Source organism: Pongo abelii, chromosome 10 (assembly GCF_028885655.2).
Source record: "Pongo abelii isolate AG06213 chromosome 10, NHGRI_mPonAbe1-v2.0_pri, whole genome shotgun sequence".
Classification (NCBI taxonomy): Eukaryota; Metazoa; Chordata; class Mammalia; order Primates; family Hominidae; genus Pongo; species Pongo abelii.
The window spans coordinates 100,194,947-100,463,624 of record NC_071995.2 but is presented as its reverse complement, the minus strand read 5'-3'; the positions used below and the strand labels follow the sequence as shown (position 1 = coordinate 100,463,624).

At 39.6% G+C, this 268,678-nt stretch overlaps 4 protein-coding genes, 1 long non-coding RNA gene, 2 other non-coding genes and 1 pseudogene across 23 annotated transcripts; 5 read left to right on the top strand and 3 right to left on the bottom strand.

Moving 5' to 3' along the window:
* The first annotated feature begins 27,457 nt into the window (after nucleotides 1–27,457).
* Nucleotides 27,458–111,980, top strand: GNPTAB (N-acetylglucosamine-1-phosphate transferase subunits alpha and beta). Of its 2 annotated transcripts, none has more exons than XM_002823649.5 (21): nucleotides 27,458–27,849; nucleotides 59,518–59,603; nucleotides 66,215–66,334; nucleotides 67,673–67,714; nucleotides 70,068–70,273; nucleotides 75,665–75,729; nucleotides 76,000–76,134; nucleotides 85,023–85,184; nucleotides 85,594–85,773; nucleotides 85,984–86,154; nucleotides 88,007–88,130; nucleotides 89,882–90,085; nucleotides 90,895–91,994; nucleotides 94,414–94,613; nucleotides 94,831–95,050; nucleotides 96,031–96,144; nucleotides 98,508–98,593; nucleotides 98,865–98,963; nucleotides 102,683–102,850; nucleotides 107,369–107,459; nucleotides 110,235–111,980. In XM_002823649.5, the coding sequence occupies exons 1-21, from the start codon at nucleotides 27,733–27,735 to the stop codon at nucleotides 110,310–110,312; spliced, it is 3,768 nt and encodes a 1,255-aa protein (XP_002823695.2). In that variant the 5' UTR covers nucleotides 27,458–27,732; the 3' UTR covers nucleotides 110,313–111,980. The 2 variants fall into 2 exon arrangements, with proteins under 2 accessions (XP_002823695.2, XP_024112353.1); XM_024256585.3 differs by having other exon boundaries at nucleotides 27,692–27,782.
* LOC112135921 (U6 spliceosomal RNA) lies at nucleotides 59,752–59,864 on the top strand (annotated as a pseudogene).
* Nucleotides 66,360–66,460, bottom strand: LOC112135999 (small nucleolar RNA U13). Its single transcript, XR_002917212.1, has one exon. It is a non-coding gene; the product is annotated as a small nucleolar RNA U13 (small nucleolar RNA).
* Nucleotides 90,688–90,791, top strand: LOC112135917 (U6 spliceosomal RNA). The gene has a single exon (XR_002917147.1). It is a non-coding gene; the product is annotated as a U6 spliceosomal RNA (small nuclear RNA).
* CHPT1 (choline phosphotransferase 1) lies at nucleotides 102,943–159,174 on the bottom strand. Of its 8 annotated transcripts, none has more exons than XM_063712235.1 (13): nucleotides 158,677–159,168; nucleotides 143,275–143,422; nucleotides 142,866–143,007; nucleotides 140,700–140,784; nucleotides 137,288–137,419; nucleotides 134,202–134,360; nucleotides 133,670–133,795; nucleotides 131,111–131,221; nucleotides 128,499–128,620; nucleotides 126,872–126,987; nucleotides 114,997–118,518; nucleotides 113,469–113,784; nucleotides 102,943–108,014 (listed from the first exon to the last, which is right to left on the bottom strand). In XM_063712235.1, the coding sequence occupies exons 1-9, from the start codon at nucleotides 158,947–158,949 to the stop codon at nucleotides 128,576–128,578; spliced, it is 1,221 nt and encodes a 406-aa protein (XP_063568305.1). In that variant the 5' UTR covers nucleotides 158,950–159,168; the 3' UTR covers nucleotides 102,943–108,014; nucleotides 113,469–113,784; nucleotides 114,997–118,518; nucleotides 126,872–126,987; nucleotides 128,499–128,575. The 8 variants fall into 8 exon arrangements, with proteins under 8 accessions (XP_063568305.1, XP_063568303.1, XP_063568302.1 ...); XM_063712233.1 differs by having other exon boundaries at nucleotides 113,469–118,260; nucleotides 118,413–118,518; XM_063712232.1 differs by having other exon boundaries at nucleotides 113,469–118,214; nucleotides 118,413–118,518.
* On the top strand, nucleotides 117,999–128,869 carry SYCP3 (synaptonemal complex protein 3). Of its 4 annotated transcripts, none has more exons than XM_024256591.3 (9): nucleotides 117,999–118,127; nucleotides 119,541–119,686; nucleotides 120,192–120,258; nucleotides 120,419–120,453; nucleotides 122,443–122,560; nucleotides 123,814–123,913; nucleotides 125,834–125,932; nucleotides 128,308–128,412; nucleotides 128,541–128,869. In XM_024256591.3, the coding sequence occupies exons 2-9, from the start codon at nucleotides 119,554–119,556 to the stop codon at nucleotides 128,592–128,594; spliced, it is 711 nt and encodes a 236-aa protein (XP_024112359.1). In that variant the 5' UTR covers nucleotides 117,999–118,127; nucleotides 119,541–119,553; the 3' UTR covers nucleotides 128,595–128,869. The 4 variants fall into 4 exon arrangements, with proteins under 4 accessions (XP_024112359.1, XP_009246430.1, XP_024112360.1 ...); XM_009248155.4 differs by having other exon boundaries at nucleotides 118,010–118,127; nucleotides 119,537–119,686; XM_024256592.2 differs by having other exon boundaries at nucleotides 118,040–118,227; nucleotides 119,537–119,686.
* An 11,350-nt stretch (nucleotides 159,175–170,524) lies between the features above and the next one.
* Nucleotides 170,525–174,685, top strand: LOC129049206 (uncharacterized). Its single transcript, XR_008512094.2, has 3 exons — nucleotides 170,525–171,034; nucleotides 171,886–172,026; nucleotides 174,277–174,685. It is a non-coding gene; the product is annotated as an uncharacterized LOC129049206 (long non-coding RNA).
* On the bottom strand, nucleotides 171,792–267,985 carry MYBPC1 (myosin binding protein C1). 6 transcript variants are annotated; one of them, XM_054527552.2, is made up of 30 exons: nucleotides 267,694–267,985; nucleotides 248,252–248,287; nucleotides 245,543–245,584; nucleotides 236,139–236,177; nucleotides 235,234–235,269; nucleotides 233,489–233,599; nucleotides 231,309–231,457; nucleotides 230,889–231,006; nucleotides 228,410–228,461; nucleotides 226,280–226,336; nucleotides 220,374–220,540; nucleotides 218,137–218,269; nucleotides 216,052–216,176; nucleotides 214,787–214,892; nucleotides 213,510–213,676; nucleotides 211,540–211,702; nucleotides 210,156–210,262; nucleotides 209,692–209,825; nucleotides 197,807–197,966; nucleotides 196,379–196,483; nucleotides 195,099–195,287; nucleotides 194,083–194,217; nucleotides 189,774–189,941; nucleotides 187,284–187,372; nucleotides 184,099–184,294; nucleotides 182,293–182,432; nucleotides 180,324–180,483; nucleotides 179,476–179,612; nucleotides 177,110–177,296; nucleotides 171,792–172,101 (listed from the first exon to the last, which is right to left on the bottom strand). In XM_054527552.2, the coding sequence occupies exons 1-30, from the start codon at nucleotides 267,716–267,718 to the stop codon at nucleotides 172,001–172,003; spliced, it is 3,534 nt and encodes a 1,177-aa protein (XP_054383527.1). In that variant the 5' UTR covers nucleotides 267,719–267,985; the 3' UTR covers nucleotides 171,792–172,000. The 6 variants fall into 6 exon arrangements, with proteins under 6 accessions (XP_054383527.1, XP_054383530.1, XP_054383528.1 ...); XM_054527553.2 differs by lacking the exon at nucleotides 235,234–235,269 and having other exon boundaries at nucleotides 171,793–172,101; XM_054527555.2 differs by lacking the exons at nucleotides 245,543–245,584; nucleotides 248,252–248,287.
* Between the last annotated feature and the right edge of the window lie 693 nt (nucleotides 267,986–268,678).

Genomic DNA, 268,678 nt, shown 5'->3' with positions numbered 1-268,678 from the left:
ATCATCAAGTTTATTTTTTGTGGTGATAACACCACCAACCCTTGGATGGATTGGAATAGAGATAGCATTAGCAATTAACATCAGGAGGGTCCTTTTAAGAAATGCTGAAAACCTAATTTAAGGCAGTAGATTGTGAATGGAGAAAAAGAATTTGCTGGCCAATTGGATGAGCAGAATAAGAGAGAGAGGAGAGTTGAAAAAGAGGAGGAGTTGGTTCTAGTTTGAAAGGCTCAATGAACTGGGCATGGTGTCTAGTGCCTGTACACCCAACACTCTGGGAGTCTGAGGCAGGCAGATCACTTGAGGCCAAGAGTTCCAGACCAGCCTGGCTAACATTGTGAAACCCTGTCTCTACTAAAAACAATACAAAATTTAGGCCAGCATGGTGGTGCACATCTGTAATCCCAGCTACTTGGGAGGCTGAGACATGAGAATTGCTTGAATTCGGGAGGTGGAGGTTGCAGTGAGCCAAGATGGTGACCCTGCACTCCAGCCTAGGTGACAGAGTGAGACTGTCTCAAAAAAAAAAAAAAAAAGGCTCAGTGAATATTAATCATTAATTGAGCCAGGGAATAGAAGAAGTCTGGAGGATTATGAATTTGGTTTTAGACATCCAACAGTTTGAGACATCTGTAGGACACCTAGGTGAAGACAACTGCTAGATAGTTGGAAATTGACTTGGGAAACATCAGTGGAAAGGGGTTGGTATATATGAGATTACCAAAGAGCAAATGCTGCAGTAGAATCAGCACAAAGGGGAAAAGAAGAGATTGGTTTGGGCAGATAAGCAGTCAGTGGCAATCTTTGTAGGAATTTCAGGAGAGTGGTACAGATAGAAGCTGGATTGCATGGAACTGAAAAATAAAGCAGTAGGTTCAGACTTCTATTCCAAGAAGACAGGAGGAGAAGCACAAGAAGACAAAATGGAGAGATACATTTGGGGGTTAGGACAGAATGCTTTCTGAGAGAGAATATGAAAACATAGCAGAAATAAGTGATGAAGCAAGAGCAGGAGGAGGAGGAAGGAATTAATAGTAACAAGAATGGGTTTACTTCTCAGAAAATTTTCAGGTTTACCAATCTCAGCCATGTAATTCATGTGCCTGTGCTTAGACTGGATATATCATTCAGGAGTTCTTTCCATTCTGGCCAATTATAATGACCCCAAATCCTAAGGGGCTGGAGAGTTACATAACAGCACTGTAATGCATTGCAGTTGCAGTGAGAGGTTAACATGTGACTCAATGAATAACTCAGCTTGCTGACACATTTATGGACAATGAGCCATCTGAGCATTTCAGAAAAAATTCTAGATCTACAGAAAAGTTCCTTAGAGGTCATCTGGTCTAATGTCTTGGATTTGTGCAAGAGGGAACTGTAAAACCAGAGAGGTAATGTGCGCATACTGACTTGCTATTTAGTAGCAATCTCCTTCATAATGATCATAATCCAGGTTTTATGGTCTCATCCAGGACCTTTGTCCTCACATTTCTTTGGTTAAAGAATTAAAATAAGAGGCCGGGGGCAGTGGCTCACACCTGTAATCCCAGCACTTTGGGAGGCTGAAGAGGGAGTATCACTTGAGGTCACGAGTTCGAGACCAGCCTGGCCAACAGGGTGAAACCCCGTCTCTACTAAAAATACAAAAATTAGCCATGCGTGGTGGTGTGCACCTGTGGTCCCAGCTTTCAGGAGGCTGTTGCAGGAGAATCACTTGAGCCCGGGAGGTGGAGGTTGCAGTGAGCTGAGATCACACCACTACACTCCAGCCTCGGTGACAGAGCAAGACCCCATCTTTTTAAAAAAAAAAAAAAAAAAAAAAAAGAATTAAAATAAGAAAAGTCTTATTTAAGATTGGCTCAAATTACTCATCAGCAGACCAAAATCTGAAGCATTAAGTATTCTGATTACCTTTTTATGTTTATTTTTTATAAACAGGTCTTTGTGGCAGAATGCATTCCAATTCCTATCAAGTGCAGTTTTCAGTGTTTTTGCTCAATTCTGTTGTTATTATATCATCATTAATATGTATTGAGCTCCAATGTTTCATGATCAAAATTTAAATATTATGTGTAAGGCTGTTCTCATGCTGCTGTAAGGACATACCTGAGCCTGTGTAATTTATAAAGGAAAGAGGTTTAACTGGCTCACAGTTCCACAGGGCCAGGGAGGCCTCAGGAAACTTACAATCATGGCAGAAGGGGAGGTAAACATGTCCTTCTTCACATAGTGGCAGCAGGAAGTGCAGAGTGAAGGTGGTGTGGGGGGATGCCCTTTAAAACCATCAGATCTGGGGGAACTCACTCATTATCACAAGAACAGCATGGAGGTAACTGCCTCCATGATTCAATTACCTTCCACTAGGTCTCTCCCATGACATGTGGGGATTATGGGAACTATAGTTCAAGATGAAATTTGAGTGGGGACACAGCCAGACCGTATCATATATCTTAGCTGTGTAAAAACATGTACTCTTGATTTTGTATAATTAATCTAAAAAGAGAAGAGGGGCAGAAGGGCACTCAAATTTAATAGTTAAAGGGTGATATAAATGTTATACCTCCCCATATAGTTTTTTCTCTATAATCTGTTTCCTGTTCTTGCAAACATTCCTCACTTTAAGACTAGGAGATGCTTATTGCCTCAGGGAAAAGAAAGAGAAGAACTAGCTTTAGGTCAAGGAAGAAAAAAGAAATTTCTAAAAGGGACGTCTACCCAGAGGGAAGCCTTCCTCCGATCTAGTGGTGTAGGGTGTAGAAGATGTGCAGGAAGAGATTAGACACCAAGACCCTTGCTTTACACAGAGCTCCTTCTCCCTGTCAAAACTCAAGGGGTTGTAGTGATAAGTGTTAGCCAGCTTGCTTTAGGCAGACAGTAAGGGAAGGGTCCCTGGAGAACCTCCCACCCACCCAACAAGTGCTTACACCAGATGTTTTGTGCAGATAAGGGAACTTGCACAGGGAGCTTGCCTAAACATGCCTGCAGTGGAAAATTCCGTTCCTTAACACATACACAGTGAGGGAAATAAATCAATATGGAGCCGCTCAGTCCAAGGGCCTGCATCAGCACTGGAAGGACAGGGTGGAGCCACCAGAAATTCATGCCTTAAGCCCTGGTATTCAACTGTGAAGGGGGCAACCAGTAACCTGCTTTCAGGTCCCCTCTTTTTGCTGAGAGCTTTCCTTTCACTTAATAAATTCTGCTCCACTCACTCTTCAAGTGTCTGCATGCCTAATTCTTCCTGGTTGTGAGATGAGAACCCAGACCTAGTGGTAGTAAGGAGTAAAAAATTCTGCATCAGTAGCTGATTAGAAAAGGGAAAACCCAGTTTATGTTGAAGAGAGAAAATATATGTAAAGACAGATTTAACCTGACTTCTTGTTTTGAAATGGAGAGAACAACACTGCAGAGTGCACCTAGGCCTACGGTGATGTAATGGTAGCCTAATTAGCCTAATTCGACAGTGCAGACCTCCCTCGATGACTTGGAAGAGAGTCAAAAGCCCCCTTTTCAGCATCCTTTTTGGGGAAGTGAAAGGTAATTGAGTGTGACCTGCCATTGGGTCACCATGAGGAAGTGGGTAGACAGGGACCTGATAACCTCTACCACATGTCTGAGGGAGACAGTGGCTGAGACTTGAAGGGATGCAAAAGTGAGGTCAAGTCATATTTGTAGATCAATGGGCCCTACCACAACTGATATGGTTTGGCTGTGTCCTCACCCAAATCTCACCTTGAATTGTAATAATTCCCAGGTGTCAAGGGCAGGGACAGGTGGAGATAATTGAATCATGGGGCATTTTCACCCATACTGTTCCTGTGGTAGTGAATAAGTCTCTCAAGATCTGATGGTTTTATAAAGGGCAGTTTCCCTGAACAAGCTCTCTTGCCTGCCACGGTGTAAGACATGCCTTTGCTCCTCACTCACCTACCGCCATGATAGTGAGGCCTCCCAGCCACGTGGAACTGAGTCAACTAAACCTCTTTCCTTTATAAATTACCCAGTCTCAGGTATGTCTTTATTAGCAGTGTGAGAACAGACTAATATACGCCAACCAGGAGGACTGACCAATAGTCATACCACACACTCCAGCAGGAAATGTCCCCAGTGTCCCAGTGGCTGAGCATAACCAGGGTATCAATACTAAGTTGAGCAAAAACCTTGAAGCCTACAAGGATTCCAAAGCCTATGGAGAGACTCATTTATGGATAAATGCACCAAGAGTGCACATGGCTTGCCCATGGAACCCTGACACCTTTGAAAAGTAAGAGAAAGAAGGATGAAATGGCTCTGATGTGGAGTTAAATATTAGATTATTTAATATTTACCCAGCAAGAGATAGTCTTAACCATCCTGCAGAGACTAAGGGACCTTCATTTGACAAGTTTAACTCCTGTGGCATACTACTTCTCTGCCTTCCTCCTCCCTCAAACCAAACAGAGTTTACTGAGAATGTTTAGATCAATTATAAACAGAGACAAAGGAGTAACAGTTGTGGCCTATGGGAGTTGTGGTATTTAAATTTTTAACCTTCTGCTGGGCATGGTGGCTCACACCTACAATCCCAGTATTTTGGGAAGCTGAGGCAGGTGGATCACTTGAGGCCAGGAGTTCGAGACCAGCTGGGCCAACATGGCAAAACCTGTCTCTACTAAAAATACAAAAAAAATTGGCTGGAACTGGTGGCTCCTACCTGTAATCCTAGCACTTTGGGAGGCCGAGGTGGGTGGATCACCTGAGGTCAGGAGTTCGAGACCAGCCTGGCCAACATGGTGAAACCCCACCTCTACTAAAAATACAAAAATGAGCTGAGCATGGTGGTGGGAGCCTGTAATCCCAGCTACTCGGGAGGCTGAGACAGGAGAATTGCCTGAACCTGGGAGACAGAGGTTGCAGTGAGCGGAGATCGCACCACTGCACTCCAACCTGGGCAACAAAGAGCGAAACTCCGTCTAAAAAAAAATAAATAAATAAGCTGGGCGAGGGGGTGCAGGCCTGTGATCCCAGCTACTCAGGAGGCTGAGGCAGGAGAATCACTTGAACCTGGAAGGCAGAGGTTGCAGTGAGCTGAGATCACGCCACTGCACTTCAGCCTGGGTGACGGAGGAACACTGTCTCAAAAACTAATAATAATAAAATAACAAAATGAATAAATAAAATTTTAACCTTATAACACTTGCTATGTATCAGGCACCATGCTGAGATCTTTACGTGCATTATCTCATTTGATCCACACAGCAGCCTTGTAAGTTATTATTATACCTATTTTACACAGGAGGAAACTGAGACTTAGAAATGATAAGAGGAGACTTGGTATCAAATCACACTGATTGATTCCAGAGGCTATGTTTTTGATGTTTCCCTGTAGGTATCTATGTTTTCCCTGTAGGTCTCTATGTTTTCCCTGTAGGTCAAGTAGGCTACTTAATGAAAGAATAAACATTTCAATAATCACTGATTGATTGAGGTTTTATATACCACCCTAAACTTTCATGTCTCTGAAATTCCAAGCGTCATTCATTCATTCAACAAATATTTTTGAGTACTTTCTATGTGTCAGTCCCTGGGCTTAGCAATAGGTATATAATGGTTAATAAACTGCATTTGACAAAATTGGGGTGGTCACCCAAAAGGAAATCAGGATCTCTTGCCCTGATGTTGAACCTAAGTCAGTTTTCAGACCTTGTACTGGTGGACTGAAGAGGTGGCCAGGTCACCAGAATAAAGAACCCTGAAACATCATCTTGAGTATGTTCTGTAATGATTTTCAGTCCTTTATCAAAAAGACCAGTGGTCATTTACTGAGGTAGCTGGGCACTGGGGAAAGAGGAATACCCAGAGGCATTCAAGGACCATTCAACACGGGCTGAGTTGACACTGAGATTTGGAGTCCTGAAGCATTATCATGTGTTGTTTGTCTTTGTCTTTTAGTGTTTGAGTTAATAATAGGTACATCACACACTTAACATATATGAGTTTCAAACATTTTTTCAGGGCTGGGTGTGGTGGCTCATGCCTATAAACCCAGCACTTTGGGAAGTCCAGGTGGGCAGATCGCTTGAGCCCAAGAGTTCCAGACCAGCCTGGGCGACATGGTGGGACCCCATCTCTAGAAAAACAAACAAACAAACATACACACACACACACACACAAAAAAAAAAAAAAAAAAAAACCCAAGAAATTTGCCGAGCACAGAGGCACATGCCTGTATTCCCAGCTATTTAGGAGGCTGAGATGGGAGGATCACTGGAGCTTATGAGGCAGAGGTTCCAGTGAGCTGAGATCATACCACTGCACCCCAGCCTGGGGACAGAGTGAGACCCTGTCTCAAAACAAGCCACAAAAACAAAAACACAAACTTTAAAAATAGATCTAGATTTGTCATTCTTCAAAATAAAGTTTTAATTGGTTTTGGATTTTCTTTTTTTTTTCTTTTTTTTGTTTTTTGAGATGGAGTCTTGCTCTGTAACCCAGGTTGCAGTGCAGTGGCACGATCTCAGCTCACTGCAACCTCTGCCTTCTATGTTCAAGCGATTCTCCTGCCTCAGCCTCCCTAGTAGCTGGGATTACAGGAGCACGCCACCACGCCCAGCTAATTTTTGTATTTTTAGTGGAAACGGGGTTTCACTGTGTTGGCCAGGCTAGTCTCAAACGCCTGACCTCAGGTGATCCACCTGCCTTGGCCTCACAAAGTGCTGGGATTACAGGTGTGAGCCTCCATGCCTGGCCAAATTTGCATTTTTTAGGCTACATTATTTCTAACAGATACAGATTCATTTCCAGTTTAAGAGAAAAAGACATTGTGCATGATCCAGTATGTTTTAAAGATTCACTTACTGCCTTTATCTAATAACTTCTGGTTTTTCATAAAATACTGACATCTTAATTGGAAATTTTTTTCACATAACTAATTATTTGTTTGCATTTTCAGAAAATGTATAAAAGATCAATCCAAAGTTCAGAATAATATTTTTTTTTTTTTTTTTGAGACGGAGTGTGGCTCTGTCACCCAGGCTGGAGTGCAGTGGTGGGATCTCCGCTCACTGCAAGCTCCGCCTCCCGGATTCATGCCATTCTCCTGCCTCAGCCTCCTGAGTAGCCGGGACCAGCCAGTGCCACTGCACTTCAGCCTGGGCGACAGAGCTAGACTCAGTCTCGAGGAAGAAAAAAAAAAGAAGTTTCTGTGTAATCTGCCCCTTAATTTGCAAGTAATTAAAGGTGGATATAAATATGACTGTGGAACTGCCTCTGAGCTGCTACTCTGGGCACACTGCCTGTGGGGTGGCCCTGCTCTACGACAAGCAGTCCCTTTGCTGCTGCTGTACACTGTCACTTCAAGAAAAGTTGCTATTTAACACCACCAGCTCACCCTTGAATTCTTTCCTGGGTGAGGCCAAGAATCCTCCCAGGCTTTGCCCCAATTTTGGGGCTTGCCTGCCCTGCATCAGTACAACCAGACCCTGGAAACTACTCAGCAGTAAAGATTAAATAACTACCGATACATGAAACAACATGGATGTATTGTAAAAGCATTATGCTAAGCCAGGCACAAACGCTATTCACTGTATGATTCCATTTATGTGACATTTTAGAGAAGATAAGACTACAGGTACAAAAAATCGATTTCCAGAGACTGAAACTGAAAAAAGGAGATTGATCTCAAAGAGCACAAGTGAAGTTTTTTGGGGGAGGTTGCTGGTAGAATAGTTTTCTTATCTTCATTGTGGGGGTGGTTACACAACTGTACACCTTTGTGAGAAGTCATTGCATTTTAAAAGGATGAATTTTACTGCATGTAAATAATACTTCAATAAATCTGACTTTTAAACAAGGATGAAAATATATCCTTACTATTGGCTTAACTCAAAATCATTAAACATATTGAAATCACAGACTGATTAACATTTAGTGATGGAAGGGGTTGGAAGTCTATGAAACTGCTATGCTCATCCATTTAATAGATGAAAAGGTGGAGGGAAAAAAAAGTTGTTTCATCTCAGTAGTAATTAGGGAAAGACAACTTAGAACACCAATGGAGGTTCCTCAGTTTCATCAAGTCTCCATCTCAGGGCCTTTGCATTTCCTGCCTAAAATGATCATTCCCCAGGGTTTCACGTGGCTCTCCCTCACTTCATTCACATGTGGTAAAAAGTCACTTCCTCTGAGACCCTTCCTGATGACACTGTCTAACCCTTCATTTCATCACTCTCTACTTCCTTATCCTGCTTTATTTTTCTCCATCACACTTATCATCACCTAACACTATATTGTATAGTAATTTACCGATTTCTTTATTGACTGTCTATCCTTAGTAGATTATACACTTAGCACATTGTATACAATATCTACAGGGGAAGGAATTTTTTTTTATTGTTCATTGATTGTGTCTTTGGCCTAGCACAATGCTTGTAACATAATCGGTACTCAATGAATATTTGTTAAATAATTAAATGAATAAATGTATGAATGAGAAATAATTTTATATAGGTAGTTTTCTTTCAGTGGATGTGTAAAACTTAGAATGTTCTGGGAGATACAAAAAATCGGGTCCTTTTTTTTTGAGACACGGTCTCATTCTGTTACCCAGCCTGGACTACAGTGATGAGATCACAGCTCACTGCAGTCTCAGCCTCTGGGGTTCAAGCAATCCTTCCATCTCAGCCTCTTGAGTGGCTAAGACTACAGACACATGTCACCAGGCCCAGCTAATTTTTGTATTTTTTGTAGAGATAGAATTTCACCACATTGTCCAGGCTGGTCTTGAACTGCTGAGCTCAAGCGATCTGCCCCCATTGGCCTCCCAAAGTGCTGGGATTACATGCCTGAGCCATCACGCCTTGCCAGAAATTTAGTAGTATTATATTCTATACAGGAATGGAGACTGGCACAATGTTTTTGGAGGGCAGTTAACGATATCTATCAGCATTAAAATGTGTGTACTTTTTTGATTCAGTAAGTCTATTTCTAGAGTCTATTTGACAGAAATATTTAGAAATACATACAGAGATATACAAACAAGGATCTTCACTGTGTCATTAAATATAACAGTGAAGAATTAGTTAAAAAGTAAGGGAATTAGGCCAGGTGTGGTGGCTTACGCCTGTAATCTCAGCATTTTGGGAGGCCGAGGCTGGTGGATCACCTGAGGTCAAGAGTGCGAGACCAGCCTGGACAACGTGGTGAAACCCTGTCTCTACTAAAAATATAAATATTAGCCAGGCATGGCGGTGGGCGCCTGTAATCCCAGCTACTTGGGAGGCTGAGGCAGGAGAATCACTTGAACTTGGGAGGCGGAGGTTGCAGTGAGCCAAGATCACACCACTGCACTCCAGCCTGGGTGACAGAGCGCGACTCCAGCTCGAAAAAAAAAAAGTAAGGGAATTATTATTATATTTAAGCTAATTCTGTGGAATATGATGCACCTGTAAAGAAAGAATAGGGTAGATTATATATTATTGACACGGAGACAATGCACCAGAGGACCGTACAGAGTAATAGTGCAGTTTTTGGGCTCTGGAGCTGAGCTGTCTGGGTTTATACCCCAGCTTTGCCATTTACTAGCACTGTGTTCTTGGGCAAGTTACTTAATTTCTCTGTGTCTCAGTCTCATCTTCTGCCACACAAGGATTGCAGTTGTTCTCACCTTATAGAGTTAAATTTATTAACAATTGAAAGTACTTAGAACAGTGTCAGGAATATGGTAGGCACACAATAAATAACTTTATTGTTATGTTGTTGTTGTTATAATAATTTTTATATATTTTACTACTAATTGTTATTATTACTACTATTATAGCAATAGTTTCAAAAGCTGCATTAGAGTAAGCTTTTCTAGGATGAGTTAGGAAGTGTGTTTGTTTTGCTTGTCATTGTAACCCCAGAGCCTAGCCAAGTATTTGGCACATAGTAAACCATTAATAAATATTGACTTATTGAATGATAATATATTTATACGACAAGCTGTAGAACAATATGTGTAATATGCCCTTTAAAAGGTAATTTGGTGGGATACAGTGGCTCACGCCTGTAATTCCATCACTTTGGGAGGCCATAGCAAGCAGATCATTTGAGATCAGGAGTTCGAAACCAGCCTGGCCAACATGGCGAAATCCCACCTCTACCAAAAATACAAAACACTAGCTGAGTGTGGTGGTGCATGCCTGTAATCCCAGCTAATCGGAAGGCTGAGGCAGGAGAATCACTTGTACCCAGGAGGCACAGGTTGCAGTGAGCTAAGACTATGCCACTGTACTCCAGCCTGGGCAATAGAGCAAGACTCCATCTCAAAAAAAAAAAAAAAAGTAATTTATTTTTATTTTTTGAGATGGAGTTTCGCTCTTGTTGCCCAGGCTGGAGGGCAATGGTGTGATCTCAGCTCACCACAACCTCCAAACCTCCGCCTCCCGGGTTCAAGCGATTCTCCTGCCTCAGCCTTCCTGAGTAGCTGGGATTATAGGCATGCACCACCACACCCAGCTAATTTTGTATTTTTAGTAGAAGTGGGGTTTCTCCACGTTAGTCAGGCTGGTCTCGAACTCCCGACCCTCAGGTGATCCGCCCACCTTGGCCTCCCAAAGTGCTGAGATTACAGGCGTGAGCCACTGCGCCCAGCCAAAAAAGAGTAATTTAATGCTAAAGTGTTTAGAGATGAAGTATATTCACCTCTGCAACTTACTCCAAAATACATTTTTAAAAAGATGAATTATTGATGAATGGGAATTCGCATAGATGGCTGGATAGATATGTGATAAAGCAAATAAGGCAAAATGTTAATAGAATCTAAGTGGTGGGTACATGAGAGTTTCAGTGTACAAGGCTTTCAACTTTTGTGTATGAGACTGTGTATGTGTGTGTGTGGCGTGTGTGTGTGTGTTCACCTGCACGTGCATACGTTTAGTTAGCATGGAAGAGATTGATCGTACAGGGTTTCTCAGCAGGGGGTGCTAGCAGCATTCCACATGTTCTGGAACATTGCTCTGTTGTTTGGGAGCCTACTGGACATACCGCAGTTGTTAGCATCCCTGAGCACTATGCCCTCAACGAACAGTAGAGCTACTCACTGTGACAACCAAAAATGCTCTTCCACATTTCCAAATGCCCAAGTGTTGCGAACCGTAATCCACATGAAACTGGTGACTATGATTACTTCTATGCAGTTTCATTTGAGGGGTCTAGGGGTAAGGGAAAGAAGTAGAAAAAGAGAATATTACTCGTGTTGTACTTGTAATAAAAAAAAATGCTTACACTTTTTTTAAAAAAACAACTACATTACAGAAAATAATTGTCTGGAATAATATAATAGCTAACTCCTTAGGAGTGAGAACAAGGCCTTGGAGAGAAAGAAGTCTTTACCTTTTTACTCTATGCACCTTTAATTGCTTTTATTTATATGAGTATGAATTGTTTTAGAATAATATAATTTTTTTTTCTAGGGATGGGGTCTCGCTATGTTGGCTAGGGTGGTCTCAAACTCCTGTCCTCAAGCAGTCCTCCCACCTCAGCCTAGCACTCCCAAAGTACTAGGTTTTTTTTTTTTTTTTTTTGAGACAGAGTCATACTCTGTGGCCCAGGCTGGAGTGCAGTGGCACCATCTTGGCTCACTGCAAGCTCCGCCTCCCGGGTTCACGCCATTCTCCTGCCTCAGCCTCCCGAGTAGCTGGGACTACAGGCGCCTGCCACCATGCCCGGTTAATTTCTTGTATTTTTAGTAGAGATGGGGTTTCACTGTGTTAGCCAGGATGGTCTTGATCTCCTGATCTCGTGATCCACCCGCCTTGGCCTCCCAAAGTGCTAGGATTACAGGCGTGAGCCACCGCGCCCGGCCTCAAAGTACTAGGATTACAGACATGAGCCACCATGCCCAGCCAGAACAATATAACATTGAGGTCAATTTACAAAACAGAAAACAAAGGTGAAACATTTACAGAGAAAACAAGCAGCAGGGAGAGCTATAGGAGATTTCGTCTTCTTTTACTTGTTTTATACTAAGAATATAATACTTTAAGAAAATAAAACTAAACTTTAAAAACAAAAAGAATATTAAAATGCATTTCAATCATATATGAAAGCAAATATTTACTGTTAGCAGTAGGTTCTTTTGATTCTCAACTATATTCGTTTAAAATTTTTAGCCAGGTTCTGTGGCTCACGCCTGTAATCTCAGCACTTTGGGAGTCCGAGGCAGGTGGATCACTTGAGATCAGGAGTTCGAGACCAACCTGGCCAACATGATGAAACCCTGTCTCTACTAAAAATACAAAAATTAGCTGGGTATGGTGGCATGTGCCTGTAATCCCAGCTACTCAGGAGGCTGAGGCAGGAGAATCACTTGAGCCCAGGAGGCAGAGGTTGCAGTGAGCCGAGATCACACCACTGCACTCCAGCCTAGGTGACAGAGTGAGTGAGACCCTGCGGCTGGGCTGGGTGCAGCAGTTCACACTTGTAATCCCAGTGCTTTGGGAGGCTGAGGTGGGAGTATTGTTTGAACTCAGGGGTTTGAGACCAACCTGGGCAACACAGCAAAACCCCATCTCTATTTACTCTAAAATTAAAAAAAGAAAAAAGAAATTATTAGGTGCAGTGGCTCACACCTGTATTCCCAGAACGTTGGGAAGCTGAGATGGGGGATCACTTGAGGCCAGGATTTGAGACCAGCCTGGGCAACATACTGAGAACCTATCTCTACAAAAAAAAAAAAAAAAATTTAATTAGCTGGGCATGGTTGTGCATGCCTGTCATCCCAGCTACTCAGGAGGCTGAGGTGGGAGGATCACTTGAGCCCAGACTTCAAGGCTGCAGTGAGCTATGATTACACCACTGCACTCCAGCCTGAGTGACAGAGTGAGATCCTGAAAAGAAAGAAAGAGAGAGAGAGAAAGCAAGCAAGCAAGAAAGAAAGAATCTTCTTTAGAGTAACCCAGTCCACACAGAAAGTAATTCATTGTTCATTTCCACTAGAAAGAGATTAGTCTGACTAGCTGGTTATGATCTTATTGTAGTCTTGTTACTATGGTTACTGAAGTCACAGTGATGTGCTTGCTGGTATTGAACATCTTTGGAAGTTATCACTGTGGATGCTGCCACTTACTAGTGAAATGTGTTGACTCTTTGTTGCCATATTCTGTCATTTGGACAAGGAATTCAGGCAAGTTGTAGGCCCATGTCCACCGTGAACAGATCATTCATTTATTTATTTTACAAGCATTGCTGACTCCCTACCCTGACAGAATGCTGAGGGGCACAATGAGGATTTGAAGTATGAAGCACAGACCCTGCCCTGAAAATGCTCATTCAAGAGACAAGTACACACATGAGGATTTTAATTAAACTGTGATGTTAATACCATGAAATTGTGAAGTCTAACATTTATAGAGGATTCAACAGTCCAATCCTATGAGATGGGTAATGCCACATAAGGGATAAGAATTTACTAGCAGAAAAAAAAAAAAAAAATTCCATGAAGGGAGTTGGAGTGATTTCTGAGGTTCCAGCTTAAGAGGCTGGGAGAGTAATGGTGCCATTGATGGAGGCACACAAGTTAAAACAGGGAGATGATTTAGGCACAAAAGATGGTGAGGGCCGGACGTGGTGGCTCACGCCTGTAATCCCAACACTTTGGGAGGCTGAGGCGGGCAGATCACTTGCAGTCAGGAGTTCAAGACCAGCCTAGCCAACATGATGAAACCCCGTCTCTACTAAAAATACAAAAGTGAGTTGGGTGTGGTGGTGCGTGCCTGTAATCCCAGCTACTCAGGTTGCTGAGGCAGGAGAATTGCTTCAACCCGGGAGGCGGGGGGCTGCAGTGAGCCGAGATCACACCACTGCACTCCAGCCTGGACGACAGAGAAAGACTCTGACTCAAAAAAAAAAAAAAAAAAAAAAAGGTGAGATGGTGAGATGTTTGCTTTAGACCCCGAATGTGTTGACTAGTCTTCATTTGCTCCCAGATTCATTCCCATACCCTTGGCTGACCACATAGATGGTTTTACGCAGACTCTCCTAACCTCTGGTTTCAACCAATGGGAGGCACCAGGAAGAGATCAAAGGGGTGTTTCTCTCCTGCCTAGCTGCAACCCTTCTCACACTGCTGCATCCTTCCACTATGGTAGGGCCTGTCATTTAGTTTCCTTCCCACGGCTCCAGCTCTCACCATGCTCACATAACACCAGTTTCTTGATGACGTCGTCAGATATCTCACTGCCTTCTATAAATTTTCTTTTTCTTCCTCCTTTTTTTTTTTTTTTTTTTTTTTGAGATGGAGTCTCACTGTGTCCCCCAGGCTGGAGTGCAGTGGCGCAATCTTGGCTCACTCCAACCTGCGCCTCCCAGGTTCAATAGATTCTCATGCCTCAGCCTCCTGAGTAGCTGGGACTACAGGCACCCACCACCACACCTGGCTAATCTAGAAATTTTCTTGAAGACATTATAGTTGCCATGAAATAAAATGTAGAAGTAAAGCAGAGGGCAGAGGTCTAGTCTATGTGACCTGAACCGCCACCTAGAAAGGGCAGGAGGTAGACTACAACCCAGAAAAGGAAGTCATCAAAGATCTTCCAGAAAAATCAGAAACGTATTCTGTCCTGGACACCAAAGTAAGACAACATTTCAAGAAAAGGTTATTGAAGACATCCAATACTGCAGGAGGGTCAAGGAGAAGATAAACCAAAATATACTACTGGACTTGTTAGTTACGATTCACTATATCCACTGCATTTCATTATTTCAGAAGTTAGTTTTAATAGAACCAGGGGTAGATGCCAGGTTGTTGAAGGTTAACCAAATTTAAAAAGTGGGCAAAGAGTTTGAAGAAGACTTTTCAGCAAAGAAAGCACACAGATGGCATGCATATATAGTGGCACTGTTCACCTATAATGAGTTTATTTTATTTTGTTTATTTTGAGACAGGGTCTCACTCTGTTGCCCAGGCTGGATTACAATCTAGTGTCATGATCACAGCTCACTGCAGCCTCGACCTGCTGGGCTTAAGCAATCCTCCCACCTCAGCCTCCCAAGTAGCTGGGACTACAGGTGTGTGCCAACATGCCCAGCTAATTAAAAAAATTTTTTTTTTTGTAGAAATGGGTCTCACTATGTTGCCCAGGCTAGTATGGAACTCCTGAGCTCAAATGATCCTCTCTCCTTGGCCTCCCAAAGTACTGGGATTACAGATGTGAGTTACTGTACCCAGCTAATGGGTCAATTTTATAGAATCTTGTTGTGTGTGTGTGTGTGTGTGTGTGTGTGTGTGTGTGTGTGTGTTTTGAGACAAAGTCTTGCTCTGTCGCCCCGGCTGGAGTACAGTGGCACGACCTTGGCTCACTGCAACCTCCGCCTCCTGGGTTTAAGCTATTCTTCTGCCTCAGCCTTCTGAGTAGCTGGGATTACGGGCCCACGCCACAATGCCTGGCTAAGTTTTTGTATTTTTTTTTACAGAGACGGGGTTTCACCATGTTGGCCTAGGTCTCAAACTCATGACTTTGTGATCCACCCGCCTTGGCCTCCCAAAGTGCTGGGATTACAGTCATGAGCCATCACGCCTGGCCTAATTTTATAGGATCTTAATTATAATCTCAATAAAGTTAAATAGAGAATTTTCAAGGAAACTGAGGAAGAATAATTAAAGCAATATACATGATTGCTCAGCAGACAATGAAGTTTTGACCCATGATTTTTTGTTTATTTAATCTTATTTGAGAGAAATTTATCTTAACATAAAAGCATATTTCTAGAGGAGAATTCTCAAAATTAATTAGTGGTGAATCTGCATATTGTGTGACACGAAAATAAATCCAAGAAGAATGATTTTACTTTGAATCTAGGTTAATATGAAGTAAGATGTGAAAATGGTAAAACCAGTCCTGCCTTATCTCATTTGCAATTTTAATGTTGCTGCTTTAAACTAAGAATCCAAAGAATATATAGGCCTTAGAAAGGAATAGGGCTGTCCACATTGGAAGGGACTTATAATGTAGCTTTTAGAATCTTTTTGTTTTACGTGCACCTCACAGCAGAGCAATTGAGATAAACCTGCAGCTAGTTCGAACTTGATGACAGAAGAAAAGACAACAGAAGATCTTTTTCCTTTTCATAAGCTTCTCTCTATTCACACTAACCCTAATAATTATTCACCCGTCTTTTGGTATAATCTAGGGGTTCTTGCCACATTCATTTATTCGTTCCTTTAGCCTAAAATGTCAGAAGCACCAGTTATTACTCTTTCACTGTGATATTTACACTTTAGATAAATTAACTCTGAAATTTCCTTGTTGGTTGGCATCACTTGGACTTTTACTGTGCTCCTGGGATTGGTTACAGTGAGTTTAATACATCTAGAGCACTGCCAAGCATTATAGCAAAATATCAGAGTACCCCTGACAGTATTCTGGAAAGCAGACTGTGCAAAATTCAAAAGTCTCCCTATTTAATTATGCACTTGACATTGCAATGAATTAGAGAATCAGCATTTATGGATAATCAAATATATATATTGAGTGCTCACTGCTTTGGGTGTTTTGTTTGCTTGTTTGTTTCCGGTGGGGCTGGAAGCTTTGGTTTTAAGGAGATGAAAACTAAAGAAAGTTCCAAATGCTTGGAGATCAGAAAATTGATCCAGTTTTCAAACATGAGGTACAAAGATGAGTGTAGGAGTTAGCTTTTGCAAATAGGTAGATTCTGCAAAGTATATCACAGTGAACTTCATATTGATCCTGAGGCTTGTGAGAACTTAAACAGGGAAGAAATTAGGAACTTAGAGGGAGACAGGAGAGACAAGAGAGACAGAAAAACACACAGAGGGAACTTTCTTTCTTTCTTTCTTTCTTTTTTTTTTTTTGAGACGGAGTCTCACTCTGTCGCCCAGGCTGGAGTGCAGTGGCATGATCTCGGCTCACTGCAAGCTCCACCTCCTGGGTTCACGCCATTCTCCTGCCTCAGCCTTCCGAGTAGCTGGGACTACAGGCGCCCGCCACCACGCCCGGCTAATTTTTTGTATTTTTAGTAGAGACGAGGTTTCACCATGTTAGCCAGGATGGTCTCGATCTCCTGACCTCGTGATCCACCCACCTTGGCCTCCCAAAGTGCTGGGATTACAGGCGTGAGCCACCGCGCCCAGCCTCTTTGTTTCTTTCTCTCTCTCTCTCTTTCTCTTTCTCTCTTTCTTTCTTTCTTTTCCCCCTCTCTCTCTCCCTTCCTTCCTCCCTTCCTTCTTTTCTTTTCTTTTGTCTTACTTACTCTTTTGCCCAGGATGGAGTGCAGTGGTGCAATCATAGCTCATTGTAACCTCAAACTTCTCAGCTCAAGTGATCCTCCCTCCTCAGCCTCCCAAGTAGCTAGAACTACAAGTCTGTACCACCACACCTAGCTAATTTAATTTTTTTTTTTTTTTTTTTGAGATGGAGTCTAACTCTGATCGCCCAGGCTAGAGTACAATGGCACAATCTCAGCTCACTGCAACCTCCCCCTCCCGGGTTCAAGCGATTCTCAAGCCTCAGCCTCCTGAGTAGCTCGGATTACAGGCGTGCGCCACCAGGCCTGGCTAATTTTTATATTTTTAGTAGAGACGGGGTTTCACCATGTTGGCCAGCCTGATCTCGAACTCCTGATCTCAGGTGATCCACCCGCCTTGGCCTCCCAAAGTGCTGGGATTACAGGAGTGAGCCACTGCACCCGGCTAATTTTTTTTCTTTTCGTAGAGATGGGTCTCACGATGTTGCCCAGGCTGGTCTTAAACTCCTGGGCTCAAGCAATCCTCCAACCTTGGCCTCCCAAAGCACTGGGATTACAGGCATGAGCCAAAGCCGTTGGTGAGAATATTTTTGAGCAAACCTGAAACTTTACAAAAATGGACAATGTATTGGCAACAAAGGAAGAGTCAATGAATTCCAAGGAGTTTTACTATTATACAAGCTATGTTCTCTTACCTTATTTTGGTCAGGGTAATTATTTGTAGATTAAGGAATCTATCTATTCACTGATTTAAACAGAAAGGGATTAAGTTGGCTTACCCATAAGCCCTCAGGAGGTCTGAACAAAGAGCCTTTACCTATGACAGTATTCTAGAAAGAGAATACTAAGTTGAATTTGTAAGATCAGGTCCTAATACTCCACTGAACTAAGCTGTCAAGGGAGCTACGGACGCTGCCGGGATCAGAAAGAGCAGGATCAGGATGCTTTCTACAGAGGCAGGAAGCCGCTTCCAACTGCACCACACCTGCCTTGACTCACTGCAGCCAAAACAGGCGCCCTTTGCACTGCCTCTCTCTCTCCATGTAGCTTACTTCCAGGTTGAAATCTTCTGTGAATTCACCTGATTAGGAGAACTTCAACCACACCTAGAACCCTGGCTTCAAGGATATGCCAATAATCAATTGTTGCCTCTCAGTTCCAAATTCACTCCTTCAGAACCTGCTGTGTATTAATGAATTGGACTTCTTTTTAAGCTTTTCTTTTGCAGTGAGTGTGATGTGAAGCTTTGCCAGTAGAGGGCGATGAAGGAATGTTGCAGGAAGAAGGTGGCGTCACCACCCTCCCAATCCTTTCCAGATTTTCTGTCCCTCCCTTCCTCCGTCCTTTTAAAAATATTTATTTATTTTGCCTAAAATTTTTTTACTGCTCTTTGTGGAGCAGGGCTACCCTATAGTGTGCCCATTGATTTTTTATTTATTTATTTATTTTTAGAGACAGGGTCTCACTACGCTGCCCAGGATGATCTCAAACTCCTGGGCTCAAGTGATCCTCCCACCTTGGCCTCCCAAAGTGTGCTGGGATTACAGGCATGAGGCATTGTGCCTGGGTTTTTTGTTTGTTTTGTTGTTGTTCTTTGTTTTGGTTTTTTTTCACAGGGTCTTGCCCTGTCACCCAGGCTGGAGAGCAGTGGTACAATCACAGCTCACAGCAACCTCAAACTCTTGGGCTCAGGAAACTCTCCTGCCTCAGCCTCCTGAGTACTGAGTAACTGGTACTACAGGCACGGGCCACCAGGTCCGGCTAATTTCTTTCTTTCTTTAAAAAGTTTTTGTAGAGATAGGGAGCTCGATATGTTTCCCAGGCTGGTCTTGAACTCGTGACCTCAAGCAATCCTCCTGCCTTGGTGTTCCAAGGTTCTGGGACTATTGGCATGAGCCACTGGGCCAGCCTTCTTTTCTAGATTCCATTGTTTGGTTTTTGTGTTTTCTTCTTCCTGCCACATGGTGGGTTAGGGTACCAGTATGGGAGGACATCAGCTGTGCTCTGCAGCAGCCATGCGTATCCAGAGATCACAGTATCTCAGAACCTTGCCACCCTGGCCTAGGCCTGGTGACCTCCTTGCCTTGGTCCTCCTGATGGGTACGTTGTGTGCCCAGGCCTGACACCCACTGCAGTGCCCCAGCTCCCAATTGTGCACCTGCATTCCGTGCCAATATTGATGGGATGCAATAAAATTAGTAATTAGAGGGACATTTATGCTTTGGAAAGCATTTATTAAAAAACCATAAAATTGAAAAAATTGAGCTAAATATTAAATTTGAAAAATGAGTTCAAGAGCAACAGAGCAACAGAGCAAACAGAATAAGGGGGGGAAATTACAAAGACAGAGGCACAAATCAATGAATAGAAAACCACAGAACATTAGAGAGAATGACCCAAACAGGAAGCTGGAGGTTTTTTTTTTTTGTCTGTTTGGTGTTTTGTTTTTTGTTTTTGTCTTTTTTTTTTGAGATGGAGTCTCACTCTGTTGCTCAGGCTGGAATGCAGTGGTGCAATCTCGGCTCACTGCACCCTCTGCCTCCCAGGTTCAGGTGATTCTTCCGCCTCAGCCTCCTGAGTAGCTGGGACTATAGGCACACGCCACCATGCCCAGCACACTTTTTGTATTTTTAGTAGAGACAGGGCATCTCGATATATTTCCCAGGCTGGTCTTGAACTCATGACCTCAAGCAATCCTCCTGCCTTGGTGTCCCAAGGTTCTGGGACTACTGGGCCAGCCTTCTTTTCCAGATTCCATGTGAGCCACCGTGCCTGGCAGAAGCTGGTTTTTGAAAAGATTATTTAGGCTGGGCACAGTGGCTCATGCCTGTAATCCCAGCACTCTGGGAGGCCGAGATGGGTGGATTGCCTGAGCTCAGGAGTTCAAGACCAGCCTGGACAACATGGCGAAACCCCATCTCTACAAAAAATACAAAAATTAGCCAGGTATGATGGTGCACGCCTGTAATCCCAGCTACTCCGGGGGCTGCAGTGGGAGGATCGCTTGAGCCCAGGAGGTCGAGGCTGCAGTAAGCCAAGATGGTACCACTGCACTCCAGCCAGGGTGACAGAGAGACCCTGTCTCTAAAAAAAGAAAAGGTTATTTAGGCAAAGTGAGAAAAGATACAAAGAAGTAATAGACAAAATGAAGCAAACAAACAACCAGAGTCAATAATAATAGAAATGACAGAGGTTTTAAAACCACGTTGACATTAGTATATTCCCCCATATAAAAATGATCCCAAACTAGAAAGTTTTCCAAATGAGCTCTACCTCAAAACATAGGGTTATTCTTTATAATATTCTACTGTCCTTTAATAACACACTGTAATTCAATTCATCAAAACTTTATACAACTCTGTGATTGGAACTTTTTTTTTTTTTTTAAACAAAGTCCCTCTCTGCCGCCCAGGCTGGAGTGCAGTGGCGCAATCTCGGCTCGCTGCAACCTCTGCCTCCCAGGCTCAAGCAATTCTCCTGCCTCAGTCTCCCACATAGCTGAGATTACAAGCATACACCATCACACCTGGCTAATTTTTGTATTTTTAGTAGAAATATGGTTTCACCATGTTGGCCAGGCTGGTTTCGAACTCCTGGGCTCAAGTGATCCACCCTCCTTGGCCTCCCAAAGTGCAGGTATTACAAGTGTGAGCCACCTCAGCCAATGGTTGGTACTTTTATCAGTGCAAAATATATTAATTCATGTAATAAATTTTTATCAATTAGTTTCTATTGGCAAGACACAATGCTAAGATTAGGGATACATTTCTGGATAAGATGTGTAAGTCTCTTGCCTTTATGTTGCCTATATTCCAGTGGATGAAATGTACAAAAAAACCCACAAGTAAATATCACATAAACAGAATAAAGTATGGTTGGGCCTGGTGCGATGGCTCATGCCTGTAATCCTAGGACTTTGGGAGGCCGAGGTGGGCGGATCACCTGAGGTCGAGAGACCAGCCTGGCTAACATGGTGAAACCCCGTTTCTACTAAAAATACAAAATTAACTGGGCATGGTGGCACATGCCTGTAATCCCAGCTACTTGGGAGGCTGAGGCAGGAGAATTGCTTGAACCTGGGAGGTAGAGGTTGCAGCGAGCCAAGATTGTGCCATTGCACTCCAACCTGGGTAACAGGGCAAGGCTCCATCTCAAAAAAAAAGGACAAAGTATGGTTACATTTATGCGAAAATTAGGTATTTTATATATACATGATGTATTTGAACTCACAAAAAAGTTAACAGTGGGCCATGTTATGTTTTGGCTCTTGAAATTCTTCCATCCAAGTACTAACCAGGCTCAACCCTGCTTAGCTTTAAGGAGATCAGATGAAATTGGGTGCCTTCAGGGTGGTATGGCCATAGATTTGGCTCTTGAAATTCTGTTAGAGGCTGGGTGCGGTGGCTCATGCCTGTAATTCCAGCACTTTGGGAGGCCGAGGCAGGTGGATCACCTGAAGCCAGAAGTTCGAGACCAGCCTCGAAACCCCATTTCAACTAAAAATACAAAAATTAGCCAGGCATGGCGGCAGGTGCTTGTAATCCCAGATACTTGGGAAGCTGAGGCAGGAGAGTCGCTTGAACCAAGGAGGCGGAGGTTGCAATGAGCAGAGACCGTGCCAAAGCACTCCTGCCTGGGCATCAGAGTGAGACTCCATCTCAAAAAAAAAAAAAAAGGAAAAAGAAATTATATCAGAAACAGTTAAATTACTTAATAATTTTGTTTGCACTAGTTTGCAAAAATTAAAAGCCATCCTCACTTTCTTTTTAAAATGTATTTAATTTTATTCCAGATTGAAGGGATACACACGCATGTTTGTTAAATGGGTATACTGAATACTAGTAAAGATTGAGCTTCTAGTGTACCCATTACCCAAACAGTGAACATTGTACCAGACAGGTAATTTTTCAAATCTCATCACCCCCCAACTGTCATCTTTTTTGGAGTCCCTGGTTTTTATTATTAATATTGCCATTTTTATGTCCATGTGTACCCGTTGTTTAGCTCCCACTTATAAATGAGAACATGCAGCATTTGATTTTTTGTTTCTGAGTTAGTTCACTTAGGATAATAGCACTCAGCTCCATTCATGTTGCTGCAAAGGACGTAATTTCATTCTTTTTTATGGCTGTCTGGCTTTCTTAGACTAAAGAAAGGAATAAGATCACTTACAACTTACATGTCTATGAATATACACTAAGGGAGGGAATAAAATCAAAATACGTTTCCTGGGAGCAAGCAAGGTTTTCAAGCCTAGAGCTTAAAAGGAAAGCATTTACAACATGAACATTTTATCTTCTTATCATTAATAAAGCAAGGACTTAAATATAGACTTAACAGGAGGTATTTTAACTTTAATCAGCTACTGAAAGCTCTTTAATTTTCTTATGACCTCACGGTGAGGCTTTTGAAGCACACTATTTCTATATACAAAATATGTGTAGGCCTGGGACAAGAGGTCCCTGTTTGAGCAAGATTGTTTACTTTGGATGTTCAGTTTTCACCCTGGCTAAGCAAAGGGAGACTCAAAGATGGTAAATGTTTTAGGGTCCAATACATAAAAGCATTCTCATTGTCTCCTGAGTTTTGAACCAATTGAGAAGATCATGCAAGATACAGGCAGATGAGGATCAGCTTTAATATTAATGAAAATAACTGGAGAATGTTGTTTTACATCTGTGGACAAGGGGATATATAGGCTAATACTTCATCCCTGACTCAGATACACTTTCTAGGCACTGGCTTGGGCCAAGGGACAGGAACTCCCATGCCAGGTCAAGAGTGGCTCAGAACATCTGCAGCAAATAAAAATACAGGACACAGCTGGGCACGGTGGCTCACACCTGAAATCCCAACACTTTGGGAGGCTGAGGTGGGTGGATCACCTGAGGTCAGGAGTTCAAGACCAGCCTGGCCAACATGGTGAAACCCCGTCTCTACTAAAAATACAAAAAATTAGCCGGGTGTGGTGGTGGGCACCTGTAATACGAGCTACTCAGGAGGCTGAGGCATGAGAATCACTTGAACCCGAAAGGCAGAGGTTACAGTGAGCCAAGATCACGCCATTGCACTCTGGCCTGGGCAATAAGAGCGAAACTCCGTCTCAAAAAAAAAAATAAATAAAAAATAAAAAATACAGGACACACAGTTATATGTGAATTTCAAGTAAATAAAGCCTTTGTAAGTATTGCATAGGATTTGCTTATGCTAAATGTATGTGGCTGCTTATCTGAAATTCACATTTAACTGGGTATTTTATCTGGCAAATCTACTAACACTAGTCTCATTTCAACTCCTCAGGCCCCCTCCAATACGTTTTCCACACCACAGTTACGATAACTCTTAAAATTCTTTATCTGATTGTGTCATTTGTTAGACTTTATTAAAATTCTTCATTGTCTTTAGGATAAGGTCTTTCATTCTTGCTATGGCCTTTAAGATCCTGCCAGACTCTCTAGTTCCATTTCATTGCATCTCCAGCCCTTCTTGCCTTAGATGAGGGTCTTCCACGTGGCCAGCCCTGCCTGGAACATAGTTCCCTTCCCACCCCACATCTTGAGTCCTCCAGCTCAATCTTTAGCATCACCTCCTCCAGGAAGCCATCCCTGACCTCCCAGGCTAGGTTAGTGCCCTTCACAATACTAATCCAATATATATATATGCCCCTCCAGAGTGTAAATCCCACAAAAGCAGGGACCATGTCTTTCTTGGTACCCAAGTATTGGGGTACCTAAGTCACTACGAGAGAGACTCAATGCCCAATAAAATGCCCAGCACAAAGCATTCATTCACAAATGCTGAATAAACACTAACCATTACTCAAACTTTTCTCATAGATTGTGCTCACCACTATATGCCATATTAGCCTACTGACTGTACTTGGAGGTACTGTTGCCTTCACTCTATCTCTCTGCTTTTACAGATATCTACATCATTGACGTGAAGATGATTACAGTTTTGGAATTCATTTGACTTTTTAAAAAAATATTTTCTATCTCATTTTTTTCTCTAGTTACTTCGTGTTTGGGAGAAAGGCAGGAAAGGGAGCTCTTTATTTATTTATTTATCTGCTATAGACTGAGAACCCAGAAGACAGTTTCTCAGAATTATATTTATCAGATTTTGAGAGAGGGACTGTGGGGTTCTTCTAAAAGCAAAACTCAGGGGTTTCATTGGGTTCCCGGGAATCTTTTTGATCTTTTGGCTTTTCTGGCTCTTTTAGGTTGCCAGATAAAATATTTCCAGATAAATGGGATGCTACTGCATATTTTTTCCACTGTTCAGATGTGGAGAGTTTAAAATCATTTCCAGGCCAGGTGAGGTGGCTCCCAGCATGTTGGGAGGCCAAAGTGGGAGGATTGCTTGAGCCCAGAAGTTCAACACCAGCCTGGGCAACATAGTGAGACCCTGTCTCTACAAAAACTTTAAAAAAATAATTTTCACAAATTATGCATTTACATACTACTAACGTTCTTGAAGTGCATATTTAATCGGTAATTCTCCTGCTGAAAACCTCATTGCTTTCAGAACAAGGCTAAATGTCATTTTCTTAAATTTTTCCAACACTAAAAATGTCCCAGGCACTTGAGCATTTTCATGTGTTATTTTACATAACCCTCCTAACTGTATAAGGTAGCTACTATAGGTGTATCATATTGCACCCATACTTATTTTACTCAAGTTCAGCCATACTGCCTGAGGAGGGGGAAAAGGGAGTGAACAAGAGCAAGTTCTCTAGAAGAAAGGACTTAGACAATGCTCCTGACCTCCCTTGAGGCTGTCTAGTTGGAGCCTAAAGATAAAGGAAAAAATTTAAGGGTAATTCGTACTACAACAAAGCATACTTTTTAAGAAGGACAGGTTCTAGGCAAGGCTAGCACTGAAGTGAGGACAGTGAGGCACTTGTCTTGGGTGCAAAATCCGACAGAACTCCAAAAAACTCACTAATCAAGAGGAATAATATTTTAATGCTATATATATATATATATATATATATATATATTTTTTTTTTTTTTTTTAGACGGAGTTTCACTCTTGTTGCCCAGGCTGGAGTGCAATGGCATCATCTCGGCTCACCTCAACCTCTGCCTCCCGGGTTCAAGTGATTCTCCTGCCTCAGCTTCCTGAGTAGCTGGGATTACAGGCATGTGCCACCACGCCCTGCTAATTTTGTATTTTTAGTAGAGATGGGGTTTCTCCATGTTGGTCAGGCTGGTCTCAGACTCCTGACCTCAGGTGATCCACCCACCTCGGCCTCCCAAAGTGCTGGGATTACAGGTGTGAGCCACTGTGCCCAGCCTAATGCAATACTTTTAAAACATCAAAATTAATGGTTGGGCGCAGTGGCTCATGCTTGTAATCCTAGCACTTTGGGAGGTCAAGGCGGGTGAATCACCTGAGGTCAGGAGTTCAAGACCAGCCTGGCCAAGATGCTGAAACCCCATCTCTACTAAAAATGCAAAAATTAGCCGGGTGTGGTGGCATGTGCCTGTAATCCCAGCTACTCAGGCGGCTGAGTCAGGAGAATTGCTTGAAGCCAGGAGGCGGAGGTTGCAGTGAGCTGAGATCACGCTACTGCAACCCAGTCTGGGCAACAGAGCAAGACTCTGTTGCAAAAAAAAACCCCAAAAAACCAAAAAAACAAAAAAAATTACTGAAGAATATCCATGAAAAGCAAAATACCCAAACTTTATGTTTTATTTTACATTTAAAATTTTTTTTTATTTTAATAGGAACAGGGTCTATGTTACCCAGGCTGGTCTCAATCTTCTGGTCTCCCAGACTCCTGGGCTCAAGCTATCCTCCCACATTGACCTCCCAAAGTATTGGGATTACATGCTTGAGCCACCGCACCCAGCCCCAATATCAAAACTATAAACAAAGACAGAATCTGACTCCAAAGTTGCATGACTCATTTCACAATACCTTCCCCTAATCTTGGCCCTGTTCTACAGCCTAAGTCCCTGGTTCCAATCTCAATTCTGTCATTTACTATTTGTGTGATGTTAGACAGTTACTTTTTTTCATCACAGTTTCTTGATCTGTAGAATGGGGATAATAATGGTATCTCCATTATAAGATTATTGCGAGGATTAGGTGAGCTGGGCACATGGTAGATGCTACATAAATGTTGGCCATTATCCTGAGAGTCCTGTTGAGTGGCAGATGTTTTTATATCTGTTACCATGCTTTTTCACCCCTTCTGACTAAGTCCTCAGATCTGTTATCATGCTTGAAAAGACCTCAGAAATATATGTGTCTTGTACAACTGCAATAATCTTTTGCCATGTACATATAGCATATATCAATCATCTTTTTTTAAAGAAGGATTAAAAGAAGTGACAGCAAAGTGTAAAAATCTTGCCTTGGATTGGAGTGAAGCTAACCCCTTTTGCAAGTCTGTTAATTCCACCTGACCATCAAACTGAGGGTGCAAATTTGAGTATTTCCTGAAGCTGGTTCCCAAGATATTTTTAAAAACGCTTTGAATGATGGCAACATTAGATAAGTGTATTGTTTCCCAGGGTGACTAGGAAAAAAATCTTATTAACTAGGGTGCATTGGGATTAAGAAAAAGATCTCCCTTTCCTAAATCAGAGGCACCAAGGAAAGGATCTCGTGGGAAAAACCTTGTGTCAAAGTCGGATTACCTGGCCACCACTGAGCTGGTTCCCCTCCAGTTCATCGCATGATTTTTATCATAACAACTCTTGTGTTTAATGGTTTACATGTTTATCTCCCCCACTAGACTCTCTGAGAACAGTGGCCAGGTCTAGTCCATTTTTGAATACCTGACACCAAGCACTATGCCACCTAACAGGCACAAATTACATATTTAGCGAATAAATGAATGAATGAAATTCGGTTTTGGCAGATTTAACCCAAAGGTTTCCTCTTTCAAACAATGTCGTTGGGGGGTTGGAGGAAAGGAGCCACATACAGCATCTCCTTTTAGCATTCTGCAGAGAATGCTAAGTGCAGAGAAGGTTTTATGCACAAAAATATTCATGGCATTATAGTACCGTCTATGGCACAGTCTCGACGCAGCGGGTAGTTTTCTCTTGGTCGCCTGCCCAACCGGGTAAGTGGATCCTAGCTCAGCTCAGCTCCGCCCCTCCCAGCCCAGCCCTCAGGGCCCGCTGCGCAAGCGCAGGTGGGGAGGGCGCGCACCTCCCCTATGCCCCTCCGTCCTCCAGGTGGCGCTGGAGACCCCGCCGCCGCCGCCGCCGCCGCCGCCGCTGCCTCTCGCCCGGCCAGACCGGGGCGGCGCCGGCCGCCTCGCCGGCCGCAGGTCCGCCTCCGCCGCGCCGAGGGCGTGGGCTCCCGGCTCCCGGAAGCGGCGGCCGCGGCGCGGAGCCGAGCGGGCGTCCGTCGCCGGAGCTGCAATGAGCAGCGCCCGGAGGCTGTGACCTGCGCGCGGCGGCCCGACCGGGGCCCCTGAATGGCGGCTCGCTGAGGCGGCGGCGGCGGCTCAGGCTCCTCGGGGCGTGGCGTGGCGGCGAAGGGGTGATGCTGTTCAAGCTCCTGCAGAGACAGACCTATACCTGCCTGTCACACAGGTATGGGCTCTACGTGTGCTTCGTGGGCGTCGTTGTCACCATCGTATCCGCCTTCCAGTTCGGAGAGGTGAGTAGCGGTGCTGCAGCCTGGACCGGGCGCCTCGACCCTGCACTGCCCTCTCCGTGTCCCGCGATGCCCCGATACAGTATGTATTTTTTCATTATTAGAGACGGGGTTTTGCCGTGTTGCCCAGGCTGGTCTCGAACTCCTGAGCTCAGGCGATCGCCCTGTCTCGGCGTCCCAGAGTGCTGGGATTACAGGCGTGAGCCACTGCGCCCGGCCAAATAACAGTATTCTTTATCATAAACGTGTACAGAGACTATGAGAAAGTCAGAACTGGAAAAAGGCATGTATGTGATTTTAGATATTGCTCCCTCGCCCACCTTTTTAAAAAATAGAGACGGAGGTCTCCCTATGTTGCCCAGGTTGGTCTGGAAGTCCTGGTCTCAAGTGATCCTCCCTTCTTGGCTTCCTAAAGTGCTGGGGTTACAGGCATGAGCTACCGCACCTGGCCCAAGAAAGCCACTTTTAGCAACGGGGAGGAAAGCTGTATTTTCAAGTGGTTTGAAATCTGTTCCTTAGTTTTAGTTTTTTTCCTTTTTTTTTTTTGGTAGGAGGTTACAAAAGGTTTTAAAATTAACAGAGTAGTTTTTAGAAATGCCACAGTATACATTTGCTTGAAGTCTTTACCCATGCTGGATTGTAAGCTCCATAAGAGAAGGTGCTGTCTGTAAATACTTTAACCGTGGCCGAAGCACAGTGTCAGGTACTGCCAGAGTATGCAGTGCAAGTGTTTGTTTAATGGCTAAATTATATGGCATGAATTCTGAGCATGTACTTTTTTAGTAGTTCTTGGTTCCAGAGGCTGGGAAAAAATGTCTTACCATAAGGGTGAGAAAGCTCCAGATTTGTAAGTGTGGAATATGTACTTAATATTATAGTACTTGCTTGTCTTTGTTTCATGTGTTGCAACTTAATGTATCTGTGTGTAGTTAGGTGCCTTATTGCTTTTGTGTGATTTTTTTTGACCTTGATTAATTTTGAGTTAACTGTTTATTAAGTCCCATGCAGTGTGAAGGTGACTTAAAGGCATCAGGTGTTAGAATTTTTCATTTTATTTTATTTTTTTGAGACAGAGTCTTGCTCTGTTGCCCAGGCTGGAGTGCAGTGGCTCGATCTCGGCTCACTGCAACCTCTACCTCTCAGGTTCAAGAAATTCTCCTGCCTCAGCCTCCTGAGTAGCTGGGACTACAGGTGCGTACCATGATGCCCAGCTAATTTTTGTATTTTTAGTAGAGATAGAGTTTCACTATGTTGGCCAGGCTGGTCTCAAACTCTTGACCTCAAGTGATCTGCCTGCCTTGGCCTCCCAAAGTGTTGGGATTACAGGTGTAAGCCACTGCACCTGGCCCGAATTTTTCATTTTATATCCTTTTCTTTTTGCTTTCATTCCATGCTTGGCTGTTTACCAAAAGAGAGACATTTTGTTGCAGTCCTGAAATGGCCACAGATCATAAGGTTTGGAACAGACAAGAGAAATGAGAGGCGGACAGTGCCTACAGGTGTCATGAGAGGTGAAGGCAGCTGGCCTGTGGTTAACTTGTAAGGCATAGTGGAAAAGAGGAGCTGCATGATTAGGCAGATTTGGGCTTGAATGCTGGCTCCAGTTGATAATGATCATAATAATAGCTAATACTTATATTGGTCTTAATAGGTATCAGGCACTCTCTTAATTGCTTTACATATGTTAACTGATTTAATCCTCACAACATCACCCCTGTGGGATAGGTACTATTATTATACCCATTTTATAGGAGATGAAATGGAGGCATTTGCATAACAATCCAGCTAATTCGTGGCAGAGCTGGGCTTCAAACCAAGCCAGGCTGGCTCTGAGCTGTGCTTTTTTTTTTTTTTTGAGATGGAGTCTCACACTGTCCCCCAAGCTGGAGTGCAATGGCGCAGTCTCGGCTCACTGCACCCTCTGCCTCCCGGGTTCACGTGATTCTCCTGTCTCAGCCTCCCGAGTAGCTGGGATTACAGGCATGTGCCACCACACCTGGCTAATTTTTTGTATTTTTAGTAGAGATGGGGTTTCACTATGTTGGCCAGACTGGTCTCGAACTCCTGACCTCGTGATTCGCTCACTTTGGTCTCCCATGGGATTACAGGCGCGAGCCACCACGAGCGGCCTAAGCTGTGCTCTTAAGCACCCCTTTTTATGGTTTCTCAAAACAGCCCAGGCTGTTCCTTGTCTGATCTTGGGAAGGATATTTAACCTCTCTGAGCTTCCTCATTTTTGAAATGGAGGCCAGAATACCTTCCTTGCAGGGTTGATGATGAGGATTAAATAAGACCTGTATATAAAGCACCTCACACAGTTCCTACTACATAACAGACCCTCATTAAATGGTCATGGCTACTGCTGCTATTATATTATCAACTCTTTTATGTCCTTAAACCTTATTTTGAAATACATCCTTGAATCAGAATACTTTGATCATATAGTTAATATTACCAACTTATTAATAATCTCACTAATTGTAATGGATTGTAAGCTCACTAATTGTAAGTCCTTTTGGACTAAGAAGATCATTGTTTTTTTGTTTTTTGTTTTGAGATAGAGTCTCACTCTTGCCCATGCTGGAGTGCAGTGGGGTGATCTCGGCTCACTGCACCCTCCACCTTCCAGGTTCAGGTAATTTCCCTGCCCCACCCTCCAGAGTAGCTGGGATTATAGGCGCCCGCCATCACGCCAGACTAATTTTTTTGTATTTTTAGTAGAGATGAGGTTTCACCATGTTGGCCAGGCTGGTCCCAAACTCTGGACCTTAGGTGATCCGCCTGCTTTGGCCTCCCAAAATGCTGGGATTATAGGTGCGAGCCACCGTGGCTGGCCCTCAGAAGATCATTGTTAACTGTAAATTCGTTATCTTCTTCTCCTCCTCTCGATATAACAGGTATTTGATGCTGTATTTTGATAAGCCTTTTCTATACTCATCCAAACTTTGAGAAGTAGAATTGAGGGAAGGAAGTATCAAACAAAACAAGCTAGGTGAGGTGGCTTATGCCTGTAATCCCAGGACTTTGGGAGACTAAGGCTGGAGGATTGCTTGAAGCCAGGAGTTGTACTAGCCTGGGAAACAAAGGAGACCCTGTCTCTACAAAAAAAATAAAAATAAAGGCTGGGTGTGGTGGCTCACACCTGTAATCCCAGCACTTTGGCAGGCCGAGGCAGGAGGATTGCTTGAGCTCAGGAGTTTGAGACCAGCCTGGGCAACATGGCGAAACCCTGTCTGTACAAAAGAAGTGGAGTAGTCCCAGCTGCTTGGGAGACTGGGGTGGGAGGATCACTTGAGCCCCGGTGGTTGAGGCTGCATGAGCCGTGATTGCACCACTGCACTTCAGCCTGGGTGACAGAGTGAAACCTTGTCTCAAAAATAAATACATAAATTAAAAAAGTTAGCTAGGTGTGGTGGCACATGCCTGTAGTCCCAGCTACTCAGGAGGCTGTGGCAGGAGTGTTGCTTGAGCCCAGGAGTTTGAGGTGCAGTGCCTATGATTGTGCCACGCACTCCAGCCTGGTAGACCCAGTCTCAAAAAACAAACAAACAAAAAAACCAACTCTTACAGGGAGAGCCCTCAGAATGGGGACTAGTGGTCACAAAAATGCATTGCCTTGGGCTGTAGGTAGCAGGTATCAGTCTGTTGTAAATTAGTTAGCTCCACAAATGGGGTTACTAGATTGACTGCTCTTAAGATCCTTTTTAGCTTAGAAACTTCCGGTTTTTAAATAATTTGTTCTCTGTTAGTTGCTACTGTATAGATTTTAAAACGTGTTTTTGAGTTAAAATTTATTATTTCAGGACCATCATTATTTAATAGAACCATTTATATGCAAGTCCATAATTCTTCACACTCAGGAAAATATAGACTATACCTAGCCTCAAGTCAGTTTAGTCATTTTGCCACCAAATAAGTACAGGGCAGGTCAAGTTTAGTTGCCAAATAAGGTACAAAAATATCTCTAGGTAGTGCTGGTCTGTTTTGGGAAAAAAAAAAAAAAAAAATTAAAAATCAGAAAAATAAAATTAAAAAAATTAAAAATTAGAAACAAAAAGTTAAAAGCCCCTCCAGTATTCAGAGTGTTTTGGATTTCAGGATTACTAATAGAGGATTGTAGATCACTGTGTATATGTGTGTGTGTATCTGTGTGTGGGGGCATGGTGTATGTATAATGTATCACTTCCTTTGTGCACTAAGTATGGAAACAAATATCCAAGAATTAACTTACATAAGGAAGCAAAATAGGTTCACATAGTATCTACTCGTAATGAATAGTAATTTTTCCCTGACCTTTCTGCTCCCTTTTGCTTTCCTGCTTTCTGTTGCCGTTTTGAATCAATGAGTTATTTTCTGTGAAAAGGAGAATTGAAAACTGGGTCTAGCTCAAGTTATGTTCAGCCTCAGTGGTGACCAGTGTCTCATACTGGCCTTATTTCAAGAAATTAGTTATCATTTTTGTATTTGATTAGTTCACTCATTAAACAGATATATTTGAGTGTGTTCTTGGCCAAAGGCAACAAATAGATGAATTAGAAAGAGGCCTGGCCTGAGAGTGGGGACCGTCTGGCCTGCTCCTAGGTGCAGCACAAATTGTGATCCTCAGTGGTTCCCAAACTGAGTTACTCCCAGCTGCCTTGCGGGGTGGGAGTAGCCCCTCTTATCTCTTTTGTGTGGACTTGTTTTCAGGGGATGGGAAAGGTTTCATTGTTTAAAAAATGTTTACAAATGATGAGACTGTATTTCTAAAAGCCTCATTTTAGCTTTAATGTTTTGTGAATATACATTTATTGGCTACTTCACATGAGAAGCATGAATTATAATGTAATGGATTTATACTAGAGATGCCAGTGGCCACATAGAGCCTTTTTAAAGGGTCTCTTTCTTTTGGGGGGTTTGAGAGAGATACATAGTCCAGCTAACTATCGAAGTAGGGACCTTGTCTTATTCTCTGCTGTATTCTTAGCCACTAGAAAGTGATTGGTACCCAGTAGATGCTGAATAAATACTTGATGGATGCATGAATGAATGGATTGATTAATTGGGTTGATCTTAACTGACATCCTTTCAAATTTATTCCAAGTAAAGGTAAATTTTTTGCTCTGATGTAGTGTTTATAGTTCCCTTTTATTTCTCAAATGTGATTGATCTGATTATAACTTGAACATTTTCATGCTCTGAGAGTCATTCCTGCTCTGGTAACTTTCTCTAAAAACCTGAGACCTGTTGTTAGACTGTACAGTGGAAGATGCTGTCAGAGATACAAATAATTATAGCTCATGCCTTTGGCTATTGTTTAGGTGAGATGAGGCGAGATGTATGTATGAGGACTGAATAACAACACAGGGGAATAAGAAATTGAATGCCTGAGTTGGTACACAACAATTGCTTAGAAAGTCAGAAGACAGAAGAATGTTGTGGGTTGAAACATCCTCGAGGCAATTCCGACACCTTTACAAGGAGGCATGAGCTTTAGGTAGGCTTCATGGACAAGTAGGAGTTTAAACAGAAGACAAGGAAAGATTATTTTAGGAAGTGGTGGGAGTAATTTTAGCATAAAGTTGGTAATGTCAGAGAAGTTTGTGATCGCTTTTTCTTTTTGAATTACTAGTGGATTAACATTGCGGCTAGAATTAGTTAACAGCACTAGGTTGCAAGTGACAGACTCCCAATTCAGACCTAGCTTATTAACTAGTTTATTATTAACCAGTTTATTAACTGGGATAATTGAAAAATATAGGATGAGGCCAGGTGTGGTGGTTCACGTGTGTAATCCCAGCACTTTGGGAGGCCAAGGCGAGTTCGAAACCAGCCTGGCCAACATGGTGAAACCCTGTCTCTACTAAAAATATAAAAATTAACTGGGCATGGTGGTGCATGCCTGTAGTCCCAGCTACTTGGTAGGCTGAGGCAGGAGAATCGCTTGAACCCTGGAGGCAGATGTTGCAGTGAGCCAAGATTGTGCCACTGCTCTCCAGCTTGGGCGACAGAGTGAGGTTCTGTCTCAAACAAAACAAAACAAAACAAAAAGGTTAACAAACAAACAAACAAAATATATATGTATTTATATATATATATATATATATGGTGAAATTTCTGGCAGGAGTGGATCGAGGTGCTCAAATGATGTCATCAGGAATCTCTTTTTGTCCCTGTTCCTCACCTCTGCCTTCCCCTCTTTTAGTTTACTTCTTAGCAAGCTCTCCTCATATGAGAACAAAGATTGCTGCTGGCAACCCCACCTTCTGTTCTACCAGTTCAGTAACTGCAGCAGAAAGATAGCTTTTCTTTCTCATTAGTGCCAACTAGACCCAGGGCTGCCTGCCTAGCCAGAGGAATGAGTGCCCTTGTTATACCCTTGTTAACCACTGGGATCGTCTCCAGAAATAGGGGAGTGGGTGGGGCTGGTCAGTCTCAACTGAACCACGTGAACTGAGAGGAGAGCCCCAGAAGATAATCACGAGGCTGTTACCCAAAGAAGGGCCGGAACAACAGATGTCTTGAAGACACTGGCTTCAGTCAAAACCCATTTCCTTTCCCTGGCTTTACTGTTGACATTGTGTCTGTGATAGCTGTTAGCCCTTTACCTTGCTCTAGAAGTTGTAAAGTGGGTTGTTTCTATTTTTAATATCTGGTTAATTAATCTATCTGGGAAACTTGTTTTCTTGCATGGATATATTAATATGGAGCTTTGTTAAACACAGCTCAAGTGTGCCCTTATAAATCTTTCAGTAATGATCAAATATATACCTTTAACTTAATATGGTGGTTTGATAATTGCATTTGGTCTTTCTCTTGAGATCTAAATATTGTTCATTTTGTTAATGAATTTTATCACATTGTGAGAGAAAAACTTAACTTGACTTTTTTTTTTTTTTGAGACGGATTCTCGTTCTGTCGCCCAGGCTGGAGTGCAGTGGCGCAATCTCAGCTCACTGCAGCCTGCACCTCCTGGATTCAAGCGATTCTCTTGTGTCAGCCTCCCGAGTAGCTGGGATTACAGGCACCCACCACAACACCTGGCTAATTTTTGTATTTTTAGTAGAGACAGGGTTACACCATGTTAGCCAGGCTGGTCTCAAACTCCTGACCTCAAGAGATTTGCCCGTCTTGGCCTCCCAAAGTGCTGGGATTACAGATGTAAGCCACTGCGCCTGGCCTTAACTGTGCCTGCTGCCTCTCCAACAAGCTCTAGATCCACACTTCCTACACCGCATACCTGGCACCCTGCCTTCCTAAGACTCGGCCTTGTTCGTCATGGCACTTTTCTGTTCCTAAGCCCAGATATAGTTTCAGAATAATTTCTCTAACAGTTTGGTGTTCCTCCAGCTTTTGAGAGGACTGTCAGAAGATGGAGGAGGAACTTGACCCAGGACCTCAGCAGTCCTTTCCTGGCGTTGGTCCCAGTTATGCTTATAGAGCCATTCTTAAGCAAATCTCTTGAAAGGAAAAAGGGGTTACTGTTAGACCAATCTGACCTACCTCTGAATCTCGGGACTGGTCTCCCAAATATTTGTTATGTAGGGGTAGATTCCTTTATGGAAGAAGAATAGATAAGTGATGCTTGGTAGGCAGCTGGCTGTAATTGTCACGTTGAATAAGCACACCTTGTGGGATGTGTAGCCAATCCCTTTATTGTTTATCTTCCACTGGCTCTTTCTTTTGTCTTGCACCCCTGCCCCTGGATGAAAATTCAAGTGGGCCTGAGATTTCTGTGGTCACTTCACACTACAGAACAGAATGTGAATTCAGCAATTAGAGTCTTCAGTTCTAAAGCATATCAGAACTTAAAGCCTAAGTTCCCTCTCCCAGTACAGGCCTGCTGCAGGGAGAAAGCCTGCAGTGGAGGAAGGGAGGGTGGCCACAGTGGATGTCTTCTCACTTTTCCTCAGTTGATGAGTCTCTTTCTGCTCTGTAACCTGTTTCTGATCCCTCCTGTGTTGGAGCACATGGAAGAAAGGAAGGAAATGAGGACAGGAAACTTCTTCCTGAATGAGTGCAGGAGCTCTCTGGGATGTGCAGGTGTCAGAGCTTATTCTTTCTTTTTTTTTTTTTTTTGAGACAAAGTCTCGCTGTCGCCCAGGTTGGAGTGCAGTGGCGCGATCTCAGCTCACTGCAGGCTCCGCCCCCCAGGGTTCACACCATTCTCCTGCCTCAGCCTCCCGAGTAGCTGGGACTACAGGCGCCCGCCACCTCGCCCGGCTAATTTTTTTATTTTTAGTAGAGACGGGGTTTCGCCGTGTTAGCCAGGATGGTCTCGATCTCCTGACCTCGTGATCCGCCCGCCTTGGCCTCCCAAAGTGCTGGGATTACAGGCGTGAGCCACCGCGCCCAGCTGGAGCTTATTCTTTCTTGAATGTTTTCAAGGGGAATCCTTCAGAGACCACAGCCACTGCCGTGCTCAGGAGTGGTCACCTGCTTTTCCCCTAAGACCAAATGCCTCTTCATTCCGTTTGGTTGCTTATTCCTTCCATAGATCCTAAGAATCTGATAATAATGGGAGCTTCTCATTTCAGCCTCTTTTGCCCAGTGATTAGGCCCAGGGTGACCTTCTGCTGGTTCTCTGTTGTATGTGGCCCACGTCCTTTGCTCAGACTAGGGGAGGGTGGGCTGATTCCAGTGGAGTGACAACTTCTGTCTTGTCCTCAGAGCAATTAGCCAGCCAGCACTTTATATTTTTCAGGTGTTACACAGACATGGTACCCACCCAACTTCATGGACCCATAGTGAGTTCTCTTGGTAATTTTGTTGAGCCCTTTTCTTGGGCGTAAGGAAGTGGGAAACAGACTTCCACTGCTCCCCCTTAAATGAGGTGGAGCAGGAGTCACAGAATGCCAACTACCTCTGAAAACCTCCTCTGATTGCCACCTCCTGGACCTTTCTACCATGATTTGGATGAGTCTGCAACTGTTCCTTAAGAAACTTTGCGTCTTGGCCCAACACTTCACTTTGGAATGTGGTATCTTGTATTTTGTTATCTCAGAAGAAACTTATTTTTACATGCACAGCTACTCAATTTGGTTACCAGTTAATTGAGCTTGCCTGGGAGATGAAACTTGTTTGCTATTTCTGTGCTCAGCATCCTGGTCACAAAGATGGAATCTGCCTTATCTTCAAATCCCTGTGCCCTGGCAGAGTGCCTGCCTCATTCATTCAGTGACTAGTTAATTTTTGAGCACTGTACCAGGCCCCTGGGGATCCAGCAGTGAACAAAGCAGACTCAGCTCCTGCTGACAAGGAGCTTATATTCTGGTGGTGCAGTCAGACGTTAACTGCCACTTCATTACTATTGTGAGAAATGCTGCAAAGAAATAGAGCATCGTTGTGGAAGAGAGACCAGCAGTGAGAATCAGTTTGGTCTGGTGGCAGGGGTCAGGGGATCAGGAGATGCTTGCTTTTTTTTTTGCTTTTTTTTTTTTTTTTTTTTTGAGACGGAGTCTTACTCTGCCGCCACTATCTCGGCTCACTGCAACCTCCACCTCCTGGGTTCAAGTGATTCTCCTGCCTCAGCCTCCTGAGTAGCTGGGATTACAGGCTTGCGCTGCCACGCCCAGCAACTTTTTAAATTTTTAGTAGAGATGGGGTTTCACTATGTTGGTCAGGCTGGTCTTGAACTCCTGATCTCAGGTGATCCACCCACCTCGGCCTCCCAAAGTGCTGGGATTACAGGTGTGAGCCACTGTGCCCAGCTGGGAGATGCTTTCTTGCTTGATGCTGTTTGAGTTCAACTGTAGAGGGTAAGAATTGCTTCAGAATCCACAAGCTTTTTTGATATTTTTATTTTTTGAGACAGGATCTTGCTATGTTCCCCAGGCTGGTCTTGAACTCCTGGGTTCAAGTGATCCTCCCACCTCAGCCTCCCCATAGCTGGGATTGTAGGCATGCTATTTAAAAAATTAATTACTTTAATTTTTAATTATTATGGCTATATAATAGTTATGCACATTTATGGAGTACATGTGATATTTTTATACATGCATACAATGTGTAATGATCAGGCTGGGTGCGGTGGCTCACACCTGAATCCCAGCACTTTGAGAGGCTTAGGTGGGTGGGTTGCTTGAACTCAGGTGTTCAAGACCAGCCTGGGCAAGATGACGAAATCCCATCTCTACAAAAAAATACAAAACTTAGCTAGGTGTGGTAGCACGTGCCTGTAGTCCCAGCTACTCTGGAGGCTGAGGTAGGAGGATCACTGGAGCCTGGGAGATTGAGGCTACATTGAGCCATGATTGTGCCACTGCTCCACCCTGGGTGACAGAGTGAGACCCTGTCTCAAAAAAAAAAAAAAAAAAAAAAAGTGGAATGATAAAATCTGGGTAATGGGGATATCCATCATCTCAACCATGTATCATTTCTTTGTGTTGGAAACATTCCAGATCTTCACTTTTAGCTATTTTGAAATATACAATAAATTATTTTTAATTACAGTTGCCCTATTGCGCTGTCGAACACTAGGACTATCTAACTGTATTTTTGTACCTATTAGCCAATCACTCTTCATCCCCACTGCACCCACTACTGTTTCCATCCTCTGGTAACCACCATTCTATTCTCTACCTCCATGAGATCAGTTTTTTAGCTCCCACATATGAGTGAGAAATGTGAATGCAATTTGTTTTTCTGTGCCTGGCTTATTTTACTTAACATCATATCCTCTGGTTCCATCCATGTTGCTGCAAATTACAGGATTTTATTCTTATATATGGCTGAATAATATCCCGTTGTGTGTATATACCATTTTCTTTATCCATTCATCCATTGATGGACACTTAGCTTGCCTCCAAATCCTGGCCATTGTGAATAGTGCTGAAATAAACATGGGAATGTAGATAGCTCTTCAATATACTGATTTCCTTTCTTTTGGGTTTATACCCAATAGTGGGATTGCTAGATCATCTAGTCGTTCTATTTTTAGTTTTTTGAGGAATCTTCAAAGTGTTTTCCATAGTGGCTATACTAATTTACATTCCCACTAACAGAGTACAAGCATTGCCTTTTCGCCAAGTCCTTGCTAGCGTTTCTTATTTTCTGTCTTTTTGGTAATAGCCACTTTGACTAAGGTGAGATGTCTCACTGTGGTTTTAATTACATTTGCCTAGGCTGGTCTGCCACCTTGGCCTCCCAAAGTGCTGGGATTACAGGCATGAGCCACCATGCCCAGCCCATAATAGCTCACTGTTAAATGCTAGCCTGTAAGTGATTTTGAAGAATTCTGACGTAAGTTATTCTACCTTCTATATTATAAAAAAATAAAGAGACTTGTCCAAAGCCAAACAATAAGGCTGCAATAAACAACGCTAGCCGGGCATGGTGGTGTACACCCATAGTCCCAACTACTCAGGGGGCTGATGTCTACAAAATACAAAATTAGCCAGCATAGTGGCATGCCCGTGTACTCCCAACTACTTGGGAGGCTGAGGTGGGAGGACTGCTTGAGCCTGGGAGGCAGAGGTTGCAGTGAGCCTGAGATCATGCCACTGCATTCCAGCCTGGGCAATGAAATGAGACCCTGTCTCAATAAAAAATAAAAAAAAGTAAGCTATGCTGCCAGCAGTTTTCAAAGTATAGTTTGGGGGCTCCTGGGACCCCAAGATCCTTTTCAGTTATCCTTAAGGTCAAACCTAGTTTTGTAATAATATTAGGACATTATTTGCCTTTTACTCACATTCTCTCATGAGAGCACAGTGGAGTTTTCTTGAGGCCTACAGGACATGAGACATTGCAACAGACTGATGTAGACCAGACATTGTCTTCTATTAAATAGACATTAAAGAGATTTTTAAAAATTACAAAGTACCGTTTCTCACTTTTTTTATTTTTGAAAATATAGTTATTATTTATGAGACTATTATTATTTGTATAACATATTTTGAGAAATATGTTAACCTGTAATGGGTTTATTTATTTTTAAATGAATATTTATTTATTTATGAGACAGAGTCTTGCTCTGTTGCCCAGGCTGAAGTGCAGTGACATGGTCCCGACTCACTAGAACCTCTGGCTCACTAGAACCTCCACCTCCCAGGTTCAAGCAATTCTCCTGCCTCAGCCTCACGAGTAGCTGGGATGACAGGCGCCTGCCACCACACCTGGCTAATTTTTGTATTTTCAGTAGAGACAGGGTTTCACCATGTTGGCCAGGCTGGTCTCGAACCTCTGACCTCAAGTGATCTGCCCGCCTCGGCCTCCCAAAGTGCTGGAATTACAGACGTGAGCCACCGTGTCCAGCCTAAATGAGCACCTAAATTTTTAATCAGTTTTAATTTTAATACAGTAGATATCAATAAATATAATCCGCATACATTTTTCAAAGCTGTTTGGAGTCCTCAGTAATTTTTTTTTTTTTTCGAGACAGGGTTTTACTCTCATTGCCCAGGCTGGAGTGCAATGGCTTAATCTCAGCTCACTGCAGTCTCTGCCTCCTGTGTTCAAGTGATTCTCCTGCCCGAGCCTTGCCGGTAGCTGGGACTACAGGCTCATGCCACCATACCTGGCTAATTTTTGTTGTTTTTTTAGAGATGGTGTTTCATCATGTTGCCCAGCTGGTCTTGAACTATTTTTTTTTGTTTTGTTTTGTTTTTGAGATGGAGTCTCGCTCTGTTGCCCAGGCTGGAGTGCAGTGTGGCGTGATCTTGGCTCACCGCAACCTCCGTCTCCCAGGTTCAAGTGATTCTTCTGCCTAAGCCTCCCGAGTAGCTGGGACTACAGGTGCATGCCACCACATCCGGCTAATTTTTGTGTTTTTAGTAGAGACGGGGTTTCACCATATTGGCCAAGCTGGTCTCAAACTCCTGACCTTGTGATCTGCCCGCCTCCACCTCCCAAAGTGCTGGGATTACAGGCGTGAGCCACCACACCTGGCCTGAACTCTTGAGCTCAAGTGATCCTCCTGCCTTGGCCTCCCAAAGTGCTGAGTTTACAGGTGTTAGCTACCATACCCAGCCAGTCCTCAATAATTTTTAAGAGTTTAAGGTGGTCCTGAGACCAAAAAGTCTGAGAACTGCTGTTCCTAGTATTTAACAAGAAACATATGTTAAAAAAAATAAATTTTTTGTATCTCTATCACGCAAATACAAATATAAGCCACTGTCATCTCTTAACACTCTTGCTCTATTATAATCCATTCTCCAGACTGCAACCAGAGTACGTTTTTAAAAATGTGAATCAGATTATATCATGTCCATTGCACATAATAGAAAATCTGGTCTCTTTTCAGTGTCTTATATATGTCCCTAAATGTAGCACCCTACCGACTTCTCTGAAGAGCCTGTATCAGGTTACCAGTGTGTATCGTGTAACTATTTCTACAAAAATGTCTTGTAACAAACTATCCCCAAATTTGCTGGCTTAAAATGAGAGCAGCAAACTCCACCTGTTTTTGTGTGGGCTGTAATTTAATAATGGCTTTTACATTTTCAAGTGGTTTTTAAAAATTAATGTTTCACAACAACATGAAAATTATATGAAATTCATACTCTGGTTTCCCTTCGGATTGCATAGATCTTTTGCCTTTTAGTAAGATTTCCATGGGGCTGGGTGTGGTGGCTCATGCCTGTAATCCCAGCAATTTGGGAGGCGTAGGCGGGAGGATCACTTGAGTTCAGGAGTTCAAGACCAGCCTGGGCAACATAGTGAAACCCCATCTCTACCAAAAAAGAAACCAAAAAAAAAAAAAAAAACCACAAAAAAGCCACTTAGCTGGGCATGGTGGTGCATGTTTGTAGTCCCAGCTACTCAGAGGCTGAGGTGGGAGGATTGCTTAAGTCTGGGAGGTTGACACTGCAGCAAGCCGAGATTGTGCTACTGTGCTCCTGCCTGAGCAACATAGTAAGACCCCATCTCTACAAACAAAAATAAATAAATATTTTCATGGAGAGGAACAACTCTGACTTTTTGTTTTGTTTTTGAGACAGGGTCTTACTCTGTCACCCAGGTTGGAGTTCAGTGGCATGAACACAGCTCACTGCAGCCTCAGCCTCCTGGGCTCAAGATCCTCCTGCCTCAGCCTCCTGAGTAGCTGAGACCACAGGTGTGTGCCACCAAGCCCAGCTGATTTTTACATTTCTTTGTAGAGATGGGGGGGGGTTCTCACCATGTTGCCCAAGCTGGTCTTGAACTCATGGACTCAAGCAGTCCTCCCACCTCAGCTTCCGAAAGTGCTGGGATTACATGCATGAGCCACTGTGCCCAGCCCAACTTTGAGATTTTTGCTAATTTTTTGAGGCCTTGCTTTGGCAAGGTGATACAGTTTGGATTTGTGTCCCTGACCAAATCTCATGTTGAATTGTCATCCCCAGTGTTGGAGAAGAGGCATGGTGGGAAGTGATTGGATCATAGTGGGGGATTTCCCCCTTGCTGTTCTCGTGATAGTGAGTAAGTTCTCAGAGCTGGTTGTTTATTTTAATTTAATTTGTTTTGAGACAGGGTCTCACTCTGTCGCCCGGGCCGGAGGGCAATGGCGTAATGTCAGATCACTGCAACCTCTGCCTCCTGGGTTCAAGTAGTTCTTCTGCTTCAGCCTCCCAAGTAGCTAGAATTACAGACACACGCCACCACGCCAAGCATTTTTTTAGTAGAGACAGGGTTTCACCATGTTGGCCAGGCTGGTCTCGAACTCCTGGCCTCAAGTGATCTGCCCACCTCGGCCTCCCAAAGTGCTGGGATTACAGGTGTGAGCCACCATGCCCTGCCTGAGATCTGGTTGTTTAAAAGTGTGTAGCACCGGCCGGACACGGTGGCTCAGCCTGTAATCCCAGCACTTTGGGAGGCCGAGGCAGTTAGATCACCTGAGGTCGGGAGTTCGAGGGCAGCCTGGCCAACATGGTGAAACCCCATCTCTACTAAAAATACAAAAATTAGTTGGGTGTGGTGGCAGGCACCTGTAATCCCAGCTCCTTGAGAAGCTGAGGCAAGAGAATCACTTGAACCTGGGAGGCAGAGGTTGCAGTGAGCTGAGATCTCACCACTGCACTCCAGCCTAGGTGACACAGTGAGACTCCATCTCAAAAAAAGAAAAAAAAAAAAAGTGTGTAGCACCCTCCCCCTTTGCTCTCTTCCTCCTTCTCCGGCCATGTAAGATGATGTGCCAACTTCACCTTTGCCTTCTGCCATGATTGTAAGTTTCCTGAGGCCTCCCAGAAACACTTCCTGTACATACTGCAGAACTATGAGTCAATTAAACCTCTTTTATTTATAAATTACTCAGTCTTAGGTAGTTCTTTATAGCAGTGCGAGAACAGACTAATCCACAGGGACAGAGTAAAAAAGAAAAAAAAAAAGAAAAAATTATGTGAAATTTAAATGTTAGTTTCTGTAATTTAAGTTTCATTGGAACACAGCCATGTCCATTTATTTACATGCTGTCCGTGGCTATTTTCACATTACAGTGGCAGAATTAAATAGCTGAGACAGAAACTATATGGCCTGCAAAGTCTAAGGTGTTACTATTTGGTCTTTTACAGAGAAAGATTTCCAGTCCTTGATTTACAGTGGCAATTACTTGCTCTCTGGATGCGCAGGTCATTGGTTAACTGATTGGGGTTGGACTTGGTTAGCTCTGCTCCACGGGTCTCTCATCTTCCAGGGACCAGCAAGTGAACCTGGTTGTGTTCTTCTCAAGGCCAAGGTAGAGGCCGAGAGATCCTCTAGATACTCGCAAACCCTTCTGAGGTGTAGGCTCAGAACTGTTGCAGTCACCGTCTTTTTGTTCTTTGAAGGCATTCAACTTTTCTTGCCTTAGGAGCTTTGTACTGGCTGTTCCATGAGCAGGAGAGCACTCCCCCCAGATCATCTGGTGACAGGCTTTCTTGTCACATAGGTCTCAGCTGTAACACTTCACTTGGGCCTTCCCCACCACCTGTCCCAAAGCAGCCTCTTTCCCCAAGTCCTTCTTTATCACATTCCCCTGTTTTTCCTTTTTTTTTTTTTAAATAATACTTTTAGTGTCAATCTGAAATTGTATGTTGATTTATATGATTTCTTACCTTTCTCCTTTAAAATGTAGGCTCTGTGGGAGCAGGGGCCTTTCTGTCTTATTCACCACTGTATTTTCGGCCCCTGGAAGCCTGGCACCTGGAAGTAAGCTGAGCACAGAAATATTTTTTTCTACTGTCTAAATATGGAAAGGTCACCCATGGTGAGCAGTTGCTAAATATGACCTTAAAAGAAAGAATGTGGATTTAGTTTATATATATGTATGTGTGTGTGTGTGTATATATATATATATATATATATATATGATATTGGAGTAGACTTTACATTTTAGAGCAGTTTAGGTTTACAGAAAAATTATATGGAAGGTACAGGAAATTCCCGTATACTCCCTCTCCCTTAAGTAGTTCTCCATACATTTTTAATAGGCTTGTTTTATTTACTTATTATTATTTTTAGAGACCGAGTCTTGCTCTGTTGCCCAGGCTGGAGTATAGTTGTACAGTCAGCTCACTGCAGCCTTGAACTCGTGGTCTGAAGAGATCTTCCTTCCCTCAGCCTCCCAAGTAGCTGGGTGTACAGGCACCCACCACACCTTTTTTGGTAGAGACTGCGTCTCACTATATTGAACTCCTGGTCTGAAGGGATTCTCCTGCCTTGGCCTCCCAAAGCACTGGGATTACAGGTGTGAATCACCATACCTGGCCTGTTTCCCCTAAAAACACCTTGTGGCAGTGTGGTACATTTGTTATAGCTGGCAAGTCAATATTGATAGATTTTTTTCTTAACGAATGTACATAGATTACACTAGGATTCATTCTTTGTTTTATACAGTTCTGTGGGTTTTGACAAAAGCATAATGTCGTGTGTCTACCACTACAGTATTGTACAGAATAGTTTCACTGCCCTACAGTTGTTCTTGCCCCGTGCTTCACCTATTCATTCCCATCTTCTTCTTCCCCACTGGCAACCACTGATCTTTTTGCTGTGTCTGTAGTTGGGCCTTTTCCAGAATGTAATTTCTTGGAATCACATAATATGTAACCTTTTCAGTTTGCGTCTTTCCCTTAGTAATATTCATTTAAGTTTCCTGTATGTCTCTTCATGACTTGATGGCTCTTTTCTTTGTAGCACTGAATAATATTCCATTGTCTGGTGCCATTCACCTTTTGAAAGACATCTTGATTGCTTCCAGTTTGGGGCAATTATGAATAAAGCTGCTATATACGTTTATGTGCAGGTTTTTATATGGACACAATTTTTCAACTCAGGTAAATACCTAGGAGCATGACTGTGATAAGCCTATGTTTAGCTTTGTGAGACACTGCCAAACTGTCTTCCAAAGTGGCTGCACCATTTGAATTCCCACCAGCAATCAATGAGAATTCCTGTTGCTTCACATCTTTCCTGGCTTGGTGTTGTCAGTGTTTTGGATTTTAGCCATTCCATTAGGTGTGCAGTGGTATCTCATTGCTGTTTTAATTTGTTATTCCCTAATGACGTGATGTTGAGCATCATTTTATATACTTGTTTACCATCTGTGTGTTTTCTTTGGTTGGGTATCTTCAGATTTTTTTGCCCAGTTTTTAATTGAATTGTTTGTTTACTTATTGTTGAATTTTAAGAGTTCTTTGTGTATTTTGGATACCAGTCCCTTATCAGATATGTGTCTTACAAATATTTTTTCTCACTCAATAGTTATCTTTTTATTCTTTTAACAGTGTCTCCCAGAGCAGAGCAGAAGTTTTTTTGAGACCGAGTTTCGCTCTTGTTGCCCAGGCTGGAGTGCAATGGTGCAGTCTTAGCTTACCGCAGCCTCCGCCTCCCGGGTTCAGGCGATTCTTCTGCCTCGGCCTCCCAAGTAGCTGGGATTACAGGCATGCACCACCATGCCCGGCTAATTTTGTATTTTTAATAGAAAGATGGGGTTTCTCCATGTTGGCCAGGCTGGTCTCGAACTCCCGACCTCAGGTGATCCACTCGCCTCAGCCTCCCAAAGTGCTGGGATTATGGGCATGAGCCACCACACCTGGCCAGAAGTTTTTAAATTAGTACAGCTGATCAGTCTTTTTCTCACCTATGAATTGTACTTTTGGTGTTGCACCCAGAAAGATACCGTCAAATCCAAGGTCACCTAGATTTTCTTTCTTTTTTTTGGAGACGGAGTCTTGCTCTGTCATCCAGGCTGGAGTGCAGTGGCGCGAACACGACTCACTATAGCCTCCACCTCCTGAGTTCAAGTGATCCTCTCACCTCAGCTTCCTGAGTAGCTGGGTCCACAGGTGCATGCCGCTATGACCAGCATTTTTTTTTTTTTTTTTTTTTTAATTGCCCAGGCTGGTCTTGAACTCCTGGGCTTGAGCAATCCTCCCACCTTGGCCTCCTAAAGTGGTGGGATTACAGGCATAAGCTACCCATGCCCAGCCATGTAACTTTAGAGTCAGTTTGCCTATATCCTCAAAATAACTTGCGGAAATTTTAGTTGAGTTTGCATTGAATCTGTAGATCAAGTTGGGAAGAACTGACAACTTAACAATATTGAGCCTTCCTGTCTATGAACATGGAATTTCATTTAGATCTTCTTTGATTGTTTCCATTGGCTTTCTATAGTTTTCTTCACAAAGATTTCATACATATTCATACGTATGTTGTTAGAGTTATGCCTATGCATTTCTTATTTTTCTTTTTTAGCAGGGGGTGCTAACCTAAATTGTGTTGTGTTTTTTAGTTTCAAATTCCAATTGTTCATTGTTGGTATATAGGAAAGCACTTGACTTTTGACTTTTTGTGTGTTAACTTTGTTTTTATTTGTTTGTTTTTTGAAAGAGAGTCTTACTGTTGTGCAGGCTGGAGTACAGTGGTGCTATCGTGCCTCAGTCCACCGAGTACTGGGACTACAAGTGTGCGCCGCCACACCTGGCTAATTTTTGTATTTTTGGTAGAGATGGAGTTTCACCATGTTGGCCAGGCTGGTCTCGAACTCCTGTCCTCAGGTGATCCACCATTCTGGGCCTCCAAAAGTGCTGGGATTACAGGTGTGAGCCACCGTGCTGGCCGTGTATGTTAACTTTGTATCCTGCAGTCTTACTGTATTTGCTTATTTGTTTCAGATTTTTTTGTTGTTGTTGATTCTTTGGGATTTTCTACATAGACAGTCATGTCATCGGTGATCAAAGACAGTTATATTTTTTTTTCTTCTACTCAAACCAAGATAGTTTTATTTCATCCTTCTCAATCTGTTTACCTTTTATTTCCTTTTTTTGTCTTACTGCAACAGCTAGGACTTCAGGTACAATTTTGAATAAGAATGGTGATGGGAGGAGGAGTCCACACTTGTCTTGTTCCTGGTTTTAGGAGGAAAGCATGTAGTTTCTCATCACTAAGTATGATATTAGGTGAAACTTTTTTTGTGGATGCTCTATCAAATTGAGGAAGTTCTCCTGTATTCCTAGTTTGCTGAAAGTTTTTATCATAAATTAATGTTGGATTGTCAAATGCTTTTTCTGCATCTATTGGTACGGTCATACAATTTTTCTTCTTTAGCTTGTTGATGTGAAGGATTTTATTAATTGATTTTTGGTTGTTAAACCAGGCTTGTATACCTGGGATGAATCCCGGTTGGTTGTGGTAAATAATTCTTTTTATATATTGTTGGATTTGATTTGATAATATTTTATTGAGGGTTTTCGCATCTGTGTTCATGAGAGATAGTGGTTTATAAGTTTCCTTTCTTGTAATGTCTTTGCCTTGTTTTGGTATTAGGGTAATTTTGGCCTCATAGAATGAATTAGGAAATGTTCTCTCTGCTTCCATTTTCTGGAAGAGATCGTAGAGAAGTGGTACCATTTTTTTTTTTTTCCTTAAATGTTTGGTAAAATTCACCAGTGAAACCATCTGGGTCTGGGGCTTTCTATTTTGGAAGGTTATTAATTATTGATTCAAATTTTTTTATAGATATAGCCCTATTCAGATGACCTCTTTCTCCTTTTTTGAGTTTTGGATCATGTGTTTCAAGGAGTTGGTCCATTTCATCCAAATTATAAAATCCGTGGAGATAGAGTTGTTCATAATGCTCCTTTATTTTTTTAGGGGGGAAGGTATTGTAGTGATTTACTTTTCTTTTAAATTATTGTGGTTAAACATATATAACATAAAATTTGCCATTTTAGCTATTTTTAATTGTATAACTCAGTGGCATTAGTTACATATACAAAGTTGTTGTGCAACCATCACCACTGACTATTTCCAAAACTTTTTCATCGCCCCAAACAGGAACTTTGTAACCATTAAATTCCTCAGTCATCTCTTCCTGTAGCTCCTGTTTGCCTCTAATCTACTTTCTGTTTCTATGGATTTGCCTGTTCTGGATATTTTATATAATGGAATCATACAATGTTTGTCTTTTTGTTTCTTGTTGTTATTCTGGCAGTTTTGGTTTGTTTGTCTGTGTTTACTTGGGGAAAGAAAAACTGTAGCAGCCTGTTCCACCATTTTGCTGGTGTCAAGCTCCAGACTAATAGTTTTGATTGTTGCTTTTTTTATATAATATTTTATCAAACACTTTATCCCTTGACTACTTTGTAATGCTCCACAAAGGAAGAAACCTTGTTTTGGTCATGCTATGTCCTCAGAATCTAGAATGATGCCACATAATATTTATTGACTGAGAAAATTAAGTTACTATTTTATTTATTTATTTATTTATTTATTTACTATTATTATACTTTAGGTTTTAGGGTACATGTGCACAATGTGCAGGTTAGTTACATATGTATACATGTGCCATGCTGGTGCGCTGCACCCACTAACTGGTCATCTAGCATTAGGTATATCTCCCAATGCTGTCCTTCCCCGCTCCCCCCACCCCACAACAGTCCCCAGAGTGTGATGTTCCCCTTCCTGTTTCCATGTGTCATTGTTCAATTCCCACCTATGAGTGAGAATATGCGGTGTTTGGTTTTTTGTTCTTGTGATAGTTTACTGAGAATGATGATTTCCAATTTCATCCATGTCCCTACAAAGGACATGAACTCATCATTTTTTATGGCTGCATAGTATTCCATGGTGTATATGTGCCACATTTTCTTAATCCAGTCTATCATTGTTGGACATTTGGGTTGGTTCCAAGTCTTTGATATTGTGAATAATGCCGCAATAAACATACATGTGCATGTGTCTTTATAGCAGCATGATTTATAGTCCTTTGGGTATATACCCAGTAATGGGATGGCTGGGTCAAATGGAATTTCTAGTTCTAGATCCCTGAGGAATCGCCACACTGACTTCCACAAGGGTTGAACTGGTTTACAGTTCAACCTAACTTTTTAATGATTGCCATTCCAACTGGTGTGAGATGGTATCTCATTGTGGTTTTGATTTGCATTTCTCTGATGGCCAGTGATGGTGAGCATTTTTTCACGTGTTTTTTGGCTGCATAAATATCTTCTTTTGAGAAGTGTCTGTTCATGTCCTTCGCCCACTTTTTGATGGGGTTGTTTGTTTTTTTCTTGTAAATTTGTTTGAGTTCATTGTAGATTCTGGCTATTCGCCCTTTGTCAGATGAGTATGTTGCAAAAATTTTCTCCCATTTTGTAGGTTGCCTGTTCACTCTGATGGTAGTTTCTTTTGCTGTGCAGAAGCTCTTGAGTTTAATTAGATCCCATTTGTCAATTTTGGCTTTTGTTGCCATTGCTTTTGGTGTTTTAGACATGAAGTCCTTGCCCATGCCTATGTCCTGAATGGTAATGCCTAGGTTTTCTTCTAGGGTTTTTATGGTTTTAGGTCTAACGTTTAAGTCTTTAATCCATCTTTAATTGATTTTTGTATAAGGTGTAAGGAAGGGATCCAATTTCAGCTTTCTACATATGGCTAGCCAGTTTTCCCAGCACCATTTATGAACTAGGGAATGCTTTCCCCATTGCTTGTTTTTGTCAGGTTTGTCAAAGATCAGATAGTTGTAGATATGTGGCGTTATTTCTGAGGGCTCTGTTCTGTTCCATTGATCTATATCTCTGTTTTGGTACCAGTACCATGCTGTTTTGGTTACTGTAGCCTTGTAGTATAGTTTGAAGTCAGGTAGTGTGATGCCTCCAGCTTTGTTCTTTTGGCTTAGGATTGACTTGGCAATGTGGGCTCTTTTTTGGTTCCATATGAACTTTAAAGTAGTTTTTTCCAATTCTGTGAAGAAAGTCATTGGTAGCTTGATGGGGATGGCATTGAATCTGTAAACTACCTTGGGCAGTATGGCCATTTTCACGATATTGATTCTTCCTACCCATGACCATGGAATGTTCTTCCATTTGTATCCTCTTTTATTTCCTTGAGCGGTGGTTTGTAGTTCTCCTTGAAGAGGTCCTTCACATCCCTTGTAAGTTGGATTCCTAGGTATTTTATTCTCTTTGAAGCAATTGTGAATGGGAGTTCACTCATGATTTGGCTCTCTGTTTGTATGTTTAAGTTACTATGTTTTAAGCGATTGTTTGAAAATGTGATTTTTAATAGCTTTATCATATGTATATGAATGTACCATAATTATTTACTCAATTTCCTGTTTAATTTTTAAATCATGTTTAATGATCTAAACATTAGATCATTTCATTTTTATTTTTATTAGTAATAATGGTGATTATCATACAGAAGCCTTTGGGTGGATCTATGATAATTTCCTCGGCATATGTTTCTTGTAGTGGAATTAACCAGATCAAAAGGCATGAACATTTATTTGTTTGTTTCTTTGGTACACACTGCCAATTGCTCCTCAAGAAAGGAGCAAGTTTTTTAAATGGCCTGGCAGCTATTTTTTAAAAAAATAACATTCTTGGCCTGGCTCAGGCCTGAATCCCAGCATTTTGGGAGGCAGAAGCAGGCAGATCGCTTGAGCCCAGGAGTTTGAGACCAACCTGGGCAATGTTGCGAAACCCTGTCTCTACAAAAAATCCAAAAATTAGCCAGATGTAGTGATGTGCAACTGTAGTCCTGGCTACGCAGGAGGCTGAGATGGGAGGATTGCTTGAGCCCTAGGCTCAGTACATCAAGGCTGCAGTGAACCTTGATGATGCCACTGCACTCCAGCCTGGGTGACAGAGCAAGACCCTGTCTCAAAACAAAAACAAAAACATTCTTTTCACCTTTTATGACTTTTTAGCATTTCAAATTCATTTTTTAAAAGGCCTCTTCTTGGTGTATTTTAAAAATATTTTTAGGTAACAATGTGAAATAAAATTCATTTGTTAGTGGAGGTAAATACAATAAGTTTCACAAACAGATATTGTGCAAAACTTCATTTCAGTAAACTTTTTTATGACAATTTTGCAAAAATAAAATTTTAAAATAATCTTAATTTGACTAGTTTGGCTTCTGGTTTACTAATACTAAAAGTATATACCAAGTTAAACCATTTTTTGTTCATATGTTGGTTATTTTTTTTTCCACATGATATATTTTAATTATTTGCTTCATATTTGTCTCCCCAGTAGTCTGTGAGCCCCTTGTGGGCTGTAATAAGTTCAGTGTTGTATCATAAATTTTAATACCTTATACATCCTATAGTACTTTGTAGTTGTCAGAATATTTTAATATATTAATATATAAGCTCACTTGAATTTTCTAACAACCCCTTAGGGGATAAGATAGTATTATTTAAATTTTACAGTTGAAATTTAGGGTTAAGTTGACTTGTCTAAAATCACAAAACTGGAGCTTAGGTCCAGTTGTTCTGACTTGCCACCCTGTGTATTTTTGTGAGTCTTTAAGGTTTGAGTAGCTGCAGCACTAATCAAACTTAGTGCTGTGACCAAAATCTTTATTTCTGTTTGGCCCGTTGTGGTGACCACTAACTGCATGTGGCTATTGAGCGCTTGAAATGTGGCTAGGTGATTAAGGTAGTGAATTTCTTATATTATTTAGTTTACGTTTTAAATAATGACTTGTGGCCAGATACCATATTGGACAGTGCAGGTCTTCCCTCATAGGTAGAATAACTATTTGCCAGGACATTATAACAAGAACTCAAACATTGGCTGCAGAGTAGGGCACTGGATTTAAAGTTCTTCCTGTAGAATTTGGTGATTCTGAAAACTCTGAGCAATATAACAAGCAACCTAGATATATTCAGAAAGTCGGTTTGAATACTTTTTGAAAGTATTTTTGGTAGTTTGTTGGTTCTTTTTTTTTTTCTCTCTCTCTCTTTTCCTTTTAGCCAAGTGTGATTGCTAAGGGTTCTTTTTGTTTTCTTTTAGATGTGACTTATATAGTAGAGTGCATTGTCAAAGCACAAAGCAATACTTTTTTTGTTTTGTTTTGTTTTTTTGAGACAGTCTCACTCTGTCACCCAGGCTGTAGTGCAGTGATGCTGATCTTGGTTCACCGCAACCTCCAGCTCCTGGGCTTAAGCAATTCTCCTGCCAGTGAGTGCTACCAGGCTTGGCTAACTTTAAAAAAAAATTTCTTTTTTTTTAATAGAGACAAGGTCTTACTATATTGCCCAGACTGGTCTTGAACTTCCAGGCTCAAGCAGTCCTCCCGCCTCGGCCTCCCAGAGTACTGGGATTACAGGCACAAGCCACCATGCCTAGCCAGTATTCTTAATTCTGACTTCTAATACAATTTTCTTCCCTACTTCCCAAGTGGCAAATGAATCCTTCCTTTTTCTCCACTCCTTTATTTCCATAAAAATCTCAGCTGTCTCTCCGTGGAAAAGTATGTCATGATTATTCCTTTTGTCTAACAGTGTTTATTATATTTTAATCTGTACTCATTTAAAAGCTACACAGTAATCCTACATCATTTCATGCAAATAAATGATTAATCCTTAACAGGATTGTCAGCTCCTTGAGGACAGAGCCCTGATTTCCATTTTGTCTTCCTTAAAAAATCTGTTGTGTTGTGTGTCTGTTGCCGTAGAGAATCCAAAGAGGGTAGGCATGGTCTAGAAAAATGTCTGAGTTTAATTAGCTTTTGACTAAATAGTGGTCATCCATCTTTGGTTTGAATCATTTCCTTTAATTTATGTGAAGAGAAGAAATCATTCTTTTGTTAATAAACATTGAGCTCCTAATTTTTTAAAGTTGTGCTTTATTGCACTAAGCCACTTTGCATCAGGAAAACGGGTGTCTTTAATCGAATGTGATTAGAAATGCTTCTGGCGATCAGCAGATTTTACTTCCTGGTTAATATCATAGGAGGAGGAGGTTTAGTAGAAAAGATAAAGCTTAAAATATCTTTAATATATCTTAGTCTTTCTTGTAGTGCCTCAATGCAATACAAATTTTGTTTTCAGAAACTAAGAAGACTTTTTGTAATCTAGGAACATAGTACATTTATCTTTTCTTCTTCCCTTGTTGGAGGGAAGACAAGATTAGAGGGACCTTGATTCTGAGGCAGCTTCTAAGGCCTCTTGGCATGTTAAAGTGCCAGTCTTTGGGGTATCACTTTCTGAGTCTACTTGCTGGACTTTTGAGACTTTTTTTTTTTTTTTAAACTCAGCCTAATTCCCTGGAGATTCATTAAAATTGATGAGAGATTCCATCTTTTTCAGCACTCTTTTCAAGTCCTGGCTTCTTACAGAAGTGGCGTAGCCCAGGAGGTCTCCTCATGGTGTTATGTCTGGGAGTCTCCATCTGCTGTAACTGCAGATTAAGGATTTTAGTGGTTTTCTTTTTAGTATTGTCCTCAAGGGTGCTGGCAAGCTGATTTGCCAAATTAACTAGATCAGAGGTGGGCACAGTTTCCCATTCCATTCGGGCCCTTTTGACAAGCTGGGAGAGTTCTTGAGAAAGGCCGTTCACTAACATGGAATAAAAGGCTACTTGAGTAGATTCAACATTTTCTTTAAATACAGCCTGGAGCCTACTGTAATAGTTGTACATTAGGTTCTTTCTTGGGCACAGGCCTGGAGATTTTTCCAGTCTAAGGCTTTAGGAAGAGCCTCGAGAATAGACTTGTGGAGTGTTTTTTTTTTCTTCTATGCCCTTGACTCTATCTATAGTCTTTAGGGGTCTTTTTGTCTAAATCCCCCTCAGGATCATGGCAGTGAGCCTTAACCATCCAGTGTTGTGCCTGACCTTCACTGACAAGAATGCGAACCACCTACTGTGGGTCAGAAAAACCTGGCTGATAACCCTAAGTTACTATGTCGAATTAATCAGCAAATTGGTGAGGGTCCCCAGTAACCTCTGGAAGTTCCCTGGCAATGGCACGAAGTTCAGCCTTGCTCCAAAGAACAAAAGAAATTTGGGGTCTAGAGGAATTGTCAATGAGTTTAATTTTCATTTCTTTCTTCTTCTTCTTTTTTTTTTTTTCTCTTCTTTTTAAGAGACAGGGTCTTGCTCTGTCATCCAGGCTCAAGTGTACTGGTACAGTCATGGCTCACTTCAGCCTCCAACTCTTGGGCTAAAGTGATCCTCCCACCTTACCCTCCTAAGTAGCTGGGACTACAGGCACGCACCATGCCCAGCTAATTGATTTGTCTTTTTTGTTTGTTTGTTTGTTTTGAGACAGGATCTCAGTATGTTGCCCAGGCTGACCATGAACTCCTGACTTCAAGCCATCCTCCAGCCTTGGCCTCCTGAGTAGCTGGACTCCAGGTGTGCGCCACCATGCCTGGCTAATTAAAAATTTTTTTTTGTTGTTTGAAGAGACAAGGTCTTACTATGTTGCCCCAGCTGGTCTCGAATGCCTGACTTCAAGCGATCCTCCGTTCTTGGCCTTGCAAAGTGCTGGAATTACAGACATGAGCCACCACACTCAGGCTAGTTTAACCAAATTGTTTTATTTTTATTTTTTTCCTTCATACAGCCTTCTTTAACTTTAAAGGGACAGATTTTGGCGGGCCAGAGAAAGGAGAACAGAGAAAAAAGAAGGAAGGGGAAGTCTCATCTGTTCCAGAGAGGAAAGAGTTTGGGTCCTTAAAGCCTTGTTCTTTTTTTAATTTTTTTCCAGTTTTTGTTTTTTTTTTTTTTTTTTTTGAGACAGGGTCTCTTTCTGTCACCCAGGCTAGAGTGCAGTGGCACAGTAAATGCTCACTGCAACTTCCACCTCCTAGGCTCAAGCGATTCTCCCGCTTCAGCCTCCCAGGTAGCTGAGACTACAGGCACATCCCACCATGCCCGGCTAATTTTTTGGTGTTGTAGAGACAGGGTTTTGCCATGTTGCCTATGCTGGTCTCGAGCTTCTGGGCTCAAGTGATCCACCCACCTCTGCCTCCCAAAGTGCTGGGATTAAAGGTATGAGCAACTATGCCTGGCCTTTTTTTTTTTTTTTTTTTTTGAGACAGGGTCTCATTCTGTCACCTAGGCTGGAGTGCAGTGATGTAATCATGGCTCACTGCAGCCTCCACCTCTTGGGCTCAAACAATACTCCAGACTCAGCCTCCTGAGTAGCTGGGACTACAGGTGTGTGCCACCATGCCTGGCCAATTTTTTATTTTTTGTAGAGATGAGGTCTCACTATGTTACCTAGGCTGGTCTTGAACTCCTGGCCTCAAGTGATTCTCCCACTCAGCCTCCGAAAGTGCTGGCTTTACAGGCGTCAGCCACCTGGCCCTTGTTTTTTTCTTAACTGTTTATCTTAATTAATTTTGAGATTGTGTCTTGTAGAGAGGCAATTTTAGGATCCTGAGTGTGCTTAGAAGCTTCAAGGTACCAATTAAAGTATGCCTCCCACTCAGATTTTTAATTATAGGGCTGCTGTCTTCTATTTGGTGTTTTTTTTTTTTTTCTTTTGAGATGGAGTCTCACTCTGTCACCCAGGTTAGAGTGCAGTGGCGCGATCTCAGCTCGCTGCAACTTCCGCCTCCCAGGGTCAAGTGATTCTCCTGCCTTAGCCTCCCTAGTAGCTGGGATTACGGGCAACTGCCACCACACCTGGCTGAATTTTTTTTTTTTTTTTTTTTTGTATTTTTAATAGTGACGGGGTTTCACCATGTTGGCTAGGCTGATCTTGAACTCCTGACCTCAACTGATCCTCCTTCCATGGCCTCCCAAAGTGCTGGGATTACAGGCATGAGCCACTGCATCTGGCCCTAATTTTGTTCTAAGAAAGACAAGTTTGCATACCCAAAAGATCTCCAGGATGGCCATCCAAATTAGTTTTGATGTTCTCTATCCATTGATTTAAAATTGTTCACAAGAGAAGATCAAAATTTTTTTTTAATTAAAAATTTTTTTATAATAGGGAAAAAATAGAGACGAGGTCTCATTGTGTTGCTCAGGCTGGTCTTGAGCTCCTGGGCTCAGGCGATCCTCCCAATTCATCCTCCCAAAGTGCTAGGACTACAGGTGTGAGCCACCACACCTGGCCAAAGATCGTAATTTTTGAACATGTAGCTAGCTGGCAGAGGTCCCAGGAGGGGGACTATGATTGCATGCTTTAGCATTTTAGGATCCCATTCTGCTTCTCATTGATCTCCCAAGAGCAAAATAAGAACCTTATAAGCCCTGTCAGGGAACGTTTGGGGTTTGGACCAGTGTCCAACAAACTAAAGTACACGTACAAGTGTATGGAAACAAGTCAGAACAAAACCAAAACCAAAAGTTCTCTCTATTGGGGTTCTTTTCTACAACATTGGCAATTCTTTCCATAGAGTACCATGTGTAATGAGCATTAAAGATCTTTATGCCCCTCCTCTTCCCTCCCGCCCCTGCCCCAAATCTAGAGGCTGATTAGAGATGCTGTGTTTTGGGGCAGGTAGACCACTTCAGTGCCTTCAGTGTTGAACTCATGGGTTTCTGGGTGGCCATGGGCATTGTCCAATCAAAAGAACTTTAATAGGCGGTACCCTACTGGCAAGGTACTTCCTGACTTCAGAGACAGTGTATCCAAGGAACCAATCCAGTAAAGGAACTCTTGTTCAGGTCTTCTTGCTGTACAACCAAAACACTGTTGTTGTTAATCTTTTTCCATCAAGCCTTGGGTGTTAGCAGCATTACAGGTAAGGAAAGCCCAACAGCATTTGCACAAAACAGTAGAGTCAGCCTGTCCCTTCCCTTCCCGCTTTAAATCTTGATGCTCGCTTCTCTTCCTTAGTAATAAATGTTCTTTGTCACATTTTTCCCGTGGTTAAATTTCATCTGTATTAAAAACATGTTCAGGCAGATATCCTTTCTCATCGATGATTTTCTTTGGGAACTGATCTTCTGCCTTTTGGTCTGCAGAAGGTGCATCTCCTGTTATCTTGACATTTTTAAGCCAAATCTCTTTTTAAAATGATCAAACCATTCTTTGCTGGCATTACGTTCTCCTGCTTTAGACCCCTATTGTCCTTTTGCTTTAAGTTGTTACCTAACAACTTTGCTTTTTCTTGCATTATGTTAGTCTGTAGGTATGTGTTTCTTATACCAGTTCTAGACCCACGTTAAAGCGCATTTTCAATACAAGATAAAGAGGCGTTTAGCAAAAAATGCAGTTTTCGATCTGGCAGTGACAGCTTCATAATTTTTCATTGCCTTTTTTTAAAAACAATGATTCTTAGCTAAATTCTTTTGTCTTGAAATGGCCAGCAACCACCGCTGCAGACCTCAATCTATGGTACATGTCAAACCATTCAACTTTTTCTTGTAATGACATGACTTTCCTCTGCTTCTTGGGAGCACTTCCGTCAGCACTAGTGGCACTTTCTACGAGTCCCATGATGTTCTTCGCAGTTTACGGTATTGCACTAAATATGAAAAATACGTAAGAAACATGAGAGATCACTTTTTACCGCAACATGCAGTTTACTAGAGAGACAAACTACTCACGTGGAGATAATTAGTGTCACTACAGATACTCGCAACACGTGAGCTCGCTGCAATAGTAACAGGGGGTGGGTACGAAATTATTTTAGTACAGTATATACTACAGTGATTTTATTCAGTTATGATTTATTGCTGCATTTTTATGTTTGTTTACATCTCTCTCAATTGCAAACGGTACCATATACAGTCTGTGTCTGTATAAGTTTTGATACATTTTAACTTTTTATAATATAATAGACTTGTGTAAGTTCTGGATAATGAAAACAGAAGTGGTAGGTACAGCTTCCATGATGTCTCCTTAAAGGTGGGGCATGTCTTTCCCTTTCCTTTCTGCAGCTGGAATGAATTCTAAATGCCTGGGCCCCACAGCCCATCTGAATGTAGCAGGGCCACTTCTTAGGGGCAGTGGAATAGGATGCTGGAGGAAGCCTGGGTAGGAAGCAGGACATGTGGAGTAGAAGGAAAGGACACACAGAAAGATTAGATAGAATAGAATGAGCTGGCAAAGGAGATGGAAAAGGAGCCACCAGGGCGACAGGAGGGAAAACAAAGAAAACATTTCCACAAAGAGGAACTGGGCAACTGCTATGAATACTTGAGTAAGAGATAAGGAAAATGCCGTTGAGTTTGACAATGTGGGGGCCTTGGTAAGACCACTAAAGTGGTGAAAACATAAGTGATACTGGAGTGAGCTGAAGGGTGAATGGGAAAGCAGGAGATGACCTTGAAAGGGACAGAAAATGTGGGGTGGAGGGACTCACTGGAATGGATATGGAGTGAAGGGAAGGTGTTCCCAAGGTACGGAAACATGTTTGCGTGCCAATGGGAATAATCCTACTGAAAGGAAAAGAGGCAAGGTCTTGAGAACACACAAGTTGATGAGATCCAGAGCAAATAGAAATTGGATGTCTGCAAGGTGGAGGGACACTTCCTCTATGGTAAGAGGAATGAAAAAGAAAATGGGATATATGTGTGTGTAGGTTTATAGATTTAGGGTGCAAACATGAGGGAACTTCTATCTAATGCTTTCCATTTTCTCCTGAAATGTTTAACAAGGTCGTTACCTGAAACCTCACAGGTAATAAGGTCCTTATCCTCCCATATCTTGTCAGTCCCTTATGTTTCTTGGTTTTTTGGTTTTTTGAGATGAAGTCTCGCTCTGTTGCCCAGGCTGGAGTGCAGTGGCGCGATCTTGGCTCACTGCAACCTATGCCTTCCAGGTTCAAGCAATTCTCCTGTCTCAGCCTCCCGAGTAGCTGGGATTGCAGGCGCATGCTGCCATGCCCAGCTAATTTTTTGTATTTTAATAGAGACGGGGTTTCACCGTGTTGCCCAGGCTGGTCTCGAACTCCTGAGCTCAGGGAATCCACCCTCCTCAGCCTCCCAAAGTGCTAGGATTACAGGCGTGAGCCACCATGCCCGGCCTGTCCGTTCTGTTTCTGCTTGTGTTTGTAAATGCTCTGAGAAGAGTCTTTCCTAAACTTTAGATGGATTCTGTAACTGCCTTAAAATCCTTCAGTGCTTCCAAGGCACAGAAGGCACGTCACGCTTAGGGCCCAGCTTTCTTTCCTAGACCCATTTCTCAACAGTTATCTACCTGTCCTCTGGACAAAGCCAGCCACACAGTTGCCCTGAAACAATTTGCCCTTTCTGCTTCTCAGCCTATAAGCATGCTCTTCCAACTGGCTGGCCCTGTCCTTTTTTCCCTACCTGGTGAACTCATTCTTCAAGACCCGTTTCAAATATCACATCGTTTTAAACCTCTTTGATTCCGCTACCCCATTCCAAGCATGGTGAGACAGTAAGTCTTTTAGTTTGTCTTTGTCAGGAACTGTAGCTTATTCACCTGGATCTAACATGATGTATGTGGTAGGCAGTAAGTGAATACATGAATTTTGATTGTTTTACCCATTTCTCTAGCAATTCTAATGAAATTAAAATGAAATGAAAGTTATATACTCTTAGTCTTTGATGCGAAGGAAACGTTTCTTTTTCTTTGTTCTAGGTGGTTCTGGAATGGAGCCGAGATCAATACCATGTTTTGTTTGATTCCTATAGAGACAATATTGCTGGAAAGTCCTTTCAGAATCGGTAAGATCTATTTTGGAGAAATATATTATTTGGACCTAAATCGTAAGTCATGAAATAGCCATCCTGTAAATATGACAGTTTAAGGGGTCTTTCTGAGTTATAGATATGGTTTAACTTACTCAGGAGTATGCCCATCTGATGTGTTCACTTTAGCAGCACATATACTAAAAAAAAGAAAAAAAAATTGGAACAATACAGAGAAGATTAGTGTGGCCCCTGTGCAAGGGTGACACACCAATTCATGAAGTATTCCATAAGATATTCTTTTAAAATAAGGAAAAAATATGTCCATCTGAAGAAAAGTGTGTTCACCACATTTTGTGGGTAAAAAATCTGATTCACAGAGAGTAATCCCACCTTGTAGTTTATTGGGTACCTTAAATTGCATGATTGCATTTTCTGTCTCCCCAGGTCTGTGAGGTAAAGGGAATTTCATCCCCCTATAGGATGAGGAAACCAGGTGGCTACTACACAGCCGGTTTCTGAGCCCTGGCCAGAATTCTGTTGATAGTGTCCTGTGAACTGGGACCACTCCCCAGTAACCACTGGGGCTGAACCCCACTCCATTGGTCACTCTTGCTTCTTATCTGTGAGGGAGGAGCAAACAGCCTCATACCTCATAGTGTGGGTCTTTTTCTTGGAAGGCCAAGCTTCTTAGTGCCGCCACTCTGGAATGTAGTCTTCACCATTTCTTGTCTTTGGGGATTTTTTTTTTTCCTCTTCACGAGACAGGCCTCAGAATGGAAACAATTTTTTTCAACACCCTCCTTCCCTTTTTGCAGATAAAATGAATCACACAAGTCCTTTCTGGTTTTTGTTTCTGTCTTCTCACTATTTTTTTGGTTTGTTTTAGAAAATGTAGTCATTTCATTTTAAAAGGTGCTTATTTATTTTATTTTATTTTATTTTATTTTTATTTTTATTTTTTTTGGAGACGGAGTTGCATTCTTGCCCAGGCTGGAGTGCAGTGGCACAATTTTGGCTCACTGCAACCTCCGCCTCCTGGATTCAAGCGATTCTCCTGCCTCAGACTCCCGAGTAGCTGGGATTACAGGCATGCGCCACCACGCATGGCTAATTTTTGTATTTTTAGTAGAGACGGAGTTTTGCCATGTTGGCCAGGCTGGTCTCAAACTCCTGACCTCAGGTGATCCACCCACCTCGGCCTCCCAAAGTGCTGAGGGTTACAGGCATGAACCACTGCTCTCGGCCTATTGTCATTTTAAAATGAATTAAGTATTTTAAAAATGTTTCAGTTTTATTTTCAAATACGGAAAATATGGATAATTATAACCTTATAAACTAAAGCACTTTGGGGTCCATAATAATTTTTTAATTTTAAGGGACCAAACAGTAAAAGTTTGAGGACCATTCCTTAATATAGCAGTTCTGAAACTTTAGCTTGCAGTGGAGGGCTTAAGAAAATAACAGTTACTTCCTAGCCCAGAGTTTCTGCATCTATAGGTCTCAGAGGGGTTCTGAGAATTTGCACTTCTACCAAACTTCCTGGTGATACCAAAGTTGCTGGTCTGGTGCCCCCACTATGAAAACTACTGCATTAAAGGATTTTTAATGAAATATAATTTTCACTTTAACAAGTTAATTTCCCTAAGGAAAATTCTAAATTGATTAACTTTTTAAAATCAGATATTTATTGATTTTTGCCTTATGCTGTGCCACGTGCAGATGGTGTACAGACGCATAGATCCCTGCCCCGAAAGAGCTTCAAACCTCAAACCTTTTTAAAAATTTTAAAATTAATTTTAAAAATTAATTAATTACTTATTTTTAGAGATGAGGTCTTACTGTGTTGCCCAGGCTGGTCTTAAACTCCTAGACTCAAGCAATCCTCCCATCTTGACCTCCCAAAGTGCTGAGATTAAAGGGATGAGTCACCATGCCCAGCTGCTTTCAACTTTTAGAGGGAAAACTAGCTTATTAGAAATTGCAGATTTTGAGGTTAGCAGTTTTAATCAAACACTCTTGTTCTCTTTCTAAAGAAGTTTAGAAGGTTGTACTAAAATATAGTTTGATTTTTATGTAGGCATATATTCAAAATTTCCTCATTTTGATGATGACAAATAAATGGATCATATATAACATTTCACATGGTCTAATATATTTTAAGATATATTATATATATAACATTGATATATTTTCATTATTTTGCTAGTTTCTGTACAAATTTTTTATTTTAAAAATTTGTTTTAATAGAGATGGGGTCTTGCTGTATAGCCCAGGCTGGTCTCGAACTCCTGACTTCAAGCGATCCTCTTACCTCAGCTTCCCAAAGTGTTAAGATTACAGGTGTGAGCCACCATGCTTGGCCAGTATAAATCTTTTTAAGGTTGTTCGCTCTGAATGAAAAAAATCCCATTCCATATGTCAGTAAAAGTGAATATGTAAACTATCCACTGCTACTAATTGTGAGGCATTAAGTCAGTCTGAGGCTCAATTTTGTCATCTGTAAAATGTGGATATTAGATTAAGATCTATTAGATTAGATTAAGATTACAATCTCTTCCAACTCTTTGGTTCTAAAATACTATTTAAGGCCAGTTGCGGTGGCTCACGCCTGTAATCCTAGCACTTTGGGAGGCCAAGGCGGGCACATCACATGAGGTCAGGAGTTCAAGACCAGCCTGGCCAACATAGTAAAACCCAGTCTCTACCAAAAATACAAAAATTAGCCAGGGCGGTGGTGGGTGCCTATAATCCCAGCTACTTGGGAGGCTGAGGCAGGGAGAATTGGTTGAACCTGGGAGGCATAGGTTGCAGTGAGCTGAGATGGCACCACTGTACTCCAGCCTGGGCGACAGAGTGAGACTCTATCTCTAAATAAGTAAGTAAATAAATAAATAAGTAAGACAAAATACTATTTAAGTTCTCTGTTTTCTCACCTACTTTATAGAATGTAGAACCAAGGGACTGTTAAGTGACTTTAATATTCACTTAAACTAAACAGTGATTAAAATGAAAGTTGTGTCAGTGTCATCGCTGCTTTGGTTCTGAGTTATGAGTGACTTAGTCTTAGTTTTCAGCTCCAAGATAATGCATTCCTTCTCATCTGTGACCCAAGATAGTGGTCTAGTGGTTAGAATGAAAGATTCAGAGTGTGACCATGTCTAATAGGAAAACAACTGACTCATTGACCTCATGCAGATCACACAGTCTCCTTCCGTTTGTCAGTTTTGCCAAAGTTAAATTGATCATATAATACATGCAGTATGTTTTAATCAGCTAAATATATATGATATATTAAAAATATTTAGTAGCAGGAAATATTTAGTTACAGGAAAACTTAAGATGTAATTCTCCTCTCCTTTAACCTTTTCTTTTAAAAACACATCACTGAAGCAGTTTTTAAAAATTTATTTTTAGTCTGAGCATAAATCACCTGGGAGGCTGGGAATGAGATGACCTTGAATAATTTACATGTGGGCAGTGTGAGGCAGATGGATTTTTTTTTAAATGAGAAAGACTGATATAAAGGAATGAACTAATAGTTAGGCAACAAATATGTATTAAACCCCACCCATGTAGGAGGAACTATTCTAGGCCCTGGGCATATAGTGGTGAACAAAATAAACTCATTGGCCTTATATAGAATTGGCATTTTAGTGGGGAAAAAAAGCGAAGTATATAATCTACATATAGATCAGTGGTTTCCAAAGTGCAATTTCTAGACCAGCAACATCAGCATTAACTGAGAGCTTGTAAGAAAAGGCAATTCTACAAACACTAGAATTTATTTATTGATAAATTCAGAAAAATCCTAGATAGGGAAACCTTTGCAAATCATTACAGTAGGGAGAGAGAGCCTGAAGATGTAGGAAAGAGAGGAAATAATTAATGAAGCAGGGCACAGAATGCATCATACCATTTCTGCCCTAGAGATACTCCGTCTAGTGGAAGATAGGGCTGCATGGAAAATAGCACAGCACAGTACGATCAGGATTCCTTACAGTCCAAAGTAGTGTGGAAGCTGCATATTAAGCTATAGATTCTCTTTGTGAGAGGTGAGGGAAGGGAGGGAATTGAGGAAGGAGGAAGTGGTTAAGGGAAGCATGAGAGAAAGAATGTTCTAGGCAGAAGGAAAAGCATATTCAAAGGTACAAAGTCCTACAAGTTTGTTTCGTCTTTGGACAAGGGTATACAATTGGTTCATCCAGAACACAAGGTGCAGATTATGAAGGACTTTGGACCTTATTCTGCAGGCAGTGGTGAAACTTGACAAGACAGTTGGTAAATACTCCGCTATCACATATGCCGGAGAATAAGGTGATTCCTTATTTTCCTGATGAAGCTCTGGAACTCTGTTATCTCTTTGACCTTTATCTTCAACTATTCTCTTCCATTTGCTCTCTCAGCTCTGCTCAGGGAACTCTGAGTCCTTGAACAGGCGAGATAGGTGCCTGCCTCAGGGCATTTGCATTTGGTGTTCCCTTTCTCTGGCACATTCTTCTCTCAGTTACCCACCTGGCTGGCTTCCTCACTTCCTTCATATCTTTGCTGAAATGTCACCTTCTTACTGAGGCCATCTCTGATCTCCCTATTTAAAACTGACCGCCCTCCCTCCCCATAGACACTCTTTCTATCCCCATTTGCTGCCTTACTTTCTCCACAACATTTAACATCATCTGACTTTATTTATTTGATTTACTTCCTGTCTTCTCCCTTCTGGAATGTAAGCTCCATGAAGGCACAGATTTGGGCTTTGTTTTATTTACTGCTGAAACCCTAGCACCTAGAACAGTACCTAGCACATACTAAGTGCTCAATAAGAATTATTCAGTGAATGGATAAACTCATCCAGTTATCTCCCCTACTTCTTGTAAGCTAAAGGTTGTTGTCATTTCTGTTTATTTTTTCCTTCCATAATTCAAAAGATTTATCTACCAAATGGCATTTATTTTCCCACGAGATAATATGGTAGCAACTGAAAGTCTAGGCTGTGCCTGGGCTGTGAGGAGGACAAAAGGAGGGTACGCTTTGGTCCTTGGCCTAAAAATAAAACTGCAAAACCCATACAGTTTCTTGGAAAGTACTAAACTTGAAATAGCACTATCTAAAGCAAATTTGCCCAACCTGCAGGCCACGTGTGGCCAAGGACGGCTTTGAATGCGGCCCAACACAAATTTGTAAACTTTCTTAAAACATGATGAGATTTTTTTTTTTGCGTGGTTGTGGTTTTTTTTTTTTTTTTTTTTAGCTCTTCAACTGTCTTTAGTGTTAGTGTATTTTATGTGTGGCCCAAGACAATTCTTCTCCCACTGTGGCCCAGGGAAGCCAAAAGATTGGACACCGCTGATCTAAAGTAATATCAGTACCCAGATGTACACATGAACTCCTGTGTCATAAGTCAGAGTGGCATGCATCTGGGCAGGCCCCTGAAAGATGGGTAGGTTTTTGGTAGTGAGAGAAAAGAGAAGAGTGCTTTTGGCAGGGATAAAATCTGGGTAAAATCACTAAGGTGAGGCATAAACAACATACTCAAGAATTAACAGCCTGCCTGACTCTTTATTATGAGGATAAGATGATCAGGAAGAAATGGTGCAAGTTCAGGAAGGTCTTCTGTACTAGTGTCTCATATGTCAGCATATACTTACTGGGCACCTATGTGCCAGGCACTCTTCTCATTGCTCAGATACTTTAGAGAACAAAGCATGAAAGTTTTCTGCTTTCTTGGAGCTTACATTCTAGGAGAGGGCCACACATAATTAACGGAATAGGTTGCAAGTTAATATTTAATATGTTACAAAAGTAGTAAGTGCTGTGAAAAAAAAAGGAAAAGCAGAGGTGAGGCTGGGAAGGGTGCGGGCTTGCGGGGGAGCAAGGCACAAGAAGCCTACAGCATTAAGTAGGGTTAGGTCTTCATTGTGGGTTTTGATAACTTTTTTTTGTAATTTGTTCTTTTTTTTTTTTTAGAGACAAAGCCTCGATCTGTCTCCCAGGCTGGAGTGCAGTGGTACGATCATAGCTCACCGTAGTCCCACCTCAGCCTTTTGAGTAGCTGGGACTACAGATGCACACCACCATATCCAGCTAATTTTAAAAATTTTTTATAGAGACAGGTTCTCACTATGTTGCCCAGGCTGGTCTCAAACTCCTAGGCTCAAGTGATCCTCCCACCTTGGCCTCCCAAAGTGCTGTGGTTATAGGCGTGAGCCACTGTGCAGAGCCTGTAGTTTTGTTCTTTAAACTTCTAATTTATTTTCTATGTTTGACTGCATTTGCATCCCAGCTCCCTTCTTTGCTAAATTATGAGAACAGGCAGTTTAATGTAAACTGAACTTCCAAGACTACTCTACTTCACCCACGAACAATCTTTAAATCTTTAATATTAGCCTTCTTACAGAGTGGCTGTGTGGATCAAGTGATGCAAATTATCTAAGTGTCTGGCATGATACAACTCACAGAGAAGGTACTTAACAAATATTAGCCCCCCAGCTACAGTTTGAAAACATGCAGTTCTGTGATAATATGTCATGGTTGGATTACTTCTTCATAGATTTTTTTCATAATCTCTGGGTTTAAACCCTGTGATATTCTTATTACCAAATATATTGGAAAAATGCATTTAAGCTGGAGGATTTGTTGGTTTGCCCTAGGCTTTGTCTGCCCATGCCAATTGACGTTGTTTACACCTGGGTGAATGGCACAGATCTTGAACTACTGAAGGAACTACAGCAGGTCAGAGAACAGATGGAGGAGGAGCAGAAAGCAATGAGGTAAAACTGATTTTTTTTTTTTCCACATCAGATGGGTAATGTGGCGATGTAATAAGGTCTGAGAGTGGCACATCTCACATATGAGCATGAAAACCCAGTCATCATGCTAATGAACTACAAAAGGATCTGGTAAAACTGATTTTTAAAAAACAAAACAGGCCAGGCATGGTGGCTCACACCTGTAATCCCAGAACTTTGGGAGGTTGAGGTGGGAGGATCACTTGAGGCCAGGAGTTCAAGCCTGGGCAACATAGTGAGACTTCATCTCTACAAAAAATAAAATGTTTGTTGGGTGTGATGGTGCACCCCTGCAGTCCCAGCTACTTGGGAGGCTGAGGTGGGAGAATCATTTGAGCTCAGGAGGTTGAGGCTGCAGTGAGCCGTGATTGTATCACTGCCCTCCAACTTGGGTGACAGAGCGAGACCCTGTCTCAAAAAAGAAAAAGAAAAAAAAAACAAAACACATAGTCCTGTGAGTACAAGTAAGCATGCATTAGAGAAGGGTAAGTTGATTTTCACAGTGCCATCCAAACAAACTTGCCTCTCAGTTCATGCCATTACGAGATCTTGGCAGTCATCCATCTGGCCTGTGTTTCTTGGTGCCCAAGGAGAACTCAGCCACTTTTGCCAGATACTGGCCTTTGTTAGATGATGATTTTATGAATATGGTGCTCTAGTGACAGCTTGCTCTCCAAGGGACCTAAAGACAGAGGACCCCCTCCCCCAACCCCCTGGCTGCCTGCTCACTCATTTTGAGCCCCAGGTGTGGTATCTTCTTGAAATAAGTGTTTATTATGAAAAATATCTCCACAGTAAGACAGATTCTTCCCTTGAAAAATATAATAGGCCCACAGACTTGTTTCCATTTGAAAACGGCAGTAAAAAGTATATTCCCTTTATGCCTTTTAGGAATAAATTACAGACTATGGAATTAGAAACTTTGGTACTTTTTATTTAATATATGAGATTGGTCATTTTATTTACTTTATCTGGGACAGATACAGCAGACTTCTGGATAGCCGTAAGAGGTAGGAACCTGGCTGATGTAATTCCCCTTTGATTCGTTAGGAGTATTTCTTAGTACCTACTTGTTGACTTCTTTGTGAATGTCAAGAGTGCACCCCAGTGCAGGTCTTTGGCCACCTTATGTTGGAGCAAATTCATTTTCTCTTTGTTAGAGGTTATATGACTTTCCCAGTGCATGAAAATGGCTGACAGCCTGGTACTATGTTTTACTAATAAAATATAAAAGTTTATGCTCTAAGCAAACTGTCTTGGTTACAGTGGGAGGTACACTAGCCCATATGTAAGTAATAAACTGTATTTGCTTTTTATTAGAGAAATCCTTGGGAAAAACACAACGGAACCAACTAAGAAGAGGTAAGCATTTTGATTTCCTCTTAAGAATAAAAATTGAAGGATTGAAGTGAAATTTCAGATTATCATTTGTTTTTGTTGGGTACACAGGATTTTGTATTTACTCTATTATCCATATAGTTTTTGACCCCAAATTAGGTACATCTATTAGATGGGAAATTTTGCAGTGCTGAGTGCACAGTTGACTGAGAACTCTGGTTATTTTGCTAACTAAAGCTTCACTGCATTGGGGAGGGTTAGAGTCCCAAGATTTCCTTGTCTTTAGTTCCCTCCCATTAATCCGTCTTGGTGCATTGTTCTCTTGGTCCACTTACACTCTAACTTCTACCCAGTATTTTCATTTATAAAATTTATGTCCATCATTTACTTATAGGTTCAATATATACATCCTTATCTTTAAAAGCTATGAAGCTGTATATTTTATGTTTAAGAACCTGGGAAGGAGATTTAGCCCAACAACAAGAACCAAATACACCTATCTTGACTTGAGTCATTCCTGACTCTGATAGGTCCTTAAAACAAGACTGTCTCACTGACAAGCAATCTCTGTTAATTGTCACCTCCCCACTTAGCCATCAGACTTTTAAAAACACTTATTGATAGAGAAGATCCTGAGAATTTCAAGATCCAGTAGTGCCTTCTTTTTTTTTTTTTTTTTTGAGGCGGAGTTTCACTCTTGTTGCCCAGGCTGGAGTGCAATGGCACAATCTCGGCTCACCACAACCTCCGCCTCCCAGGTTCAAGCAATTCTCCTGTCTCAGCCTCCTGAGTAGCTAGGATTACAGGCATGCACCACCACGCCCGGCTAATTTTGTATTTTTAGTAGAGACGGGGTTTCTCCATGTTGGTCAGGCTGGTCTCGAACTCCTGACCTCAGGTAATCTGCCCGCCTCGGCCTCCCAAAGTACTGGGATTACAGGCATGAGCCACTGTGCCTGACCTCAGAAGTGCCTTCTAAGCTTTTTATGTGAATTATATAGCTTTATTTATAAAGTATATTAACATTAATACTGTTTTTTAAATGGTTTTTAAATTATTTAAATAAAAGCAATGGTGCAACATGAAGAAAGATGGAGAGGAAAGTGAAAAGAAAAAACTCACAAAATTTTATAACTCTTATTTAACAACTGTTATTTTTATTCCCTTTTCATGCATATTTGAATAGTTGTAGTTTATAATCTGTGGGCAGTTTTGTATCCTTTTTAAACTTTATGTAATTATATGTATGTATCATGTTGATGCATTATCTTCATGCTTCATATCTTTCAGTTTTAATAGTCATATAATATTCCATAAAGTGACTACTGTAATTTACTAAATGTTGGGCATTTCTGTATTTCACTGTTGTCAATATTTCATGATACTTACATTTAGGTCTGTGGCATTTTCTGTGTGTGGGTTTGTTTTTTCTGTTTTGTTTCTCTTCCCTACTTGGACTGGACTAGATTCCTAAAAATAAAATTACTGAGGAAGAAGCTTATGTATGTTTTTATGGTTCTGAATAAGTATATATGTATACATATGTGTATTAGACAAGCATATATGTATATATTACCAACTTGCTTTCCCAAAAGAGTTGGTGTCGTTTGGAGTGACACCAGCAGTATTTAAGAGAAGGAGATTTACTGCATTTGTGCTAATATTGAGTCATCATTTTTTGAGGGGTGCTGATTTAGTAAAGGTGATAGCTCATTGTTTTCTTTTACATTTCTCTATTAAGGAAGTTGAACAATTTTTTATACTGTTTAACTGGTTATAGGTCCTACTTTGTGAATTTTCTAGCCATATCCTTTGCCCATCCGTTTGTTTATTCAGGTAATATGTTTATTGTAGATATTTCTTATAATCAGATAGAAGTATCTCATATAAATTTATTTTAGAACCATGTCACAGTTGCTTTTGTTTACATCAATGTAGTGTCATATCCAATGTATTTAGTTGTTTTCTAGCTGGAATTGGTAACTTGTATCTGGTAACATGACACTCTATTAACCAGAATCTGCCTCCTTCCTAATCTGCCCAATAACGGGCTTTATTGGAATTACGAATGATCTTTAAAAAAATGATAGTAATGAAGTGCTTAATTTCATGTGCATTTTGGAATTAGTAAATATTGGTGGGAATCTTATTAATGGGAGTTTGAAAGCTCTATCTTTGGAGTCGGATTTAACAATTTTATATCATACTTGCTAATTTAATTTTTGTATCCATGAGGTAAAAGTCTTCATTTGTTAAAATATTATGATTTTTTTATGGGCTATAAAAAAAATCTGAAAAATTTAGTAGTATGACAAGCTTCTCATTGTTGATTAAATTTCAAGAATGTAGTTGTAAGCATGTTGGTGTTTCTTTGCAGTGAGAAGCAGTTAGAGTGTTTGCTGACACACTGCATTAAGGTGCCAATGCTTGTCCTGGACCCAGCCCTGCCAGCCAACATCACCCTGAAGGACCTGCCATCTCTTTATCCTTCTTTTCATTCTGCCAGTGACATATTCAATGTTGCAAAACCAAAAAACCCTTCTACTAATGTTTCAGTTGTTGTTTTTGACAGTACTAAAGATGGTAAGATCTTTTTATGGATATTTTAAAATCATGTTATCATTGGATGTTTGAATAACAAAATTCTGAGTGGAATAGAAATGATTCATTCTTAAATGTCTGATAAACTTTTCTAAAAATGCACAAAGAGAAGCAAAAGAGCTGCCATTGTATTTTGGCCTTAACCTCAAAAAGGGATTGCTACATATATTTTACTCTGTGTAATACACATTCCTTTCTGTTCTGTGATGAGGACTTTCAATCTGATATCACAATTATCTTGTTCTCTTGGCTATGAATTATTCTAGAGGCAATTTTTCTACCATATAACTCCTCTACAAGGTAGCATTCTCCAGTTTGGACAGAATATACCTGGAGTATTCATTCTTTACATTCTGAGATATATGAACTGAATGTTTGTGTTTCCTCCAAAATTTGTATGTAGAAATCATAACCCCCAGCATGATGGATAAGTATTGGGAGGTGGAGCCTTTGATGGAATTAGTGCCCTTATAAAAGAGATCCCAGGCTGGGCATAGTGGCTCATGCCTGTAATCCCAGCAATTTTGGGAGACTAAGGAGGATTGCTTGAGCCTGAGGAGTTCAAGACCAGCCTGGGCAGCGTAGTAAGAACCTGTCTCTACCAAACAACAACAAAAACAAAAAAAAACGCAGCTGGATGTGGTGGTATGTGCCTATAGTCGTAGCTACTTGGGAGGCTAAGGCAGGAGGATCCCTTGAGCCCAGGAATTCAAGGCTGAGGCAGTACTCCAGCCTGTACAGTAGAACGAGGCCTTGCCTCAAAATAATAAATAATAGCAAAAGAGACTCCAGAGAGCTCCCTCTGCTCTCCACCATGTGACGTTATGAGAAGATGCCATCTGTAACCTAGAAGAGCACCGTCACCAAAACCCAAGCATGCTGGCACTCTGATCTCAGACTTTGGCCACCAGAACTGTGAAAAACAAATTTCTGTTGCTTGTAAGACAACAGATGATTTGGGCAGATAATGGAATTAAAATGATAATTCCTGGCATAAAACTGCACCCACATCCTTAGTGATCCCATTCTCCCACTTGACCAGTGTACTGCTGAGCCCATAACCTGCATCTTCTGCTCTGGCCTCTTGTCTGTCTCTTTCCTCCTCTGCATGGATTGTCTCTATTTGGAAGGTCTGTGGTTTTTATGTGTAAAATGAAAACTGTCATGTTCCCTTTCCAACACCAAGTCTAGTTCTCTAGCTCCCATTCTGTCAGTGTCATACCTCCCAGCTTAAATCTTTGGAACCATCTTTGACTCCTTCTTACTTTTTACATCTATAACTAATAATTAACTTCATCCTATGACTTGTTTTTTTTTTTCACATGATTCATGATTCTTAGGTTCTTACCTTACTTATTTCCTCCACACCAGACTTATTCCCTCACACAGACTCCAGTAATAAGACTCCTGCTCTGTCTATGTAAAGTCCATCTCAGTCTGTCTGACACACAGGTCTCAAATAAATCTGAAAACCCTGATTTTATGGGTTCACTGCCTTTATGAAAAGAATAATATAGCAGTGTATGTTTGCTTTTCACATGGATACAAACTTCTCTTCCTGGTGTTTGGGATTCAGCTTTAATTGCCTTGATTTTGTCAGTTGATCCCCACATCCCTGCCCTCCCTGCATCACATTGCAGCTGTCAGTGTCTTCACACATGTGGTGCTAGGCCTTGTGTCCCACTCCCTGTCCCCTTCTCCTTCCCTCTCAGTACATCTCCTGCTTCGTCCAGCCCCACTTCAAGTCATCTCTCCTTCATGAAGCTCCTGGACTAATATATTCACAATGGTTTTATTTTTACTTTTCTGTATTTCTGTAATACTTACAATCTAACTCATAACTTAGGTTTTGATTGCACAGGAGTTTATGGTTTTTCTCATGGAATTTTTTATTGAACAGAAAACTTACCACTCACCAGTTTATATCCTGATCAGTGTCTTACAGTGCTCGCTCCCTGATACTTAACAAGTTATTTTTAGTTTGAGGTTGGGTGTGGTGGCTCACGCCTATAATCCCAGCACTTTGGGAGGCCAAGGTGGGCAGATTGCTTGAGCTCAGGAGTTCAAAACCAGACTTGGTAACATGGCAAAACCCTGTCTCTACAAAAAAAACAAAAATTAGTCTGGCATGATGGCATGCACCTGTAATCCCAGCTACTTGGGAGGCTGAGATGGGAGGATTGCTTGAGCCTGGGAGGTTGAGGCTGCAGTGAGCTGAGATTGCACCACTGATCTCCAGCCTGGGCAAGAGTGAGACCCTGTCTGAAAAAAAAAAAGTTATTTTTAGTATGAAAGGAAATGTTAACCTTTCCAAGTATAAGTGTCTGCCCCTTCACTCTATGGATCCTGAACTGATTTGTACCTCAGCACTCACATATTCGAACTGCAGCCTGGAGCTGGGTCTACTCAGCGAAGTAGTTTTTCTAGTCAAGCTTATACTTTTTGATTTATAGCAAACAAATTTCCTCCAGTGGCAATTCATTTTACCTCTAGACTAAACTGACTTTTAAAAGGAACCACAAACTTCTTCCTTATAACTTTCTCACATAGGTTAAAGTTGTGCCTCCTATGGTCACACAGAACTCATGTAATCCCTCTCCCTTGGGACATTTTATTTTCGTTTCTTTGGCTGTCTCTCAGGGACTTGTCAGTGTCCCACTTTGCTCTTCTCAGACTACTTTTAAAATGTGTCAATGGGAAGTGAACATTCTATTTTAGTGTGGTTCCGTCTTGGCAGGGAGAGCAGGACTGTCCGTTTAACGAGTGCTTTATTAAGTGCCTGCTGTGTGCCAGGTACTGTTCCCTGTACTGAAGATACAGCAGGGAACAGATGGGCAAAAATCTCTACCCTTACCTTGAGTTTACATCTTGGTGGAGGGAGTCAGAGAGTCAGACGGTAAACACGATAAATAAGTAGATTACATAGTTTGTAGAAGATAATGCTGTGGAAAAAAACCAAGCAGGGGCAGCAGCAGAGGAAGTGTTGGCCAGGGCAGGGGGTTGCAATTCTAATTTGGATGGTAGGGACATTACTCACTCAGAAGGTGACTTTTGAGTGGAAATGTGAAGAAGGTGAGGTAGCCAGCAATGCGAATATCTGGGGAAAGAGTGATCTGGGTAAGTAGAATAGCCATTGCAAAGGCCCTGAGGCAGGAGTGTATCTGGTATGTTTGAAGAAAAGCAAGGAGGCCAGTGTGGCTGGAATGGAGTGAACAAGACAGAGGCAGGCAGTAGATGAACCTGAAGAAGTAAGCAGGGGACCAAATAGTGCAGGCCCTGGTAACCATAACAAGGATCTGGCTTTAACTTGGAGTAGGATGAGGAATCACCAGAGGGTTTTGAGTAGAAATGTAATGTGATCTGACTTACATTCCAGGCGATCAATCTGGCTTCTTTGGTGGAAATAGACTGAGGAGGGGCAAAAGTTGTGATAATTCAGACAAGAGGGAAGATTGCTTAGACCAGGGAGGTACAGTGAAGATAAGAAGTGGTTGGATTCTGGACATTTTGAAGGTCAACCCAACAGGGTTTCCTAATGACTCGGTGTTGGAGAACATCATCACCTTTTTTATTCGATGTACTTTACTTCTGTTTAAAAGCACAAAAATGTGATGGAAATTCAGTGTGGCCACAGCACATTGTTGACTCATACTGAACTCACTGTTGAGTAAAACTTATCTTAAAAAAAAAAAAAAAAAAAAACTTATATGCTCTAATGCTCAAATACCTATTTTAGTGTATGCTTGTATAGTTGGTTTTGATACCAAGTTATAAAGGTTTTACTTCATAGGAGATTTTATTTTGCCAGATTTGACTCTTTGCTCCAAATAGTCACAAATTTGGGAATCCATGGTCTCTTATCCAGGACAATAGCTTCTTTGCCATCTTCATGTGAATCTACACATTTCACAAGCATGCCTTCTGTAACTTCCAAAACATTGATAGAGGGTTCAGCAAGACAGGACCTATGACTAATCTCCTAAACCTCCCTCTAGGTTGATTGCAGCTTTGTTACCTACACCTGTTTGGTAGAATTGGTTAAGTTCTAGCCCATCTGAGCATTGAGCCTGTACATCTTTGTTATATCCATGAAGATGACATGAGATGCCCTTAGCTACTTTGCTGAGACTACAAATACATATACCAGGTCTGTTAGGTAGAATTCATCATATCAATGGAAAGAGAGAGAGAAAAGTTTATCTGATAAAGTTGTAATGAACTCATACTCTTAACAGCCAGTGCTTCCTTTAAAGATAAACAGTGTATTATGAAGGCTTTCTTTTCTCAGTGCTCACCAACTATATTGTTTTGTTTCAGTTTTTGAAACCAGGCCTCACTGTGTCACCCAGGCTAGAGTGCAGTGGCATGATCATGGCTCACCACAGCCCCAACTCCGGGGCTCAGATGATCCTCCCATCTCAGCCTCCCAAGTAGCTGGGACTATAGGTGCACACCACCACACTCGGCTAGTTTTTGTGTTTTTTGTTTGTTTGTTTTTTGTAGAGACAGGGTTTTGCCATGTTGCCCAGGCTGATCTAGAACTTCTGGGCTCAAGTGATACTCCTGCCTCAGCCTCCCAAAGTGCTGGGATTACAGGCATGAGCTACTGTGCCCTGTAAATATAGTACACTTGAGACTCATGCCCAGGATTGACATCTCATCTCATCAGGCTGTAATTTGGAGAACCTGCCTTCTTTGTTTATCTCGAAGATCAGAATTGGAGCTTTCTGACCTCTCTTCTGTTTTCCACAATCCCTGAATGTCAGCAGCGAGTTTGTTGACTTGTCCCCATCACTAACTCTCTCCCAGTTGGGCTGTGTCACACCCAATCCCTACCGCGACTTATGATGCTCCATTCAGCAGCACCCAATGAATTGGGGATTCATTATGAGAAAACTGTGCCTCTTAAGGAACCACAAGATCCATAGTAGCCCCCTGCTGTTAACATACATGCCACTGCCTGGCGTTCAAGGGCCCCATTTGGTTACCCTTGTTTCCTAGTACTCACCACTCCCAAATATTTTACTCTAGTCAAACAATTCTTTTTTTTTCCCCGTCTTTGCACATACATCTGTGATTTCTATCATCCTATCATTTCCTTCTTCGCATTCTAACTTAAATTTGACAGCTCCCATGAAGCATTCCCTTTATGTCAATCACCTTTGGTATTGTGAAATTTAACATTTCAATGTACACCAATTTACATTGTTCCCCTTTTGTTGAATGGGCTAATTTTGTCTCCTTCAGCTTCCTTTTTTTGACCATATATTATGCTGCTTTAATAGCTCTCAGAATGTTTTCACAGTGTTCTGCCAGACACCATAGTTAAGTATTCATTAAAAATGTGCTTGTTTATTGTATTCTTGGTTGTAGTTGAAGATGCCTACTCTGGACTGCTTAAAGGAAACAGCAGACAGACAGTATGGAGGGGCTACTTGGTATGTTATTTTAAATTTAGTTGCATTTTTACAATAGACTAGAATAAAAATATGAATAATAAAGCTGTTTTTCTTTGAGAATCTTTTTAATGTTTATTTTTTATCTAAGGGTAGCTTACTAATATTAATGACTATTGATTCAAGTAATCCTAAAAATCATATTTTGAAGCTTGTGTTGTGATGCAATAGATCTTTACCAGTTTTCTCAGCTGTAGGTTTTCACCAGCCTCATGATGTAGAAAATGAGTTATGTTTTTCCCCTTATTTTAGACAACAGATAAAGAAGTCCCTGGATTAGTGCTAATGCAAGATTTGGCTTTCCTGAGTGGATTTCCACCAACATTCAAGGAAACAAATCAACTAAAAACAAAATTGCCAGAAAATCTTTCCTCTAAAGTCAAACTGGTAAGAACATAGAAAACAGAGCAATTAGCCTGGCACATTCTCATTTAATGTGTGATTCTTTTCTGTGGTCCATTTTTTCCCCAAAGTTTAGCTGATAAACATAAGAAGCAAAGAGGGATTCTGTTCTGCCAGAAGAGTCTCACTCCTTACTTTTAATTTGGGCAAAAATCTAAGAGTCTTATTTGGTTTGCTTGTTTCCTGGATAGAGCAGGATTCATTTATTTAACAGATGAACTCCTACGATGTCTTAGGTGACATTACAGCTGCTGGGGATGCAGCAGTGGACAAAACAGACAAAGGCCCGGATGGAACTTAGGGTGTGAACAGTGGAAGCATGGGAGGAGGAGATGAGGGGAAGTCATAAATGTCATCAATGCACACAGCCTGTTGTTTACCCAAAGCTTTCACTCATAAAGGTAGTGTGCTTCAGATACATGGAACATTTGCTAATGAGAACCATTCATTAGTAGCTAATTGAGGGACAAATCTATTTAAAATTTATACTTATTAGCTCTTCAGGCTTGACCATTGATGCCACTTGTTAAGGTGGACTCTGGAGGCTGGCCTGGGACATGCCTTTTCCTTAACATGTATTGTTTTCAGATCCTTTATCTGATTGACTTAGGACATAGTCCATGTGGGTGTTCTCTCTATTTAACCTTACGTCAAGATGCCTGCTATTCTGTCAGAAGTGTTTCAGGTTGTAAATCGTGAATGTCCCATCTCTTAGAGTAGAGAGCATAAAGTCCTTGTCTCAGAATTTGTGAGGCTCTAGTTTTCCTGATTTTATAAAGAAATGTTCTTTGAGTTCTGCCACTGGGTTTAGCTTACCTGATTCTTACTTCCTCCCGTTGTATGTCATTTAACAATTTTGAGGGGGAAAGGATGAAGTTGGAGTAGTGGTGGGGGAGCTGTGATTAGAGGTGACTAGAGAGCAGTTTTTACTTAGTTCCTGTCTTAACCATGTTTTTATATGCACCCCCCCAACCAAATTCCTTTTAACTTGTTTCTCCCTACCCCAGACCAAGTGTTTTACTGTTTTATGATACATTGTATTATCCTTGTAATACAATGGTAATGTGAATAACCACTTACGAATTTTTTACTTTTTTCATATTTTTCTTCATAACTTTTTTTTTTTTTTGAGAGAGTCTTGCTCCGTCACCCAGGCTGGAGTGCAGTGGTGCGATCTGGGTACACTGCAACCTCTGCCTCCCGGGTTCAAATGATTCTCCTGCCTCAGCCTCCAAATAGCTGGGATTACAGGCGTGCGCCACCATGCCTGGCTAATTCTTGTATTTTAAATAGAGAGGGGGTTTCGCCATGTTGACCAGGCTGGTCTCCAACTCCTGACCTCAGGTGATCCCCTCACCTCGGCCTCCCAAAGTGCTGGGATTACAGGCCTGAGCCACTGCTCCTTGCCCTTCATGACTTTCTTTATTGTACTTTGAAATACTGTAAAGCCTGGCTATATTTGAGTTGAATTTGTTCTTAACTGCAGTTATTTTAGAATAGATAATACATCTCTCCTTCCTCTGAGTTATTTTTAGTACTGATTTGGACAGATAAAACCATAGGTTAACTTTCATTTCAGCCAATGTTTATTTGACTTCTTGGCTTCCTGATTATTAGTTCTAGAATTATAGACACATGTATATCTGTACTTTTGACCACCAGTTCAACTTGCTTATGTAGATAGAATGGCATTCTTGATTCTGTTTATATAATTTCAGTATAATAAATGCTGAAAAGAAAGAATGTTCATTCCACTTCTCCACACTCCACTGTGTTTGAATATCCCACATCACTTGGCCTGCTGCAGCTGCCCACCAGTGCGGACTGCTCTCATGCGTCTACTGGCGGATGGGTGTGTGCTGCCAGAAAATGCCAGTCCCAAGTCATGGTTGACACTTCAGCAAACTATTTTTGGGTGGCATGTGTGGTATAAGCAGGTCGAGGTGGGGTGGGGTAGCAACTTGAATTGAACAAGGAAAACCAGTAGGCTCCAGGTGTGGTGAGACTCCTTTCCACAGTTCACTCTCCCAGTCGAAGATTTATTTGGATTTTCAGAGGTGTCTTTGTGGAGGCCAACACCTCTCAGAGCATCAAGCTAATCACACATAATGTTCTTTGAAGGTTGTTTTCGTAATTCCAACACCTGTGATCAACTTCAGGGACTAGGACTTAGGATTTTTTAGAGACTAGAGAGAAAATGAGAAAGAGGAAGAACAGAAGCAGTGTCAGCATTTGAGTCCAGGCCTCGAGTGACTTGCTTTCCTTAGGCTCTGCTTCCTGATTACATTATGAGTACTCTGAGAATGAAGTTTCCTATCACTGCATTCCCAACCAAACAAAACACCTTTTGTGTGTATGATGAGCTCCAAATAAGAGTTTATGCAGAGTGCCATGAGAACATCTGGGCTTTAGGTGTACTTGGGGTCAAGGCAGGCTTTGCATAATAGAAGCGTTTTAGCTGGGCCCTAAACAGAGCAGCCATTCTCCCAGCAGAGAAGGGAGCAGAAGAGACCATTCTATGTAGAGGGAACGGCCTGAGCAAAAGGGCTGGAGGCCTGAACGTAAATGGTGTTTTCAGGGAACCAAGGCGATGGTTTCTAGCACAGGCAGGGATTTTGGTGAGGATGAGATTGTAAAGACAGGTTGAGGCCAGGTTGAGAAACGTCTCTGTTAAGAAGCCTAGATTTTTTCCTGAAGGCCGGGGGAGGACACAGTCTGATCTGCTTCTAAGGAACATAACAGGGAAAGGTGTGGTAGGAAAACCAGTTCAGCTGCTGCTGCCATAGCCCAGTAAGATGTTCCCATGCAACAAGTTCCTTGGTAGTGTGATGCCAACGATGGAAATGGTTTCAGAAGCATCTGAGAGAAACACTCAACATCACTTGGTGACTTACAAGCTATTCAGGAGGAGGAAGGGGAGAATGAAAGGGGAGGTGGACCTTTCTGGTGAAGATGGAAGTGATGGAATTAACCACACTCAGAGCTTCAGTGGCAGAAGCAAGTGTCTTTTGGAAGGAGACCCAGAGCTCAGTTTCGGATGTGTTGCATTAGGGGTGTACGTGGCATGTCAGAGGAGAGGGCTATTAGGCATTGGACTTCAAGACTTGAACCGTTGAACCACTTTGCCCTCCCAGGTTCCCCCAGGAGGCCTTTGCTGTGGCCTGTGGCCCCGGAGCCACCTAGGGCTCAGCTCAGCTCTGCCCCACAGATTCTCACTAGGCCACGGGTGTCTCAGGACAGGTACTGCCCTATTCACCTTTTTACCCTTAGTGATTACTTGGCACTTAGGGGGCTGCTTAAGGAATGAGCCATATGCAGCAGTATCTTGGGATATATAGGGAAACCTTTTCAGCAGTATGATTATTCATAGGAGTCACTCTAGGCACAGAAATATGTCTTTGTACATTGTTGTATATACACAACAACTAGGCCTTTGTCATCCTGTTTAGAACAAAACCTGAAGTTTTTTGTTTTTGTTTTTTTTTTCCTGAGGCAGGAGTGTGGGACTTGAAAATAGTTTCATTTGTAAGGTAATGGATTTGAATTCATAAAATCTTTTGACTGTAGTCTTATAAATCAGTCTTTTCTATAAGAGGCTTTCTAATTTGAGATACCTTGAGGTGGGTCCCTTAATGATCTGATTAATTACTCTCTAATTTATCTGTATAATTTTTGTGTATGACGGACACAGAATTCACCTTTTGATAAATCAGATCATCAGTCCTTATTTTCAGATCCCTCTAAATCATTTTGTATCCATAGAACATTTTCATTCATGGTGGGTTTTTGCATTTATTTTTTGATTTTTGCTTTTGTTCACTTCTTTTTAAAACATATTTTAGAGCAAGTGGGAAATCTTCCCAAAGCTGTCAAGTGAATTCTCATGCTAGGTTTCCTTCAATTATAGTAGTTGCTGAGTGAGTGTGCAAAACGTGGAGGAGATGTAGACCCTGCCCTCAAGCACTTACAGTCACATTTTGGAAGCAGCGTGTGTGTATAGAGTTGGCAGTTGGAAACAGGAAAGGTCTGTGTGGGTCAGAGACATGGGGGATGTTTTCAAAGAGAAAGAGGCTGCACTGAGTTCTTGAAGACTGAACAGGTGGTTTGTGCAGGCAGGGTGGGAACAGCATATTGTCCTGCATGGACTCTACCCCCCTCAAAGCTCTGGTCAGGGCCTAAGGTCACAGTAAATTGTCATAATTTTGTACTAATGCCCTTTCTTTTAGATAATTCTCTGAAACCACCATGTGCACTTGTTCTTTTAAAGCATGGTACCTTTTTCTTTTTTTGTTTTATTTCTAAAATAAAAAAGCTTCAATAGATGAAACAACCAACTCCGAAACTGATTAAGTTTTAGAAAACCGCCAGGACATATTAAGATCTAGTAGCGGCCGGGCACAGTGGCTCACGCCTGTAATCCCAGCACTTTGAGAGGCCGAGGCGGGCAGATCATGAGGTCAGGAAATTGAGACCATCCTGGCCAACATGGTGAAACTCCATCTCTACTAAAAATACAAAAATTAGCTGGGTGTGGTGGTGCGTGCCTGTAATCCCAGCTACTCGGGAGGCTAAGGCACGAGAATCGCTTGAACCCAGGAGGCAGAGGTTGCAGCGAGCCGAGATGGTGTCACTGCACTCCAGCCTGGCGACAGAGTGAGACTCTGTCTCAAAAAAAAAAAAAAAGATCTAATAGCTTTGAATTGTTGAATCACTTAAAGGCACTAATTTGGTTTTCAGTTGGTGTTAGCAGACATGTGGGGTTTTTTTCCTAACAGATGTTTAATTTTAAATCAAATGAATCCAAAATGAAAGTAGATTACACCTTCTGAATTTGTAAGCACTTTAAAGTTGTTGGGAATATAACTTCTAATAGGAAAGCCTTTGTTATTTTGGATTTGCATGTTCTTCTACACCAAGTTGTCTCCACCTTTGCACCATTGACAGTTTAGACCTGTTGCCTCTATCCTTAGGGGACTGTCCTATGCATTGTAGGATGTTTAGCAGCATCCCAGGTCTCTGTCCTCCAGGAGTATTTGCAGATATGTGATTGTTTAGACAACTTGACGCAGCCTTTCTTTTTGGCATTGAAAAATGACCAGTTTGATATCATGATTTTTAACTAAGGCTTATCTTAAAATACAACTATTTTGTCTGCCTCAAAAGGATACTTTCTCTTTTGCACTCATTATTTTTGCTTGACTTAAAAACATGCATTCAAACTTACCTGTATTTGTTGGCTACTATTGTTTTTAAAGCCAATTTTTAAATATAGGCTACAGTGCTGAGAACAGTAGAACGAACTGTTTAATATTCTCACAATAAGCAATATTTTAAAGTAGTTTTATGTATTTTATATTAATATACTCTAATCTTGCCTTGATAATCATTTACAGAATTTAAAAGCGAAGATTATTTACACTGCTTTTTCAATTCTTATATCTTGTGACTTGGTCAGTTATACTGAATTATACTGAATTTAATACTCCTGGGATTGTTTTGTCATCCCTGTCCTATGTTATACAGTGTACAAAATGTAAAATGTTAGATTTGCTTCCATTATATACATACATATGTTCATATTGTATCTAGAAGTTTAACCGTGAAGTATTAAGCACTTGAAATCCGGTTTCCATATCTGTCATGCCATTGAAATTGGTCTCCATTGACCTACTAATTACACATTCCACTTAATTTTGTTTCTTGTCCCTTAATTTTGATGCTTGTTGTCTTTAGAAATATACCAGAATTAACATTTTTTTTTCTGAATTAACATTTTTTTTTCTCTTGGGTTCTACAACACTGCTTCTCCTGACCATCATCTATATTGTCTTTCCTCGACTCCAATTGATCCACCAGTTGCTCAGTCGTTGTAGCCTACCCAGGCCCTGGCCTCAACCACCATTTAGTTCTCCCTCTGTCTGTCTTCCCTAGCCTCATACTCCTACAAGTACTAGGTGTATCAGTCATGTTATTCTAGATGATGATGCTAGGACAAACATTCTGGAATCTCAATGGCTAAAAACAACAAAGCTTTATTTCTTAGTCATGCTACCTGTTGTTCACTGTGGGTCTATAGGGAGTGGGTATAGAAGTTGTTCCCTTTTGCAGAAACTTATAATTTATGTAAACTTAAAATTTAAAGTAAGATGCCATATATGGAGGCAGTTGCCCACAATTGCCCAAGTCACGAACTCCAGCCTTAGGCACAAACTACAACTGCTGTTCCCACTACCTTCTCTCTTCTGACAAAAGTAATGATGATGTCCAGGATTTGGGTGCCACCTAGTGGCTGTCAGAGGGTACTTCCCCACCCTTTTTACAGTGGCAGAAAATCTTTCTCATACATATAAATATTACCTTAACCTCATTAATTTTCATCTCTTTCCGAATTATTGTATAGTTACTATAGAAAAACCTCTTCTTGCTCTTTTATGAATATATAATTAGAAACCAACCCTAGGCACTAAAAAGAATAGTTTTAGTGATATACCTTCTTATCAAAGAGCCAACACAAGTTATGAAATTAAACTAGACACACCCCTTCTTCGAGGTTATGCCAAGCCAGCGCCTGGGCCTGAAACTGGCCTGCAGCCCCTCAACTTTGCCCACTGCCTTCCTACCCTGGACCTTCGCAAAGTGAATGAGCTTCGGGACTTCGTGAAAATGTATAAGCAGGATCCGAGCATTCTGCACACCGAGGAAATGTGCTTCCTGAGGGAGCAGGTGGAGAGCATGGGGGGTGAAGTACCACGTGCTACTCAGAAAACTATTATAAATCAGAAGAAAATATCAAGGAATTAAAAACAGATAGTAAGAAGGTGGAGGAAAACATAAGCACAGACAAACTATCAAGTGAGGAAAGTGATCTAGAAATTGATAACGAAGCTGTGATTGAAACAGACACTGATGCCCCTCAAGAAATGGGAGATGGAGGTCAGGCCCGGTGGCTCACGCCTGTAATCCCAGCACTTTGGGAGGCCGAGGTGGGCAGATTGTATGTCAGGAGACCAGCCTGGCCAACGTGATGAAATCCTGCCTCTACTAAAAATACAAAAAAATTAGCTGGGCATGGTGGTGCTTGCCTGTAATCCCAGCTATTCGGGAGGCTGAGGCAGGACCCGGGAGATGGAGGTTGCAGTGAGCCAAGATGACATCACTGCACTCCAGCCTGGGCGACAGTCAGACTCCGTCTCAAAAAATAGAAATAAAAATAAGTAAATAAATAAATTATTCTAGAATAGTGACTTTTTCTCTCCAGGGAGCCCTCAGAAATGCTTTGGGGTGCTGTGAGAGGGAGGAAAGGGACAGGAGAGGCCAGAGGGTGGACAGGGACCCAGGCAGATTACTAATCCCCCTGTGTGGGCTGCCTCCCAACACCTGGCACGTGCCGAGGCAAGATAGTGACTCAGTGAGAACCAACTTAGTGAGTGCTAAATATGTGCCAGGCACTCACTAAGTAAAAGAGGTCAAAGAAAGTGATGAGTCAGGAAGACGGTTACATGCATCTGCAGGTGCTCACACATGCACCTGCACCTAATCTGTGAGAAGAGTTAATGGCCTACATAATAAGGGGAAAAGATATAAATGAAATTTCTAACTCTCACCTCTAGTGTTTTGGACTACATACGCTCAGGAAACTGCTTAGAAAATGAGCTAAGAATAGTCGTGCAGCAAATAGAAGAGCTCAGAATAAGCTCATAATAATTTGTGTTTGCTTCTGTTTTATAGATTGAGAAAGAAGACCATAAGCTCTTTTAGAAGCACTGGTTCAGCAGAAGGATTTTATTGTCCTACATTTGTGGTTTTCAGGCCTCTCCTCTTTTCCTGAGCGATGAAAGCCTCTTCATAGGAAGTTGTGTGATACAGAGTCAGAACAGAAAACAGATAAAGAGTTGTGTGGACTTTGGTAGGGGTGGCAAAGCCTGTTTGTAGAACTTGATGTTTGTGATGTTCGCTCTTAGATTTATGATTGCCCCAAAAGCTTTGCCCCAAAAGGTAGTTTTCCCATGGAAGCACTTCAGGCAGTCCTGCCGAAGATGCTCCTCCCAGGCATGTGGCACAAAAGCTGTTCAGATACCCCACTAGCAGATGTGCTTGTCACCAATTCCAGCAAGGTTAATTACATTGCAGGTTTTTTGCCCAATATAAGCAGATTGGTAATATTCTAGAAGAAAAGTCACAGAACTGTTGGCCAGCAGGCATACTTGCAAAGAAGTCAAAAATCATTTGAGCCAACATTGAAAAATTGGGGAGATTTCATACAACAGTTGGGGATTCTTGCCTCTCAGGAGATCTGGCAGCACTTGGTGCCATTGAGTGGTTGCAGCTTTCAGATGGCTCTGAGGTGTCCAGTTTGCCACTGCCTTTACTACTCCTTCTTGTTTTTAGATGCCTGTTTTGTTAACATTCATTTGGGAAATGCATCTGGTCTGTGTAGGTCTTTTTGTTGTGTTTTGATATTGTCTTACCATTTCAAGATTAAAGATCAGGCCGGTTGCAGTGGCTCACGCCTGTAATCCCAGCACTTTGGGAAGCCAAGGCAGGTGGGTCACCTGAGGTCAGGAGTTGCAGACCAGCCTGGCCAACATGGCAAAACCCTGTCTCTACTAAAAATACAAAAATTCGCTGGGCGTGGTGATGCAGTCCTATAGTCCCAGCTACTCGGGAGGCTGAGGCAGGAGAATCGCTTGAACCCAGGAGGCGGAGGTTGAGGTGAGCCGAGATCGCGCCACTGCACTGCAGCCTGGCGACAGAGTGAGACTCTGTCTCAAAAAAAAAAAAAAAGGAAAGATTAAAGAGCAGACTGAGAATTTAAAGGTGCCTCATCCTTGAGATTCAGTCTTTTCACGTGTAATCCTCTTGTTATTTGATAGTTGCAGTTGTATTCAGAGGCCAGTGTAGCACTTCTAAAACTGAATAACCCCAAGGATTTTCAAGAATTGAATAAGCAAACTAAGAAGAACATGACCATTGATGGAAAAGAACTGACCATAAGTCCTGCATATTTATTATGGGATCTGAGCGCCATCAGCCAGGTAAGGGATGCACAGAAGCTTTTACAGCCCAAATCAAGGGTTAAGATGTTAAAAATGTGTGAGTTACTACATTAGAAGAGGGAAGGGGACTTACAGAGAGGTAGTTGATTGGAATTTTTCTAATTTTCCAGTCACTGCCATTGGTTTGGTATTAACTGAAGTGACCTAGAATCAGATCCAAGAACCTTCTTTATAAAGTGTGTTAGAGAAATGCTGTCTCTTTGAATTTTGGGTTTAAAAATGTATATACTGGATCTTTTGCATTTTTTGTAATGTTTAAAATTAGGACTCCATCTTTAAAAGTCTGCTAGAGCACCTTGAGAGCAGACGGGCAGAAGGAAAGGACAAAGAGGAGGAGGTATGACTTAAGGGGTATTTCACATCTTCATATGCCAAGTGTTTTTCTCAGTCTAAGCAGGATGAAGACATCTCTGCTAGTCGTTTTGAAGATAACGAAGAACTGAGGTACTCATTGCGATCTATCGAGAGGCATGCACCATGGGTTCGGAATATTTTCATTGTCACCAATGGGCAGATTCCATCCTGGCTGAACCTTGACAATCCTCGAGTGACAATAGTAACACACCAGGTACAGGACTTTCTAAAAATTATGAGACTGTGATTTCTAATTCTGCTCTTTTAGTGTGGTACAGGGATTTCCATAATTTCATTCTCTTTACCCTTCTACCTCCATTTCTGCCTTTCTTTAGCTCTTCATTGCCTTCCCTTCCTTCCTTTCAAAAACTAAACCAAACCCAAACAGCTCTCATTCACTTTCTTTTTTTGTTTTTGTTAAAAGGATGTTTTTCGAAATTTGAGCCACTTGCCTACCTTTAGTTCACCTGCTATTGAAAGTCACATTCATCGCATCGAAGGGCTGTCCCAGAAGTTTATTTACCTAAATGATGATGTCATGTTTGGGAAGGATGTCTGGCCAGATGATTTTTACAGTCACTCCAAAGGCCAGAAGGTGAGTGCCTAAGAGGAGGGGGGATGTCTAGCATGGAAGTCACTTAGCAAATCAGAAAATCAGTGCACATACTACTGTAGTCAAATATCAAACAGGCCAGACATGGTGGCTCACACTTGTAATCCCAGTACTTTGGAAGGTGGAGGTGGGTGGATCACTTGACCCTAGGAGTTTGAGACCAGCTTGGGAAGCATAGTGAGACCCCTGTCTTTACAAAAAGTAAAACAATTATCTGGGCCCGGTGGAATACTCATGTAGTCCCAGCTACTTGGGTGTCAGGGGGCCATGGGGGCAGTAGGGGGTCACTGGCCAAGATGGGAAGATTGCTTTAGCCTGAATGTTGAGGCTGCAGTGAGCTGTGATTGTGCCACTGCACCCCAGCTTGGGTGACAGAGTGAGAACCTGATCTTGAAAAATAAAATATATATGAGATCAAATAATCATTTTTGAGTGCTAAGCTCAAAAGTCAACAATTAAGAAGTAAAAACACTACAATTAGAAATTTGCTTTCCTACATTCTTAGACACCCAGGACCCACACTTTTTCCCAACCATCTAAATGTTCTACTACGATAGCAGAAAAAGCAAAATCACTGTGAAACAGAAAATCATGGTTAGAATGTCAGCAAAATGGCCAAAATAGAAGGTTAACTCAAGTTAGTGCTCAAAGCTGTAGATGAAGTTCCATTTAAGGCAGCCTGTTGCACTCTAACTTTGTTGAGAGGTAGGATGGAGAAGTGGTTAAGAGTGCAGACTTGGGGGCCAACACCTCGGGATGACCTTGGGCTCTACCTCTGTTTTCTGTCTGCATAGTGAGGAAAGTAAAAATACCCTTGTAGCATTGTTAGAAGGGTTCAGTGATAAGTTTAGAGACTTATCACCGTAAACATGTAAGTCATAAAACTCTGCAACTGTAAGTGCTAATAACACAAAACTACTTTGTCCGTTGTTGTTTATGTTACCCAACCAGGCCCATTCTCCTGTTCCGCTATTGACTTGTCTCCTCTGTATCAGATTGTAGGGCTCAAAGTTGAGCTTGTGGCTTAACAAGGGGACAAATGAGATCAATGACTGTGCGGTGCTTTTCCTGCTGACAGGTGTGCCTTGGTGCTGAGGAGTGTGAGCATAGGAGGCTTAAATCAGATAGGATAGGGAAGAAAGCCCATCCGAATTGACATGTACGGTGAAGAACAAGTAAGAGTTAGTTTAGGTGAAAAAAGACATTCCAATTAGAATATGCAAAGGCACAGAGATTTTTAAAGAGGAGTGTATTTTTTTCAATGATTTCAAATTTAAAAAGTAACCGTGTACCCCATCACTCATTCTGAGAGCAGGTGAATGCACAGCTCAGAATGCTGTGCCAATTAATTTATCACAGGGCCTTAAGCCTGAAGATAGAGGATATTGTCTCTCAGCCTTGAGACAAGATTATGCACAAATACACTAATGAGCTACTGATAGTTGTTACAGAAAAGCAGTGACTGTGCATACTTCCCACCAGCTTTGACATGCTTTGGTACTTGCAGTCAAGTCTGGCATGGTGCTACTTTATTTCATAGTAGATTATCAAAGCATGTTGTGAGAGACTAATCCATGAGTTGAATCCTTGTCTGCTTTCCTTGAGTAATGGAAAAAAGTAAATATGCTCAGTCAGAACAGTCGACGCAGCAGGATCTAAACAATGACTATAGGTACAGGCAAACTTAAAGCACTTGTGAGTGTGAACACTCAGCCCTTTGAAAATTTTAATCTTTCTAGAGACTTAATTTCTTTTTATAAAGGGAATCTTAACTCAAGAATAAAACGTATCAGAAGCCAGAAGTCATTTTATTTTCTCTTTGGTTTTATTGTAGGTTTATTTGACATGGCCTGTGCCAAACTGTGCCGAGGGCTGCCCAGGTTCCTGGATTAAAGATGGCTATTGTGACAAGGCTTGTAATAATTCAGCCTGCGATTGGGATGGTGGGGATTGCTCTGGTAAGGATGTGTTAAACTGTAATTCGTTCATTTTTATGGAATATTTTCTTCTTAATCATTATTGAACATGTGCTATAGACTTAACCAAACATTCTTTATGTATTAATAAAGAATCAGTAATGCTGGGCATGGTGGTTCATGCTTATAATCCAGTGCTTTGCAAAGCTGAGCTGGGAGGATTGTTTGAGGCCAGGAGTTCAAGACCAGCCTGGGCAACATAGTAAGACCCCATCTCTATCAAAAAAAAAATTAGCCAAGTGTGGTGGTGCACACCTGTAGTCCTAGCTACTTGGGAGGCTAAGGCAGGAGGATCATTTGAGCCTAGGAGTTAGAGGCTGCTGTGAGCTGTGATTGCACCATTGTACTCTAACCTGGGCGGCAGAGTGACAGCCTCTCTCAAAACAAACAAACAAACAAAATCAGTAATCAATGGACTTTTTGGAGGTGGTAATTAGTGCTCCCATGTGGCCCAGTTTATTCATTGTTGAGGGCACCGAACAAGAGAAAATACACTTGAAAATGTCTTCTTATTTAAAATATGAAAATCTGGAATACACTTAGTTATATAAATCCAAGAGCAAGAATCACTCTAACTGGTTCTTACAGGAGCTCACTGCTGGTAGCTTTCAGCAGCAGACTGTGATAGGTCACAGAATTACTAAAGAGTTGCAAAAGAAATAAGTATTTTCTCTCCTCAGCAGCTCTTCCCTCTCCCTCACATAGTTATATTTTGACTTGTTGATAATAGCAGTTTGTTACATTTACTTACTACCTTTCAATTTATAAAGCATTAAATTTATAGAGCATTATTCATTATAGTCACTTGAATTTTGTTTGTTACCTGAGAGAAAGTATGTACACAAATGTTATCATCCCCATTTCCATATGAAGAAACGGATTTGGAAATGTTTGAATATTGGAGAAAACAAAGCTTCAAGTTGTATTTCAGTCAGATATGTCAGATGTGCTTTAGCTGCGGAGAGAGAATACAGATGTGCAAAATAGATCTGTGTAGACCAGAGAAGTCAGTCTCTACTGGAACATTAGCATTTGATAACAAGGGGTATCAAACATGATACCCACGTTTGGACATGTTTTTGGCAGTTCTGATAGTCACAGTCTTTGGAATAATCTCTTCTTGTTTTCGTGCTCCTCCATTTCTGTCAGCACGTGTCTCTTGAGCAAATGTAAGGCCTGTACTTGTAGGTTGCACATCTACAAAATGCCAGGGCCTGTTCATCACGCTTCTGTCAAGTGACTCCCTTTTCAGTTTATTTTCTTCTTAAGGTATATGAGATCTTCTACTAAAGAATGAGGCGAACCTTTTCTGACTAAAACTTACACATCAACCTTGAAAACATTAATATGAAATAAGGAACTGTCTTTTTCGTTTTTTGTTTGTTTTTTGAGACGGAGTTTCACTCTTGTTGCCCAGGCTGGAGTACAGTGACGTAATCTTGGCTCAGTGCAACCTCCGCCTCCCAGGTTCAAGCAATTCTCCTGCCTCAGCCTCCCAAGTAGTTGGGATTACAGGCGCCCACCACTACGCCCAGCTAATTTTTGTGTTTTTAGCAGAGATGGGATTTTACCATGTTGGCCAGGCTAGTCTCAAACTCCTGATCTCAGGTGATCCAGCCTCCTCTGCCTCTCAAAGTGTTGAGATTGCAGGCGTGAGCCACCGCGCCCAGTCCGGAACTGTCTTTCAAAATTGTAGTTACAGCAAGAATCCCTCTTCTTCCTCCACTCTACAGGTAACAGTGGAGGGAGTCGCTATATTGCAGGAGGTGGAGGTGCTGGGAGTATTGGAGTTGGACAGCCCTGGCAGTTTGGTGGAGGAATAAACAGTGTCTCTTACTGTAATCAGGGATGTGCGAATTCCTGGCTCGCTGATAAGTTCTGTGACCAAGCGTGCAATGTCTTGTCCTGTGGGTTTGATGCTGGCGACTGTGGGCAAGGTATGTTTACTGCCAAACAAATAAGAATGGGAGGATAAAAAAATCCTTGACAGGTAGAGAGAGTTTTGAATGGCTTTTGTTATTTAAAATAATGATTCTCTGTGTATCCCTTTACCAGCCTTGCATTCAAACTAGTTATAAAAGTAAGAGAACAACATAAATCACTAAAGAGGATCTTTTCCTGTTATTGTTGTAGTCTGGTGTTTTGTTTTGTTTTGTTTTGTTTTGTTTTGTTTTGTTTTGTTTGGACCAAGCAGATTTACCTTAGCTGAAAATATGTGGTGAAGTTTTAATTTGGAAACAAAAAAGGATATCAGTAATTCATTAAATAAAGATGGTTCAAATACTGGATTTTGTTGATAGCGTATTAATGGAGTTTGTTTTGGCAGAAAGTTTTTTTCAAACGGATAAAAAGATGGAAATTGATTATTGTAATTTATTGTTAAGAACCATGCTATATCTCTATAGTGAGTCAGGATCACTATTTCACGGTAATTATTGTGACTGCCTCAGATAGTGAAATGAGCCCTATACCAGTAACTGTTGTATTAGGATATCTGATTATTTTGAAATTAAAGTCACTCTTAGAAAGTGAAAACTCAGTGCTTGCTTCAGCAGCACATATACTAAAATTAGAACAGTTTAGGCATTAGCATGGCCCCTGCACAAGGATGACATGCAAATTCATGATGCATTCCCTATTATTTTTTTTAAAAGAAAGTGAAAACTCAGACTCAAAGAATTAAAGGAAAACAGAGGAAAAATGCCTAGTTAAAAAAAAATAATAATGTTTCTGTTTTTTCCTCTAGATCATTTTCATGAATTGTATAAAGTGATCCTTCTCCCAAACCAGACTCACTATATTATTCCAAAAGGTGAATGCCTGCCTTATTTCAGCTTTGCAGAAATAGCCAAAAGAGGAGTTGAAGGTGCCTATAGTGACAATCCAATAATTCGACATGCTTCTATTGCCAACAAGTGGAAAACCATCCACCTCATAATGCACAGCGGAATGAATGCCACCACAATACATTTTAATCTCACGTTTCAAAATACAAATGATGAAGAGTTCAAAATGCAGATAACAGTGGAGGTGGACACAAGGGAGGGACCAAAACTGAATTCTACGGCCCAGAGGGGTTACGAAAATTTAGTTAGTCCCATAACACTTCTTCCAGAGGCGGAAATCCTTTTTGAGGATATTCCCAAAGAAAAACGCTTCCCGAAGTTTAAGAGACATGATGTTAACTCAACAAGGAGAGCCCAGGAAGAGGTGAAAATTCCCCTGGTAAATATTTCACTCCTTCCAAAAGACGCCCAGTTGAGTCTCAATACCTTGGATTTGCAACTGGAACATGGAGACATCACTTTGAAAGGATACAATTTGTCCAAGTCAGCCTTGCTGAGATCATTTCTGATGAACTCACAGCATGCTAAAATAAAAAATCAAGCTATAATAACAGATGAAACAAATGACAGTTTGGTGGCTCCACAGGAAAAACAGGTTCATAAAAGCATCTTGCCAAACAGCTTAGGAGTGTCTGAAAGATTGCAGAGGTTGACTTTTCCTGCAGTGAGTGTAAAAGTGAATGGTCATGACCAGGGTCAGAATCCACCCCTGGACTTGGAGACCACAGCAAGATTTAGATTGGAAACTCACACCCAAAAAACAGTAGGCGGAAATGTGACAAAAGAAAAGCCCTCATCTCTGATTGTTGCACTGGAAAGCCAGATGACAAAAGAAAAAATCACAGGGAAAGAAAAAGAGAATAACAGAATGGAGGAAAATGCTGAAAATCACGTAGGCGTTACTGAAGTGTTACTTGGAAGAAAGCTGCAGCATTACACAGATAGTTACTTGGGCTTTTTGCCATGGGAGAAAAAAAAGTATTTCCAAGATCTTCTTGACGTAAGTAACATCCAGCCTCATTCTTTCTCATGCTCAGGAAGAGTAAATAATTTCATGATAATGTCATTGTGGCTACCGTTTATTCAGCACTTCCCTGTGCCAGCCATGGAACTAAATGCTTTTTTTAAGTGGTTTCATTTAATTTACCCAATAACCTAATAATAAAAAATGTCATATGAAGGTATTTATTATTGCTATCCCCATTTTGTAGTTTAGGAAACAGCCCAAATGTGAATGAGTAAGGGATTTAGCCAGGGGCGTACTTTGAGGAAGGAGAGTGGGAAGTGGCATGTTGTCTTGTCTTGACATTTCAGATATGGTATTTTTCCAGCTTTACTGATGGAAAATCCCTGAAGTTCAATTAAGTTCATTCGCTTCCCCAACATTATAACAGCAAATCAGTGTGAGCCAAGTCTCAAAGTTGGACTGCTCGTCGCCCTGTACCATGGCTTCACTGTGCTGTGGTGTCATCTGTACCTCTCCTCAGTGCTCTCATGGTGCTAACCACTGGGGAATGCAAGATGATGGGAACATAGCCACTGCTCATGGAAACTCAGGGACCAGTAGAGAAGACAAATTTGTGGGGAGATAACTGTAGCAAAGAGATGTGTCTGTGTTGAGATACGGGCAAGAAGTTCAGAGGGAGGACTCCTTAGCTCTGCCTAGAAGTACTAGGGAAGGCATACAGGAGGAACTGCCCTGTGGACTGACCTTCGAAGGGGTGGGAGTTGACAGACCAAGAAAAAAAGTCATACAGTCTGGGCTGAATAGTGAAGGCACACAGCCACGAGTGGGTGTTAGGCTGGGAGAAAAGAGAGTGAAGGAGGAACTATGTCCTCACCATTTTAGGAAGTATCTTGTGCCTTGCACATGAGGCATTTACAGATTGTCTAGTGAAGGACTGCAGTGTTCTTGACGATGTTTATTTCCTCAGTTTCCCCCATTTCCTTTCCTTTCCTTTTTTTTTTTTTTTGAGATGGAGTTCGCTCTTTTTCCCAAGCTAGAGTGCAATGGCGTGATCTCGGCTCACTGCAGTCTTTGCCTCCCAGGTTCAAGAGATTCTCCTGTCTCAGCCTCCTGAGTGGCTGGGATTACAGGCACGTGCCAGCATGCCTGGCCAATTTTTTGTATTTTTAGTGGAGACGGGGTTTCACCATGTTAGCCAGGCTGGTCTTGACCTCCTGACTTAAGGTGATCTGCCTGCCTCGGCCTCCCAAAGTGCTGGGATTACAGGCGTGAGCCACCGTGCCTGGCCTCTTTCCTTTTTTTTTTTTTTTTTAATTTACAAAAGCATTATAGGCTAGTAGTAAAAATTGCAAGCAATTCAAAAATATACAGTAAATAAAGGAAAGTTCTTCCTTCTTCAGTCTCCCTCCTGGAGATAATTGCTGTTAATAGTTTGATGGGTATTCTTCCAGTATTTTTCTATAGCTATGAAAACATACCTATATGTATGTATAGTTATATATATAGAAATATATGTATAGTGTAAATTTACATATATTTCCCTGCAGTTGCCTTTTGATGTAGTAGTATGTGGGCAAATGCTGTTATTTATTTATTTATTTATTTATACCCATGCCAGTGCCATTATTCTTTTTAATAGCTGCAGGTTAGTTATTTCCAATGTTTTGTGATTACAAATAGTGTTGCAGTGAATACTCTCATACATATATCTTACATTTCAGTGAGTTTCAGTTCTGCAGGTAGAATTAGCTTAGCAGGAATAAACTTTAAATATGTCTTTCTGAAATGTTGCACCACTTCATATTTCCACAAACAGTATACAACAGTGCTTGTTTCACTGCAGTCTAACCAACACCAGTTAATATCAGTCTCCTTACATTTTTATTTTTATCAGTTTGCGAAGCAAAAATATTTCTGTAAAGTGTTTGAATGCTTTGCCAATTTTCTTTGCCTATTTAGTTCTGCCACTGACTGGTTTTGATTTTATAATATTAAAACTATTACAAGATGAAACCAAATTTGTTTCTAGTCCTTGTGCTTAAAACTCAAGGACTTGCACATTTGATATCACCTGCAGAAATAGCTTGATATTGAAAGTACTATCAAATGTATATGTAAATAAATTTTCTAAATGTTGCATTGAATTGGCTTTGAAATCTCACAGTCAGTGACCAGTCCTTGAAGAATACCCTCCATATGTGACTGTTGTTATGTAGATCTCCATTGTACAGCTGTTGTTCTCAAACCAATATGGGTGATACTTGCACTGAAATCCAGTTGAGTCCTGCTAAGTCCAGTTTAGATCCTTAAAGTGACCTGTTAACATGTATTTCATTTGCTCCTAATGAAGAGTTCGTGACTAGTTATTACCACATTATATAAAATGTCTTGTAACAAAGTACACTTGTGCACTAAACTTAATGCTGAGTTACATGTAGAATTCTCTTTTCAGGAAGAAGAGTCATTGAAGACACAATTGGCATACTTCACTGATAGCAAAAATACTGGGAGGCAACTAAAAGATACATTTGCAGATTCCCTCAGATATGTAAATAAAATTCTAAATAGCAAGTTTGGATTCACATCGCGGAAAGTCCCCGCTCACATGCCTCACATGATTGACCGGATTGTTATGCAAGAACTGCAAGATATGTAAGTCTTGCTCGTGTTTGAGTTGTTTGCTTGTGTTCAGAACTAAGGCTACTTGAAATGTGCATATTTACCATGCTAAATTTATGGCTCTAATATTTGATGACTAATATGTTAAAGGTATTATCTAAGTGGGAAAGAAAAAAGTCCATCTCTGCAAATGTTAGATACGGTACATACTTTGAATATCCAGAGTTTGTAATATGTTATATTTGGACAGGTTCCCTGAAGAATTTGACAAGACGTCATTTCACAAAGTGCGCCATTCTGAGGATATGCAGTTTGCCTTCTCTTATTTTTATTATCTCATGAGTGCAGTGCAGCCACTGAATATATCTCAAGTCTTTGATGAAGTTGATACAGACCAATCTGGTGTCTTGTCTGACAGAGAAATCCGAACACTGGCTACCAGAATTCACGAACTGCCATTAAGTTTGCAGGTGTCGTATTGTCTTATCCTAAACTTTTTGATGTTTTAAATGAGAATATTAATTCTGGTCAGGTGCAGTGGCTCACACCTGTAATCCCAGCACTTTGGGAGGCCGAGGCAGCTGAGCTCAGGAGTTCGAGACCAACCTGGGCAACATGATGAAACCCCGTCTCTCTAAAAATACAAAAAATTAGCCGGATGTGGCGGCGTGTGCCTGTCATTCCAGCTACTTGGGAGGCTGAGACAGGAGAATCGCTTCAACCCGGGAGGTGGAAGTTGCAGTGAGCCAAGATTGTGCCACTGCACTCCAGCCTGGGCAACAGAGTGAGACTCTGTCTCAAAAAAAAAAAAAAAAAAATTTTAATTCTGACCATGTCTCTTTTTCCCCTACATATTTTAATTTATTGCAAGTAAAAATAATTCTTAATATTTATTATGGGTATTCATAGCTAGTCTGTTTTAGTGCTAGAATTATAACCAAATTTGAGGTTCGTATTTTATGAAATTAATTTTTGCAGGTTTTCAGTAGGGATTGATCTTGTATTGTCTGGAAAAGAACCAGACCATACCTACATATTAGATTCTTGTGGTATATTCATTCTAGGACTTCAGGTGTGGCTAGCTGGAGATCTCAGCCAGGCCCCTCCTTCATGGCATCCTCTAGTCCCAGGAGTAGGAAACTCACTAATGGAGGTACCCAGATGAATCTAGCTGCAGGGCATGATTTCTCCTGAGCCCTGGACCACCTTGTGTAAATGGGTATCTCAGAGGCCAGAATGTTCTTTGAGATGAAGATGAAATGTTTGTGTTGGCATTGTCTCATTCTGCTCTTCTTAGAGTGCCTTTATCTTAAGAATCATATAGTCAGACTCTCTTTGAAGATAGCATTTAAACCATTTTTGGAAGCTTTCACTTAATTTTTATTTTTAAAACCACAGTCATTACTTACAATACGCATGACAGGTTTATCATCTTCTTTTTCTTTGTTAGGATTTGACAGGTCTGGAACACATGCTAATAAATTGCTCAAAAATGCTTCCTGCTGATATCACTCAGCTAAATAATATTCCACCAACTCAGGAATCCTACTATGATCCCAACCTGGTAAGTGGAATGGGTTACTTTTATGTACGACAGAAAGTACGTCCTTATCAAGTGTTACTTACAGCATTTCTGTATAGCACTTCAGAACTAGAAGCAGGCTCTATTTTAGATGTCTTTGTTGCAAAATAGTAGCACAGGTAATCTGAATCATTCATAGCTTGCTTTGGAATCTTACTGTTCACTCTATAGATGGGTAATTTGGATTTGTTGCTTATATTCCATAAGCGGATGTCCTGTTTACTAAGGGTGACAAAAAATAGCCCCAGAGTATTCTCATTGGCTAGAGAGAACAATCCTGAGGTTTAACAATCAAGGAAATATTCATCACATGGAATGTCATCGTTCATCAAAGCTGAATTGCTTTAATGCTGGCACTTACTCCATTTTACCAGTAGGGGCAGTGGGTGATTAACACACGACTGCATTGGAATGTCATTTGGCTGAAATAATTGAAAGAGTGTAGATTATAAGAGACATTTTAGTTTCAGAGAAGTTATAATGTGAAGAAAATCATAGAATTGATGAAATGAATATAATACAGCCATTAATCTGCTATTTTCTGTTAATTTTTTACTGATAAATGGAAAAATTCCTTTTTTTTTTTTTTTAGCTTTATTTTCAGGTCTCTTTTTCACAAAGTAATCTTTTTTTTTTTTGAGATGGAGTCTCGCTCTTTCGCCCAGGCCAGAGTGCAGTGGCGCTATCTTGGCTCACTGCAAGCTCTGCCTCCTGGGTTCACGCCATTCTCCTGCCTCAGCCTCCCGAGTAGCTGGGACTACAGGCGCCCACCACCACGCCCAGCTAATTTTTTGTATTTTTAGTAGAGACGGGGTTTCACCGTGTTAGCCAGGATGGTCTCGATCTCCTGACCTCATGATCCGCCCGCCTTGGCCTCCCAAAGTGCTGGGATTACAGGCGTGAGCCACTGCGCCCAGCGAAAAATTCTTATATAATAAAATTAGGTGGGGAAAATAACGGGTACTACCATATAGACAGTAGGAGTTGAACTATAAAAATCCTCTAAGTACATATACAACACACATACCCCAAAAGACAACAGAAATGACAGTAGGTTAAATCACAGGTAGTTTTTAATATCCTTTTTGTACACTAGAGTTTTTCATATTTTCTACAATGAGTAGATTCTGCTTTCATAATCAGAATGAAGTGGTATTTTTAAAAAATTACTATCTTGCAAATCTTCAAGCCATGTATAAATAATGACTGCAGATAGGACACCTCCTCCCTCATGAGGAGACACAGTGTGACAAGGGGCAGCCACTGGTGAAAGAGGTCAGCATAGCAGCCATCAGAGCACATAGTATGAGTGTTGCCTATCACATGTAGATTAGTTTAGCATATGGCATGGGTTAGTATATGGATATGTGCCACTTAAAAGCCAATTCTCTAAATGTGCTAAGACTTAACATTACCAAATTAATAAAGTTGAGATAAATAGAGGAGTAAGACCTGGTATCAGCCTTAAAGGAACTTGCTCTAGTGGGATTAGCAGATAGGAATCAGCAGGTCAAGAATGAGACTAGGGCTGGGCACGGTGGCACGTGCCTATAATCTCAACACTTTGGGAGGCCAAGGTGGGCAGATCACCTGAGGTCAGGAGTTCAAGACCAGCCTGGCCAACATGGTGAAACCCCCTCTATACTAAAAAATACAAAAATTGGCCGGGTGCGATGGCTCATGCCTTTTTAATCCCAGCATTTTGGGAGGCCAAGGCGGGCGGATCACTTGAGGTCAGGAGTTCGAGACCAGCCTAGCCAACATGGTGAAACCCCGTATCTACTAAAAATACAAAAATGAGTTGGGTGTGGTGGCGGGTTCCTATAATCCCAGCTTCTCGGGAAACTGAGACAGGAGAATCACTTGAACCCGAGAGGTGGAAGTTGCAGTAAGCTGAGATCGCGCCACTGCACTCCAGCCTGGGCGACAGAGTGAGACTCCATCTCAAAAAAAAAAAAAAAAATGAGACTATGAGACTATTTGTGGGTCGGGAATTCACCAGACGCCTCACACAGAGCTGGTACGCAGTCAGGCTGATAACAGAAGGGCAGCTCGTCTGTGTACTTCAGCAGTTTATTTGGGGTTTTTGCCATGATCCAATAGGATAAAGTACTTCAGGTTTGGTTTGTGAAAAATGCATTATAAACTCTATTATATAAATGGTAGTAATTGTTTGCCAGTATGTTCTTAAAGATGAAAAAGATGTATATGTAGTCACAGTTGGTGTTTTTCTTACCTCCAGAGAGCATAGAATCAAAGTTTTACAAATCAGAACTTAGATTAGGACTAAATTGCCCTAGTTTCAGCTCTGATATGGTATCTGATCTACTTATATTTTCTCATAGCCACCGGTCACTAAAAGTCTAGTAACAAACTGTAAACCAGTAACTGACAAAATCCACAAAGCATATAAGGACAAAAACAAATATAGGTAAGTAGTACACACGTACTCCCTTTGTTTAGTATAAGAGTAATCACAAAGGTCTGGCTTTTTCATAATTCTACAGTATTTTGTCTGTTAAGCACTGTTCTAAAATTTTATATGAGATTGTTTGCTGTAGTAGTATTAAAAGTTTAAGTTATTCTGTGGATGTTGAGTCCACTAAGGTTTTAAAAAATGTATTTTCTATTGAAGTTTTATTTTTTATATCCATTATATCCACGTAATTATTTAAACTCTTCAAATATGTTTTGATAATTAGGTTTGAAATCATGGGAGAAGAAGAAATCGCTTTTAAAATGATTCGTACCAACGTTTCTCATGTGGTTGGCCAGTTGGATGACATAAGAAAAAACCCTAGGTACTGATTTTTATATATAATTTTTAATTATGCAAATAAACCTGAATAAAATGACTGGAGAGAAGGGAGTAGCTTATTTCTGTATGGAACAGACCAAAAGGCCTAACAGTGGAGGCAGTGTTGGAGCTGGGGGTTGAGTGAGAGATAGGAGTTGCAAGTTGAGGTAGGATCCCCCATGCAGAGGGATGAGCCTGAACTTCTGAGAACTGGGTTCTATTAATAACAAGCTGTTCAGGGAGACCCAGGGACAGATCGCATTGTCGGGAGGTGAGGCCAGGCAGCTGGGACATTCTAGAAATGCCTTTTTAGAATTATGGCATTTCTAAAAAGGTACTTCCAGAACAGTTGTTTAGATGGTTAGATTTATCTTAGCAATTCAAAGTAAAGTTCAGATTAGCTTTTGAGGAAAAAGGAATGCTACCGTAAATGTGAACCTTAATCCAGTATATTCCAGCCATCCTTTGGGGATGAATAAATTTTCAGGTTTACCTAAGCCTTAACAATTTCTTTACTAGCTCCTTAACTGTTACTTTAGCAGGTTTGATAAAATGTGCTAAAAATATGCATTTCTGAGTTGTTAACTTTAGTGGGAATAGGTGTTTCATCAACTTCTTTGGAAAATAAAGACACTGGCATATAAACTGTATTTTTTTGAGGCAGGATCTCACTCTGTTGTCCAAGCTGGAGTGCAGTAATGCAAACACGGCTCACTGTAGCCTCGGCCTCCTGGGCTCAAGCAATCCTCCCACCTCAGCCTCCTGAGTAGCAGAACCACAGACATGAGCTACTGCACCCAGCTAAAATTGAGTATTTTTAATTTCTGAGTCTTTTAAATGCATTTGGAGGTCTTTAGTTTTACGTCACTGAAATTAGGATTTTAATTATAAATAATCAAAGATGTGAACCTTACAGACATTTTAAAGCCATTATATTTTTTCTACAAATCCTGTTCTCATTTGGAGGAGAAAGAAATTCGAATTTTCAAAAAAAAAACAAAAAAACCTTTCACACCTATTTAGTGTCTTCAGTAATCCAGTAAAATACTTGATTTTTTACAAAATGTTTCCCACAAGCCAAGCAAACCATAAGCTACAATAATAATTACCCAGCGTACAGCCCTCTTTGCATATGCTGTTCCCTCCACTTGAAGTGTACTGTTTAATTTCTTAAAATAACTTTAGCTTTTAAGAACCAATTTTGATGGGAGTACAGACTTCCTCCCATTTTCTTGATGAGTTCTCTCTGTCATGTGTAGTAATAATGTGAGAATTTGCAGTTTTTAGTTGTAGCCTATACTTTTAGGTCTTTGTGCCAGTTTGAAAGTTATTGGGTTAGAGTATTCATGGACATTTTCATGGTACTTTATTAAAGGGACCGGGGTTTCGTAAAAAGACACATGGCAAGCCAGGCTTTTTCCACAGTTTGCCAGGCCCAGCTGCCTCTTGTGTACCTGAACAGATTTTATCATTAACCCTTGTTTATGTTGTTTTGTTTTATTTTGATGAAGGCTTATTTTAAGTCAGGCATGGAAAACTAGACTTCAGACTGACTTCAGCTTTAAGGACATGTTTATCCCGTTAACACGGAGTCTGGGATAGACAATATCCAGGCTTTGTTTTTCTCTGACTTTCTTAGCTCTGCTTGTGGTGGCTTCACCATCAGGCCACAGATCATTAACACATTCTAGAACTTTAACATTGGTTAAATAATACCATCTAATAGCCTGTCTTCAACATTTCCCCAGTTGCCTCCAAATGCCCTTCATAGCTATTGTCTGCCTCTTTTGTTTATTTGTTTTTAATCCAAGATACACTCAAGGCTCATATATTATATTAGGTTGACATAGCTCTTTAGTATCCTTTAATTTAAAGCAGTCTCCAGGTTTAGAGAAAGATGAATGAGCTTTCACATACCCCTCTCACTTGTCTTCCTTCTTCAGAAGTGTAGGCTACAACTAAAACTTCCTTCTTCAGAAGGAAGACAAGTGATTTATATTTATTTACTTCCATTTATATTTGACCTTGTTTCATCTAAACACACCCACTCCATCACTGGTACCTGATTAATATTAAGTGAATCTCAAACATTGTATCATTTTAGCTCCACATTTTTTGTATGTATCTCCAAAATATAAAGATTCTTAAAAACATAACCACAATACCATTATCACCCTAAAAAAACAATAATGATTCCTTAATATGACCAATATGACCAACTAGTTTGTCAATGTACACCTTTCACTCCTCTTAACTTTCATAAAGACTTATGTGTTTTTTTGGTTTTTAAGTTTGTTGGTTTGAAGTTAAATCTATGGGTTTTCCCTCCATCTCTCTTTTTTTAACCATATAATTTTTTGCATGTGTATATGAAGAAATCTGATTATAGATTCTATAGCTATCTTACACTTTGTCCTTCTCTGATTGAATCCTAGTTAACAAATTTCTATGTCTCTTGTATTTCCCATAAATTGGTAGTTGGATCTGAAGGCTTTATCAGGTTTGTTTGATTTTTTTTTTTTTTAATTTTGGCGAATCTACTTCAAAAGTATTGGCCTACCTACAAGCCACTTTAATGGGCCCTTAGTTTAGTGACCTTTGTCTTGAAAGGAACTTGAAACAAGCAAGGAAGCACCACTGTAATCTGCTTTTTTGCCAGAACTGTAGCATCTTACAGCTTGGTTAGAGACATAGTAAGCAGAAATTATCAAATTCATATAATCTGTAGCGATAAGGCACTGTCTCTCTCTCTCAATTATTTACATGATTTTTCTTTGTAATATAACTATCATTTCAGAGAACTTGGTTTTGATTTTTTTTTTTAATTTTTTGAGACAGAGTCTCGCTTTATCACCCAGGCTGGAGTGCAGTGGTGCAGTCTAAAGATTGCTCACTGCAACCTCTGCCTCCCGAGTGAAGCAATTCTAGTGCCTCAGCCTCTCGAGTAGCTGGGATTACAGGCATGCCACCACACCCGGCTAACGTTTTTGTATTTTTAGTAGAGACAGGGTTTCACCATGTTGGCCAGGCTGGTCTCAAATTTCTGACCTCAAGTGATCAGCCTACCTTGGTCTCCCAAAGTGCTGGGATTACAGGCATGAGCCACCGTGCGTGGCCTTCAGAGAACTTGGTTTTAGGTACTTACGGATTGTCTTTCTTTTTTTTCCTCACTGCAGCCTCTGCCTCCCGGGTTCAAGCGATTCTCCTGCCTCAGCTTCCTGAAGAGCTGGGACCACAGGCATGCGCCACCACATCTGGCTAATTTTTGTATTTGTAGTAGAGACGGGGTTTCGCCATGTTGGTCAAGCTGGTCTCAAACTCCTGACCTCAGGTGATCTGCCCACCTCTGCCTCCCAAAGTGCTAGGATTACAGGTGTGAGCCACCATGCCTGGCCACTGACTGTCTTTGCTAGCTGCCAACAAAATATTCTAGTCAGTTAACTACATTTATTGAACAATTAATTCAGGACACTCTAAAAGGAAGTCATTAAATTAATTTACTCCCATAGCTAAAAGGCCATCTACCCTAGTTCTCTTGTTTCATAGGTGAGGAATATCTAAAGAAAAATTTTGTAGAATATCATTCCCCCAGAGAATCATATCAGCAAATATACCAACTTGGGACATAAGTCCATTTAAAATATATTTGGAATCCACATCCTTGTTTTGTTAGGTCAGGATTATCCGTATGTAACTAATAACCCTGGCTCTCTGTTATTTCAGGAAGTTTGTTTGCCTGAATGACAACATTGACCACAATCATAAAGATGCTCAGACAGTGAAGGCTGTTCTCAGGGACTTCTATGAATCCATGTTCCCCATACCTTCCCAATTTGAGCTGCCAAGAGAGTATCGAAACCGTTTCCTTCATATGCATGAGCTGCAGGAATGGTAAATTCTCATGTTTTATATATGCGTGTGTGTGTGTGAGTGTATACATGCGTATGTATCTATATGTTAGTGATGAAATTTTTTTTATGAAATTTCTTTTTTTTTTTTTTTTTTTTTTTTTGAGATGGAGTTTCGTTCTTGTTGCCCAAGCTGCAGTGCAATGGCACAATCTCAGCTCACTGCAACCTCCGCCTCCTGGGTACAATGATTCTCCTGCCTCAGCCTCCTGAGTAGCTGGGATTACAGGCATGTGCCACGAAGCCCGGCTAATTTTTTGTATTTTTGGTAGAAACAGGGTTTCACCATGTTAGCCAGGCTGGTTTCGAACTCCTGACCTCAGGTGATCTGCCCGCCTCGGCCTCCCAAAGTGCTGGGATTACAGGTGTGAGCCACCGTGCCTGGCCAAAATTTCTTTAACATGTTATTTGCTCTGTAATTTCTTTGTAAAATGTATAGTTATAATTTTTATTGCGTTTAATATTTGAAAGACATTTATTTGCATTTTAAGGCATTTGAAAAAATGTGTAACTGGGTGCTTTCAGTCTAGTTGGCACTTCATTTATTCAACTGTTTGTTGACCAATGTGTAAGTGAAGGGATTGTTTAGTATAAAATGAGAGGTACATGAGGTTGGTATGTGCTGAGCTGATAGTCAAAGACTTCGGGGAAAATGAATTAAACTAAGTCCTGAAGGCAGAATCTCAGAAGTGGTGAGAAGGGAACAATGAGCAAAAGCTTGGAGGTGGGAATGATCAGGGAAATTTGGGGGCTAGCCCAGCTTAATTGGAGAATTCATATTGAAGTAGTGGAGTGTAAACCTGGAAAGGTATTAGGAGCCATTTCATTCAGTACTTCAACAACCAGACTATCTGGTTAGCCTTTATAACCAACCGGGAAACTTTATAATGAGTAAAGGATTGAGTTAAGCAGTTTGTTTTGTTTTCTTTTGTTTTGAGACAGAGTCTTGCTCTGTCACCCAGGCTGGAGTGCAGTGGCTTGATGTCTACTCACTGCAACCTCCACCTCCTGGGTTCAAGCGATTCTCATGCCTCAGCCTCCCAAGTAGCTGGAATTACAGGCATATGCCACCACGCCCAGCTAATTTTTGTTATTTTTAGTAGAGACAGGGTTTTGCCAGGTTGGCCAGGCTGGTCTCAAACTCCTTGGCTCAAGTGATCCTCCTGCCTCAGGTTCCCAAAGTGTTGGGATTACAGGCATGAGCCACCGCATCTGGCCCTAATTTTCATTCTTATATTTGTTAAATCAGCTGATTTATTGAATATCTACCGTGGGAATAATCACTAGCAATATTGAGTGTTTAAGTAACAATACCTTACTAAGGCCTTTTTTTTTTTAACTTAACTGTAACATGGTACTTGACTAAGAGCTTTTCATGCACATTCTCATTTAACTATTCTAACAACTCTGTAGTAGGTCCATTTTATCCTCAGCACAGCAACAGGAAGTAACTTGCATACGGCATCTCAGCTCCTGAATGGGGACGCCCGCGTATGTACCTGGGCAGCCCATTCCCCAGATTCTGGCCTACACCACCTACTAAGTGTGCTTCATCATCATCACTGCCGTCAGAGTAGCTACCCTTTTTCTTGAGAACCTGTTGTATGCCAAACACTGTGCTGGGCAAGATATTTACTCTCTACAATTAAAAGTATTGTTATTGCCACATTGCAGATGAGAACATAGTAATGTGAGTTGAGTAACTTGCTCCAGCTGAAGTAGCTGGCAAGTGGCTGATCCAGCCTGACTCCCAGTCTTCTGCACATTCCACTATATTCCAAAGCTGCTTTATAAGTTTTCTTCATCTTTCATTCTACTGCCATTGCCAACATTTAATTATAAAGATAGTTTTATCTTTCAGTTTAGGAAGATTTTTGACCCCTTTGCTTGCCTCTCTGTGCCCGGTGCTAGGAATACTAAGATGAAAGGCATGTGGTACCAGGCTTTGAGATGCTCACAGTCTATCCAGGGAGACAGATACCAGGCAAATTGTGATACAGTATATTGAGGGCGGCAATAAGAGTTCAATGCAGTTGGTGTACGTAGGAAAGACCAGCTGATTCTGTTACGGGAAGGTGACATTTGGACTTGATTTTGAATTATGAAAATGACATTTCCATGTAAGAAAGAGCATTCCTGGTAGAAGAAATGTCATGTGCAAAGGCACAGAGGTGTAAGAGAGTCCTGTGTCAAGAAAAAAGATTGTGAAAGCCTGTATTTGAATTAGACTTTTTTCTTTTGAGAATGGACCCCCAGGAGAGATTTTTTTTAAGATGTTTGTCATGATCAGACTTCATGATTTGAGATGATAACTAGTATTAGTGGGGAGGTTGGAGTGGTGAAGAAGTTACTTAGAGTGGGGCAGGGTTGCCTGGGAACTGGAGGCAGGGAGACAAGTATATAAGCATTTCACTAGTCCTAGAAACAGTCAGGTGTGAACCAAGGATACAGCCCAGGCAATAAAGAGAAAGCAGTAGACGAATTGGGAGACACTTTAAAGGGGAAATTGGCAGACCCTGGCACTAGAACTCCTCATTGTCTTGGAGTTGGGCAAATGAGACAATTAGGATGAATATTGCTGCTATCTTTATGTTTTTATTTTCATAAGGAGAAGTTATTACTGAATCATGGGTCTTGTCTCCCAGAAATGGCAAGGAATGGCTTCTCACCGTTTTCACTTTCCCTTAACTCAGAGGAAAAAGATCTTTAGGTGGTTCTAAGTGTTAACTCCCCAAATCCAATTTGTGACTAAATTTACCCTCAAGGGTCCATTTGAATAAGAAAGAAGTGGGCTTAAAAGTAATTTGAGAGGACCTTGATTTCTGTGCTTTACAAATGGTGTGAATCAGGTGTGGGTGCTCTTGCAGTCATTCCCCTGCCCTGGAGGCTGCTTGCTCCTCATCCTGCTCAGTTCTGCATTGTCTCTCACTGCTAGCCTTGCTCTAGAAACTGTCTTGTTTCTCTTTTCCTCCCTGAGTTCTCTGCCATCTTTCCCTAGTTGCCTGCATTGACTTTCTTCCTGTTCCCACAGAAGCCCATTCCTTTTGGGGTATTGCACTGCACAGCCATCTGTCTGGTTGTGTTTGTCTCTCTCGATAGACTGTGAGCCCTCTTCCAGGGCAAAGATGGTGTCTTACTGCTGAGTCCACAGTGCCTCCCTAGAACATAGCAGGTGCTCATTGGATGGCTTCTCTCACAGCTGGGGCATTAGCTGTCTGTAGTCTGTGGCTGCTTAGCTTTTTAAGAATCCACATTGATTCTGAATGACACTAGACATTAGTTGACAGAGCTGATTATGATCCTTTTATCAGAAGTGGGAAATACAGGGGGAAGAGCTGTGTGTGGGCGAATGCCATTTTGGATGTGTGACTTGAGGTGGAGACACCCACGCCCAAACAGTAGAAAATGAGAATCTGTAACTCAGCACAGAGGCCAGAGTTTGGTAGTTACTAGCATATCTTCCAAACCTATGGTAAGCATTTTTATTTAATCTTCGTAACCAATTGTTCATTATTTCCAAATTACAGATGAGGAAATGGCTGTACTGCCTCTTTTTATCCCCAGTATTCTGTTGGCTCCAGGTCCAGTTGATTCTACCTCAGGAATGTCTCTTCTGTTGCTTATTTCTTTTCATTGTCACTGCTTCCTTTCATGCCTGGACTAAAACTAAACTGCCTGCCTTCCTTGTTTGTCCATCCTTCCAATGGCCAACATGTTTACCCTGAATATGTCACACATACCCCTACCTGTCTGTTCCATCCACTTTCCCACTAGAGTGTTCTGTCCAGACCCCACGGTGTGGTTTTGCAAAGCAGCTGCAGTTCACACCCTCTCACCTTCACCTGGCTTAGTTCCCCCCGTGCTGCCACATGGATTCACTCCAGTCAGTCCTGTAGGGCCCAGCTGGCCACCGTGCCACTCTACTGCTCCTTTTCTTTCTCATCCGTATGCTTCCTGTCCCGTTCAAGGCTTACAGGAAATGCCACCATCTCTGTGGTGCTGTCCTCATTTCTCTTAAGTTTTTCACAAGACTTTGCTTTTGATAATGCATATTTCTGTCTGTCTTATGTGATGGCAAGTCATCAGTCAGCATGTCAGCAACGCCTCAGGTTTCTAAACACTTAAAGCAGGGACTTCATCTTATTCATCTCTCCATATCCACAGGAAGTATTTATCAAGAAACTGAGTGAATAAATAAGTATGAGTGAATAAAAATGAATGAAAGAGTGGTTTTGTTTAAGTGCCAGAAGTAATTTTCTTTTGAAGTTCTCTCCCCTGCCTGGATAACTTTACTAATTCAAGTATAAGATTTACTATGACATAATAAAAAATCTGAACTCATGTTGGAAATGTATATTGTGTGAGCATTTTAGAATTGCAAGACAATGTTTTTGTGTTTCCCAACATTGTTTTTATAAAACTAGTACATAAATAATGCTTAACTAATGGTAGTGAAACCATATACAGAAGTACATAGTTGCTTTCTTCTCTCTCTGCACAGGAGGGCTTATCGAGACAAATTGAAGTTTTGGACCCATTGTGTACTAGCAACATTGATTATGTTTACTATATTCTCATTTTTTGCTGAGCAGGTAAGTTTTATATATTTTATGTGGGTATTAAATGGTATTTCTTGGTATACTAGCATCTGAATGTTTTAGAAAATGATACACATTTACAATCAAAATTTTAACTTCTCTCATTGTCTTATAGCTCATATGTGAATATGTTAAATATGTTTCACAATATTCAGGCAGCAAATATAACAGTCTTTTTTTATTCATTTCTCTTCTAAATCCATTACCAGTATTCTTTTTATCTGGAACTCAACAGATTAACTTGTTAGATATCAGGCTAAAACCAAGTAGCTCTAAGTATTTATAACCAAAAAACCATCTAGAATCCTTATCTAATGTTAATTTTCTATGGGTCTCCAATTTTCTTCCTCTCTTTCATGCTTCCTTGAGTGAGCACAGTGTCTTCAGACATCCCACGGTTCCATTGTGTTGTCCCACTCACACCGGTAGCTCCCATTTATCTTTCTTTCAATCGCTAGGAGTTCTCCCTCCTCTCTCATCCTTCCTCCTCTCCTTGTCAGCCCCTCTACATCTGGGCTTTCCTGTGCACGCATGTACACACGCAGCCTCCTTGAGGTGAGTGTCCAGAAGTCGGAGGGAGATTTGTGAGGTAAAAAGAAAGGGATAAGAGAGTCCTCATTAGGTTATTCACATATGAAATACTCTGAAGAAAAAGGATTGAAGGAGGGGAATGGGCATCTTTACTGACCTGACTTGGGTGTGGCAAGTGACTTGGCCTCTGCCTCCAATCAAGGTGACTATTGAGTGGAGCTTTTCTAGCTGTCACTCAAATGAAACGTACACCAAGTTGACTTATACCAAGAAGGACAAGCACCTAAGTACTGAGAGCTTTAGGATAAACAAATGGGCTTCTTGCTGTAAATGGAAGGAAATTCAGGAAACAGAGACTAGGCAGGTGAACAGGACAACAACTTAACCTTCATCTGCTTCCCAGGGATTGTACATCTTGTTGTTGATGTTTGTTACCATTGTTCCTGGAAGGTAAAAGTCTTTTTCTTTTTCTTTTTTTTTTTTTTTTTGAGACACAGTCTCGCTCTGTTGCCCAGGCTGGAGTACAGTGGCGCGATCTCGGCTCACGGCAAGCTCTGCCTCCTGGGTTCACGCCATTCTCCTGCGTAGCTGGGACTACAGGCGCCCGCCACCACGCCCGGCTAATTTTTTGTATTTTTTAGTAGAGATGGGGTTTCACCGTGTTAGCCAGGATGGTCTCGATCTCCTGACCTTGTGATCCGCCCGCCTCAGCCTCCCAAAGTGCTGGGATTACAGGTGTGAGCCACTGCGCCCGGCTCTGACAGGTAAAAGTCTTATGAAAAATCTCAGAAAGGCTGTACCTGCTTTTAGAACAGGGTCCAGTGAGAAACCTTTGAGTCTGCTGTGCTGACCTAGGATGGGGAAGGAAAGGAGCCCTGACTCAAAGGAGCAGCCATTAATGGAAAGGAAGAGGAGTGTCAGTCTTTCCTCTGTGTCATCTATACCAGTAGAGAACAGGGAAGTAGAAAGGCAGGAAGAGGGAAGGGAAGGGCAGGTTAAATCCCAACACCCTGCTCTCTACTGGAGTCAAACTCCTTCCTCCTGCCATACCTGCCGCCTTTACAAACAAAGCAGCCAATGCTGCCTCTTCCTCCTCCCCAAATCCCAGCTCATCATTCAAACCATGGTGTCTTATGTTTGGGCAAAGCCCTGCCTCCTCCTACAGATGAAGGAACAAGCCAGTCCTACATGGTTGGGGACAGGGAAGACAGTAAATATAGAAATCCTAGATAGAAAACAAAAAGAGCACATTTTAGGCCGGGTGTGGTGGCTCATGCCTGTCATCCCAGCACTTTGGGAAGCCAAGGTGGGCAGATCACTTGAAATCAGGAATTCAAGACCAGCCTGGCCAACATGGTGAAACCTCATCTTTACCAAAAATGCAAAAATTAGCCAGGCGTGGTGGTGGGCATCTGTAGTCTCAGCTACTCAGGACGCTGAGGCAGGAGAATCGCTTGAACCCTGGAGGTGAAGGTTGCGGTGAGCCAAGATCGCGCCACTGCACTCCAGCCTGGGCAACAGAGTAAGTGAGACTCTGTATCAAAAAAAAAAAAAAAAAAAAAAAAAAACCCACATTTTAAAATTGAAATTTATTATAATGTTGATTTGGTTTTCTATTTCAGATGTATTATGGGTAAACTTTTTATGAGAAAAAAGTATTCAAGTTCTAAGCTACTAATTTACAAATGAACTTTTATATTACAATCCATTTTTAAATTGGGTGTTACCTGTGTTCTCCAATGATTGTGATTAGGTTAAGTAGAGGGGAGAGAAATGCTGATAGATTTTCAATATAGGTGTATGGTTGTTTTTTAATCCTATCTTACAAACATAGTCATTTTCAAACCCAGAGACAGTGTCTTATGGCTACATAGAGCCAGTTTCCTTCACTAGAAAGACTTGACAAATGGACATCTTGAAAATAAATATGCTTTGGTAATAGCTGTGTAAAAATCTGTAGTTGTAGGTCTTAGAAAAATGAAGCATGGGCTGAAATAATTTTAATCCTCTTGGGTCTCTTTGTGGGCACATATCTAGGCATATTGTCCCTACAAAGCTAAACAAAACTAATGTTTGTTTTTGTTTTGGAAGAGGAATGATGGAGATTTGTTTGTTGTCTTTTTTATGTATAAGATTGTGGAAATGATTAAGGTCATATGGCTCTTAGAAAGTTTGATGCACTTATATTCTTTCATCAACGTGAGAATTAAAATGTATTTTCTGTCTTTCATCATTTAGTTAATTGCACTTAAGCGGAAGATATTTCCCAGAAGGAGGATACACAAAGAAGCTAGTCCCAATCGAATCAGAGTATAGAAGATCTTCATTTGAAAACCATCTACCTCAGCATTTACTGAGCATTTTAAAACTCAGCTTCACAGAGATGTCTTTGTGATGTGATGCTTAGCAGTTTGGCCTGAAGAAGGAAAATATCCAGTGCCATGCTGTTTTGTGGCATGAATATAGCCCACTGACCAGGAATTATTTAACCAACCCACTGCAAACTTGTGTGTTGAGCAGCTCTGAACTGATTTTACTTTTAAAGAATTTGCTCATGGACCTGTCATTCTTTTCATAAAAAGCCTCACTGACAATAGACAGCTGTTAATTTCCCACAGCAATCACTGCAAACTAACTTTATTACGAGAAGCCTATGCCAGCTGGGAGTGATTGCTAAGAGGCCCCAGTCTTTGCATTCCAAAGCCTTTTGCTAAAGTTTTGCACTTTTTTTTTTATTTCCCATTTTTAAAATAAGTAGTTACTAAGTTAACTAGTTATTCTTGCTTCTGATTATAATGAATTGGGATGTCTAAACCTATTTTTATAGATGTTATTTAAATAATGCAGCAATATCACCTCTTATTGACAATACCTAAATTATGAGTTTTATTAATATTTAAGACTGTAAATGGTCTTAAACCACTAACTACTGAAGAGCTCAACGATTGACATCTGAAATGCTTTGTAATTATTGACTTCAGCCCCTAAGAACACTATGATTTCATGTGCAGGTCTAATGTCAAAGGGCTAGAGTTAGTAACAGTACTACTTACCAGATGTAATTATGTTTTGGAAATGTACATATTCAAACAGAAGTGCCTCATTTTAGAAATGAGTAGTGCTGATGGCACTGGCACATTACAGTGGTGTCTTGTTTAATACTCATTGGTATATTCCAGTAGCTGTCTCTCTCAGTCGGTTTTTGATAGAACAGAAGCCAGCAAACTTTCTTTGTAAAAGGCTGGATAGTAAATTATTGCAGGCCACCTGTATCTTTGTCATACATTGTTCTTGTTGTTGTTTAGTTTGTTTTTTTTCAAACAACCCTCTAAAAATGTAAAAACCATGTTTAGCTTGCAGCTGTACACAAACTGCCCACCAGCCAGATGTGACCCTCAGGCCATCATTTGCCAATCACTGAGAATTAGTTTTTGTTGTTGTTGTTGTTTTTGAGACAGAGTCTCGCTCTGTTGCCCAGGCTGGAGTGGCGCAATCTCGGCTCACTGCAACCTCCGCCTCCCGGGTTCAAGCAGTTCTGTCTCAGCCTCCTGAGTAGCTGGGACTACAGGTGCATGCCGCCACACCTGGCTAATTTTTATATTTTTAGTAGAGACAGGGGTTCCACCATATTGGTCAGACTGGTCTCGAACTCCTGACCTCAGGTGATCCACCTGCCTCTGCCTCCCAAAGTGCTGAGATTACAGGCATAAGCCACTGCACCCAGCCGAGAATTAGTATTTTCATGTATGGTTAAACCTTGGCGTCTAGCCATATTTTGTTTATGTCATAATACAATGGATTTGTGAAGAGCAGATTCCATGAGTAACTCTGACAGGTATTTTAGATCATGATCTCAACAATATTCTTTCAAAATGGCATACATCTTTTGTACAAAGAACTTGAAATGTAAATACTGTGTTTGTGCTGTTAAGAGTTGTGTATTTCAAAAACTGAAATCTCATAAAAAGTTAAATTTTTGTCTGACACTTTGATTTTTAAATCTTTGAGGATTGAGTTTACTGTTACTCAGATTCAGCAGTCACTTGAGTGTCTTTACTGTGTATCAGGTTCTGTGCTGAACATTACTAAAATTAAGTGGAAAGTAAGGAAAGATTAGTATTATACAGAAGAATGTTGCTTTATGGGGGGAAAATAGTTTCTAAATGGAATTTATCATATGGTAAAATTTAGGATATCTGGGTATCATTATAAAAGCTGAGATTTATTCTAGAAAAGTTAGAGAAATGAACATTTGTCTGTAATGACGATTTCTGTGGTTAGATGAATATAGTCCATACCTAATTAGGAGCTTGATAATAGGATGGATAATACAATCCTAGGCTATTCATAGACTCATTCTAATGATTCTGTGATTCAGTAGAATCATTAGAACAGAGGAACCTTAGAAGTTGATGAGCAGTCAGATGGTTAGAACCATTTGTTCAAATGAAATCCTATAGAAAAGGTCACTCTGTGTTTTAGTTTTTTGTGCTGCTGTAACAAAACACCTCAGACTGAGTAATTTACAAAGAACAGAAATTCGTTTTCTTATAGTTCTGGAGGCCGAGAGTCCAAGATCAAGGGGCTAGCAGGTTTAATTGTCTGGTGAGGGCTGCTTTCTGCTTTTAAGATGGCTTCTTGAATGCCGTGTCCTCAAAGAGCAGAAGGGCAAGAAGGCACAAACTGCCTCTGTCAGGCTCTTTAATAAAGACATCTAATTGAATTGATGAGGGCTCTGTTCCCATGACTTATCACCCTCTGAAAGCCCCACCTCATAATACTTTTAAATTGCCAGTTAAGTTTCAACATGAATTTTGGACAGATAAAAATATTAACCACAGCATTCTGTGATACAAAAGAAGGAAGGCTGCTCCTCCTGCCTGATTCTCAAAGGTGTTGCCTCCAGCTCCCAGGCCCTTCAGGCAGAGTTTCAAAACAACTGTCTGGACCAACCCTTGCTTTTTATCGGCAAGGACACCAAGGCCAGGGGGATGACGTGACTTGCTCAAGGTCTTACAACCAGTTAGAGGAAGAGGTAGGGTGGGAACCCGGGTTGTCCCTCTTTCCTGTCGCCACCAGCCCATGCTGCCTCCCCAGGACTGTGGCACATGTGGGTGAAGAGCACACCCTGCAGTCAGACTACAGGAGTTCAAGTCCCGGATCCTGGACACTGCTTGCCGTGATTTAGCTTTCTCTGCCAAAATGTGGGAGGCAATACTGGTAGCTACCACAGAGGCTTATGGTGATAATTAGAGGAAATGACATGTGCAACACACGCAGCCCAGTGCCTGGCAAATCGTCCTGCCTGCTAAATGTCAGTGGTGATGATGGTAATGATGAAAATTCGTGTTAAAGACTGTTGTCCAGGCCAGAGGTGAGGCTCCTAGTCTAGTCATTAGGGTGAGATGATTACATTGCTCTTAGCTAAAAAAGTGATACATTTTCTAATTAAAAAGGATTTTTTTAACCTACCTTATGTCTTCAGAAGTGTTTTTTTGTTTGTTTCTTTTGAGGCAGGATCTCACTCTGTTGCCCCAGGCTGGAGAGCAGTGGTGTGATCTCAGCTGACTGCAGCGTCAACCTCCCAGGCTCAAGCAGTCCTCTCACCTCAGCTTCCTGAGCAGCTGTGACTACAGGTGTGCTCCACCACACCTGACTAATTTTGTTTATATTTTTGTAGAGACAGGGTCTTACTGTGTTATCCAGGCTGTTTCAAACTCCTGGGCCCAAGCAATACTCCTGCCTCGGCCTTCTACGGTGCTGGGATTACAGGTGTGAGCCACTGCGCCTGGCAAAAGTGTTCATTTTGAAAACTAGTTCTACATATACCAAGAAGTATACAAATAATAAAAGATCAAGGATTTAAACTAAAGTGTAATCACTACTTAGGTCAAAACATCTAAGAAAGAAACAGCACCAGTCCCACACAAATTCTTCCACAGGGCAGAAAAAAGCAAAATACAGTATCATCCAACTCATCCCTTGAAACACAACCCCAACAGTAAAACTTGGCTCAGATACCACAAGACAAAAACCATGGGCAGTCTACTGCAAAAGAATCCCAAACAAAATACTAACAGGCCAAATTCAGTTATTCCCAGAAGAACAACACTTCACAGTCAAGCAGGGCCTACTCCAGGAATGCAAATTTGGCCCAACACTTGAAAATCAATTCACCACATCAGCAGGACCAAAAGAGAAACTGGATGATAATCTCAACAGATCTTTCTTTAAAAAAGACCATAAAAAATTTTTAAAAGACCAATAGATGAATTCTCATCTGCTCAACAGTTATCAAGACTTTGCCGCATTTATTCATGCTCTGTTTTTCTTTGTGATATGTTTTAAGGGAAATCCCAGGCTTCCTTGTGACAGGAGTACAGAGCCATGGTGGTTAAAGGGATGTGAAGGGAGCTTCTTGTCAGTCTAATTGCTTTTCTCCTCTCACTTGCCCTAATAACAGCTACCTCTTACTGTACACAATCTATGTGCTAACTGCTTTATGTTCATAATCTCATTTCATCCACACCATATCCCCACTTATCAGTGAGGGAACTGGGGCCTAACTAGGTTTAGTGCCTCACCTCAGGTCTATTAAGTAACAGAGACAGCTTTTCCACCCAAGTCTCTACAAAATTAATTTTTAGCCACTAAATAAACTTGGATTGCAAGGGACAAATCTAACTCAAGCTTCTTAAGGAAAAACAAAGAGGGGTACAGGAGGAAGATACTCTTCCTGAACCATTGCTCAGCACTGTCTATCTGTGCCTCTCTATGCACATCAGCTTTTCTCTCCTTGGTGACGACATGGCAGTTCCTGGCTCTCATACTCCAGAGAGGCAGGAAGTTTCCTCTCTGGCTTCAATATAGAAAATCCTGGTGGGAGATGAGTTACTGTGATTGGCTCATTCTGGGCTCTGTGCCCACCTCTGTAGCCAGAGGGATGGAGATTTTTACCCAAGGAAGGAGGGGAGGGATGCTGGGCTGACAAAAACATCACCTTCCAGCTTCACAGATTAGAGATGGTGCAGGTGGAAGACCAAGTTCCTGGATTAGGTACTCAAGGTGAAGGTGAGCCGCCATACTTGAAAGCAATTGGAAAAATCAAATCTGTTGATACAGAATACAGTGAACCTTATAAATTTTTCATTACTGAAAGGACTCAAAAAAATGTAAAGCATTAGTACAGTACCTGCCACATAATAAATGCGCCATAAATGGTGGCTTTTATGATTCACAATTGGTCCCAATTGGAATCCTGCTTTTCTCTCTTGCCTGCCTCATTCTTGGCCTCATATTGCATCAGCCACGTTGCATTTTCCCAAATGTGCTGTGCACTTTTATGCCTCCATACCCTTAAAGATGCTGTTCTTATTACCTACTGAGTAGTTTATCTATGGAGACATGTCTATGAGTTTTTAAAAATTATTATAAATAGAGATGGGGTCTCGCCATTTTGTCCAGACTGGTCTCAAACTCTTGGGCTCAAACGATCCTCCTACCTCAGCCTCCAAAAGTGCCGAGATTACAGGCATGAGCCACTGCTCCTGGCCTCTAAGATTTCGACTATATTACCTGAGTTCTTTGAGACTGAATAAGGAAACAAGGGATGTAATATTTAGGTTTTCAAACAATAATGACAAGATTCTACACCATTGGTTATTAAAGAAAATGGGAAAATGTTTTGTTAGGAATCCAGATAATTGGAATAAATGGGTGATGATCTATATGGGGAAGTATTAACAATGTGGTCATCTAAGAATGAATACTGAGACAGGTCATGAAATATTGGTGTGTCGGTTAAAAATTATCTATAAATTACCTGCTGAAGCACATGTTGAAATCTCCAGGCATGCTCTTTATAGCAGTAAAATGCCGAGGTGCTGGAGATAATCTTGGGAAATTTTTACTACGAATAAAGAAGAAAAATGACAGATGCCCTTTTGTAAGGGTCACTGTAGGAAAAACAACTGAATATGATGATGTAGTGAATGGAACTACTTAATAAGAACAGCATCTATAAGGGTATGGAGGCATAAGAGTGCACAGCACATTTGGGAAAATGCAACGTGGCTGACGCAGTATGAGGCCAAGAATGAGGCTGGCAAGAGAGGAAAAGCAGGATTCCAATTAGGACCAATTGTGAATCATAAAAGCCACCATTTATGGTGCATTTATTATGTGGCAGGTACTGTACTAATGCTTTACAGACATTTTTCTGAATCCTTTCAGTAATGAAAAATTTACAAGGTTCACTGTATCCTGTATCAACAGGTTTGATATAGTGAATGGAATTACAGGAACGAGTCTGGGAGTCGTCATCAGTCATTCCTTACCCAATACACTGGTGTATTTAAACGAGCCAGTGGAATGCTGAGCATCATAGGGAAGAGGATTCAAAGCAAAACAGTAAACAGGAGGGTTCCTTTGAATCTCTTACTTGAACTAGGCAGTTGAAAAGTGATTGGCGTCAATAAGATCCTGAAGCCTTTGCCAAATATTAAAGAAGTAAAATATAGGCCAGGCAAGTTGGCTCATGCCTGTAATCCCAGCACTTTGGAAGGCCGAGGTGAGAGGATCATTTGAGCCTAGGAGTTTGAGAACAGCCTGGGCAACATAGTGAGACCCCATCTCGGCAAACTTTTTTTTTTTTTCCTTAATTAGCCAGGCATGGTGGCACGTGCGTGAGTCCCAGCTACGCAGGAGGCAGAGACGGGGATCATTTGGGCCCAGGAAATCAAGGCTGTAGTGAGCCGTGATCATGCCATGCCATGCACTTCAGCCTTGGCAAGACAGCAAAACCCTGTCTCAAAAAAAAAAAAAGGGTAAAATGTATGATTTCAAATAGAAAAAGGATTGCAGAGCTGTGAGCAAACTAAGGCAGGTACAAAGGTTGAAATATATTTTAAAATTATTTGGGGGAAAATACATATAAGCACAGAAAAAAGGATGAAAGGAAATAATACCCCCAATTTAAAACTGTATATTATTTCTGGGTAGTGGGATTATAGGTGTTTCATTTCCTTCATAAATTATATCTTCAAAAATTGTTTTGCAATTGATAGGCGATTTCCAGTTACACCAAATAATTGTTTTACAATTATACTCCCACCCACTGAATGGGTTCCCTTTGTTACATAGATTCATCATCACTCCGTGTAGTCATATTTTGTAGTTTTGCCATTCTAGTGGACTGTCAGAACGCTACATAGACTATGGGACAATTTTTTGTAATGCCAAACGCGAACGAAACTAAGCCGTGTTGTTTAACGACACCTTTTCATGTGGTAATAAAACTTAGAAAATAAGGAAGGGTGAATGATTTACATAAATTTAGGATAATTTTCTTATATCCCTGAATGGGGAAGGGTGGGGTCCTGGTGAGGATCGGATGGAAAGGCCTGCCTGAGGAGAGTCAGTGAATGTTGGTAAAGCCCTACTTCATAAATTAGGTGGTATGTTCATCATGTTTCATAATTTACATATTATTCCGCAATTTTCTTTTCTTTCTTTCTTTTTTTTTTTTTTTTTTGACATGGAGTCTCACTCTGTTGCCCAGGCTGGAGTGCAATGGCGTGGTCTTGCTCACTGCAACCTCTGCCTCCTGGGTTCAAGCAATTCTCCTGCCTCAGCTTCCCAAGTAGCTGGGATTACAGGCGCCCGCCACCACGTCCGGCTAATTTTTGCATTTTTAGTAGAGACGAGTTTCACCATGTCGGCCAGGCTGGTCTGGAACTCCTGACCTCAAGTGATCCGTCTGCCTCGGCCTCCCAGAGTGCTGGGATTACAGGTGTGAGCCACTGCGCCCAGCCGCAATTTTCGATTATAAACATTTAAAACTTAAAAACTGGAAGGCACCAGGCCTCAAGTGTACTCACAGCCCGCCCCGGAGGCCAAAGCAACCTGGGCCAGCGATTTGGGCGCGCAATCGCCCCATGGGGGCGGAGCCTCGCCACCCAGTTCACGCCTGCGCTCTGCGTCCAGCCAATTAGCGACGGGTCCGGATGAGGTGACACTGGCTTTTCTCCCGTGCGAATCCCAGCTTGCCTCAGAAGCGTCGCGGAGAAGGGGCCACCTCAGGTGAAGCGCGCTTGTGGAAGAGTTGTTGTGGAGGACGCCTGTCGACTACCGGTAACTGGTCCTCAGCCATTGCGGTGTGTTTCAGGTGTGAGCAGGGGAGGCGTCTGTCTATCGCAGGTGTCCAAGCCAGAGGCTGCCCTTGACCAGTGAGGTAAATTTTACCTCCTGGCGTCGCCTGGGGCCTCTGACGAGAAAACGGAGGCCGCGAACCTCACTGAGGACAGGGCCTTGAGCAGGAGAGGGGCTGGTGGAAAGAGGGCGGGCTGGGCTGGGGCTGGGCCCCATCGCTACACCCTGGGACCACTGACTGGAGGAACGCGGCGGGGCCGGCCCTACCTCGCTCCGCGCGTCTCCCTCCTGCCGCTCCACACCGAGGGCGCCTTTCGTGGTTCCTCGATGTATTTGTTGTCGAAATCTTCTGCCGATGTTCATTTTCCGAGACCTAAATTGCGGGACATTTTTATTATTTGTCTTATTATGAGCTTCTTTCTGGCATCCTCATGACGTGTCCCGCCAGCAACTATAATTTCCCCGCGTGACTGAGCGGCCTGCTAGAGTTGCCCAGATTTAGCCAGAATCTGGCAAAGGCGGCCCCAAAATTCGGAACTCCCAGGCCTCAGGGGCCACCTCTCCAGTCGGGGTGGACTTGAGGCGGGGTGGAGGCTGTCATTCTCTCTCATCGATTGATTGAGACGAAGTCTCACTCTGTCGCCCAGGCTGGAGTGCAGTGGGGCCATCTCAGCTCACTGCAACCTCCGCTCCCGGGTTGAAGCGACTCTCCTGCCTCAGCCTCCTGAGTAACTGAGATCACAGGCATCGGCCACTGCGCCCAGCTAATTCTGTATTTTTAGTAGAGATGGAGTTTCACCATGTTGGCCAGGCTGGTCTCAAACTCCTGACCTCAGGTGATCCGCCCGCCTCAGCCTCCCAAAGTGCTGGGATTACAGGCATGAGCCACCGCGCCCGGCCATTTTTGTTGTTCTTTTTTGAGACCAAGTTTCACTCTTGTCACCCAGGCTGGAGTGCAGTGGCTGCGATCTTGGCTCACTGTAACCTCTGTCTCTCGGGTTCAAGCGATTCTCCTGCCTCAGCCTCCTGAGCAGCTGGGACTACAGGCACGTGCCACCACGCCCGGTTAATTTTGTATTTTTTTTTTTTCAGTAGAGACGGGGTTTCACCATGTTGGCCAGGCTGGTCTTGAACTCCTGACCTCAGGTGATCTGCCTGCCTCAACCTTCCAAAGTGCTGGGATTTCAGGCGTGAGCTACCGTGCTTGGCCTATTTATTTTTTAACAAATATCATTATCTTCTTAACTTTTGGCCCCCCAAATAAATGAGGAAACTGTTAAAATTGTATTCAACAATCCTTGTTCGATATCTCCTTTGATATTTAAACTTTTGCCAGTGTATTAAAATGATGTCTTTGGATTCAGAAGGTTCAAGAAATTTGTTTTTTAAAGTCAGGAAGCATCTAAATATGGTGTCCTCCGGAAAAAAGTATTCCAGGAAATCTGGGAAGCCGTCTGTGGAAGATCAGTTTGCGAGAGCCTATGACTTTGAGACTGAAGATAAGAAAGATCTGAGTGGATCAGAGGAAGATGTTATTGAAGGTGCAGTACATCTCATGTTGGGCAGTGATGTCCTTCAGTTCATTTGTTTTGAACCCATTGAGACTATCGTACAACTTAGTTTGTAAAGCATTTTCAGGTATGGGCTTCCCTCCCCCGGTATTTGTGGTTACAGAACCTGCTGACAGGGATGGCCAGCTGTACTTTGTGTTTCTCATTTGATCCTTATATTGCAGTATCGGAGTTACAGAAGCTTATTCGGCAACTCTTGCTTTTGCAGTTATTTCCAAAATATCTGATATATAGTATGTGGCTTACTGTGACATTAACCCAGGGAGACTTGAAAAATTATTCCTATAAAATGGTCCTGAATCCTGATTTAATTTCATCTAACCTGCAGAGAATATTGCATTTTTATGTCTGCTTTGAAAGTGTATGTTGGCAAAAAGCCTAAAAATCCCCAAATGAAGATGTTTCATTAAAATTTACCAAAATAATCTATTCAGTTTCAAAAGCTTTTTTTTTTTTTTTTTAATTGTCAATACAGGGAAGACTGCAGTCATTGAGAAACGTAGGAAGAAAAGGTCTTCTGCAGGAGTAGTTGAAGATATGGGGTAACGTGTTCAAAATAATTTTTGTTTCTTAGATAAAGCACTTCAGGAAAAATTGCTAACAAATAATATATGTAAAATACTTGGCATCTGGTATTTCTTCCAAAACAAGCATGGTATTTTGTGGATCTTCTAAAGTGTTTAAAATGTAATTTCTTTCCAGGGGTGAAGTACAGAATATGCTGGAAGGAGTTGGAGGTATGTTTTAGGAGATACTTGTATTTAAAGAAAATTGTTTTAAGCCATATAATTTGTATAATAACAAATGTTAATAATGGGCTATAAGACTGTTATTTAATGCCTTGTTCTCACATAGAAGATTCTGCATAAGTATTTGTGATTTAGCATCATAGATTTTCATAGTTAATCTTTTCCATGATGTTAAGAGTGAATGGTGCTTTTATTTTATACATATGCAAATTTAATGGACTATGGAATTTTAGAAGAAAAATGCACAGGAAAAGTCTTTACCCTTCTTTGTATTCACAGACTAAGTGATACACACACACACACACACACATACATACATACATATATTTGTATATAAGTTTTTCATTTTTTCAGTTTAGTTATTTTCTGACTTCCTGTGTTCTTTTCTTTAGGGAGGACAGTGTAAATTAAGCCTCTAAAATAACTCTTTTTACATTAATAAACTATGTAGTTAATACTAAAGACAATTTTGCTAGATAGTGAGAGTTTTATAATTAGGTTCAAAAATTCTCAAGTTTTAAATAATATATTAAGTATCAATAAAATATGAGCTTTGTTAGAGATTAGTTATCTTAAAAAAGAGTTAATATTTAGCTCCTCTAAATGGATTATTCATACAGTCAAATCTTTTTTGAAAGCTTTGCTCTGTCCGGTGGTGAAAAAGTGCTTGTTTTATAAATTTATTATAGATAATACTGAAAGTATAAAATATTTATGTAATAGTGCAGCTCCAGCATGATTACTGAAAGATGCCTATTTATGGTAGATCCATAAGATAAAGGCTTATGTTTAGCAAAGCATTATTTGAAGTAGTAAACATTTTATGAAATGCAGTTCTTATGGGTAAAAATGCCCAATAAAAAGCTCCACAAAAGCATTTAAAACTGATCTTATTCACCTATTTCTCATTGAAAAATAAAGTGATCTTAAATTAATTTATCTAGAAATTTACTTAAACTAAGATTTTTTTCTGTCCTTGGTCTTTGTCTCTTTTAGTAAAAAATGTATTTAAAAGTATCATTGATGGCCAGGCACAGGGGCTCACACCTATAATTCCAGCACTTTAGAAGGCCAAGGCAGGAGGATTGCTTGAGGCAAGGAGTTCAAGACCAGCTTGGTCAACATAGTGAGACCCCCGTGTCTTTTAAAATACATATATATATATAATTGATTATATTAAAAATAGTTTTCTTCTTTAACTATTTTTATCCTTTTTGGATTCTCTTTTTTAATAGAGTACTTTTACATATTTTCTATAATGAGTTCTAACAATAATTCATTGAAATGTGTCCTTTTAATTGGGGTGTATTTTATAAATTTAGATAAATTTAGCCTTTAAAAAAATTTTTTTTAATTTTTGAGACGGAGTCTCACTCTGTTCCCAGGCTGGAGTGCAGTGGTGCAATCTCAGCTCACTGCAACCTCTGCCTACCGGGTTCCAACGATTCTCCTGCCTCAGTCTGCTGAGTAGTTGTGACTACAGGTGCGTGCCACCACGCCCAGCTAATTTTTGTATTTTTAGTAGAGATAGGGTTTCACCACGTTGGTCAGGATGGTCTCGATCTTTTGACCTCGTGATCTGCCAGCCTCGGACTCCCAAAGTGCTGCTGGGATTACAGGTGTGAGCCACCGCGCCTGGCCTACATTTAGCCTTTATTAACAGTGTTTTCTCATGGGGAAATTTAAAGTCTGTCCTTGGCACATTGTTTTGTTTATTAGCTCTTTTTTATTGTTCCTAAGTTAAAAAATTATCTTCAGTTAGGAAAATCAGAATTTGGGTGCTAGTAGCTGAGAGTTTTCTCAGAAAAAAAAAGTAAGCAAATAATTCTGCATTTTGAAATTATGCCTATTTCTAAATTTAAGTTTAAATGTCTTTCCAATATTGTTGAACCAACCTTACCCACATTTACTTGAATATGTGGGAACAAAATACTTTTTTCAACATTAAATTTTAATGAATTTTTATTTTCAATCTAGTTGACATTAACAAGGCTCTTCTTGCCAAGAGAAAGAGACTAGAAATGTATACCAAGGCTTCTCTCAAAACTAGTAACCAGAAAATCGAACATGTTTGGAAAACACAACAAGATCAAAGGTAAGGTGGTTGCTTCTTTTTTAGAGCCACATTTCTCAGTATTTACTGGTGTAAATTACTTATGAAAAATACTATTCTAGGCTCGGCACAGTGGCTCATGCCGGTAATCCCAGCACTTTGGGAGGCCAAGGTGGGTAGATCACTTGAGGTCAGGAGTTAGAGACCAGCCTGGCCAACATGGTGAAACTCCGTCTCTACTAAAAATACAAAAATTAACCAGGCGTGCTCGCTTGAACCCAGGAGGCAGAGGTTACAGTGAGCCAAGATCGTGACACTGCACTCTAGCCTGGGCAACAGAGTGAGACTCTGTCAAAAAAAACAAGAAAAGAAAAATACTATTCTAGTTACTGGGGTTTCTAGTGAAAATGTATTTGGCTTGATTTTTCTCTAAGTATGATAGTCCTGTAGCCCTATAAACCTCACTCCTTCATAGAATTGACATTATTTCCTAAAAAATCAATAAAGATCACTTTTTTCCTTTTAGGTAACAAGTGAGGTTATAAAAGTAATTTCGTTTTTTGTTGTTGTTTTATGAGATGGGGGTCTCATTATGTTGCCCAGGCTGGTCTTGAACTCCTAGGCTCAAGCAATCCTCTCACCTCAGCCTCCCAAAGTGCTGGGATTATAGGCATGAACCACTGTGCCCAGCCTAAAAGTAATTTATGTTCATTCTAGAAATACACTAGTTGAATAAAATGTAAATGTCATAAAAACCGTTAGTCTTATGATAGTGAATTATGTTCAACAATGTAGAAAAACACCAATCTTGTATCGTACATAATTTGTATGTTTTAGCTGACTTAACTCTTCTTTTGTATAAAATCTTTGTTAAGCCAAAATAGGGAAAAAAATTAAGTGAACTATTTCTATTTAGAAATCTTATAGGATAAATACAATCACCTTATTTAATGTATTTGTTATATCAGAATCTATATTCAATCAGAAAAAAATGAAAAATAAACTGCTTAGAGATCAGATGAATTTCTTTTTGAAAATTTATATATACAATAAAACTTCCTTAGTTTTCAAGAGCTAAAGCTTGTGACAGGGCTTTTCTTCTATTAGTTTGTTAGAAAAAAAATACTTCTGGAATCAGTGTAAATCATAATTTTACTTTTTGGTTTCCCATCAGAAGACTTAAGCTGCAGGTATTTCCTTTTCTTATATAGTATAAACGTGTCAACTCAGTTTTGTTTTATATTCTTTTTATATTGGTATGAAATATGACAATAATTCATCATTATGTTTTACAGGCAGAAGCTTAACCAAGAATATTCTCAGCAGTTTCTGACTTTGTTTCAGCAGTGGGATTTAGATATGCAGAAAGCTGAGGAACAAGAAGAAAAAATACTTGTTGGTATCATGATTAGGTTTAAAATTAACCAAGTCTCAAGTAGGAATGGAGAACCTAGCCTTTTATTGTGACCAATGGAACTGAGCCAGGTTTCATTAACCATGGCTGGCCATGTGTTTTAAACCTGCTGAACTGTAAACCACAGACGTATAGGCACATACCATACTCATAAAAGGCATTGGTCTTTGCTTTTTATATTGTTTGGGATTCCTGCATTTCCAAGTGACAGAAACTTGTCAAAGTACAAAAGAAGGATCATTGGTTTATATAAAAGAAGTTGGGGCAGTTTAGCTTCAGGCATAGCCAGATGGGAACAGGGAAGGGGTTGCTCATGTAGTGTCATCTGGGTTCCGTCATCAGTTCTCAGTAAGGTGTCTCGATGTAGTAAGCAAGATAGTTTTTACAGTCCTAGGCTTATTACAAGTTTAGTAACCCCAGTGGACTGAGAAAATCTTTCTCAATAGCTCTGGCAAAAAATTCCTCTGGGAAAATATGACTGATGGAGTTTGGATCATTTGCCCATTCTTGAACCAATCATTGTATAGTTAGCCCTCTGTATGTAAGGGTTCCGCATCTGTGTATTCAACCAATCGTGGATGAAAAACATTTGGAAGAGGCTGGGTGTGGTGGTTCATGCCTGTAATCCCAGCACTTTGGGAGGCCGAGGCGGGTGGATCACCTGAGGTTGGGAGTTTGAGACCAGCCTGACCAATATGGTGAAAACTCATCTCTACTAAAAATACAAAAATTAGCCGGGCTGTGATGGCGCGTGCCTATAATCCAAGTTACTCAGGAGGCTGAGGCGGGAGAATCACTTGAACCTGGGAGGCGGAGGCTGCAGTGAGCCGAGATCGTGCCACTGCACTCCAGCCTGGGTGACAGAGGGAGACCCTTTCTTAAAAAAAAAAAAGAAAGAAAGAAAAGAAAAGAAAAAATGCAAATTGTAAAAATAATCCAGTGTTACAACTATATAGCATTTACATTGTGTTAGGTATTATGAGATCTAGAAATGATTTAAAGTATGTGGAAGGATGTGCATTGGTTATATGCAAATATGATGCCATTTTGTAACAGGAACTCGAGCATCTGCACATTTTGGTCTCCTGAGGGGTTGGGTGTCCTGGAACTGGTCCCCCCAGGATACCTAGGGATGTCTGTTGTCAGAACATTGTTGACTTTTAATGGCCAGACTTGTGTTACCTGCAAGTGAGGATATTGGGGGTAGGGATGACAGTGTAAAATAGATAGGATGGATTTGTGGGCTGATAGATTATTGAGCTGTAGTACTAAAGAGAGTAAATTAGAATGTTAAAGAAGTAGTGGTTAAATACTAGGATAGATAGAGAAACAGTATGTATAATGGTTAGAGCCTAGATGCCAGCAACAATACTGTTTTGGATCAAATTCTTGTTTGAGCAATTGTAGCTGTGAAACCATGGACAGATTATGCCTCAGTTTACTCATCTATGAAAGGAGAATGCTGAGTATCTATCTCTTAGAAAGTTTACCATTATTAATACTGTGTAGTGGTTAGAATTATTAGTAATGTCAGAATCTAGGGTGGGAGTATGTAAGTCAATGGCTAAAGTAGGGTAGAGGCCAAAATCATTGAGAAACAGGTCACGGAACGGAAAACCATTATTATCGGAAGGATCATCTGTGTGGACACTGAAATCACCAAGAATTAAGACATGACTTGATTATTGTTAAAATTTCCCATTCAGCAACTGGTAGAATTAATATATTGTTACATATTAGTGGTGAACATAAATTATCTAAACGTGGTCATAATAGTTGTTAAAATTTTAAAAGCATTGATTTTTAACACTTTCTTTTAAGTTTAATGTAGAATTATTTTTTCTAAATTTAAAATTTTACCCAAATTGTTATTACACAGTTTTTTTCTTTTATATTTGCAGAATATGTTTCGACAGCAACAAAAGATTCTTCAACAATCTAGAATTGTTCAGAGCCAGAGACTGAAAACAATTAGACAGTTATATGAGCAGTTCATAAAGGTTTGTTGTATGTAGTAACACAATACATCGTTATAAAAAATAATATATTTATGGAAGTAGAAGATAATTCTTTTCTTTCTCAGTTTATGGGAAAAAACATTTTAGACTTTAACTACTTTTCCATTTTGAATTCATTGTTTCTGATTTAAGTGATAAATGTATTTTTACTTGAGGATTCAAATGGTTTTGTCGGGATTATTCAAGACAGGAAATGGTAAATTGGGAATTTTACTTAGAAATATACTTATCATGCATAAAATCCATACTTTAATAACACTTTAGTCATAGTTCTCTGTTTAACTGAAAATAGACTCTATAATAATCATTTTTAGGTTGTATTTTACTTGTTTTTTTATCCCCAGTGTTTGTTAAATAGAAAGTACCCAAATTATTGAATTCTCTTGTTTTCAAATGTATTATAGAAGTATTTTATGGCACATTTGCTTTTAGAATTATTACAGTGACCAAAAATGAATATATATCCAACATAAAATAATAGATATAATAGACATCTGAGGATTAAAAGTCTGTGGATTGATAATTATCTACTGACACATACATATTAGCAAATTGTAGTCTGTACCCTTCTTGTTCAGGCAGAAATATACTTTTTAGTAACTATTCATAGAAGCTCAATGGAATCTTGCATATACTTTTTTTCAGTGGTGGTTCCTTTAGATAGTCTTGTGCAAATACATGTTAAAATAACATTAAAGGAATTGGGATGCTCTGAGTAAACTAGTAAAATTGTTTTAAAATAAATATTTCAGAATAACTTTAATATATATGGCCGAGCACAGTGGCTCACACTTTGGGATGCCAAGGCGAGATCACTTGAGCCCAGTGTTTCAAAACCACCAGCCTGAGCAACATGACAAAACCCCATCTCTATTAAGAACAAACAAACAAACAAAAATAGCTGGGCATGGTGGCACTCACCGGTAGTCCCAGCTACTGGGAAGGCTGAGGTGGGAGGATCACTTGAGCCCTGGAGGCAAAGGTTGCAGTGAGCTGAAATCGTACTACTGTACTCCAGCCTGGGCAACAGCGAGACCCTGCCTCAAAAAAAAAAAAAAAAAAAAAAAAAAAAAAAATTATACACACACACGTTATTTTAAACAGTATTTCCAAGTGGAAAACTTGTTGTCTTGTTCTAATGCTCCGAGAACCATTTGGATTGGTGTGAAGATTTGATGAAGTACTAGATAAAGACTTCTTCTAAATGTTATCACTAAATGTTACTATTTAGGATAGGAACTATAGTATAACCTTTGATTCCTCCATCTCCTTTTTCTGTCACATCCAGTTATTACTAGGCCCTGTAATTTTTACTTCTGCAGTGGTTCTTTCTTTTAATGCCCACTGCTACTACCCTAGTTTAGGACCTCATTATTATTTGCTTGTACCATTATAATTCTTAACTGATTTCTCTGTTCTCCAATCTATGCTTCCTAGATCTGCCATATTATCTTTTAAAAATAATATCTCTTTCCTCTTGAAAAACTGTCAGTAGCCTCCCATTCTAAATTCTTAGGTATTCAAGATCCACCTATGACATGACCCTCTTTTTAAGCTTCATTTACTACATTTGTTCATTACCCCACCCCTCCACATAACTGCTTTCTCTCAGCTCACTACGTACTTCTATGCTTCTGCTTATGCCCTTCCCCTAGAATATTTTTAACTCCTTTTTCTTTATCTATTGAAATCTTAGTATTTTGCCCACTAAATTGGAATTAATCCCCATTTTCCACTATATCACCACAGCAAGTTGTGCTTCCATTCCTATTATAAAATTTTTGTTTTGTTTCTACGTTTTTTTCTCATTGCCATCAGGAAGCAATCATGTATTATTGTTTTTTAATTTCTCCACAGCACTTAATACAGCACCTCTTACATAGTAGGCACCAGATTAACTATTTGTTGAATGAATAATAAAGATGTAAGACATAATTTTTATTTTTCATAACGTGAAAGAGGTTGTACTATAGATTATTTTATTCCCTCTAGTGAATTCATGGCACACTATTAGTCATAAGTAGATTATTACTTGATATTTGGAAAGCTTAATAGAAATGGTTTTTACTGATGTGGGACTTCCAGTCTTTTTTATCTTGACCTTAACAATTCAGGAAACCCATTTTGGGCAAAGTATACTACATTGTACTTCCTATAACATTTTATTCATGTCTTATACTTTTTCTTTTTTAGTACGTATTTTGGTATTCACGTATTACTTGGAATATTTTTATTTCAAATAGATAATGAGCATTTGAATATTTAAAAATTACTACTTTTGAAAATTAATTGTACAATTTTAGAACCTGAGATGAAAAGTGGTGCTTTGTAACTTAACTAGTCTTTTGTGTTTTTAGAGTATGGAAGAGTTGGAGAAGAATCATGATAATCTACTTACTGGTGCACAAAATGAATTTAAAAAAGAAATGGCTATGTTGCAAAAAAAAATTATGATGGAAACTGTAAGTGATCATATTGAAATTGAAAAAATAAGGATTAATATAAGCAATGAAATATTTTATTTGCTGAAATAGGTATAACACTTAACTAAAAATTAAACAAATGTTTAATATCTCCTTCCATGAAACAGCAGCAGCAAGAGATAGCAAGTGTTCGGAAGTCTCTTCAATCCATGTTATTCTGATGACTCTTTGAAGAAAGAACTTGAACCTAAGTAATATGATACAATTATAACGTTAGCTAAGAAGCATATTGTAAGTCTTTAGAATAGTTTAATTGTAACATCTTTAATCATAAACCTGTTTCATTGTAAGACCTCCCTTTCTGTTAAGTCAAATCTAAATAGTTATTAGTTAGCAACTATTCCTAAAGAATATGTATTAAGCTTTCAGCTCTTTAGTAATGATAGTGAATTTTTCTCTCTAACACTGTCAATTAAATAAAGACGATTTAATTTTAGGCTTGGCTTCATTGTATCTGTATCAATCCCAAAAGGTAGAAAACGCAAGTATAGAAGGTTATATTCTTTAAGGAAAAAATGGAATACAAAATCTATTTTACATGTACATCCTTTTCTATATACTTAAATTATACAACCAATTCTAATGACAATGAGATGCATTTAAATTTGTGTTCTGGAATAAATTGCTAAAATCATTCACCTCTGAACATTAAATCACTAGCAATAGAACAATATATAAATAACAGTTTTAAGACATGGATTTGTGAATATGTCATTGCCACAAAGACATTAAAATGTCACTTAATTGGGCTTGGTCTGCAATTAAATTAAGAGCACATCATTAACACACCTAATTACTTATGGTTTATATATATCACATCTGTGTTTATTTATTTATTGAGATGGAGTCTCACTCTGTCACCCCAGCTGGAGTGCAGTGGAGCAATCTCAGCTCACTGCAACCTCCGCCTCCCAGGTTCAAGCGGTTCTCCTGCCTCAGCTTCCCAAGTAGCTGGGACTACAGGCACTTGCCACCACGCCCAGCTTATTTTTATATTTTTAGTAGAGACGGGGTTTCGCCATGTTGGCCAGGCTGGTCTCGAACTCCTGACTTCAAATGATCTGCCCGCCTCGGCCTCCCAAAGTGCTGGGATTACAGGTGTGAGCCACCATGCCTGGCCTCCTGCTATTCCATGTTTTAAATTCTAATTTTTGCCTCTATAACTCACCCTTATCTTAGTTATAATAAGGTTTTCCAAGTTTTAACAAAACAGGTGCCTACAGATAAACTTTTTCTAATTGTGACAACCTACTTGTACAGGAAGAAATTAGTCTTCCGCCATTAACGAATATATTTGACATTACTTCCTAAATTTCTGAAGTTTGTAAAGGATTTTCCTTTTAAGCCAAAGTATATATTAGAATATAAATCATAAGTACTATTCATCCTCGTAAGAAAGTCCTTATTTGGGAAGTTTTACCAATAGTTAGAGGCAAGATAAGTACTCCAGTGTTTTCTGTGTACTTAATTCCCATAAGTATGTTTTTTTGCTTTTAAGGAATATCATTTTACTGTTTTCTTCAATATACCTTTTTCTTGCCTAAAACAGACGTAGTACATAAATTACTCCTTTATTTTTTTGATTACTTCATCATACGACATATGGTCTATTGAACTATTATATAAAATTAAAAATAGGGTCAGATGGGAATCTGAAGATTTGGATCCCCAGAGATCTTTGTGATAGTTCTAGTAGTATTCATAATGAGTAATCTAAATACATTTAAATTAGAGTGCAAAGATAAGAATCAGTACCTAATGTACTTAGTGGTTGAATAACTTTTACTTATTTTATCCCTTATCACCTCAAATGAGTCAGTGTGTACTTAAAGTAACTTTTATACTCTAAAAGGAAGATTTTTTTTTACCATGTTTTTCTAAGTTACTAATTTTCTTACATGTCAACTGACTTTTAGCTACTGTTTCATTTTTCATGAAAGGGAATATTTAACATCCACTTTTCGGTGACAGTGAAATTTTAACTCAAAATATCACGGAACAAGTTACCTTCGGTGTAAAGATTCGTATGTTTTTCTGAACTGGTACAACAAATTCCTTTTATTAAATACAAATTTTATTTAAAAAATTCCTGTAGCCCTTTTAAATTCTAGTATACTAAAAGCAAGTATTTTCTTTTATAACATACTAATATGCCTCTTTTGAAAAATGATTAGTATAAAAAATTTCTTAGAACATCACTTGATTCAATAATTACAATATTATAAGCCATGCACTTAAGCAGTATTGAATCACTTTTCAGTTTTTAGCAGTCAAAGCGAGCACCCTCAAGATGGCTGAAATCCTTTATGTTCTGAATATTTATGTAATCCTTTGGCGGTGAAAACCCTGTGTCTGATAAGTCTCAGACACAAACTGCTACTTAGAATTACAGGGGTTCACTGTTGTCCTCAGGATTGACATTTCTTTAGTCTTGTTTCTAATTAATATGTAGACTATTCTGAGAACATCTGTGATAAAAAATGATGATACGCACAACGGGGGCTTCATAACTGAAACAGACACAATGAAATCTACAGGTTTTATGTTTTATATTCAAATATAACCTTATTTATGGTATACTAGCCTCCTGCACAGGGGGATTTCCTTCACTCATAGATTCCCCTAACTTCATCTCCTCTTTTCCTTGGGCTATTAGTCAGTCAATATGCTTGTGAACCTGTTCAGGTGCTTGATGACATGCAGTCTTGAATATATTTAGATGAAGGTGTCTTGAAATTTGCAGGCACAAAGCACTAAAGTATATCACCATATCAAATGAAGAAATCACCTTTAGAAGCAAAAAAGAAAATATAAAATGGATTATGATCTATCTTTTCTCAAGTAGCACTATTCTGTTTCTCCCCCAAATATCAAACCTTAACCTAAAATTCTTCACCAAAAATACTACATTTTAAAGCACTTTAATACATTTCAAATTTGGACCTCACTGTAGTCCTCTGGAAAATGCAGGTTATTTCACAGTTATAGACACTGAGGCTGAGGTAAAAAAGATGACTAAAATACAGAAGCTAGAAAGTAACAGAACCCAACTCTCCTGACTCCACATTGTTTCAACTTCCTGCTGTGCCACGAAGCTGCAAATTTCCTTCTAGAAGAGGTTATCAGTCATCTTATAATGAACTAATTCCATCACATACATTTCTGTTTCTTTGAGGTTAGTTGTAAGAAGGTAAAAGGTCTAGAAAAGATACCATACTTGAAGCATATACAAAATTGTGTTTACAAATTTAAAGATGGCCTCTATTTAGAAACTTTGCCCAGAGTCTACAGTCAAATGCTTCTCTTCAGAAAATGAAACCCAGAAGAAAAAGGAGACTCATAGCTCTGCCCTTGGAGAGGGAATTCTCACCCATGAGGGGAAAATCTCTATCATTTACGTTAAAAGCTTACTTGAAAAGCACCACATTGTGTGTGTGGCTTTTTTTTTTTTTTTTTTGTCATCCACGTAGTGTTTTAAATAAAAATTGAATTTGATTTCCTCAGTTTATCAGTCTCCATCACAGGTGTAAACCAGGCCAATTACTCATTACGATAGATGATTGATTTTTTTAACACCTGATATTTTAATTCAACAATTCCACTTGTAATACATACCTAAGTTCACTAAAAGAAAACTTACATTGAATTTTTAGATATTTTGATTAATTATCCCCTATTTTTTAAACTGGATTGTTTTGGAGCCCTAAAAATATTTATAGTGGATACCAAATTAAAGGACATTATTCTGATTTTTAAACATTTTTTTAAAAATTTTGCCTGAAAACGTTCATTGTCCACCTCAAAGACTTAAGTACATCTCACTGCCACCATAGGAAGAATGAAGACTTCTGAATGGACTATAAATGAATATTACGTTATTAAGTTACTCCAGAAAAAGCATACTACACAACCTAGTAAAGGACCATTAGAGGTACTCCTGTAATCCATGCACAGAATAGATATAGATTTTTTTAAATATCCAAATCTAACAAATACGGTGAGATTATTTGAATTATCAAAAGATTCACTGCAGGGTTTTGGGGGGTTTTGTTTTGGTGTACTTCAGTATATTTATATATAACTATGAATCTGGTGATAACCAGTGGGTCCAGAGATAGAAATACAACAAAACTATTCAAAGCCACCATTAATTGGAGACCAACCATAAAGATATGTCTCAAGAATAGAAAAAAAATGTAATAATGCTCCATTTTTCCACCTTTGTAATTGAAGTGTTACCAATATTGATTTTCTTTTCCTTAGATGGGTAATGTGTCTCTCTCAAGCACTATATTCTGTATTTTATAATCATTTTGAATAGAAATTAATATCTATGTCATCCACATCCTTTCCTTAAGCAGGATATAATCAAAGAGAATTTAATTTAATTGATGACTGAGTCATCATTAATACAAATTATGCACTATCCTCAAGGGCCATACACATAAAAAGGGTTCCTTACATCTAGCATACAATGGTCTGAGAATCCTGTATTTAGTAGCACTGTCTATTCTGGTTTTTTTCCTCAATATTAGCTGACAATTCTCGATGCAATAAAGTGCCCACCTTTGCTAGTACTAACCCCATCTAATTTTCCTGTTACTTGCTGTAAACTGGGAATAAAGTCTTTGGGCAGAGTAAAGTGGTTTTTGGCATCTTTGTACTGGTATTTTGGGGGAAAAAAATATAGCCATTTTTAGGTACACAGTTGTGTTTCCAAGAATCTAGGTTGTTGGAAACCTGGCCTATAGATATGTAGCCATTTCTACACACAATATAAAATTATTCACAGCTTAGAAGAAGTAATTTTAAATACTCAGAAACATCTATTGTATATATTGTATAGACTAGATCTTTTTTTTTTTGAGACAGAGTCTCGCTGTGTCACCCAGGCTGGAGTGCAGTGGCATGATTTCGGCTCACCGCAACCTCTGCCTCCCAGGTTCAAGTGATTCGCCTGCCTCAGCCTCCTGAGTAGCTGGGATTACAGGGATGCACCACCACGCCTGGCTAATTTTTTGTATTTTTTGGTACAGACAGAGTTTTACCATGTTGGCCAGGTTGGTCTCGAACTCCAGACCTCAAATGATCCGTCCACCTCGGCCTCCCAAAGTGCTGGGATTACAGGCGTAAGCCACCACTCCCAGCCTAGACTAGATCTTGAGGCTACTGATAGCTCACTGAAATAGCTCTTAAGCATTGTTAAAAAATAAATAAAATGGAGAAAAATACTTACCATTGCTATCCATAGAACAACATATTCGTCTATAAAATTATTAAAGTACTGGTCTAAAAACAAAAGACCTGGCCCCAAAAAGACAGTGTCTTGAAGATACAGTTCACTTTTGGTCATGTGAGCTATCTATAAAAAAATTAAACAAAATAATTTTACTATTAAGTTTTAAATGTGTTAGCTTTTACAACAGAATTAATTATAACTTTAATTCAGTATTAAAACAGACCATTTAATCTCACATTTGATATAAGAATACTTTTCTACACCTTCTCAAATTCACAACTGGGCAGCTTATTAAAATTTCCAATGTTTAAATTTCTTGATATCAGAAAGTTGTAAATGATAACTACAGCTAAACAATTTAACTGAATATAACATAACTCCTATCACAGTTTTGCTTGGAGCACAAATAGCTAATTATTATAATTTTGACACTACAAAAGAAAACCTATACATTTTATGAAATAATTTCCAGCTTTGTGTTTGACAACTAAGTATATTATTTATATCATGAATAATAAAAATTTCTTACCACTAATTTTTGTGAGACTTTAGCAAAGACACATCCAAACATTAGGGTATAAAGACAAGGATGCTTTTCAAACACATCAGTTGCTGACTTTTTATAGATCATTATTGCCAGTATAATAATTAGTCCTATGTGGAGTCCAGGTGACAAGACACTGGTGCCCTAAGGGATAAAGCAGAAAATCAGTATCACATTTTAACACTGCATTTATTACAATGTAGACATTTTCTGACCATCTATTTTGTGCGAGAGGCCTAAAGAACAGTGTGATGTAGTGTATGGCCTACAGGAGGATACAAACCTGAGTTATACTTTTCAAGGTTTCACAGAACCTGAGGGTGACAGAGATATAATACAGTGCCACAGATGTCTGATTCCAGTTTGATATTCACACACATTTTAAACTGGCTAAAAATTAATGCAGTTTATTCTATATCAACTTTTACTACATTGAAGGCCGTCCACATGTGGACTGCCAAATTAACATAATTTTGTAGAGATACTGAAATAAAGCTTATTCTGCCAATTCTACAAAACATCACTGAAGAAGAAGAGTAAGAATAGTTTAGTTCTATTCAGGTTTCCTTCTTTTTTCCTATTTTCTTTTCTTTTTTTTTTTTTTTTTTTAATTTTTTGTGTTTTTAGTAGAGACAGGGTTTCCCCATGTTGCCCAGGCCAGTCTCGAACTCCTGGGCTCAAGCGATCCTCCCAGCCTCAGCTTCCCAAAGTGCTGGGATTACAGGCGTGAGCCACCACACCCAGCTTATCCTAGTTTCTTTCTACACCAACATCCCCACCTCCTTTTTTTTTTGCATTCAGACTGCAAATGTTCTTTTATGTAAAATTGTAAAATCCAGACCATTACATTTTTATCTGTGTGAATTAGTATCCTCTTGGCACTGCTTATCCTAAACAAAATATTGAAATAAGTTTGGTATTGAGGTTATTAAATCTATAACCAATTTAAATGGGTTCACAAGAACAGCTTTACTCTTGTTTATTAAGTTTACATGTTTCAAGTTAGAACTTACTATAAAATTATAGAAATACCATATTATAAAATTATATACATGACACTGTATAGTAATAAATTATAAAAATCTAATAGTGTTTTATATTATGGTTCTTAAATTTCATTCAAGAAAAAAATCTGCTCCTAAAAAAGTTGGAAAAATACCAGTTTAAGAGTTTGAAACCAACCACTTCCTAACTTGTGTTTAAGTCATCCTTCAAATATCTAACAGTTTTTTTTATGAAAATATTCTTTTTTTTTTTTTTTGACTTGGAGTCTAGCTCTGTCACCCAGGCTGCAGTGCAGTGGCATGATCTTGCCTTACTGCAACCTCCGCCTCCCAGGTTCAATCGATTTTCCTGCCTCAGCCTCCCGAGTAGCTGGGATTACAGGTGCCCGCCACTACACCCAGCTAATTTTTGTATTTTTAGTAGAGATGGGGTTTCATTGTGTTGGCCAGACTGGTCTTGAACTCCTGACTTCATGATCTGCCCGCCTCAGCCTCCCAAAGTGCTGGGATTACAAGCGTGAGCCACCGCACCTGGCCAAAAATATTCTTTAGAGCAGACAATGATCATTACTAAATTTTGTTTTCTTCAATGGAACTTAATGTTCCAACTAATGTTCTATGTTATCATCCACAGTCAAGCAACATGTATTCCTAAGCACAGTACTATACTGAGATCAACTGACAAAACACCTCAAAAAATGACAACTTTTCCAAATATATCAGAACTTATATTTCTAGATGAATTGTATACTTTGCTTTTGAATTATGTATATAAAGTGTATTCATAAATATTGACAATTTATCAATTATGAGGATCCCTTTGAAATTGTCTCGAAAGTCTACTTACAAGTCTTTTAAAAGAATGAGACTTTTTTTTTTCTAAAAATGCTATATCTAATGTTTAATATCTTATTAGACCTTGCTCCAAATGACTTTAATTTAAAGGATAGAAATTTTGAACTATACAACAAAAGAAATTAAAGTGAATATGTTATAGTTTAAAGCAATCCTAAAAAGGCATTCTTTTTTTTTTGAAACAGAGTCTCGCTCTGTCACCCAGGCTGGAGTGCAGTGGCACCGTCTCAGCTTACTGCAACCGCCGCCTCCTGGTTCAAGCAATTGTCCTGCCTCAGCCTCCCAAGTAGCTAGCTGGATTTACAAAAGCATCGGCCACCATGCCCAGCTAATTTTTTTGTATTTTTGGTAGAGACAGGGTTTCACCATGTTGGCCAGGCTGGTCTCGAACTCTTGACCTCAAGTGATCCACCTGTCTCAGCCTCCCAAATTGCTAGGATTACAGGCATGAGCCACTGTGCCCGGCCCTGTAAAAGGCATTATAACAATGTTTTGGTATAAGATGGTATCACTGGAATAAGTACTTGTCTTCTTCTGTTCAACTACCTTGAAGATGACAATAGGCTTTTTAAAAACATAGGTGTTATATTTGTTTAAAAAGTATGCAGGAATTCCAACTCTTGCCCACTTAAAAGTACTGAAGTTTTAAAAAACAAATATGAAAAAATACAAAAGCATTATATTTAATACTTGCATGAGCAAGGTGTAAAGAACACAAGCACAAAGTATACCCACTTAAGAATTAAAGTTAAAATTTTATCTTTTGAAATATCAGAATAGTTCTTTTAAATATATTTCAGCGAAATTTCAATAAAATTAACTTGATGAGTAATAAATTGCCCCATATGTGAAACCATTGACCTTTGGCTGCTTTCCTGCTTCCAATCAGGAACTCATACATTCCCTACCCTTCCTCCTCTCTGCTATTAGTTCAAGGCACAAAATGCAGGAAAACAAATGGCAACTCTTAATTATGTGCAGTAATGAAACTAGATGTCAGAAAAGCCTATGCAGAGCAAGCCTGTAGAAAGAGGAAAATATCAGTTTAAACTGTTTTTAAAATGCTTTTGTACTATGTGCCTAAAATGAATTCTTTAAGATACTTAGTTTCCTTCCCCATTCTTGAACTTTGGCATATTTTAATCTTTTTATAGCTGGTGATAAGAAAATTTATCATAAAATTGACACTGAATGATGAAATTATTGCCTTACTGCTATAGTGGATCCATTCTTGCCAACACCACCATGGAGGATAACATGGAAATAATTTGAACAGGAAAATATTACTCCACCTAGAAATCCAAGAACTGGAAGGATCTTCAATTTTATTTCTAGAATAGGAATCTTTAGGGGTAGAAGAAAGAAACAATTAAGACAACAGAATTTTGGTTTTTTATTAAATAATAAAGAAACATAATGATAAGCCCTGTACAATAAGCTATCCTTTTTCTTGTGATCAAACCTTAACTTCTGGAATATAATTCAAAGTGATAACTTAAAAACTTTTTTTATTTAACTTTTTTTTTTAGTTTTTAAATTTTTATTATTTTTTTTAGACTAGCCAAGTACAGTAGTGAGGGGGGAAAAGAGAAGAACAAGGAGTCTGACCTGTAACTGACTGTGAGCAATCAACTAACTGACTACCATTGGACCAGCCTAAAGTGACTTTTTTTTTGAAACTGCTTTCTTCATAAGTGAAAAATGAATCCACCAAACCAGCTTCGTCTGTTTATACAACTATGACTAAATGTTTAATCTCATAAGATTTCATCTGACTTAAACATGAAAAAGGATAGTTCACTTGAATTTAGTAGCTTCTAAAAAGTAGCATCACAGGAAAGGGAGACACCATGATTTGCATCATAAATGTAACAAATATCATGATGTGTATGCAAGCAAAAAATCTGTGTAGTTAATATCCAGGATTAAATCTCTAGCAATATATTTACCTGTTGGTCAACTGCTGTTCAAGAAAACTTCCAAAGGCAGCAAAGGATTTAAAAAACAGTAACAATGAATTGCCAGAAGCTAGAGGCTACTATGTTTAGAAAATAGACTGAAATAATGTACCAAAATTTGTGGAAACTACAGGTTAATAATTAAATTTAGAAAACCTGAATCAAAAGTAAGTATTCTTGTTGGTAAGAATAAGCAGGTATGTTTTCTTCCTACGATACTGCCAAAACATTGAGTGAAACAATTTTAAGATTCCATTCCAAGTTTAAGACAACCACACCTGACTTAATAACTAGAGTTGTCTAACTGCTTCTAGGTCTACATTTACCTTCTCTTTTTTTTTTGAGATGGAGTCTCCTGTCGCCCAGGACTGGACTGCAGTGACCCATTCTTGGCTCACTGCAACCTCTACCTCCCAGGTTCAAGTGATTCTCCTGTCTCAGCCTCCCGAGTAGCTGGGATTACAGGTGCCCATCACCACACCTGGCTAATTTGTTTATTTTTAGCAGAGACAGGGTTTTGCCATGTTGGCCAGGCTGGTCTTTAACTCCTGACCTCAGGTGATCCACCCATACATTTACCTTCTTAGGGACACAACCTGAACAGTTACTACAAAAAATGTATAGCATCCCTCTGTTATCTTGTATGGGCCTATAGTAGCATATCCTTGATTCTATTTACTCTTACGTGATGAGAGGGAATATGAATGTACTGGGGAATCTATCACTACTACTTAAAAACACGCCCAAAGTCTATTTTGGAGCCTACTGACAAATGATAATTGGCAATTCTAATACTAAATGCTACAGGGAAATCTTTTTTTTTTTTTAAAGATGAGGTCTTGCTGTGTCACTCAGGCAGGAGTGTAGTCAGTGGCATGATAATGGCTCACTGCAGCCTTGAACTCCTGGGTTCAGTTGACCCTCCTGCCTCAGCCTCCTGAGTAGCTGGGACTACAGGTGCATGCCACCATGCCCGGCTAAAATTTTAAAGAATTTTTGTAGAGGCAAGGTCTTGCTAAGTTGCCCAGGCTGGTCTTGAACTCCTGGCCTCATACTGTGTTTTTAATGGACTTAATTTTTTAGAGTGGTTTTAGGTTTGCAACAAAATTTGAGTGGAAAAGTATATAGCCACCCCTCCCTCTGCCAACAACATCCTACACCAGCATGGTACATTTGTTACAACTGGTGAACCTACATTGACACATCATTATCACCCAAAGTTCATAGTTGACATTAGAGTTCAATCTTGGTGTTGTACATTCTATGTGCTATGACAAATGTATAATGACATGTAGCCACCATTTAGTATCATACAAAATAGTTTTACTGCCCTAAAAATTCTCTGTGCTTCACCTATTCATCCCTTCTTCCTCCAACCCATGGTAACTTCTGCTCCTTTTACTGTCTCCATAATTTTGCCTTTTTAAAGAATGTCATATAGTTGGAATCACACAATATGCAGCCTTTTCAGATTGGCTTCTTTCTCTTAGTAATAAACATTTAAGGTTCCTCCATAACTTCTTGGAACTCCATAAGTTCCTTGCATAACTTCTTTTCATGGCTTGATAGCTCATTTCTTTTTAGCATTAGATTATCCAGCTAAGATGAAGGACATCTTAGTTGCTTTCAAATTTTGGCAATTATGAATAAAGCTGCTATAAACATTTGTGTACAGGTTTTTGTGTGGACATAAGTTTTCAAATCATTTAGTTAAATAACAAGGAGTGTGACTGCTGATCATGTGGTAAAACTATGTTTAGTTTTGTATCACTTACTATTTTTACTAGATATATAGCTTAGTGATTACATACAGTCTGGAATCAGTCGGTTTAATTCCTAGCTCCAGTACTTCTCATGTGTCCTTGGACAAATTACTTAATCACCCTAAGACTTATTTATAAAGCATAATACTAACAATATCTATTTTATAGGATTGTTCTGAGGGGCAGATAAAACTGATGGTAAATGTTTAGGAACATAAGTATTGAATGACTGTTAGTTGTTGACTACTGATATCCTTATTGTTATTCTTAACACTGAGCAGAAAGTGTGAGTCAGTTAGCCAGTATGGTGGACTTAGGTTGTGGTAACAGGACAATTGTTTCTTCAGAAATGTTCTTCTTTTGCAAAAAAGCTTGAATTTACGACAGTGGCCTCCTAAGAGCCAACTTTTATGAAAGTACTGAGGTCACCAAGCAGGCAGAAAATAAAAACATTCCTTAATATGGGAATCTTCACCTCAAAGTAGATTATAAAAATGCAGATTAACTACTTTCCTAATATTGAGTGACAAGTTTTAAATGTAAAATATTTTACTGGATTTATTTTTTAAATATTTATTTTATTTCACCCTGGAAAAAGTTATTCCAATGTGTGTTTTTTGTTGTTGTTTTTGTTTTATTTAGTATTAGGGAAATGAGGTTGTTTTCTTCTATGTGGCAATATATTCACGCATAGGAGGAAATGCCATAAGGTATATAGGATAATACACATTATAAAATGAAGAAAAAAATGTTAAGAAATGGAACAAATATTAAATACATCAATTAAAAAAAAGAAATAAATTAAATACAATGCCAAGGATTTTTGAAGAAAATTAACAATGCAATACTTTTTCCTAAATATTTGAAAAGTACTTAAATATAAATTTAAATATTCAGATTTACCGTATAGTCCCACATTGTTGCTCCTCCAAATGCAGATAATACAAAGACAATCACTAAAGCTATCTGAATTTCAGTTACATCCACTCTAAAGAGGAAGGACAAAGAATAGATAAGGTGTTTGTAAATAAAATTCCTGAATATGGAGGTTAATCATGTATTAAATAACAAAGATGTAAAAATCTCTGTAGGCTTAGTTTATTTTTACCTTTACTTCCATTATTGAATTATCAGTTGACTACACTGTTAAGTTAAAAAGGTTACAGAACAACATGTGCTCACACATAGGTAACAGTATATGCAGAGGGAAAAAAATATATACCATATATCAAATTGCTAATAGTTATCACTGATGTTATAAAGACTTTTATTTTCTAATTTATGTACTCCTGTAAAGTCTGAAGTTTTTTCACAACAATTACCCACTACTCGTGTACATAAGGAAAAATTATAATAAAAACAACCATATGATTTAAGGCAAATTTAAACACTCCCAGGTCAATTTCACTTAAAAAGCAGGGAAAATTCCAATAGTCTTCTTTATTGAGGTACTAATAGCCACTGTAGTTTTTTTAGTTTCCATAGACATTTTTCCCCTAATAAATATACTTAAATTTCTCAAAAAACCACTAACCAATCAGCATCAGTCCCTCTAGTCTGCATTCCCCTGAAGCTGTCACTCTTTCTCCTATGCTCCACGAATAAGCTCACTGAAAATTAGTCAACATTTGTAATTTTCTCCTCTCTTCATGTTTGTTGCTTAACCCACTGTAGTCTGGCTTTTGGCCCCATTATTCTACTAAAATTGTTTAAGGTAAATTGACCTTCAATTTTCAATTTCAATTAAAGGATACAAATCTAAGGGATACATTTCATTAATTATGTTGCATAACTTCTTTACAATATTTAAGATGCTGATCATACCCTCTCTCTTGAAAAGCTCTGCTGTGTTTTTATCTATTCCATGTTCTCTCCTGATTTTCCTACCTTGCTGGAGCTCTTCTCCCGCTCCTTCCTAGACTGCCTCTTCATTCATATCTTAAATGATGCTTTCGGAATTCCATCTGGAATTTTACAGTCCATGAACAATTTTGTCTATATTTAAAACTACCATCTATATGCTAATGACTTCTAAATCCTTATCTCCAATCTACATTTTTTCCTGAGCTCTAGATTTTTATATCTGTCTACATACTTTACATCTCTGCCTGGATGCCCCAATGTCTTTAGACGGAGGTAATACCCACCTTACGGGATAAATGTAAGGAATAAATAAGATAATGGCTGTGAAGCTCTTAGTACAATGCCTGAAACATGTAAGTGCTCGATAGGTGGTAAATACAATCATTCCATAATTGAGAATCAACTGCCTGAAGCCTGCCCTCTGCTAAATGATCCATAGTTTTGAGCTTCTCCTATCATTTATCATTAGAGATTTTTTTCAGAGCTACTGTTTCTCCTTTTCAGCAATAAAGTGGGGCTAAAAAGAATCAGTAGACATGGGAAGCCAAAGCCAAAATGAGCAAATGACAAAGTTCTTCAAAGGATCAAACCGAGAGGGAGCTACATGAAAAAGAGGAACAGAGAATAGCATTCCTGCTTTGTGCACTATTTCCTGGTCTCTAAGAAAGAGGCACCAGAGGCAGATAATACTATCTAATGTTTCGCACTAGCATTTACAAGGTGCTTTTACATTATCTCACCAATTGCCTACCACAGTTGAGAGTCTCACAATTACCTGATGCTGGTGACTGTTGTCAAGGCGGGTCCCCTTTCTGGGCACACGAAGATTCGACCAAAAAAGGACCTCAGACTCCATACTGCATTATTTTATTATACGAATCAAATGCTTATTTAAGTACTGCATATCCCTTTTCTATATTATTCAGGTCCCTTAGTTTTCTTTTAATCCTCTCTATTGTAAACTTGGGCTAATGATTAAGTTGGAGAAGAGGAGAAGAAAAATAAAATTATTATCAAATAATGTAACTATTTATAACATGCAGAATACCTAAAAGACTTAAGGTGTAGCATTTATGAGTACTCTGACGAATTAATTCAAACTACTGATTGAAGATTTGTTCTCCTTATTATCGATGAATGACATAACAGATTGTGCAAATGAATTCAATTATATTTTTTAATGTACAACTTAAAAAGCATACTTACTTTCCAAATCTCAACACGCCTGAAACATAAGTCTGCCAATGAGCGCAATAAAACACAAACATCCCAATAAAAGAGCAGAAAAAAAACCAGTCAGGATGAGTTCCTAAGCGAGCGGCAATTGAAGCTCCCACTGCCATAAATACTGAAAGAAACAAAGTTTAAGAATCATTAAGAATTAAACATAATTTATGAAATAATTGCCCTATGCTGTTTAGAAATACAGAGCTCTAAGGAAATAATCATGGCATTAAAATAAAGTACACTTATCAAAATGAATTCTTGACGTACTTTTTAAACATCTCCATACATTTGCTCCCAAATGCATATCCATCCAAAAAACTGACCATTCAAACAGCTCTGTTCGTTTTATTTTTAAGGTATCATTAAAAAAAAAACTCCACTAATTTACCTGTGGAAAGAGAGTCACAACCATGGTCAAAGAGCTCCCCTAAAGGAGAACAAGAGTTTGTTCTTCTGGCTTGTTTCCCATCAATGGCATCCAGTGATTGGTAAATAAAAAGTCCCAGTGCACATAAAAGGTATGTCCAGTATGGTGCCTATAAAAAATGTAAATAAAATAAAGATTGTTAAGTGATAATAAGCTTTTTGAAAATAGCTCATCCTAAGGCTTCACACTTCGCAGCACCCCGTGTGTTATAAAGAACGTTTCTAACCCTCATTCTACAGATGAGAATTAAATTGAGAAATCAAATTAACTGCTTTAAGTCATCCAGGTAGAGGGTCACAGAAGTCCACAATGTGAGAAACACAAAGTTAAACAACTGAGTAAGGATCAGGACCCTGATCTTGATTCTTACATCCATGGCTCTTTTAATAGAATACTATGCATTATGCCACAGATTTGAAATTACTCAGTTAAATTTTTGCTGTGAAAAAAGACCTTAGGGGCCAACTGCCAACCTCTGCTTCCATTCACAATGGAGTATCAGGGACTAGATTTACTCTCCCACCTTATATAACTAGAAAGGCAATAAAATATATTTTAAAAAAAACAAAAAACAAAAAAACAGTTTTCAAACATTACAGGCAGTGCAGGCTTGTGATCCCTCACAGAAGGGAAACAAATGAGATGAGCCTTGCAACTGCTCCAGCTAACTTCCCAGAGTCAGTTTCCAGGCCACATTGCAGGTCCCATGACCAGAACGGAGTCCAGCGATCATGCTGTGTTTAAGAGAAACACAAAGTTCAGGAAGGTCAAGGCAATTAGGATTTGTGAGGCAGAGTGCCTGAGAGGACAGAGCTGCACAGAGAGAGGAGCGTAAGTTGTGGACGTCTTACGGAAGGGTATCTTCGGCTGAGAACTCACCTGTGCCTGAATGAGATGAAACTAACAAAGGCCAGGGAGAGAAGCACTGCAATGTTGAAGCTCAGACAATTCTCAAAGCTCATACATAGCTGGGACATTCATGTTCCCGCCAGGCAAAGCAGAAAGCCTCATTAATACTTGGGGCATTCGGTAAAGTTCTCAGAAGTGTACTGCCTTACCAGCAGGCATAAATTAATCCTAGACCGAAGGCTTCTCTGGACAGCCCTAACAAAACTTAAAATCCAGCCTCAAAAGTATCCAAGTAATTCCTGGCAACTTAACTACAGCCATCACAAAGTACATCTTAGGGAAAAAATCTAGTATCCCAAAGGTAAAATTCACAAGGTTTGGCATTTGGTAAAAAATTACCAGTCATGCAAAGAAGCAGGAGAATATAATTGACAACTAGGAGTAAAATCCATATAATCAGAATACAATCAGAATCAATATGAACAGAAGTAATAGAATTAGCAGATGAGGACATCAAAATTGTTATTATAAATATGTTCCACATGTTCAAGAAAGTAGACGATAACAGGAAAATTATAAACAGAAATGGAAGAAAAGATTCAAGTGAAACCTTTAGAAATGAAAATTACAATATTTGAATTGTAAAATAAACTGGGTGAGATTAACAGCATATTAGACACCACAGAAGAAAAGATCAATAAGCATGTACCAATGGAAACTATCCAAAATGACGAAAGAAAAACGACTAAAAATAATTGAACTGTGCATCAGTGAGTGGTGGGACAACAGAAAGCAGTCTAGCACATACGTAACTGGAGTCTTAGAAAGAGAAAAGAGCGGATGGGGCATGAAAAATATAAGAAGAAATAAATGATGAAAAATGTCCAAAGTTGATGAAATCTATAAACCCACATGTCCAAGAAGCTCAACAAACCCCAAACAGAATAAATATTTTTTAAAAACCCATCAAGGCACATCATAATTAAATCAATGAAAACTAGTAGTAAGCAGAAAATCACAGGCCAGTTTCGGTGGCTCACACCTATAATCCTAGCACTTTGGGAGGCCAAGGTGGGCAGATTGCTTAAGCCCAGGGGTTCAAGACCAGCCTGGGCAACATGGTGAACCCCATCTCTACAAAAGATATAAAAATTAGCCTGGTGCGGTGGCGTACACTTGTAGTCCCAGCTACTCAGGAGGCTGAGATGGGAGGATCACCCAAGCCTGGGGAAGTCGAGGCTGCAGTGAGCAGTGAGTGCCACTGTACTCCAGCCTGGGTGACAGAGCGAGACCCTGTCTCAAAAAATAAAATAAATAAAATATCATATTCAGTTCCAACGAGCATGTTCTTAAAAGTTTATCTTGGAAACTGTGAAACAATTTAAGAAAGGGCAAACAGAAAACTGAGCAGTCATCATGACAGTACAAAAATGAAAAACAACACATCCCACCCAGAATCTTTTGAAAGAACCCCAAAGTGTCTTGCAGAGAACAATTCTGTTAACCGAGTAAATTCTTTTCAAACTAGTAAATTCTTTTGTAGAGATAAATTTTATTATGTATACAACATGATGTTATGGGATATGCAGATAGATGGAAACGGTACTAAACTGAAGCAAATTAACGTATCCATCATCTCACATAGTTACCCATTTTTTTGTTTTTGTGGCAAGAGCAGCTAAAATCTATTCATTTTACAGTTCAATTTTTTTAACCTATACCCCTCAGGTTGTACATCAGATCTCTAGACCTAATCATCTTCCAAAGCTGTAATGTTGTATCCTTTGACCTGCCTCTTCCCATTTCCTCCCCTTTATGCCCCTCTGCTCCTGATAACCAGTTTCATTCTGTATCTCTGAATTTTTTTTTTCAGATTCTGTGTATAAGACAGATCAAGATCATACCATATTTCTCTTTCTGTGTCTGGCTTATTTCACTTAGCATAATGTCTCCCAGGCTCATCCATGTTGTGGTAAATGGCAAGATTTTGTTCTTTAGGGCTCAGTAATATGCCATTGTGTATACTACAGTTTCTTTATCCATGCATATGTTAACAGACACTTAGGCTGTTTCTGTATTTTGGCTATTGTGAATAATGCTACAATGATCATGGGAGTGCAAATATCTTTTTAAGGTGATGATTTCATTTCCTTTGGGTATAGTTTTACAGTTTTTGTTCTTATACTTAGGTATTTTATCCATTTTGAGTTTATTTTTGTATACGGTGTAACATAAGGTCCAATTTCATTCTTTTGGCCTATGGAAATCATTTTCCCAGCATTATTTATTGAAGAGACTATCCTTTCCCCATTGTGTCCTCTTGGGGCCCTTATCAAAAATTAGTTGACCATATCAAACTAGCAAATTCTTACCCATTTTTTCTACTATGAGAAATTGTTTTTAATTTTGATGATTAAAGGAAAGCAAAGTTACTTGTCAAACATATGTAAAATTGGATGTTGAAGTTATTAAAATTTCTGTAATGACAAAATGTCAGAGGGATCTTCCATTTCTCTATGTAACTCTTTATACTGAAAATCTGGATCTTCTCAAGGAGAATTCTAAAAGTCAATATTGAAAGCTTAATTCTGACCTCTGATCTGAGAAACCAGCTACAGGCAGGTCTCATGGTCAGGTATTAACAGAAATTCATACTGAAATAAATTTGATTAACCCTTACACCACAACTGGTGGTGACTCTGCCCCAAATTATATCCCACTCTTCATTTAGAAAAGGGAAATGAAGACTGTTCACCGGTTTAAAAGTGCTTCATTAGGATACTAGAGGCATTTAAATAGGGAGAGACTGGGAATGTAAACAGGGAAGAGAGGAAGTCTAGGCAGAAACCAAAGTTTCTGGCTGAAAGTGAAAGGTTTACTGGAGTCAGTGACTAGATCCATGTTCCCGGAACAGGTAATTTACAAGAGATAATATTGCAAAGGTAATGTGATCTTAAACAGTACAACAAAGGGCATTTCTTTTCTTTCCTTTTTTTGTTCTTGAGACAGGGTCTCGCTCTGTCGCCCAGGCTGGAGTGCAGTAAAGGATCTTGGCTCACTGCAACCTCCGCCTCCCAGGCCCAAGTGATCCTCCCCCTCAACCTCCCAAAGTAGCTGAGATTACAGGCGCATGCCACCGCACCCAGCTAAATTTTCGTATTTTTGGTAGAGACGGGGTTTCGCCATGTTGCCCAGGCTGGTCTCCAACTCCTGACCTTAAATGATCCACCTGCCTCAGCCTCCCAAAGTGCTGGGATTACAGGCGTGAGCCACCACACCCAGCTGACAAAGAGCATTTCTAATGTATTATTTCAATTAATACAGAAATCCACAGAGATAGGGCAGTTATTATCATATTCTTTTTATTAAAGATGAAAGTGAAACATACGGAGGAGTGATAATTTACATCAAGGCAAGCACTTAGGCTGGGTCCAGGAACTAGATCGGGTCTTCCGACTTGCCCTTTGATGAGATTTATCCTACCACAGGCCACACAGACTGAGTGGAACTCTTCACCTGAAATCTTCACAAACTCCCTATTCCATCGAACCTGCTGATAAGCACTTTCCCCCTCACACAATACACTTTCAAGTGGCAGCAAGCCACAGGAAATGGTGCCAGCCACAAGAGTCTTTCTTTTAAACCCAGAAAGGCACAATCATGCCAGTATTTGGTTCACTCCTTTTCTAATTCTTCCCAAATCTTTCCAAGTTTTCCCAGTCTTCCCAAGGCCTCAGGAGCCAGACCTATCTTCTCTTTTTCCTTTGGTCAACACCTCCATTCCTAGATGAAAGCGGTTAAATAGTTTGCATTTTCTCACTTTTTTTCTAACTTGTTATCCCTGCAAACAGGCTGGGATTTATTTGGCCAGGCACAGCAGAACAACTTCCTTCCAGGTATCCCTTTCCAAAAATGGTACAATTATAGATTAGACTTTTTTTTTTTCACACAGGTCTCGCTCTGTTGCCCAGGCTGGAGTGCAGAGGCACATGTTGTAACCTCAGACTCCTGGGTTCATGCAATCCTCCCACCTCAGCCTCCTCAGTAGCTAGGAATACAGGTGTGCACCACCATGCCTGGTTAATTTTTTAAATTGTTTGTAGAGACAGCATCTGGCTATGTTACCCAGGCTGGTCTCAACTCCTGGCCTCAAACTATCCTTCTGCCTCAGCCTCCCAAAATGCTGGGATTATAGATAGGCGAGTGCCACCGTGCCTAGCCAGAAGAGACTCTTGATGGAAGCGGGAGCTACAGAGCCTCCCTAACTCAATTCTAGTTTCCATGTTAACTTATTTTCAAAAAAGTTAAATGTAAGGATGAAAAAGTCACCCTTGGATTGTGAATTATAAAGTCATAAGCAATGTTTGTTAGAAGAGATCTATTCCAAGTAGTAGAACTTCTCTAGGTAATATTCCATTCTAACATTTAAAGTTTTTATGGCTAGATGTGGTGGCTCACACCTGTAATCCCAGCACTTTGGGAGGCCAAGGTGGGCTGATCACTTGAGGTCAGTAGTTTGAGACAAGCCTGGCCAACATGGTAAAAATCTGTCTCCATTAAAAATACAAAAATTAGCCGGCTGTGGTGGCATACTCCTGTAATCCCAGCTACTCAGGAGGCTGAGGCACGAGAATTGCTTGAACCCAGGAGGCAGAGGTTGAAGTGAGCCACTGCACTCCAGCTGGGGCAACAGAGTGAGACCCTGTCTCTAAATAATTAATTAAATAAATAAATAAATACATTTTTAACTATATAGTTTTCATAATATCTACTGTATCCAAATTTAACAATGTTACAAAGCTCTTTCCAGGTCAAACACAGAGATCTACATCATTCTTTTTAATGACTGCATGGTATTCAATTATGTGGCTATATCATAATTTAAGTAATAGCTTCCCTAACAATGAATTTTACTTGATATATTAAATTTCATATAAATTTATTCTAGAAAACAACTACTAAAAATCAATCATAACCCCTTGTCATTAAAAAAAACCCCACTGATTAAAATTTAAATTGTTTTTCAATTATACACTGAAAAAGAGCTGTATAAAATACATATTTGGGAAATTTTAGCTTTTCTAGTTATTTGAATTATTCATAGGATTCTATTCATTACGGTATTAGATAAAACTAAATTATGATTTTAAAACTTCCTCAATGCTTTCTGACAACACTGTAACTATCGTATAGAAGCACAAACAAATTAAACTGACATCCTAGCCAGGAAGTCACACACTCCTACCATAGTCTCAAAGATACAAAGCTTATACTGGAAAAAAGCAAACAGCAAGTCTGATAGTCCATTAATTTACTCAATTTTCACACATGATTTACTCTTCCAAAAAACATCCAGAGGTGAACTGCACCTCTGACAAAATCCTGTATGCTCTCTGCATTCTCTGGAAAAAGGCCCATAAGTATAAGAATCTTAACGTTTCCATATTAAGAGACGGAACTACGCAGTGACTGAAGGAGAAAGATTGAGGTGAGAGAAGAGGCATCTACTTCTCTTCTTCCTTACCCACAACCCTGTAACTCACTGAGAAACAGCACTAGTACCTTCATCTTGGTCTCCCTAATCAAAGCCACCTGCCCCCCACATACCCAATCCAAAACTCCAAAATTAACTCTTCCCCTTTCCTTGCCTTCTCACCTAAGATATTTCATTTTCTAAGGCTGAACTGATTAAAGCACAGAGAGGGCAAGGATTGTGTCTTTCTCACTCACCCCTACATTCCCAGTACTCTAGAACGTTACTCTGGCACAGAGTATATGTTTATCCAATATCCCTCAATTAATGGACCAAGTGTGACAATAAAGGTGTTTGTGCAAAAATAGTTTTCTATTTGTATTACAGGAGATTTAGGGGAGAGCCTTCATGTGCTTAGTTTAGGAGCACATCAGGGTGCACATGAGTTTAGGACCAGCTCTTCTGGCCACTCCTAAACTAATCTTAGAAGACGTAAAAGATATAGAATGACCACAAGCTCCTTACTCACTGATAAGAGTCTCTTCGCAGCATAACTCTCAATCACCTACCTTCATACTCCAGCTCCATTCCACCCACAAAGTCCTCTTGTTTATTTATGACTTAATACCGTCTCATGGCTTTTTCCTTTCTAAACACTCTTCTCACCCAATTCAGCAAAGCACTCAAGTGCCCCCTCCTTCAAGGACTGCCTGATACACCTCTTACTCCACCTACAACTTCATCTAGGGAGAAATCAAAGGACACAAACCTACCTATCTCCAGTCATTCCATTCCTACCTACTCTCTTAAAAATACACCTTCTACAAATATTTTTCAGGGTTAAAGCAGTCTTTGCAAATATATAGGCCTTCTGTTGTACAAAATATGCTCATTAGATGGTTAGTACCTCAGGTATACAAATATAAGGAACTACATGACAATGATGTTCATGACTTTATAACAATGCACTGTTTCTGTTGTCTAGTTTCCTTGACTTTAAATGATTTCACAGGTAGCAGAACAAATTTAAAAAGCAAAGCTTTGAAATTATCATCTTTAGTTAATGAAGTAAAGATCTAATTTAACCAAGGGAAGTAATTCTACATAAGTCATTAATTGTTTCATAATTATAGCCTCCCATTTTTTCAAATAAGAGTTGTGTAACTCCATTTTCTGTTGCTATAACAGAATACTAGACACTGGGTAATTTATAAAGAAAAGACTTACTTGGCTCACGGTTCTGGAGCCTGGGAAGCCCAAGAGCATGACACTGGCATCTGGTGAAAGCCTCATGCTGAGATCCACTGAGCTCACTGGACAAATTTCACTTACAGCCTCAAAATATTGATTTTTCTGGAACATGTTCTTAGGTCTTCTCTAAATGAAAATGCTAGACTAGATAGTTTCTGCGGTATGTTTCAGCTCTAGATTGATGTGTTCTCATTTGTATGTGGCCCTATCTTTCATATTAGAATGTAATCCTCTCATGGGCATAAGACACGTATTCTATTTCTCTTTCTTTTTTTTTTTTTTTTTTCTTGAGACAGAGTCTTGCTCTGTCACCCAGGCTGGAGTGCAGTGGTGCAGTCTTCGCTTACTGCAACCTCCGCCTCCCAGGTTCAAGTGATTCTCCTGCCTCAGCCTCCTGAGTAGCTGGGATTACAGATGCCACACCTGGCTAGTTTTTGTATTTTTAGTAGAGATGGGGTTTCACCATGTTGGTCAGGCTGGTCTCAAACTCCTGACCTTGAGATCCACCCACCTAGGCCTCCCAAAGTCCTGGGATTACAGGCATGAGTCACCGCACCCAGCCACGTATTCTATTTTAAAAAATCTTCTGTAGGAGCTAAATACTCAGATGATGAAAATCAGGCTGGGTGTGGTAGCTCACCACTTTCGAAGGCTGAGCGGGCAGATCACTTGAGGCCAGGAGTTCAAGACCAGCCTGGCCAACAGAGTGAAACCCCGTCTCTACTAAAAATACAAAAATTAGCCAGGCGTGTGGGTGCACGCCTGTAATCCCAGCTACTCGGGAGGCTGAGGTGGGAGGATCACTTGAGGCCAGTAGGCCAAGGTTGCAGTGAGCCAAGTGAGACCCTACCTCAAAAACAAACAAACAAACAAAACAAAAAAGCAATGGGAAGAATACATGCCCCAGGTTTTTCTTGCAGAGTGGTTAGGGGCATAGACTCTAGACTCTACTTGCACCCACATTTGCTCTGCTACTTACTGGCTAGATGAGTTGGATGAATTACTTTACAGTGCCTTAGTCTCTCCATTTGAAAATGGTAATAATCACTGCTCCTCTCTCATTGTGAAAATTAAATGACTTATCACATGTAAAATGTTTATAAAAATGCTGGGCATAAGGAAGGAGCTCAGTATTTGTTACTGTTACTGTTATTACTGATACTCCATCAGATAATTTTAGGCGATCTGTAGGTAAATTTTCATTTGAATGTTTATGTTTATTTTAATATATTTTGAAAAAATTTAATGTATTTTGAAAAATAGGGCCAGGTGCGGTGGCTCATGCCTGTAGTCCCAGCACTTTGGGAGGCTGAGGTGGGTGGATCACCCGAGGTCAGGAGTTCGAGCCCAGCCTGACCAACAAAGTGAAACCCCATCTCTACTAAAAACACAAAATTAGCCAGGCATGGTGGCGCACACCTGTAATCCCAGCTGCTTGGGAGGCTGAGGCAGGAGAATCACTTGAACCCAGGAGGCAGAGGTAGCAGTGAGCCAAGGCTGCACCACTGCACTCCAGCCTGGGCAACAAGAGTGAAACTCCATCTAAAAAAAAAGAAAAATAGCATATCATATCTATGATTTTATAAATATTAAGTCAGAGTAAGAGTCTAAGTTTTTAAGAGTTGATTTAAAGTTGACATAAAGAAAAATAGTAAATAAAAGCAAGTATAGATAATATATAAAAGAAAAAATCTTCCCAAACTAGGAAATACTAGAACTATACAATGTTCATTACGTAAATTTTTATACTGAAAAAAAAAACAACTCTTTGCTTGAAATGCCTTGGATGAATTGACATCTATGCAGAAGGGAATTAGATAACCAATAACCATTAGGTCAGCTGGTAACAAGAAGATTTCAATTATCCAAACACTGACTTCTTTCTTCATAAAAATAGAAACTGCATTTCTAAGACAAAGGAAGAAAGGACATTAGAAGACATATTGTGCATATGTGAAAAACATGTAATACTAGTATGCTGTTAAAGGTAGACTTTCTACCCAGACAGGTGACTCTTAAGATTTTTTTTTTCATTTCATTATTCCAGGGGTCACAAGAGATTCTACGATTTTTAAAAGAGAATTTATGGAGTTTCTAATAGACTGCTAACCTGACTCTGGAAGACATAAGAAGTAGAAATGACTGATTGCTCCATTCCTGCAACTGCTCTAACCCAATAAGTGCCTAAGATGTGCTTATGACGTTGTTTACTGGGAGCCTGTGATGGGCAGGGCGCTTCTTTGTTTACGGAGGGAGGGTTCCCACCTGAGGCCTGGGGAGGCTCCAGAGGAGCCTTGGTGGTCAGAAAAGGTAAGACCATTCTCTGCCAAGCCAATCAGGAAGGCCCTAGGGGCTTACTGGTTTCGACCCAGACCTTTGGTCTTGGCTCAGTTTAGGAACCAGCATTTGAGAAGAGCACATCCATTTTTAGGAAATTAGGCAGGTTATAAGCTGCAGCAAAGGAAACCAGACAGACATCGCACATAAATGCAGTTAAACCAGCACTTCAGGGCCAACGGGGTTTTCTCATGACCTGATAAATCTGTACTTTGAAAGGTGGCCTTTATTTTTATATTTAGTGTGAATCATTTTGGTTTTCTTTCTTCTTTAATACTTATTAGGGTTCTTGTTGAAAATGCCAGCCTGTCACTGTGCTAAGGGGAACAAAAAGAGAGAGAGGTGTGAAGAGAATACCCCTGAGGTCAAATCTATCATCCACATCAACTGTGCTGGGTTGCTTCTGTTCTGTTCTTTAACTTCGCAAAACCCAAGTGGTCTGGTTGTAGCCTTCTACCCCAATCAAATGCACCAGGAGGAAAATTTAAAGCTTCTTCTAAATACCACAATGCCATGTTTTATCCACACTTGAACCAGAATTTGAAAGGAGAAATGGTTTTATTCTTTAGGAATTAAGTATAGTGAAGCCATAGGAATCAAGGGAAGCTACCTCCACCTTATCTGAAGAGTCTCCTTCTAGATGGCCGGGCACTAAGGGTGAGGCAAGGAGGCACCATGGCTGCAGAAGTTAAGGAGACATTCATTCTCACAGTCCTGCAAAGGCCTCTTTAAATTTTGAGTCCTGGCTTGCCTCACCCTAAGTCCCTCCCTGCTTCTATCTCCTGGAAATCTGGAGTTTACATTTTGTTTTAATGAGAGAGGTCACGCCCTTACAAGAGTCCTGCCTTAATAAATGATACTTGAAAAGTTACTGAGCTGGTTTAAAAAAAGTGGGAGTAAAAGAGTGATTAAAAAGGAAATATACTAGATCTCAAAGAAACCAAACCTATAAAAAAAAGTCTGAGTAGGAATCTAAAGGTTATTTCCTTTTCTTTCTATTATTCCCCCCCAAAATAACTCTTCAATATGTAATACAAAGGCAATATGTAGTACAAAGATAACCTTAAGAAATGGTTTATTCTGTTTAAAATATGAGTTATTTAAATAAGTTATTTAAACAGAGAATAAACCATTTCTTAAGGTGTTTCTGGCATGCTCAGGTATACTTACTTTTCAGTTCAACTCTTTATCATCATAAACACAAGAAATGCATTAATTAATGCCCTTTGACCTGACCTTAAGCTAGGCACCTGTCCCTGCTATAAACATATTCTTAATAAAGACACTGACATGGATTTATATGCACAGATCACGAAGACAGGGCAGAAACACTTAATCAGATATGTAACAGAGAATGGAGTAACAGTTTATACCAGTCAAACACAAGTGCATGGAGTTAGTAGGAGAGACTGCCACTAGGCTGGAGTTAGAAGAACTAGATTCAAATCACTGGGTTGTCACATATATAAATGTAGGAGTTACATTAAATAATCTCTAAGGTCCTTCCAAACTCTAAGAATCTGTGATTCTATTTTAAGATTAGGTAGCCAAGGAATGGGGGCCAGGGACTACCTACTTAGGGTGATGTTCAGAGAGAACTGCTTCATCAAAGTGAGGAGACAAAGTTCTTGTTTTCTCCATTTGCCCTAACACTTGCTTACTCTGCTTAAAACTACCAAGGCCAAACAATTGCTAGGTATTTAACCCAAGAACATCTAAAACTGAATAAGGGTTGAAAAACATCATCTCTTGACATCACATTGTGTTATTTCATTCCTGCAGCCAATAATTTAGAAAACAAATGTTTGTTTTCTAAATTATTGCATCTGTTTGATGCAAAATTATAAGCATCTGTTTGATGTAAAGCACTGTGCTACAGAGATTATACAAATGAACGAGCAATTGCTGTCTGAACTTCAAATCTGGTAGGTTGTCCTCTCAATAAGGACACGGATAACCAAAATAAAATGGTGAAGATCCACAGGAGAGCTACAAAGCCCTACAAAGGAAGCACAGCTTCTGGCTTGGAATCCTGGCCCCCACTTAAAGGTATGTCAGTCTAGAAGAGGTTAATTTTCCTTCAGTTTCCTCATCTATAAAATGAGGATATTAATAGTACCTTATTCATAAGGTTGTTGAGAGGATTCAATGAGAGAATAAAAGTGACTTAAAATCATCCCTGATACACAGTAAATACCCAGTAAAAGTCAGTTATTGTCATTATCATAGGAATTCAGAGTGGTTGATTTGACTTAGGAAAAGGAAGATAACTTTCATAAGGATATAGTGTTAGAATTGGGTGTTGAAAGATGGGTACATAGTTGGATAACTGGTACAGAAGAAAGGAAGAGGAAGGGGAAAAGAGAGGGATAAGAAGGAGATAAATTCTCGCTATAGTAAGAAGTTCAATTTGGCTGGAGTACAAAGTTCCTTAACGGAAATGATGGCATGAAAAGCAGTTTGCAGAAGCTAAATATAAATCACAACTTTTTTCTACTAGTTTCCCTTTATCCCCAGTCATGTTCTAGAAATTAGCATCACACTTAAAAACATATCAAATGTTATTATTCATGCACTCAGTATTAAAGCCTATATGAGTAGCTATGCCCAAGCATCTAAATCCAAAAACCGTATGTGCTTTTGCTGACCCTTTCTGGAAGCAATCTGTCAAGTCTGAAAAAGCACTAAGAATTCTTAAGTCTGAGAATCAGAAAACAAGTCCCAAGCCAGGTGAAAGTCACTTAACATCTCTGGGCTTCAATTTCCTCTTATGAAAACATATACTACTGTTGCGTCGGGATAGACGGACAGAAGAAATATTGAGGTGGTACGAGGGCCATTGGAGGAAGCGGAAAACTTGCTAACCTCTTTGGCTGATACAAGACACAAATGCAACCATGGATGTGAAAGCACTCTACATATTTGTATTATGTAAAACATAGGATCTTTTTATTTTTGAAGTCATACCAACTCAGATCTGAATCCTACCTGATCCAGTCATTTGCTAGTTCTATGACCTTAAGGGAAAATAGCCAGAAACTGCTACACTCTTCACACTATTGCTGGGCTTTCACCAAACAAGCAATGTGGATCCTGTAATGGCGTTTCCCCTCCCTGCATCAGTCACTCAGAAGCATATGCAGGTTCTAATGACATACATTGCAGAAACTCTTGTTTTTAACTCTCATTTCCCCTTCTTGGGCCATTTGATTTTGCTCTTTATTTTTAAATGCCTCCAATCTCCACCCTCCACCCTTTTTTTTTTCACATGAGGCTGATCCTAAAAACTAATTAATCATAAATGTACCTCTTCCATCAGGCCTCCCTTTACCTCCCTAAGCAGAAGCTCTTGACTTTTTTTGTATGCCCTGCTCTAAGTGTTCAACAAATGCTTCTTAAATTAATAATAACATTGAAGAGTCCACAACTTAACTGGCCGATATCAGAAACATTCAAATGCTGTTAGCTTAAACTGGACCCAATCAAAACTAAATTTTATTATGTGTTTTCAGGATGTTGTCTAATAACAGTAATATTTTTAATGTGTTGAGTAATATTTTTAATTTGTTAGGCACATCACAATCTTTTACATTTATCTGCATATATATCATTTGGTCCTCACTGCATCCTTGTCAAGTTGTTTTGGCAGGCATTATTTTCTATTTTATATGTGGGAACACAGACCCAGCAGGTCTGTGGTAGAAGAGCCAGTTAGAAACCAAGACCTCCACTTCCAACCCAGCAATCCTTTCATTCTAATACACTCCCTCTGGTAAATTCTAGAAACAGGCAGCAAAACAACCAAAAACTAAAGCAGCTTACTTTTTCATATGTAATATGTAAATGAATAGCAATGGCAAATGACAATGGGAATGTCTATTAAGAAATATATAATAAGCCTGGCACAGTGGCTCACTCCTGTAATCCCAGCATTTTGGGAGGCCGAGGCAGGCGGATCACTTGAAGTCAGGAGTTCGAGACCAGCCTGGCCAACATGGTGAAACCCCGTCTCTACTAAAAATACAAAAATTAGCCGGGCGTGGTGGCAGGCACGTGTAGTCCCAGCTACTCAGGAGGCTGAGGCAAGGGAATCACTTGAACCTGGGAGGCAGAGGTTGCAGTGGGCCGAGATCACCACACTGCCCTCCAGCCTGGGGGACAGAGCGAGACTCTGTCTCAAAAAAAAAAGAAAAGAAAAGAAAAGAAATACATAATAAGCATATCGATCCATTGACAAGATATTTTAAAATGTAGGCTCGATCAAATTTTTGTTTTTAAAGGATGCATGAGCCTGGCCAACATGGTGAAACCCCGTATCTACTAGAAACACAAAAGTGAGTCGGCCGTGGTGGTGGCACGCGCCTGTAATCCCAGCTACTTGGAAGGCTGAGGCAGAAGAATCGCTTGAACCCTGAAGGCTGAGGTTGCAGTGAGCCGAGATCGAGCCACGGCACCCCAGCCTGGGTGACAGAGTAAACCCCTGTCTCAAAAACAACAACAACAAAATGGATGCATGCACGGAGGGCATGAAATATTTCCACTGTATTTCTGTTCATCCAACCTCAACCCCCATGAGTCCTCCACAAGGCCTACACTCAAATGATTATAAAGGGACTTCACTATTTGGAGCAGAGAATAGAAAGTAATGTCACAGAATGTGCAATGTAATATTTATCCCACGTAGCAAAAACTATAGATGGGAGTGAACTCCGCTCTGCCCCCATCCCTCCACACTCAGCCCAAAGGGTGCTTCTGATGAACAGCTATCCAAAGCCTATATTTACTCCTTATTTTGTACAAAGGTCAAATGTAATTATTGCTAATAAAATGTTGGGGTTTTTTTAATCCCTAGGTTGTGATGACAAAAAAATTATTGCCTTGATAACATTCCAGTTTGTTTTTCTTGAAAAAGTCGATGAAGCAAAGAGGAAGTTACCTCTTAACTCATCTTTGATCAGTGCTACCAGTCATTTCAAGATCACTAGCTCAACCTTCCAGAAACGAACGGTTACGAAAGTATTCAAAGAGCGTCTCGGGCTTGGCACAAGTCCCTGTGCCAGGCAGGACGGAGATGGGGGTGTTCAGTCCCCAGTGTGCAAAGCACCCGACAGCGGGTCCATACCACAGGTTGGCGCCGCATGGGATAGCGGCTGGGCAGGCGCCCTCCGGCCCGTCCGCGGCCGTGGGGAGGATCTGCGCGGACATAGGACCTGTGGCAGCGACCTTAACAGCCCTCCGCTGCCCAGGGGAGGCTCGGGATGGTCACGGGATTGGGATAGTGGCGTGACAGTCTCCAGGCGGCCCAGGGCGGACACCGCCCGGGGCAGTGGCCAGTCCGCCCCTCCGGGGCCCGGGAGAGGCTCAGCCGCGCGTGGGTCCGCCCTTCTCCCGGCGCCTCCAGCGACCCGCCCGCAGCGCACCTGGGACCGGCTCGGGCGAGCGGCCAGCCCTACCTCCTCGGTGGCCGTGGGACAGTAGGAGATGAGCACGAGCGTGGTGACCACGTTGACGGCGAGCCCCAGCAGGGTGATGGAGTTGGGGGCCATCCAGAGCGGGATCCACTGGAGCAGCCAGGTCCAGTAGAGCTGCAGCGGCGGCTCGAGCAGCGAGACGCCCGCCGCGCTGTAGCGGTGCTCCTCCAGTCGCCGCAGCTGCGCCGCGCTCAGCGGCTCGCTCAGCGCCCTCAGCCAGCGCGGCGCGGACCTGGCCCCGGCGCCTGCCGCCATGGCCGCCTGCGGGCCCCGCCGCCGCCACCGAGCGCAGCCCGCGCCTGGCGCTGGGGGCAGGGAGAGGTGGAGGGAGGGCCTGGCGGCCGGAGCCTGCGACTGCCGGGCTGGACTCACCGGTCGGGCCCGCACAGCGGAGGTCGAGGTCAGGCCGGGCTGCCCGGTCCCGGGGCCCCAGCCCCAGAAGCGGTGGGGCCGCGGCTGCCGCTCGCGGGTGGGGCGGGGCCTCGGGGTGGGGTCCGGCTGGGGGCGGGGCGGAGGGGGTCGGGCTAGGAGCGGGAAGGCGGGCGCCGCGCTCGCGGGTCACCCTCGGCGCCTGCCAACGGCAACTTGTTATTGGCGCTCAAGGTCCCTGACTCCCCAGGGGCCGGCTGCACTGCGCCTGAGGTCTGATTTCTTAACCCACGGCGTCGGATTACGTCCTGAGTTCGTCTCCTCGCGGGCTGCACCGCGACTGAGCCGGTTCCTCTCCTAGGGGTGGGAACACGACTCCGGTCGCCCAGTGTTAACCACTGCAGGACCACGCTGCCCGCAGAGCCTGGGGGTTTTCGTGTGAGAACACAGTTTTGCAGGGCTCGGGTCACGGTGGTGACGGCCCCATCTGTCCTGCTTGGTAAAACACACAAGCACAATCCTCCCTTTCTGTACGGAGGAAGGCGGCCCTGCCGTGTAATCGCTCTAGAGACCCATCACTGCGGATTCAGAGACCAACGTTTTGAAACTGAAAATCAGGGCTTAGAAACACTAACAAGGAGACCGTATGGCTGAAATCACGATACCTATTTTCTTCAGCGCATTTGATACCAACAAGGGTGGATATTTTTACACATACTCTTCCCTGGAATAGAGGGTAGGAGTGTCCTCCTCCTGCACGGGGGAACAGGCTGGCTTGCCACATGCATTGCTAGGTCACCGGCCCCTTATCTCACAATGCACTCACTTGGACAGGGGACATCTGTCATAAACATGTTCTGTTGCACAACCTGAGACAGGCCTGTCACTTGCTTTGCTCTTCACTTCATGGTTCTGATCTGCACGCACTTTCTAAGGCCTAGGACAAGCCAGAAATTGCTTCCAAGACACGTGTGGCGCAACTTCTATCAGCAAGTGCAGTTTGCCTCACGGGCTTCGTCAAACACTTGGCACAGGGGTCCACAAACTGCTGCCTGTGGGCCAGACCCAGCCCACCACTTGTTTTCCTACAGCCCTCCAGCTAAGTATGGTTTTGACATTTTTAAATGATTGGAAAAAAATCAAAAGAATACAATTTTGTGATGTGAAATTATATGAAATTCAAAGTTCAGTGCCACGAATAAAGCCATGTTTATTCCTTACCTATTGTTTGGCTGCCTTCATGCTACAAGGGCAGCAGAATTCAGTTGTGACAGAGACCATATGCCTGGCAAAGCCTGGAATATGTCCTACTAGGCCCTTTAAGGAAAAAAGTGGCAACCACTGCCTTAGAGCAATGAGGGTGCCTACAGACCAAGCGTATATGTTTTAGGAATATGGATCTCCTCATCTTTAGTGTGAAAAACGATGCTGACAAATGCAGGAAAGGAAATGGAATGATGGAGATCCACTTTTAACAATGCTGGTTTATGTGCAGTGAACTTGACAGTAACTACTTTTTAATTTACCAATGCCATGAACAGTCCAAGGAAAAAATCCTTTTCCAGATTAGCAGATTTCACTGTATTAAAGATAATTTTTAATGTACATCAAAAGACATCATCAAGAGAATGAAAAAACAAGCCATAAACTGGGAAAAGGTATTTCCCTCAAAACCCACAATGAGTAGTACCCAGATTATGTAAAGAACTCCTAACAATCAATCAGAATAAAAAATAATCAACTGGGCTATGTTCAGGAGAAGCCCTGGAACATGGTAATGTTCCAGGGTGCACTTATGAACATGAATGAATTGCATAAGCATATGTTGAATGAAAAAAAAAAGTAGCAGGTGTACTAGTCAGCTTGGATTGTCATAACAAAATACCATACACTGAATAGCTTAGACAACAGGAATTTATTTCTCTCTCACGTAAAAGAAGTATAGAATTGGCATTCCAAGACCGGTACGCTGTTTCCATGGTCATCAGGAACTCAGGCAATTCTGTCTCTCTGCTCCAATATCCTCTCTGACTTGTATCTATAAGGCCATCTCATGATTCAGAATGGCTGGTGAAGCTCCAGTCATCCTATTTGCATTTCAAGCAGCAGGAAGGAGAAAGAGGAGAAGAAAAAAAAAAAAGGTAGATATCACTGGCTGGTGAGCAAACTGGGGTGCCTCTCCAAAACTCCCAAACAACACTTCTCCATACAGTAGTCCCCCTTTGTCCCTGGTTTTACTTTCTGCAGTTTTAGTTACCCACAGTCAACCACAGTCCAAAAATATTAAATGGAAAATTCCAGAAATAAACAAAGTATGAGTTTTAAATTGCATGCCATTCTGAGTAGCGTGATGAAATCTCACCCAGTCCCACTCTTCCCCACTCAGGACTTAACATCATCTCTGTCCAGTGTATCCCTGCTATATAAGCCACCTGTCCTTTATTCATTTATTAGCCATCTTGGTTATTAGAAACAACATAGTACATATAGGGTTTGGTATTATCCATAGTTTCAGGCAACAATTGGGGGTCGTGGAATATATCCCTGGAGATAAGGGGACTGTTGTATTACGTATCTCATTGGCCAGAGCTAAATTATGTGGCGTATCCAAGTGAAAGTGTTAGCTAGGAAGAGTAGATGGTTACAACCACTTGGAAAACAACCTGGCATGATCTAGCGAAGTTGAAGATGCATATACTCTGACACCACAATTCTGATCCAGAAATAGATCCTAAAGAAATTCTTGCACATGTATCCTAGGAGATAAGTATAAGAATATTCATGACACCTTTGTCTGTACAATAACTAAAAGCTGTAAATAACTTATATGTCCACTAATATTGAATGGGTAAATAAACTGGTATTTTCAAGTAATTTAATATTATATAGCAAGTTTAATATGGCAGTAAAAAATTAATGAACTATAGGTGCACTTATGAACATGAATGAATTGCACAAGCATATGTTGAGTGAAAAAAAAAGCAGATGTATTAGTCAGCTTGGATTGTTGTAACAAAATACCATAGACTGAATAGTTTAAACAACAGGAATTTATTTCTCACAGTTCTGGAGGCTGGGAAGTCCAAAGTCAAAGTGTGTTTCTTAGTGAGAACTCTCTTCCTGGCTTGCAGATGGCCACCTTCTATGTCTTCACATGGCAGACAGAGAGAGAAAGGGAGGAAGCTCTCTGGTGTCTCCTTATAAAGTCCTTATAAAGGCACTAATCCCATCATGAAGGCCCCACCCTCATGATGTCCAATATCCTAAAGGCTCCATCTCCAAATCCTATCACATTGTGGAGGATTAGGGCTTCAACATATGAATTGGGGGTGGAGCAGGGGCAGGATACCATTCCGTCCATAGCAGCAGGTCATAGGCAAAATATACACAGTATTATTTTACTTATATAAACTTCAAAAACATGAGACTGCACTTTGCAGTTCCCATGTGGCAAAGCTATGAAGAAAAGGAAAAGAATTATAAGTACAATCCTGATAGTAGTTACTCCTGATAGAAAGGAAGGGAAATGCAATTATAGAGGTGCACATGGCAAGTTTCAAAGGTATTGGTAATTTTTTAGAATACAGCTAGGCAAACTACAGCAGCCTTAATGGAATAGAGGTTTATTTTTCCCACATCGATGTCTGGGTAGGCATGGTAGGGCTACATGGCAGCTCGATGGTGTCAGAGACACAGATTTCTTCCATTTTATTAGTCTGCCACCCTTCAGATGTTGCTCTTGTCCTTGTGATCAAAAATGGCTGGCCATGACTCCCAACCAACTGGAAAGGGAAAAAGAGAAAGGGCTGCTATGCTCCTTTCTTCTGAAGGCCATGATCAAAGGTTGCACACATCACTTCTGCTCTCATCCCACTGGCCAGAACCTGGCCATATGGCTGCTATGCCTAACTGTAAAACAGCCTGCAAATGCAATCTTTAGCCAGCCAACCACCTGCCCAGCTAAAATTTATTTTATTTGTTTGTTTATTTATTTATTTAGAGACGGAGTCTTGCTCTGTCGCCCAAGCTGGAGTGCAGTGGCTCAATCTGAGCTCACTGCAACCTCTTCCCAGGTTCAAGCGATTCACCTGCCTCAGCATCCCGAGTAGCTGAGACTACAGGCACGTGCCACCACACCCAGCTAATTTTTGTATTTTTAGTAGAGATGGGTTTCACCATGTTGGCCAGGCTGGTCTCGAATACCTGACCCCAAATGATCCTCCCGCCTTGACCTCTTAAAATGCTAGGATTACAGGTGTGACCCACCACAACCAGCCGAAACATTTCTATTATTATTGAAAAGTGAGAGAGTGGATATTGCAGGGGGCCATCAAGCTGTCTCAATCACACTTTTTTAACTGAGTAGTAGTAACGTGTTCATTTTACTATTATTTATGCAATCTATATAACTATATATCTACATAGATATAGATGGCGTATTTGTATATTTTGCAAATATGAAATGTCATAATTTCAAAATAGTGAAAGTAGGCCGAGCATGGTGGCTCACGCCTGTAATCCCAGCACCTTGGGAGGCCAAGGCGGGTGGATCACGAGGTCAGGAGATCGAGACCATCCTGGCTAACACGGTGAAACCCAGTCTCTACTAAAAATACAAAAAGTTAGCCGGGCGTGGTGGCGGGTGCCTGTAGTCCCAGCTACTCGGGAGGCTGAGGCAGGAGGATGGCGTGAACCTGGGAGGTGGAGCTGGCAGTGAGCCGAGATCGCACCACTGCACTTTAGCCTGGGTGACAGAGCGAGACTCCGTCTCAAAAAAAAAAGTGAAAATAATAAATATAAAAACCATTTTTAAACTACTCATCATGCTCTAAATTGAATTTTCCATGTGCTTCTTTGCTGAATTTTTGGAAATTTCAAATTAATTCAAGACATACTATGGCATATTTATTTCTTCTACCTCACCCCACTCTAATATACTCTAATGTCAAAAAAGTATATTAGAGATTTCCTATTATTTTATTTCTTGAATCAGGGCTCCCCTCCATTTTCATGGTTTGTTACATAGTGATTGATATATACAATGTTTCCCCCTTATCTTGAATTAACATAGTAGCTCACATTTATGAGTTTCTATCCTATGCCAAGCACTGTTCTAAACATCAGGAGTTATTTCAGTTACTCCTCACAAACTCTGTGAGGTAGACCATTGTTATCCCCATTTTGTGGATAAGGAAATTGAAGCACAGTGAGGTTCAAAAACTTACCCATGGCTGCACAGCTAGTGTAGTGGTAAAGCCAGGATTCAAGCCCGTGTAGTCTGATTTCAGAGCTTATGTTCCCAACGACTGCAAAACGCCACCTAATAACTTGCACGTATTAAATATAGGATTTTAGTGGGTACTTTTGTCAATATGGAACAGTCTAGTGTCTATATATCATGTTGGTTTTGTGCCATTCCAGTCCATTCTAAATATTATGAAAAAATTATTATACTAAATTTACTAAAACTAATAAAATATTCCCTTGTTCAGAAGCCTTTGATTAAGTCCAACTTCCCTCACTTGGCATTTGAGGGCCCAGTCTACCCTCCTAGTCTTACCTCCCTAATATCTCTTCCCCAGTTCTCCTCCCTAAGTCTCATGCTCCAGTTGTGTGGGCCCATTGGCTGTCCCCAAACCCACTCTCATTTGTTCCCTGTTGGGGAGTACCCTCGATCCATTATTATTCCTAGCACACTGCCCATCACTCAAATTCCACACTTAAATTCTGCCTTCTCTAAAATGACCTCTCAGACTCTTCCAGTTTGATCCCTCTTTACTCCCACACAACCGGAGCACTTTGTACCTTGTAATGCAGACTTTGTTCAGTTATTTGTGTATTGATCAGCCTCCCTGCCCAGGTCATAGAGTGTCAGACCAAGCCTGCACTGAGTGTGCTCCTCAATGCCTGGCATCCAGTAGATATCCATAATTTAAAAAATATATATTTTAAAGTGATTACAGACACACAGGAAGTTGCAAAAATAGTACAAAGAATTCCTTGTATACCCTTCACACAGCCTCCTCCTATGGTAACATCTTACATTTCCATAGCACAATAAGGATGCATAGATGTTTATTTGATGGTTTAACTAAATCTCATTCCTTTCCCAAAGGAGAAAGAACATCTTGATTTAGGCTCTCGGTTTTACTACTAGTTATTTTGTGTAACTTTCACTCATATTTCAAATCTTCCTTAACATCCTCAATCTCTAGGCCAACTTTCCACAAAATATTAAATCATGTCATATAGGCAGATTAGGCACTGTTGTGTGTGAAATAACCAGTTAGAAGCCCATGGACTTTCATTGGTTTGGAAGAAAGAGTGGGTTGCAATAAGAAATCACCTGGCTATGAGGAGCGCCTCTGCCCGGCCGCCCATCGTCTGGGAGGTGAGGAGCACCTATGCCCGGCCACCCTGTCTGGGAAGTGAGGAGATCCTCCGCCCGCCGCCACCCCGTCTGGGAGGTGAAGAGCGCCTCTGCCCGGCCGCCCCGTCTGGGAGGTGAGGAGCACCTCTGCCCGGCCGCCGCCCTGTCTGGGAGGAAGTGAGGAGCACCTCTGCCCAGCTGCCCCGTCTGGGAAGTGAGGAGCGCCTCTGCCCAGCCGCCCATCGTCTGGGATGTGAGGAGCGCCTCTGCCCGGCCGCCCCGTCTGGGAGGTGTACCCAACAGCTCCGAAGAGACAGCGACCATTGAGAATGGGCCATGATGACGATGGCGGTTTTATTGAAAAGAAAAGGGGGCAATTTGGGGAAAAGAAAGAGAGATGAGATTGTTACTGTGTCTGTGTAGAAAGAAGTAGGCATAGGAGACTCCATTTTGTTCTGTACTAGGAGAAATTCTTCTGCCTTGGGATGCTGTTGATCTATGGCCTTGCCCCCAGTCCCGTGCTCTCTGAAACATGTGCTGTGTCAACTCAGGGTTAAATGGATTAAGGGCGGTGCAAGATGTGCTTTGTTAAACAGATGCTTGAAGGCAGCATGCTCATTAAGAGTCATCACCACTCCCTAATCTCAAGTACCCAGGGACACAAACACTGCCTAGGAAAACCAGAGACCTTTGTTCATGTGTTTATCTGCTGACCTTCTCTCCACTATTATCCTATGACCCTGCCACATCCCCCTCTCCGAGAAACACCCAAGAATGATCAATAAATACTTAAAAAAAAAAATAAAAGAAACTTCCAAAAAAAAAAAAAAGAAAGAAATCACCTGGCTAGAGGCCGGGCGCAGTGGCTCACACCTGTAATCCCAGCACTTTGGGAGGCTGAGGCAGGCAGATCACTTGAGGCCAGGAGTTTGAGACTAGCCTGGCCAAAACAGTGAAGCCCAGTCGCTACTAAAAATACAAAAATTAGCCATGTGTGGTGGCATGCACCTGCAATCCCAGCTACTCAGGAGGCTAAGGCAGGAGAATTGCTTGAACCCGGGAGGCGGAGGATACAGTGAGCCCAGATCATGCCTCTGCACTCCAGCATGGGCAACAAGAGTGAGACCCTATCTCAATCAATCAATCAATCAATCAATCCATCAATCAATCACCTTGCTAGGCTTGCATTGCAGTAGAATTTTATCATCAGGGCATCAGGCTATCTGTGTGAGTGTTTAGAATTCTGAGCTTTAGCTACACAGGCTGGGGTATTTGTGATAAGCATAGTTTTATGGTATAATACTTGCTTTACTTGCTTGGGTTTTATATTTTATAGTTTTGTATTTTGAGACTCTAAAGTCTAAATTTTAGGGAACTATGGTACTTTACAAAATACATGGGTAGATAGTCAGTGTTCAATAATAGATCGACTAAAACCTTTGCTCTCCTCTCTAAAAATGCTTAATTTCCTGGACAAGATCAGAAAACAAAATTTCACAATACAGTCCCTAAGATGTTATAATTGTGCCCTTTATCTGAAACTGCAAAAGCAATTTAGGGTTAAGAAAACTGATTTCATTCAGAGACACAGTTCTTAGCATTGGCTCTTGTTTATATCCTTTAATCATTTTTTATTTATAATCTTTTTCTGAGTTTATCTTCTACTGCTCTAAAATGCTTTCTATGGTATGGTTTGAGAAGCACTAGAGGGAACATCCTTCCTCAAAAATTCCTTTTTCAGGAACCCAGACATCCCACAGTGAGTTAGCCTTTGAATTAGGGCTTTTAGGAGTAACAGGTTAAGTTATATTTAGACATTAGGCTAGGTCATTATCAGAATACCTGGGAGGGGATACATTTATCAGGATGTTTTTCCTCTGGGACAGCCTAGAGAGAACGCCTCCAAATAATAGCCATGCAAGGAACAAGACAGAAAGAGTCTGGAGCATGGGCTCTCCAACATGAACGAGCACACGAATCACTGGGGATCCTGTTAAAATGCAGATTCTGAACTTAAGGATCTGGGGCAGGGCTAGAAAGTTTTCATTTCTTTTTTTTTTCAGATGGAGTCTCGCTCTTGCCGCTCAAGCTGGAGTGCAGTGGCGTGATCTTGGCTCACTGCAAACTCTGCCTCCCGCGTTCAAGGGATTCTCCTGCCTCAGCCTCCCAAGTAGCTGGGATTACAGGCACACGCCACCACGCCCAGCTAATTTTTGTACTTTTAGTAGAGACGGGGTTTCGCCATGTTGGCCAGGCTGGTCTCCAACTTCTGACCTCAGGTGATCTGCCTGCCTCGGCCTCCCAAAGTGCTGGGATTACAGGGGTGAGCCACCGCGCCCGGCGGAGAGTTTTCATTTCTAAGAAGCTCCCAGGTGGTCAGCTGAGTAACGAGGGACTGACGCACACGGTCTTAGGAGGCTTGGGTGGAGGCACCACTCTGAGCTCTCTGGCTCTCGGGCCTTCAACTGTACCTCCAGCCTTCCTTCCTAGGTTTTGTGGGCAGCAAATCATGGGATGTCTCAGCTTCCATAATTCCATGACGAATACCTTATAATTAATCTCTTTCTAGATTTTTCGTTCTTTTTCTTTCCTCTTTTCCCTTTCCTTTCCATTCCTTCCCCTTTCCTTCCTTCTGTCCCTCTTCTTTCCTTCCTCTCCTATTGGTTGTTCCTCTGAAGAACCCTAATATAATAGCCAAGTTACAGCCTTGAAGACTGAAAGACCCCAGGTCCACGCTTGTCAGGGATGTTTCAGAGTCACCTGTCCTTGAGTGAACCATACTGGGTTTGACCATTAAACTAAAAGAACTGGTTTTGCTTATTCTATGGGTGACTTTTTAATAAAGTGTGATACAATGACAGGCATCTCTGCAGTCACCAGTGTAGACTGAAGACCAGAGGCCTTTCCTTCTCTCCATTTTCTGGGCACCAAGAAAGATTCCTGTTGACTCTGGAATCTGAATCTCCAAACAGGACAGAGAATTTCTCAATCTCCCTAGCTAGTGGAGAGCTCAGAGTTACATTTAGTCTGATTTAGGAAAGTGAAGTAATATGGTAAGTCCTGTTCTCCATCCTAGCATGATACACACATTGATAATAACGAATACATAAACCACACTATCCAGCTTCTGCATTGTTATAGTGCTCTCTTATACCTGCATCCTGCCTTGTTTATATGTTCCCCTCTGTATACTAGTCTTATACATTATAAATTCCTTGAAGGCATGAAGTACCTCTTTTTTTTTTTTTTTTTTTTTTTTTTTTGAGATAGGGTCTGGCTCTGTTGTCCAGGCTGGGAGTACAGTGGTGCGATCTCAGCTCACTGCAATCTCCACCTCCTGGGTTTAAGCGATTCTCATATATCAGCCTTCTGAGTAGCTGGGACTACAGGTGCATGCTACCACACCTGGAAAATTTTTTGTAGAGACGGGGTTTTGTTATCTTGCCCGGGCTAGCCTTGAATTCCTGCACTCAAGTGATCTGCCTGCCTTGGTCTCCCAAAGTGCCAGGATTACAGACATGAGCCACCACACCCAGCCTGAAGTACCTTATTTATCAAGTTGCAAGCTGAATCCATTACAGTGCCATGCAGATATCAGACATTCAATAACTCATTTGTTGAGCTGAATAGTGCTTCAGAATTTACTCTAAAAATGAATGGTTAAGGGCATATTACCTTGTTCCAATGTCTCTTAGAATTAATTTTTTTCTACTTTGATATTAATTTAGATGAGAACATTCATTAAGCCTTCTTTTAAGGTAAATAAATAAACGTGAGCCTTAAAAAAAATTTTTTTTTTTGAGACAGGGTCTCACTTTGTTGCCCAGGCTGGAGTACAGTGGTACGATCTTTGCTCACTGCAACCTCCACCTCCCAGGTTCAAGCTATTCTTGTGCCTCGGCTTCCCAAGTAGCTGGGACTACAGGTGTGTGCCACCACGCCCAGCTAATTTTTGTATTTTTAGTAGAGACAAGGCTTCACCATGCTGCACAGGCTGGTCTCAAACTCCCAGCCTCAAGTGATCTGCCCACCTCGGCCTCTAAAAGTGCTGGGATTACAGGCGTGAGAGCCACCGTGCCCTGCCTAAAATTTTTAATGAATGTTTAGTTTCCCAAAAGAATTTTTGGTAAATTCCTGTGACACGTAATTTTTTAATAGAGTGAAATTTAAACAAAATTATAGAAAAACCAATAGTAATGACAGCTTCTGATATTTTTTGCTCTTTGCAGTTTCACAATAGACTTTTTCTTCCTTATTAGAACTTTGCAGTGTATGTGTACCCTTAATGTAAGGAAAGATTATATGTAGAAAGTAACATTATCTACTACAAAATATAATTAAAGAGCCTAAGTCATAACTGGGGAACCAAAATTCAGCAGGGAGGTTTTACAGTCTCTTTTAGGCTATGTAAAACCATACACGTATAAGCAGCCTAACTAGCTTGGCCAATGTCTTGGCAAAACTGCTCAGTGAGTATTTGAGTTAAGCAGCCAGCTCAGCTGCTGCGCTATGGCTAAGACCCAGCAGCTGGGCTGCAGGGACCATGTTGATTGGGTTTGCCATGTTGTCGTTTCTTTGGTTTGTACATAGACATAGGTCTTCATGTCTTTATAGATGAGCCAGACTTCCTTTATGTTAAAATACCTTAGCCAATACTGTGCACGTAGCTTTCTTGATTAAAATTGGTGTTTACCATATATGTTTATTGCAGCACTACTCACAATAGCAAAGACTTGGAACCAACCCAAATGTCCAACAATGATAGACTGGATTAAGAAAATGTGGCACATATACACCATGGAATACTATGCAGCCATAAAAAATGATAAGTTCATGTCCTTTGTAGGGACATGGATGAAGCTGGAAACCATCATTCTCAGCAAACTATTGCAAGGACAAAAAACCAAACACCGCATGTTCTCACTCATAGGTGGGAATTGAACAATGAGAACACATGGACACAGGAAGGGGAACATCACACACTGGGGCCTGTTGTGGGTGGGGGGAGGGGGGAGGGATAGCATTAGGAGATATACCTAAGGTAAATGATGAGTTAATGGGTGCCACACACCAACATGGCACATGTATACATATGTAACAAACCTGCACGTTGCGCACATGTACCCTAGAGCTTAGAGTATAATAAAAAAAAATACATATATATATATATAAAATCAATGGGTTATAGAAATAAAAATAAAATAAAATAAAATTGGTGTTTACACAGGGATTGCACACAATATTATTCTGGAATTGTTGGGAGCATAGGAGCAGGGGTGATAGCCAATGTTCTTAACAACCAGTAAGGCAACATCACCAACCAATTTCAACCGAGATATATACAGCCACCATAGTTTGGACATAAACTAGACTTTCTCTTGTTCTCAAATGTGCTGCAACGACCTGAATCATTCACCCTTCCCTTTACAAGCCCAACATCAACCCAGATCCATGACCACCATAGAACTTCCCAGCTGAAATCTGGAAAGAAAAAAGAGCAGATATGTTTAAAATGTCATCCAAAGAAGCCATGGGCCCACAAACAAGTCACAATATATTTAGCTCCTGCAACAAAAGACCAAAAAGAAAAACAGAGGGGAGGTAAGGAATAAACAGTAATGCTGTGGTACCTTACAGTTCGATTCTACTCCCTTAACTGAAACTTTATATCAGGAAGAGTAAAGAAAGTTGCTGAAAAGATTATGGGTTAGTATAAATGTTTCTCAGCTGCTAGATTTTTTTATAAAGATTTCCATCAAATTGAATGGATACCATCAGCAAACCCTAACTCTGTAATAGGTCTGTGGTCTGTAACAGCCCTCTGTCACTATGACTAGCTGTTTTGGCAGAAGCTCTGGCAGATTTCGCCAAGATGCCTTGCTAAAGACACAGGGAGGGCAGACCTGGGTTCAGGGGCATGCTGGCTCCCAGCCTTTAGCCTCAGTTCTGTGTCTCGGCACACAACCCCAAATGCATGAATGAATATTGTATCATTTCATCACAAACACTTCAGATTCGTTGTACCATTTACTGAATTCATTTTCCCTTCTACTGAGAAAATTTGTTTGAAAGTTAGACTTTTAAAAATGTTTTGTTGCATTCAAATGAGAAAAAAGGGCACAGATCCTGGTGTGAAGCAGGCCTGTATGAAATCAACAACTCTGCTTTGGTTAGAAAAATCTATTAGATCAAGAGAAAGATGAGTTTTCAAGATCCAATCGTGGTGCATTGTGTTATGTTTTTTACTCTGAGAGGAAAAAAAAGCATTTATAGCCTACTATTTAAACAAAAATAACTGCTTTTGCTTATTCTATGACTTGCATTTTTGTAAAGTATAATACAGTGAGCAGAGATAATAATGACCAAAGAGCTGACTTCAAATGAGATTTTGTTTGCAATTTTTAATTAAGCAATCTGAGCAAACTTTTTTTTTTTTTTCTCTTCAACATTAGGAGGAAAGAAAAAGACCACACTTGGGGGCCTGGTGGGAAAACAGAAAATGCTTTTTCTCATTTCAACCAGATTTCAAAGCAGCAGAGTGCAGAGAGGCAGTGGCCAGGCCCTCCCTCAGTATTCCTCAGGATTGCTTGAGTGTAAGTCTCGCAGATATGAATCAATTATGTTTGGAGGTACGCCTTGCAAGAGGAGCCTGCAGAAGGAGAGCCCACCTAGAGAGGACCAAAAGGAAAACAGACAAATCAAAACCATCTACCTGAAAAATCGCTGAAACAATACTTTTTGACTAGCTGCCTGGAAATGTGACTAATCATGTTCCCATTAGTTACAAAGATTCATTCAGTCTCTACTTGGAAAATCTTCTCCTGGATTTAGTACATTTAGAATTTAAAGCACTTGGCATCTAGAAGGAAAAGCAAGTTCCCAGCAGAACCATAGCAGTTTTTCCCCTACTATTGTTCAATCTTCATTTAAATTCCCAAGTGATTGCAAAGTATTTATTGCTCTTTGAGAGGTTTTGTGATTCCTCATAGATGATTTAAATGTTCTGACTGAACAGCAGAATAAATGCATACCACATTATGGATCAGTGGGAAGATCTGCTTCCAGTTTGTTAATGTTCTTTTTAATCAGGCACAGAGAGTTTCGATTCAAGCACATTAGAAAAGATAAAAACTACTCCCTTTAACTTTGGCCATTTATGCATGTCAAAAGCACAAAAATTGGAAATATTTTGTTAAAATTATAATAATAAGACCGGTCCAATACTTTCTGAAGGTGTGAGAAACACCTACTAATATTTCATACCTACCTTCTGAGTTTCTGAATTATATTAAAAAAATAAAAGTACCCTTCAAGAGAGAATCCATGAAACCACAAAAATTCATGGTCCTTTAGTGAAGTGCTTTACTACTTGCTAATAAATTCACGTCCAGACAAAGCAGCATGCCATTTGAACATTCTTAAAAACTTCTTTAATGCAAATTTGAGAAAGTCATTCTCCTTTTTTTAAAAAAACAATTCAAGTCACATTTTGATAGAAATGATGCCACTTAGGTACATGTCCATTCCTTGATGCAAATAATTCAGAATGCTTGGGTATCACCCATTTTTGTCTACATCAAATGCTTTCATTCATGCTCTACTGCATTCAACAACTTGCTTCATGTCAATGGGAGACTGCTGTGATGGATAAGTACTAGCTGTTAATTTCAAGATAGTGAAATACAAATTAAAACTACAAAGTTAGCGATTTAAAATAAGTCTATTTTCATTGGATTACATAATGAAAATCATGCCATACTCCACAGGCTTGGTATGGCTTATGACAGTCATAAGCTTCATATGCCAAAACCATATGAAAGCTTACCTTAGATGATATTATACATTCAAAAATCCTTATTGTGCAACGACTAAGGAAAAGAGAAAGAGGGAGAGAGAGAGAGAAGTCGTAAGCATTAATAAAGTGCTAACACCAAAGTTGAGTACTTGTTGGATGAAATTATGGTCATGATTATGATGAGGTGATTTCATTAATCCTTAGTCATGTAAAAGATGTAGGAAAATAGAAGCACATGAAATGAAGGGTGGGGATCCAGTCACGTCAAAAGGATCATTAATATGTAAAACATTTATTAATATGCACAACTACTTTGCCTGAATAGGTGGCAAAGTCGATCTGATTGTATAGTGAATATCTATGGTAAGAGCTTCCAAACCATTAGCTTAAAACAAATACAAAAACCAAAACCCTACAACATATATATATCGTGTTTTTCAACAAAAGAAAAACATAGACAATAGACAAAGTGTTAGTGTACATATATATATGTTGAAATTCTAAAAGGCAAAATTATCAAGTACAAATATTAGACTAGTGTATTCTATAATATTGTATTCTGCATGGAATATATATTACTGATCTAAATAGACACAAAACTTAACCTTATGTTACAAAGCTATTCTATATACAATCTACAAAGCTTTCAAGAAAGAACCTTACTTTTTTCCTCTTTTGAAAGCTGTTATTATCTCTGGAAACTCACAAAACAAATATTGTAAACTCAGGCATAGATCTACATTATCAGGGTTTTTATCAGGTTGCATACCCAGCTGCAAATAACTCTTAATTTGCAATTCTAAATGGGGGTGAATCACATATATATGATAGTACTCATTTATTGCTTGATACATTTTGTAACAGAACCTAGAATTTTCTTTCCTTTTAAGTTCATAAATGTGAAATAATTTGAGTCCCCATGAAAATGTCCAAAATCTTCAACAGATAGATGGGTTACAGATATTCTACTGGTGAATTTGTAATGGGAATATTTTAAATATGTAAGTTTCCCAATTTATTATTTTTATTTTTTATTTTTTTGAGACAGAGTCTCACTTTGTCACCTAAGCTGGAGATCTCGGCTCACTGAAGCCTCCTTGACCTTCCAGATTCAAGTGATCCTCCTGCCTCAGCTCTCCAAGTAGCTAGGACTACAGGGATGCGCCACCACACCTGGCTAAGTTTTGTACTTTTTGTAGAGATGGGAGTTTGCCATGTTGCCCAATCTGATCTTGGACTCCTGGGATCAAGCGACCTACCTACCTCAGCCTCCCAAAATGCTGGGATTATAGGCGAGAGCCATCACGCCCAGCCTGTAAATATTGGATCTATTTTTGTATCCTCTTTCCATAAAAAATGCTCAGAACATTAAAAAAAAAATGTTTGAAATGTTCAGTTCTCTGAATTGCATCATGAATGTAAGGAAACTATGCTGTAAACGATCTTTAAAAAAGTCTTTCTACATTTAAAAAATGAAAATATTAAAGAAATATTGATTCTCAAGTTTTGACAGTCTTATTATATAAAACGAGATCATCTTCAAATGTAGCTTTCCGGCTTTATTCATGGAGACTTGTGGTATGGTATGTAGCTTTCTGACAAAACTTAGTTTCTACATTACTTAATATCCTTGAATAATTTGGCCTTCCTTGTTCATGGCATAAACACTGTATGCCATGAGCTGCTAAGGGGTATAATTAAAAGCAAATGAGAAAGTCAAGCTTTACATGCAAGGTGCATTTTCATGTAAGAGGAATGGAACGGAAAGTAGAATATCCAGTGGGATATAAACTTTTTAAACCTGTTGCTGCCCCTCCAGGAAGACTGGTTGTCCAGGGGTATTTACTCCTTGATATATCACTGCAGAATCAGAATATTTGTACCAGTATTTATTTATTCTCAGTTGACATTCTTACCTTTTTTCACAACTTAACTTGATTCAAGTTACCTATTATCAGAGTAACAATCTGATGATAAACAATTTCAGCTTTACTTTTAGGACCAAAAGCTTTTATCAATATATCACAGTTGATACTTTATTATGAACTTATGTACTAGAATACATTATTCTTTTTATCAAATTTAATTACTGTACCATTTACTACATTTTCACCAAAAAGAATATATCATGTATATGTATAATACTATTCGCTTTTAAGGAGGGCCCCAAATATTGTTCCATTTGTTAAAGCATCATTTTATATCATTAACAACATTCAGCTAGTTTCAAAGCATAAATAAGTGGTACTTTTTTTTTAGTTTTTGTTTTTTGGGGGGATATTGACACAAAAGCATCAACAATACTTTGGAACTAATAAGGCTAGCAGTTTAGAAACCAGATGACTTGCAATTATGACCTTAATAATCATTTAAAGCCAATAAAGCAGCTAAAAATGTTTAAATTTGTAAGGGTTATCTCAATAGTAAGGCTTGAAATTTTCTAAGACTATTATATGCCTTATATTTGTGAGGAAAAAAAATCAAATATTTTTCCTTTCACTCAATTATGAATTGTAAAAGAAAGAATACAGCTTTAAAAAGTTATAAGAGGAAAGCAGCTGGGTGCAGTGGCTCACGCCTATAATCCCAGCACTTTGAGAGGCCAAGGCAGATGGATTGCTTGAGGCCAGGAGTTTGAGACCAGCCTGGCCAACATGGCGAAAACCCATCTTCACTGAAGATACAAAAATAAGCTGGGTGTGGTGGTGCATGCCTGTAATCCCAGCTACTCAAAAGGCTGAGGCACGAGAATTGCTTGAACCCAGGAGGCCGAGGTCGCAGTGAGCTGAGGTCGCAGTGACCCTTGCACTCCAGCCTGGGTGGCAGAGCAAGACCCTGTCTCAAAAAAAAAAAAAAAAAAATTTTGTTCAAGAAGTTTCTCTATCATTATTTATACTAGATTTAGGACTAAAAGACTCTTTTTAAAAAACATAAATACCCAAGCATTTACTATGATTTTCTAAAATAGATATTTACTAGTTTTAGATTATAATTTCTTCATTATAGAGAGGTTGGAAAAAGAAAGATTTTGGTTATTACAGAATGGCAATATAATACAGTTAAGAATGAGAGAAAACACATTAGGATCATGTCACCTATTATCTCATAATGGTGACTCTTTGAAGGGGTTTTCATGGTGTCCTAAAGTAGGTTCTGCTTGTAAAGAAAAATATCAGCATAAAAATGGCAGTTGATTAATTTGAAAATTGATTAAGATGGCAGGTTATGTTTTTCAACCACATAAATCCTTATGTGTTTTCTTGGTTTACATTAGTTGCTACACTTTGAAAACTAGTATAAATGAAATGTATACCTATAAATGGAAGTTCTCTAGTTAGAGATTTGAAAAGCAACCTGTTATAATATGTATATGCTATATTCTATATGTGTAATATCAAACACTTAATTAGCAAAACTATTTCTATAAATATCAGAAAATAATAAACTTTACAAAATAGTAAACTAAAAATAGTGCAGATTCCTCAACTGTCATTTCAATAGATGGATTTTTACACTAGGCTTCTATTTATAGATGGATTATGTCACCAAAGTGATAGCCCCTTTCATTCTTACCATGCTGTACACACACTAACATTCCACTGAAATTAACAGTCCCTTAGTTAGCACAAATCACGTAAGATAAAAATAAGTTGACTTAAATAATCAAGTAGCCTTCCACAAATAAAGTGAAGTGAATGCAGGATGTAAAAATGTCTTCTCTCCCTGAATTCCCTCCCTGCTTCTCTCGCCCTCACCACCCTCTCCCGCCCTCGCTGCAGCGATTTGGCAAGCAATTTGGATTAAGAACAATAAGCATCAAGAACAATAATTCAATGATTTTCTTTAACTTTAGTCTATACATGAGATATTGGATGTCATACCTTTCACCTCCAGTTTGCATTCAATCTCCACTGTTCCAAGGTCATTGACTGCTTTGCAGCAGTAAGTGCCTCCATCATAGGGGCTGGGCTTGCGAATTTCCAGGGTACAGACTCCCTGGTTGCTGAACATCCTGTATCTTGGATCATCCACAATAGCAACTTTGTTTTTCATCCAGGTTATTTTAGGCTGAAGTTCAAATTGAAGACACTTAGGTCAAAACATATCTGTAATTGGCATATTAATAGACCATCAAAGCCAGTGACAGGATTTTAAAGCATGGCTTAAAAAGAAAGTGCATCTGAGAAGGATAGACTTTTACTTGACACTATTTCTCACATTAAACTCTACTTAGTGCTTGGCAAATAAGCAAATGAACAGTTCTAACAAAGAAAGCCAGATGTGTTCAGAGGTAACTCTAGGGCAATCTTCTCAAATGGATTCAGTTGCATTTCAATTTGATCTACACGGGTGCAAACTTTCAGTTACAGGATGAACAAGTTCTGGGCATCGAATGTACAGCATCGGTGCTGACAAATGTATTAATTTGATTGTGATACTCATTACACAACGTGTACACATATCAAATCATCATATTGTTCAGCTTGAATGTATATGACCTTTATTTGCCAATTAAATATTTTCAAATTAAAAAACAATGTCAGCCATAGGTCCATGATGTTAACTCATTGCAGAGAGTGCATATTTGCTGGGCATTTTTTTCAGAGAATCCCCATAAGGTGTCATGACCATTTGATTTTCTTCACTTCCTTTTCCTGATACTCTTTTTTAATTCTTTATAAACTGTATCTGCCTCCTCGTTACTTAATCTTACCTCTGACGTCTATATTCATCATCCCATGGCAATGGATCTACTCCAATCAGATAATGCAAGATCAGTAATGACCCAATTGCCCAGGAAGATGACTTCATTCTCCTTGACCTCTGAACTGCATTTGATATCAGTGACTCCTCACTCTCATATTGTCTTCTCCTTTCTTTTGTAAATATGCACCCTTTCCATTCTCTCTTCCACCTCTTCTATTATTTTGTCTTGCTCAGAACCTAGAGATGGCACCTTTACTGTCTCCTTCACACAGTCTTCTTCTTCCTTCCACCCTTCAAATGGGAGCTATCACTGAGCCTCACACCTTTCTAAAGCTTTGGCAAGGGGTAGAATGTAGCATCTTTATGTATGGGACTCCCAAAACAAGAGCAACAGCCCTGGCCTTTCTCCTAGGCTCTGGGTGAACCTCTCCATCTGCTTCCTCATCATTCCCATTTGGATGTACCAACATCATTTCCAAGTAAACATTAGTTCAGCACCTTTCTCTCATCCTTAGTCTGGCTTCTTCCTTTGACTTTCCTTTTTTTTTTGAGACGGAGTCTTCTTCTGTCACCCAGACTAGAGTGCAGTGGCACTATCTCAGCTCACTGCAACCTCCACCTCCCAGGTTTATGCAATTCTCCTGCCTCAGCCTCCCAAGTAGCTGGGATCTCAGGCATGTGCCACCATGTCCAGCTAATTTTTGTATTTTTAGTAGAGACCATGTTGCCCAGGCTGGTCTCGAACTCCTGACCAAGTGATACGCCTGCCTCAGCCTCCAAAGTGTTGGGATTACAGGCATGAGCCACTGTGCCCGGCCAACTTCCCTATTTCTGATTAGGGTATATACAGGAAAAAAAAAAGTTCATAAATTTTCCCAATTCTAGGGTACTTTCTCTCTTGCACCCAGGGATATGTACATCTCTATGGGTGATATTCATTAATTCGTTGTTCTTTTCAAATGCCAACGTGAAACCTTGAAACCTTTCTAATCTCTTCAACTGGATATGATAGCTCCCTTCTTAACACACTGTACCCTTATCAAAGCACATTCATATTCTGTCTTACAGTGTAGTGTAATTGTTGTTTACTTTAACCTATCACAGACAGTGTAGTGTAATTGTTGTTTACTTTAACCTATCACAGACAGTGTAGTGTAATTGTTTACTTTAACCTATCACAGAATTCTTGACATTACCACCTAATTTTCCAAGTGAAACAATATTATTATATTTCCATCTCCACCTAATTTTTCAAGTGAAACAATATTATTATACTTCCATCTCCTTACACAGGAGATGTTCTTTCTTAAATAGGTGGTTTGCTTTTTCTTTAGAAGGAATCCCTTAGCAAAGAAATGTAAGCATTTTTTACTACTACATCTGAATAGTGTGCCTAATTATCTACCACCACTACCACCCTCTAATCCCCCATCCTGGGAAGACACAAGTAGCAGCTGGATTTGTTTATATTGTTACTTACATTATAACACAGCAAATACAAGACAGGGACTTTAACTGATGTGATAGAAGAACATAGTACCTTAGGATTTCCTCTCACACTGCAGTTTAGGGTGGCATTGTAACCAGCTATGGCATAGGTGTTAACCAAAGGCTGAGTAAACATGGGTGCCTCTGAGAAATCAAAGTCTTCATACACTGGATTTTTGTAGATTTTACCTTAAAAACAAGCATTACAAATATGTTCAAATTATGTAAATTGGCCTGACAATATATTATTGGTGGCATACTTTACACATGATTAAAACTTCCCTGAACTTAGAAAAACATGGACAAAGATGAGCTAATGCCATGTGGCAAACATTCTGAGGGGTACAAATGTATATATAGCCAGTCATACGTGGGATAGAAAGCCAGAGGGGTCATCTGAAACTGAACCAGATATTGAGAAGACTTTGGTGTCTTTCTGAGTATTTTGAATAGAAATTTGTTCTAATGTGAAAATTCACAAGGAAGGTTTTAAGAAGAGTGGTTTATGATGAAATGAAAAGATAAGGATAGAATTTACTTTCTCCTTTTATCATAGAGTGGGTCCCATGTGTAGCTACAATGAAGGTATCCAAGAATAAAAGTAGAAACTCTAGAAGAAAATGTCTACTTTTTCCTGTGTCTGGGGTATTAGCCATTTATAGATCCACTGCCTAGAACCTGGAATTAATTAAAGCCTATATTTGTAAAAAATGCAATAATAATATAATTTCACTTAAATTTTACCTGTAAAATTAAAATTTTACTTGATCACCATTATCATAATTTTACAACGTACATTTACCATTTTTTTGTTCCCTTTCACCACATTTCTTTTTCCAGTCTTCTCTGTCAAGTCACTGTCAACCAAGGTTTTCAAATGTCAGTCCATTCCCAACTCACCATCCTTGGCAATCACTGCACTCTCTTTAGTCATGGTGGCATCCTCGCTGAGGCCGCACATGTTTTCAGAAAAGACCCGGAAGTAATATTCATTCCCTATGACCAATTCAGTAATGGTGGCACTGGTTCGGTGATAATGCTCAATGACAGTAAACCATTCCTAAAAGAAAAAAATAACAATAACTGGAGGAAAATCACCGAAAAGTATACAATTTTTCTAACTGTAGATTGGGATAAATAACAAGGATGCTTTATTAACAAAAAGAAAAAAAGGCCACTCATTTTTATATGGAGTGTAATAATATATGTTGTTAAAATGCGTTGAAACAATGTTTATTTTGTTTAATATTTTACAACTTATTTGCAATCGACTACGTAATTTAATCTTCATTTACACATTAGATTCATATACCCTAGATGTCATCTACTATCTTTATATTTTTTCATAACCTTTAGGTGTCTGTCATCTATTTATCTATCTGTCTACCTACCTATTTGTCTTTCTAGCTATCTTTTGTAGAATAAAGTATAGCTACAGAATTTTAGTGCCAACTTATTATGAGAAAGACCTGAAGCTAAATCACTAGAGAAACATTAGTAATATCCAGTACATTTACTTAACATTATTATTATATATTTTTTTCTTTTTGAGACAGGATCTCGCTCTGTCACCCAGGCTGGAGTGCAGTGATGCGATCTTGGCTTACTACAGTCTTGACCTCCCGGGCTCAATAGACCCTTTCACCTCAGCCTCCCGAGTAACTGGGACTACAGGCACGTGCTACCACACCCAGCTAATTTATTTTTTATAGAGAGGAGGTCTCCCTATGTTGTCCAGGCTGGTCTCAAACTCCTGGGCTCAAGCAATCCTCCTGCCTCAGCCTTCCAAAGTGCTGGGACTACAGGTATGAGCCACTGCTCCCAGCTGATATTATTAACTTTGGTTGTTTTTTCTTTTTGAGATGGAGTCTTGCTCTGTTATCCTGGCTAGAGTACAGTGGCACAATCTCAGCTCACTACAAGCTCCGCTTTCCAGGTTCAAGCAATTCTTCTGCCTCAGCCTCCCAAGTAGCTGGGATTTGAGGCGTGAGAAAATCTGGTGATCTTTAGCAAGTCATTTATCCTCTGTGACCCTCAGTTTCCTTATCTATAAAATAAGTTTATAATAAGTCATACTCCAACTAGGTTGCTTTTTAAACACATTAAGCCAGGGTTTTTCAATCTTTTGGCTTCCCTGGAAAAAGAATTGTCTTGGGCCACACATAAAATAGACTAATGCTGATGATAGCTGATGAGCTGAAAAAAAATCATTAAAAAACCCATAACATTTTAAGAAAGTTTACAAATATGTGTTGGGCTGCATTCAAAGCTGTCCTGGGTTGCATGCGGCCTGGGGGCCACGGGTTGGACAAGCTTGCATTAAGCTCTTTTTCTCCTCCAGACCTTTCCACATTTGCACATGCTGTAACCTTGTAGAATCTTTCTTTTCTAACTGGTGTCAGTCTTTTTTCTTTTTTGTAGACATAAGTGCACAGTATCCAACATTTATTTCACAAGGAGAAAGAGTTGCATGGGTGTAAATCTGAGCCAAAGTCTTGAGCAAATATTTGTTGAATGAATGAGTTTATTGAATTCTACTGAACATTGAATCAGTTGCTTTACATCATTTTAGCTTTGTAATAATCAAGCAAGGGATATTTGTGCCCCCATTATATAGATGAGGAAAATAGAGATCAAAGAGCTCAAGTGATTGTGGTCACGTGTGGTCCTTATACACGTGGTCTTAAGTAGCAATGCTGGGGTTTAAGTCCAGCTCTGTGGCTCCACAGGTCTTTTCCTTTCTGCTCTGCCACATCACTTCTCCATAGCCCCAGTTGGCTCCTCACCAGTGAGGCCCTTGTGCCACCTCCTTTACCTCTGATGAAATGTGCCTTTTGCTGCTGATGAACCAGAGAAAGTCAGACCTTACCATGCTCTTCTTGTCAGCCTTCTGGATGGTATAGCCTGTGATAGCAGCATTTCCATCATCCTTTGGTGGAGTCCATGTGAGAGCGACATTTTCTCCCCAGACATCCTCAATCTTCACAGTTTGGGGTGGACCTGGACGGTCTACAGGATGAATTCATGGTGTCACTGCAAGGTCACTTTCTTTCCCAGTCTACATTTTGTTTCATGAGGATATTTTAAAAGACCCTTTCCTCTGTTACAGGAGGCATCACTCTTCTAGACCCTACCATGGGGGCTTCTGAGACCCTTTGCCTTCCAGTAGAATGGAGCCAGGCCAGATCAAAGGACACAGAGCAGCCTCAACACTCCCTTCAACTTAACAAAACTCAAAAAGGATTAGCTAGTGGGAAAAGAGTGCTTAGTTTAAAGGGAATGACCCTTTAAGGTAGGAGGCTGTTACAGGAAGTTGCCCCTTTGGTTAGAGCAACTTTCAGTAAACTTACTGAAATACAATGATAACAATGATTGGAAACAAGGCTTTTTCTAGCTCTGCTCTTAAAGTTCTTTCTTTCTTTTCTTTTTTTTTGGAGACAGAGTCTCGGTCTGTCACCCAGGCTGAGTGCAGTGGTGAAATCTTGGCTCACAGCAATCTCCTCCTCCCAGGTTCAAGCGATTTTCATGCCTCAGCCTCCCAAGTAGCTGGGACCACAAGTGTGTGCCACAATTTCTGGCTAATTTTTGCATTTTTAGGACAGACAGGTTTTTACCATATTGTCCAGGCTTGTCTCAAACTCCTGGCCCCACCCAAGTGATCTGCCCGCCTCCCAAAGTGCTGGTATTACAGATGTGAGCCACCACACTCGGCCTTAAATTTATTCTTGATGTTGCAAAAATTACAGTATAATTTAAGTGAGGGGGTCTATCCATAAGGGGTCCTTCTTCTATTCCCCTGACTCTGGACAGAAGTAAGAACTAACCTTATTTATTCTTTGGGCAGGTAAGTATCTACCTACTCTGGCAGGATCAAAGAATTCGGTGTTTAACTGTTCAGTTTTGCTTAGGTACATCTTCCTTACATTAATATGAAAAAAAATTCTTCATTCTCCATGAAAACCTTATTAGTAAATTTTAGGTGTAGTAAGAAACATGTTAAACTATAGCTAGAATCTATAATGTCTAGAATGTAAGAATTCAACATAAGAAATAATTTTATCATCAGGGAGATGAGAAACTAAGACTAAGAGAGAGCTGGGTTGTAGAACAGTGCAGAAAGATTTCACTAAAAAGTACATTCATTAATTTTCTTGAACATATATGCCTTAAATCTCCCATGATTAGTCCTTTGAGTTGGTGAGAATTCATTTTGAAATGGTAACAAATCTTACTGTCTTTTTTTTGGAGACAGAGTCTCGCTCTGTCACCCAGGCTAGAGTGCAGTGGCGTGATCTCAGCTCACTGCAACTTCCACCTCCCGGGTTCAAGCGATTCTCCTGCCTCAGTTTCCCAAATAGCTGGGATTACAGGTGCACGCCACCATGCCCAGCTAATTTTCGTATTTTTAGTAGAGATGGGGCTTCACAGTGTTGGCCAGGCTGGTCTTGAACTCCTGACCCCAAGTGATCCACTTATGTTGGCCTCCCAAAGTACTGGGATTACAGGTGTAAGCTATCACGCCCAGCCTAATTTATCTATTTTTAAAAAACAAATCTAAAAAAAGAGTTTTATGTAGAGCCAGCCTAACAAAACTCCTGCTCTTGCCTTAGGGACAAGGACAATTCATCCCTGTACTGCTTTGACAGAACATTCTGGCTCCTTTATCTAAACCTACCAATGATCTGGATGTCAATTGATGCAGTCTCCACAAATTTGTCCACTTTGACTTGCAGATCATATTTCCCAGAGTGACTCCTCTCTGCTTTTCTAATAAATATGATTGTATCAGTCTCAGAGTTGCGAATGTTTATTTGATTCTTATCAATTTCTACACCATCCTTCTTCCACGTTAATTCTGGTCTTGGTTTTCCCTAAAAAGAAAGACAGCAAAAGTAGAGGGGGTAAATCATATTGCCTCAAGATGTTTCTTCAGCATTATGAGAAGGACAATGGCTTAACCCATTCTAGGCAGGGCTGGAAAACACCACCCTTCTAGTCTGGTGGTGAGCAATTACAGCAGCAAAGCTGTAATCTGTATTTTATGTGCAAGGCACTACCTTAGGTACATAACATTGATTATTTTCCTTAATCTTCACATCAAGCTTATTATCATTATCCTCATTTTTTGGATAGAGAAGTTAAATAATTTGCCCAAGGTCTTGCAGTTAAGTAAGCACTGGAACCAGGTCTCCCAGCTGGGTCTCCTAGGCTCCAAAAGCCTGCACAACACAGGATAATTGTTAAGAGCATGGACTCTGGGGCCCTGGAATCTATATCTAGCTCCTGACCACTTAACGTCTGTGTGACCCTGGGCAAGTTACTTACTAAGCTTTCTGTGCCTCAATGGGAATAATGGTAGTACCTATCTCAAAGAGTGGTTATAAAGATTAAAGTCCTGAGAAAGCTTCTGCCCAATACATAAGTTTTTGTAGTTAATATCATCTAAATTTTTTTTTTGACAGAGTTTGGCTCCTGTTGCCCAGGCTGAAGTGCAGTGGCACAACCTTGGCTCACTGCAACCTCCACCTCCTGAGTTCAAGGGATTCTCCTGCCTCACCCTCCCAAGTAGCTGGGTTTACAGGTGTGCACCACCATGCTTGGCTAATTTTTGTAGTTGTTAGTAGAAACAGGGTTTCACCAAGTTGGCCAGGCTGGTCTCAAACTCCTGACCTCATGTGATTCACACGCCTCAGCCTTCCAAAGTGCTGGGATTATGGGTGTGAGCCACCGTGCCCGGCCAATATCATCTAAATGTTAATGATTATTATTCTACTGTCCTGTGCTGCTCATTTTAGACTTGTCTAGAATTCTCTCTTCTGTTCCCTCTCGCTGTTGAAACTATTCTTTAAGAGCAAAATTTAAGAAATCATAATCCCATTCATGAACCTGAGTTTCCATTTCTATTACAAAGGAATTTCCTAGAATCCCTGAGCATCCAGGCGTACCCTGGCAGACAGGAACCAAGCATGAATTCTGTCAGGTAAGGCACAGCTTTCCTGTGGGCTCTGAACATGGCTAGGTTATAATAAGAGATGTAGAACTACACACCAAACCCCTGCTTCAGAGCCTGAAGAGTGGTTGGGGATGCTCAGACTCACACATGGGAAGCAGAGAACGACATTGTTGAAGATAAGGAAAAACAGTTCAAGCTTATTTCCTTAAATGTACAACTTGCTCTTAGCTACTAGGGAAAAATGTGGGTTCTCTAATAATATAGAGTGAAAAAAACCACTGAATTAAGTGACGGGGCCATGGACTCTGTTCTTGGCCCTACCATTGACTTTCTGTGTGACGTTGGGCAAGTCACTTAACTTCCCTGTCAGTTTCTTCCCTTCTCAAGCAAGGTAAGGAAATCTGGCCTTCCTGCCTGACAGGGTGTTTCTGAGGATCAAATGAGAAAATGTTTGCGAACTCTAGAGATTACACAAATATACAAACATCACACTTTGGTCTCACCTCCCTTCCTGGGGGCCAGTCTCTGGGATGCCAGATCTATGGGGTCCCTGTTCTCATGATTTTTTCTCTCTCAGACTCAGTGACAGAAGCTGAACACGCAGACCCCCAGATCTGGGAACTGGGATTAGCTATGGTGGCAGGAACGATGTGGAGACTTGAGGGCTGACTCAGCAGCCCCAGTGCAGGGTTGAGGCTGGGTCCCCCATACCTGCCTTGTTGTCACTTCTGGTTTTATTTGATGCTGCAGGAGAAGGAAAGTGAGAAGAACCTTGCCAAGCCACCCGCTTCCTCCTCGGCTGTGTTCCGCTTCACTTCTTCCTTGGCTTTCATTCTGATTTCATGCCGGGGGTATGTAGTACACGATGCCTCTCCTTAGATTTGCGCCCGGAGCGCAATGACGATGGCCTGAATTGGCCAACCCTTTAGTTTGGTATCATGGGAGCCTGGGTTTGAACAGAGTTCTTTCTGTGTGTGTATGTGTGCGTGTGTGTGTGTGTATGTGTGTATGAGTGTCAAATGTGTGTAGAGACCTACATTCTAAGGCCAGGCTGGCTGATATGATAGCCACAAGGTACACGTGGCTATTTAAATTAAAATTAATTAAAATTAAAGAAAATTAAAAATTTATTTCTCCAGTCACACTAGTCCCTAGTTACACGTTTCAAGTGCTCAACAGCCACATGTGGCTAGTGGCTACCATATTGGACAGCACTGATATAGAACATTTCTAACATTGAAGAAAGTTCTATTGAACAGCACTGTCTGGAGGTGTCATATGAATAGGGAGTTGGAGAGTAAGGGTTGGGAGGTGCAGGGTGTGTGTGTGTATTTGTATAAGACCAAAATTGACTATTGTAAGTAAAGACCAGTGAATTTTGTGAAGAACAGATTCTTTTGCTGGAACAATGATTTAATATTGTTCATATATTTCAGTTAGTGTCATCGTGATTTCAAATTTCAGTTGTTCCCCTTACTGAAATTATTTTGATTTGGGGTCATTGTGGGAACTAAGCACACACTGTTTTCCTGAATGTTACACTGAGAGCTTCACTTAAAATGATGGGTTTTACAAATGTATAGGACCAAAAGAATCTTCAAGTATTTCTTCACTTGGTGTCTCCTTGATGTTTCTTCCCTGCCCACCATAGTCCCTGAGCTTCAGGCAAGACTATATCTCATTTGTCTCATGCAGAAAGAAAATCAATGACGGTTTCTATAGATTTCTCTATTTTGATAGCAGGAGATTGCTTAATTATTCTCCAGTACTCTTTCATTCTTTATTTACCTCCTCTCCCTCTGAGGAAATCCTGAATCGTGATGAACTTAAATTCTAGAGTACCTCTTCCTACTTCCTAAACTAACCCAGCCCTGGAAAGAGAAAAAGAGCGACCCTTGAACTCTTACCTGGAAAGGTATAACCAGATTGACAGCTTCTCCAACTCTGCGGATATAGGTTTGCTTCAGGTGTCTTGGGATGCGAATCTTTGGAGGTTCTGAGAGAGGGTAAAATAGCACAATTTTGCAATCAGTCTGGTGTCTGAAAATAGCCTTACGAAAGCAAAATGGCATGATTCTCACCAGCGTACCCTTGTGGTCATATCTCTGCGATAAAATCTGAGCTGTGCCACTAACAGATGATATATGGTAACTGGTTCAAAATGTGTGTGTGTGTGTGTGTGTTTTTCCACACAGAGATGTTTTAACAGTTTGACTCAGCAAAATTTATCCCTGACATCCTTGGCTTTATTGCAACTTCGTATTTTTATTGTTATAATAAGCCTAAAGCAACTTTACAGAAAAATACATTTTCTCTTAGGGCCTTATACATACTATGCATACTTTTCATAGTTTTGTTTTTGTTTTGTTTTGTTTTGTTTTTTTCAGACAGAGTCTCTCTCTGTTGCCCAGGCTGGAGTGCAGTGGCATTACTCACTGCAACCTCTGCCTCCTGGGTTCAAGCGATTCTCATGTCTCAGCCTCCCAAGTAACTGAGACTATAGACACATGCCATCACACCTGGCTAATTTTTGTATTTTTAATAGAGATGGGATTTTGCCATGTTGGCCAGGCTAGTCTCAAACTTGTGACCTCAGGTGATCCACCTGCCTTAGTCTCCCAAAGTGCTGGGGTTACCGGCATGAGCCACCATGTCTGGCCAGTTATTTATAGTGTCTAACAGTGAGTATATTTGCCAGGGAACATTCCACAAAAGATCTATAGGCACCACATTAGCTGGGAGAACTGTCCATTCTGCCTTACCAGAAAAAAACAAAATGTTAGCACCTAGCACTTGCTATTTAGGTGACTCTGTCGGAGTTTGACAGTAACTTTCTCCCTGTGTGACTATGGTGAAGTACATAATAGGCAACCCTGGCCCACTGTGCATTAATATTCATTAATTAAACATCATGAAGATACTAGAGCATGTCACTGCAAATCCATCAGGAGCAGGCTCATAGACTCACAGGGATGAAGCAGTTCTTTTTACTTATTTGCTCAAGTAAAAGTGGAGCTTCTATGCAAAAAAGTCACCTATTCATCCTCCAACTCAGTTGTATGGTGCTTTTCCTGGGGACAACCATTGTACTGCAGTGTGCAGCCTAAGTACTGCAGACATACTTTGCATTTCATTGTCACACAAGTCTAGAAAAAAAACATACTCAAGAGCCAAGAATTGACTAAAGTTATTACTCTTATCCTTGTTTTGTTTTGTTTGAGACAAGGTCTTGCTCTGTCACCCAGGCTGAAGTGCAGCGGCGTGATCTTGGCTCACTGCAGCCTCCGCCTCCTGGGTTCAAGCGATTCTCCCACTTCAGCCTCCTGAGTAGCTGGGACCACAGGCATGCGCCACCACACCCAGCAAATTTTTGTATTTTTAGTAAAGACGTGGTTTTGCCATGTTCCCCAGGCTGGTCTCAAACTCCTGGGCTTAAGTGATCTGCCCACCTCAGCCTCCCAAAGTACTGGAATTACAGGCATGAGGCATTGTGCTCGGCCAAAATTAATTATTTTTATGCTTCATTAAGAACACTCTAAGGGCCAGGCGTGGTGGCTCAAGCCTGTAATCCCAGCACTTTGGGAGGCTGAGGCAGGTGGATCACTTGAGGTCAGGAGTTCGAGACCAGCCTGACCAACATGGTGAAACCCTGTCTCTACTAAAAAATACTAAAAAAATTAGCCAGGCGTAGTGGTGCACATCTATAATCCCAACTGCTTGGGAGGCTGAGGCAGAAGAATTGCTTGAACCTGGGAGGCAGAGGTTGCAGTGGCCAAGATTGTGCCATTGCACTCCAGCCTGGGCAACAAGAGCAAAACTCCATCTCAAAAAAAAAAAAAAAAGACTCTAAGGCAAAACTGGCCCTTTTATTTCAACTGTTGAGTGCATGGTGGTGAGGAAGGAAAAACTGGCTAGTATGGCTCCGTGGCAGTGACTTGATTTCATGCTAAGGTATCAACAGTTTTACTCACCTTCATTTTTATACCATCAGTGAAGATGTCAAAACATTGAAAGGTACAAATAATATATTCATAATATTATGAAAATAGTTCTGACCCTGCAGATTCATTGGAGGCATATGGTTGTTGTAGGGATTGTTTGCATGGTTGTATTAACATACTCTCTCTCCACTGTGAATAGGCAGCCCAGCCAGAGTTGGCTCCTGGAACCAGGAGAGGTTAACTAACTGGTCTTCAGAGTACCAAGATAAACCTGAAGGTGATCTCCCACATTGCCTGAAGAGAGCTATTTTGTTAAGTTCTAACTCTTAGGAAGCATTAACAAAATAACAAAGGAGTAACAACAAAATAGGAGGTTTTGAGAAAGAAAGTAGTTTGAAGAAAAAAAAAGTGAACAATGTAAAATGGAGTCTAAATTTTGAAAGCCTTGTCACCTACCTATGATTTCCTTCACGAGAATGGGCTGAGAATAGTACTTGGGCTCACTGGCACCAGCTGCATTAACAGCCTTCACACGCACAAAGATCTTTGCATCTGTTGGCAGACCTGTGATGGTGAACTTCGTCTTGTCGATCAGATCTTTGTTTGCAACTATCCAGTCCTCAGCTGAAGTCCGTAAAAGAAAAGGAAAAGGAGGAATGCTGTTTAGTGAAAAAAATCATCTTAACCATTACAGCCAACTCCAAATTAGTATTTTACTCATAATAATACATCATTTAGAGAGATTATGACTTTGGTCTGGACTCCAACTACATGAGTGGACAGTTTTCATATATTAAATAAAAAATAGCCTAAAATAGCTAATATAAGTAATAGGAAAAATAAACTATAAGATTCTGCTGTTTCTGAAAAATTTTTATTCAGCATGAAAGCATCCTGAATAATAGTAACTGTCCACAAGAATTTTGTAGCAGTTTTATTCCAATTTGGTTTTATAATGATTCATGCAATCATGATAGCTAGCCATCTATACACATTAAAGTTCAGAAAAACAGGAAAAGGCTATCTTTATGAATGAGAGACATTGACCTTTATAGTCATATAATATGTTTTTATCTTGGCTGATTTACTATTGTAGGACACTAACATGGGTATAGAGAACCTGACCATATTTATTCACATTGATGAAGATAAAAAGCTTATATCACAAAGAGAGAACAGTTCATGGGCTGATTCCTCATAAGGAGTTGGTACAATTCTAACCTTGCAACCAAAAGCTAATTTTAAAAAGTTTTTGGCAGCTTGCGTATCACATCAAGAGAATTTTAACCCAGCATTCAGGGCTTACGGATGTTTCAGCATCTAAAAGTTAGTATGCATTTTGCCCACAGGAAGAAAGAAGACTTTGATCCCACATTATTAACTCACTGCTCCCTCTCCCCCAACTCTAAGGATGTATGTGTGTGTGTGTGTGTGTGTGTGTGTGTATGAGTATTCTTCATGCTTGGTCATTCAATATTCCCAGAAACATTATAATATAGTAAGAAAATTTGAGAGCTTCACGGAATACTTTACCTGGCAGATCATAGGCAGCCTCCCCATTTTCATCAGACTGTTTTGCTGATGTACCTTTGAGAATCCGTCATTAAAATTAATTAAAGACACCCACTTTCACACCAGAATAATATCATATCAGCAGTCAGCATTCTCTGTTAGTAAAATATGCAAAGTGTGCAAAGAGATTTGTCCTCAGAGCAGTGATGGAAGAGACCAAACGGTGTTGGGGGGTTCCTCAGGAGAGCACAGCCTGCTCTGTGCAGACTGTGGCTTCTGTCCTGAGGCACCTGCCACAGAGAAGAGGAGAAAAAAGAAAAGAATAGAGAAGAGGAGAAAGGAGGCTGGGACACCCCCAGTGGTCGGAAGAAGTGATAGAGAAGAACAAAGCAAGACCCTGAAGAAAACAGAGGAGCAGGTCCTGGAATCTGCGGGGGAGCAGCGCACAGTGAGACAGTCTATCCTTGTGCCTGTCTCTGCCACCCCAGCAGGGGAGGATTCTCTTAGGTCCTCAGGGAACACGGTGCTCCCACAGTGGGGCTCCCTCATTCAAGACTGGGAGTGCAGGCCCTTGGGATAAGGCCAGCCCTATTTTACCAGGGCCCAAGTTCTGAAGAGAATTGGAGGCTGCCCCAGCAGCTCAGGAGGCAGCCCTAGTTCCCATGACAATGAACTCTGTCAAGAAAACAAATTGAGCCTGCCTGGGGTCCCTCATCCCACATGGGCGGCTCACAGGGTGGTCTTGGGCATACCGACTGGTTTGGGATGATGACTTTCTCGGTATCAGGAGAGGAGTGGAGGCATTGGGGACTGGACTGGCTGGCCCTTGGAACTTTTGCCTCTCTCTTGTTCTAACCCTAAAAGGAGTATCAAGGAGCAGGGGCAGGCAACTAGAATATCCTGGCAGCTAGGAAGGCATGTGGAGAATAAAAATTCCTTATGTCCTTGAAAAAGAGATACATCTTTAAACAAATGGTCTGCTTGGGAGCTTCTGTGTTGGTATTTTCATAGTCAAGAAACAGTGGATGAGAAAGTGAAAATAAGAGACTCAGAAAACATGTACAAAAGAGTGAAGAACTAGTAAAAGAGACAATTTCAAGAGAAAACAGGACGAAACAAGACCAGAGGGGGAACAAAAATAGCCCATCTCTTCACATTGGAACCACTTTAATTGGGGAAACACAGACAAAGAAGATGGTGTCCCAGGGGATGAGGAAGGAACATGTAAGTTATTTAACATGTGAGGAGAATTTTTAAGAAAGGAAAGAAAAAACTAGAGTGCAGAAAGAAAACAAAGAAGACTAAAATGCTGCAGGCATTAAAAAAAATAATAACAAAACAAAAATGAGAGAAAGGCATAGTCCAAAACAACACACGATCTTACAAAACAAATAATTCTCTTACAGAATAAAACCTGACGTCTCTAAAAGCATTAAACACTATAGAAAATTAGTCTGGAGGACAACAGCCATTAAAAGAGAATGAAGAGTCGGCAGCCACATAAAATAAGAAAAGACTGCAAGAAGAAAGATACACGTTGTGAGAGAACTCCCATAGAAAGCTAATTCCAAAACATTACTCGGCAAAATATATACATAATAATGACTGTGTACATATACATATGTATACACGGATATACATATGTATCTACACAGACCGCACGCAAAATTTTGTAAAATACACTTCGTTGTATTTTATCTAAGGTGGGTAACATCAAAATGACAGCCATCTATCATTTTGCTCTGTCTTCTTACTTTTTAAACCTATCAGAAAGAAAAGAGTAAAGAATTTGCTCGATTCATACATACACAAAAGGTTTATGCTCAAAGGCCACAACACACATAAGATTGGGATATTCTGCTGGCTGGACAATACAAAAAAACAGAATGGAGGGCTCATGACTTTTTTAAACGGGGGCAGGAAGATGGAAGAGGAATAAACTGAAGTGCTCAAGAATTTACTTGTTGCATTACTGACACTATCCCCTTCCCTTACTGGGTTAACCCTGGAAAGTTTCTGACATTTCCACTGCTTTTGGTTAGTGGCTTTTTAAATCCTGGAGAAACCAATCATAGGACTCCATGTGCGGAGTAGGCGCAAGAGGGATTGAAGGGTATCAGGATACTTCATTGTCCCTCTCCTCTTCCTCCCTCCAGAACAGAGGTGAGCATTTCCACAGGTGCCCCAATCCAGGCACCTGGGATTTCTTTTTCAGCAGTTTTCTCTTCATAGGAAGTTTCTTCTCCATAGTGAGTTTCCTCCAGGGGAGGTGCATTTGTGTTCACATTCCTGATTTCCCAAATGTGCTTCGTAACCTCCTTCCTTCATTTGGAGGATCTATGTTAAAATTTGGTGTCCAAAGAGTTTTCTTGGAGGTGAAGTCTTGGGCTACCGTTTGTGGAATTTGAACAAGTTTCCTGGGAGATTGTTTACCTACCATCATCTAGAATGGAACCCAAGTCCAGAGCCATTTTCAAATGTCATCCCTTTCTAGTTATGGCAAATAAGAAACCAAGAAACACAACAGGATTTTGGTAAGTTTCACATTCTTTTGGTTTTCAGGTAATTCTGGCCCATATTTTCTTCTGTCATTTTTTCTTTTTCTATTATTTCTATCAGTGATTTTAAAAATGTATGGCCTTGTTTCTCTTCCCCTCCTAAATTAAACTAATTACATTTTTATATCCCCAACTCCAGAGATAAGTTACTGATACATATTGAACTTATTTCTTATACGCTCGAGGATTTAATGCTGCTTCCTTTAAGAGCGGTTCTTAATTCATCTTATTTTTAGATGAAGGCAGGTGATGATCACTAGCCAAATATGTAGTCTACCTTTATTACTCAAAATAGGTCACTCTTTTGATAGTTAACTTCGGCTAAGTATAGGTTTTAGAATTTCCAACTGGCTTCATCATAACTAGACTTTTATATTGCTGTGGTGCAATTCAATTCCACCAGTTTAAGAAGTGGAAGTCCTCAAAGTTTTGTTACAATCTCTTCCTCCCATGTCTGAGTTCAGTTATGGTGTTCAATCTGGCAGCCTAGCCAAGATATTTTTGAGATATCAATTTATAAGCACCAAGTACTAAAAAAGGGCTTAGTTTGTATACATCTCAGAAGGATGACGTTTGGTTTGATCTTATTTTCGTAGGAAGGTGATGCGTTCTCAAGAAAGAGAGACAAAAGAAAGGGGAGGGACATATCTCACCTATTGATGACAGTATTCGTTTTATCTACTGGTTGTACTTACTTCCTTCAAAGCAATACTCTAGCACATAGCCATCTAAACCTGCCGCACCAATGTGGTCTGGGGGGCGCCACCTCATCGTGACAGTCGTGTCAGTGACAGAGTCCACAGTCAGAAGAGTAGGAGGGCTTGTTACAGCTTAAAGATAAAAGAGACAGAAAAGAATAAACTATTTACTACATAGCTATAGTGTAGGAATTGTGATAAAATCAATGGGGATACAAATAAAAATAGACACAAAAGCCCTACATCTTAATGAAATTCAATTAAAACACCTTGAGCATGGATGTGTGCAAGGCAAAGAGCTGATCAATGTGAGAATTTTGGAAATGTTGTCATGTGTTTTTTTCCAAATTGAGAAGCTGGTGTGGGAAGCTGGGAGGCCCAAGAAGTTGAAGAAGGCAAGATTTGGGATCTAATGATCTAGAGTAATTTTCCCATTGCTCTCTAATTTCCAAGTGCAAACTCTTGTATTACATTTTTTTCCATTGAAAAGAATACCTCATTGCCATAAAATAATGGAGATGTCTTTTTTTTTTTGCCTTCACTGAACTAACTTTTTTGATTTAATAGATAACATTTAAGGTGTGACCATAAAGCAAAGAAACTAGTTTCCAAGTGTAGCCTGTTGAACTGATCTCAATTTGCTTCAGTGATAGTTGTTTACACTAAGCTGGGTTATATTAATAGGTTAATACCTTCAGAAGGGCAAATGGAAAGTACTCATATGTCCATGGACTCAGCAATATGTTTTCAGTGGGGAATGGCAACAAGAGCCACCCACAGTTGGCACTGGAATTATGGTAATGAATTCCAGGGCCTATGTTATGAAGTTATTCAACTTGACCAAACCTACTTTTTAATTTCTTAGACATAAAATTGTACCTAACTGTTTCAAGCTCCTGCCCACCTACAACTCTAAGAAGTGTCCAGGCCTGTTCCAGTTAGGGATCAGAGAGAAAGCAGTCATACTCTGGGGCAATGATTCTGATGACAAAGACTCATCTCTCTTGACTTACCCAAAGGAACAAAAGGCCTGGAGGGCATACTGGGCTTGGAGATGCCAATGGCATTGACTGCAAAGATGCGGACCTCATAGGCCACACCTTCAATCATCTTCTTGGGCTCAAAAGTTGTTTCTTTGCAGAGATCAAAATTCAGCCTCATCCACCTGGAGCTTTGTTTCTTCTTCCTTTCAATAAAATATCCTGCAGGTATGCAAAATGAAAACTAAGGTTTTTCCTTGGTCTCTGAAATTAAATTTTGTCAGATATTAGAAGTCCTTAAAATTTTGCATTTTTTCATCAATCTATGTGAAATAGTCATACATATATGTAAATATTTTTAACCTACCTTATTCCAAGAGAATAGAAATATTAATATAAAATATAGATGAAAATAATGGGACTAAGAAATTAAAATTATACTACAAAGAGAAGAAAAATGGATCACAGATAAGTCAGCCATAGCAACTTAGTCACTGTAGGTGAACAATATAATCAGAGGCAATGTAGTTGACTCTGAGTCCCAACAAGGAAGATAAGAAGGGAGAAATGACCAGTCTCGTGAGTCTCACTATTAGCAAAGAGAAAAAATTCTCATGGCATAGGGGAAGCAAATGCTTCTAAGCATTTAAATAGTTTTTCTTTTCTTTCTTTCTTTCTTTCTCTTTTTTTTTGAGACAGAGTCTCACTCTGTTGTACAGGCTGGAGGGCAGTGGTGTGATCTTGGCTCACTGCAACCTCCACGCCCCCAGGCCCAAGTGATCCTCCCACCTCAGCCTCCTGAGTAGCGAGTAGCTGGGACCACAGGTGTGCACCACCATGCCCGGCTAATTTTTGTATTTTTAATAGAGGTGGGGTTTTACCACGTTGGCCAGACTGGTCTCGAATTTCTGGCTTCAAGTGATCCACCCACCTAGGCCCCCCAAAGTGCTGGGATTACAGGTATGAGCCACAATGCTCAGCCTAATTATTTAATTCTAAAAGAAATTTCTTCATAGACAAAATCATGTAGAATCAGACATTCACTGGCTAGGATGGTGGAAGTTGGGCTTATAGTTGCTTCAAAATTAGTGTGTATAAATGTCAAACAAAAAAAGAAAACCAGCCATCAGAGCTATTTAAATCTCGAGTAATTACAGAGCATCTCAGCATATATATTTGATTTTGAGTGCATAAAGTCACAGTAAAATAGATTTTCTTCTAAATGCAATATTTTAAAATGTGCTCTGTACTAATATGCGTAAAGAGGACACAACTGTACTGGCAGTTACACAGACTAACCAACATGCAGTTACCTAGGATTGGAGAGCCTCCATCGTAGGCAGGAGGTTCCCAGTTCATGATACACCAGTCATCTCCCACCTCTGTCACAGTCGGTGCCACTGGAGGATCAGGGAAGTCTGTGGCAGACAAAAAATAGGATAAAGTAAAATAAGGAAGAGGGAGTAGAAAAAAAAGTTAATAGGAAAATATGTTTCTTGGTGATAATCATTGAAACTGTTATTTCTGAGTACTTTTCCATGTTTATTGAATTATGCTTATGACATGGTTTGGCTGCGTCCCCATCCAAATCTCATCTTGAATTGTAGCTCCCATAATTCCCACATGTTGTGGGAGGGACCTGGTGGGAGAGAACTGAATCATAGGGGCAGTTTCCCACATACTGTTCTTGTGGTAGTGAATAAGTCTCAAGGTATCTGAGGGTTTTGTAAGGGAAAACCCCTTTGGCTTGGTTCTCATTCTCTCTTGTCTGCTGCCATGTAAGACATGGCTTTCACCTTCCACCATGATTGTGAGGCCTCCGCAGCTACAAGGAACTGTGAGTCTATTAAACCTCTTTTTCTTTACAAATTACCCAGTCTCTAGTAGGCCTTTATCAGCAACGTGAAAACAGACTAATATAATACCAGTTAGTAACTAAGTTGGGCAAAAATTTGTGCTCAATATGGGATAAGGGAAGATGAGCCCACCCCTTGCTCCAAATAAAAATAATGATGTCTCCAAATCCCTTAAACCAGTGTCCCAACATTACAGAATAAATCCCATATGAAACCCAAGACTCTCATTCCTTACCTTGAAAATGTTAACCGAGAAATTATTGTCTAAATGTTGAATATGGTTGCTGTGGTTGTTGTTTTTAACTACAAAGTGAACTTCCGCAGAACTGAATCAAGGAGTTTTACAAGACTCAAGATGTTGGCTGGTAGAAATCCAAGTCAAAAATGGCAAGTCACAATATCTTGTAAGTATAGTTCGGTGTCTGATAAAAATGACCTTAGTTTTTGGTCAATTTGAAATATGTCATTTAAGGAGAAACTAAAGAAGAGGAGAGCATCAGACCTTGGAACAGTAGTAATCTGCTAGACTCATTTTATTCAGTTTCGGGCTTAGGAAAAATGCGCTTAGATAGCTGTCTAAGGACCAAGGCAGATCTTATCCCTCTGTAATGATTGTGATGTGGGAAGTTATTTAGCAATTGTGTTTCAGTGATGTTTAAAGGGCACCAAAAGGGAATATGACTTTGGAGAGCTAATGACCAGCAACCCCAAATGGCTGACCTTAGCTATTCTTCCTCCAATGATAAGTCCTCTAGGCAAGAAAAAAAAAGAAGACAAAGGAAAGACAAAGGAAGGAAATGGAAGGAAAGCGCAAAGAAGGAAAGTCTACTCTGAATCTTGACATGTCAGCTTGATTCTGGAAGTGTGTTTATCTGGAGGACTTACCCACAACTTTAACCTTGATGCTTGCATGTGCCTCTCCAGCTTCGTTTTTCAGATTGATGTGGTAAACACCAGAGTCATCTCTTTCAGCTACATCAATGACCAGAGTGCTGCTATCAGGGTAAGATTCTGTCCTTATCCGGCCACTGCCTTCCATAATAGCCTATAAAGTGGAGAAACAAAATGTGGCATGATTTACACAACAACAAGGGCTACTTCAGAGTCTCTTATAAATTGAGCAATTCAGCAGACTATAGAGTGTATAGTGCATAGATTATATAGTGTATTCGGTGGACTATATAGTGTAACTATATAGTGTTCATCCCTATTATATGTTTTCTCAGTTTACTTCTCCCCCAACTCTAATGATAAGGTATTATCATACCATCTTACACATAAAGAAACTGAGATTTATCTTGCTCAAGGTCACACAGGTAGGAAGTAGCAGAATTGAGATTTGATCCCAAAGCCCACTAGCCACCAACTTTCCCAAGAGAAAATTAGAGGACTAAAAATACAAGTGCAGAAATGTCATTCTAGGAGAGGAGTCCCTGTGTATGAAATTAGAAACCCTCAAACTCCTATGAGAAACTAAATAATGATTTGTTCATTTTCTTAGATGTTTGGAAAATTTTAAAATACTGAAAAGGATTGAAGAAGGCTGCAAGGCCAATTTTCCATTTTCTTCTTCTAGTAAAAACATAAAAGAATGAACATCTAATTCCCAAAGGAAAGACAGAGCGAGGTTGAGCCTCCTATTATATTTTCTTTCTTTTACTTTCTTCTCCTATTTTTTCACTTTCTTAAACCTGAAATTTAAAGCAGGATTATATTTTTCTGATTCCCAGGTTGTATCTTCTGTAAGACAATCAATAGTCAATATACAAAGAGGAAAAACAGAGAAGGTCAAAGTAATTTAGAATCTGGTTATTTGCCACTAAATACTAGGTAAACTCTCTACTCTTTTGTGTCTGTATTAGGACTCATAAGTCTTCAATAACCTAAGACTGTGATCACAGTAAGAATACCTGAAATAATTCTCTAATTCTTCCATTTTGCAATAGAACAAAATTTCCTCATATCAGCCAAATTCTAATGTAAGATTTTAATAGATGTTCTCCTTTGTTTTTATTTATTTTTTATTTTTCTCACTCCCAAAGCTAATCCATCTCCTTTCATTTTAATGTGAGAAAAAAATTTATATAGGGTCGTGTTACACTATCATCTTCAGTTTCCTATATTTTGTTTTGTTGGTTTGCTTGTACACTGTAATTTACATAGAACAAAATTCACAATTTTTAGAAATACAGTTGTATGAATTTTGACAAATTTATGTAATTGTATAATTACCACCACAGTCAAGATATAAACCATTTCCATCACCTTCAACCGTGGCTCCAAGCTTTTTGGCAATTAAACTACACCCTACACCCTGCTCCCTGGATCCACTGGTCTAATATCTGTCCTTCGTTTTCCTTTTTCCCAATTGCCATATAACTGGAATCCAACAGTATGTAGCCTTTTGCCTTTGGCTTTTTTCTTAGCATGGTACTTTTTAGATCTTTCCTTGTTGCCGCACGTATAACTAGTACATTCCTCTTTATTGCTGAGTAGTATTCCATTTTGTATTCCATGTGTAGTTAGTTCAGGTATGTACCAACTGTGTGTTTGTACAATTGGACTTTTGAGTCATTTCTGGGTTTTGACAATTATGAACAAAGCTGCTAAAAACATTCATATACAGGTTTTTGTGTGGACATGTCTTCATTTTTCTTGGGTGAATGACTAGACATAGCATCATAGAATTGTATAGTAAGAACATATTTAACTTTATAAAAAAACACCAAACTATTTTCCAAAAAGGATGTACCATTTTGCTGTTACATCCACTTTGGAAAAGTGATGTATGTACATTTTGTTGTTCCATATGCTTGTCAGAACTTGATATTGTCATTTTTAAAGTGTTTTTTTAAAAAGGACATTAAAAATACTTTTTAAGTATACCTTCTTTCACTTAGCATAATTATTTTAAGATTCATCCATGTTTTTGTGTGTATCAGTATTTCCTTTTATTGCTGAGCAGTAGTCCATTGTATGAATATATTACAATTTGTTTATCCATTCACCTGTTGATGGACATTTGAGTTGTTTTCAGCTTTTGAATCTTACAAATAATGCTATTATAAACATTTGCTCTGGGAGTTTTCTTATTGTTTTGATTACATTGCATTTTTTACATTGGTAACCATGTCATCTGCAAATAAAGACAGTTTTACTTCTTCCTTTTGAATATGGATGTCTTTTGTTTCTTTTTCTTGTCTGGTTGCTCTGGCTAGAAGCTCAAGTATGACGTTGCATAGAAGTAGTGAGAGCGGACGTATCTCTCTCTTTTCTGATCTTAGAGGAAAAGCATTCACTTTTGCACTATTAAGTAGGACAATAGTTATAAAATTTTCATGGATGTCTTTTATCATGTTGAGGAGGGTCTTTTTACTTCCTAGTTTGTTGAGAGATTTATATTAGGAATGGATCCTGGATTTTGCCAAATGTTTTTGCTGTGTCTATTGAGAGAGCTGTATTTTTTCCTACTTGTTAATATCATGACATATTAATTGTTTTTCAAATATTAAACCAACTTTTGGATTCCTGAGATAAACTCTACTTCGTCATGATATATTACATATTATTCTTTTTATATATTGTTGGATCTGATTTGCTACATTTTGTTTAGAACTTTTAAATCCATGTTCATGAATGATATTGGTTTGTAGTCTCCTTTTCCTGGAATGTCTTTGTCTGGTTTTACTATAAGGGTAATACTGGCCTTAAAGAATGAGATAGTAAATATTCTTATCCTCTCTTCTTCAATTCTGGGGAAGAGTTTTTGTAGAATTTGGTATTGTTTCTTGCTAAATGTTTGTTAGAACTGTCTAGTAAAGTCATCTAGACCTGAAATTTTCTTTGTGATATGTTTTTAATTACAAATTTCTTTTCTTTAATTGTTATAGGGAAATTCAGTACTGATTTGGTAGTATTCCACAAGTCTAATATATGACGTGTTCACAAATATTTTCTTTTTTGTTTTTGAGATGGAGTCTTGCTCTGTTGCCCAGGCTAGAGTGCAGTGGTGTGATCGCAGCTCACTGCAACCTCCGCCTCCTGGGTTCAAGAATTCTCCCACTTCAGCCTCCCAAGTAGCTGGGACTACAGATGTGCACCACCACACCTGGCTAATTTTTTTGTATTTTTGGTAGAGACAGGGTTTCACCATGTTGGCCAGGCTGGTCTTGAACTCCTGGCCTCTGGTAATCTGCCCACTTCTGCCTCCCAAAGTGCTGGGATTACAGGTGTGAGCCACGGCACCCAGCTGCTTTTTCAACTTATGATATTTTCAACTTACTATGGGTTTATCTGGTGCAACTCCGTCATAAGTCAAGATGTATCTGTAGAATAAATTTATAGTAGTACAGTTCCATTTTTACCTTTACTAATTCTTACTTCTATTTCTTCCCTACTGAACTTGTATATTTGTTGTCATAAATTTCACGTATACTTATGTTATAAACCCCATAATGTATTGTCATAATTTTTGTTTAAACAGTTTTCTTTTTAAGATACTTAAATATTAAGAAAAAAGCTTCTATGTTGATCCATGTAGTTACTATTTCTGGTGCTCTTTGTTCCTTTGTGAAAATATTTCCAGCTGGCATCACTTTCCTTCTAACTTTAAGGATTCTCTTTAAAATTTCTTGTAGTGCAGGTCAGCTGGTGATGAATTCTCTCAATTCTTTTATATCTGAAAATAATTTATTTTGCCTTCATTTCTTAAATTTATTTCTGTTGAGTATAGAATCCTAGGTTGACAGTTTTTTTTTCAGTACTTTAAAGATGTTGCTTCTGTTTTCTCACCGGCCATGCTTCCCAGGAAATATGCTGCCATCCTTGTCTTTGTTTCTCTTTATTTAATGTGACTTTTTCTCTATCTGCTTTTAATATTTTTCTTCATCACTGGTTTTGAGCAGTTTGATTGTGATAGGTCTTGGTGTAGTTTTCTTAATGCTTCTTGTGCTTAGGGTTTATTGTGCTTCTTGCATCTCTAAGTTCATAGTTTTTACCAAATTTGGAAACTCTGTGGCCATTGTTAATTAAATATTTTTTTTTCCTTCTCCTTGGGGAACTCCAGTTCTGTCCTGTCTTTGGGGACATATATTTGACTGCTTGAAGTTCTCCATAGCTCAATGATATTCTTTTTTGTTCCCAGAAAATGGAAGAGGAGGAAATACTCCTTCTCCAACTTTTTCTTTTTGTTTTCATTAATAAACTTGATCTTTTTAGAGGAATTTTAGGTTCACAACAAAATTGAGTGGAAAGTATAGAGAGTTTCCATCTATCACATGTCCCCACACATGCACAACCTCTCCCACTATTAACATCCTGCACCACAGTGGTACATTTGTTACAATTGATGAACCCATGTTGACACATTATTATCACCCAAAGATCACAGTTTCCGTTAGAGTTCACTTTTGGCATTGCACATTCTATGGGTTTTGACAAATGTATGACATGTATGCACAATTACAGTATCATACAGAATAGTTTCACTGCCCTAAAAATCCTCTGTGCTTCACCTGTTCATGCCTCTCTTCTCCCTAGCCCCTGGCAACCACTCATCTTTTTACTGCCTCCATAATTTTTCTTTCTCCAGAATGTCATATAGCTGGAATTAGGCAGTATGTAACCTTTGCTGACAGGCTTCTTTCACTTAGTAATATGTGTTTAAGGCTCCTTCATGTCTTTCTTGGCCTAGTAGCTTATTGCTTTTTAGTGCTGAATAATATTCCATTGTCTGGATGTAGTGCAGTTTATGTATTCATTCACCTGCTGAAGGATATCTTGGTTGCTTCTAGATTTTGGCAATCATGAAAAAAGTTGCTATAAACACTTGTGTGCAGGGTTTTGTGGGGGCATAACTTTTCACCTCATCTGAGTAAATACCAAGGAGCACAATTGCTGAATTGTATGGTCAGAGTGTGTTTAGTTTTGTAATAAACTGTCAAACTGTCTCCCAAAATAGCTGTGCCATTTTACATTCCCACCCGCAATGAATGAGAGTTCCTGTTGCTCCACATCCTTCCAAGCATTTCATGTTCTCGGTGTTCTGAATTTTGGCCATTCTAATGCGTGAATGACATTGTTGCTTTAATTTGTAATACCCTAATAACATATGATATTGAACATCTTTTCATATGCTTACTTGTTATCTATATAACTTCTTTGGTGAGAGGTGTTTTTCAGGTCTTTGCCCATTTTTTAATCAAGTTGTTCATTTTCTTATTGTTGAGTTTTAAGAGTTCTTTGTATATTTTATATAACAATTCTTTATCAGATGTGTCTTCTGTAGCTATTTTCTCCAAGTCTATGGGTTGTTTTCTCATTGTCTTGACACTGTCTTTTGCAGAGCAGATGTTTTTAATTTTAATGAATTCCAGCTTATGAAATGTATTTTCCACTAATTGTGCCTTTAGTGTTGTTTCTAAAGGATCATCACCATAATTAAGGTCATCTAGGTTTTCACCTATGTTATGTTCCAGGAGTTTTATAGTTTTACATTTTACATTTAGGTATATGATCCACTTTGAGTTAATTCTTGTGAAGGGTATAAAGTCTGTGTTTGCATTCATTGTCAGTTGTTCCAGCATCATTTGTTGAAAGCACTATCTTTGCTTCATTGTATTACCTTTGTTACTTTGTCAAAGACCAGTTGACTATATTTATGTGGGTCTATTTCTGGGCTTTCTATTCTGTTCCACTGATCATTTTTTGTGTTCTTTTGTCAATACCATGCTGTCTCGATTATGAAAGCTTTATAGTAAGTCATGAAATTGGGTATTATCCGTCTTCGGAGTTTGTTCTTATCCTTCAATATTGAGTTGGCTATTCTGGGTGTTTTGTCTCTCCATATAAAATTCAGAATCAGTTTGTTCATATCCAAAAAATAACATACTTGGATTTTGATTGGAATTGCATTGAATCTCTAGATTAAGTTGGGACATCTTGACAATATTGCATCTTCCTATCCATGAATATGGAGTATCTCTTCATTTATTTATTTTTTCTTTGCTTTCTTTCATCAGAGTTTTACAGTTTTCCTCATATAGATTTTGTACCAATTAGATTTATACCTAAGTATTTCATTTTGGGGGGTATGAATATAAATGGTAACATGTTTTTAATTTTATATTCCACTTGTTTACTGCTGGTATAAAGGAAAACAATTGGCTTTTGTATGGGAACATTGTATTATCCTGCAACTTTGCTATAAATTATTAGTTTCAGGAGTTTTTGTATCAATTCTTTTAGATTTTCTACACAGACAACCATGTCATCTGTGAACAAAGACCATTTTATTTCTTCTTTCCCAATTTGTATACCCTTTTTTTCTTTTATTGCATTAGCTAAGCCTTCCAGTAAGATGTTAAAAAGCAGTGGCGACAGGAGGACACTCTTGCCTCATTTCTGATCTTGGTAGGAAAGCGTCAAGTTTCTCACTGTTAAGTATAACTTTAGCTGTTGGGTTTTTTTTTTTTTGGTAGATTTTTTTTAATCAAATTGAATAAATTTCCCTCTATTTCTATTTTGCTGAGAGTTTTCTTCATGCATTTTGTCAAAGATTCTTTCTGCATCTATTGATATAATCATGTTACTTTTCTCCTTTAGCCTGTTGATGTAGTGGATTATGTTAATTGATTTTCAAATTTTGAGCGAGCATTGCATACCTAGAGTAAGTTCCACTTGGTCTTGGTGTATAATTCTTTTTATACATTGTTGGGTTTGATTTGCTAATTTTTTTTTTTTTTTTTTTTTTTTTTTTGAGATGGAGTCTTGCTCTGTTGCCCAGGCTGGAGTGTGGTGGTGCGATCTCAGCTCACTGCAAGCTCCGCCTCCCGGGTTCACGCCATTCTCCTGCCTCAGCCTTCCGAGTAGCTGGAACTACAGGTGCCGCCACCACGCCTGGCTAATTTTTTTGTATTTTCAGTAGAGACGGGGTTTCACCGTGTTAGCCAGGATGGTCTCGATCTGCTGACCTCGTGGCTAATGTTTTATTAGAATTTTTGTATCTACATTTATGAGAGATATTGGTCTGAAATTTTCTGGTTTTGATATTAGGATAAAACTGACCTCATAGATTGAATTAGGAAGTATTCTGAAAGAGATTAAGGCACAATTTCTTTTTTAAATGTTTGGTAGAATTTACCAACAAACTCATTGGGGTCTGTTGCTTTCTGTTTTGTAAGGTTATTAATTATTGATTCAATTTGTTTAATAGAGATAATCCTTTTCTGATTGCCTATTTCTTCTTGTGTGAGTTTTAGAAGATTGTATCTTTCAAGGAGTTGGTCCATTTCAAATAGGTTGTGAAATTTATGGGCATAGAGTTGCTCATAAGATTCCTTAACTATCTTTTTCATGTTCATGGAATTTGTAGTAATGTCCCTCTTTCATTTCTGTTAATTAGCCTTGACTCTTCTTTTCCTACTTAGCCTGGCTAGAGGGTTATACGTTTTATTGATATTTACAAAGAACCAGCTTTTGTTAATTTCTTTATTAATTTCCAGTTTTCAGTTTCATTTATTTCTGTACTAATTTGTATCATGTCTTTTATCTGCTTACTTTGAATTTAATTTACTCTTCTTTCTCTTGTTTTCTAACATGTAAACTTTGATTACTGGTTTTAGGTCTTTCTTATTTTTAAATATATGCAATCATTGCCATTAATTTCCCTTTAAGCACTGCTTTTGCTGCAACCTAAACATTTTCATATGTTGTATTTTCATTTTCATTTAATTCAATATATTTTAAATTTTCTTTTAAGATTTCTTCTTTGAAGTGTGCTGTTTAATCTTCAGGAATTTGAGGGATTTTCAGCTATTTTTCTGTTGTGTATTGATTTTTAGTTTCACTTCTGTAATTTACTTATTTTTAGTTTAATTCCATTGTCCCTGAGAGCAGATATTATATGACTTCTATTTTAAAAAATTTGTTAAGGTGTTTTTATGGCCTAGAATATGTTCTATTTTGGTGAATATGCTATGTGTGCTTGAAAAGAATGTGTAATCTGCTGCTATTGGATGAAGTAATCTATCGATGTTATTTATATACAATCGATTGATAGTGCTGTTGAGTTCAGCTATGTCCTTACTGATTTTCTGTCTGCTGAATCTGCCCATTTCTGATAGAGGGATGTCAAAGTCTCCAACTATAATAGTGAATGCATCTATTTTTCATTGCCGTTCTATCAGTTTTTGTCTGATATATTTTGAGGCTCTGTTGTTAGGTGTATACATGTTAAGGATTATTAGGCCTTCTTAGAGTATTGACCCATTTATCATTATGTAATGCTCATTTGTATTCCAGATAAATTTCTTCGCTTTGTAGTCTGCATTGTCTGAAGTTAATACGGTTACTCATACTTTCTTTTGTTTAGTCTTAGCACAGTATGTCTCTCTCCATCCCTATACTTTAAGGGATGCAACTTTATATTTAAACTGGGTTTCTTATAGTCAACATATCTTTGGGTCATGCTTTTGCTCTACTCTGACAATCTTGGGCTTCTAATTTGTATATTTGGACCATTGACATTTAAAGTAAATATTGGTATAGCTGGATCAATATCTGTCATATTTGTTATTATTTTCTATTGGTTGCCCTTCTTCTTTGTTCCTATTATTGTCTTCCACATTTTTTTCTGCCTTTTGTGGTTTTAATTAAGCATTCTATGTGATTTCATTTTCTCTCCTTTATTAGCATATTAATTTTACTTCCTCTTTTTTAAACTTTTTAAAGTGGTTTCCCTAGTTTACAATATATATTTACAATTAACCCAACTCCACTTTCAAACAACACTACAGTGGTTCACAAGTAGTGCATGTACTTTAAAATAATGAAATGTCCCTAATTCCTCTCTCCCATTTTTTGTATTATTGCTGTCATTCATTTCACTTATATATAAAATACATAAATATAACTATATAAGCATACCTAATTGAATACATTGTTGCTTTTATCATTTTGAACAAAATATTATTTGTTAGATCAACTGAAAGTAGGAAAAATGAAAAATAAAGTTTATTTTACCTTCACTAATTCATTATTTTATACTCTTTCTTTCTTTATGTAGATCTGAGTTTCTGACCTACATTATTTTCCTTTTTTCCGAAGAACATCTTTTAACATTTTTTGCAAGACAGATCCATTGGCAACAAATTCCCTAAAGTTTCGTTTGTCTGAGAAAGTCTTTATTTCTCCTTCACTTTTGAAAGATAATTTCAGAGGGTACAGAATTCTAGGTTGGTGAGTTTTCACCCTGAACACTTTCAATGTGTCACTTTCAGCAGTTCGCCCTGTATCCTCACTTCTCTGACATATGTAAGAGGACTTGCTAGTTTTTCAGTTTGTCCAGCTTTTTACTTGTTAGGATGGAGTGGCAACTTCTAAGCTGATTACATGCCCGAATGAAAATTGGAAGTCTAACTGATTCTTTAAATTTTTTGGACTTTTTCTCTTGTGTTTCATTTTGGATCATTTCTATTGCTATGTCTTCAAATTCACCTTTGATGTCTAATTAGCCATTAATTCCATCTACATATTTTTTATCTGAGACATTTTATTGCTTTCATCTGTAGGTGATTAGATTTGGATCTTTTTATATTTTCCATTTCATTTCACTTTTTTCACTTAACTTTCTCTTAAATTTATTTTCATTTTATTTTATTAAATTTCTCTTAAATTTAATTTAAATGGAGAGCTTAACATTTCTCCACCTAACTTTTTGAACATATGGAATACAGTTAAAATAACTATTTTCATATGCTCGACTGCTAAATCTAATTTACATGTGAGATCTGAGTTGGCTGTAACTGACTTTTCTCATTTTGAGCTGTGTTTTCCTGCTTATTTCTCTACCATAATGTTTGACTGGGTGGCAGGATATTGCTAATTTTGTCACGTTGGGTGCTTGATATTTTTGTATTCCTATATAAATCTTGAGCTTTGTTTTGAAATACAATTAAATTATTTGGAAATTGATTGAATCTTTTAGGCTTGTTTTTATGACTTTTTAGGTGGGTCCATGACAGTGCTCAGTCTAGGGTTAATTATTCCTGCAACCAAGGCAAGGCTTTCCTGAGTACTCTACTCAATGCACTGTGAATGATGAGGTTTTCACGTCTAGCTAGGGGGAACAGGGACTACTATTGGCCCTACTACTATTGTGTGAGTGCCAGTCCACTTCTCTTTAATCCTTTCATATGTTCCTTTCTTGAATCTTGGGTAGTTTCCTCATAAATGTGCACTGATCTTTGCTGAATACTTCAGCGTGATCCTCTGCAGAGCTCCAGGGGGACTCTCTGTGCAGCTCTCTCCTCCAGTATTATTTTATTAAATTATTAAATTATTAAATTTTATTAAATTATTAAATTGTTTTATTTTATTAAAATAAAATAAAAATTAAAAAAAGTATGTATCCTGTGAACTCTCGCTGCCTTGGTCTCCTTGTACAATGGGAGTCCTAAACTTAGGGAGTCCACTGGGTTCTGTCCAGGTTTTTCTTCCTTGTGCCACTGCCTGGATACTCTTTTATGGCAATAAGCTTGAGGCAATTATAGGGCTCACTTCATTTGTTTATCATATTTCATAGTCACTGTCTTTCACGATCTGATGTCCAATGTCTTGAAACCCATTGTTCATATATTTTGTCTATTTTGTGTATTTTGGGGGTTATATATTTTTTCTATTTTGGGGGTTATTTCAAGTGAGTAGGTAAATCTGGTTCCTGTTATTCAATTCTGGTTGAAAGTAGAAGTCTCATTCTGCTTTTTATTATTTAATTTTATATTTAAAATTTAAAAAATTTGTTTTGAGATAGAGTCTCGCTCTGTCACCCAGCTGGAGGGCAGTGGTGCGATCTCGGCTCACTGCAACCTCTGCCTCCCAGGTTCAAGCGATTCTTGTGCCTCAGCCTCCCAAGTAGCTGGAATTAGAGGCATGCTGCCACCATATTTGGCTAATTTTTTTGTATTTTTAGTAGAGATGGGGTTTCTCCATGTAGGCTCAGGCTGGTCTGGAACTCCTGGCTTCAGGTGGTCTGCCTGCCCCAGCCTCCCAAAGTGCTGGGATTACAGGCATGAGCCACCATGCCCAGCCTCATGTCTTCTTTTTAAATGTAATTTTTTTTTTTTTTGCTTTTATTTTTGTAGAAAGCCACGGAGTCACACTTGAGCTGGTACTACTCTACCATTTCACCCTCACTTGTATTTCGCATTTCTCCCCATCATTCACTTTGCCCCAGCCATGCTGGCTTTCCTTCTGTTCCTCCAACACATCAGGCTCATTCTCTCCGCTTGGCCTTTGCACTTGTAATTGCCTCCATATGGAAATGTCTTCTCTTTGATCTTCACATAATGGGTTCCTTGTTCTTCACAGAGGCTGCCATTGACTATGCAGTTACTTGCTATTGTATCATTCTCTTTTATTATCTTCTTGTACTTATTACTATCCAAAGTGACTTTGTTCATTTATTTATTTAATAATTCATTTTCTTTTTCATCCCCCCAATTTCCATTAGAATAAAAATGAAGCTTTGTTCACTGTGCATCAAAACATGCTTTGCTACGTAATAGTCAGAAATACGAGAAGTAAATTAATGATGATCAGATTTGCCTGGAAATCAGTCATCTTTCTTTTTCAAAGGAATTACATCTTTACTGTACTGCTGTACATTTATTCGTTTTCTCCCTTCATCTGAATAATGGAGGGCAAGGGGTGGGGTAGGCAGTGTGTATGCATATGTGTGTGTGCATGTGAGTGTGTGCAAGCATAAAACAAACCTTATCTGCCCGGCTCCACATGGCTTTAGGAGGCGGTTCTCCGCTGATGGGGATCTCAAGACGAAGCTTGTTTCCTGCAATCACTGTCACTGTATTGTCAGCATCAAGACCATCCAGGATGATCTTAGGAGGATCTAGAATATTAAGCATAGTCTTTGTTATCAGACAGTCATTTCTATGTGAATATCTGCACTAATATTTGGCTAGTATGATGGTAATAACCAATATTTTATCTAATCAAAAAGAATATAAGAGGAGTCAAGATAGTTGGTGCCTGGCACCTTGCAAAACCATTTTATTGTAAGGTGTTGGTATAAGTCACCAATCTTTCTGATTGGTGATTAATACCAATTGATGTATTTTTCCTTAAATGTCACTTAGTTTTGAATATATTATAATTCCATGGTAAGCAAAAGCAAACAAAAAAGAACACAACTATGCAATGACTTATTTTATCTACTCACCAATAACATGAACTTTGGCAGGCAGAGTAACATTGTAGGCATCAGGTGCAAATACATAATCACCTTCATCTTCAGTGAGGGCATTGGCTATCACTAACTTGTGGATCCTAAAGAAACAAGGAAAATGTATTCATTTGTAAGACTCCAAAGATCTAGTTTATATATGACCCAAACTGAAAAGACACTAGACCTTTATCTGATTAACTTCTTTAGTGCAGGAAAGAGAGGGAGAGAGAGAGAGAAAGAGAGAGAGGATGAGAAGCCTTAATTATCCTACTTATTGATTCAAATTAAATCTTTATTTTGGACTATATGGAATTATCTCCACAAATAGAATCTGCTTATTGTATATGCAGAGTCTATTATTCTTTTTTTCATCTCATAGCTTTAAAAAGGCTAAAATAGAACATATCAATAATGCTACACTTTAAGATTCAAGAGATGCCAAGAATAATCTTGATTTTGGCTTTATATCCCAAACCCTAAGAACAATAGCTCTTAACTTTATTGGGGTCACAAACCAGTGAATATCTAATGGACACTATGAATCCTTTCTGTGTAAAAAGTATGTATTTTTGTATACACAGAATTTTCTCACAATTTCACAGGAGTTATGGGGCTTCCTAAAGTTCATTTATGATATCCTAAAAGCCCATGAATTCAAAGTTAAACTCTTGCCTTAGATCTTTGCCAGATTCTAGGATATTATGCCCCCTACACAAATAAAGATTTGTGGGAAGGCATTGTGACACTTATTGGTTAGAGACGGTTAATCCATTTCATCAGGTCCTCAATTAGAATTCAGTATTTTTCCTCTAACTTCATGTTTATTATTTATTTTAGAGACAAGGTCTCTCATTCTGTTTCCCAGGCTGAAATGCAGTGGTGTGATCTCAGCTCACTTCAACCTCCCCCTACTGGGCTCAAGCCATCCTCCCACCTCCCAAGTAGTTGGGATTACCGGCGCATGCCACCACGCCTGGCTAATTTTGGTGTTTTTTGTAGAGACGAGGTTTTGCCATGTAACTCAGGAGCTCTTGAACTCCTGAGCTCAATTGATCCATCTGCCGCGGCCTCCCAAAGTGTTGGGATTACAGGCATAAGCCATGGTGCCTGGCCTCTAACTTCAGGTTTAGATGGAAAAAGAGTCAATGGATTTTGAATAGACAAAGTACCATAGTGTGAGGTACAGATATAGGATTATGAGTAGGACATGCTATACAACAGAGAAATCACACCTTCTTGCTAGTTGGAAGCAAAGAATCAGGAATAGATGATCTCCCTATGGCTACCCTTCAAATATCCTGACCAAATATGTAATTTAGAAAATGGAGAAAGTAGAAATGGGACCCAACCTCACTGGTGGGTCACCTGGCTCGCTTACCTTCCCTTGTGAACCACCTTTAGACGGTCACTCTCCTGAACAGGTAGGCCATTTTTAGTCCATTTTCCTGGTATGTTTTCAGAGATTTCACACTTCAGGTAGATTTCTTTTCCAAGATTTACAGTCTGATCAGTCAGAGGTGTCAAAATCTTCAGAGGTTTCACTGTAGAAATGATAGACCATCACAAATGCCAAGCCCAAACTCCCGACAGGCCAAGATGGTGGCATTTCACAATGGTATAGTGAGCTCTACTACAATGTTTGTTTTGAAAGTGAGAAGTTGTACCAATGCAATTAATATATTAGGGGATAATTTCACATTTGATTATGTACAATTTCATTCCTTAGAAAAACTAGGTGAATGCAGAAAATTGCATCCAGCTGAAATGACCCAGCAACGAATGCACAAAATCTGCAGACTCACACCTCAAACATCTATCAGCTACCTCAGTTCATCCATGTGATATAAGCCACACTCATTTACATCTGAGGTCACAACTACTCATCAGATTTTGAATAATCCTCTTTCTACTGCTTCACAATAGTTCATAAGCCACAACACTTCCAGCATTACTTCTGTAAGCAAATCTCAGTTCTTTTTCAATGTTAAGTGCCATATTTATTATAATATTTATTAACCATTTAGCATGTGTAAAACTGTGCTACTACTTTTTATTAGGTTCTTGTATTTTAAAAAACATGTCACTGACTGATGTGGTTTGGCTGTGCCCTCACCCAAATCTCATCTTGAATTGTAGTTCCTATAATCCTCACATGTCATGGGAGGGACCCGGTGGGAAGTAATTGAATCATGGGGGCGGTTACCCCTATGCTGCTGTTCTCATGATAGTGACTGAGTTCTCATGAGATCTGACAGTTTTATAAGGGACTTTTGCCATTTTGCTTGGCACTTCTCCTTGCTGCCACCATGTGAAGAAGGACATATTTGCTTTCCCTTCTGCCGTGATTGTAAGTTTCCTGAGGTCTCCCTAGCCATGCGGAACTGTGAGTCAATTGAAACTTTTTCCTTTATAAATTACCCAGTCTTGGGTATGTCTTTATCAGCAGCATGAGAATGGACTAATAAACCAACAAAATTCTTGAGTGTCATACCCATAATCCCATTTCCCTTACAAACCCTATGGTTTTTATTGCATGACTTTGCATAGCATAATTATTTTTAGAAATGCACATGTTACATCATAGCAGAACGGATTGTAATTACTTTAAATGGATACAAATATCAGATAAGGATCTGTCTATGGCTGAAAGACTTCTTGATGTTAAACTAAAATGCCCACAGTTCCATAAAGTATAAGGAATGTATTGGGATTGATCCTGAATAATTCAATGATTATTTGAACTGCAACTGGACTAAGCAATAAATACAGAAGTAAGATTTCTGCTCTGTTTGTGACATCATCTTGAGATATTTGCTGTTTTAATTTTTATGGCAAATTGGGAGAGATTCTGCCATTGCTAACTGACTAGCAGTAGAGGGCATTGAGGGAAGTACATTAATTCTCTCATGCCTCTGAAGCCTACTAGCAAATTAGCTCTTACAGTCTTCTCAATTGAGCCCTTTTGGTTTGAATTACTTTCTTCTCATGCCAAATGTAATTGCAGAGTGTTGAATGGTTATTTGATGAATAGCTAGCTAACATTATCCGGATATGACATCATATCTAAGTATTTATCCCCTATTTTTACGGTCTTGGAATTATAACTTTTCTGGCAGGTGATTTTTATACTTCCTTCCTAATAGTGGTGCTCTACTATTAAATTGAGTTGTGGTTCCTTCCTCAAATATCCTGATTGATCTGACATAGACACTTAGCTAGAATGAAATCCATTTTACATACTTAAAAATCATTGCAAATAGAAATCAAATAGAAACTTTTCTAAAACCGAATTAACACAACCATCATTAGTAAGCCCACTTAGAAGACATCTAAAGAAGTCTTACTTACAGTCAACACTAAGTTTAGCAGATGATTGTCCTCCTGTTGTCATTACTGAATATTCTGCAGAATCAGCCTTTGTTGCTCCCTCTATGATCAAGATGTGTTTTTTACCCTCAACTCTAATTCGGTATCTTGATTTTGGACCAGGGATAATCTCTTCACCATTCTTAAACCTGAATTAAGATAAAATATTAAAAATGTTTACAAAAGATCCTTCAGGAAAAATACCTTGTCGATCTTGCTTATTGCAATATCCTGAAGAATTTCTGAAGGATATGAGACACACAAGAACTATTTGTTGAATTAAAAAATGTACGAATCAATCTCTGTATCCATCAGTAGATTCATAATGTAACAAATATTGTCTACAAAATTGTGTTAAAAGAACATGAGCCACCTGTTCGCACTCAAGATGAATCAGGTGCAACTGCTAAGAGTGGATATTACCCACATGTAGGCTCTTGAAGCACACTAGTAAGAATATAATTTAATGCATTTTAAAGATAACTATGATTCTCTATTAGAATGAACAATCTACACTGTACCAATTACTACAAATCCTGCTGTGTAATTTACTGTACCTTTCAACATAACATTTCATTTTAAGATTTAAAATTTCTAGTTTTTAATTTTAAGATTACTCACAAGGAACCTGAGAAAACACTCCCCACCTGAGCAAAACAAATAAGCTCTTATTTCTAAAAGCAATTGGTGATTCTCAGTCTAAATTTTTTTCTCCTGAGGTACTATGAAAATAAAGTGAATAGGGGTTACATGAAAAATACGTGTCAATATGTACTTAAAAGTCATTGCAAATAGAAATCAAATAGAAACTTTTCTAAAACCGAATTAACACAACCATCATTAGTAAGCCCACTTAGAAGACATCTAAAGAAGTCTTACTAAACTTACTCAACACTAAATATGTTTTTTCATGTAAGTTGCCAATATGGCATAGTGAGAGGAAGCCTGCTATAAAGGTTAAGAGCATCCATAGGCTTTGGGGTCAAACAGACTTGGGTAAACTTGAGTTATCTACTTAGTATTAAGTACCCACTTCCCTACATGCTTACCCACATAGATCTCTGGTTCTTTTTTCAGTCTCACAAGTGGAAAAACCCCAGTATATTAGTATACTTTTATTTATCATCTCTACTAACACAAATGAGGTGGAGATTCTTTTCAGAGGTTTAAAAGCTATTTGTACTTCCTGCTCTATCAACTATGAAGGTCCAATTATTTTTGTCTATTAAAAATGGACAGACTTCATTAAGGCTATTTACCATTTTACATTGGCATCATCTTCAGACACCTCACATTCTAATTCCACTCTCTCCCCACAATAAGCAGTTGTATCTTCCAGCTGTTTGGTCACCGTAATTGGAGGCTCTAGTATACAAAAAGGGGAAATCAGAATCATTAAATATCCAAAGCCTATCCCATGAGCCCTGATTTGTTCACAGATGAAAAACCAACAGTAAGAAAGCAACATCTATGGTTGACATGGTGATAACAGTAAGTGAGGTTTTTGTTTTTGTTTCTGTTCTTGTTTTGAGACAGAGTCTCACTCTGTTGTCCAGGCTGGGGTGTAGTGGCGTGATCTTGGCTCAATGCAACCTCCACCTCCTGGGTTCAAGCAATTCTCCTGCCTCAGCCTCCTGAGTAGCTGGGATTACAGGTGCACACCACTATACCCAACTAACTTTTGCATTTTTAGTAGAGACGAAATTTTACCACATTGGCCAGGCTGGTCTTGAACTCCTGATCTCAAGTGATCACGTGCCTTGGGCTCCCAAAGTGCTGGTATTATAAACATGAGCCACTGTGGCTGTCTGTGAGTTTTTGTTTTGTTTTGTTTTTTATGTCTGTTCTTGGTAAAATAAATAGCAGGCAACCCTGGGTAAATTCTCCCATTTTTTTCATAACTCTCCAAGTCAAATCAATTATTGTTCTCAAGAATGAACAAAACATATATCAAATATTATTCTTTTAGCAAAGAAGACACTAAGTGCTAGACATTTCTGATGAAGGAGAATATATAAAACTCAGATCTTTGATCCTAGTTCCAGATGGATGACAGAGATCTCAGAGTTGTCTGTAATCAGAAGCCCTCATAAAGAAAATAAGGAAGACATGGCTTCATTCACACCCTCCAGCTCTTTTCACAATGTCTTAGTAAATGATAATTTTCAGTGTGATTGGTGCCAACCACTTATTAATGAAGCTGGTTTCAAGAGAAACCTATTTGTGATCAGTTGAGTGTGTGAAACAAGCATTATCCAGTAAAATCTGTTGGGTTTCAAAGCTACAACTACAATAATTATTTTTGCAAAATAGTGCTTGGCTTGAGTCAAAACATGAGGCATTTGTACTCAGCAGGTTTTCTTTCTCCCCTCTACTGTTTTAGTCCTCAACAAACCAGAAGGCTTATTAGGATCCATAATAGCTGCCAGTGTAGAGGAGCCTCAGTTACTTTCGCTTTGATCATTATCCCTGGGAGAAGAAGACAACAGCTCCTGGTGACCACAATAAGAGACTTCATTTTTACCTCTTACGAAGAGCTCAGTGGAACATTTGTCATCACCGGCTGTCACATAATACTCCGAATCATCTGTCATCTGACAGTTATTGATAAACAGGATTCTCTGGCATCCTTTGTGTTCAAAGATGTATCTGTTTTGAATAGGAGGAAAATAAACAGAGTCTGTGAATGTGATTTTATTATTTTCTTTATTGCCAGCAAATTTGGCTTATAATTTGGTAATGTTTGAAAGTCAAGGATCTATTTTTTTTTTTCTTTTTGAGACACGGTCTTGCTCTGTTGCACAGGCAGGAGTGCAGTGGTGCAAACATAGCTAATTGGAGCCTCGACCTCCTGGGCTCAAGTGATCCTCCTGCCTCAGCCTCCCATGTGGCTGGGACCACAGGCGTGGGGCATCAGGCCCAGCTAATTTATGTTTTGTAAGACTGAGTCTCACCATCTTGCCCAGGCTGGTCTCGGACTCCTCGGTTCAAGTGTTCCTGCCTCAGCCTCCCAAAGTGTTGGGATTACAGGCGTGAGCCATCGTGCTCAGCAGGGATATAATTTTGATCTGCTCTTTAGGTATCATATCTTACACAGTTTAACGTCAAACCAAAAACAAAACAATTTTTATCTTTATAATACATAATATACAAGCATATTTATGTATACTATTTAATTTCCATTATAATTTTCTTTTACATAAGGTTTTTATTTCAAATAAAAATCAGTACTCACATATTTTCTATTTAATTTTTTTAACCCACTGTTGGAAGCTGAGGGTGTCAGATTTTTAACTCTGTACATTCTTTAACTAACCAATTCATGTACTTTATAGATGGGTAGAGACTTGATCTTATTCATTGACGGATGAATAAGATCTATTCATTGCCTATCCCAGTGGTATAGTAGATTTCCTTGGGTGAATAAATGATTATACAATTTAAGAAACAATGTGATATAATCACAAACACACGCAGCAGTTCTATAGAATGTGACGTTCTCTTAAAAGAGCTTAAGAACTGGTGCTATCATGCAGTTGCATCTACTAAGAAAGAATGTGAGTATTTGGAAACAAAAAACTAGAAGCCAAGAGGATTGCAAAATATAATTATCTGTGATCTGTATTATGGAGGAGCACATGATGGGATTAAAATAGACTAAAAAAACTGCTTTGGGAATTTCTCAAATTGAAGCCTTCAAGAACAAGATATTTAAAAATATTTTCTACATAAAGATAACCAATTAAAATTATGTTTTTGGTAAATTCAGGCCATCTTCAAGAGATTTTTACACCAGATATTAATAGTATCATCACAAAGTCACTCTAGTGGCATGACCACATCAAGAAATTGGAAACCACCTAATTGTACTCCAGAAGTAACAGCTTTCCAGGATTAACGTCTTTTATAAATGTACACGTGGCTCCTGTTAACCTAAAAAAATATATTGGAGTTGAAAATCTCTCAGGCTGAGGAGGATCTCTGTAAAGTAGTTTTATAATAGACTGGAGATACCATCAGACGTCAGGGATTAGTCTGTCTTTAGTCTGTCTCCATTTGTGAGAGGGCCAAGAAATAATAAAACACAGGCTTTGACCCACATTTTGTTTTATGTCAACATTAAAGAGTTCCTTTTAGATGCAATATTGCAAGTGCTCAAAACAGTACCTGAATTGAAAATAGAAGGTATTCACCCTTTATTAAATAGAGTCATTATTTTGGAAAAGGAAAAGTCATCTAATTATAAGATGTGATTCCCAGGTGGCATATCAAATATGGATTACAAGTTATTTTTCAATTTTATTTTTTAAAATTGGGAGAAATTTGGCAATACTCTGAAATAATCACATATAACCTGTAGCGACACAAAACCATAATTGGAAAACACTTTAAATAGTTTTATAGAATTAAACATAAAAAAGGTTTAGTTTATATAGAACTATCATGTTTCCATAATAAGTAAAATGTGACTTAAATGTTTACTCTCTCTATATGATTTTGTATTATGAAAATATAACTAAATATCCTTTTATTCTCAGAAAAGTCAGTCGAACTACTATTTGATTAATTTACTGTAGAGCTACCACTGATTTTTGCAAAACCCACTTACTTGGTACTGGGTCGAATTTCTTGACCATTTTTATACCATTTCACCTCCAACTTTGGATCTGCCAGCTCCACAACAAACCTCACTCTGCCTCCTTTGTCAACCTGATAAGCAGGATCAAGAATTTTTGCGAAAGCTGAGAGAATAGAAGAAGCAAAAGTATGTTAATATATGTATACATATGCTATGAATTTTAATAGTCAATACATGTAGGAGAACCTAAAAACAAATGAAAAAATGAATCTCAAAGAAGAAAAAAATCAGAAACCTTCCAAATCATCCTTTATATTTCGAAAACTGTGTTGACTTATATACAATAAGATGGTTTAAATTGAAAAGAGAATCCACATGTTTCTAGAAGAAACATAAGAAAAGAATCATTGAAGAAGCTTTAAAAATGACCTAATTCTTCAGGGAATGTATGTACACTATAAAGTGTCCAGATGAAAGTGAACTTTAAAATCACGCTGGGGCTGGGCACGGTGGCTCACGCCTGTAATTCCAGCACTTTGGGAGGCCGAGGCGGGCAGATCACTTGAGGCCAGGAGATCGAAACCAGCCTGGCCAACATGGGGAAACCCTGTCTCTTCTAAAAATACAAAAATTAGTGGGGTGTGGTGGTGCGTGCCTGTAATCCCAGCTACTCGGGAGGCTGAGGCACGAGAGTCACTTGAAGCTGGGAGGCAGAGGTTGCAGTGAGCTGAGATCATGCCACTGCACACTCCAGCCTGGGTGACAGAATGGGACCCTGTTTCAAAAAAATAAAAATAAAAATAAAAGAACATGCTTATTCTTCCAGCACAATTACTATTAGTGTCATTGGCATTATTTCTGCACTCTTCTATGTCACAGATGGTTTTTTAGTCATAGAATTTATAAGATAAATTCAGTGATTCATATTAAATCGAATGCCTTTGACTAATTGAAACAGTAGGCTTACTAAAGTTTTTATACTGTGGTAACTTGCCCAAACAGTGGCATTTTTAAAACACCCCTTGCACATACGTTTAGGAACTCAGGATTTCCAAATATTTTAAATAACATAGAACACAGCAATTAAAAAAAAAGTTGTCTTTGAAGGGTCCTAAATAAAGATAGTTAACTTCTTTTTTTTATTTAATAAGTTTTTTTTCCTGCTTTTTAAAAGATAATAATTCTCATTTAGCAGTTTGAAAAATACAAATGTGAAATGCTTCATGTTGTCATGCTTGTATTTCCATCATTCCAGCCTTATTATATTATTTTTTTTTATACTATTGTTTAGGTAAGCTCACTGTCTCATATTTTAACAAGATAAAATAAACTCTAGCTTTTAAAAAAGCTATCTATCACACACCTTAAGAGATGAATTCAGAGCTAAGTGATAACAATAACAAAGTTCAGCTTGGAGAAAAGAGATGTCAGCTGGCTCTCCCCTGTAGTATTCACACACCTCTCAAAAATATAACTTCAGGAGTTCTGGGTTAGTGGGAATGGCTGAACTACATAAACGAAAAAAACCGTTCTACATTTCTCTGGGGCCATTTCTCAACCAGTTTCCAGGAAGTTCAGAAATAAAGGTCAGATTTTTTTTAAAGAGGTGGTAAAAATCTTTAAATTCTATTTGAACATTAACAAAATAATAAACAATAATAGGATTGATATATTACTAACCTGATGTGTCATAAAACCCACAACCAATAATGACCGAGTATAGGAAGCTTCGAAGAGCTAATGGTCAGTGTAAAATGTATACCTTTCTCTCTTTTTTTTCTTTCCACTTTAAAAAGGTATTTCAGACCACAATAAACTGGACCCATTTCAGACCCCCACGGAGCTGCTTATTGGTTTTACAAAACATTTTGCTAACCATATTGGGTGTGAGAAAGTGAACTCTCCACACGCCATCAAGTGGGTGAAAGAAAAGGATGGTGAAAGAGTCCACTCTGCGTAAGTAAAAATCAATAATTTGACAGTGAGTGGTGATGTGGAGGCTCGAGAAAGGGGGCCGCTGAGAAATTCCCAGTAACCGCGGGGGTAATGTACTATTCCATTCTACGTTGTATGCAGACCATGAATCTCCTGTTACCTTGAACCTTCAGGAGCTGTCCGTCCAGACAAGCGTAACCCCTGCACTCCTACCCAGCCCCACTCCCAACCCCGCGGGAGACTGGAAGGAGCACGGGATGGGGTTCACTGTCAAGTCTTTCGAACGCTGCCACGCCCCTCGGCCCCGCTGCCTCGCCCCCGGGCGCGCTCACCTGCGCTCTTCTTCTCCTCTCTGCGCATGCGCTTGAGCCGCTTGAGCATGCCGCGCAGGTCGGTGATTCCATACTGGAAGGCGATCTTCTCGTACTCACTGGGTTTCGCGTTCTTCAGCAACTCCCATACGTCCACCTGGGGTTCTTCTTCCTGCTGCTTCACCTCCCTAACCGGGGAGAACCATGGTCTAGTTTAGTAGCTGCACTGGCCCTTAGAGACCAGGAAGGTCGAGGTATGATTCTGCTTTTTCAGTTCAGTGTAAAAAAGCTCTGTTTAAAGCCTGAGTACTTGAAGCCCAGAAGTCAAGTCTTGCCTTGCTGGAATGGAAGTCTTAGGGAAACTTGCAGGTAGTAGAAGATCAAATGTGTGCCCTTATAGTAACACCTTTCGTTTTCCTAGTTAATAAAAACAGTTTTAAGGGGAGTAGAGGACATCAGGAAATAGCCTAAAAATATATTTTACTTATTTTCAAATTTAAAGTCTAATTAGAAGATGGGATTTTGAGAAACTTAACAGTTTTCATCTAGGATATGGATATTGAATTATTGAAAATTGTACTAGAACTAAAATGTTTAGATTTGGCCTATGAAATAAAAATGATCTCTATTTTCTTTGATGTACACGCCCTAGCTAAATATGGAGACAGTACAAATACATTATTTCAAACATTTGGATTTTGCAAATAGCATTTTCCCTACCATATTAGTAACTAAGCACATGAACCATTTTTTACCTTTCTTAAAATACAAAAAAAAAAAAAAAATGGAAACTGCCATGAGTTTTTTGTTTTTCACATGGTTTTTATGGATACTGATGGTTTAAAATTTTTTTTTTTCTAAATTGGCAGGGGGAAAGGAGACTGGGTTTAAAAAATTTTCTTACATTTCATCTTAAAGTACTGTCTTGAATGTTTTTTGGAAGCAAATTGGGTTTGAGTTATAAAAATATAAATGTTAAACTGTGAAGCAAATGGTTTAGGGCACGATGAACAAGGGAAAGTAACTTCTTAGGGTGCATATCAGAATTATGACCCCAACTTTTGATCATTGACTACAGAACACATAAAGAACATATATGACTTTAAAAAATAAGATTTAAGATTTACACTTGTCTTCCTTTCTTTTAAAAGCATAAAATAAAAATAAAACTCAGAAATAAACACTCTTGGAAAACAGGCTTAGTATAAACAAATTGGTTTCCTTCATTGAATAAATAATCCTGATTTTGTTTACGTTTACATGACTTTTTATCAGGTTAATTTGGAAATGTTACAATGACTGCTTACCGTAATGCTAGTTTGGATATGATTTTCTGGAAAACTGGTCAAACGTCTTATATATCAGTGTGAAAATGAATTCATGCTATCATGTTAGGGAATGATGGGTTACATCTGTTTGCATTGTCATATTCATTACACCTGTTTCAGAGTGCCTTCTTTTTTTTTTTTTCTTTGAAACAGAGTCTCACTCTGTTGCCCAGGTTGGAGTGGAGTGGTGTGATCTCAGCTCACTGCAACCTCTGCCTCTTGGGTTCTAACGATTCTCCTGCCTCAGGCTCCCAAGTAGCTGGGATTACAGGTGTGCGCCACACCCAGCTAATTTTTGTATTGTTAGTAGAGACGGGATTTCGCCGTGTTGGCCAGGCTGGTCTCGAACTCCTGACCTCAAGTGATCCGTCCACCTCGGCATCCCAAAGTGCTGGCCACCACACCCAGCCTGGAGTGTTATCTTTATACTCATGTGTACTTTGAGAAGGAAATACTGGGTTGTAATCATGGATAAAATATGCAGGGGAGGGGAGGAGATTATAAATATTAACATAGAGTTTAGGGTGGCATTAGGCAAGGATGACATCTAAATATCTAACTTCCATTTTACATTGCCATGTAAGTCTTTTTGCCCAGTGGGTTTGGGGGACATTGAGGCAGAACTCCTGGAAAATAGAGGGAAGTGAAAGGTCACTGGTCTCTCCAATAAACTTGATGGGAAGGACTAGACAACACCATTAGCGAAATGTGCCTCTTAAAAACTCAAGACACAAGCATTATCTTCATCTCACTGAAATAATAGCTACATCCTTTATTAACATGGGAAAATCGAAAAGCTTAAGAAAATTGTCCTGAAATTGGAATATTGGTAATAATTTGCCAGATCCGCTAAATCTTCTACTTCCTGGAAACAGTAAACACTTCAAATACATTCTTTAAATATTTTAGTAGGAAGTCTAGGAGAGTCACAATTATGATGTATATGTATAGGCTGGGTGAGATGGCTCAATCTTGTAATCCCAGCCCTTTAGGAGGCTGAGGCGGGAAGATTACTTGGGCTCAGGAGTTCGAGACCAGCCTGGGCAACATGATGAAACCCCGTCTCTACAAAAAATACAAAAATTAGCTGGGCATGGTGGCGCATGCCTGTCATCCCAGCTACTTGGGCTGAAGTGGAAGGATTGCTTGAGCCCAGGAGGTCGAGGCTGCAATGAGCCAAGATTGCGCCACTGCACTCCAGCCTGGGTGACAAAGTGGGGCCCTGTCTCAAAGAAAAACCCAAAAAAGATGTATATGTATGTTCTTATGTATATATTTTCTGTGGGGTGTTCCCCCAATCTAATTTATTAGTGCTCTATTTTTGTCACATTCCAGCCTAAATATAGTCCCCAGACTATAAAATTATGCTATACTGGATTATGTTAAATTTGTATTTGAACCATGAAGAATTGCACACATACATTACATATTTCAGGTATCCTCCTGACATTGGCGGAGGATTTAAAGATATCAAGCTAGATATAATTAAAATAGCTAACAAGAGGCACAAGCCACTGAGTCCTACATAGATCCATGAGGTGAATATTTATATGAAGGAAACCAGTAATAAAGATGATAATTTTGAGTGTGATTTCCTGAGTCAGTTTTGTTGGTAGATTTATAAAACCAATAATCCTTGCCAGTTTTCATTAAAATGCCGAGATACTCTCCACTCTATCACATACTTAGGCATATCAAATTTCATATAAGAACACCAATGACCTCTTGCCTATTCCTTCCTTTTCTCTCCCTTACTTAATTGTATCTCAAATTGTAAAGAGAAGCATCTATCTTGTACTGAAATGTGAGGTCAAGGCTCTCACCTTCAGCATTTCCTTAATGCACCTGGAACATATCTTTAGTTACTTACCATGGTGGCTGCACATGACCCTGTCTGCATGGCTATGTTAAGCTACAGCGAGGAGAAAAAGCCAAATTTCTGTAGGCACTTCTGATTCTTTTCCAAGCCTCGGGATAGACCTATATAATGCTTATGATATTTTCATCTACATCAAAATTTCAATAACTTGGCGATCCTAGTGAAGAGTATAACAGTTATAGAAATTTTATGTAGAATACAACTTACAAGTATTTATACAGGTCAATTCCTATAACAGGATGCTGCCCAAAAGATTTAATCTGATTTAGCTAATGTCTCTTTGAAATAAGCTGGCTTTGTTCAGAGCAGGAAGATCTTTCGTTGTACAGAGATGTTGGTTTTAATCATATTTTTTTTTTCTTGTGGGGATTTTGGCACACACACTTGGAGAAGTAGAAATGGTAACCATATGTCATTACCACAATGAAAACGCATGCAAGTCACTAGTAGGAAAACACAATGATTTCTAATATTACTGGATTAGTATAGTATACTAAATGAACATGACATAGCCTTATATTAACAACAATCTAATTATGAATGAAAGTCTTAAGTAGGGGATAAAAGAAAATGAGAACTGGAGACACATTGGCTGCCCATTAAGTGATTTTTAAATTTTGTCATTTTCACCATGTAATTAGATTTATTTTATTCTGGAATTACTGGTTGAAAAAGTCTGTTCTTTTTTCTTTCTTTCTTTCCTTTTTAATCAGAGCATGGTGCTTAATAATCTACTGTATCACATTTTTGTTGATTGATTGTGTGTGTGTTTGTGTGTTGTCTCCTTATGAATATAAACTATGTTAGAGAAAATGACACATTTCCTTAGAGGAAGTACATATTTGTTTGCCACCTACTGTGAACCAAGCTTTTTACACTTAATTTAATTTGCACAATAAGTCTATTAAGTAGCGTTTATTCTTCACATTTCCAGATGTGAAATCCAAGTCTGAGGGGTCAAATATTTGACCAAAGTCACATAATTAGTAAATGGTAGAGTTGAGACTCCAATTCATGTTTTTACCACTGTTTTTCCTCCCACAAAAGTGTATCTATCCTTTTCTATGTGCCAGGCACTGGATTTCTTTTCCTCACATCAGTAGCATTATATTCTACACAGACAGTGTTTAGTATTTTCCTGATTGAGTAAATGATTGCAGGGAGAATAAAAAGCTCTCTTGTCTTCCTAAAGTGTCAATTTGTGTTATAAACTGAAGCACCAGCTTCCAAGGCAAATTCAGAGAGGCATCTTTAATATGGAGTCACAGGAAATGAGCTGACTCATAAAAGGGAAACTTGGATTTGGGTCCTGGCCCTGCCTCTAACTCCTGTGTGACTTGGGATAAGTCACTTGTTGTCTCTGTACCTTGGTTTCTTATCTGTAGAATGAGGAAACGTGAGGCTCACTTAAGGGCACTTCATATACTATTGCTTTAAATGCATTTAGGGAATTAATCAATACTATTGAGACTAATGGTTATTTGAAGTAGTCTATCAATGGGCTAATAGCCCTCAGTAATTAATAAATCACACCCATTAATATTTCTGTTCTCAACCTACATGTTGAGGGGTAGGGGTAAATTTTTCATTTACAGAGACTTGAATAAAGCTATCTGACTAAAGAGAGAATAAACACAATCCCAGTTTAGTTCAAGTGTTTGTAATTTGTTATGAAGCATATTTGTACTTGTAGTCTTTTGATAACCATAGAAAGCATTAAAAGTAATTTTAAAAGCCTGGAAAGTTAAACAAAAACTGATACTATATACAATTAATTTAAAATGATAGTTTTACTCTGTTTACTTACAAATTTGCTAGATAAAACATAATCTCAGAAAAAAAGTGTTTCTTTTTGTTGCTTCTGCACTATAGTAAATATCTAGATATCTATAACATGCATATAATATGGTATATATATAGGGAATCGTAGTGAAGAGTACAGCAGTTACAGAAATATATATGGAGAGAAATCTTATAAAATGGTTATGTTCTAAGTATCCATAATGAACTTCTATAAATTTTATTGCAGGAGAGAACAATGAAAAGTGTGAGTGTGTGATGATACTAAACTTTTATTTCCATTTTATCACTTCTAAAACACATTTTTGAGGCATTTTAAAGACTTCTGAAATGACAATGCATCTTATAATCAATGATGTGTCAAACCATTTGGAACAATTTTTTCATTGCTTAGTGATTTATAAAGTACTGGTATATCTTAAAAGCAGTGGTGTCTTAGACTTGCAGAAATACAGTACCTCATAAATAATACATTAAAGTAGGTCTGCCTCTTACAATGTGTATACCTTCAGACTTCTACCAAAATTGTAAAACTGAGTTTTTGACCAAATATCAAAGGTAAGAGAATGAAGGCTTCATTTATTCAGTCATGAGTAGGAATCATATGTGCAGTCTTAGAAGTTTCTAGGTATTCATCTTATGTCTCAGTTTTCATATCTCTTCATCCCCATTTAAAAAAAATAGGTGACTAGTCATGAAACATTTAAAAAGAAAGTTTAAAAGCATCCGTTAAAGGCTTTAAAAGATTAGTACGCAGTTGTTTCTCTCTTTCTAGTCAACTCTGTTATATTCTATAAGCAAAACACATGTTCAGAAATGAAAAATTCTCTGAAAAACATCCACTTTAAACTTGACTTCTCTGAGTGGGTGTCTGAAAGACTTCCAGGCCACAATGTCTCACTCCATCACTTGGTTCTCACCTACGTTTCAGGAGACCACTAAAGTCAAGTTCCCCTGCATCGTCTTGACCTTCTCCACTGTCGTTAACAAAAGAAAAGCAAATCTGGGTTTAATGCAGAGACATATACAACAATTTCCCCCAAACACTCTACATGTAACGTATATGCAATTTTGTGCCACACAAGGACTAAATCAACACAAACGATTTCTTTTCACACAAGTGACATGTTAAGTTTTTGGAGTATGTACTTGTGGAAAAGTAAACATATGAGGAGCTTGTGTTACTCTATGATTTCAGAAGACACATTTTTGTAGATTGCATATATAAAACTGCTTGGATTTGTGTTAAAACCAGGTAACACAAATGCACTTAAGCCAAGCAACACAAAGTACTTTGTTTTTGCAAGTTGGGGGCTGTAGAAACATACCTGCGTAAAAAGCAAAGAACTTTTGCTGATCTCTGTTATTCATGTAAGACAGAGATTGGCTTGGAGGACGAAGTGTACCAATGTCAGATATATAAGTACAAAGCCTTATATTCAATGGTAACCTCTTTGTGTCCATGAACAGTTGAATCAGATAATGTGATACCAACATGGCAAAAATAAAAAAGGAGCTAACACAGAAATTTTTAAAAGATGCATTCCTTTCTGTCTTAAAGGGTGATAATTATTCTAATTTTCTTATTAATATTTATACCTTCTTAAATGTGTTTTAGAAAAATTTGTCTTGAATTGTTAATGAAACTTTTACTAGCAGTTTAAAAAAGTGCTTTCCTGTAGAGAAATGCATCTTAAATTAGGCATGCAGCCACCATTGTGATTTCATATAAACTCTAACTAGAAGCTATAGAGCTAACATTTAAATGGCACTACATAGTTACTTACATGTTTAATTTTTTAATGAAGTTTTGTTTCCTGCTCTTTACAAATGTTAGTTATGGTTTCTAAGAAAAGAGTCTGTGGGTTTAAAAACAGTGTGTATAACATGTAAGTCGTAAGAATTAAACTCAATAATGTGTTTTCAAAATTTTTTCAGGTGTTTGCAGGCCTTTTGAAGTAAATACATTTCTGTTCTTTTAAAGCTCGAAACTTAGTAGATTATGTTTCCCTCTCCTAAGATATACTTGTATACGGTATGAGCATAGTTTTAGACCTGTGTACTTGCTGAGCATGGGATGAAGGGAAAGTGGAAAGAAAGTAATAAAATTTGAAAGTTATGACATTTTTTAAAATTAAAAAATACCTAATACCAGTAATATTAAATAACTTTTCAAAGTAATTAAAGTTTTGATTTTTTTATAATATCAGAGGAAAATATGCCTCATTAACAGGCTAAATTATTGTTTTATAATAGTTTGGAGTGACTTTCCTTATTCAGCAAAACTGTATGTGGATTATGTATGTGGATTCAGTCTTAGGAAGAGCAAAACATTTGGTCTCATTAAAGAATTTATATTATGGAACAATTAAGTACAGAGAATAACATAATAACGTAATGACAGGAAGGGGCTGGTTATATTTCTCAGAGACCAAAAATCTTTTAAATTTCTTCCGTGACTGCCCCCCCTCGATTTTTCAGCCTTGGTAATTGCAAACATACATGAAATAGGTATCTAAATTTTGCCTTTCTGTAGTATTCTTAATGCCAGTTTTGTTTAGGATAATCCAATATTATATGGCACTAACTTCAGTAGGTAGCTACTTAGTTGTGGTTTTCTTGGGCAATGGTTCAGTAGCTCCCTAAGTGATTTCTAGATGAAAGGCAATATAAATAAAAGTTTTCTGCCATGACTTAACCAATGAAATGAGTCTCTTTGCGTATTTCTTTTGGCTATTTGGTGGAAAATAATGCTTTAAGGAAGAAGCTACATATGAAAAAATTGAAAGTGTCTTTCTAAGGCAACTGTGAAACCTCAAAAACAGGAACTTCTTTGTAACAAGAATATTCTAAAAACTGGTCAGTATATGCTTGACTGGGCCTTAAACCCATGGTTTTTCTAGAACACCAATGTTTAAATATATGGTGTGTTTGCAGTGAAAATGGTTGTTCGTATTTGGAATACGGAATACAGGGGAAGGGAAATGTGTTTGAAAATCCTCCACTTCTGTGTTATACAAAAGCTATCTAGATTTTCCTTTTGGAGTTACCTTCTCTTGAAAGCAGATCTGATGTCAATGTTTGGAGTAGTCCCAGTAGATTCTTTGAAAGGAAAGAAAACAATAACGTAAATACCCATTAAGGAGGTAGTTTGTGTTCAGTTCCTTTATAGGCTGTGGGGATTCTTCAGATGGAAGAATGTCAGGTGAAGGGAGAGGCTTTTCTCCTGAATGGCTGTGCTGCCAAGGCCTCATCATACCTCCTCCTCCCTCATGAAGAACCAGTGAAGGGACCTTAGGGTCACCTTGTCCAGGTGTCATTCAACTTGTCTGCCCACTAGAATCACTGAGGGACTTAAAAATATATCAGTTTCTTGATCCTCTCTGCCAGAGATGTTGATCCACCAGATCAGGGAGGGGCACCCAGAAATCAATATTCTTAAAAAGCCCTCCAGGGGCAGGGCGCGGTGGCTCACGCCTGTAATCCCAGCACTTTGGGAGACCGAGGCGGGCGGATCACGAGATCAGGAGATCGCGACCAGCCTGGCTAACACGGTGAAACCCCGTCTCTACTAAAAATACAAAAACAAAATTAGCCGGCCGTGGTGGCGGGCGCCTGTAGTCCCAGCTACTCGGGAGGCTGAGGCAGGAGAATGGTGTGAACCCGGGAGGCGGAGCTTGCAGTGAGCCGAGATGGCGCCACTGCACTCCAGCCTGCGTGACAGAGAGGAGCGAGACTCCGTCTCAAAAAAAAAAAAAAAAAAAGCCCTCCAGGTGATCTTCTCAGAGATGCCCAGCCAGGTTGAAGCAGTGCTGCCCAGGATCCCAGATCCCACCTAATACAGAAATATCGACAGCACCCGACCCGTGGCCATCCAGCCTCTGCTTAACATCACTCTCAGTGGGACTCTCACAACCTTCCTGGGCTGTCTATATAGCTTTAACCGAAGAGCTCATCCTTTTTTTTTTTTTTGAGACGGAGTCTCGCTCTGTTGCCCAGGCTGGAGTGCAATGGCGTGGTCTCGGCTCACTGCAAACTCCGCCTCCCCGGTTCAAGCGATTCTCCTGCCTCAGCCTCCTAAGTAGCTGGGATTATAGGTGCCCACCACCACGCCCGGCTAATTTTTGTATTTCTAGTAGAGACGGGGTTTCACCATGTTGGCCAGACTGGTCTCCAACTGCTGTCCTCGTGATCCGCCCACCCCGGCCTCCCAAAGTGCTAGAATTACAGGCGTGAACCACCGCGCCTGGCCAGCTCATCCTAACGTTAAGACAAAATTCACCTCCTCATCGTTTTCACCTTTTGATTCTAAACTGCCTAAATGCTTCTCATGCATGGAAATTTGTTTTCCATGTTCTGTGTGACAGCCCCTTCCCCTCTTTGCAACAAGCCATGTATGCCTGACTTCCTTCACCCACACACTCAAGCTGGATAGGGTGTGGTTTTTGGATTCTTCATCTGCCTGGTTACCCTACTCGAGAAGAGGTCCAGGCAGAGGTATAGTGCCCAGGGCTAAAGACATCACTCCAAATGTAGAATAAGTAGCATGTTGTATAGAGAGGTATCATTTCCTAAACTTAGATCCTATGCTACTTGGAATAGCCCAGTTTAAAATTACATTCATGGCCGGGCACAGTGGCTCACGCCTGTAATCCCAGCCCTTTGGGAGGCCAAGGCAGGTGGATCACTTGAGGCCTGGAGTTTGAGACTAGGCTGGCTAATATGGTGAAATCCTGTCTCTTCTAAAAATACCCCAGCAAAACTAGCCGGGTGGGGTGGCACACGCCTGTAATTCCAGCTATTTGGGAGGCTGAGGCATGAGAATTGCTTGAACCCAGGAGTTGGAAGTTGCGGTGAACCAAGACTGTGCCACTGGACTCTAGCCTGGGCAACAGAGTGAGACTCTGTCTCAAATAATATAAAATAAAATTACGTTCACTTTGTTTGTCTTTTGCAACTACATCACACTTTACATTCACCTTAACTTTATAATATTTGCTGCCAAGTCAACTTTTCCTTTGTATACTTGTAAAAGTGAGTTTTTTTCCAACCTCATCGTATGCATTTAGGCCTTCTATGTTTACTCTGGGTAGTACACAGAACATATGGATGAAGAACTGCCATGCCTGACATTAGTCGTTATAAGAGAAATTCTCAATTCCATCTGCGTATCCTGAACTCTCATAGCATATTACCCTATCCCCAAACCTAAGTGGGAAAGTGGACCCCATGAAACATACATTCTGAAGCAGCAAAAACTGACATCATCTTTTATCTGGGAGATTGAAGGAATATAGATAGCATGGACAAGAGATATTTAGCAATAAAATCCCCCCAATTCTACTTTTATTATAAATTATTTCATTATAATTCAATTCAGCAGGCTTGCTGAGACTACCACAATGAGAAACACACAGTTTTAAAGGAAAACTTTCCCGAAATCTCATAGTGTTAAATGAACTTCTTCTTCTCCATCCCCTCACACCCCATTAAAAAATTACATTTATCTAGGCAAGAAGGCTCTCTTACCGTGCACTTCAAGATCAAATGAACAGCTGTCAAACTTATCCTTATAGGTAACCTCGCATCTGTAATTTCCTGCAAAGTTCTCTTTGGCCTTGATGATCTGCATCTCAAATGTGTACACCTGCAATGAAATGCATCCAGACACACACATTTCAGTTTATTTTCCAAATTTCTCAGCATTGGCTTAAAGCTGTGTCTATCTGTGGGAATTCCAGTACAATGTTCTCAGTATAGGAGGGCAAATGTGTCCGGTAGCTCCCGGACACAGCAGGGCAATCGCAATAGAGTGTACACACTAGCAATGGTAACTTCAGAGGATTTTCTGGAACTGAAGTCTCTCAAAGCTGAACCTGAAAATAATCATTTATTCACATAGAAGGAATGTGCTAGCTGAGCCCCTGTCCTGGGAGTTCAGGGCCTTACCCGACTGTGCCTCTCGAAGGTTTCCTTCAGCTGAAGGTGCTTCCCGGCTTTGCTGGCCAGGTCCATCCATTTTCCTTTGAACCATTTGATAGTGGGTTTTCTCAGAAGATCTTCAGCCTTGACTTTGGCTATAAAGGTGATATCTTCACCTAGAAGAAGCATAAGGGATTCAGCTTGCTCTTTAACAAGTGTCATTTGTTTGGCTTTCAACTGGAAGGAGTTGACGTGGGGCCGCACTACAGAATATGGTGTGATTGGTGCCCTCGGAATTGTGCAATGAATTGGTCCTGATTTTTTTTGTGAATGCTCTAGAGGTTCTTAGGCTGTTCCACCTTGTTCTGCTTTGGGGGTTTATGAAGCAGAAAAAGTAATAGGGAAACCAGTGGAAGTAATTTTTATATATGGATAATTTTACATTTGGATAATTTTTTTATTTCATAAATATGGATATATATGGATATGTATGATATATGTGAAATTTTATTGCATATATGGATATGTATGAAATTTTATTTCATATATCTGGATATATATGAAATAAAAATGAAAAAATTGAATTTTTTTCACCCTTTTTATTAGGCAAGGTGATGAGAAGCCTGGAATTATAGGAATGTGACTAAATCAAACTGATCTGCTTGAAGTAAACCTGCCAATCTGTTTGTATTGAGTGATTTAGACCCTGAGGACATGACACTGTAGTCCAGCTTCCAGCCCAGCATTTCAGTGTCTTACAGGAACATAAGGGGAACCAACATTTCTGTTCACATGCAGTGTATTTTGACATTCTAGCCTGGAAAGAAGTAATTCTGGAATACAGTTGGCTGTGTACTCATTTGCACAATATTGATAAGTGCCAAAGACTAGTTCAGATCATAATATATCCCTTATGAAGATTTATTTGGTTAAAATTCTTCAACCCTCAGGTCCTCCTCCAGCTCACCATCTCTTCATAGCACTTGGCATTTGTGATTATTTGTTTAATTTTTTGTCTGCTCCTCTCAGACTATAAATTCTGAGTGCTCACATGTTATACTCAGTGCCTAAAACAGGAGGTATATAATCAATATTTTTAAATTTGAATATTTGAAGAGTTGAACCATTTGTCCGATCAGCTGTCTCAGATATTATGAATTATGACCTAGTGCATGTGTAGATTTGGAATCATCTTATGGAGTGAGTTATGATAATGTCAGCAGACACTGGCTCAGCATTATGGTGTGTCAGGCACTGTTCAAAATACTTCACAGCTAGGTCCTATTCTTGTCACCATTTTACAGATGGGGAAACTGAGGCATAAAGAAGTTAAACTGTCTTTCCAAGGGCAATAGCTAGCAGGAAGCAGAATCAAGATTAGAACCCAAAGTTCCAGGGTCCAGGCACTGGACTCCTATGTGCCGAAGGTTACTGAAATCATAGCTGTCACTCTTCTTTTCAGGTTGTAAAAAGCAGGATTTAGTATATACATACAGTGGAATATTATCCAGCCATAAAAAGGAATGAAGTTCTGATACATGCAACAATGCGGATGAACTTTGGAAACATTATGCTAAGTGAAAGAAGCCAGACACAAAAGGTCCAGCATTGTCTGATTCCATTAGTATGAAATATCCAAAATAGGTAAATCCAGAGAGACAAAGCAGATTAATGGTTGCCAGGGCTAGGAGGAGAGGGCAATGGGGAATAACTGCTTAATGGAATATAGGGTCTTTTTGGGATGATGAAAATGTTTTAGAAATAGATAGAAGTAGTGGCTGTACAACATTGTGAACGTACTAATAGCCACTGAATTGTTCACTTTAAAATGGTTAATGTTATAAGTGAATTTCACTTCAAATTTTTTTTTTTTTTTTTTGGGACAGAGTCTTGTTCTGTTGCCCAAGCTGGAATGCAGTGGCGCGATCTTGGTTCACTGCAACCTCTGCCTCGTGGGTTCCAGCGATTCTCCTGCCTCTACCTCCTAAGTAGCTGAGATTACAGGTGTCTGCCACCATGCCCGGCTAATTTTTGTACTTTTAGTAGAGACTGGGTTTCACCATGTTGTCCAGGCTGGTCTCGAACTCCTGAGCTCAAATGATCTGCCTGCCTCGGCCTCCCAGAGTGCTGGGATTACAGGCGTGAGGCGCCGTGCTCGGCTTACCTTAATTTTTTAAAAAAGGAAGGATTGAATGCTAGGCACTCACCAACTTTCACTGTTCCTCCTTGAGGTTTTTCAATGAACAAGATGGACAGCTGGGAGTTGGCATTCTGCTTGGCTTGTTCCTCCCCAGCAGGTGGTTCGACAAGGGTCCAATCTGATGAGCAGAAAGGAGGAAAAGGATTATTTCAGGGCCAGGTTCTTCTTAGGCAGTCTTACCTGGATTTGTTGTTCTCACCAATGCTGTAGATTTTCTTTGTCTAATAAACCTAGATAAATACAACATCATTCTTTCTGCCCCCAGCAGCCATCAGTAGAGGGAAACAGATTCCCATTCTTACAGGGGTATCTCTTCCATGATGGGGCAAATGAACATTATGTAATTCCTAGAAATAGTGGAACTTTCCAGGTAAGCTGTTATTCTCTCTTTGTTGATGGCCATAGTTCCTTTGCTTCCCCATCTTGCCTGTCCCCTAACAGGTAAACAATGGTGGTAAGTGTATTCAAGCAGTACTCTTGGTGTTTTTGTAGGTGATGGACTATAAGGCCACATCGATACAACTACATTGAAAAAGACTAAAGGGATAGGTCATTTGGAGGGTAAACTGTCTGACAAGGGTCAGAAAGCCAAGCCTGGCCTGGTATTTCTAGATGCCTTGCTTTTGTAAGAGAGTTTTATTAGGGTTGTACAGATGTGGCCATAGTTTGACAAGGAAGTAACAGATCATGACCTGTGGTACAAATTACAAGGATACTAAGATTGTGCTGCAAGGGGAAAACACAAAACAAAACAGAACTGGAAAGAAAAAAACTGAGGCTTTCCCATAAAGAGAGACAAGCTGGAAATAGAGTTTCTTTTGCATCTTCTCATTTGCACTCTGGTGATTAGCGTTAATCTGCAGTCAATTCCAATTCTAGGATAGTAGAGAGAACTGTAGATATTTCCCCTGTCTCTGAGCCGAATACAGAATTCAGGTTCAGCCACTTAATAACTGGAAAAAAATGCATAGGTTGCCAACTCTCTGCTTGTTAATGTTTCTTGAAAAGAAGGAAAATGCACATTTAATTATTTTAGTTTTCATGTATCAGTCATGCTTGATATTTCTATCTGCAGTAGTAGGACATCATTTTCACAATGAAGTTAAACATTTTCACAATTATGTAACAATCATAGTTATATGATTACACAATTTTAAACACCCAAGTTAATGTTAAAATTTTGTTGTTTGTGTTTATGATATTAATAGGAACACATTTAGAACATGAGGATAAGTGTTTCTCTTCTTTTGTTCACTTCTATACCTGCAGTGCCTATAGGGGTGGCTGGCCCATAAGAGGCCCATAATAGGATCATATTAGGTCCTCAATACAAATTTGTTGAATGAATGAATGAATGAATGAATGACTTCACAGAACAGGAACTACAGCTGATAGGATGCATTTGAAAGTGTTTTATTATCTGTATGTAAAGTTCTATAAAAATGTGAATTATTATCTAACTTTAGTACATCCCCAAAATGAAGATTGATCTCTGTGTATTTGCTAAATATTAAAAATGATAGAACAAACCTGTGGTATTTGTAGCTAGATCCTTGAATGTGTGTGTATCATGCAAAATTAATTGTTTCTCAATACATTAGTTTTCTTGTAAGAGGAAACGCAATGAAAGATTGCTGTAAAAACTATAATCTGAATAAGACAAGGATTAGAATCAATACAGCTTCAAGAAATGAGCTCATTAGTGATTGTATTAGGATGAGGTCAGGATGCCTTGTCTGGGCTTGTGCTCACCTGAATCTTTTCTCTCCAGGGCCCGACTACCCAAACCTGAAAGGAAAGTGTGATTTGGGTGATGCAGAGGAGTGGAAAGACGATGAAAATGGAGTGCTGACTTCAGCCTTCTTGGATTCCCCTAAACCTTGTCTCCTCTGGTGATAGGAAGGAAAAAAACCTACAAGTTGGCTTGGATGGAGAATCAGTAGAGCTCCAAGTATGAAAGCATCTATAAAAGTGTGTGTCTTATTTTAAAATGATAGAAAGATTAAAAAATCCCAGCTGGGTGCGGTGGTTCATGCCTGTAATCCCAGCACTTTGGGAGGGCGAAATGGGTGGATCACTTGAGGTCAGGTGTTCGAGACCAGTCTGGCCAACATGGTGAAACCCTGTCTCTACTAAAAATGCAAAAATTAGCCCAGCTTGGTGGCACACACCTGTAATCCCAACTACCCGGGAGGCTGAGGCACGAGAATCACTTGAACCTGGGAGGCACAGGTTGCAGTGAGCCGAGATAGCACCACTGCACTCCAGCCTGGGCAATAGAGCGAGACTCAGTCTCAAAAAAGAAAAGAAAAGAAAAGAAAAATTTTAAAATCCAAATATCTAAGTTTAAAGAACAGGGGAAAAGGGTGGATGTATAGTGAGAAATGGAAGACAGATATGTTGACCCCTAACATTTATACCCAAGATTTACCAATCTTATTTATTTCTCAAAGAATGCCTCTTTCTAAGAAGTTTCTCATGTAAAACAAAAAACTGTCATTAAAGCCAACATTTCCTTCTTGGTGCCAGCACAGGCGAAACCTGTTGCCCCTGCTCTGTGCACTGACTCAGCAAGGAGGCTCACTGCCTTTTCTTTTCCTCTACTGTCAATGAATAATACATTTAAAAGCAGGGAAAAGGGTAGAAATTATCCTAACCTGGAGGCAAGGCGCTAGGCGGGGAGACTTCCTCTTCATCTGAAACAAGAAATAGGAGTAAAAAGTCAAGGAGAAAAGGACTTCATCCCAAGTAACCTGAGAAAAGAGAAATCTGAAAAAGAAGATGAGAAACCACACAATGCACTTTCAACTGCTGAGCAAGCCTTAGAAAACTTGACACCTGAAAAGTGAAACCTGAGTATTTCAGGCAAAGGAAGAAAAAATAATAAATAAAAAGTTGACAGAGTAGGGTAATCCAAATGGAAGCACAGATTTAAAAATGGAACACTGCAAGTGTTTTATGTGACTGTAGGTTAGGAAAAAATGAATGCTAAAAATCAAACCTTGATGAAATCAATAATGGAAGTGGTTTTCAAGTCCTGATTTTGTAACTAAAGTGAATGGCAGACCTTATTCATCTATCACATTCGTTTGGACACAGACATAAAAGCTTATATATGTACTATCTGAGAATTCATTTCTACCCAGAAAACCTTGTGATTAATTGCTCTTCAGTATTTAAGAAACAAAAGTCAAGATAAGTTAATATAAATATAAACTTTATAAGCATTTTTTCCAACATTATATTGGTGTTGGAAAATGCTGTATAATTTCTGAATATTTACCCATATGTATTTGTGAAATTCAAAATACGTCTTTTAGTGTTTACGTGCAGAGTATTTCCCTTTTTAAAAACATCTGAACTTCAAAGTTCACATTTTATTTATTTGTTTTGGATAAACGAGTTTATTTGTAAATTTAGTCAGCCTACCTAATTGACCTAAAAACTTCAGTAGAAGGATAAATTTGAAAACCACTTGGAAGACCATCTCTATAAAAGTGATCTTCCCAGGACGGTAACCAGATGCAGCCTAACCCAACACCATCTTAATTGGCAGAGGTTCAGTGGGCTGGAGCTTTGTGCTTTTATAATACAAATGCTATAAGAAAAAGAACGTCGGTATTGTTTCCTGCTAGCAGAGGAGGAAAACTCAACCTAGTTAGGAGACCAACCACAACAAAATGAAAAGCTGCACTAACTAATTAAGAGTATTAGTAACAGATGATGCTGGTGTGAAAAACGTGTATTTTATTCCAGAGACCTTATAAATAAAATCTCCCCAGTTAGTGTTTATATTATCAGCCAGAGGGTTAGTTATCGTGTGGTAGAATGAGGACTTATGCAAGGTATAAATGCGCATAGCATTTCACCACTATGAAAACAAGTGCAGTCCAGTTAGAATAAAACAACTGGTCTCTAAATTACACACACCTTAATGATAAGACTCCCCATCACTTGTGAAAGTAAAACATTTAATTTAAAAATGTTAACACTCCAATATATAAAACAGCTATTATGAATGCACCTGGTGTATTCTATAGCTGCCAGGTTTATTCTTTTCTTTTTTTTTTTTTTAAGGAAACTATAAGTTACAGTGTGGTTAAGACTTGTATCTTCATCCTTGAAAAAGCCCACATTCTATCACAGTGATGTATGGTCAGACTTAACAGCCCCGATTTTTAAACACCTGGATCAAGTCATAACCAGTTTTATTGCAAAGGACCCTGTACACATTTATCAATCTAGTACCTTACTAGTTACCCAGCAAGTCACTAACATACAGAAACATTCATCATGAGAAGCAAGAAATACTACCCATCCCTTCGGCATTTTAGCAACTTGTTACTCCTGAGCAACAGTGCTCACATCACTGAGGTCTGTGAACAAAGTTCACATTTTACATCCTTAAAGAGCATTTGGTGTTATCTGAACCTCTGCTCTGCTCTTCCCAAAGCATAAACTAGTGTTTTTATGAATAATAAAATCTTTGTACTTAAAATACTAGAATATTTGTGAATTTACAGCCTGGGCAACATAACAAGACTCTCTCTGTAAAAAAAAAAAAAAAAAAAAAAAATTAATTAGCCAGGCTTGCATATTATTTGCACACTGAGAGCTTGGTAGTGTGTGCCTGTAGTCTCAACCACTTGGGAGGCTGAGGCTAGAGAGTTACTTGAGTCCAGGCATTGGAGGCTGTAGTGAGCCATGATCACGCCACTGTACTCTAGCCTGGATGACACAGCAAGACCCTGACTCTAAAAACAAAAACAAAAGCAAACTAGAATAATTATGGATTTCAAAATGTAAATGTATATGACTGTATAAAATAGGATACAGGAAATACATGCACAAGAATGTTAATTAAAAAGTGCTTTAAAAAATTCCTGACAAAAAGACATAAAATAGTATGTTTTTATATAATCTATTAGAATATTTACTACAAGTATTACCTGCTGGCCTGAAATTTCTTTTCCCAAACTGTCAAACAGTGATATGTGTTATTACTTTTTAATAAAATTACTAATATATTTATAATATATTAACATCATATATTAATATCATTACTTCAGAATCCAAGAGGTGATTCACTGGGTCATGTGGGATTTGAGATTCTTAACAGGAAGCTCTCTCTGTGGTCAAAGAAGCTTGAAAAATGCTAGGCTGGAATTAAATGCTTGTATTTTATTGTTTTGTGTTCGTGTGTTTACTGCAGGATATCTCAAAGCTCTCAGTGTGCAAATAATGTGTACTGGAAGTGGGAGTGACAAGAAATGATATGGTCGTTTGCACCTCCCAAACTTAGTTCATTTTGAATTTTTTCTTCTGAACTAATACGCATGCATTCACACTCCACAAAATTGTGCATTTGCCCGGTATAGGTATTTCTGAGCTATTAGGAGAATTCCGTGATTCAGAAGACTGTGAAATAATTAAAATTTTATATTTTCAAAACTAACTTGTAATTTTCCCATAATATTACTTGCCATAGATTTAATTCAGTATTTAACACTTTATTCTTGTCACCTATTCAAAGGTTTTTATTTACTGAAATATATAAGATTGTTGATTTAAAGTCTTGTAAAAATTAACAGAAATGAAGTTAAAATTCAATCAAATCCGAGAAAGGAGCTTTCTTTATTAAATGTAAACTAGAAGCTTGAACCATTTTGATTCAAATTAACACTTTATAAAGGTTTTGTGGTGGTTTACTTTTTATTTGTGCACAGAGCATAATGAAACATTGAGTTAATTATCTAGAACGCAAAATGAGAAGAGTATTCACTTACTTTCATGAAACTAAAATGAAGAAAAATAATCTTGTCTTTAAAAAATTGATTGATACATAATAATATTTGCACATATTTATGGGGTACATGTGATGGGTTGTTACATGCATAGAATATGTAATGATGGCAGTCTGGGTTTTTTTGGTTGTTTTTTGAGACAGAGTCTCCCTCTATTGCCCAGGCTGGAGTGCAGTGGCTCAACTCAGCTCACTGCAACCTCTACCTCCCAGGTTCAAGCAATTCTCGTGCCTCAACCTCCTGAGTAGCTGAGACTACAGACATCTGCCACCACACCCAGCTAATTTTTGTATTTTTAGTAGAGACAGGGTTTCACCATATTGGCCAGGCTGGTCTTGAACTCCTGGGCTCAGGCAATCCTCCCACCTCAGCCTCCCAAAGTGCTGGGATTACAGGCATGAGGAGGCACAGCACCCGGCCGGCAATCTGTTTTTTAAGCAAAAATTTGATAGGTGAGTAGTTTCAAAGTCTACTAAATGTTAAGACTATTTGGAGGACATGCACAGTTGTTTTAGACTATGAGGGAATACATATTAATGCAGCGCTTCAGAGTATCATAAAATAGTCTTCGTCTAGATCACCCAACAGTAGTGTCAAATAGCAATTACTTCTCAATTGGCAATCTTGGATTCATTGCACATAAATTTTCAAATTTATGAAAGTGCTAGAAAACGTAATCAACATGAGCAAAGTTTACTGTTTCCTTTCTTTTATTTTTATTTATTAATTAATTTTTTTTTAGACAGAATCTCGCTCTGTCGCCCAGGCTGGAGTGCAGTGGCACCATCTCAGCTCACTGCAACCTCTGCCTCCCAGGTTCAAGCAATTCTCCTGCCTCAGTCTCTTGAGTAGCTGGAAATACAGGTGCTTGTCACCATGCCTGGCTAATTTTTGTATTTTTAGTAGAGATGGGGTTTTACCATGTTGGCCAGGCTGGTCTCAAACTCTTGAGCTCAAGTGATCCTCCTGTCTCAGCCTCTCAAAGTGCTGGGATTACAGGCATGAGCCACCTCGCCCAGCTAGTTTCCTTTCTTTTAAAAGTTGCTTCAGTCCTGGCACTTTTTTTTAGATTGGGAAATGTAGTTAAGATATTGGGATTTTGACCTTAAATTCTCAAAAAATTGCCTGGTTTGATTTGGTTGAGTTCGATGAGACTGAAATGTTTAATGGTTCTTATTTTTCATAGAAACCAGGTTCTATTGCTAGGAGGTAGATTGAATATCCAAATCTTTCTGGTTGTGTCCAGTTCAACAATATATATATAATGACGTAGCATCTTACAACATTTTCAAACAAAACAAAAAATATATGTAAGTCATATTTCATTTTTTTCTATCTAAAAGTGGTGATGATGAATACATTAACATCAGATTTTAGCTTGTTGGAATATGACATACAGGGAAACCACACACTCAGCGTAGCAGGGCTATTTCCCCTAGCTACATAGAAGGGCAGTTTACTAAAGCAGAATTTTATTCATCTGTAAGTCATGGGAAAATAGCATTTGTAAGACCGTAAAAATGATTCTTTAAACAACTGAAGTTCCCAGAGAAGAACTTCTAGAAAGTAGGGAAAGAACCCAGTCTTATATTACAAGCCTGGGATTTTAGGGGAGTACACATAAATACTTCGTAATATGAATGAGAGACTTGTAACTGAATAAAAAGCTCCAGAGATAGTAGAATGTGTACATTCTTATAATTATCCAAACTCTCTTGGGCATAAAATAACTCCTACCTATGGTTGATTTTAAGTTGCTTTTAAAATTAATTAAGCAATATAAACTTGAGACAATTGTTGAGATTTAAGAATAAAGACCAAAAGCTTATAAAATTAAAATATATGTGACTTGTAAACAAACAGTGAAATACTGATACAATACCTTGTTTGATTGAGACAAATTCATGAATTCCTCAAGCAGAGTAATCAGTTGTAGTACATACTGGTGTTTGTGACCGAAATAACAACAGCAATAAAATATGGGAGACAATAACAATAGCTAACATTAATTCATCATGTTTTGAGGCATTCGGTTAATTTATTGCATTTTCTTAATGAGATGATACATGCCTTCACACTTTGATGCTTATAAAACCATGATTTATCCTACAATAAATACGTACATTTAATGAATTTTTCTTCCCCAAATCTATTAAATCAATCTTGCCTAATAGTGGCTGTGTCTTTGAATTGAAAAGTGTGGTGACATTAATTTTTAACAAAGTTCATTACAAAGAAGTAATGTAATTAGAATACATAGATCAAGCATGGAGAAATTTTAGTAGATGGTTGATTGACACCTAAAGGTAAATTGTACAAAAATATTTTAGCATGCTAGTAAAAAGCGCCAGGGTAATGTTATTGCAGATGTAAAAGAACCTAAATTTTTTTAAAAATCATTTTTTTTTAATTTAAAACAAAATCACATAATTCAGGAGAAAGTGTGTTGGAACTTCTGCTGATTCACTTCCTCATCTGCCAGTCACATTCATGAAAAAGAAAGACTTCATCTCAGGTTATGTGAGATATTTAAGACACACAGGGTTCATTCACGATAGTTTATGTGGCGAATGCCTGGGAAAAGAAAATAAGTTTTTATTTCCCTTTTAGCGATTACCAAAAGCAGTAATAAAAAAAGGAAGTAACTTTGCCAATTGAAAAGATATAGACCCTAAGCTAATAAGATGTAAAAATAAAATATCAGCACTTAGGCATAGAAATGAGTACTGGTCTTCAAAGTGGCCTCTGGTTCTAATGCTGCCGTCACTTTTGGGACCAGCCACAGGACCATTTCCGGAGCTTTCCACAGAGCCAGCTGTTGAGGCACAGCAGAACCTACTCCAATTACCCTATGTTCAGACATAGGATGTTGGATCTTAGTTGACAAAAAAAAAGTATGATCCCACTTGATCACCCACATTATTCTCTACACACGGCCCTCTGTGACTCTTGTCTGCTTCCAAAACTGAAATCCACCTTCCTCTGTTGATGGTTGTTCTTCCCCATAAAGTGTAACTTGGCTCCAGGAGGGCAGGACCCAGTGCCCAGATCTGTCCCTGGCATGTAGCCAACACTCAGCAAATCTTGCAGAATAAATATGTGCTAGAATAAAAGGCGGATCTTTGGCCCCACTGAGCATACAGAAAAGAATCTATACTTAGTGTTCCATCAATTTGCTAACTATAATTATTATGAAAGAATTCTAAGCCAGGACAGCATTATTTTTATAAGGGCATTGCCTCCTGGCATGATTCCTCTAAAGGAGATTTGCACATCTAATTTCTGCTACTGCTGTTTGGCTAAACACATTTCTTTATTGTCATCTGTCTTGTTTCAATTCCAGAAGACTTTGCCCAGGTCCCAGGACAAAGTGGTCAGTATTAAGGAACAGGATAGCTGGATGGATAGCCAGATGCAAACAAGCAAGCAAGCAAACAATCATAAAGCCCCGTGCTGGGAAATCGGCTGCTTTCCAGACAGAGACTTTTAGCAAATATGAAAAAGTTGGCAAATCTAATCACAAATACTACTTCTAAGATTAATATTAGAATCTACTCTGTGTGGCTTCAAAAAGCATTTTCAGAACATTTCTGAGCTGTTGCAGAATGATTCAATCAATCTGGGAACGATGTTAAGGCTGGATTGTGATGAATAATATTCTTAATAGTGACAGATTTGGAGCAATTAATTGAATATATGTCAACCAATTAAATAGAAGACCAGTTACAGTGCTGAAAATGTACCAAAATCCAGGCAAGACCATTTTCAGTAGCTTTAGGCAAGATGGTCTTACAGTGGAAATCATCCATCTGTTCTGCAGCAGTGCCTCATTCTAACCCTCAGTGACTAAGAACATACATAGGATGTTCATCCTCCTACCCAGCACACATGTTGAATGGAAATAAAAATCTATCCAGATTACCATTGAATGGTCAGCAGCTAAGCCAGCATGGAAATTCAACTGCTCATTCATTTTGCAAGTATTTATTAGACGATTGCTATGTGCAGCTCTCTGCCAGATGCTGGAGGGAATAAGATGAGGGGGCCAATGTCAAAAATCTTACAACCTGTTAGGAAAAGGAGTCAACCGTTAATGCATGATTACGTGGAGACAGGAGTGATTGAATGACGGAGGCAATAGGTCCAAGAGAAATCAGGAGAAAGAAGGGGAGATAAAAGTGAGCCAGGATGGTCAGGAGAAAGCTGTTCAAAGAAGTGAAACCTGAGTTGGATGGTTAAAAAAAAAAAAATAGACTGACAGTTGGAGGAGGGAGGGAGAGCAGGAGAGTTCTAGCTCATGCTGGAGAAAAGGTAGGTTGCACCCATCAATTCTGTTTATGCCCGCGCAGCGCTCCTTTCTCAACTGGGGATTTACAAGTAGCAGTAATTATTGTGTCTACTTTTTTCTTAGGTATTTTCTCTGTCCTTGATGAAAGTGGGTAATAGTTGAAGAGGACTGTATATTTATTATAAACTTCCATTCACTTACCTTCTTTATTTAGGGATATCACTTTCTATCCTAAATTGATTTGCTTCCTGGGCATGTAAGGCAAATACATATATATACATGTATTTGCCATTATATAATATATGTACAGACACACACACACACACACACAGACACACATGGCAGTTTTTGTACCTGGGCATGCAACTGCATGTGGTCATGGTTTTGCTTATCTTCTGCAAATGTCAGAAAAATGTTACTACTTTCAAAATGCCCTAGTCATCTAGCCTTGCTCTTTCATCATGCTGTATTCTCCAAAAATAAAAGAGTTTTTGTTGGTTGGTTGGTTGACTTTAAGGAAAGACATTTTCTCATTTAAGCATACAATTATGATATGGTGACTTTTCAAATTAAGGGTCAGGCACAGGCTTTGTTTAAACTTTGACATCTTGCCCTCTGGGATTACATCATCTGCTCTGTTGGTTGAGCCTTGCAGCCTGGCCCAAACACCTTTCCAAATTTGGAAACAGAGGTGTATGCCCATTGGCCTTGTAGAGAATAATGTTACAATAATTTCAGCCAGCATGTCCAAACCTCCTTGAAACCATCCCATGGAAGGAGTTCTAGGAGTTTGCACTGTCTGCATTCCATAAGCAAATAACCTTCAAACTGTGGCCCACGTGGCCAGGATTAGTATTCATGTTACTCTCCATGGGAGCCACTGAAGGTCAAGGACAAAGTGAGTATACTAACATTATACATTCATTATGAGAGCATAAGTTCAAGTTAGCTGAAGAAAAGTAATCCAATGTACTGAAAGAAAGAAAAAAGTATTTTACTAATGTATAGGAGACAAGAATATCATAAAAATTAGATAATGAAATATGACGCATCAAGAACAAAGAGATACTTAACATGCTTTTGAGCAGTGTCCAGGAAAAAGAGAAACTTCTTGTTGCAGTCAGGAAATAGTTATTCCCAAATTTAAACTTTTTTATTCATTATGCAAATAAAAGGTTCACTTTTTAAAATGACAATACAAACATATACAGCAAAACTGTCTAATCCACCTTCATGAAATTTCCCTCTATGAAAGACTAATGCTCCTTAGCTTAACACGGATGGTCAGTAAAGATCATTATTTCCTCCATGGTGAGACAAAGGAATTAGCATTTCATGGAGTAACAGAAGTATATGATTAAGATTATTTTCTAAAACAAGACTATCTCCGTATAAAGTAAAAATAGGATATTACAGGAATAGTTTCCAGTTCAAGAAGGAGCAACATGTTTGCTTAATGTTATATTGTGAATCTGTAGAAATCATTATATAAATCTACATGAATACATAGTCAGTGTTACAAAGTGAGATGCTAGCCTTCAAAATTACTAGTGAAACCTGGAACAGTTCACACAATAACATGAAAACATTTAATTTAAAAAAAACTGGGTAATTCAGATAATTTTCCCAATTGATATAATCCTAAGAAGACCAAACACCCCTCTTTCTTAGCATGCATGTTGAAACTTGGAAACTACCAATTAATTTGCTGGCATCTCAACACGTGCTTGTGATATTTTTATCATTGTTGTTTTTCTTTTAGAAATACATGTAATGGAAACTTAGCAATGCACCATTTGTCATTATACTGATTGGGTCTTGCAGATAAGATGCAAAGGCAGAACTCTAAACCACATTGACGAAAGATAATGCAGAGAAATTCTATGGGGCCACCATGACAATCATTACTGACCTCTTTCTGCTTCTAATTTTGTTGACTTCAGCCTCACTCTCCCTCCCTCCAGCTCACCTTTTGCTGGTGTAGTTCTGGCCTCCTTCTCTTTACTCGGTTCTGTGTAGAAAGCACAAGCATATTTTTCAAAGTGTCTTAAAGCATTTTATTGTGTGATGAGCAACGGGGTGGAGAGGGGGAGGGAAGAAATAAATGACAGCAGAACAGGTCATAAATGATACTGAATACTTGTGCTGTACATGAATTATGAATTTAGAAATTATAATTTAGAGCCACACTAAACTTTTAGTGAAAAGCAATTAATCTGATCATTTTTGGAGAAGTACACATAAGAACACTCAATACAGATTTTGTTAAAATGTACTCAACTATACTTGGATCATGTTATATAACATGCTGGAGTAGAGTTGGGCAAAAAATGTGAGCCACTTTATTTTAGACCTCAACAAGGGACTGACTTTTTAAAGAAAAGTCAGTTTGCCGCACGTAATGATTCCAAGAGTTTGGACTTCTAGATTTTACAGTAAAGTACAAAATATGTAATTGTGTGCAGTGTATGTTGTTTCAAAGAAAATGTTTCAGTGTCCATGTGAATCTTCTGGATTGGGTTTAGTGGCAATAAATGCAAAACAAGAGCAGTAACATCAGATTCTATCAGTTGAGACCATCTAGTTTGCATTTCTCTGTGTTTGGAATCATATTAGTTTAGACCTGCAAATGGTATCTGACTTATGGTATCGGTAAGAAAAGAATTGTTTCAAGAATGCATTCTCTTTTTTCGGACTGATGAATGGAGATTCAAATCTCAGTTAACTAAGAAGGACAATTTTAGCAGAATTTGGGAGGAGACATTTGAGCAAGAAAAAGTCAATATTGTGCAATGAATATGAAATATGGCATACAAAGGAAACGATAGTGGCTCAGTGGCAGTAACTAATCTGAAAAACAGAAGGGAAAGGTTTGCTTATAATGGCCGGTAGGTTCTCAGTGTACTCAATGTTGGTCAAAGTACATTTGTTATGGGCAAGGAGAAAACATACCAAGGAAGAGGAAGATCCTAAGAAGAATGTCACACATCTACACTAGTTTCAAGATCAAGATCTAAAGAAAATAAATCTGAGCTTGCTCCTGTTTGAACTCATATGGCATCGAGCCAGTTTCATTCATTTTGACACATGGTAATACTTCTCTATACTATTTAGGGTTTGAGTGTGTGAATCTAGTATTCTTAGCTGGACAAAGGGCCTCTTGTGAGCAGCTAGATTTCTCAAACTGCCCTCCTGAAAAACAATCTCTGCTTGCGCCCAAGAGTTTGAGGCTGTGGTGAGCTGTGATGGTGCCACTGCACTCCAGCTTGGATAACAGAGCAAGACCCTGTCTCAAGAAAGAGAAAGAAAAGAAAAAAGAAAACAAAAAAAAAGAAAAACGATCTCCAGGGAGGAAGAGGAAGAGCTTTATAATTGCCTCATAAGTTTTTGTGTGAAAAGATGATTAGAAACTGAGACCTTCTCCACCTCCTGCTTTCACCTAAGCTGGACCAGGTCTATAGTCACCCGCTGGCTTCATAACACATTGCCAGTTTAAGCAACCCACAAGTAATCACATACCGCTTGGTGTGGGGGGGCGGGGGGTGGTGGGGGGTTCTTATAATATTGCCTAATGTTTTAATGTTTTGGTTGCATTTTATTTAATTGTTTCCCAGGCTGTATTCTATTTTCTACTTGGCTGCAAACAAGCTGAATACAGGGAGATGTTTTCTATGTAGAGTTCCCCACTACATCTGGTACAATATGCTTGCACCTAGCTATCAATACATATATGGTAGGTATGTCTGAATCCCTCTGAAGGGCTAGGTCAGAGTTGTGCGCAGGGTAAATACCTAGTGAATAATTATTGAATGGGATGCCAGTTTCTCATCCTTTTCAAGGAGGAAGAGAGATGAGAAAGGCCACTTTGGAGTCTTTAGGGGAAAATGCACATGATTTTGGTTGCTTCCATCTTGGGGCTATTTGGCTGATAAATGACTCTGAAGAGCCATGTTGGGAGTTTAAGCCACGTTGAGCTTTCAATCCTTCAATCTTTCAATCCTCTTCTCTTCTTTAGGTGTATGTGGACATAAAAACAAGCTTCACATATTGTGTGTCATAGGGGACTGCCCTACCTGCCAAGGGTCTCACTGGATCTCTGTACTCGTTTCCTGTTGCCAGCTGGTGGACAATATGGTGCTAAGAACTCAAGAAGTTGGTCCTCAACGTTGAACCTCAGAGGCCACCAAACCTTTCTGGATAGCCGCTAGGGAGTTTCTGGAGGTCCTCAATAGTGACATATATCAAGTTGAGAAGGGACAGCTGATCTTCCAGGGTAGAGATGGATCCACTCCCCACTCTCATAAAGAAGATGTGGGTTTGTTTGACCTTCGCTATATAGGAAAAAGCCTCACAAATTCTTCAGCCCCTTGGATGGAGGCTCAGCCTCCACACTGTAAAATGCGGACATAATAACTTTTACATAATTTGAAAGGTTTCCTAAGAATTGTCCCCCTAATATATATGAAGTGTCATCCAAATTAGATTAACACAAGAAGATTATATAAACACAATGTATTATTTTTATTATTCTCAACTTATCACAATGGTCACCATCCAACTTCTCAGTAGGAGTTAGGTTAAAGCTCACAGCTCACAGCACCCGTGGAGGCCAAATCATGCTGGGATGGACGTTCTGTATTTGCAGCCCAAACGTGTGTGAGGCAGTGTTTTTACTCACCTTCCGGGGGCGGGGCTGGGGCTGGCACTTCATTTTCTAGAAATGGAAAGAGTCATGGAAATGTCAGGCTCATTTATCACAGAGAAGAACTGCTTTCTACAGCCCCAGGCAGCTTCTGCTGCAGGCAGCCATCTCACCTGTGTGTACTCACAAGAGGGATGGGGGGGGGAAACACATTCTCTCTTCTCTCTCTCTCTCTCTCTCACACACACACACACACACACACACACACCCCCTACTGCATCAAGAGGCCCAAGACATACGTGCTGCCATTTATGTGTGGTATATAGATTTCCAGGAGGTGGCATGGTGTAGTGATGGAAAGATAAAGGTAGAATGGGGATCCGAGTGTCCTTGCCACTTAGTTATCCCCTCCAGAGGCTGGCCAGGCATTTACTTGTGCTGAGCCTGTTTTCCTGCCTCTAGAGAAATGGCCGCATCTTATATGGGCAGGACCGCTGTTAGGATGAAGTGAAACACAATGGGTAGCAAGCATATGGTGAGCATATCCCGTAGAGTCGAAGGTAAGGTCAGTGCAGAAATGAGACCCCTTTTTCCCAGAAAGCAAGACATCGCCAACATTGTTCTGCCTGCATGAGAGACACTTTCGGAACACAGATGACATGAAAGTCCTCTGGCTTTGCAGTGCTTTGTTGTTGTTGTTTTACAAGGAAGGTGCAATTCACTGGGAAGCAGAATTAAGCCCTCTCAGAGTCGTTTCTGGAAGCATACATGCTTGGAGTAGGTTCCCACCTACACCTATCCAAAATTTTCCAAGCTCTGGTTTTGAGGTTTTGGTTTACCTGGCTTTGGATGTCTGGTTATTACAGAGCAGTCTGGCTATGAAGTCTGACAAAGAAACTTCTGTTAAAGAATACACTATTTCCAAGTAGCTAAAGGCATCCACATGAACAAAGAGCATAGCATTTCCCCTGCCAAATCCCTGTGGATGCCCAGAATTGGGAATTAGTGACATGTGAGTATCACTCACTCATGAACCAGCTGCTTCATCTCCAGGACAAGAAGAGGCAGTTAATGAAGGTGATCGCTTCTAAAATTATCTTCTACTTGATTACTAAATAAAATATAAAGATAGCAAAGTTTTTGTATTATAGGCACATTGTGGAATCCTGGGAGCCTTTGTCAGCATATGGGATTTTCCACATTTTTTTCCACAAGCGACTCTTGTTGAGCAGGGCGGACGATGCCCCATAACAAGCAGTTTGGCAGAACAGTCACCACTATGTGTAGGCCGAGTGCCCTGTTCTAGTCTAGGAAGGCTGGAATGAGCATAGAAAAATGAACGGATTGCACCGTAACAGAAATCAAGAAAACAGTAGTGCAGGCCTGCCAGGATGCAATAATGGCTTTTTCCATCACTTATTTTGTGGCTAGTATAAACTCCAATTTATTGTTTTTTAAAAACTTTTATTCAGATGGCCATAAATAAGTTTATTACTATTTACTAGTGAGGGAGAAGGATATATATAACCAAAAGACAAAAAACATAACCTTATAGATGGGCAGAAGAAAACGTGGCAGGATGTGATGTAATTTGCAGATACAGTGAAAACACAAATGTCCCTTGGATGGCATTGTCAGAAATGTTTCTGTTTCTTCACTACATCATGGAAAGAATCACTAGGGTTATCGTCAACCAAAACACGAAACTGTCAGTCAAAGCATTTTATTTTCAGAGATCTGAGTGCAGAAATGGAAATCTAATATTGTCCTGTTGGCTTTGAATAAGTTGTTGCAGCACACGGATATCAGAATACTGAGAGCGAGCTGCCAGTTTCTTTGACACGCTATTTTTCAGACTGGGCCATTGCCATGCCATGCCCAAGGACTTCTTCCTGGCTCTGTCTACAGACAAGTTTCTCATCCCTCCAGTCTCCTTTCTCCACAGCTGCAGAAGTTATTTATCCTACAACTGTGTTTCATCCCATTATTCTACTTGAAAGTGTTTCTATTACTATTTGGTTAGGTCTACACTCCCCAGGTTCGCATTCAAAGCCATTGTTCATGGGCACTTCTTTCTCTCCCTTCTCTTACTATGTTCCAATGGCCTCTCTGTTCTAGAGCCATTTCTGTTCACCTTCTGACTTTTCTGCTACTGTTCTTCCCAGCAGACCTCCTGCTTTTTCTGAACATGTGATGGAGTCAGACTTAGGTCTCAATCCTGACTCTGCCTTATTCATTGTGCAATCATGGGCAATTCCTTAATCTCTAACAGCCTTGGGTTCTTCATCTGTGAAATAAGAATAACAAGATAAATAACCTCTTAGGGTGCCAATTCTATGTAAGATCATAGGGTAGTTCCTGCCATGTAGAAAGAGCTCTATAATTGACAGAATGAACTGTTACCATTACTATCATTTGGCAATCTTTATCTATATTGCCAACATTTTTCTCAAGGCTCTCAGAGCTGATTTTTTTTTTCTTTTTCTTTTTTTTTGGGACGGAGTCTCACTCTGTCGCCAGGCTGGAGTGCAGTGGCGTGACCTTGGCTCACTAAAACCTCCACCTCCTGGGTTCAAGCAATTCTCCTGCCTCATCCTCCCAAGTAGCTGGCACTATAGGTTCGTGCCACCATGCCCCGTTAATTTTTGTATTTTTAGCAGAGACAGGGTTTCACCATGTTGGCCAGGATGGTCTCGATCTCTTGACCTCGTGATCTGCCCTCCTCGGCCTCCCAAAATGCTGGGATTACAGGTGTGAGCCACTGCACCTGGCCAGAGCTGATTATTCTATTCTGTTCTTCTTCCTTACTCTTTTGCATTCTGGACCACATCATAACACATTCTCTTTTCACTATGACTTAATTATTTTCTAATAATCTCTGTATATTTATGTTTCTGTTTCTCCCCATCTAAACAAAGCCGGGGATCTTTCCTTCCTTTCTTATCTCCCTGGTATCTCATTTTATTGCTGAAAACACATTAAATACATAGAGAATTGATACAAAATAATTTAGCAGGGCTTCTTTTGGTGGTTGGACATCTATTAAATTGATCATACTTGTTTAGCATCTATGTGACCAATTCCCATTTTTTAAGGGTAACCCTAGTTGCTTAAAATCCAACTAAGGCCAATGGTGAATTCTAATCAAACACGTAAAAGAGAATCATCTTGGGCACTAAATCTGTAAATGTTCCCTAAATGTACATTCTCCATTTCCATTTTGTCTGTAGCCCCCATGGGCTATGTAACAGACCAAAAATCAAAATGATAATTTAAAGGGCTTAATTAAACTTCCACTGAATCCACAAAATATTGGTCATGAATAGCCAACTCTATCAGAGAGAATGGCAGAAACATTATAGGATATTAATGCTAGGACCATTGTGGGATGGTTGCAGGGAGTAGAAATAGGGAAACATATACCGATCTGTAAATAGGCAGATCCAGAACTTTTTCTTCACAAAATTACAGAAACCTCTTTACTTTATAGCCAGTGGAGGAGTAAATACATTGCAACCCCTTATTAGAACCCACTGCATGTAGGACCTAGTGCATATTAATCCTTATAATCCTTACAACTCTGTGAAATCAGTACTATGATTATCTCCATTTTGCAAGTGGGAACTGAGGCTCTTTGGGATCCCACAGCCCAGGAAGGGTGGAACCAGGCTGTAATCCAGGCTTGCTTGACTTGGAGCCTGGGCTCAGCAGCCCGGGCCTGCACTTCCTTTCCCTGCTACTTATGTTGACCAAGGCAGAAGAGGGCTGATGGACTTCTCAGAGCAATTACACCATTTTCTCCACTGAATTGGTTGGTCTTATTCTCAAGACCACATAGCCTCATATGGATGTTGCCCTCCCTATTTGTAGGAGGGGGGTGCGCATCGATTTCCTCAAATATGAGATAGAAATAATAACACAGCATAACTCAGGGGTTATTGGCAGAAATGAATGCATTAACAGGAGTAGAGAACATGGCAAATGTCACATAGGCTTTAACTTTTCATGGCTTTTATCACTATAATCATCATTTTTACTTGGACACACCTACGAAAAAGACACTTATGTCTTCCTCACATGCTGCCTGCTAAGGATATGTCTTATTTCTAGGTCTGTGAGCTGCATGTGTTAAAACGTGTTTGCATTTGGGGTGGGGACTGAGGAAGTATCTGGGGACTGGACAGAAGAGGTGAGTCCCTCATACCCCTACTGTAAAGTGGGAATAGTAGTTGAGCTCAATGCAATTTTTATGCATTATGGTTTGTATACTGCAGATAAGTAGATCAATCAATGATTCAATCAATCAATCATGGTGAGACAGAAATGATCAGAGAAAATAGGACCTTAGTCCTTTTCAGAGCATTTGAAACAGAGAATTCCAGTTGTTTTAAACCTGGAAACTGGGAAACCAAGGAGTGGTAAAGGCCAAGCAGCACATGACTTAAATGGAAAATGAAGTGTTGTGGATAAGTCTTAGAGCCCCCAAGGTGTCCCCATTTACCTTGAAGGAACTGCTCATGCATCTCTCTCACTCTAATTCATATGTTTGTCTCTGACAGGTCCTGTCATGGCCAGCTTTGCCCACTTCTCTAAAAATAATTTACATGTTCCTAAAATTCATCGGCTGCCTCTGTAACGTTCATTCATTAACAGCAATTTCCACAGTACCTCACTGAATAGGGACCATAGGTAGGAGCACCCTTCCAACCTAAATTCGTTGAACTCCCATTATGAATTTAATAAGGTCAAAGAGGTTATAAAAGTGGTTACAATGCGATAAGATACCTGTGTTTAAGAAATTCACAGGTAAATGAATTGCCTTTTAGTGTCAATTGAGTCACTGAACCAACTCACTGCACTCTTAAAACATTCAAGACTCACTACTTCCAGAAATCCCTAGAACTTCTCAAACTGCAGTATGCGTATTAATCACTTAGGGATCTGATCAAACTGCAGATTCTGACTCTTGGAGTCTGCAGCAGTAGGGTTCACGATTCTGCATTTCAAGGCTGCACGGTGGCTCGGGAAGTCAAGATGGGAGGATTGCTTGAGCCCAGGTGTTTGAGACCAACCTGGGCAACATAATGAAATCCTGTCTTCACAAAAAAACATTTTACATTAGCTGGTGCATCCCAAGTCCCAGCGACTTGGGAGGCTGAGGTGGGAGGATCACTTAAGCCCAGGAGGTGGAGGCTGCAGTGAGCCAAGATTGTACCACTATACTCCAGCTGGGGTGACAGAGCAAGACCCCATCTCCAGAAAAAAATTTTTTTTATTTTAAAAATGAAAAGATTCTGCATTTGTACAAGGCTTCCAGGTGATGCTGCTGGTCCACAACCCACACTTTGAGTAACAAGGCTCAGCACACCCCCTAAATATCACCCGTTCCACTCCCTTTTCAAATGTGAGTGGGAACCCTAAAGGGTTTACAGTAGATGGGGACTTTTCTTCTCCCTTTGATCACAAGCTTCTTGAGGACAAGGCCCTTCTCCTTCTCCTTTTCAGATTCCACACAGCAGGTGCTCCATAAATATAGTTGACTGGCAGGCTCTTCCTCCCTGCACAAAAGCCCCTTCTCCTTGCTGCCAAGAAATCCATAACTGTCCCCTGGCATTCTGTGGGCAGCTTTCTTGGTCTGTGTTACCCACAAGGAACACTATGTCTTTCATTGGTTCCCCTCCCGCTGGCCAAGGCTCCAGGGGCATTCACCCAAGCTCCATCATTTACATTTCTTCTTACTGTCAACACATGTCTTCCATTTCTTAACAAGGGCAGGAGAGCAATTAGGGCTAGAGTCTTGGCTCTCAGGAATATTACACCCCTCGCCTTTCTAAGGAATACCCCGCTTTTAAAATCGGGGCTTCCAAAAACAGCAAAGCAACTTGTGTCGAGGAACCTGTTCCACCAGTTTCTTAGCAAATAACACTCAGTCAATCACACCAACTGTTGTCAACAAGGTTAGCTGTGTTGCAATAGTCGGGAGGCACCCACCTTTGGCAAGCTCTCTAAATCATAAACAAGCAAACATATTTATGGAGGTGAGGTCGTGCTGTACTTCTGCTTATTCAAAAGCCAAAGGGCAAAGTTCTGTGAAACATTCCTGCCAGGTATATACAGTTGGTTTTTTGTTCTCCTTTCTTTGTCCTCCCACACAGTACGTTTTTTAGAAAACATGCTAACAGGACTAAAGAAGCATGTTTTAAAACTTTTTGAATAAAAAGGAAAAACAAGGATACTTTTTGAAAAAAATAAGCCCAAGGAGATATTTTAAGGGACAACCTAAAAATGAACTAGTTTGTGAACCAACAACTAAAGCTAGCCCCCTCTTTCCTGGACAAGGGCGGCTCTTCTTTGATCCTTTCTAATTAGCAGATACAGACTTTCTCTCCCTCTGCAGCACTGAGGGGTAGATCTATTTATGGTGGATTTTTCCTATGGTCACCTACTGTAAAAAGCACAGGTATGCCACCAATGGCATGCCTGCACAGCCTGTGCCAAGGCATTCTAATTGACGGGCACTGGTGGCAGCTATGAAATAGACAGCCCCATATGTGGCCTTTGTGCTGCCGTGGAAACACGAGGGACCCAGTAACTCCATAAATGGTTTGGCCCTCTCCAGTGGAGTCCATTTCTATTTTCAATGATCAAGGGTTTCATGGCCAGTAACTTAAAGGGGAAAAAAAGAAATCTTATGTCTTAAAATTAATTAACGCGTCTCTTTTTATATGTCTGCATCTATACACATAAAACAAAACAAAACACAACAAAACACCCAGTTCTTTTCTTCCCGTGGGCTGTCTCAAATATTACATTATTTGACCTACTTAAACTATCTTATGGGCCCTTATGCACAATTTAATTTAGCTTTTTTATAGCATGGAGAGCATAATTATATCACATGAATATATTATATAGGCAAAAAAAGACAGAAGAAGACACAATAACAGTTATCATTAAATGTTATGATTCTAGGTCTGTTTTTGTGGCTTTCTGTCACTTTCTTGGGGAAAATTTTTTAAAAATAAAAACGTTCTTTGGAAATTTGAGGCATAGGAGAAAATTGTATGCTATTCCTAATTATTTTGGCTTATTCTCAAAGTAAAATTCTAGCTTTGAAATAAAACGTGTGAAGGCTTTATGTTTTGTAAACATCATGATGAATAAGGGTCTACCTGGCCAACTCTTGTACTGTCATTTTTGGTGGTATAGCAAATTATCTTTCTTTTTAGATTAAATATATAATAAACACTATCAGGTGTCTCCCCTCTTGATGGTGGGATCTGACACAATATGCATACTCCAACCTGGACCTCATATGCCCAGACATTAGCACAATGGAAGCTCCCATAGCATAAAATATTGTTTTCACGGGGACATTCATAATGCTTAGAGATGTTTGATTCTGTTAATCATAAGTATACCCCATGGCTGGGCACAGTGGCTCTCGCCTATAATCTCAGCACTTTGCGGCGCAGATCGAATTGCTTGAGCTCAGGAGTTCACAACTAGCCTGTGCAATATGGCAAAACCACATCTCTACCAAAAATACAAGAAATTAGTCGGGCATGGTGATGCGTGCCTGTGGTCCCAGCTACTTTGGAGGCTGAGGTGGGAAGATTGCTTGAGCTGGGTAGGCGAAGGTTGCGGTGAGCAAAGATTGCACCACTGCACTCCAGCCTGAGTGACAGACTCAAACAAAACAAAACAAACAAACAAAAAACAGCATACCCTCCAAAATCAGCAAATATAAATGACAGTGTATTTTTATTGGCCAAATTGCTTACATATCAGAGATGAAGAATTTGGACAAAAATCAATGTTTAATTCAACATTTTCACAGTTACTTGCTTAGTTTGTTCCCCACTCTATTCATTATAGGCATTATGGGTCTGGATATTTTATACTTTGGGATTTAACAGAATTACATACTTTTTAAAGAAGTAGGCTGGGCATGGTGGTTCAAGCTTGTAATCCCATCACCTTGGGAGACTGGGGTGGGTGGCTTGCTTGAGCTCAGGAGTTCAAGACCAGGCCGGGCAATGTAGTGAGAACCTGACTCTATACAAAAAAAAAAAATACTAAATTGATTTATATTAGTGGTTCTCAAAGTACAATCTGGGATCTTCAGGAGCTGCCAGGTAGGGAGTTTACCAGGTCAAAATGATTGTCCTAATAGTAATGCTAAGACATTATCTGCCTTTTTCACTCATGTTCTCTAACAAATAGACAGTGAAGTTTTCCAGAGGATACATAATGTGTAATGATATCAATGTTCTGACAGCTAATAGAATTGTTTGTGTATTCTTGTGTGCGTGTGTGTGGTGTGTGTTTCTTTTTTGAGAAGAAAGGTCTCATTCTGTCACACAGGCTGGAGTGCAGTGGCATGATCTCAGCTCACTGCAGCCTTGATCTCCCCAGGCTCAGATGATCTTCCCAGCTCAGCTTCCTGAGTAGCTGGGTCTACAGGCGTGTACCATGCCTAATTTTTGTATTTTTAGCAGAGACGAGGTTTCATCATATTTCTCAGGCTGATCTCAAACTCCTGGGCTCAAGCGATCTGCCAGCCTCAGCTTTCCAAAGTGCTTGGATTACAGGCATAAGCCGCCACGCCTGGCTGTATTCTTGTATTTTAAACATTATCAATTTTGCTTTTATTTATTTATTTTGAGACAGAGTTTTGCTCTTGTTGCCCAGGCTGGAGTGCAATGGCGTAATCTCGGCTCACTACAACCTCCGCCTCCCAGGTTCAAGAGATTCTCCTGCCTCAGCTTCCTGAGTAGCTGGAATTACAGGGGTCCACCACCACGCCCAGCTAATTTTTTGTATTTTTAGTAGAGACAGGGTTTCACCATGTTGGCCAGGCTGGTCTCAAACTCCTGACCTCAGGTGATCCACCTGCCTTGGTCTCCCTGAGTGCTGAGATTACAGGCATGAGCCACCACGCCCAGCCAATTTTAACTTTTAATACAGTAAATATATGACACACTAATATAATATTTACTGTATTCTGAATTAAAATTAGTGTGTATAACACACTAGTTACGCACATAAACAAATAATCTTTAGTTTATTCAATAATCGTTCGGGGTGCAAGTGGATCTGAGACCAAAAGGTTTGAACAACTGGTTTTGAATTTATTGCAAATCTCTTTGGAAAAAGATTTTGTGCATGTTATTTTTAAAACAAACTCAGGTCATATACATCATATACATCTGCAGCTTTGATAAAACGAATGAATCAGTCAAAATAAAAACCTTACATTGATTTTGAGAGCAATAACTCATTTTCCTAAGTGCACCACAATAGAGACAAAAGGGCAATAACAGTGTCTAGTAACACCTCCCCTATGCAGAATTCAGCTATCTAGCAACTTACCTAACGGCTTCTGACCACCCAAATAAAAGGGCCTCTGAAGGGCCTCTGCATTTATCTCAAGCTCCTACGTTCCATGCACTAAGAGTTTGTTTTCCTCATGGAAGAAGGCCCTAGCTCCTCAGTAAACCCAGAGCCTGGGACTTGGGAAAGGCAAGCAGGGTGCCTGAGGAGCAAAATTTAAGGAGGTCACTTAAGGGGCTGACCCTGCATTTTGGTGACCCAGAAAGTGAGTGCCTTCTTAAGTGTTGTGCCTTAGGTGGTGCTAAACTCTACTCAGCCAGATTAATTACCTGGAATGGCGTCTGTAATAAAGGACAAAGGGGAGTGAGGGGAAGAGTTTCATATGCTGACTGACAAGAGTACTAAAGAAGACAGCACACTTCTGGGAGGGATAAAGTAGGAAAGCTAAGAAAAATTGGACAGAAATTCAAAATACAAATCAATATGAGCCCATTTTTCAAAAGAGCAAATAATTTGGGCCCTCAGGGTGTCACATGCTACTAATAACTGATATCCATAATTTAAGACAAATTATATCCACTGTACTTTATTTTTTAAAGCAAAGAGTAATATATTACATTTTAAGAATGTTTCAATTCAAACTGGTGGAAAAAATAAGGCTCTGAGGTTATATAACAAAATTAACCTTTAGCTGTGCAGAGAATCCAGCTATTCAGAATGATTCCATCAATTTAATCCACATTTATTTACTATGGTCAAATGTTGCCAAAGACTGTACTGTACTCTAATGTTCAGAATAGATGAAGTCTAATTGTACATCGATCATGTAAATTTTCAATGACTCATTATTCAACTTTTGGAATTTCCCTGAATCTACAGGGTTTTTTTCCTCCCCTAGTCAATTCATTCTTTTGTCCTTTTAATTATGCAAGTTTCAACTCAGGATGTCATTTCACACAGGAAGAGGATTAAAATATGGTCCTTATTACACAGCAACAAATAGCTTCTCATTGTTAACATGCGGCTGGGGCAAAATTGCTAAGATCTGAGGACTTGCCTTCCTCACTACTCTTACCAGGTTTTAAAGAATCAAATGGGGTTGGAGTGGTATATATGAGGGTGTGTTTTGCAGGGGAAGATTTACTCAAATTGAAGGAGCTTAAAATTTTAGCATAGGTCAAAAGGAAATTATTTCAAAAGCAATTTGAATTGTTAACAATTTCCTCCTTTACTGTGTCTTTTCTGGGGATCTTGCATCAGTTATTATTGTTATTATTATTCTGAGACAGAGTCACGCTCTGTCACCCAGGCAGGAGTGCAATGGCATGATCATGGCTCATTGCAGCCTTGACCTCCTGGGCTCAAATGAATCTCCTGCTTCAGCCTCCCAAGTAGCTGGGACTACAGGTGTACATCACCACATCCAGATAATTTTTGTATTTTTTCATGTTGTTTCACTATGTTGCTCAGGCTGGTCTCAAAATCCTGGGCTCAAGCAATTCTCTGGCCTTGGCCTCCCAAAATGCTGGGATTACAGGCATGAGCCGTTGTACCTGACCTTGTATCACTTATTTATGTGGCTATAGGGTTATAGGATAAATTTCTTAAAGGCCTTGCTCCAAGCTGTTGCTGGACCTCACATTGGGTGACTTTTTAAAAATAGAGGAAGAAGAGTCCTGACGCCAGGTGGGGTCATAAAAATAAAATTCCACTGCAATAAACACAGTGACACTCAATCAATCACCTACCACATCCATATGTGGTCATGGAGAGTTTTTTGTGTGGTCATCTCAGGAAAGCACTGAGGAAGACCCTATCCACCAAAAAGCACCCCTGATAGGGAGAGAAATTTTTTTTTTTTTTTTTTGAGACAGAGTTTCGATCTTGTTGCCCAGGCTGGAGTGCAATGGTGCGACCTTGGCTCACCACAACCTCTGTCTCCCGGGTTCAGGTGATTCTCCTGCCTCAGCCTCGTGAGTAGCTGGGATTACAGGCATGCACCACCATGCCCAGCTAATTTTGTATTTTTAGTAGAGATGGGGTTTCTCCACGTTGGTCAGGCTGGTCTCGAACTCCTGACCTCAGGTGATCCTCCCACCTCGGCCTCCCAAAGTGCTGGGATTATAGGCATGAGCCACTGCGCCTGGCCAGGGAGAGAAATTGTAAAGTCCCACAAACCCAAGACTTATAACCCTTGGAGACAGATATAGTTATTGTTCAACTGTGTAGGGTAACGCTCATCTAAGTGGGAAAGGCCATCCCCCGCAATGGAACAGTGAAGAAACAACCCAACCGTTATCACCTTATGCTCACAACTAGAGACCCCCGAATTGGACATGGCTCATTTCAGTAAGAACACAACAGGGGCCGTGGAATATAGACCTTTTATTTGATCTGAGCTTCTGTGGGTGAAAGCGAAATGTATCACTACAAGTAAAAGAAGGAAATATAGTGGTGGCAATGATGGTTATGACTATCATAGCAGCTTTCTTGGCATGTATTATAAATATTACACTAGTGAGGAGGTGAGCAGTTGTTGTTACATCCCTTATGTTGAGGGAAATGCCATCAAAGTTTATGTGAGATATGAGGCATTTAATACCTTATGCCAGACAAGATTTCTGAGTTTACTGCTTTAGGAGGAAAATGCTTGAAATCTTTCTATATGTTAGGCCCTGTTCTAAGCACTTTACCTGTCCGGGCATGGTGGCTCATGCCTGTAATCCCAGCACTTTGGGAGGCTGAGGCAGGTGGATCACTTGAAGTCAGGAGTTTGAGACCAGCCTGGCCAATATGTTGAAACCCTATCTCTACCAAAAAAATACAAAAATTAGCTGGGCATGGTGGCACATGCCTGTAACCCCAGCTACTCAGGAGGCTGAGGTAGGAGAATTGCTTGAACTAGGGAGGCGAAGGTTGCAGTGAGCCGAGATCATGCCACTGCACTCTGGCCTGCAAGACAGAGCAAGACTCCATCTCAAATAAAAAATAAAATAAGATAAAATAAGCACTGGTGTATTTCAGTTAATTCTTACTGAGACCCAATGAGTTGATACTGTTTTATTCACATACAGATGAGGAAACAGAGGCATACAAAGTGTAAGTAACTCAGTTCATGGTGCAGCTGGAATTTGAGCTGTCTAGAATGTTCTACAAATAGTATAATTTTTTTACGTCACCATGTTTAATAATGTGTATTATTTAAGATGCATAAAGAAAAAGCCAAGATACATACTGCGTGCATAACAACCCTAAAGACATCTAACTCTAAACATGACAAAATGTGAATTAAAATGGACACATTTTGAGTTAAAAGTAGAGCATTCTGTTCCAAGATTCATTAAATTTTTTAGAAGGCAAACGATATTACCGGATGCAAGCAAAGCCATTTATAAAGAGTATTTAGGAAAGATTTGGACAATTTTAGAGAAGAAGAATATTTACCAAAATAGCCAAATACACATCAAAAAAAAGAATAGAACAAAATCATAAGATCTAACATCTGACATATTATTAAATGTAATTTTAGATGCTGCCCTGATGTGCCAAATTGGCCTAAAAAGGATTCCTAAGGGTGTATAAAAGGGCAAGTCTTATCAAAGTGGATTTAGACTTGAAAGGCATAATGAAAGTCAGATTACAGTTAGCTTTTTGTGAACTCATTTTAGAAAGAGAAATAAGTGTGAGATTGAATGATCCTGGTCTTTGCCTCTGCCAAATCCATCAATTCACGCCCCAATCTGATGGGACCTAAAAGTTTACTCTGGAAATGTACATTAAAGACTGTAAATACTCTGTCCCATGAATGGGAACATCTTGAAATTTGGCCTGTGGTCTATCTTTGGGCTGTCTAAAACAAATGTACTCTTTGTAAATTAAAACTGAGCCTATCCACACAGAGCAGAATTACAAGACAGTATGATCACTTTGACTTTGGGGGGGCTGTCTTTGTAAAAAGCTGCAAGGACAGAAGCCCTCTTCTCATCCGGTTATGAGATAATTTGCATACATGTAGAAAATTAAGTGACAAAGTCTTTTCTTCTTTTTCACAGTTTGGCTTTCCTTAATTGGTATGCTCTCAAATTTTAGGAAATCCCGCATGAATAAACAGTAGCTACTTCATGATTAACCTAACTCAGAACACTAATTCAGCTACTACCTTTCTGTGTATTTATTCAGTTTCCCCAGGATGCAGTACTCTGAACAAACCATGGATTCCAGAAAAGACATCTGTTTCCATCAAGAACTAACATGGAATAATAACAAAGAAGATGTGGCCACATGCTCTCAGGTACACACATGAAATTAAAATTTCCATACTTATGTTTGATTGCTAGAACTTTAATCCTGTTCTTTATCATCTAACACACTTAAGTGTGTCTAGAGATGAAGTTTAGAATTACCACAGAAGATATTGGCAGCTAAGAGTATTTTGTGTCTCTTAATATAGTTTTCATAGACTAATTAAGGAGCAGTGAAGATAAAAATAGTCATTATTAATTATAATCAAAATTCTTCTCTGTGTTATTAAACAGCCTAAAAATAATTTTTAAATAAAACAATTGCAATAATTTTAAATAAAAGTAACAAAAATGCTTCCTTGGACTGTAAAAACAATAGCAATAATTACACAGCAATCTCCTCTCACAACCATATAAAATTGAAAAGAAGAATGTATTTGCTTACAAAAGTATTGCAAAAATGTCATTTTGTATTTATTCAAGTTTTTAAAAAGACCACTTATTTATTTGTTTTTGTGTCCAAGCATTTTTAAAAGCAACTTCAGTCTGGGTAGTTGACTTCAACATTCATGTTTGATTTGGGGATACTTTGAAATTGCTGTTAATAAGGAAACTCTATGAATTGTGTGTGTATACAGAGCCTAAAAAAAAAAAAAGTTTCAAGGCTGTGTCTCATGGCCAAAATAAAGTGAGTCATTGAGAGCATAAAGGATTGTAAGTTCTTCATGTTTTCCACCCTCCTGGATTCCTTAGACCAGCTAGTGAGCGTAACTTCCACCTTTGACCAGTCCACAATCTCCCTTACTCCTGACTTCACTGTTTGAAAGGCCTGGGAACAAGAGGGAGTTTCTTTAGATTTACTGGGTGAGAAGGGAGGATACAACTTGTTTTTCCAAAGTCTTTTAACAGCGATATATTTCGGGCGCTTCAGAGGAAAGAACTGGCCGGTCCTTTATTTATCTTCCTAGCAGGTGCAGTCGGAGCAGTCATAAAAGCAGGCTACTGAAAAAGAAGGATTCTGCCAAGTATTAAGCCCCTCTAGCACGCACTTGCCCTAGAGTATTCCTTCTTACAACACAGAGCTCAAATATATGCCATGAATCTCCAGCACAGCATGGCGGTTTTTCTCAGGAGGAAAAAATATGATGGCATTCATTCATACAACTTCTTTATTTTCCATCCAAATCTTCAGCTTGGCCTCGATAAACCATTTGAAGTCTAAAGGGAAACAATTGTCCTTGACAAACTATCTTTCCTCCTCCCCTATTCCTTTCTCTTAGTTTTCTGCATAAATTATTAACTTTTCCCCAATTTGAGGTAAGGGTAATATTTATATATAAGATGACTTTCCAAAGACAAATTGATTTCGGTGTTTGAAATAGGCCATTCACTCTCTTGCAGGTAGAAACTGAAGGTCAAAGAAGAAATATGAGAAGGAGGTTTCCCATCAAGGGAGCTCCTTTTTTGATGGATGACTAAGCCCTGAGAAATGCTTAGAAATAGGCAAGAGGTGATGAATGCTGCTCTACATTCAGGTAGCTTTTGGGCTCGGCAAAACTTTAAAATGTGATGAAATCTCTAGAGACCAAGAAGAAAAAGAAACAGAAATGGAAAAACCCTTATGGACCTAAACAACAACAACAACAACAACAAAATTGTTCTCTATTACCATGGTCCCATCTATTCCTACTGAAATGTAGACCAAGATGGATAAGATGAATATTGTATGTTGACACAGCAAAATAATCTGCAGTAACAAAGCCATGACTTTGCTTCCTGAAGTTATCAGAATGGCACCTTAAAATTATGGTCATAAAGGAACCTGTGTTTGGCCATACGTTTGAGTTTTCAAGAAGGGATCTTACACAGAACATGAGAAAACTACAGTGACTCTCTTGAGATTTTTCGAATGACGCACAAGCACCAAAGAGGAACTTTTGCCTTTTCGGACAAGTTAAGTACATTAAATATAATAAGGTCTGATAAATCAGAAACAGAAAGTGAAATTCATGTTAAAGCCTCAACTCAGTGTTTTAGAAGAGAATTTTTCTGGGTGTTATAGTATCGGACAGTTAATAGGCCCGGCACAGTGGCTCACACCTGTAGTCTCAGCACTTTAGAAGACAGAGACTAGTGGATCCCTTGAGCCCAGGAGTTCGAGACCAGCCTGGGCAACATTGTGAGGCCCCCATCTCTACTAAAAATAAAAAAAAATAGCTATTAGCTGGGCATGATGGCATGCATCTGGGGTCCTAGCTACTGGGGAGGCCGAGGTGGGAGGATTGCTTGAGCCTGGGAGGCAGAGTTTGCAGTGAGCCATGGTTGCGCCACTGCATTCCAGCCTGGGTGACAGAATGAGATGTTTTCTCAAAAAAATAAAAAATAAATAAATAAATAAAATAATTCAGTTAACAGTTGTTCCAGGATGTTAAATAATCAGGCTTTATGGTTTTAATCATTACATATTCCAGAGGTAAAATTCTGAGGAAATCGTTTTTATGGGTTTAACAGCCATTCATACTATTCTTTAATGAAGAGAGATTCTGCCACAGAAGAAAGGCTATTGCAATTGTCTAGTTTTGGGTTGATAAAATTTCGTTTTGACTGGAAAAGAGAAATTTCCAGTGAAAGGTGATTTCTTGGCCGGGCACGGTGGTTCATGCCTGTAATTCCAGCACTTTGGGAGGCCGAGGCAGGTGGACCACCTGAGGTCAGCGGTTCGAGACCAGCCTGGCCAACATGGTGAAACCCCGTCTCTATTAAAAATACAAAAATTAGCTGGGCGTGTTGGTGGGTGCCTGTAATCCCAGCTACTTGAGATGCTGAGTCACAAGAATCACTTGAACCTGGGAGGCAAAGGCTGCAGTGAGCGGAGATCATGGCACTGCACTCCAGCCTGGGCCACAGAGTGAGATACTGTCTTAAAAAAACAAAAAACAAAAAACAACAAAAAAAAGAAGGATGATTTTTTCTTTACACAGTAGGAACCGGAGGCAATTAACTGTAGGGCACTGACTTGTACTCAATTAATAATTGATATATAAATGAATGTATCAAAGGCATCCTGGGAGATCCCCACAAATCTGAAACTGCCTACAACATCCTCCCAATTTGATCGGAATAACTTAATTGTACTAGGCCTTAGGTTCTGTAAGAATCCAAAGTGGTGTAAGGTAAGTTTTATCTGGAACTGACAGTACAAATAACATAGTTCTCCAAAGAATACATAATATACAATTGATGACGATAGAAAGTAGAACAATAGGAAGTGGTTACTCCTTAAGAATAATACTTGCTTTCTCCAAAAGGGCTCACTGAGCCACCCAGCATATTCCAAGAGTCTAAACAAGGACTGTTGACTAATTACTTCCATTAGACTTCCTCCTCGAGATCCAAAGTTACATCTGTCCTTCCTCCTTCTCCTTAGAAGAACCAGCAATCCCAAGATCTAAGAAGAAAACTCCCAGAATTAGGCCACGGTAGGCTGGGAAGTAGTTGAGTGAGACATTTTTTGTACCTTCAGGTGCTGAAAACTCAGCCTCTTTTGAGGAGCTGCCAGATCCTCCTAGAACCTAGGAGGGCCAAACCAGCCCATGTGTCCTATCAAGATTCACAGCAAGTGGTCATGGCCTTCCTGGGCATGGCTTTACGAGCTGTGGGAAAGAGTTCAGAAGACCCATATGGGCTGGAGGAGCCTGTTCTTTGGGAGGATTTCTGCAGATATTTTGAAATGATTCTGAAGAACTGGCTCTAGGCCATGTTTTCTTTTTCAGAGGGATGCTTATATGCAATCAAACTAACCCCAGCGAAAATGAAATCACAGTTAGGAGAAGAAGAAAGGACCAGAATAGTTCATGAATTGCCATACTCCTTACTCTTCTAATGTAAACAATATTAAAATGCAATTATTTCACTAAGGAAAGCTCTTCAAGGTACAGTTCCTTTAAGAATCAGTTGTGCTGGTAAGGGAACCAAAAAAATCTCTGTACTTCCTCAATGGATTTTAAACATATCAGTAACTCTTCTTGCCCCACTCCCCATCATCCAAATTTACACTAACCAAAGAATTTGTGGGTATAAAATTACTGTCCTGGGTGGAGGAACTCCTACACAGAATAGCAACATGCTTTTATAGCAAAAGAAGATGATGGAGTCTTTAGTATCCATGCTGTTTTATTCAGAAAGAAAAAATATGTATTGGGGGGTGGGAGCTGAAGTTAAAGATATATTTTCCTCTTTGCAGCTCTACAATTTCATTCCTCGTAAAAGCAGAGTGAATCAGACTGAGTTGTCAAATGAAAAGTAAACTTCATCGCCTTTGCGATCAGAATAATTTAATTAGCTTTATTGGCTCTTACAGCCTGTCACCTTATTTATTGGTTTTTCTGTTTTCTTCTCATTTTCAATTAGGCTTTAAAAAAAAAATGCAAAATCATTCACTAAGTTCAGAATAATTAAAACAATATTGTGTTTCCAGTTTGGAAACATGGCAGAATGTGTTTCATCTGGGTACACTTCAGAGAGGTTAAAGTGACAGAGCAGATAAAAAGGACACTTAATACACATGTAAATCATTTGCATTACAAATAAGATACTTTAGCAGGGGTTGGACTCTCTGCCTGACAGTCAGGATTAAGTTCCCATATTAATGCATGCATTTGGTGTGTGGTTATTTTGGGTGAAAGACTTCATCCATCAATGCCCTCTGCCACTAAGTAAGGCCAACCTGTAAACTGATCACCACAGCCTGTCAACACTGGTTACTTAATTATGTAAAGAAAATATGTTTAAAAGACTTTTGATAATTTGGTTAGTATTTCAACTTTGAGTTCAACATGTAACATCTTTTTCAAGTTCCTTAAAATAATAGCCAAAGCATTTTTAAGAATTAAAAACTGAAAACTATGACTACTTTAATGTTTCCTGTTAATCTTTCTTTTTCTTTTATTTGCAGAAGGGAAAAATAAAGATTCAGTAAGCATTAATGAAGATGAATATAAATGAAATAATATTTTTAAAAGATATTTTCATTAAAAATTAAATTCAATGCATGCATACTATTAATTTGTGCTTATTATTATTTATTTTCATAATTACTAATTCCAATTTACTTCTGTTACCAATTGGTAGTTTTAATATACTATTTTTTTTATAGAAAGGAGAAACTTTGTTAGGGAAAACATTTCTTTTAAGGAAGAATATTTTTATACTTTCAGCTTAACTATTCTTAAAGGCTACTACATATTATGAAATTCTCTACAATAAAACTCATGAAAGAACAATCTATTCATGATATTCAGGGACATCCTTTTTTACCAGGTGTTTGATTTTCTTTCCATGCAAGAATTTAATAACAATCCTCCAAAGGCACTGATAAGAACAAAAAAAACCCTTCATCTGTATATTTTAAATATGTTTCCATTAAAAAAATGTAGCAAATATGGAAATAATGTCACAAATTCTTTTTTGAAATCTTGATCCAACGTATTAACCATTTGAGAAAATATTTTAAGTCTCCTACTCTCTGCAAATTGCAAATACATGGTAAAAAATTTGTGATTAAATCTAAGAAAATATGCTTGAAAATGTAATCTGTTTACCATCAGCAATTAACATCCTTAAATTACATTTTAAGGATTCTTTACAATTGAATGATATAATTGTCATTTGATAATTTTAGTCAATATCCCTTTAGAAACTATCATTATCAGAAATTTTTCAATTCAATATACTCTCGCTGTATTTTTCCTCTGGTCTGTTTAATCTAAAAGATTGTTTCCTTAAATCATAGTGATTTTATTTTCTCATCTAGTTAAGAAATTTGTTATTTGTTTGAAGATAAATACCAAAATAAACACTTTATTAAGGAGTACAACAAAAAGATTTCTAGATAAGTCTTACCCTCTTTCTTAGTGGGTTCTGGCATGGCCACAATAAGATGTTATTCTTTAAAGAGTTTCCTCCCCTCCACGACTAGTTGACAGAAACCCCACAGGCGGCGAGAGATGGTGCAGGTCGGTGTGACAAGCAGTTGGGGAGAAACCCAGTGCTTTTATACTGCCTCTGAACATCAATCATGATGGCACCTCCCTTTCTTCAGCACAAGGATGCAGGAACTTGACAGCTATGGGGACCTTTCTCACATCTGTTGTCTGCACTCTGCTCTCTTGCCTACTGGAAGGAATCTCCTGCCCATCTCATGTGGCTGATGAGAACACCTCTAACTTTCTAAATTCAGCTGCAGCCTCGTGCTCCGTCTTGCTCTTCTCTCTCTGACAGATGCATGTGCTGACTCAGGAGTGCAAAAAGTTTGCTGGATGATAAAAAAGATCAAATTAAAAATCATAATATGCCAATCCAACCTATACCTTAATTTTCACTAAGATTAGGCAGAAAAGTCTTTGTATTCAGATGATCATTTTTATACTCCAATTAGCTTTCCATTTTCATCAGTCCTTAATTATTGTATTTATATTTTTTCTTTTTCCTCATTGATATGTCAATATTAAATTTTCAAGCCAAATCTCTAGGTTAAATAACTTGTCTCGTGTTCTCCTCTAAGAAGCAAAGATTTCTATTAGGGGATACTCTGGGTTTGCTTTTTTTTTTTCCCAAAAACATCATTTTTCAAAATTATAGGACATATAAAAGGATGAGGCAATGACACATGCTACAACATGGATGAAGCTTGAGAACACTACACTAAGTGAAAGAAGTCAGTCAGACATACAAACGTAGACTATAAAATAATAGATCACTGACGGGCTCATGCCTGTAATCCCAGCACTTTGGGAGGCTGAGGCGGGTGGATCACCTGAGGTCAGGAGTTCGAGACCAGCCTGAACAACATGAAGAAACCCTGTCTCTACTAAAAATACAAAATTAG

Coding starts and splice junctions, on each gene's coding strand:
- MYBPC1 (XM_054527552.2), bottom strand. CDS start 267,718: ATGCCAGAACCCACTAAGAAAGAGG. Junction 236,178..245,542: donor CAGAACTACACCAGCAAAAG/GTGAGCTGGAGG, acceptor TTCTTGTTTCAG/ATGAAGAGGAAGTCTCCCCG. Junction 209,826..210,155: donor TGCCAAAGTTCATGTTATTG/GTGAGTAGATAA, acceptor TTAATATTCTAG/ATCCTCCTAAGATCATCCTG.
- GNPTAB (XM_002823649.5), top strand. CDS start 27,733: ATGCTGTTCAAGCTCCTGCAGAGACAGACCTATACCTGCCTGTCACAC. Junction 75,730..75,999: donor CAGTATGGAGGGGCTACTTG/GTATGTTATTTT, acceptor CCCTTATTTTAG/ACAACAGATAAAGAAGTCCC. Junction 96,145..98,507: donor CCTACTATGATCCCAACCTG/GTAAGTGGAATG, acceptor ATTTTCTCATAG/CCACCGGTCACTAAAAGTCT.
- CHPT1 (XM_024256586.3), bottom strand. CDS start 158,949: ATGGCGGCAGGCGCCGGGGCCAGGTCCGCGCCGCGCTGGCTGAGGGCG. Junction 143,423..158,676: donor GTCCCACGGCCACCGAGGAG/GTAGGGCTGGCC, acceptor CATTTTTTATAG/GCACCATACTGGACATACCT. Junction 140,785..142,865: donor GGCGTGTTGAGATTTGGAAA/GTAAGTATGCTT, acceptor CTTCCTCTTTAG/AGTGGATGTAACTGAAATTC.
- SYCP3 (XM_024256591.3), top strand. CDS start 119,554: ATGGTGTCCTCCGGAAAAAAGTATTCCAGGAAATCTGGGAAGCCGTCT. Junction 119,687..120,191: donor AGAGGAAGATGTTATTGAAG/GTGCAGTACATC, acceptor TTGTCAATACAG/GGAAGACTGCAGTCATTGAG. Junction 125,933..128,307: donor TATATGAGCAGTTCATAAAG/GTTTGTTGTATG, acceptor TTGTGTTTTTAG/AGTATGGAAGAGTTGGAGAA.